The sequence below is a fragment of the Eretmochelys imbricata genome, chromosome 10, assembly GCF_965152235.1.
Source record: "Eretmochelys imbricata isolate rEreImb1 chromosome 10, rEreImb1.hap1, whole genome shotgun sequence".
Taxonomy (NCBI): Eukaryota; Metazoa; Chordata; order Testudines; family Cheloniidae; genus Eretmochelys; species Eretmochelys imbricata.
The window spans coordinates 84,762,028-85,046,752 of NC_135581.1; the positions used below are offsets into that span (position 1 = coordinate 84,762,028).

The 284,725-nt window shown below is 46.5% G+C and overlaps 2 protein-coding genes across 5 annotated transcripts; one reads left to right on the forward strand and one right to left on the reverse strand.

Annotated features, from left to right (window-relative positions):
- Window positions 1-17,891: 17,891 nt before the first annotated feature.
- PPIP5K1 (diphosphoinositol pentakisphosphate kinase 1) lies at window positions 17,892-201,385 on the forward strand. Of its 4 annotated transcripts, none has more exons than XM_077829275.1 (31): window positions 17,892-18,033; window positions 18,399-18,573; window positions 21,876-22,071; window positions 22,152-22,242; window positions 24,676-24,761; window positions 25,245-25,399; window positions 29,072-29,173; window positions 29,527-29,688; window positions 32,940-33,061; window positions 33,589-33,690; window positions 35,202-35,288; window positions 35,780-35,855; window positions 36,459-36,568; window positions 37,562-37,647; window positions 38,122-38,250; window positions 54,717-54,838; window positions 56,101-56,283; window positions 61,961-62,102; window positions 64,507-64,730; window positions 78,928-79,055; window positions 79,439-79,553; window positions 81,381-81,488; window positions 84,482-84,598; window positions 85,193-85,357; window positions 88,913-89,003; window positions 102,522-102,644; window positions 114,953-115,015; window positions 119,685-119,864; window positions 139,283-139,420; window positions 139,873-139,986; window positions 195,186-201,385. In XM_077829275.1, exons 2-31 carry the CDS (start codon window positions 18,427-18,429, stop codon window positions 195,260-195,262), a joined length of 3,741 nt encoding a protein of 1,246 aa, XP_077685401.1. In that variant the 5' UTR covers window positions 17,892-18,033; window positions 18,399-18,426; the 3' UTR covers window positions 195,263-201,385. The 4 variants fall into 4 exon arrangements, with proteins under 4 accessions (XP_077685401.1, XP_077685398.1, XP_077685399.1 ...); XM_077829272.1 differs by lacking the exon at window positions 195,186-201,385 and adding an exon at window positions 150,052-152,491; XM_077829273.1 differs by lacking the exons at window positions 119,685-119,864; window positions 195,186-201,385 and adding an exon at window positions 150,052-152,491.
- On the reverse strand, window positions 167,331-181,847 carry MAP1A (microtubule associated protein 1A). The gene is made up of 3 exons (XM_077829271.1): window positions 172,964-181,847; window positions 168,612-168,844; window positions 167,331-167,486 (listed from the first exon to the last, which is right to left on the reverse strand). The coding sequence occupies exons 1-3, from the start codon at window positions 181,830-181,832 to the stop codon at window positions 167,331-167,333; spliced, it is 9,258 nt and encodes a 3,085-aa protein (XP_077685397.1). The 5' UTR covers window positions 181,833-181,847.
- Window positions 201,386-284,725: the final 83,340 nt, after the last annotated feature.

Below are 284,725 nucleotides of genomic sequence, written 5' to 3' on the forward strand. Positions count from 1 at the left end.
GTCTCTTAGCCCTGTGGTAGTTCTCTTATCTGGAGTATTTTATGCATATTTAAAGGATCATGAACACTATTTATCAGTTAATAAAGAGGTTGCCAACTGTATTACATTTGTTATAGAAACCCAGATTCTGTCATATTAACTCAGTTTTATTAGGTGAGTTGTATTTACAGAGTCACCTGGAAAATACCAACATCGACAATTGCTTTTTGCTGATTTTATGTACCAAAGCATTGATAAAAATGTTGAATACCATCAAAACTAAAATGGACCCCCCACACTTGAAACACCCCACTTGAAACACCCCATTCAGTGTTGATTTCTCATTACCAACTAATTTTTTGAGATCTATCAGTCAGTTCTTAATCAATTTTATATGTGCTTTATTGATATTGTATGGTGTAAGTTTTTAACAGAATGTTGTGTGATACTAAGTCAAATGCCTTACCAAAGCCTAAGTATATATGTCAACACAGTTAGCTTTGTCACCCAAATTTGTAATCTGATCAAAGAATGAAATTATGTTCATTTGACAAGACGTGTTTTCCATTATTGATTGAATCCTGTATACATTTTTCAATTATTTTGCCTGAGACTGATGCAGTGATAAGCTGGAGCTGGTTCGCTAGAACCGGTTGTTAAATTTAGAAGCCCTTTTAGAACCAGTTGTCCTGTGAGGGAGAACCGGTTCTAAAAGGGCTTCTTCATTTAACCACTGGCCAAAAGTGGCGCCTTAGGCGCTGACTCCATGGGTGCTCCTGGGCTGGAGCACCCATGCGGAAAATTTGGTGGGTGCAGAGCACCCACCAGCAGCACCCCGCCCCACACCCAGCACCAGCTCACCTCCACTCCGCCTCCTCCCCTGAACGCGCCACCCTGCTCTGCTTCTCTGCCCCCCTCCCCGGGCTTCCTGCAAATTAGCTGTTCACGCGGGAAGCATGGGAGGGCTGAGAAGCAGGCAGTGGCTTCGTGCTCAGGCCCAGGGTGCTCAGACCCAGGGAGGCGGAGCGGAGGTGAGCTGGGGCAATGGGGGGGGGCGTGAGGAGGGCCACCAGCACCACAGCAGGTAACCCGGGGTGGGCCGTGCAGCGGAACTGCTCCCCGCCCCAGCTCACCTCCGGGAAGGGGTACTGGGGGGGGGCGTCAAGGAACGCGGGGGGTTGGATGGGGCAGGAGTCCCGGGGGGTAGGGGTGGGCCACGACCCCCTCGTGGGGTGAGGAGGGAACCAGTTGTTAAGATTTTGGCAGCTCATCACTGGACTGATGTCATGCTGACTGGCAACCTAAGTCATCCTGCTTGTCCTTGTTGAATATTGGCACAACAATATTGAGTCAACAGTGTGTCCTTGTTGCCAAGAAGGCCAATGGCATTTTGGGATGTACAAGTAGAGGCATAGCCAGCAGATCGAGGGACATGATTGTTCCTTTCTATTCGACATTGGTGAGGCCTCATCTGGAGTACTGTGTCCAGTTTTGGGCCCCACACTACAAAGAGGATGTGGAAAAATTGGAAAGAGTCCAGCGGAGGGCAACAAAAATGATTAGGGGACTGGAACACATGACTTATGAGGAGAGGCTGAGGGAAGTGGGATTGTTTAGTCTGCAGAAGAGAAGAATGAGGGGGGATTTGATAGCTGCTTTCAACTACCTGAAAGGGGGTTCCAAAGAGGATGGATCTAGACCGTTCTCAGTGGTAGCTGATGACAGAACAAGGAGTAATGGTCTCAAGTTGCAGTGAGGCAGGTTTAGGCTGGATATTAGGAAGTGGTGGTGGAATCTCCTTCCTTAGATATTTTTAAGGTCAGGGTTGACAAAGCCCTGGCTGGGATGATTTAATTGGGGATTGGTCCTGCTTTGAGCAGGGGGTTGGACTAGATGACCTCCTGAGGTCCCTTCCAACCCTGATATTCTATGATTCTATGATTATCAATCTTCCAGCCTCCTGGAATTCCCCAGTATTCTCAGATGTATTAAGAAGTCACATAAATGGGCCAGAGATTTCTTCCATCAACTCTATTAAGACTCTTGGATGTAAGTTATCTAGCTGAATGTAAGACCTTGGTCTCTGCTTGGTCAGAAATGTAACTACCTGTTTTCACTGCAGATGGAGGATTTCATGTCCAAAGACTCTTTCTTTTCCCAAACTTTGCTCCACCTTAAATACAAGACTGTAATGCACATACTCTAAAAACCCTAAAATGAAGAGATGGGGCATATTGAAGGCTTAGAAGTCCTGAGATTTGTTGCTATTTGAGCAGTGACTGCTTTCTGAGTTCTGAGAGTATGGGACCTCTGTTAGATGGGGTGGGATCTGAGTTACTACAGAGAATACTTTCCTGGGTATCTGGCTGGTGAATCTTGCCCACAATGCTCAGGGTTCAGCTGATCGCCATATTTGGGGTCAGGAAGGAATTTTCCTCCAGGGCAGACTGGAAGAGGCCCTGGAGGTTTTTCGCCTTTCTCTGTAGCATGGGGCACGGGTCACTTGCTGGAGGATTCTCTGCACCTTGAAGTCTTTAAACCATGATTTGAGGACTTCAATAGCTCAGACATAGGTGAGAGGTTTATTGCAGGAGTGGGGAAGGGGGGTGAGGTTCTGTGGCCTGCGTTGTGCAGGACTAGATGATCATAATGGTCCCTTCTGACCTTGACATCTATAAATCTATGAACCTCCCTGGTTACAGTCAGCAGAGCAACATATTGACAAATCTTTAGTGAGCCAGAATTATTAATGATTTCAAAAGTGCTCCTGTAAAGCAACTTTTAATTTTCTCTCTGCTTTCCCCTCTTCTTGTAAAGCTAAAGTTATTTTGCCCGGGTATAATGTGTGGAAGCCACACAATATTTATTTGTTTATATTGTGCGCATCACTTAGGAAGCAAGAGGAAGACCAAGGACAGGGTAGGCCTGTTACTCAATGAGGGGGGAAAAACAATAACAGAAAATGTGAAAATGGCAGAGGTGCTTAATGACTTCTTTGTTTCAGTTTTCACCAAGAAGGCTGGTGGTGATTGGATGTCTAACATAGTGAATGTCAGTGAAAATGAGGTAGGATCAGAGGATAAAATAGGAAAAGAACAAGTTAAAAATCACTTAGACAAGTTAGATGTCTTCGAGTCACCAGGGTCTGATGAAATGCATCCTAGAATACTCAAGGAGCTGACTGAGGAGATATTTGAGCCATTAGCGATTATCTTTGAAAAGTCATGGAAGATGGGAGAGATTCCAGAAGATTGGAAAAGAGCAACTATAGTGCCCATCTATAAAAAGAGAAATAAGGACAACCCAAGCAATTACAGGCCAGTCAGCTTAACTTCTGTACCCGGAAATATAATGGAGCAAATAATTAAGCTAGCAATTTGCAAACATCTAGAAGATAATAAGATACTAAGTAACAGTCAGCATGGATTTGTTAAGAACAAAATATGTCAAACCAACCGGGTAGCTTTCTTTGACAGGGTAACAAGCCTTGTGGATAAGGGGGAAGTGGTATATCTTGACTTTAGTAAAGCTTTTGATACTGTTTCGCATGACCTTCGCATAAACAAACTAGGGAAATGCAACCTAGATGGCGCTGCTATAAGGTGGGTGCAAAACTGGTTGGAAAACTGTTCCCAGAGAGTAGTTATCAGTGGTTCACAGTCATGCTGGAAGGACATAATGAGTGGGGTTCCGCAGGGATAAGTTCTGAATCCAGTTCTGTTCAATATCTTTATCAATGATAATGGCATACAGAGTACACTGATAAAGTTTGCGGACAATACCAACCTGGGAGGGGTTGCAAGTGCTTTGGAGGATAGGATTAAAATTCAAAATGATTTGGACAAACTGGAGAAATGGTTTGAAGAAAATAGGATGAAATTCAATAAGGACAAATGCAAAGTACTCCACTTAGGAAGCAACAATCAGTTGCACACATACAAAATGGGAAATGACTGCCTAGGAAGGAGTACTGCGGAAAGGGATCTGAGAGATTGTGATGACATTGCCCATGGGAGCCAACTGAGGTCACTCAATCAGAGTGAACTGCAAACAGAACGGGGCAGACAAACCCCAAACGCTGGTGAATATTCCAATACTTAGATTTACCAAGCCAGCACAAAACAGCTTATATAGTACCTCACTGGTTACTTAGAAGTCCGAACAATGCAGTTCCCTTAAAGTACCCAGCCTCAAGCCTCCATCCAGACACACATGTCAGATATGATGGTGATCACTGAAAATCTTATTTCATCATATAAAAGAAAAGGTTCTTCCAATCCCAAAGGATCAGCCACACACCCAGATCCAATGATAACTTAGATCTTACCCAAAATACACACTTACAGCCAATTCTTATTAACTAAGCTAAAATTTATTAAAAAAAGAAAAGAGAGAGAGAGTGTTGGTTAAAAGATCAATATACAGACAGACTTTAATTCAATTCTTGAGGTTCAGATACACGGCAGAGATCAGCTTGTAGTTGCCAAAAGTCCTTTTAGAAATACTCCATAGGTTATAGTCCAATATCAGTGACTGGCGATCTCAATCCTTATGGCTTAAGTTTTCCCCCTCTTGAAACCCAGAGCAGATCTGAGATGAAGAAGGATTGTGTCCCAAGGTTTTTATACATTTCCTGCAGCCTTTTGGCCTAAGAAAACAATAGGCTTAACTTTCCTTCTTCCAAACATCATGGCAATTAGCAAAAGATAATTTATCCATTAAACACTTCAAATACAGGTTATCACAACCTTCAAAGAGACAGAGACAATAATACTATTTCACTCAAATGTCTTCCTAAATGTTAATATTCCTTTTTTGATCTTTGAATCAAAGCGACAGCCATCGACAAGACTTGTTTGCTGACATCACAAGACCTGAGCAAACATCTACTCTTCTGTCTCTAACAATGCAGACTTGCATTTCAAAGCTCTATTCATTTCCATCTCTTCGTAACCAGTCTCTAAAGTTCGGCCATGCGTCAGGTCAGTCTGGGAGTTAATTAACTCTTTCTGGCCCTGTCACCTTTCAATGAGATATTAAATTACACTCAGAATGTCACAGGGGTCACAGTGGACCATAAACTCAATATGAGTCAATTGTGTAACACTGTTGCAAAAAAAGCAAACATCATTCTGGGATGTATTATCAGGAGTGTTGTAAGCAAGACACTGGAAGTAATTCTTCCGCTCTACTCTGCACTGATTAGGCCTCAGCTGGAGTATTGTGTTCAGTTCTGGGTGCCACATTTCACAAAAGATGTGGACAAATTGGAGAAAGTCCAGAGAAGAGCAACAAAAATGATTAAAGAAAAGGAGTACTTGTGGCACCTTAGAGACTAACCAATTTATTTGAGCATGAGCTTTTGTGAGCTACAGCTCACTTCATCAGATGCATACCGTGGAAACTGCAGCAGACTTTATATATACACAGAGAATATGAAACAATACCTCCTCCCTCCCCACTGTCCTGCTGGTAATAGCTTATCTAAAGTGATCATCAGGTTAGGCCATTTCCAGCACAAATCCAGGTTTTCTCACCCTCCACCCCCCCGACACAAATTCACTCTCCTGCTGGTGATAGCCCATCCAAAGTGACAACTCTTTACACAATGTGCATGATAATCAAGTTAGGCCATTTCCTGCACAAATCCAGGTTCTCTCACTCCCTCACCCCCCTCCAAAAACCCACCCCCATACACACACAAACTCACTCTCCTGCTGGTAATAGCTCATCCAAACTGACCACTCTCCAAGTTTAAATCCAAGTTAAACCAGAACATCTGGGGGGGGGGGTAGGAAAAAACAAGAGGAAATAGGCTACCTTGCATAATGACTTAGCCACTCCCAGTCTCTATTTAAGCCTAAATTAATAGTATCCAATTTGCAAATGAATTCCAATTCAGCAGTTTCTCGCTGGAGTCTGGATTTGAAGTTTTTTTGTTTTAAGATAGCGACCTTCATGTCTGTGATTGCGTGACCAGAGAGATTGAAGTGTTCTCCGACTGGTTTATGAATGTTATAATTCTTGACATCTGATTTGTGTCCATTTATTCTTTTACGTAGAGACTGTCCAGTTTGACCAATGTACATGGCAGAGGGGCATTGCTGGCACATGATGGCATATATCACATTGGTGGATGTGCAGGTGAACGAGCCTCTGATAGTGTGGCTGATGTTATTAGGCCCTGTGATGGTGTCCCCTGAATAGATATGTGGGCACAATTGGCAACGGGCTTTGTTGCAAGGATAAGTTCCTGGGTTAGTGGTTCTGTTGTGTGGTATGTGGTTGTTGGTGAGTATTTGCTTTAGGTTGCGGGGCTGTCTGTAGGCAAGGACTGGCCTGTCTCCCAAGATTTGTGAGAGTGTTGGGTCATCCTTTAGGATAGGTTGTAGATCCTTAATAATGCGTTGGAGGGGTTTTAGTTGGGGGCTGAAGGTGACGGCTAGTGGCGTTCTGTTATTTTCTTTGTTAGGCCTGTCCTGTAGTAGGTAACTTCTGGGAACTCTTCTGGCTCTATCAATCTGTTTCTTTACTTCTGCAGGTGGGTATTGTAGTTGTAAGAAAGCTTGACAGAGATCTTGTAGGTGTTTGTCTCTGTCTGAGGGGTTGGAGCAAATGCGGTTGTATCGCAGAGCTTGGCTGTAGACGATGGATCGTGTGGTGTGGTCAGGGTGAAAGCTGGAGGCATGCAGGTAGGAATAGCGGTCAGTAGGTTTCCGGTATAGGGTGGTGTTTATGTGACCATTGTTTATTAGCACTGTAGTGTCCAGGAAGTGGATCTCTTGTGTGGACTGGACAAGGCTGAGGTTGGTGGTGGGATGGAAATTGTTGAAATCATGGTGGAATTCCTCAAGGGCTTCTTTTCCATGGGTCCAGATGATGAAGATGTCATCAACATAGCGCAAGTAGAGTAGGGGCTTTAGGGGACGAGAGCTGAGGAAGCGTTGTTCTAAATCAGCCATAAAAATGTTGGCATACTGTGGGGCCATGCGGGTACCCATAGCAGTGCCGCTGATCTGAAGGTATACATTGTCCCCAAATGTGAAATAGTTATGGGTAAGAACAAAGTCACAAAGTTCAGCCACCAGGTTAGCCGTGACATTATCGGGGATAACTTTCTAAACTACTACATGCTACAAGGGGCCACAGCAATGGTTCCCTCAACCCACCTAGCAATATTGTTAACCTATCCAACTATACTCTCAGCCCAGCAGAAGCAGCTGTTCTATCTCGGGGCCTCTCCTTCTGCCCCTCCACCCCCACGAACATGATACAGTTCTGTGGTGACCTAGAATCCTATTTTCGACGTCTCCGACTCAAGGAATATTTCCAAAATACCTCTGAACAACATACTAATCCACAGAGGTCTCCCTACCAACACTACAGAAAGAAGGATTCTAGGTGGACTCCTTCTGAAGGTCGAAACAGCAGACTGGACTTCTACATAGAGTGCTTCCGCCAACGTGCACGGGCTGAAATTGTGGAAAAGCAGCATCACTTGCCCCATAACCTCAGCCATGCGGAACGCAATGCCATCCACAGCCTCAGAAACAACTCTGACATCATAATCAAAAAGGCTGACAAAGGAGGTGCTGTTGTCATCATGAATAGGTCGGAATATGAACAAGAGGCTGCTCGGCAGCTCTCCAACACGAGTTTCTACAAGCCATTACCCTATGATCCCACTGAGAGTTACCAAAAGCAACTACAGCATTTGCTCAAGAAACTTCCTGAAAAAGCACAAGATCAAATCCGCACAGACACACCCCTGGAACCCCGACCTGGGATATTCTATCTACTACCCAAGATCCATAAACCTGGAAATCCTGGGCGCCCCATCATTTCAGGCATTGGCACCCTGACAGCAGGATTGTCTGGCTATGTAGACTCCCTCCTCAGGCCCTACGCTACCAGCACTCCCAGCTACCTTCGAGACACCACTGACTTCCTGAGGAAACTTCAATCCATCGGTGATCTTCCTGATAACACCATCCTGGCCACTATGGATGTAGAAGCCCTCTACACCAACATTCCACACAAAGATGGACTACAAGCCGTCAGGAACACTATCCCCGATAATGTCACGGCTAACCTGGTGGCTGAACTTTGTGACTTTGTTCTTACCCATAACTATTTCACATTTGGGGACAATGTATACCTTCAGATCAGCGGCACTGCTATGGGTACCCGCATGGCCCCACAGTATGCCAACATTTTTATGGCTGATTTAGAACAACGCTTCCTCAGCTCTCGTCCCCTAAAGCCCCTACTCTACTTGCGCTATGTTGATGACATCTTCATCATCTGGACCCATGGAAAAGAAGCCCTTGAGGAATTCCACCATGATTTCAACAATTTCCATCCCACCACCAACCTCAGCCTGGTCCAGTCCACACAAGAGATCCACTTCCTGGACACTACAGTGCTAATAAACAATGGTCACATAAACACCACCCTATACCGGAAACCTACTGACCGCTATTCCTACCTGCATGCCTCCAGCTTTCACCCTGACCACACCACACGATCCATCGTCTACAGCCAAGCTCTGCGATACAACCGCATTTGCTCCAACCCCTCAGACAGAGACAAACACCTACAAGATCTCTGTCAAGCTTTCTTACAACTACAATACCCACCTGCAGAAGTAAAGAAACAGATTGATAGAGCCAGAAGAGTTCCCAGAAGTCACCTACTACAGGACAGGCCTAACAAAGAAAATAACAGAACGCCACTATCCGTCACCTTCAGCCCCCAACTAAAACCCCTCCAACGCATTATTAAGGATCTACAACCTATCCTAAAGGATGACCCAACACTCTCACAAATCTTGGGAGACAGGCCAGTCCTTGCCTACAGACAGCCCCGCAACCTAAAGCAAATACTCACCAACAACCACATACCACACAACAGAACCACTAACCCAGGAACTTATCCTTGCAACAAAGCCCGTTGCCAATTGTGCCCACATATCTATTCAGGGGACACCATCACAGGGCCTAATAACATCAGCCACACTATCAGAGGCTCGTTCACCTGCACATCCACCAATGTGATATATGCCATCATGTGCCAGCAATGCCCCTCTGCCATGTACATTGGTCAAACTGGACAGTCTCTACGTAAAAGAATAAATGGACACAAATCAGATGTCAAGAATTATAACATTCATAAACCAGTCGGAGAACACTTCAATCTCTCTGGTCACGCAATCACAGACATGAAGGTCGCTATCTTAAAACAAAAAAACTTCAAATCCAGACTCCAGCGAGAAACTGCTGAATTGGAATTCATTTGCAAATTGGATACTATTAATTTAGGCTTAAATAGAGACTGGGAGTGGCTAAGTCATTATGCAAGGTAGCCTATTTCCTCTTGTTTTTTCCTACCCCCCCCCCCAGATGTTCTGGTTTAACTTGGATTTAAACTTGGAAAGTGGTCAGTTTGGATGAGCTATTACCAGCAGGAGAGTGAGTTTGTGTGTGTATGGGGTGGGTTTTTGGAGGGGGGTGAGGGAGTGAGAGAACCTGGATTTGTGCAGGAAATGGCCTAACTTGATTATCATGCACATTGTGTAAAGAGTTGTCACTTTGGATGGGCTATCACCAGCAGGAGAGTGAATTTGTGTCGGGGGGGTGGAGGGTGAGAAAACCTGGATTTGTGCTGGAAATGGCCTAACCTGATGATTACTTTAGATAAGCTATTACCAGCAGGACAGTGGGGTGGGAGGAGGTATTGTTTCATATTCTCTGTGTATATATAAAGTCTGCTGCAGTTTCCACGGTATGCATCCGATGAAGTGAGCTGTAGCTCACGAAAGCTCATGCTCAAATAAATTGGTTAGTCTCTAAGGTGCCACAAGTACTCCTTTTCTTTTTGCGAATACAGACTAACACGGCTGTTACTCTGAAACCTGTCAAAAATGATTAAAGCTCTAGAAAGTACAGAAGTGAAAGTAAGCCGGCACACCCCGGTATGGCATACCAGCAAGAGCCGGTGTACCGTACTGGGGCAGCCCAGCTTCTCCAGGGGGCAATTTAAAGGGCCTGGGGCTCCCAGCAGTGGCTGGAGCCCCAGGCCCTTTAAATTTCCTCCAGAACCCCCTGCTGAAGCCCTGGGGTAGCGGCTGCGCAGCTCCGGCGGCTATTTAAAGGGCCCAGGGCTCCCCTGCTTCTACCACCCTGGCCCTTTAAATAGCTGCCGGAGTCCCGCCGCTACTCCAGGGTTCCAGGGGCTATTTAAAGGACTGGGGCGGTAGAAGCAGGGAAGCCGCAGGCCCTTTAAATAGCCCCAAGAGCCCTGGGGTAGCAGGGGCTCCAGGGGCTATTTAAAGGGCCAGGGCTCCAGCTGCCTCTGCTGCCCGGTCCTTTAAATAGCTGCTGGAGCCACACCGCTTCCCCAGGGCTCCAGCGGCTAATTAAAGTACAGGGGCAGTACAAGCAGGGGAGCCCCGGGCCCTTTAAATAGCCCCCAGATCCCCAGGTTGCTGCTACTACCCCGGTGGGGGAGGAGGAGGAGGAGAAGGGGGGGCAATTACCGCACAGGGTGGGCTGGGGCTGGCTCTGACCCCCTCAGCCCCGCCCTTCCACCATAGGCCCCGCCCCTTCCGGGGGCCAGAGCTGGCCCCAGTGTACTGGTAAGTCACTCGACTTACTTTCACCCCTGAGAAAATACAATCTATGAGGGAAGATTGAAAAAACTGGGTTTGTTTAGTCTGGAAAAGAGGAGACTGAGAGGGGACATGACAACAGTTTTCAAGGAGGAGGGAAGAAAATTCTTCTCCTTAACCTCTGAGGATAGGACAAGAAGCAATGGGCTTAAATTGCAGCAAGGGAGGTTTAGGCTGGAGATTAGGAAAAATTTCCTAACTGTCAGGGTGGTTAAGCACTGGAATAAATTGCCTAGGGAAGTTGTGGAATCTCCATCATTGGAGATTTTTAAGAGCAGGTTAGAAAAACACCTGTCAGGGATGGTCTAGACCAGTGCTTCTCAAGCTATCTGATGTGGGGGACCGGCAATTTTATTTTCCAATGTGCGCGCAGACTGGCAGCCGATTGCTCGCGGACCGGCACCGGTCCGTGGACCAGCACTTTGAGTAGCACTGGTCTAGATAATACTTAGTCCTGCCAGGAGTGCAGGGGAATGGACTAGATGACCTCTTGAGGTCCCTTCCAGTTCTATGATTCTATGATGTTATCTAGGCATAAAAAACAAGATTTATGGCTCAATTCACTCAGCCCCCCAGTGGTAGAAAGTAGTCTTGAGAAGGGTTGCAGAAGCATGATGAACCTACAACCCTCTCTCAATGGTGCGGGGGGTGGGGAATCAGAGCCAGTGAGCACCACACAACTCAAAACTAACTAAAAACTATTTCCCCATGCTAATTTCCCCCCCTACTATTACTCACACCTTCTTGTCAACTGTTTGAAATGGGCCATCCTGATTATCACCACAAAAGATTTTTTTCTCCTGCTGATAATAGCTCACCTTAATCGATTGGTCTCACTACGAGTTCGTATGGCAGCCTCCATTTTTTCATGTTCTCTGTATCTATCTATATCTATCTATCTATCTCTTCCCACTGTATTTTCCACTGCATGCATCTGATGAAGTGAGCTATAGCCCACGAAAGCTTATGCTCAAATAAATTGGTTAGTCTCTAAGGTGCCACAAATCCTCCTCGTTCTTTACACAGAAAATAGGCTCTGCTGGCCTGGCTAAACAAGGGAAAGCACACTTTCTAGGTAGCCTCATCTGATTACAACTTTAAAACAAACCCACCCACATATATATTTGCATTCAATAGAAAAGGATGCATGGTCTTACATCAGGAAAATAACACTAAGAAAAGTTTGGTATGACAAACTTTGCCCTTGTAATACATTTGTCAAGATAAAGGCAGTAGCCGCTTCAGAATGTTCACACACACGTTATTTTAATGCAATTATATTTTTTCTTTTTTAGAATAAATGTATACTAATGTTACCAATTGCATGATGTCAGTGCTTGTTTTTATGGTTAGATATCAGCCTGTTGCTAGATACCTTGTGACTAGAATCAGCTATTTGGAGACAGAGGGATTGTCACTTCTGCTCACAGTTAGCTCTACATCTGTGAAAGGTTGCTTGCGGTGTGTAGCCCCGCAATTGGTCGGAATCTATTTCAGTCCTGCTGTGTACAGTATAAGCTGCAGCGTACTAAGATACTCTAACATCTCAGGACCACACTTTTAAGATAGGTGCCAAAGGAAAACAGCTCAACATTAGGGGTCATTTTTTCCCCCAGTCAGGGGTACAGTGTTTTGTACCCTCATCTCTCCACTGGACACAATTTTCTTCTGTCCACCCAGGAGGTGGCCCCCGCTCCAGGAGAGGCATGGGGGGGGTCCTGAGGCGCCCCCGCTCCAGGAGAGGCATGGGGGGGGTCCTGAGGCGCCCCCGCCCCAAGAGAGGCATGGGGGGTCTGAGGGTCCCTTTCTAGGCGAGGGACTGGGGGGCTCTGAGGCGGCGCGGCCAGTCTCCTCACAGCTCCCTCCCGGCACTACCCGGTTCAGCCTCCACGGCTCTACGGGCCAACCAGCCTTACCCCTTCATGCCCCGCCCCCGCCTCTGCTCATTGGCTGCATGTGACAGTAAGCATGCTGCGATTGGCTAGCTGTGGCTGGCAGGTTAGGTTGCGCCCGGAGGGTGGCAGGTGAGTGCGGGGAAATGGCTGCGCTCTGCGATTTAAACCAGTAATGGAGCGGTGTGCCGCGGGGCCGGGAGCCGGGGGGAGTAGGGGGTCGGTCCTGGGGCGGCGGGGCCGGGCGGACGGGTCGGGTTGGGTCGCTCGGTCCCGGGCCGCCGGGGGGGCCGGGGGTCGGTCGGTCCCGGGGGGGGCCCGAGGCGGCGGGCTCGGGGTCGGGGTCGGGGACGGGGACGGGGGTGAGGCTGGGGTCGGTCCCGGGGCGGGGGTCCTGGGCCATCGCTGCTGCGCGTGGAGGGAGGGCGCGGTTTTGGCGGGGCTGAGGGACTCTGCCTGGGGCCGGGGCGCGGTGTATCCGGGGCCCCAGCGAGCTCGCAGGCCCCGGCATGCGGGTCGGAGTTGTCCTCCACCTCAGTCAGAGGCTGGGGGAGCAGGTCACCCTGGCCTCCGCTGGCTGCGCCCCTGGGTGCCGGCCTCTGGCCACCTCTGCTCCCTTCGCGCCTTTCCCCCGCTCGCTGCCTCTGCATCTCACAGAGCTCTGGCCGGTTTGGGGAGCCAGGAGGTGTGAGCTCGGCGCCAGGCTCGTGGCTTCACAGCAGGGCATTCCCTATTCTCCACAGCTTGACAGTCGCTGCCTGGGTTGCTGCGAAGCCCTCTGGGATTCTTTGAGACTGGGGGGAGAGCTGATCCCCAACAGTCTTTCAGGGCTCTCCTCTGAAATAGCTGTCATTCACCCGCGGACTGGCCAGCTTTTGAAGGGTATCAGTGCCAAAGACTGCTATAATGGGCTTCCTCTGCTGTCAAAGTCTCTCAAGCATAAAATCAAATTAATAATACACAAGTTTAACAGAGGTTTGAAATTCCATTAAATGCACCACAACACTGCAAACTGCTCCAGTCCTGCTACTCTGGAATCTCTTTGTTAGGTCTTTATTTGACCCTCATGAGGCTAACTTAAAATAGTAGGAGAATTGGGCTCTTACTGCAAAGGGTGACACTAGTGGACAGTCCAGAACATATGGTAACTTGAGCCCATCCCTTTCAATCTGTAGGCCCTCTTACGTTTTCCTGTTCAAATCTTTATTGGTGTAGATGAATCTTTGAGTGGGCTAAGACTTATGAGGGGTTTGTGTGGAGAGAGCCCTTGTTCAAATTTCTAATTGTGGACTTGCTTAGTGTTCAGTGGTTTGGAGTGCATCACAGAGTGGCAGAAGAGTCAGCCTAACCAAGGTTCAGGCAAACCCAGGTGGTGGTGTGAAGCTGAAGGAGAAATACTTTGCATTTATTTTGGAAGTAGCAATGACCTTCCTTGACAGGTTTTGAGAGGTCAGGTGTGTCCAGGGTCTTCCCCCTGAAGCAATGTCCTTTTTGAAGCACTGTGTGCTGTTGTCCTTGCTGAGAAGATCAGTAAGGTTAGAAACCAAGCCTTACCCTATGCCATGGCCTGCTTCCTACACAGTATGGTTGTGGTGAAGGAAGGGGCCCTTCCCTCCACACTGAGTGGCAGGGAGCAGCGGTTCGGGGCCCCTTTAGCACCCCGGAAACAACAGTGGAGCTCCACTCCTGTTGGGAGGGACAGCAGTGGCGGGAGGGACAGCAGTGGCAGCAGGGGTCCTCTCCTGCCTTGGCAGAGAGGAAGGAGTGGCAATAAGGGGTGGTGTTTACCCTAGCAGTGAGGGTGTGTCTGTCTGAGGAGAGCAGTGTGTCTAGCCACTTCTTCCCCTTCCACATGGACCTTCTCTAGTCTAGGATTTAAAGTTGTGATATTAACATGTTGGCTAACATTACACTCTTAAATCCTAGTCTAGACAAGGCCACGCAGTTCTCTGCTAGTGGTGTTGGTGGGGCCCCCAAAGCTTTGGGTCATGGAGTTCACTACACCATTGAATTGCGTGCAGCAGTTCACCTCCTGAGCTAATATAGACTCTGCAGATTCCAGCAGACATCACTGCATCTGATACCCATTTCACCTCTTTTAGGTTTGTCCTCACAAATGAGGGCTAGAAACTCATTTTTAAATGAAAGCTGAACTGCTGAAGGTATCCTATGACTTCAGGAGCTGGGGTTTTAGGCCTATAATATATGCCTTAAGATGGCTTTGGTTAGAGCGACACTCTTGGACCAAACAAAAATATCAAGTTGAGAGAGCATAAATGCATCTGCTGCCTTGGCTGAGTTGGATTGTGTCTCTCGCTGGGGCATGCTGGTGATCTTTCATGGGGAGAGTGGCTTAGAACCATAACCTGCAAATGGGGCCCTTATCAATGAACCAATTATCAATGCTTCCTTATGGCCTAGTGTGGATAAGGCACTACCCTTGGAGTCAAGAGACCTGGATTCAATTGCCAGCTCAGTCAGACGTCCTGTGCGACTCTGGATAAGTCGTTTGCTCTGCCCTGTGTTACAGGACTGTTGTGAAGATCAAGTCTTCTAATGATTGAGAGGCTTAGATGCTGTGGTAGTGAGGGCTATATAAACACCAAGACAGGAATGCTGCAGTCAGGGTGTGTGGTCCCATACAGAGACTGTTCCTGTCCTGGTGATTTTATGATCGAGAATACCAAGGTGGATTTGATTTAAATCAAATTGATTTTAATCATGATTTAAATCACTAGTCACGAAGACTCGATTTAATCATGGATTTCTACATAAAAGTGCATTCTTGTTGGTTGTTATAACCTTAATACATATTCTTCACAACTCAGTGATAGATGAGACCCAAAGTGGGTCTCTTACAGCCTGCTGCCATTATAGGTTTTCCCTTCTAGTGAGAGAATGGTATGGTAGATCTCAAATCAATGAAGGCTACACTCAGAAAGACCTCAAGACTTCTGGAATATGCTGCTCAAACAGTTTCACTTTTGTTTCCACTGCCTGTCCCTCCCTTCTCACATTTATCTCCAGACGTCTTCTCCTTGTCCAGATCTATTCCGCCCCCAGCAATCTTCTATTCATTGAACTTTTTGAAACTTTGCACTTTTAGAGAGAGGTAAGGGATTGACTCTGTGTACACAAATTTGCAGAGGGACAATAGGGTTGAGGTCTGTTATTTCTCACCTCTATATAATTGTTTATTTATTTAAAAACTGTCTTTGCTGTTAACAAGCATGTTATCTCTGTTGAGAACTGCAAAACTAAGCATCTCTGATGGTATCTTCTAGACGGTAGCACCGAGTCCCATTGGGTAGATAGAAAGATTAACCTAAATAATCTATACAGAAGCCCCTGGAACCCCATAAAATTGGGTCTCTAATCCATGAACTATTGGAATTTATTTACAAAACTTTTTTTAAACATTACATGACTATATTGTCTCATACTATAGAATTAGAATTTATAATCCCTATTCCATGATGAGATATCTTTGAGCTATCATGTATCTTAATTAAAACTATCTTTAGATAGGTTTTTTCCTCAAAAAACATTTTATTAAAAAATCCGATTTAAATTAAAAAAAATCTGGTTTTTTTTTAAATCATTGATTTTTATCCACCCTGGAGAAGACACACGTTGACAAAGTGTTGGCAATGGCTATATAATACAAAAGCAATTGCATATGGTGTGCCAAGGTTCCACCTCTGCTAGAGAAAAGGATCTTGAAGCCAAGAATTAATCCAGTTACACAGTTTCAGGCCTTCATTTTCTGGGAGTGGGTATCTGATAGAAACTTTCCATGGGGCTGATATTGGTGTCTGTGTAATGGGTGCCCAATTGCCTTTGCAGACTGGTGGATGAAATTATCAGAGTGTGTAGATCATGATGATGTAAGTTTTATCTAAATTAAGTGCAGTGCATTCCCTTAAAAAATGTCTCTCTCCTATACTTCCTACAACTTCATTGTCACTGGTGGAGTATCAGAGAGAGTGCTAATATCCACAGGGCATCATCAGTTTGTCACTGATACTACTCAGAGCAGGTCTAGATGACATGGTGGTAAAACAGCCAGTGGCTGCCTGGGCTCTGCTGGTGCGCCTACTGTAGCTACCATTGTTGGAGCTGGGCTGGTGGTGTTAATGCAATGATGAGAGTTTTAGGGGTTGGAGTGGGGTAAGGTGACATGGAGGCCTGGAGACAGAGGCGGCTGCATATAACAGCATGGTGGCACGCTCTCTGGGGTTTTGTCTGGCCATAGCATAGCAATAGTTATCCACCTAGAGGAGAGCCAACCTGCTGCTGCTGCTGGCTGCTGCTTGCTTTTCTCAGTCTTTGTTTCCCTTGACCTTAGTGCAGCATTCAACATGGTGGCCCACTCTCTTCTCTCGAACTCGGCTTTCTGTTGTGCTTCTGTTCCTGCCTCTCTCCCCTCTGTCTCCATAATTATAGTTCCTGTGCACCAAAATCCTTCCTTTATGGAATCCTACTAGGTTAAATTCTTGGGCCTTTGCATTCTGTCTACCTGCTCCCTCTCTGTCATCACTTTATAATTCTAAAGAATACCTACTGCTTATACTCAACTGTACCAGTCTTCCAGCAGCTTTAATAATTCCACACGCTGGGGCGTCTTGGCCTGGTAAAATTATGGTTTCATCTCTTGCGAGCTAAATGTCTGAGCCAATAGTAACTTTCCTAAGTAAGAGAAACCTCCTCAAGTACAAGTCCATCTCCTCTATCACCCATTTACATTCACTACAAATTATAACAAACCAAATTAAGCTATATGGGTGTAAAGCACTCTTCTACTGATCTGAGTCTCCACGCAGGAAGGCTGCACTGAATTAATTAAATTGATTTTGGTTGCTGTGATTTCTCTGTGAAACCTGGGTCTCCTAGATAGGAATCTGCAGAACTGGAGAGTAGTTGAGTTGTTTCCTGGCCATGGCCCATTTAATGTGTGTGGAAGGCTTGTGGCGCCATGAAACTACTTTTAAAGCCGTGGTCCAAGATTGCAGCCAGACAGAATGGATGAAAATAACAATTATTTAAAGAACAGACGTGTTGGATTTAAAACTATTTTTAATTGAACTTTTTAAAAAATGTGTGTTTAAACTCTAATGTATGGAAAAACTATGCCTGCCTGGGGAGTGCATACAAAGGGGTGCCTATTTTTTTGTCAATTGAGCCCTAAGTGACCTACTTATGATTTAGATCTCAAGAAATCCTGACTTCCGGTCACGTGCTCTAAATATTGCTTCCCATTCTCCATGGAGTGTCTTGAAATTCTGCTACCCCCACCATACTAACTTAAGTGCCTTGTGTGATTTGTCTTTTTGGTTTTTTTTGTAGGCCTTCCTGACCGGCGAAGGGATTGAAGCTTGGGGATTGGGAAGCAGTCTTCATTCTCTCCTTCGCTCCCCCCACCCTCTTGAGTATCAGCTGGTGTCTTCAAGGATGGGAGATTGATGTAGTCAGCAGTCTGGAACGTACAGCATTGTAAGGGCTAAGTTTCATCGCGTCCAACTCATTAACTTTAGCAATGACACCATTCCCCTCCCAGCTAGTGCAGATGGATTAATTGCACATTGGAGGTGCCTGTTTGAAATGGCACTGGATGCTGGGCTCCCCCAGCCTGCTCTAAGGGCACCTTCCAATCTCATTGGCTTCTGCCCCCACCCAGCCTAAAGTCTTCTTCCTCCAGCCCCAGGCACCTTCCACTAGTACTGCTATTACATTCCTGGGTTCATTCACACAGCACTAGTCCGGCCCCACCCACCCTAGGCTCTCTTCAGTGGCATCAGCCCTGGCTTGCTCCCCATTGTGGGTTCTTTTTTATCCTGGTTTGTACATGATGATTCCAGAGCGGGATGGTCGGCCACCCAGGCTGTAATGTCGTCCCTGACGACCTCCCATGAGGGCGAGAGCACCACTCCCAGGTTTTTTGTTGGTACCAGAGATGATGAGACAGACTTTCTGGGATCAAACATGAAGACAGACGAGATCGATTTCTTTGAGGATGATGAGGAGTCAGAGTCGGTAAGTAGGTCCTGGTGCTATGGAGTGGGGTGCTTGTGTGTCCCATGTCCAGCTTTCTTCTCGGTTGCTTAGTTTTTACATGTGTGGTTACTTTTGAGGTTCCAGGCTGTCACAACCTGCAGGCCATACAAACCAGGCAGTGTGCATAGTAGTATGGAAATGTAATGTCCTAGATCCCCATCACTAAGGCTATGATTTTCTCACGGAGATCACGGAAGCCATGAAATCGGTGACTTCCTCTTCAGCTCCTGGGACCTGCAGGGTCTCCCTGGCAGGGGCCCCCCTGTAGCTCCTGGCTACAGCAAGGGAACCCCAGAGTTCCAGGCCACCTGCGATGGGGCCCCCAGAGCTCTGAGCTGTCCAGGGGTGGTGGGGGGAACCTGGAGCTGAGCCCCCCATTTTGTCACAGATATTTTTAGTAAAAGTTATGAACAGATCACAGGCTTCCATGAGTTTTTCTTTATTGCCCGTGACCTGTCCATGACTTTTACTAAAAATATCCATGACAAAAATCTTAGCCTTACCCAACACCAAATGCAGCACAATTGCTCCACTGTTCTCAGCACCCAATGCTCGGGCAAATTCTAGGGTTTTCTCTTTCAGGTCCTTTAAATGGTGGTAGCAACAGGGTGGGCTTGGCCGCTTCACCCTTATATTGGATCACAGATCATCTGTACCCTGATATTACAGGCTGCAGAAAGAGTAATCTCCTTCTGCTTGTGACTGCTTCCTTTTGCCTCTGTTTGCAAACCCGCTGACTGGCCTCTCTCCCAACCCCCTTTGTAAGTGGGATTAATTCAGAGGCGCAGGCACTGCTGTACCTTTTCCTTCCTTTGGAGCTCTATTACCCCTTTATCATTCTTAGTTACTTGAAGAAATTCACCATGAATAATGCAGACAGACCACACTGAAGTTACCATGTGACAGTGTTTTCTGTGTGGCACTGGCCAGGGGCCCTCTGGGGGGCTTTGCAGGACTTCCATCTGTAGCTTTATGGGTTCTGACCCTTTGGCCTCAGGTGTGTGATATGGGCTGAGCCTCCGAGGGTTAATGCAGACAAGTATTGTACCATAAATAGAAGGGGGAGCTGTGTTCACATGAAGTGTGGTGGTGGACTGGATGGGAATAAGCAGAATGTTTTCTTATGTGAAAATGATGAAGTAGCTCCCTAGAGAGTCCTCTGTCTCTCTTGCTGCTGGAGGGAGGGTGTTGAAACTGACAGGGTGTCAAGATGTTTTCTTGATATCTGGTTTAATAATGTGGTGGTTGGGGGCATGAGGGATTTGAATCCCTTGGTCTCTCCCCTTGCCATATTGTCCTGGATTGTAGTGTTCATGTCACTGCTTCATATTTGTCTGGGGCACATAAGAGCCTAGATGGAGGTTGCAGAGCATTTCCTATTGTAAATATTTCCTTAAATATGTTGGTGTGGGTCAGTGACCATTACAAGAAGAAGAGAAAAATTGTTCTCCTTAACCCCTGAAGATAGGACAAGAAGCAATGGACTTAAATAGCAGCAAGGGTGGTTTAGGTTGGACATTAGGAAAAACTTCCTACCTGTCAGGGTGGTTAAGTACTGGAATAAAGTGCTTAGGGAAGTTGTGGAATCTCCATCACTGGAGATTTTTAAGAGCAGGTTAGACAAACACCTGTCAGGGATAGTCTAGATAATACTTAGTCCTTCCATGAGCGTGCAGGGAACTGGACTAGATGACCTCTCCAGGTCCCTTCCAGCCCTGCAATTCTATGATTCTATCTCTTCTTCTGGGGTATTTAGCTTATTGTCAAAATCCTTCTAAACTAATAAGATGGTGTGACGTTATTGACATAACCTGGGACCGTATAGCTCATGGGCCATCAAGCAGGCTAAGCAGAGCTGACACCAACTTGTCTGGGGTGTCCCCCAGAAGCATAGCATAAGTTTGAAATACAGACAGTACAGAGCCAATATTCATACCTTCAACTATAAAAATGGTACGCATATACAGATAGCATAATCATAACCAGCAAACCATAACCTTGTTTTAGATACCTCATCTGACTCTCTTTATATAAGATTTGGTGCAACAACAGGACCTTGATTGCAAGAATGATCTATATGTTCCCAGGTTATGTCAATAACGTCACAGATGGTTTGTCTGAAGATCCCATTTGTGCAGGATTCTGACTCCCGGGTCTAAGCTTTTTATTAAGAGACCAGTAGAACTCCTCTGACTCTTAATGGTTTTTACCCTTGCGGCCAGTGGTAGTGGGAGTAGAGTGCTAGCCAAAGCCCCTTACTGAATGCTACTCCCACGTGTAGATGCTGACCTCTGAATGCTCCAGTCAGTCCCTACTCTTTCCTTGACTCTGTTGGCAAAGAAGCGCCCCGCAGGAGGCTGGTCTCATCATCTCTGCTCCTGTCCTTCTAAAAGCATACTGCCATGCCTCATCAGGTAGCAACATTGGCACAACAAGGGCCAAGCTATTTAAAAAACAGTCATTCTAGCAGCTGCACTGGCTGTGACTGCTGGAGTCAGGTTTGCAGAGAATTCTCATTGTGATTCCTAGTTTTCATACACTCTTAATCTGAAACATTTGCATTTATCTGAATTCTCCTGTTTGTGGTGTCTTGTCATAGGGGACTTTAAAAAAAAAAAAAAAAAAAAAAAAAAGAAAGAAAAGGGATGGGGGGGTGTTTGCACAAATTTTCTTGAGTTCTTTTGGTGTTACTGGTGGGGAATAGGGGAGGAAGTTACTCACTGTTTTTAAGAATAAAAAAAATAATTATAAGCATTTTTGCAGATTCAGCCCATGAACTTTGTGATAAAACTGCTTTTAAAGATGGCAATTTCTAACTGCAGAATGAGTGCTGTGTGGAAGGGAACATGTGCAAATTCTCATGCTTGTCCATGATCTGTGTTTGCTTGGCTGTGCATGTGCTTGTGTCACCAGTGTATATGTGTGCAAATCACTTTTCGCATGTGTATGCAAAGAGGAGATGTTAGAACCACATATTAGTTAAGTTATAACAAGTTATAAGCTTGCAGTGCTTTAGAGAGTGACTCTGATGCTAGTGTAGATGTTCAAAGATAGGAGGGAGAATCTTCCGTGTGCTGGAGAATCGGTGTTTTAAGATGCTTTTAATAGTTTTCACCTGCTGAATCCTGTGTCGTGGGTGGGATCTAAAGAGAGAATGAAGCATGTGTGTGGGTTGGGGAAAGCCCCATTTCTGTTCACAATTGCTGCCTCTCTATGCCATTTGCAAATTGAATTCACTGAGCAAACTGGCTCAATAATAAGCTTCCTGCTTCTCCCCTCAGCCTCCAGAACGGCAGATTGTGGTTGGAATCTGTGCCATGACCAAAAAGTCCAAGTCAAAGCCCATGACCCAGATCCTGGAACGTCTGTGCAAGTTTGAGTACATCACAGTGGTGATCATGGGAGAAGATGTCATTCTGAACGAGCCAGTGGAGAACTGGCCTCCTTGCGACTGCCTCATTTCCTTCCACTCTAAAGGTAAAGGTCTGTGGCAGCCCCTGCCCCACAGGCCTGGCAGCAGGGAACTTGCATTAATAGCACCTTTTGCTGTTTTTCAGGATTCCCTCTGGATAAGGCAGTTGCTTACGCCAAGTTGTGCAATCCGTTTCTGATTAATGACCTTGATATGCAGTATTACATCCAGGACAGGTAGGGGTTCAGTGCCTGGAGAATCTCCTTCCTTCCCCTGTGGGTGAACTGCCTGGCTGACTCTGGTCTCCCTGAGTACTATACAAATGCTGCTGCTGCTTCACCTTCCCTGTGCTAGTGGGTAGAAGGGATGGAGGAGGGGCCTTGGTTGCCTCTATTTAGCAGGTTTCTGGGACATGATCTCCTCATAACTTCCAGGTGGGATGATGTAAGGGGAAGGAATGGACTTACTCAGATGGAAGCAGGTGTATTTTGACATTTCCTGATTAGTACAGAGTGTGGGAAGGGCAGAGTGAAGTAGGACAAGGAGCTCACAGAATGAGAGATTAGTGAGGACAGGTCAGATCCTGGGGTAGGGAAGCAGGGAGTGGCAGCAGCAAGGGCAGGTGAGATTCTGGGGATGAGGTGGGAACAGCCAGCATTTTTGTAGCTACGTGCTAAAAGGTTAGACTCCTGGAGACCTAGCACTTTCTTAGGGGGTCTAGCACTTGCAGCTCCTAGGAACACCAGCTGATTTGTGGGTGCCCAGCGCCTAACAAATTCAGGCTGTATATCTAAATATGGATTTAGAAGTCAGAGTAGGCAGCAAGGTTTGAAAACTTTGGCCTTGGATGTTTAGGGCTAGAGTGTCACACCCAGCCCTCCCCTTCAAATTTGCATTCCCAAAATGCTCCCCTGGAGTTGTGTGACTGGCATGCCCTCAAGCTCTGATTGGCAGATGCAAAGAAGGTAGTTATTGGTGTGAAAACTATAGCTTCCCCATTTGGGACCCGTGAGTGTGAGAACTCTGCTGCTGTTAGGTGTCCCTGACCAGGGTGGAGGTTTCTTGTGGTATGGTCTCTACCACGCTTACTTGTTGCTGTCCAGTGCTGGAGGGTGTCGAAAGTGGTGCTCTGCTGTGCCTAGGTGTCCAGGTTGGGTGGGTGCAGGTGAGTAGGATGGGCACCCAGCTACCATTAGATTGTGACAAAGTGGGAATATTTTGTAATATTTTTGAGTCCTGTTTGTGCCTCAGTTTCCCCTATATGCTACATTGTTACCCAGTGGGGTGGAAAAGGACTGTTTGCTCTCAGGGCATGCTGAGTGACATAGGTGAGGGTGTTGCCCCGCTGTCTGGGCCTTAGTCTCCATATCAGTGGAGCATCTGAGAAGCCACTGGCAAATCCAGTTGCCAGAACATTGACACCTAGCAAGCAATGACCTAGAGGGGTATGGACTTCCCCACCTCTACTTAGGGAAGCTGAACAACAACCCCCAGCTTGAGATCAAAGGACAGGAGAGGCATGAGGTGGGGGATAAGAGCTGGCAGCTGGAAGGAGTTGGGGCTCTCACCTGGTCTGATGCAGGAAATCAGACAGCAAGACAGACAGAGCTTGAACCAAGGGGTTCACTGCAGCATGGCTGGGCTTGGGCTGGCCAGAATGGACTGTGCTTTAACCTTCAGTTCTCTATACTACCCTAAAGCCTCCCTAAGCTGTGTTCCAATTGATTAATGAACCTGACTGTTTTCACAAAGTTGTGAGTGTCACTACAAACGCTGGGTGAGGTGCATTAATTCCCTAAGAGTGTACAAGTCTCCATCAGGAATCTGAGTTGGACTTGCTGCATGGTGCTTACGGTGGGAAGCAGGGGGGCTGCAGGCTCAGAGGTACAGTCTAAGGAGATGGGGAAGCTGCGTGGCTTACCCTGGAGGAAGAGTGAAACCCCCTAGGAGATCTGGCACACTGAAGGCATTCCTCCAAGAGACCGGTAGCCATAGCACTAGTCCTGTGGATCCATGACATAGATATCCTAGTTCAGGGTGGGCAATGCTTTGCTGCTCACAGGCATTCCAATCAGGGATGGGAGGTAGACTTCTCTGGGCAGGTGCATGCAGGTGCTTTGCCTCCCTTAGTGTCATGACTGGGGCTTAGGCAGTCAGGCACAGTGGTCACGCAATGTGGCATTCTTAGTGGTTAGAATAGTGGCTGTTAGAGGCCAGGAACAGCTCCGACAGTCAGGAACCAGGGGTCAGAGCTGGGGTCAGGAATCCCAAGAGCAAGCCGAGAGGCAGGTCCATTGCTACAGCTGGCAAGGGAGTCCACCTTGCTGCATAGGCATTCCTGGAACTCCTCTTGGGCTTCAGTGGGATGGCTGGACCAGTAAGGGACCACTAGGAAATCTCTTGGTCTGGGCTTTCAAGGTGTAACTTCCTGTCGTGTCTGTCTATGTGGTGATGCCTGTGGTCCTTCCATGGCTCCCGGGTGGTGGCATGAGGGTGCCAGCCATCCTGCAGACCTGGGTTCTAGTCCCATCCATGTTGAACCTCAAACCTAGACCTTGTTGCATTCACTCTACTTAGTGATAAATCTCCAAGTTTTGTGTCGAGGTCACAGCCATGACCTTTCCGCCTATTGTGTTGGCTGCCACTGACTTCTTGCCCTGTCCCTGCAGGCGAGAAGTGTACCGGATCCTGCAGGAAGAGGGCATAGACTTGCCCCGCTATGCTGTGCTTAATCGAGATCCTGACAAGCCGGATGGTGAGTGTACCCAGGGGGCAGTGGGAGTGACAGATGGCAAGTTCATCTCCCCAGAGAGCTCCACTTTAGGTGGCTCGCCCTCAGAAGAGTCTGGGAATAGAGCTCGGGTACATAGGGATGCTGATGCTTCTCAACCTCCATTTACAAACAAACAATCCCCTGTGTGCCCTTGGTTACTAAGGCCTCAGAGGGCCAGCCTGATGCTATTCCCAAGTATCCTGTGCAGCACACCCCAAATGCCTGGGCAGTGTGGCTGTGATCAGAGCTGACTCCACCAGAGGAGTGCTTCCAAGGATGGTGCTAAAAGGGACTTGCTGTTAAAGATCAGACCTTGGCGGCAAGCCTGAACAGACATGATTCGCAGTCTATGCTGCTGACCCGGACGTAGGGTAGAGGAGTGAGGTGGGGAGGGAGTGGTGAGCTGGATCCTCTGAAGCAGGCTTCCCCCCTTCCTGACCTGCTCCTGCTGTGCTTTGTCTGCAGAGTGCAACCTAGTGGAGGGAGAGGACCAAGTGGAAGTGAATGGAGCCGTTTTCCCAAAGCCGTTTGTAGAGAAGCCAGTCAGTGCGGAGGATCACAATGTTTATATTTACTACCCAACTTCGGCAGGTGGGGGCAGCCAGAGGCTCTTCCGGAAGGTGAGGGGAACTCCAGTTGCCACTGGCCATTGGCTGTGGGGTAGACACTACAGAGCGTGCCTGTTGGCAGATAGATAGAACTCCCATGTGCCTCGAGGCCAGAGATGCACCACTGGAAGGAGAGTCCTTGGGTCTGGGAAAGGCTTGTGGGGCCTCCTGGAGGGAGTGGTGGGGGAATCTGGTTTCAAGCTGACTGAGATTTTGTTGCTTGTTAAATGCAAACACCTATTAATGCCATGTTAAGAACGTGTTGTTAAATCACAGTGAGTCAGGAATTGCTGAAGAAACGGTTCCAGCAGCAGTGCCTGGCTTATGTGCTCAGTCACACCACACACACTAATAGAATAGCCCCAAAAAGCCTAGTAGATTTAAAAAAAAAAAAAGTTGCTCAAGTGCTCATCCCATCAGCATGATCACTAGAGGTCATGGGTAGTACAAGCAAATGCAGTTTTCATTCAGATGCCTTAGCCCCCAACTTCATGCTGGGTGTATCTACGCTACAGAATTAACTCCAGTAGTCTCCCCTTGAATGACTTCCTTGGAGGTTAACCTGCCACGAGGGAGAGTGTCCACCCTACAGAATAGCAGCTGAGTGCGTGTGGATCCATGCTGGAGCTCTGCTCACCTGTGTGGCAGTGCTAGGACTTCCGGAGGCACATCTAACAGTTTCCTACCCTGCACACCACCAATCGCTCTGTGAAGACTGCGTCTCACCCTGGTGCGCGCTCTGCTCTCCGTGTCTGGTGTCACTCTCAAGGCTTTATTTGTCTGTTTTTATCCCTTCCCCCATGCTTTGTCTGTTTTTGTTTAGGTTGTACGTTCTTTAGGGCGGGGAGCAGCTTTTCCTCCGGGTTTTGAATATGCCTAGCACAATCCAAATGCTAAATTGTCAAACAAAGACTATTTAGTGATCGTTAAGGTTGCATCAGAATATGCTGCACCCACCCAAAACCTTCACAACATGGAAATAGGCTGGGGGAAAGACCTGTGCATTTTTTCCACCTTTATATTGCCTACAGTGCTGTTAACACTGCACTCCATATGGCTTTCACTTCTTTTCCTGTAGACACACAACACAAATGCGGACACCAGCGTATCAAACTTGCACTATAATTCATTTACTTCTGTATCAACTTATATCAATAGATCTCCACATCTGACTCCCACATTCTATGCAGCAGGGAAGTTACTCTGCCTTAGCAATGTTGAGGGCACTGCTGAAATTTTGCATTAATGACTTCTTGTTTTTGTATTTCCCTGGCTGACATCTAAGTTGGGGATTTATTGTCTTAGTCAATGATATGGGTAGTGAACTGCATGGGAATTTAAACAGAGGATAGATGAGGTTAGGTTTGAACTTTTGGTCTCCTTTTTTTGCCCTCAGAAGTGAGTGGTGGTGTTCACATATGACAGATTTGCTGTCAAATTGGCAGGTTCGGCATAGCACACAAACTTTCAGTTATGGGTAAAAAGTTATAAAATGCTCTATAGACAAGCACGGCGATTGTATAGCTGGTATTTTGAGCAATCGGTGCATTAAGAGCAGCAATTTGGCTGGAGTGCCATAGGTTTCTTGCAGAAGGAGGTACAAAAAGGTGAGACACGTGAAAATGCAAAGAGGTGATTTTTGAGCTCTTGTTCTCTCTGTATTGAGTTATTTTTCTCAAACCAACAGGAAATTCAAATAGTGTCAGTTTACATTTTGTGGATTGGTTTTTATCATATCAATACGATTTTTTAAAAAGTAAAGGTTTAAAGCTTCCTTTAAATTGAAAACTTCTGACTTAGCATGAATTATGGAATTAATACTAGCCCCTCCATAACTACAATATGTGGCAGCTGTTATCCAATAAGTTCTTTTAATGTGCTGGGGACAATGTCTTGTTTCAGAAGGTGGAGGAAGTAATTAGGGGACAGCCACTTTAGATTTCATTCTGACTGACATAGAGGAATTGGAATTAGTTCTGATTGAAGGTTGAAGGCATTTTGGATAAAAGTGATCATGAAATGATAGATTTAATGGTTCAAAGGAAAGGAAGGAGTGAGAGCAGCAGAATAATGATGGATTTCAAAAATACAGAGTTTACAGACTCAGAACTGGTAGATTTTCTTCTCATGGGACCTTACCTAAGGGGAAAAGTGGTTCAGGAGAGCTGAAGTTTCTCATAGATAATGTTAAAGGTAGAACAGCAAAAAGGAAACCTATAAAATGTGGAAACACGGACAAATTGCTAAGGAGAAGTATGAAAGAATAGCACAAGAATGTAGGGACTGAATTGGAAAGGCTACGGCACAAAATGCATTATGTACAGCATCAGGTTTCAGAGTAACAGCCGTGTTAGTCTGTATTCGCAAAAAGAAAAGGAGTACTTGTGGCACCTTATAGACTAACCAATTTATTTGAGCATAAGCTTTCGTGAGCTACAGCTCACTTCAACAAGTACTCCTTTTCTTTTTATGTACAGCATGGGACATAAAAGGACATAAGAAGAAGAGGTTCTATAAATACATTAGGAGCAAGAGGAAAATAGAAGTGTAGGTCCACTATTTAGCAAGGAAGGAGACCTAGTAACAGATGATGTCAGGAAGGCTGAGGTGTTGAATGTCTACCTTGCTTCAGGCTTCACTAAAAAGGTTAATTGTGACCAGATCCGTAGCACAATTAACATTTAACAACAAGGAGAAAGGAACACAAGCCAGAATAGGGAGAGAACAGGTTAAAGAATATTAAGGTAAATTAGATGTGTTCAAGTTGTCAGAGCCTGACCAAATTCATCCTCGGGTACTAAACGAACTAGTTGAAGTAATCTTGGAATTGTTAGTGATTATCTTTGAGAACTCATGGAGGATGGGTGAGGAGCCAGGGAACGGAAAAGGTCAAACACAGAATCTGCCTTTAAAAAGGGGAACAAAGAGGACATAGGGAATTATAGACCAGCCAACTTAACTTGATACCTGAAAAGATAATAAATTGGTTAGTCTCTAAGGTGCCACAAGTACTCCTTTTCTTTTTGGAAAGATACTGGAACATATGATTAAAACATCAATTTGTAAGCTCCTGGAGGATAACAGAGTAATAACAGTCCACATGAATTTATCAAGAACAAATCACACTAAACCAACCTAATTTCCAAAACCATCAGGGATTGTCTAGGTTTACTTGGCCCTGCCTCAGTGCTGCAGGCTGGATTAGATGTCCTCTTGAGGTCCCTTACACCCTTGCATTTCTGTGTTTCATACCCAGTTTCAAGGGTCCCATTCCATCCCTCTTTGCTGCAGCCTTTTGGATTAGGTTGTTCCCAAGGAAGTGCTATTGCTTACATTGCCAAGCTCTTGTGTGGCTGAATTTGATTTTATTTAAACTTCCCATTTAGCTCTTTGTTAGGCAGAGTCCAAACAGTGGAACACTTTATCATAAAAGAGGAGAGTTTGAAGGGAAAGTACTTTTCCTTGTGTGCTGCTAGGTGGCTTGCTGTGTGTTCGTGTGAGAGAGAGACTTATCCACAGTCAAGCAGACTGACAGACTAATAAGTGCTGTTAGGGTGCCTAGCCTGTGTGGTTCCTCACTCTTTTTTCCCCTGCAGCAGTGGATCCTGCATGAGCATATTTTAGCTCACACTGAACACCTCCCTTTTTACCTCCTCTGAGGTTCTCTTCATCTTTTGATTTCAGATCGGTAGCCGGAGCAGTGTTTACTCCCCTGAAAGCAGTGTACGGAAAACGGGCTCGTACATTTACGAGGAGTTCATGCCTACAGATGGCACTGATGTCAAGGTGAGGAGAAGGCTGGAGTGAAAGTGAGGGATGGCTGCCTCCTTGGCCAGACCTTGGGTAGCTGTGGTCTTAGTAGTCTAAGAACTCTGCTGAGAACTCTTTGGAGTGTTCCCTCCAGATAGTCAGTGACAGCACTGCCTGATCAGGGTGAGGATTTAATGCTTGTCTGCTTCAGACATTAAAGAGGAGAGTGTGTGGCACCAAACCCCCTTCCACTTCTCCATATGTCTGCAGCCCAGGTGTGTCCTGGTGGGTTCCAGTTAGTTTGTCTGTCTGCTCAGCTGTAACTTTTTGGAACCTGGCTAGATAATCCAGTGATACAGGCCACCTAGCTCACCTCTGTCTCTGCCCAGGTGTACACAGTTGGGCCGGATTATGCCCATGCGGAAGCCCGGAAGTCCCCTGCTCTGGACGGGAAAGTTGAACGGGACAGTGAGGGGAAAGAAATCCGCTATCCGGTCATGCTGACTGCCATGGAGAAGTTAGTTGCCAGGAAAGTCTGTGTTGCCTTTAAGGTTTGTGCATCTCCCATTCTGTAGGAGTAACAGACTGTTCCCTGAAACATCCTGTTTGTGCCCCAGGCATCCACTTATGCTACAGCCTGTCACCCCAGTGGCCCTGACACCCCTGTGGCTGAGGTCTGTAACCAGTCAGGAAAGCTGAGGGGACACGGGGGTGGGGGGTGAAGGGAGCGGCTCAGAAGTTTTCTGTTTGTTCTCAGCTACATGTGGGCTGAGAACATTTAGCCTGCTTGTGTTACATTGGTTGGTGTCAGTCTCTAACTTGTGGTCTGCCATCTGCTACTCCCCTGGCCTGTCCCTTCCTTCACTACTCTTTCCCACACTCATGTACATTTTGGTGCTTGTTTTCCACCACTTTTTCAGTGTCTGTTTTGCTGTTGGGCCTGTGTACATTAGATGCTTTGTGGCATTGCTACCCCCTGGTTTTGGTCCTGTGCCTGCATGTGGAACTGCTCCTTGCTTTTCTCAGGGGTTCAGCACCAGTGTGGTTGCACCATTTAGAGCCAGTCTTGAAAACCCCTTCCTCTGCACCATTAGAGTAATAATGTGGATAGGAGACCCAAGTATTGCAGCTGTACTGGTTCAGCTGTCTTTCTTGGTGCACGCATCCAGACATGTTCTTCAGCCATGGTCACTATTCCGATGCCATTATCACAGCAGCCACCGGCACTGTCCACGCCACTTGGCCCCTTCAGACTACCACACGTGGTCCCCCCCACACATCTGGATTCATGGAACTGTTGAGACCCACTGCGAAGCTGTCGGTTCCATACTCTGATTCTCTGCTGCTCTCTGGTCCCCTGGGCACCTCAGTCCTGCCTTCCTGGTCCTTCCTGAGTGGCACACTTCTTCCACACGATCTGTACTGCCAACACTGTCGGTTCCACCCCTACCAGACCCACTGAGGCGGATTAGGTTTTGTGGGGCTCTGGACCAGAGCAAGTCAGGGGGGAGCCCCTCACCACCCCTTCCGCCTGCAGTCTCTTTCCTCCCCCTCCCACCCCGCCCCCCCAAAGCGTTCCTGCCAGGGAGTGGGGTTCTGGTTACGGGGGCTTCCCGTGCTCCGTGGCAGGAGAGGCAGGCAGGTTGGGGTGTGGTGGCGCCCATTTTTCCGGAGCCCCCAATTGGCCGAGGCCTCTGGGCGTGGGCCAGTTGGCCCAGTGGGTAATCTGCCACTGTGGACCCATCCTCCGAGTCTGAGTGCTTCTCGGAGCCAGATCCCTCCTTCTCACTTGCCCAGTCTCACAGTCCAGATCCCAGGTGCCAACCACTGTATCCTCATTGAGCCATGGTTCCCTCCGGGGTCTGCCACTGCACAGCGACGCATTTGCTTGGTCCTACTAGCCTCCATAGGACCTGTACTGGGACCATAGTGTGCCTCTGGTGGCATCCTGCCGACTGTCGGCTACCTGCACCGCACCCTCCTCTGCTTATTGTGAAGGGGAGGAAGATATAGTGCAACTGGTACTTTGGGTCCCTGTTGGAGCCTGTTCATTGCCAGATGAGGCACTGATCCTGCTCTCCCTCTCCCCACCTGATTACTATAAACAGTACCACAACCTGCTTCATCATGTGGCCATAGCTTTTGGGCTCATGCGGGAGGTGATCCAGGATAAACAACACCAGGTACTGGACCTCCTACAAACACCAGGACCTTCACAGACTGCCCTCCTAATTCATGAAGCCATCCTGCAACCAGCACAGATGGTCTGGCATACACCAGCCCACTGTGCCCCTACCACCGAGCACTTGGAGAGAGGCGATACTTTGTCCTGTCTAAAGGCACGGACTTCCTTTTCACGCACCCACCTCCCAACTCACTGGTGGTTCATGCGGCGACCAAACATGCTCACCAACACCACCTCAAGTCGCTCCTCTGGACAGGGCAGCCAAGAAGTTGGACCTTTTGGATAGGAAGGTCTACTCTTCTGTGGGACTGCAGTTCTGTATCACCAGCTACCAGGCCCTGTTGGAGAAATATGACTTCCTCACATATTCAAAGCTTTCAGAGTTTCAGGCTTTTCTACTGCCAGACAAACAGCAAGACTTCCAGGTGCTGCTGGACGAAGGTCAACTGCTCACCAAGGTGAGCCTCCAGACAGCTGTACAGGCTGCCGACACTGCATCATGCTCATTGGCGACTGGCATAGTACTTCGTCACAACTGCTGTCTCTAGCTGTCTGGGCTACCCTAGGAGGTCCAGGCCATTCTTGAGGACACTGGAGCAGCATCGACCCGCACGGCCTCTTGTAGCCTTGGATGCATCCGTGGACAAGGCACGATGCACGTGCGGGTCAAAGGACATTAATACAATACAAAACTGTTCTGGCTGCAACACATGGCATGAGTGCGCATCCACATTTGGAATTCAGACCAGGACCACATATCTCGAACCTCCAGTTACTGGTAAGTAGCCTCCTTTTTCTAGCCCTTGTGGTTGAGGAGAAAAGCTTGTGGAAAACGGTTCCACACAAATGCCATGGCTGTGGAATTGCAGAACATATGGGACCCTGTCTGTATGGAACCAAACCTATCCACAAGTTCCCCACTTCTGAGCTATATGCCAGTGAGACCAGGAGTCGAACAGCCTCTGAGGGGTAACGGACCAAATGAATTGGGCTATGTATTGCTATTGTTATGACTTAGCAGACATTCATGTACATTTTGGAGATGTCCAGTGCACTCAGCTGAGACTTAAGACAGCTTACATAGTAGTTGTGCTGTCTTCATCATAGGACTTTGTAATGCTGCTTCTCAGAGCTCTGTATGTGGCTTTTTCCCTCAGCTGAGGTTTGAGCTCAAAGGACTGAGAGCAAGAGTGTAGTCATTTCTCATATACTCTTGACCTGGCACCCAGAGATTATGCTTGTTGTGACAGTTCTGCTGTCCTGGTTCACTTGCTCATGGTGCAGACCATTGATCCGACAGGTGTGAATTTATCCGACAGGCTTACCTGAAAGGGCCAATTACTGGTAAGTAACTCCTCTGTCTCTTTCTCCCAGAATCCATGAAGTGTATGTATTGGTGGTGTGGGGGTGCTGAAACCAGAGAACCCTAGCCTTCCTGCCAGAGAAAGCAGAACTTGGAAGGCCTCTGTGGAGCCAAGTTGCACGTGTATTGGCTAGGCCTGTGCTGCATAGTCCTCTTTCACAGCTGCTGGGCCAGGCCTGTGTTGCCTCCCCCATACCCTGAGCTTTTGGGGAGGTTTGTCTGAATCCCTTGCCCTTTGTTTCCTCCTCATGCAGCAGACTGTGTGTGGGTTTGACCTTCTGCGGGCAAATGGCCACTCCTTTGTCTGTGATGTGAATGGGTTCAGCTTTGTGAAGAACTCCATGAAGTATTATGATGACTGCGCCAAAATTCTTGGGTATGTAAAGAGCTAAAGCCAGAGCACGCGCGTGTGTGTGTGTGTGTGTGTGTGAGGGAGCTCCTCCAAGTATGTGGTATAACCCTGCTCACCTTATTCTGGCGAGCTCGGCAAACTGCTCAGCAGGGAACACTTGCTTTGTGTTTGAAACTTGTAAGTGCTTAGGATGGGGAAGCTCCAGGGTGTAAGGGGTTAATTTCTCTCAGATGCAGATTTGCCAGCCAATATCAACTGTAGATGAGTTGGCCTTCTTATAACCTACGAACCCAGCTACTGTACTGGAGATACTGGGAAAGCATTTGTTTGGACTGATGCAAAGGATGCCAACACCTGCTGCACTCTGGAGCTCTCCTGCTGGGTCTGTGATGTGAAAATCTGACTTGAGAGTGTGTGCAGGACTAAAGGAAGCACCATCTGTGGCATAATGTGTTTTGAGCAAGGCTGTGGTGGAGGGGGATTCTAGGGGAGCTTGTCACTGGGTGCAGATTGCTAAGGGAATGGAATTCCTGTGTTCTGGTCTGTTCCAGGAATATAATCATGCGGGAATTGGCTCCCCAGTTCCAGATTCCCTGGTCCATCCCAACGGAGGCAGAGGATATTCCCATTGTCCCCACAACTTCAGGCACCATGTGAGTATCTGTTAGCCCCAGTAAAGGGTGCCCCCATGGGTAGCCAAGGATTGCCATACTCCCCCTGAGCATTGTGCTTCCCCTCCAAGCATTTGGGTCTATGCAGAACACAAACTGTAACGCACTAGAGAGACCTAATCAAGCTAGGGAAGGACAGCACAATGAAGGATGAAATTGAGTGCTGAGAAATGCAAACTAATTCACATTGGAGGAATAATATGAACCACTCATATGCCTTCGAGGGTTCTAAAGTAACGATATCCACTCAGGGAAGGGACATGGGTGTCATGGTGACAGCTGCGTGAGCCCCCTGCTCAGTGTGCAGCTGCAGTCAAAACAAACCTGGTAGGATACTGAGGAAATGGGATGGAGAACAATATAGTGAAAGTATCATGATGTCATTATATAATCTGTGAGATGTCTTCATTTAGAATACTGTGGTCAATTCTGGTCACCCTGTCGTAAAAAGGTTGTACCAGAAATAGATGGGGTGTAGAGAGGGGTGATAATGAACAGGAGCCTGACAAAACTCTCCTATGAAGAGAGAGAGAGAGAGAAAAGATTGGAATGATTACCTTAGAGAGGAGACAAATAAGAGGGTAGGATAAAAATATATAAAATAATGACTGATCTGGAGAAGGTAGATCAGGAACTTCTCTTTATTCTTGTATTCTGGGAAAGGCTGTCGAGAACAGTCAATGAAATTGAAAGGTGGCAAATTTGAAGTTGATGAAAGGAAATATTTTTTCACACAAGACAGCCTGTGGAACTCATTGCCACAATTGCATATTGTGTCAAAGTGCTGCATAGGACTCAAAAAAAGACTGGCCATTTATATGGATAATAAGCACAGCCAGAGTTACTGTAGTAATTATTGAAAAGTTTTGGAAGCGATATCATCGCTCCTGGGCATAAACTGGCTTAACTAATGGGGATCAGAGGAAACTGGCTCTGGGGCAGGCTGTCCCAGAACTGCCTGGTGGATGGTTTTTCCGTTTGGTCCTGGCCAAAGGCAGAAACCGGTATCTCGGTGGTCTGGTCTAGTCTGGCCATTCCTGTGTTCCCAAAGTGGGATTGTGCACTTCCTGAAAGCAGTTTGGCACAGTCCAAAGTCCTGTTCCTACAGCTGCCCTAACATCTGACCCAGCTCACACCTCCAGAATCTCCTGCTGCTTCATGCTTGCACGTCATGCTTGTGAATTCTGTGACTCTGTTGTCTGCTGTGGTGTTAATGTGGCTGTAGCATTTTGACTCCTGTCTTGCAGGCTCTGAACTTGTGTGCCAGTCTGGGTTGGGGTTACCGCATCTGATGATGGGGATTCTCCCAGATCTGGTGTAGGCTTTCTAATACTGAAGCAGACTTCTGAGAGCATGGGGGCAAAAGGGGTTTCCACAAGGCTGGGATCTGTCTCCTTGTGTTGGTGTAGGTGTTGGAATGGGAAAAGGAGGAATATATGGAAAGGGTGCTGTCTCCTGACAGGGCTTATGCTTTTTGGTTTCTCCCACGCTAGGATGGAGCTGCGCTGTGTTATTGCAGTGATACGGCATGGAGACCGCACCCCCAAGCAGAAGATGAAGATGGAGGTTAAACACTCTAGGTAATGGGTGCAGCAGAAGGCGTATGGACTCTTGCAGTCAAGAGAAATGATAGGTAGAGGGCTTAGCTGCTGAGATCATGGACCAAGCATGAGAGTCCACTGCATGGGAAGTGGTGCTTTCTCTAGCTCCATTCAGAGCTAATATCTTTCACTCAGTCAATCTAGCCTGCCCCAGGAAGCTCCTACATTTTCCATGCAAGCACTGGGAGAGGGCAGCTCGGGATGAAGGCTTGTTCGAAGTACAAGATCTTGGACTTTCTGCTGGGCACTTGCAAAGGGAAGGGCCCCTGTCAAGGAGAGAAACCATTGGCTACTCTTTCCTTCTCCTAGTTCAGGCTGAAAGCACCTGTTTTCCTGGAAATTCTGGGGGCAGGAATGAGCCTGTAGACATGCCAGCTCTCACTGAAGAGGCATAGCTGGGTATGTAGGCATGACCATCCTCTTGGCATGGGAAGAACTGAAAATCTGACTAGGTCTGTCTGTCTGTTTAGGTTCTTCGAATTATTTGAGAAATATGATGGCTACAAGACAGGGAAGCTGAAGCTGAAGAAACCAGAGCAGCTGCAGGTGAGGGGAAGACCTCCCTGGGGTCAATGTACAGAAGATCTGGGTGATCTGGATCCCAGAGAAAGCTTTATGTGGGGGTGGTCAATGGGAGGAGCACTACCTGAGCACTCTCCCCATCACATACACAGCAAGTCATGTCACTAGCTTCCAGCAGGGACTGCTCATGGGCAAGAACCTGAGGAAAGATGAACTGCTGTAGAATCACAATAATGTCAGTCCTGCTGCTCTCCCATCACGGTGCTGTCTCGGTGAGAGAGCGCCTCAAAGTTCGAGAACTGGAGGAATTGAAGGCTTGTGTTTGCTTCTGAGCAGGACAGAGCTGCAACCTGAAAGTGGAAGAAACCAGAACTGGCCTTAACTTATCCTGGCTAAGGCTGTGTCTTGGAGAATAAAATGTCCCCACAGATGAATGTGGGAAACCGTTTCAATGATGTGAGTGGCCATGGAGCTAGGTGCATGCTATCTGAGTGCCCATCCTCCCTGGCACACTGGAAGGAGAGTTGGTGACTGTGGGGCTGGGTGTCCGTAGCCTTGGGGCACTGGAAGGGTAGGGGGTGCAAGCTCTCTGGGTACATGATAGATGGTGCTTGTTATCCCTGACAGGAAGTGCTGGATATTGCGCGCCTGCTAGTGGTGGAGTTGGGAACTCACAATGACACTGAGATCGAGGAGAGGAAGTCCAAACTGGAGCAGCTAAAAACTGTCCTGGAAATGTGAGTAAGAGCGAGTAGCATGGGGTGGAGGCTCATGTTAGGGCTACCTACTCCCCGGCGGATAATAGTGCAGCTCCCGGCGGATAATAGTGCAGCTGCAGAAGGGAGACACGTTACTGAAGCACTGTGTGCTGCTCATGTCTTGCCTGGCCAGTCCCCTAGGGGTGACAGAGGCTGCAGCCTCCTTGTAGGCAGCAGTATCTGGAGGATGACACCAGCAGGGCTTGCTCCGAAACTCTCGCACCACAAGCACCACTTCTTATTTTTTGGGCACTGTAAGCATGACTTCTTCTGGTTTTCGTGTAGAAAGGCCCAGCACCCTGACCTAGCAATGCTCTTGTGACAATTGGGAACTTCCACTGCTGGAGAAAAGGAAAAATCATCCCCTTGATGCACAGCACTTGTGCATATAATGTCCTCTGTCTAGAGATCTGCAAATGGAATGGAGGTAGCTTTGCTCAGTGAGGTGGTTCTAGCACCAAGAGTGCGACAAAAGGAAAACTGAAACCTTGATGTGGGCCTGGTGAATCCAGTACCTCTGTAAGGCAAACAAGGCCAAATCCAGAATAGCCTATGGGGCCAACATAACAGGTGACATGATGGTCTTATGGCATCTCCTAACATACAGAAGCCCAAATCTAATAAGTAGACCAGATCTCACCTTGTTTGGGCCTAGGAGGCAGCACTATGGGATCTTGTATTTATCTGTCAAAGGTATAGATAGAAATTAGTGTCCAGAGGGTTTCAAACACTCTTAATTTCTGAGTCCAAAAAAGTCTTCTGTTTTCAGACCATTTTGTTAAATGAGGCAGCAGGCAAACCTGCCAGCTTTGTATGCTGGGTCACAGATGTAGAGCACCAGTGCACAACTTGGCCACTTAGTGGTGCTGCCAGGAAATGAACACGTCCAAGGACTGTAAGAAGGGCATTGCAGGGAGCTTGAATGTCCCTGGCTATGGGGCCAGGATATTGATTTATCTCCCTTTGTGACAGGTACGGACATTTCTCTGGCATTAACCGCAAGGTGCAGCTAACCTACCTGCCTCGTGGACACCCAAAAGCTTCCAGTGAAGACGAAGGTTAAAAACCCCGCACACACTCCCTCTCAGACTGGTTCTAATCCCTGGGGCTCAGTACCTGTGTGCTGCTCTGCCACCCCAGCTTGGACTGCACCTTTGGGGTGGTGGGAACTGAGCAGAGTGCTGGTCAGAAGGACGAATGCATGCCTACTCTGCCACTATGGCAAGACCTACTGGAGCTAACACCTGAATGCTTTATGCCATACCCCCATCCCTTAGGGTGGATTGGAGTTCACATGCTCTGTCTTGAACTTCTGTCATTAAGACTGGAAATTTGACCCCTATGTCCCCAAAATCCAGAACCCCCTAATCAGGCACTCACTGAAGTCCATTAGACAGGCTCTCGTTGATCCAGCTGCCCACTGAAATCATGCCCATGCTGAGACTCCTCTGCCGCTGCCCTGTAGGCCCCCTGGTCTCTGGAGCTTGTGCCCCTATTTTACAGTTTGGTGACTACCTGTTTATCTGTTTTAGATGCCCGTAAGGAGCCTTCCCCATCTCTGCTACTGGTGCTGAAATGGGGTGGAGAGCTGACCCCAGCAGGAAGGGTCCAGGCAGAAGAGCTTGGTCGGGCCTTTCGCTGTATGTACCCTGGAGGCCAAGGTGAGCTTTCCCTCTTGTGCTGCTTATCAGTTCTGGTCTCTGACTGTACACAGAGGCCACATATAGCCTGCTAATCACCATTGGTGACTGGATGCATGTATGCATCTGAATACTTTCTCTTGATTAGGCTCTAGTGGCATATGTGGCTCAGGGCTCCACCACTGCTTTATTTCAGTAACTATTTCTGTTCTGTGTTTGGAAAGAAGAAGGATGATGTGGTTGTGTCACACGAGGATGACTAACTACTTTCCAGTCCATTGTAACAGAGGAGGATGTTAAACAACATCTACTAGTGATAAATGTTTTAAAATCCAGCAGGTCTGGAGGACTTGCACCCGAGAGTCCTAAAAGAGTTGGCTGAGGAGATCTCTGACCTGCTGATGTTAACTTCCAATAAATCTTGGAATACTGGAAAAATTCCAGAAGACTGGAAGAGTGCTAATGTGCCAATATTCAAAAAGGGAAAGTGGGATGACCTGGGTGACTATAGGCTAGTTACCATTATTGAAGAATTCGACTAGGAATATAATTAATGTCAATCAACCTAGTTTTATAGAGAATAGGTCTTGTCAAACAAACCTCTGATTTCAGTCTTTGATAGTGCAAGTTTGGTTAATAAAGGTAACTGGATAGATATAAGACATTTGACTTTGTACCACACAACATTCTGATTTGAAAAATTAGCAGTATGTAGTATCCATAGAACACACACTAAATGGATTAAGAACTGAGTGACAGATGTCAAAAAGTGGTGGTCAATGGGGAAATCATCATCAAGTGGGGGGATTTCTAATGGAATGCTGCAGGAATTGGTGGAAGTCATCTTTTTCATCAGTACTTCTGGAAGTAAATATAATCACTGCTGATAAAACTTTGTGGATGACACAGATTGATGGTGTGGTCAATAATAATAGGACAGTCACGAGCTGTCTGGATAGCTTGGTATCATTCAATGAAAATGCACTTAAATACAACCAAATGCAAAGTTATACATCTAGGAGCAAGGAATGCAGATCATACCTGCAGAGTTGGGTCTATATTCTAGAAAGCAAGGACCCTGAAAAGGATTGAGGGGTCACACTGGACAAGCAACTGAACATAAGTTCCCAGTGTCCCAATACGGTATCCCACGCTATTCTTGCCAGCAAGTTTAAAAAAGTATGGATTGGATGAAACGACTATAAGGTTGTCTGGCTCGACGGGTAGTGATCAACGGCTCAATGTCTAGTTGGTGGCCGGTATCAAGCGGAGTGCCCCAGGGATCAGTCCTGGGGCCAGTTTTGTTCAACATCTTTATTAATGATCTGGATGATGGGATGAATTGTGAACTTACTGAGGGTACAGGTGATACTAAGCTTGGGGGAGAGGTAGATATGCTGGAGGGTAGGGATAGGCTCCAGAGTGACCTAGACAAATTGGAGGATTGGGCCAAAAGAAATCTGATGAGGTTCAACAAGGACAAGTGCAGAGTCCTGCACTTAGGACAGAAGAATCTATGCACTGCTACAGGCTGGAGACCAACTGGCTAAGCAGCAGTTCTGCAGAAAAGGACCTAGAGGTTACAGTGGACGAGAAGCTGGATATGAGTCAACAGTGTGCCCTTGTTGCCAAGAAGGCTAACGGCATATTGGGCTGCATTAGTAAGAGCATTGCTAGCAGATTGAGGGAAGTGATTATTCCCCTCTATTCGGCACTGGTGAGGTCACATCTGGAGTATTGCATCCAATTTTGGGCTCCCCACTACAGAAAGGATGTGGACAAATTGGAGAGAGTCCAGCGGAGGGCAATGAAAATGATCAGGGGGCTGGTGCACGTGAATTACAAGGAGACGTTGAGGGAACTGGGCTTGTTTAGTCTGCAGAAGAGAAGAGTGAGGGGGGATTTGATAGCAGCCTTCAACTACCTGAAGCGGGGTTCCGAAGAGGATGGAGCTCGGCTGTTCTCAGTGGTGGTAGATGACAGAAAAGCAGCAATGGTCTCAAGTTGCAGTGGGGGAGGTTTAGGTTGGTGTGACGTTACTGACATAACCTGTGACCGTATAGATCATTGTTGCAAGCACTGTTATATATTTGCAGCAAATATGGTACAAAGGTTGTTGTGTAAGGTGTCTATTGAAAGGTTATCTGATATCTGTGCAAGCAGTTTGCTGTAGCTGAAGGGTGTAAAAGTAAGTTGATCAAGGAAGTTTCAGTTCCTAACCGCCAGAAATTTTCTGTTGTGAATGGATCTACTGACTTTCCTTTTGAAAGATCCCGTGTGGATAGCTTTAAGAAGGTCTCAGATGGAGTAAAAGCTGTTAAGGAATTTAAACAGCCCTATGACCAAGTGGCTGTGTTTGGCCAGCTTGTTGGAAAGACAATGGTGTTGGAACAGGAATGTCTCCATGCTAATTCTTTAAGTGAGCAGTCTGTGCTTCAGGGTCTAAGGACAGACTTGGTTACTGGTGTTTCAGAGCAGAACAGTTTTTCTGGCTGAATGCTTAAGGATGCAGGGGAAAGCAAGCAAACTCTCTCTCTCTCAAACTCTTTGGATTTGTGTGGTATCTCTTTAAGACAAAGTCCAGCCTTGAAATTGGTAGCAGCTGAGAATTTAAAAACTAGTGTTTGTGTTGATGCAGATTAGCTGACTGACTGGAAGAGGAAAGACTTGCTAATAGCTGCAAAGAGTCCTGTGGCACCTTTATAGACTAAACCCACGAAAGCTTATGCTCCAATACGTCTGTTAGGCCATGTCTACACTACCTGCGGGATTGGCGGGTAGTGATCAATCTATCGGGGATCGATTATCGCATCTAGTGTAGACGTGATAAATCTGTTAGGCTCTGCCATTGACTCCGGAACTCTACCACAGCGAGAGGCAGAAGCGGAGTTGATGTGGGAGCGGCTGCGAGGACGCGAAGTAAGTGATTCTAAGTAGATCTAAGATACGTCGACTTCAGCTACGCTATTCTCGTAGCTGAAGTTGCGTATCTTAGATCAATTCCCCCCCACCCCCCCAGTGTAGACCAGGCCTAAGTCAAGAAGGTGCCACAGGACTCTTTGCCGCTTTTACAGATCCAGACTAACATGGCTACCCCTCTGATACTTGCTAATAGCTGTTAGCACAAAAAGCACACCCAATCAGCCAGTAAATTCTGTTAAGCAAGAGAAATCAGGGTTTGATCCTACAGGACAAGGAGAAAAAAGAAAACTTAATTTGGCAAAGGAAGCCACAGATTAACCCTAAAATGCCAAAACACCAATGGTATTGAGCCAAAGGTGTGTCATGACAAAAATGATTGTAAATGGACACTTGCAATGGATTTGTTGCTATTGCTAATGGTAAATTTTGTAACTAATGTATTGCTGTTACCAAGAACTGTAAGAATGTACAGTGTGCCTAATCTTTTGGAAGATCCCTTGAACATGTTAAAAGATACATAAAAACACATGTTAAAAGGCCTTGTAATGCTGATGTTTCAGTTAGTGCCTGTAAACAGTCTTGGAACTTTTCACAGGAGAAAAGACATTCCAAACCTAATGTGCTGTATGAAAAGGGAAACTGAGGAACGCCACCATATTGTTTTCACGGCTAAATGCCAAGATTCCTGTACTATGAACAACATTTAATATCTACATTGACTCCATATTGATTGGGTTCCAAACATTTTCCAGAGTTTGTGTAGATAAAGTAGCTACATTCTGTAGCTCTTGGCAAGATCACATAGACATACAGAAACCATGCTGCAAGAGCAGATCCAATCCAGTATTAGTCTACTCAAGTTTTACCTTGAGTTTATAAAAAGATTCAATCATGCTATTGAACATGGTTTTGATAAGCCATTTCTGTTATACCCCAATACTAGCTGTAGTGAGACAGAACCAAGAATGGGGAGCTCTTGGGATGCAGTCAATGATGTTTGTCATCCCTTCCTGCATCAATTTTGCATTGGGGGTGTGACGTTACTGACATAACCAGTGACTGTATAGATAATTGTTGCAACCACTGTTATATATTTGCAGCAAATATTGTACAAAGGTTGTCGTGTAAGGTGTCTATGGAAAGGTTATAATTGGCTGATTATGATTATGCTATCTGTATGGGTGTATAATTTTTGTAGTTGAAGTTATGAATATTGGCTACATACTTGTATATCAATGACTTTTGATTCTAAGTAGCCTCAGTGAAGGTCAGCTTCTTGAGAAGGGACTATTCTTAGTAAGTGCCCAATCAAGGAACACTTAGCTGACAGTGAACTTTGGGAGACGCCAATCCACATCTGAGCTTTCCTGGGAAGGTTCAAACTAACATGTAAACAATGGCGTCGGCCTTTAAAGAACAGAGTCATGCATGGACATGTGGCTTGCCCACGTGACTCCAGGCTCCATCTTGCTGCTGTGATCGTCCACAGGGCAGAGGATATAAAAGGCTGTGGCATCACCTCCATTTTGTCTTCAACCCTGTTTCTTGCCTCTGGAGGAACTTTGTTCAGCGCTTCAGTTTATAGCAAAGGACTGAAGGACCCACCCCAGCTGGGGATGTTCTCCAGAGACTTGATTTGAATCTGCAGCTTATTCCATCACTGCTACAAGCCTGAACCAAGAACTTTGCCATGACTGTATGTAGTTGATTTCATTTAACCAATTATAGCTCTCAACTATATTTCTTTCTTTTTATGAATAAACCTTTAGATTTTAGATTCTAAAGGATTGGCAACAGGATGATATGTGGGTAAGATCTAACTTGTATATTGGTCTGGGGCTTAGTCCTTTAGGATCAAGAGAACCTTTTTTTCTTTTACTGGGGTATTGGTTTTGATAACCATTCATCCACATAACAAGTGGTACTGGTGGTGATACAGAGGAACTGGAGTGTGTAAGGTAATTGCTTGTATGACCTATGGTTAGCCAGTGGGGTAAAACCAAAGTCCTCTCTCTCTCTCTGGCTGGTTTGGTTTGGCTTGGTGTGCAAAGGAACCCCAGCCTTGGGCTGTAACTGCCCTGCTCTCAGCAATTTGTCCTGAATTGGTACCCTCAGTTAGGTCCCACCAAAGCCAGCATCGTTACAGTTGGATATTAGGAAACACTATTTCACTAGGAGGGTGATGAAGCACTGGAATGGGTTATCTAGGGAGGTGGTTGAATCTCCATCCTTAGAGGTTTTTAAGGCCTGGCTTGACAAAGCCCTGTCAGGGATGATTTAGTTCAGGATCGGTCCTGCTTTTGAGCAGGGGATTGGACTAGATGACCTCCTGATGTCTCTTCCAACCCTGATCTATGATTCTAATAAAAGGAGTCCTTGTGGCACCTTAGAGACTAACAAATTTATTTGAGCATAAGCTTTCATGAGCCACAGCTCACTTCATCGGATGCATCCGATGAAGTGAGCTGTGGCTCATGAAAGCTTATGCTCAAATAAATTTGTTAGTCTCTAAGGTGCTACAAGGACTCCTTTTCTTTTTGCGGATAAAGACTAACACGGCTGCTACTTTGAAACCTATGATTCTAATGTGATTCTTTGGTGTATAAAGAGGGAAGTAGGAGCAGGAAGGTGATTTTTACATTTGTATATAGACTTGATGAGACTGATACTGGAACACTGCATTTAGTTCCGGTGTCCACAATTTAAAAAGAATAATGGAAAAATTGGTGGACGTGTAGAAGAGAGCCACAAAAATGATTTGATGGCTGGAGAAAATGGCTTACAGTGAGAGACTTAAGGAGCTCATTCTGTTTAGCTTATCAAGAAGAAGACTGAGTGGTGACTTGATCTACAGGGTTCTTTAATGTAACCAAGAAAGGCAGAACAAGAACCAGTGTCTGGAAGCTAAAGCCAGACAAATTCAAATGAGAAATCAGACAATTTTTGTTTAGTAGTAAGGGTGATTAACCATTGAAACAAAGTGTCAAGGGGGAAGTAGTGGATAAGGTGGGTGCATAACTGGTGGGAAAATTGTTCCCAGAGGGTAATTGACTGTGAACCACTGATAAACTTGAAGGACATATTGAGTGGGGTCCAGCAGGGATTGGTCCTGCTCTGTTGCTGTTCAATCTCTTCATCAGTGATTTAGAAAATGGCATAGAGAATACGCTTAACATAACATAAAAATGGCCATACTGGGTCAGACCAAAGGTCCATCTAGCCCAGTGTCCTGTCTTCCAACAGCAGCCAAAGCCAGGTACTTCAGAGGGAATGAACAAAACACGTAATCATCAAGTGATCCATCCCCTGTCGCCCATTCCCAACTAATGGCAGCAGAGGCTAGGGGACACTTCTGAGCATGGTTTTGCATCCCTGCCCATTCTGGCTAATAGCTATGGATGGATTTACCCTCCATGAACTTATCTAGTTGTTCTTTTGAACGCTGTTATAGTCTTGGTCTTCACAATGGCAAAGAGTCTTCTCCTGGCAAAGAGTTCCACAGGTTGACTGCATTGTGAGAAGAAATACTTCCTTCCTTTCTTCTTCCAGTGCATGCTCATATCAATTGTAGGTAGGTAGGTAGAGGGGTGTGTGTGTATATGCATGGCTGTTGGAAACTTTTTCCCTAGCAGCTACCCGTCAGGCCGGCTGTGGAGCCCCCTGCAATGGTACCGATGTGGTGCTCTATATACGATCCTGCTGGCCTGACCCCCCCCCCCCCTTGAGTTCCTCCTTACCACCAGTGACAGTTGTTGGAACAGTGGTCCCTTGCTCACAAGTGTCCCACTAATCCCTAGCTCTTCTGCTTATCTTCGTGTATAGTTACCCATTGTTAGTTAATCGTTCTCTTAGTTTTTAATTGTAGTCGTTAGTGGTTGGGGGGAATTCCCCTCCAACGCGTCCGCAGGGCTCCAGGGCATGCCATCCCAGGGCTTCAAACCCTGTAGCTGCTGCTTCAAGTCTATGCCCACGGGTGACCCCCACAACTCCTGCCTCCAGCGTCTGGGAGAAGCCCATCAGTCAGACAAGTGCAAGATCTGCAAGGCCTTCAAGCCTCGCACTAGGAAAGAGAGGGACATTTGATTTAAAACAACTCCTATGGAGTCAGCCCTCCGTCTGCAGCAGGACCCGGCCCCGAGCACCTTGGTGCAGAGTGCTCCTCTGGTGGTGCCATCCATGGTACCAAAAAAGGACTCTGCATGCCTACCCAGGGGCCAGTGGTCTCCTGGGCCCCAAAAGGGTTCACCCCAGCACCGCTCTCATTCACCAGGTGCCCATAAGAAACAGGGCAAGTCTCCGCAGCGGCCTGTCACAGACACTGCACCCCAGGCAGGGGACAGTGCGGGACATGGGCCTATGGCCAACAGACCCTTGGGCCGGGCTCAACCCCCACAGGCCCTGGTCTCCCCAGGAAGCCCTGTGCTCTTGGACTCACCGCAGCTGCAGGTGGGGGAGGTCATGATGCCTTCCATGCCGGACACCTTCAAAGCCACTAGGGGGCTCATCGAGATGACAGCACCCGAGTCTCCAACTTCGAGACCTCCACTACCTTGAGTGGTGTCTGCTCCCCGATCAGGATCTTGGCACTGCTCTGAGTCCCAGCATCGCACCTATGCCCCATGCTGGTCCAACTTGTGGCACTGGTCCGACTCGCGGCACTGGTCTTGCAGTCCTGACCCTCATAGCTGCTCCTGCTCAAGGTGGTTGTCGGTGAACAGGTTGTGGTCCTGCTCGAGGTCCAGGTCCTGATCTGTGACCTCATGGCACCGCTCACAACACCAACCTCAGCCTGCGCTTTCCAGACATCGCTCGATGGACTGGCACCACTCTATGCAACGGCACCACACGCCATCCCAGTGCCGCTCCACCTTGCGGCACCGCTCCCCAGCACGGCACCAGTCCTGCTTGCAGCACACCTCCTGCTCCTGGCACCGCTCCCCACTTCAGCACCGGCCTTGATCTCAGCATCGCTCTACATCGCGGCACCGTTCCCCACCAAGGCGAAGCTCCTAGTCGTGGCGCTGCTCAACCTCCCAGCAGTGCTCCACATCCCACTGTCATTCCCTGTACCGCGCCACCCTGTACCGCGCCACCGGTCACCATCCGGACCTTGCTACCCTTCTTGGCACCCATCCCATCTGTTGGAGGAGAGAGCCTCCCTGGTGCAGTGTAGCACCGCTCCCCCTTGGCCGTCACACTCGAGGTCACTCTCCCTCAGATCAGGCAGGGCATTGGGGGCATCAGAAGCGCACAGATCAGGGCCAGGGAGCCTAAGGCAGGATGCTTCGGCGCCTACTGGCAGTCCCAGTGGCAATTTTGGACCCCTTGGGTGTACCATCAGGCCCAAGGTGCCCCTCCTGGCGTCCCTCCATCGTTCCGTTCAGGGTCTCGCCTCCCTGAGGCAACCCTCAGCTGCCCACCACAGGACCCGGATCCAACCCCACGTTCCCCTGGTGGACGCTACACTCAGCATTCAGGAGGACCTGGTTCTGGAGGATCAAGAGGCTGTCATGGAATTGGTCCCGCCATTGGCTTATTCCTCATCGTCCCCTGACAAGGCGGTGACAGGTACTTCCACATCTGGACCACCACCCATGGACTACAGGGCCCTGTAGGAACTCCTCCAACGGGTGGCCCTGAAGTCTGGACATGGTGCTGACCATCCTGAGGCACACCCTCGATTCCCTACATTGGTGGCTAGATCCCCCTCATGGTAGATGCTGGGGTTCCTTTCCACCCTCCCCAGCCCACTTTGACTCTGGTAAGGGATGCGTCCACGCTGGGCTGGGGAGCGCATCTCAGGAGCCTGACAACTCAGGGCTTGTGGCAGGTAGAGGAACTGGCTCTGCATATCAACATTAAAGAACTCAGGGCAGTCTGCCTCACCTGCCAAGCATTTCTGTCCTGCTTGCAGGGCCACTGCGTAGTGGTACTGATGGGGACAATACCACGGCCATGTTTTATATAAACAGACAAGGCGGAGCCTGATGGTCTCTTCTCTGTCAGGAAGCCCTCCTACCGTGGGGATTTTTGTCTAGCCCACTTCATCCCTCTCCAGGCCTCATACCTGCTGGGCGTTCAGAACATGCTGGCAGACAGCTTGAGCAGACGTTTCCTCACACGAGTGGCTGATTTGTCCAGACATCATCCACTCCATCTTCCACAGCTGGGGGTTTCCCCAAATCGACCTGTTCGCCACGGGAGCCAACAGGAAGTGCCCAGCCTTCTGCTCCTTCAGGGGCCACAGCCCAGGCTCGATTGCAGATGCGTTCATGATTCCATGGTCTGGTCAACTGCTATACGCCTTCCCGCCATTCCCGCTCATCCACAAGGTGCTTCTCAAGGTCCCCAGGGAACTGGGGATGTTTAATCTGTGGAAGAGAAGAATGAGGGGGGATTTGATAGCTGCTTTCAACTACCTGAGAGGTGGTTCCAGAGAGGATGGTTCTAGACTGTCTCAGTGGTAGCAGAAGACAGAACAGGGAGTAATGGTCTCAAGTTGCAGTGGGGGAGATTTAGGTTGGCTATTAGGAAAAACTTTTTCACTAGGAGGGTGGTGAAACACTAGAATGCGTTACCTAGGGAGGTGGTGGAATCTCCTTCCTTAGAAGTTTTTAAGGTCAGGCTTGACAAAGCCCTGGCTGGGATGACTTAATTGGGGATCGGTCCTGCTTTGAGCAGGGGGTTGGACTAGATGACCTCCTGAGGTCCCTTGCAACCCTGATATTCTATGAAAGCGGAAGTCATACTGTTAGCCCCAGCTTGGCCTCGCCAGTGCTGGTACCCCACCCTCATTGACCTTTCGGTCCCGTCACTGGTATGGCTACCTCTCACTCCCAACCTCATCTCACAGAACCACGGTCATTTCCTTCACCCGGACCTTCAGTTGCTCCACCTCATGGCCTGGAGGATCTGTGGCTGAACCAGGCAGAGCTCGCCTGCTCAGACCCGGTGAGACAGGTGCTTCTGGAGAGCCACAAGCCATCTACTAGAGCCACATACAGGGTGAAATGAAAGAGGTTCTCCAGCTGGTGTGCCCAAAGGCAGGCGCTTCCACTCCAGGTTCCCATCCCTTGTATCCTAGATTATCTTCTTTACCTGAAGGACCAGCATCTGGCATTTGGTTCCCTCAAGGTCCATCCCCCGTGGCCATCTCAGCGTTCCACCCGGGTGTTTCTGGGTGCTCGGTGTTCGCACACCCATCATGGGTCGTTTCCTGAAAGGTCTGGAAAAGATACATGCCCCGATGAAGCCCCCTGTTCTGGCCTGGAACCTCAGCCTAGTCCTCTCCTGCCTCATGGGCCCTCCCTTTGAGCCTCTAGCTTCTTGTTAGCTTCTCTACCTCTCTTGCAAGGTTGCTTTTCTGGTGGCAATCACCTCGGCATGACACGTGTCTGAACTGCGGGCTCTTACATCTGAGCCTCTGTATACTATCTTTCATAAGGACAAGGTGCAACTTAGGCCTCATCTGGTCTTCCTTCCCAAAGTGGTGTCCCGCTTCCATGTTAGCCAGGACATCTTCCTCCCGGTTTTCTACCCAAAACCACACAACAGTTCCTGCGAACAGCAGCTGCATTCACTGGATGTCAGGAGGGCGCTTGCTTTCTATATCGACCACACACAGCCGTTCCACAAGACAACCCAGTTGTTCGTTGCCTTAGCAGAGCAGATGAAAGGTTTGCCAGTCTCTTCCCAGCGGATCTCCTCCTGGATCACGGCATGTATACACCCTTGTTATAACTTGGCGAAGGTTCCTTCGCCTGCCATCACAGCTCACACCACAAGAGCGCAGGCCTCCTTGACAGCCTTCCTGGCCCATGTACCTCTCCAGGAAATCAGCAGGGCTGCCACGTGGTCTTCAGTGCATACCTTCACGTTGCACTACGTCATCATCCATAAATCTTGGGATGATGCGGCCTTTGGCAGAGCGGTACTTCGGTCGGCTATACCTTGACTCCGACCCCACCTCCGAGGTAAGGCTTGGAAGTCACCTAACTGGAATAGATACATGCAAGCACTCAAAGAAAAAATGGTTACTCACCCTTTTTGTAACTATTTTTCGAGATGTGTTGCTCATCCCTCATACGTATTCCATCCCCCCACCTGCTGGCAAGAAGGAACTGAAGTGGGGGTCAGGCTGGCAGGGTCGTATATAGAGCACCATATCTGTGCCATTCCAGGGGGCTCCACAGCCGGGGTAGCTGCTAGGGAAAAGCTTCCGACAGCCGTGCACGCGGAGCATGCACGCACCTAACTGGAATAGATATGAGCAACACATCTTGAAGAACAGCAGTTACGAAAAGGGTGAGTAACTGTCTTTTTTTTGTTTTGTTTTTTAAACCTGCTGCCTATTAATTTCATTTGGTGACCCTTAGTTCTTGTGTTTTATGAAGGGGTAAATAACGCTTCCTTATTTACTTTCTCCACACAAGTCGTGCTTTTATAAACCTCAATCATAATCCCCCCCTGTAGTCGTCTCTTTTCCAAGATGAAAAGTCCGTGTTATTAATCTCTCCTCATATGGAAGCTGTTCCATACCCCTAATCATTTTTTGTTGCCCTTTTCAGTATCTTTTCAAATTCCAATATATCTTTTTTGAGATGGTACGACAAGTCTGCATGCTGTATTCAAGATGTGGGCGTACCATGGATTTATATAGAGGCAACATTATATTTTCTGTCTTATTATCTATCCTTTTGTTAATGATTCCCAACATTCTGTTTAGCTTTTTTGATTGCTGCTGCACATTGAGTGGATGTTTTCAGAGAACTATCCACAATGACTCCAAGATCTCTCTCGAGTGGTAACAGCTAATTATGACCCCATCATTTTATAGATATAGTTGGGATCATGTTTTCAAGTGTGCATTACTTTTCATTTATCAACATTGAATTTCATCTGCCATTTTGTTGCCCACTAATCAAGTTTTGTGAGATCCCTTTGTAGCTCTTCATAGTTTGCTTTGGATTTAACGATCTTGAGTAGTATTGTATTGGCAAATTTTGCCACCTCACTATTTACGCCTTTTTCCAGATCATTTATGAATATGTTGAACAGCACTGGCCGCAGTGCAGATCCCTGGGAGATCCGTTCTGAAAACTGACTATTTATTCCTACCCTTTGTTTCCTGTCTTTTAACCACTTACTGATCCATGAGAGGACCTTCCCTCTTATCCCATGACTGCTTACTACGCTTAACAGCCTTTGGTGAGGGACTTTGTCACAGGCTTTCTGAAAATCTAAGTACACTGTATCCACTGGATGTCCCTTGTCCACATGCTTGTTGACTCCCTCAAAGAATTGTAATAGATTTGTGAGGCATGATTTTCCTTTACAGAAACCATGTTCACCCCCTCCCAACAGATCGTGTTCATCTGTATGTTTGATAATTCTGTTCTTTGCTATAGTTTCAACCTAATGAAGTTAGGTTTACCAGCCTGTAATTTCCAGGATTGCCTCTGGAGCCTTTTTTAAAATGTATAAAGTTTGCGGACAATACCAAGCTAGGATGGTTTGCAAGTGCTTTGGAGGATAGGATTAAAATTTAAAATGATCTGGACAAACTGGAGAAATGGTCTGAAGTAAATAGGATGAAATTCAATAAGGACAAATGCAAAGTACTCTGCTTGGGAAGGAACAATCAGTTGTACATATACACAATGGGAAATGACTGCCTAGAAAGGAGTTCTGTGGAAAGGGACCTGGGGGTCATAGTGGATCACAAGCTAAATGTGAGTCAACAGAGTAATGCTGTTGCAAAAAAAGCAAACATAATTCTGAGATTTGTTTATCAGAAGTCTTGTAAGCAAGTTATGAGAAGTAATTCTTCCGATCTACTCTGTGCTGATAAGGTCTCAACTGGAGTTCTGGGCGCCACATTTCAGGAACGATGTGGACAAATTGGAGAAAGTCCAGAGAAGAGCAACAAAAACGATTACAGCTATAGAACACCTGACCTATGACGGAAGCTTGAAAAAATTGGGTTTGTTTGTTGTGGAGAAGAGGAGACTGAGAGGGGACATGACAACAGTTTTCAAGTACATAAAAGATTATTACAAGGAGGAGGGAGAACAATTTTTCTCCTTAACCTCTGAGGCTAGGACCAGAAGCAATGGGCTTAAATTGCAGCAAGGGTGGTTTAGGTTGGACATTAGGAAAAATTTCCTAACTGTCAGGGTAGTTAAGCACTGGAACAAATTGTGGCATCTCTGTCATTGGAGGTTTTTTAAGAACAGGTTAGACAAACACATGTCGGGGATGGTCTAGTTATTACATAGCCCTGTCTGGAGTACGGGGGACTGGACTAGATGACCTCTCAAGGTCCCTTCCAGTCTTACTCTTCTATGTTTCTCCAAGTCTTGATGTCTTCAAATCAAGACTGGTACATTTCTGGAAGATGCTTTCATCAAGCACAAGTTATTGGGTTCCGTGCAGGGGTAGCTTGAGATATATACAGGAAGTCAGACTTGATGATCTAATGGTCCCTTCTGGCCTTAAACTCTGAGAGTCCATTAGAAATGCTTGACTTCAGACTGGCTGGCTCCAGCTTTGTGTGCACAAGGTATCTTCATGTGCCTGCACAGTGAGATGTTTGCCGTTCTTGTTCTGATGTGCAGGCTTGCATGCTGTTTCCAAGAGCCTTGCTGCTTCGCTACTGTAGTTTATGAAGTCTTTAAATATACATAGTGCTGCAATTTACAGTATAATGGGAACCAGTGGGAGCCAGACAAACCTGGAGACAATAAGGGCTATGCTGTTGCAACTAGAGTATGTAACTGATTCTGCCATCTCTTCTCTGCCTCTCATCCTGTAACAGTGTTGTCTCCTTTAAGAGCAGGCTTTCTGATGTGTAGTGCCTAGGAAATGTGTGTAATTACATGAGTAGGTAGAGAGCAAGCCCTGCAGGGAGAAGAAGGGAAAAAAATAAAAGCTAGGTCCTGATGTGTACTCAAAATGAGACCTGGGGGAGAGCAGGTTGTGTCTCCACCATGAGACCCAACGGGAACAGCAGTGGCACTTAGGTTTTTGCTGGCAAGGACCTGGGTGTGGAGTCTGAGTGCGTATATGGTCAGAAGCTGGTGAGAGGGGCAGGGACTGCCTGGTGCTATGGTGGATCCCTGAAGCCAAGAGATGTAATGACTACAGCTATGTTTTAGTCACGAGTATTTTTAGTAAAAGTCATGGACAGATCACGGGCCGTAAACAAAAATTCATGGGCCTGTGACCTGTCCATGACTTTTACTAAAAATACCTGCCCTAACTAAAACTTGGCCAGAGGGACGCGAGTGCTCGGGGGGTGGGACGGGACCCCCGCGGTGTTATGCAGACAAAACTACACAGTATCATTTTAGGGAACAAGGCAAAAATGCCACGTTTATTTGACAATTTGATCTATAACCACTAGCTCATACCTAATTTTTCTTATATATTCTCTGTGTGTGTGTGTGTGTGTGTAACACACACACACACAAAATTTATATTTTCTACACCTGCTGGATAGTTACCAGTCCTGAACGTAGCTTGAGTTCACGGCTTGGGATCGTAGCTTGTGGTGGCTAACTGGCCAGGAAAGGCAGGCAGGAGGAAGGGCTGGGTCTCTGTCGGGCATGCACTGATGCCGCTCGATGTTGGCAGCAGAATGTTCCCCTCCAAAGTCTTCCATCTCAGCCATCCTTTTTGTAGGCTTTAGTTTGAATCCAGAGTCTATAGGTCTTGCTGTGTCACGCCGCCTCTGGGTTCGGTGTGATTGATCACCCATCAATTGCAGACATGACTTTCAGCCTGGGACCTGGCTTTGATGTTCCTTCAGTTGTACCTTTGTTCTTTTCTTTTTAGGGTGGACTCTTCTTGCTTTGTCAGGGCTGTTGTCTGCATCTTCAGCCATTGGTGTTTACACTTTATTTCATCAGGACGGGCTGGGGCTGGAGTTTGAATCCATCCTCCATACGTACCTCATTCGCACATCTAAACTAATAAGATTACATCAGGGTTTTGCAAAATGAAGGTTGCAGCAGGCTTTTACAAAATGGAGTGAGCATTTTAAAATGGAGTTTGAGTTACAATATGGACAAGTATAATGAATGGCAAACAGTGAGCAGAAGTTATAATGCTGAAATAGTGCAAGTTTCAGTGATTTAAGCAGCAATTGAATTGAACGTGAAATTTACAAGGGCAGCTGGCTGAACAGCTATGGCTCTTAACAAGCATCTTAATCGTCAATTAGCTAGTTATTGGGGTGACCGTTTTATGAATGAATGTTGTTTCATTCATAAAACTTTTCTTATGAACAATTTCATTTATCAGTTCTACAGCAGATGTCGGAGGAGCTGGGCTGTGGCATGTGGCCTGGGACCCCTGCTGGTACCAGTCCCGGGGTGGGGAGTTTGGCAGGGGCTTCCTACTTGGCTCCACATCCCTGCAGCTCCTAGGCGGCAGGGTCTCCACTGCTCCCGCCACAAGTGCCGGCTGCCGCAGCTCCCATTGGCTGGGAACCGCAGTCAATGGGAGCTATGGGGACGGGCCTGCAGGCAGTGTACGATGTGGAGACCCCTCTGCCATCTAGGAGCTGCAGGGGGTTCATGCTAGTGGGAGCTGGGGGGCCCCCCAGCCCAAGGTAAGCACCCCCCCTGCATTCCCCAACCCCTGCCCCTAACCCTGAGCCCCCTCCCACACACCCAAACTGCTGCTACTGGCCCTGGGGCTGCCCGGCTTGCACAGTCCCTGAGCTAGCACCAGCCACTGCAGAACCAATCCTTGACTTCCATGACAGACTTGCAGCTTTAGTAATGACTAGTCACTGTCCCTAGAAAGAGGGCTGTGGAAGACAGAGGACAGGCATGAACAGAAAGGGGTTTGTAATGCAAATAGAAGTTAATTTAGTCTGTTAATAAACTAGACCCAGGAAGAGAAGATTTTATTTGCAACTCTAGTCATACAGTATGTGATTTTCCCCCCCCCCGCCCACCCACCCGAGGCTCTAGTAGAGACAGGGGTGCTCCCCTGATGACACTGGGTAAACTGACCCTGCAGTTTGTCGTTCAGGGGCTAGTAATGGGCTGTCAATAGGAATGGCTCTGAGTACCCAGGTGTCTTCTTTAGCCCCTAATCACTGACTCGGGGGTTTGTTCCCTGCAAGTAATTAAGGGTTGTAGTGGGTTCCCTTTTGCTCAGTGGGAGGCCCCTGCACCTCACTACAAGGACCCACTCTAATAGCAGTAACTTGTTGACACCAACCCTTCCTGGATATGATGATTTCTCTGCTCCCTGGCCCAGTCCAGCTAGGACTACATGGATCGGTCCCATCCTGCAGTGGATCAGTAGAACTCTTAGCCTATTTTTTCAGCCTGTGCCAGGGCCTTCCCTACCACAGTTGCATTCTGTGCAAACCCAAAGACTGAGTAAGTGTGTATGTGACTGAACTTTGCAGAGAACTGTAACTGTCTCAGGAATGTATCTGTTCCCTAAAGGAGTAGAATTTTGGAGGTGCATTTAACTCCGACAGATCCTAGCAGCTGACAGCTGTTGGTATTTGAAAGTTGTGTTTGAGTCTCTGCTCTCTGTTCCAGGTGACTATGCTGGCTTCCCAGGGTGTGGCCTGCTCAGACTGCATAGCACCTACCGTCATGACCTCAAGATCTATGCTTCAGATGAGGGCAGGGTTCAGATGACAGCAGCAGCTTTTGCAAAGGTGACTCCTCTCTTATGGCATCTGCGCAGTTCACAGCCATGTCTGCTGCAGCCCAGATAACCCAGAGGTGGTTCTTGGCTGTAGGGCTGATGGCCAGCAGCAAAGGATCTACACCATCTGGAGCTGCTACAAAACTTCATTAGATAGGTTTCAGTAATGATTTTCCTTTTAAAGCAGGCCCAGGTGATATGCAGGGTGAGCTCTCCTGTGGGTAACCCCTTTGCTGTTCTAGTGGGCGTGTCTGAGACTGTCCACACTTCACAGAGACTGTACGTTTACACGGGACAGCACTGGTAGTGCAATGTGACTCTCCTATTTCTGCTGCGTTTGACAGCACTGGAGCAGTAGCTGAAGCCTGGTAATGAATCAGTCAGATCCCTGGGGGAGTTATTCATCTGGTATCCTGGGTATGCATGATGCCAGAGCCATTTGTATGCGTCTAGGTATTTGTTGCTTAGAAGGTTGTTTCTCAGAGGACTGCTTAGTTTAAGGCGGGGTGGCCAGCTGTGGCTCATGAGCTGCATGTGGCTTTTTTACAGTTAAAATGCGACTCACAGAGCCCCTCCTTCCATTCTCTGCTTACCAGATTGGGCGGGAGCTCGGGGGTTCTGTCCTGTGGCGGGGTGGTGGGGTTAGGGGCTTCTGATCTCAGGGCTTCAGCCCCACAGAGAGAATCTGCCAGAGCTTGAGGCTTCAGCCCCACTCCTGCTGAAGCCCCAAACCCCAGGGGGCGCTTCCTGTGGGAGCTGAAGCCCCGAACCCTGGCGGGCATGCCCCGGCTCTCGAACTTCTGAAGATTGTCATATGAGGCTCGGAGACTCAGTAAGTGTGGCCACCCCTGGTTTAAGGTTTGTCTGTCTGGTAACCACTTGGTTGTAAATGGGCAGTGAAATGTTCCAAACGACAGTGTGGGGTAGGGATCAAGTTGGGAGTGTCTGTGGATATCACTCAGACAAATGGGAAATCCTAGTGTGTTCTGGAATCTGATTTGCAAGGAGCTTTCATTGTATAAATGGTTCCACCCCTTTAGAAGTCAGTGACTCAAGGGTGCAGTAGGCAGCCAAGGACTGCTCCAGCCAAAACCTACAACAGTTCTTATTGCACTGACAGAATCTTTGGCACTTTCCTAAACACTGTTAAAACCATCCTCAACAGCTAGGATTTCATTTGGTGACTTGAAGGAGAAACTAGTCATGAAATTTGCTAGAAAGTGTGCTGGCTTGTGTTCTACTGAGCTGAAATCCTCTCCTGTTCTGCTCTAGGGTCTCCTGGCTCTGGAGGGAGAGCTAACCCCCATCTTGGTACAAATGGTAAAAAGTGCCAATATGAATGGGCTGTTGGACAGTGATAGCGACTCCCTCAGCAGCTGCCAGCACAGAGTGAAGGCACGGCTGCATGAAATCATGCAGAAGGATGCCAAGTTCTGCGAGGAGGATTACGAAAAGGTAACATAAGAACGGCCATACTGAGTCAGACCAAAGATCCATCTAGCCCAGTATGCTGTCTTCCAACCATGGCCAATATCAGGTGCCCCAGAGGGAATGAAAAGAACAGGTAATCATCAAGTGATCCATCCCCTGTCACCTATTCCCAGCTTCTGGCAAACTGAGGCCAGGGATACCATCCCTGGCCATCCTGGCTAGTAGCCATTGATGGACCTATCCTCCATGAATTTATCTAGTTCTTTTTTTGAACGCTGTTATGGTCTTGCCCTTCACAACATCGTCTGGCAAAGAGTTCCACAGGTTAACTATGTGTTGTCTGAAGAAATACTTCCATTTGTTTGTTTGTTTTAAATCTGCTGCCTATTAATTTCATTTGGTGACCCCTAGTTCTTGTGTTATGAGAAGGAGTAAATAACATTTCCTTATTTACACCAGTCACGATTTTATAGATCTCTATCATATTCCCCCCTTAGTCATCTCTTTTCCAAGCTGAAAAGTCCCATTCTAATTAATCACTCCTCATACAGAAGCTGTTCCATACCCCTAATCATTTTTGTTGCCCTTTTCTGAACCTTTTCCAATTCCAATATATTTTTTTTGGGATGGGGCGACCACATCTGCACACAGTATTCAAGATGTGGGTGTACCACAGATTTATATAGAGGCAATATGATATTTTCTATCTTATTATCAATCCTTTTCTGAATCATTCCCAACATTCTGATAGTTTTTTTGATGGCTGTCGCACATTTGAGCGGATGGTTTCAGAGAGCTCTCCACAATGACTCCAAGAGCTCTCTCTTGAGTGGTAACAGCTAGTTTAGATCCCATCATTTTATATGTATAGTTAGGATTATGTTTTCCACTGTGCATTTGCATTTATCAACATTGAATTTCATCTGCCATTTTGTTGTCCACTCACCCAGGTTTGTGAGATCCCTTTGTAATTCTTCAGTCTGGGACTTAACTATCTTGAGTAGTTTTGTATCATCTGCAAATTTTGCCACCTCAGTTTACCCCATTTTCCAGATTGCTTAAAAATATGTTGAATAGTACTTTTCCCAGTACAGACTCCTGGGGGACACCACTATTTACCTCTCTCCATTCTGAAACCTGACTATGTATTCCTGCCCTTTGTTTCCTATCTTTTCTCACCAGTTACTGATCTACGAGAGGACCTTCCCTGTTATCCCATGACAGCTTACTTTGCTTAAGAGCCTTTGGTGATGGACCTTGTCAAAGGCTTTCTGAAAATCTAAGTACACTAGATCCCCCTTGTCCACATGCTTGTTGACCCCCCCTCAAAGAATTCTAGTAGATTGGTGAGGTATGATTTCCTTTTACAAAAACCATGTTGACTGTTCCCCAACGAATTATGTTGATGTACGTGTCTGACTATTCTGTTCTTTACTATAGTTTCAACCAGTTTGCCTGATACTGAAGTCAGACTTACCAGCCTGTAATTGCTGGGATCACCTCTAGAGCCCTTTTTAAAAATTGGGGTCACATAAGCTATCCTGCAGTCATTTGGTACATTTGATTTAAATGATAGGTTATAAACCACAGTTAATAGTTCTGCAATTTCACATTTGAGTTCCTTCAGAACGCTTGGGTAAATACCATCTGGTCTTGGTGACTTATTATTTAATTTATCAATTTTGTTTCAAAACTTCCTCTAATGACATGTCAATCTGGGACTGAGCCATCCCAGGTCTTGCTGAATCTGGAAAAACCTAATGTGCCAGTATTAAAATGGATGAACTGAGTGGTTCTAGTTCAGACAGCCTAACATTGAGCCAAGCAAAATGTGGAAAGGCCGATACGGGATGAAATCGGTAAAGAATTAGTTAGTTAATTCCAGTCAACATGATTTTATGGGAAGTAGCTAACCCAATATCATTTTCTAATGAGCTTACAAGTCTGGTTGACCAAGGAAATAGTTTTGAGATAATATACTTAAACTTCCGTAAGGCACTTGGCTTAGTCCCATGTGACATGATTAAAAGATTAACACTGTACAGAACCAATGTAGCCCATATTAACTGGGTTCAGAATTTGTCTCCTACATCTCAAAAAGAAATTGTAAATGGGGAATCATTCTGTGAGGGCGTTCTAAGTGGGGTCCCTCAGATCTGTTCTTTACTCGGTGCTAATCGCTATCGTTACCTGTGATCTAGCAGAAAGTATAAAATAATTACTAGTAAAGTTTGCAGGGTTCACAGAAATTGGTGGAAAGGTAAATAACGGTGGGGTCAGTTCTACAGAGGGATCTGAATCGTGTGGTAAGCTGGGCTTCTTTGAACAGCATGCATTTTAGTACAGCTAAATGTGAAAGTCACACATGTAGGAACAAAGAATGTAGTGGGTCACGCTTCTAGTAATGGGGAGTATTTTGGAAAGCAGTGACTCTGAAAGGGACTTTAGGTCCTAGTGGATACCAGCTGGACATGAATTTCCAGGGCCTTGCACTGGTTAAGAGAACAAACGCAATCCCTTGGATGCATAAGCAAGAGAATATCAAGTAGGTGAGGTGCTGTTACTTCTATATGCAGACCATTACAGATCACTGTGTCCAGTTCTGGTGTCAACACTTTAAAAAGGATGTTGGTGATAAATTGGAGAGGTTCAGAATGATTTGAGGTCTGGAAAACCTGGCTTACAGTGAGAAACTAAAAATAAGCTCAATCTATTTAGTTTTTCCAAGAGAAGGTTTTTGATGGCGTGATCACTATCTGCAAGTAACTGCCCGGGGAAAAGGCTTGTGATAGTAGAGGACTCTTCAATGTGGCAGACAAAGGCATATCCCAATCCAGTGGCTGGAAGCTGAAGTTAGAGGAATTCAGACTAGAAATAAGGGTGTAAATTGCCAACAGTCGGAGTAATTAACAATTGAACAACTTGCTGGGTGATGTGGTGGTTTCTCCATCACTTTTTGATTCTTTTTGAATGAAGACCAGATATCTTTTTCTAAGGGATCTCTTCAGCCAGAATTATAGGCTGATGCAGGGACCACGGGGTGAAATTCTCTGGCCTCTGTTATGGGGGTGCTCCAAGTAGATTATCATAATTCTCTTCTGGCCTTAAAATCTATGACTCTTTAATCTTCTAATCTTCTTCTGCACGTCATTGCTCATATCTAGAAAGGCAGAGACAGCATTCTGACCGTGTTTTATCTTAGTGATGGTGGTGGCCTAAATGCAGTGATTCCCTGCTCACTGCCATGTGTCACATGTGCATACACATCTTATCAGGGCCGGGCCACAGGCGGCCTATGTATACTGGTCAGTTACTCACTTGCGGTCAGGAGACAGTAGCAGAATCGGGGTTGAATTGGGTCAGGCTACCATAAAATGATAGCCAGTTATCACTGGTGCATCCGCAGGTGGCTAATGAGACCGATCTGAGATCCATAGATCTGGCCTCAATTGAGGCAGTCGTTTCCCAGTGGAAGGGGCGGATATGGATCGTCGAGTCGGGCTGTGCCACATTCTTTCCTTTCCTGTTTCTCAGTTTCCTGTTGTCTCCATTGATCTCAAAATACTGGGATCCTTTTTCATTTTGGTTAGTCAAGGGCATCCCAAGAGTTTTATGTCAATATTGCCCTTCATGTTAGTTTTGAGGGTGTCTTTGAAGTGCTTCCCCCGTCTCCCCATATCAGTTGGCCATGGCTCAGTTGTGAGAACATGACCTGCTTCAGGAGTCAATTTTGTGGCATTCAAAGAACGTGACCAGCCCAGCAGAGTTGGTGGTGGATGATCATAGCTTCAATACTGGAGGTTTTGCCTTGGGACAGAACACTGATGTTGGTGTGTTGGGCATCCCACTTGGTTTGGAAGATCTTGCAGAGGCACCGTTGATGCTATCCTTCAAGAATCTTGAGGTGTCTACTGTACATGACCTTAGTTTTAGCACCGTACAAGAGAGTAGGGATAACAGCCTGGTACACGAGAAGTTTGGTTTGATTCTTGATGTCACAATATTCGAAGGCACGTTTTTCTAAAGCGGCACTGGCACATTGAGGGTGGTGGTGAATTTCCTTGTCGGTGTTGGCTTTCTGCTACAGATAGTACTTACTTTACCTTAGCAGCTCAACAGTCTCCAGGGTCTCGATTAATCTGAATTATGGGAGCAGGATCCTGGTGATTCGGAGCCTGTTGGAGTATTTTAGTTTTCTTGGTGTTTTAATGCGAGGCCAGGTTGGTTGTGTGCCTTTGTTGGCCTCTTCCTCTCTGAGGTGAAGGGGACTTCCTTCCCACACAAGCATAGGGCCTCTTCCTCTCAGGTCTACCTGGAGCAGTCATGGCTGCTGTGCATGAGAAGTAAAATAATCAAGCCTGGATCCAGCCCACTCCATGTACATTGACAGGACCCAGACTCCTCTGTACTAATGAAGCACCTGGCAGCACTTGCCCTCATCAGCATCTGATGCACTGGGAGTAAAGCATGGTACTCAACCTGGGGACCAGGAACAGAACCTAGAGGTTATGACCACCATTCCTTTCCTTACAACTAGACTGGGGGAGGGTCCCCCAAATTTTTTTTCTGTTGTAACCTGAGGTCTCAGAATAGAAGAAGCTGAGACCCAGTAGAGAAAAGGAAATGGCTTCTGTCAAGGTTGCTTCACCACTCTGAACTCTAGGGTACAGATGTGGGGACCTGCATGAAAAACCCCCTAAGCTTATTTTTTACCAGCTTAGGTTAAAACTTCCCCAAGGTACAAACTATTTTACCTTTTGTCCCTGGACCTTATTGCTGCCACCACCAAGCGTCTAACAAAAATAACAGGGAAAGAGCCCACTTGGAAATGTCTTTCCCACCAAGCCCTACACCCCCTTTCCTGGGGAAGGCTTGATAAAAATCCTCACCAATTTGCATAGGTGAACACAGACCCAAACACTTGGATGTTAAGAACAATGAAAAAGCAATCAGGTTCTTAAAAGAAGAATTTTAATTAAAGAAAAAGTAACAGAATCACCTCTGTAAAATCAGGATGGTAAATACCTTTCAGGGTAATCAGATTCAAAACCTAGAGAATCCCTCTAGGCAAAACCTTAAGTTACAAAAAGACACAAAAGCAGGAATCTACATTCCATTCAGCACAACTTATTTTATCTGCCATTTAAACAAAACAGAATCTAACGCATATTTAACTAGATTGCTTATTAACTCTTTACAGGAGTTCTGACCTGCATTCCTGCTCTGGTCCCAGCAAAAGCAACACACAGACAGAGAGAACCCTTTGTCGTGTGTCCCCCCCCCCCCTTTGAAAGTATCTTGTCTCCTCATTGGTCATTTTGATCAGGTGCCAGCGAGGTTATCTTAGCTTCTTAACCCTTTACAGGTGAAAGGGTTTTTCCTCTGGCCAGGAGGGATTTAAAGGTGTTTACACTTCCCTTTATATTTATGACAGCTTCTCACCTATGAATACCACCTAGTCCCTCTTGGAAGGTCTTTGCTGTACCATAGAGAGAGACTTTTGCCGACAGGCCAGGTGTGGCATGGAGGGTCAGGGAGGTAAAGGCTGTTGGTGGTGGATGTATAGGATGACTGTTACACAAGGCATTAGTTTGTCAGTTGCACACCATTTCCGGAAGCTTAATTGCTGGGGCTGGGCTGGATGCTCTGTGCTCTCTATATGAATAGACACTAACCTTTTTGTGTTCTCTTTACTCTGCAGTTAGCACCAACAGGCAGCATCTCGCTGGTCAACTCCATGACTTTCATCCAGAACCCAGTAGAGATCTGTGACAAGGTGTTTGCCCTGATCAAGAACCTCACTTCCCAGATATGCAAACGTCTGGAAGATCCCAAATCTGCAGGTGAGCAGCTGGGCTTGGGAATAGGGTTGTCCAGAGCAGAACCCTCTAGATTGGTCTGTGCAAGCAAGAGCTCTGAGCTGTATAAATATGTGTCTGCAGTAAAGAGGCCTAGGAAACGCACACTTGGAGAGAGGCTTGGCTAATGCATGAAGGGAGCAGTTGGACTCAGCTGAGCAGCATAGTTCAGCTCCGGAGGAGGAGCCTTCCAAAGCGTGGTAGAAAGCTCCAGTTCTTTAAAATATATATATCGAGTCTGGTCTGCATGCTGTTGATCTGGAAGCTTCCATTCCTATTTTGAACCATGTTCTGGAAAGGTGTAACGCCAAGGAGCTGGATTGCTCTGTGTTCAAGGCGTTAGTGATTACTGTTAGTAACAATGCAGACTTGTATGACTGGGTTTTCCAAGCCCATTTGTGATATTTGCTATGAGGCTGTAGGTCTTTCTTTATTTTTCCTTTCCCAGCTGGAATCCCAGCTATCGGAAACACGTGCAGTCTTGTCAGTTGAAACTCAAATAAGAGTAGCCTGGGTGTGAACATAGAATCATAGCAATATGGGGCTGGAAGGGACCTCAAAGTCATCAAGTCCAGCCCACTGCACTGAGGCAGGACCAAGTAAACCTAGACCAGCCCTGACAGGTGTTTGTCCAACCTGTTCTTAAAAACCTCCAATGAGGGAGATTCCACAACCGCCATTGGAAGCCTTATTCTGGAGCTTAACTACTGTTCAAGTGAGAGAGATTTTCCTAATATCTAACCTAAACTTCCCTTGTTGCAGATTAAGCCTATTACTTCTTGTCCTACCTTTAGTGGACATGCAGAACAAATGATCCCAGTCCTCTTTATAAGAGCCGTTATCATATTTGGAGACTTATCAGGTCCCCCCTCAGTCTTCTTTTCTCAAGACTAAGTGTACTCACTGTTTTTTAACTTTTTCTCATAAGTCAGGATCTCTAAATCTTTTATCATCTTTCTTGCTCTATTTTGTAGTCTCTCCATTTTGTCCACCTCTTCCTAAAGCATGGTGCCCAGAATGGACACACTACTCCAAATGACAACTCACTAGTGCCAAGTAGAGCGGGACAGTTACCTCTTTTATGTCTTACATATGTCAGTCCTGTTTAATACACCTCAGAGTGATATTAGCCTGTTTTGCAACTGCTTTACATTTTTGACTCGGATTTAATCTGTGATCTGCTAGAACCCTCATTTTCCCCCCCTCGCCACCCTGATTCTTTTCAGCAGTACTACCGCCGAGCCAGATATTTCCCATTTTGTAGTTGTGCATTTGGTTGGTTTTTTTTTCCTTCTTGAGTAAAGTACTTTGGTGGCTTCATTTTATTGATTTCAGACCAGTTCTCCAATTTGTCAAGGTTGTTTTGAATTCTGATCCTGTCCTCCAAAGTGCTTGCAACCCCTCCCAGCTTGGTGTCATCTGCAGACTTTATAAGCATACTCTCCACTCCATTATCCAAGTAATTAATTAAAATATTGAATAGTACCTACCCAGGACTGAGCCCTGTGGGATCCCACTAGATACATCATAGAATATTAGGGTTGGAAGAGCTCTCAGGAGGTCATCTAGTCCAATCCCCTGCTCAAAGCAGGACCAACACCAACTAAATCATCCCAGCCAAGGCTTTGTCAAGCCTGACCTTAAAAACCTCTAAGGATGGAGATTCCACCATCTCCCTAGGTAACCCATTCCAGTGCTTCACCACCCTCCCAGTTTGACTATGGCTGATTTGATAACTGCTTTTTGAGTACGGTCTTTCAACCAGTTGTGCACCCACCTCGAAGTAATTTCATCTTGACCACATTTCCCTAGTTTGCTTATGAGAGTGTCATGTGTGACTGTGTCAAAAGCCTTACTAAAATCAAGATACATCCTGTCTACTGGTTCTCTCCCCCCACCAGGTCATAATCCTTTCAAAGAAGGAAATTGGGTTGGTTTGGCATGGTTTATTCTTGACAAATCCATGCTGGCTATTGCTTATAACCCTATTATCCTCCAGGAGCATAAAAATTGATAGTTGAATAATTACCAGGTATCAAAGATAGGCTGACTACTCTATCATGCTTCAGGACCTCCTTTTAGTATGTCTACACTGCACTTTAAAACCTGCAGCAGTGAGTCTCAGACCCTGGGTCTATAGCACTCAGGCTCCTGCTAAGGCACTAAAAAGAGCTGTGTAGACATCTGGGCTCAGGCTGGAGCTCAGGCTCTGAAGCCTGGGGTGATGGGTGTGTTTCTCCAGCCCAAGTATGGATGTCTACAGGGCTCTTTTTAGTACAAGCCTGAGCCTGTAGCCCCGGCTCTGTACAGCAGGTTTTCAAACACAGTGTAGAGAGAGCCTCTGTTTCCCTTTTTAAAACATATTTGTTTTGTTATTGCTGCTCTTTAGACCTGCAGCTGTACCACAGTGAGACTTTGGAGCTGATGCTGCAGCGCTGGAGCAAGTTGGAGAGGGATTTCCGCATGAAGAATGGGCGCTATGACATCAGCAAGATCCCTGATATCTATGACTGCATCAAATATGATGTACAACACAATTGCACTCTGAAGCTGGAGGGCACTGCTGAACTCTTCAAACTCTCCAAAGCCTTGGCAGATGTAATCATACCCCAGGTACAGTCTGGTTCGACTTTCCCCTCTCTCCTAGGAGTGACGCTCGCTCTCAATAGCGGAAGTGTCTAACATGGGTCTCACAAAGGGATGTGTCTTCAGGCCCGTGTCAGGTTTCCCCACTGTGAGCAAAAACCAGAAAGTGATTGGTTGGTTGGTGTTTATAAGAGGATTTCACTGTATTGAGTAGTTCCTACTTCTTCTGCATTTTATCACTTGTGGGAGCAAGGCAGCTACTCTGCAAGCCACCCGTATCTTCTAGAGAGCATTGTCCACTAGGTCAGCTTGCCCCTTCCTTGCCCTCTTAGCGAGAAAGCTTCCAAGGCTAGGAAAAGGTAAGTGGCCCTAACTACCCTACAGTTCCTTCTAACCACTGAAGGTGCAGCAAACTTTGATCATATACAGTGTTCTGTGTGCTTATCTTGTTGGGTTTTTTCTTTTGCCATTTAGGGGCAAATTTTGTTTATAGTTAAATTATCAGCCAACTAATCCGATTTCTTAAGTGAAAAGTGCAGAAGATGAGATGTCCATCAGGCACGGGCTTCCTCTGGATTACCACAAGCAGGAGGGTAGGCTCCCTCACAACCTCACTGTCAAGGGAGACTCTCCAGGCCTGCTAAGCTAAGGTTAGCCCATGTACAAGTCCAGTGTCAATGTACAGGATTGTCCTGCAGAGAGGGGAAGGCTGCCTCACCCCCCAGCTGGTGGAAAAGCTCTTCAGGCCCAGTTGATTAAGTCTGGCTATCAAGTTAAGGATCTGCTCCCAATTAAGATCCCTGGATAAGTCCAGGTCAACCTAGCAGACCTGGCTGTATGCCTAAAGTGGCTCCTGAAACGTCAGAGGCCATTGTCTACCTCTGGAACCAAAGCATGGATCCAGCCAGCATGAGGATCCAACCCCTTTGAGTAGGAAGAGTCCCTTATCTAGTGATTCTGTGCCCAGCATAGGACCATTTAGGCCGAGGCTCTGGACCAGTCCTGTTCAATTGAGCCTGGTATTGCAGGAGTAATACATCGTGATCTTTAGCGAATTGCTTTTCTTACTGGCTATGTGCCCAATATGGGGACGTGAACATCCTTGTTGAGATCTTTCCACCAGTGGAAATTGAGAATCACATTGCAAACTTCTAATTGAGTTCAGGATGGTGGATTTCTGTTATGGGATGGAGTCTTAACGATGGTCTTCCTGTCTGGTCGTGTTCACATGTAAACTCTTGATGTCCTGCTTGTCTAGGAGAGGGTTTTCCCCTTCGATGCCCTGTCTTTCAGGCCCTCTCCTTGAAAGTCAAGAGTGGGACGGAATCCATTTATAGACTCTCTTACTACCAGAAGCCTCAGCAATCAGTTTATTAGGTTCTGAAGCTGTGTTCCCTTATTCCAAGAAGGGCCCGTAATGGTTCTGTTTGGTTCCTAGCCTACCCCCAAGGGCTCAGCTGTGCCACAGAAATTCAACCTCCAAGGATTGGGTTTGAGAATCTAGCACTGGGGTTCTAACCTGCTCAAAATCTGATGCCTGGCTCATGTCTGAGGACATGAGGTCATAAGCACTGACTCCATGGGTGCTGAGGGGCTGGAGCACCCACAGGGAGAAATTAGCGGGCGTTCTGCACTCACTGGCAGCCAAGCTCTCCCCTCCTCCTCCCCCGAGCGTGGCGTCGTCACTCCTTCCCATCCCAGTGCTTCCAGCCCGCTGCCTAACAGCTGTTTGGTGGCACTTAGGACTTTCCGGGAGAAATGGGGATGTGGCGCGCTCTGGGGAGGAGGTGGTAAAGAGGCAGGGCAGGGGCAGGGACTTGAGGGAAAGGGATGGAATTGGGGTGAGGGTGAGGCCGGGACGGGGACAGGGGCGGAGGGGAAGTCAGTGCCTATGCACGAGGTTATGATACAGCCTTTTTCCCCACCTAGACTTTTTGTTCTAAGGCATCTTATGGATCCAAAGGTTTCACTATTCTGCCATCTTAACAGAAAAACAAGCCTCAGAGGATCTCAGACTCAGAGGATATGATGAATCACTCCACAAGGGGCTGCCTGTTGGCTTCAGAGTTTTTCTGCAGCTGTCACCACTTGGTTGGGCCTTTTAAGGTGAGCTGGGCTCAGCCTTCCCTGTGATGGAGCAGTTCCCCCAGCTGATCCTGACTGGCTGGGAATCAAGAGGTTCAAGTCAATTATCAGATCCAAGTGCAGAAGAGTTGGGTGACTCTCATCAGGGTTTGGATAGTTGCTGGAGGGAGAGTCCCTCCTGTGACTGACCCTGAAGGGAGAGGGCAGCAGGAGAGAAGGAGGCTCTTGTGGCAGGGATGGAAAGAGGCCATCACTCAGACAGCCTGGAAATAGACTTGGAATAAGGATCCAGCCTGGGGAGAATCTGATTTGGGAAAGGACTTTGGGATGAAGCCCTGAGGGTAGAAGCCAAATCTGCAGGGAGAAAGTCCAGAGGTCCGCACTGTGAGTGAGTGGGGCAGAAGGGTAGCCAAGGAGGGGTGGAAGACCCTGTTTTATGCTCTGATTAGAGTCTGCTTCTTGCCAGGGTCTCCCTGAGAGCAGGTGGACCTGTCGCAGGACTGTTAAGGCTAGGAGGGAGATGCCGTGCCACAGCAGGCCACACGGAGTTGCAGGGAAGATGCTCTGCTGCCTCAGTAGCCCTGTTGCAAAGGTGAGAAGAGATGCTGGGAACTCTTCCCCTTGTGTAGGAAAGGATCCAGGGAGAAGAATGTGCTGTCAGTCCAATTTGGACCTACTGCTATTGGTGAGGGGGCCATGAAACATACTTTGATATCCCCTGGATCTGGCAGCATTAATGTGCTAATGGCTGTTTGTCTCTGACCTCTCATAGGAGGGAATATGAGCAGACCATTGGTGTTTTCAGAGCTACTGACCTCAGATTTATCTGCTTAAAAACCAGGAAGTAAATGTTTCAATTCTGATTCTGGAGGGCTCCAGCATGAAATACACAGCAATCCAGAGCATCCGCGCTAAACATATCTAGATACCATAGAATTTTCAGCACTGTCTTTGTGTCTTTTGTAGCCCACGCATGGATAGTAGAAACCCCTAAGGCCTCCCATTTTCTGCTTTACCAAACCCTTCTTGGAGCTGATGGAGTACACCGGGGCTGGTGGACAGTCAGGTCCAGAAATTGACAAGAGCTTCTGTAAAAAAGCTTTGATTCCTCCCATCAGAAATGCACTGTATCAAGGTTTTTATTTGTAATATAAATAAAAACCTCAATACAGTGATTCTTCCCATCTGGAATGCACAGGGTGTGTGTGCGGGGGGGGATATAAAAAGGAAAATCACTAAGCTTAAGGGTATGTGAGGTTTGCTTCTGGGTTGTAATACAAATAAAAGCTTGCCAGCTATCATACAGTGTTGGCAGTTGGAGTACCTGGCATGGGGCAAATGACTGTCTGACTGTATTAACACCCTGGAGGACATAGTACTTGTTATCAGGTTTCAAAGGCAGAGCTCATTTTTCCAGAGGTGTTGAAGAGGGACTCACCCTTCTGTGCAATAGTAGCATCAAAACTACAAGCATGATGAGACGGTCTTGAGAGATGGCCATTTTCAGATCTTAATCTATCTCACTGAACATAACCTCTGGAGTCCAGGAAGAGCTCTACCAATAAAACTGCATGTTACCTTTGGCCTTTCTTTGGCAGCAAGTGTTCCATTTAAATGCCTGGCTTTCATGATTATTTTTCATGAATGTCTGGGTGTCTTCATCTGTGTCCATACTTGACCTTCAGTAGAGCATGCAGATGATTTGTCTCTAGTATTTTATATAAACGGACACTTTCATCCACACTTAAGTTTGGCGGTGAAGCCTTGATATTTTCCAAACCTGCCAAACTTTCCTGCAGTGAATGGGTTTGTTACTTGTGCAATTACATGATAACTTTAAGATCAGGCTATGTCTAAAGCCTCAGCACAGCTGTTCATGCCTGTACCAAGGTCTCATCTACCAGAGGGAGATAAATTATTGACAGGCTCTTTGAGCAGAGTTTTTATTCAATACCACAAGTGCTCTTTTCAAAGTCTCTATCGTGATTTTTATCTGCTTTTCTGCAACTGGGGTAAATAGCAACTAATAGAGCTGGGCAAATAGTGGATTTTTCAGTTTGGTTCAGATCCCTTCTGAAAACAGATCTTGTCAAACTAACTTGGTATCTTTTCTGGGGAGAGGGATGAGATTACGTGTTTGGTTGACAGAGGTAATAGTGTTGACATACTTCTATAAGGCATTTTATTTGGCACAGCATGACATTTTAATTAAATACTAAAACAATATAAAATTAACATATACATATAAAATGATGGGGTCTAAATTAGCTGTTACCACTCAAGAAAGAGATCTTGGAGTCACTGTGGATAGTTCTCTGAAAATATCCACTCAATGTGCAGCGGCAGTCAAAAAAGCGAACAGAATGTTGGGCATCATTAAGAAAGGGATTTGATGATAATACAGAAAATATCATATTGCCTCTATATAAATCCATGGTATGCTCACATCTTGAATACTGCATGCAAATGTGGTCGCCCCATCTCAAAAAAGATATATTGGAATTGGAAAAGGTTGAGAAAAGGGCAACAAAAATGATTAGGGGTATGGAACGGTTTCCATGTGAGGAGAGAGTAATAAGACTGGGACTTTTCAGCTTGGAAAAGAGACGACCAAAGGGGGATATGATTGAGGTCTAGAAAATCATGACTAGTGTGGAGAAAGTAAATAAGGACATGCTATTTACTCCTTCTCCTAACACAAGAACTAGGAGTCACCAAATGAAATTTTGATAGGCAGCAGGTTTAAAACAAGCACAAGGAAGTATTTCTTCACACAACGCACAGTCAGCCTGTGGAACTCCTTGCTGGAGAATGTTGTGAAGGCCAAGACTATAACAGGGTTCAAAAAAGCACTAGATAAATTCACAGAGGATAGGTCCATCAATGACTATTTGCCAGGATGGGCAGGGATGGTGTCCCTAGCGTCTGTTTGCCAGAAGCTGGGAATGATCGAAGGGAATGAATCGCTTGATTACCTGTCTGTTCATTGCCTCTGGGACAACTGGCATTGGCCACTGTCGGAAGACAGGATACTGAGCTAGATGGATCTTTGGTCTGACCCAGTATGGCTGTTCTTATGTTCTAACATTGCACACATTAAATGGATTAAAAACTGGCTAACTGATTAGGTCTCAAAACATGATTGTAAATGGTGAATCATCCTCAAATGGGAATGTTTCCAGTGGGGGTCCTGCAGGGATTGAATCTTGGCCCTATCCTATTTAACATTGTTATGAATGACTTGGAAGGAAAAAACATAAAATCATCTCCAATTAAAGTTTGCAGATGACCCAAAAATTGGCGGAGTGGTAAATAACGAAAGGGACAAGTCACTGTTCAGAGCAATCTGGATTGCTTGGTAAACTGGATGCAAGCAAACAACATGTGTTTTTAATATGGCTGAATGTCAGTGTATACATCTAGGAACAAAGAATATAGGCCATCCTTACAGGAGGAAGGGTTCCTCCTTACAGGAGGAAGGGAAGAAAGGTAAGCAGCAGGATACGGACCCTGGACTTCAGGAAAGCGGACTTCGACTCCCTCAGGGAACGGATGGGTAGGATCCCCTGGGGGACTAACATGAAGGGGAAAGGAGTCCAGGAGAACTGGCTGTATCTCAAGGAATCCCTGTTGATGTTACAGGGACAAACCATCCCGATGTGTCGAAAGAATAGTAAATATGGCAGGCGACCAGCTTGGCTTAACAGTGAAATCCTAGCGGATCTTAAGCATAAAAAAGAAGCTTACAAGAAGTGGAAGGTTGGACATATGACCAGGGAGGAGTATAAAAATATTGCTCGGGCATGTAGGAATGAAATTAGGAGGGCCAAATCGCACCTGGAGCTGCAGCTAGCGAGAGATGTTAAGAGCAACAAGAAGGGTTTCTTCAGATATTTTGGCAACAAGAAGAAAGCCAAGGAAAGTGTGGGCCCCTTAATGAATGAGGGAGGCAACCTAGTGACAGAGGATGTGGAAAAAGCTAATGTACTGAATGCTTTTTTTGCCTGTGTCTTCACGAACAAGGTCAGCTCCCAGACTGCTGCGCTGGGCATCACAACATGGGGAATAGATGGCCAGCCCTCTGTGGAGAAAGAGGTGGTTAGGGACTATTTAGAAAAGCTGGACGTGCACAAGTCCATGGGGCCGGACGAGTTGCATCCGAGAGTGCTAAAGGAACTGGCGGCTGTGATTGCAGAGCCATTGGCCATTATCTTTGAAAACTCGTGGCGAACGGGGGAAGTCCCGGATGACTGGAAAAAGGCTAATGTAGTGCCAATCTTTAAAAAAGGGAAGAAGGAGGATCCTGGGAACTACAGGCCAGTCAGCTTCACCTCAGTCCCTGGAAAAGTCATGGAGCAGGTCCTCAAAGAATCAATTCTGAAGCACTTACATGAGAGGAAAGTGATCAGGAACAGTCAGCATGGATTCACCAAGGGAAGGTCATGCCTGACTAATCTAATCGCCTTCTATGATGAGATTACTGGTTCTGTGGATGAAGGGAAAGCAGTGGACGTATTGTATCTTGACTTTAGCAAAGCTTTTGACACTGTCTCCCACAGTATTCTTGTCAGCAAGTTAAAGAAGTATGGGCTGGATGAATGCACTATAAGGTGGGCAGAAAGTTGGCTAGATTGTCGGGCTCAGCGGGTAGTGATCAATGGCTCCATGTCTAGCTGGCAGTCAGTGTCAAGTGGAGTGCCCCAGGGGTCGGTCCTGGGGCCGGTTTTGTTCAATATCTTCATAAATGATCTGGAGGATGGTGTGGATTGCACTCTCAGCAAATTTGTGGATGATACTAAACTGGGAGGAGTGGTAGATACGCTGGAGGGCAGGGATAGGAAACAGAGGGACCTAGACAAATTGGAGGATTGGGCCAAAAGAAATCTGATGAGGTTCAATAAGGATAAGTGCAGGGTCCTGCACTTAGGACGGAAGAACCCAATGCACAGCTACAGACTAGGGACCGAATGGCTAGGCCGCAGTTCTGCGGAAAAGGACCTAGGGGTGACAGTGGACGAGAAGCTGGATATGAGTCAGCAGTGTGCCCTTGTTGCCAAGAAGGCCAATGGCATTTTGGGATGTATAAGTAGGGGCATAGCGAGCAGATCGAGGGACGTGATCGTCCCCCTCTATTTGACATTGGTGAGGCCTCATCTGGAGTACTGTGTCCAGTTTTGGGCTCCACACTACAAGAAGGATGTGGATAAATTGGAAAGAGCCCAGCAAAGGGCAACAAAAATGTTTAGGGGTCTGGAACACATGACTTATGAGGAGAGGCTGTGGGAACTGGGATTGTTTAGTCTGCAGAAGAGAAGAATGAGGGGGGATTTGATAGCTGCTTTCAACTACCTGAGAGGTGGTTCCAGAGAGGATGGTTCTAGACTATTCTCAGTGGTGGAAGAGGACAGGACAAGGAGTAATGGTCTCAAGTTGCAGTGGGGGAGGTTTAGGTTGGCTATTAGGAAAAACTTTTTCACTAGGAGGGTGGTGAAACACTGGAATGCGTTGCCTAGGGAGGTGGTGGAATCTCCTTCCTTAGAAGTTTTTAAGGTCAGGCTTGAGAAAGCCCTGGCTGGGATGATTTAATTGGGTATGGGTCCTGCTTCTGAGCAGGGGGTTGGACTAGATGACCTCCTGAGGTCCCTTCCAACCCTGATATTCTATGATTCTATGATTCTATCTTGGGAATCAGTGACTCTGGAAAAAAAAAAAATATGGGGGTTGTGGTGAATAAACAGCTGAACATGAATCATAGGACTGGAAGGGACCTCGAGAGGTCATCTGGTCCAGTCTCTTGCCCTCATGGCAGGACTAAATATTACCTAGACCATTCCTGACAGGTGTTTGTCTGACTTGTTCTTAAATCTCCAATGATGGAGATTCCACAACCTCCTTAGGCAATTTATTCCAGTGCTTAACCACCCTGACAGTTAGGAAGTTTTTCCTAATGTCCAACCTAACCCTCCCTTGCTGCAATTTAAGCCCATTGCTTCTTGTCCTGTCCTCAGAGGTTAAAGAGAACAGTTTTTTCTCCCTCCTTCTTGTAACAACCTTTTACATACTTGAAAACTGTCATGTCCCCTCTCAGTCCTCTCTTCTCCAGACTAAACAAACCCAGTTTTTTCAATCTTCCCTCATAAGTCATGTTTTTTAGACCTTTTATCATTTTTGGCGCTCTTCTCAGGATTCTCTCCAAATTGTCTACATCTTTCCTGAAATGTGGCACCCAGAACTAGACACAATATTCCAGTTGAGGCCTAATTGGCGCAGAGTGGAACGGAAGAATGACTTCTTGTGCCTTGCTTACAGCACTCCTGCTAATACATCCCAGAATGATGTTCACTTTTTTGCAACCATGTTACACTGTTGACTCATATTTAGCTTGTGGTTCACTTTGACTCCCAGATCCCTTTCTGCAGTACACCTTCCTAGGCAGTCATTTCCCATTCTGTATGTGTGCAACTGATTGTTCCTTCCTAAATGGAGTACTTTGCATTTGTCCTTATTGAATTTCAACCTATTTACTTCAGACCCATTCTCCAGTTTGTCCAGATCATTTTGAATTTTAATCCTATCCTTCAAAGCACTTGCAACCCCTCCCAGCTTGGTATCATCCGCAGACTTTATAAGTGCACTCTCTATGCCATTATCTAAATCATTGATAAAGATATTGAACAGAATTGGACCCAGAACTGATCCCTGCAGAACCCCATTCATTTTGCCCTTCCAGCATGACTGTGAACCACGGATAACTACTCTCTGGGAACGGTTTTCCAACCAGTTTTGCACCCACCTTATAGTAGCTCCATCTAGGTTGCATTTCCCTAGTTTGTTTATGAGAGGTCACGCAAGACAGTATCAAAAGCTTTACTAAAGTCAAGATATAACACGTCTACCGCTTCTTCCCCCCCCCCCCCCCCAAAGTCTCTTTACACTGTCAAGGAAAGCTATCAGGTTGGTTTGACACAATTTGTTCTTGACAAATCCATGCTGACTGTTACTTATCACCTTATTATTTTCTAGGTGTCTGCAAATTGATAGCTTAATTATTTGGTCCATTATCTTTCCGGGTACAGAAGTTAAGCTGACTGGTCTGTAATTCCCTGGGTTGTCCTTATTCCCCTTTTTATATATTGGTACTATATTTGCCCTTTTCCAGTCTTCTGGAATCTCTCCCGTCTTCCATGACTTTTCAAAGATAATCGCTAATGGCTCAGATATCTCCTCAGTCAGCTCCTTGAGTATTCTAGGATGCATTTCATCAGGCCCTGGTGATTTGAAGACATCTAATTTGTCTAAGTAAGTTTTTAACTTTGTTCCCTGTTTTAGCCTCATCTGATCCTACCTCATTTTCACTGGTATTCACTATGTTAGACATCTAGTCACCGCCAGCCTTCTTGGTGAAAACCGAAACAAAGAAGTAATTAAGCGCCTCTGCCATTTCCACATTTTCTGTTATTGTTTTTCCCCCTCCATTGAGTAGCGATCCTACTCTGTGCTTGGTCTTCCTCTTGCTTCTAATGTATTTGTAGAATGTTTTCTTGTTAACCTTTATATCACTAACTAGTTTGATCTTGTTTTGTGCCTTGGCCTCTCTAATTTTGTTCTTATCTACTTGTGTTATTTGTTTATATTCATCCTTTGTCATTTGACCTAGTTTTCACTTTTTGCAGGACTCTCTCTTGATTTTTAGATCATCGAAGATTTCATGATTACTTTCAAATTCTCAACCAGTTCCTCCCTACTTGTCAAAATCAAATCTAGACCAGCCTCTCCCCAGTAGCTTTCTCCATCTTCTGAAATAAAAAAATTGTCTCCAAGACGTTCCAAGAATTTATTGGATAATCTGTGCCCTGCTGGGCTGTTTTCCACAACAGGTGCTGAGTAGCTGAAGTCCTCCTTCGCCACCAAGCCCCGGGCTGTGGAGGGTTTTGTTATTTGTTTAAAAAGCCGCCTCCTCTTCCTCCGGGGCAGGGGTCCGTAGTAGACCCCGGCCCTGACCTCAGCCTGGTTTTCACTCCTTTTATCCTGACCCAGCCACTGCCAACCAGCCTGCCTCCTAGTTCAACCTCAACCTCGGTTCCAGTGTAGACGTTTTTCATATATGCCCTGTGTGGCACCATGGCCAAAAGAGAGAGCGATCCTGGGATGCATAATCAAGGGAACGTTGAGTAGGAGTAGAGAGATTATTTTACCTATGTATTTGACAGTGGTGCGACCGTTGCTGGAATGCTGCATCCAGTTCCAGTGCCCACAATTTAAGAGGGAAGTTGATCAATGGGAGAGGGTTCAGAAAAGTCATGAGAATGATTAAAGGGTTAGAAAACCTGCCTTCTTGTGATAGACTTAAGAAGCTCCATCTATTTAGCTTAACAAAGAGAAGGATAAGGGACGTCTGTAAGTATCTACATGGGGAACAAATATTTAATAACGGGCGAATCAATCTAGCAGAGGAAGGTATAACATGATCCAGTGGCTGGAAACTGAAGCTAGACAAATTCAGACTGGGAATAAGGCATACATTTTTAACAGTGACGGTAATTAACAATTGGAACAATTTACCAAGGATCATGGAGGATTCTCCATCACTGACCATTTTTAAATCAAGATCGGATGTTTTTCTAAAGCTCTGCTCTTGGAATTATTGTGGGGAAGGTCTGTGGCCCGTGCTGTACAGGGGAGGTCAGACTAGATGATCACAATGGTCCTTCTAGGCTTGGAATCTGATTTTCCACATCAGGCAGAGGGGGGACTTGAACTGGGGACTCCTTCATCCCAGTGGTAAGGGAAATCTCCTCCCTTCCCACTCCCCCAGGCCATCTGGAGAATCTAGTCCTTTACTTTTGTCAGAATGCCTAAAGTCGAAAAAAAAACCTTTTTCGGATTGATTTTAATATTACTAAAGCACTCTTCTTTGGTTCAGTCAAAACTAATTGGCTACCAAAACTATTGGGCACCCCCCCACCCCAAAAACAAACAAACAAACCAACAACCCCAAAATAAAAACTACCCGCTTATCTTTTCCCACCCTGGAAAATGCACTTTGTCCATGGCTTTGACCCAAGGACAAGGAAGAGCTAACATCAGTAACACAGATCTTTTCCTTTGCTAAGAGCAGGAACATCTCTGGATATTCTATTGACTTGGTGATCTTTCAGATATTGGTTACATTGGTACCTAGTTGCTGTCACTAGCCATGATTGAAACTTGACTATTCTGTTGTTCAGTATCCTGGGTCTTAAGATGACTAAGAAGTCTTGCTCCTTGAGGTGGGCATCTTCATTCAGGTCTGAATTTTCTCTGGTCAGCTGCTTGACTCTGGAATGCTGGAACACTTCTCATAAGGGTGATGCTGAGCTCTGGACAAGCCTGTTGAAACGCAGGAGTTGCTGATCAATCAGACCTCCTTTTCAGAGGTGTGGGGTTAAAAATTCCCAGATGAAAGGATGTGTCTGAGGGAGGTTGGGACCACCTCCCCTTGTATGCACTCAGAGCCATGCATGAAGGGAGGGGTGGGGTGGGGTGGGGAAAGAGTAAGTGGCTCCAGGGGACACTTCTCGCTCATATATTCTGGAAGCTTGCAGTGGAGGAGCCTTGATTGCACAAGTGTGGGTATTCAGAGGCTCATCTTGAAGAAATCTGGTTACAAGTAAGAAGCCTTCATTATCTGTATAAGGATCTGGCCCTAAGAAGCCAGTTTCAGTGTCTGTCTGGTGGGTACCAGTGACATAAGGAAGGATAGGAGCCCAAATTTAGGCTGCTAGGGAAGAGATTAAGTGCAGGATTTCAATGGTAGCATTTTCTGAAATGATTCCAGTTCCACACACAAGGCTAGTTAGACAGGCAGAACGGCAGGGTATCAATGCGTGGATGAGACAATGATGTAGGAAGGAAGGATTCAGGTTTATCTGGAACTGTTGGGAAAGGAGGAGCCTATACAGAAAGGATGGGATCCATCTGAACCAAAATGGAACCAGACTGCTGGCATGTAAAATTAAAAAGACCATAGAGGAGTTCTTAAACTAAAGTGTGGGGGAAGCTGACAGGTGCGGAGGAGCATGCGATTCAGACAGAGATCTCCCATAGGGGAGGACCTATTAACGGGGATTCTCTATCCTAGTAAAGAGGAGAGTTTAGAAGTTGGTAAAGTAAAAGTAGGAATTGAAGAGAGACAGTCAAATGAGAGTCCCAATTCAATATCACATGAAGGCAGACAACTAAAAAGTGACAAATGTTTTAAGTGCTTGTATGCAAATCCTAGAAGTCTAAATACTAAGATGGGTGAACTTGAGAGCCTGGTATGATATGAATAGCCTCATTTAATGGAATCTCAGAAACATGGTGGAATGATGTCGGACACTGAAATACCAGGGTGCAAAATATATAGGAATGATAATATAGGTCATGCTGGTGGAGGAGTGGCACTATATTTGAAAGCATAGTCAAATATAGTAAAATTGTTAAATGAATAAACTGTACCGTATAATCTCTAGGGATAGAAATTCCATGCTTGAATAATAAGAGTGTAGCAGTAGGAACATAGTACCAACCACCTGACCAGGATGGTGACCGTAATTGTGAACTGCTTAGGGAGATTAGAGCGGCTATAAACATAGAAAACTCAGTAATAATGCATGGTTTCAACTATCCCCATATTGACTGGGTATATGTCACCTCAGGACAGGATGCAGAGATAACGTTTCTTGACACCTTTTAAATGACTGTTTCTTGGAGCAGCTAATCCTGGAACCCACAAGGCTGCTTTTGTGAAGGGAAATCATGCCTCCCCAATCTATTGGAATGCTTTGAGGGGGTCAAGAAGCATATGGGCAACAGTGATTCAATGGATCTAGTGTAGCTGGACTTTCAGAAAGCCTTTGACAAGGTCCCTCACCAAAGGCTCTTGAGCAAAGTAAGCAGTGATGGGAGGAGAGGGAAGGTCCTGTCATGGATCAGTAACTGGTTAAAAGACAAAACACAGGGTAGGAATAAAAGGTCCGTTCTCAGAATGGAGAGAGGTAAATAGTGCTGTCCCCCAGGGGTCTGTAGTGGGACCGGTGGTGTTCAACATGATCATAAATGATCTTGAAAAAGAAGTAAACACTGAGGTGGCAAAGTTTGCAGATGATACAAAATTATCCAAGATCAGACCAAAGCAGTCTGTGAAGAGTTACAAAGGGATCTCACAAAACTGGGTGAGTGGCAAGAAAATGGCAGATGAAACTAAAAGTTGATAAATATAAAGCAATGCACATTGGAAAACATAATCCCAACTATATATACAAAATGATCTGGTCTAAATTAGCTATTACCACTCAAGAAAGAGATCTTGGAGTCCTTGTGGATGGTTCTCTGAACCATTTGCTCAATGTGGATTGGTAGTCATAAAAGCTAACAATATTAGGAACCATTAGGAAAGGGATAGGTATGACAAAAAATATCAATAATGCCAATATATAAAGCCATGATATGCCCACACCTGGAATACTGTGTGTGGTTCTGGTCTCCACATCTCAGAAAAGATATATTGGAAATGGAAAAGGTACAGAAAAGGGCCACAAAAATGATTAAGTGTATGGAACACCTTCCACCTGAAGAGCGATTAACAAGACTGGACTATTCAGCTTGGAAAAGAGACAGTTAAGGGTGGGTATTATAGAGGTCTTTAAAATCATGAAAGGTGTGGAGAAAGTGCATAAGGAAGTGTTATTTACCCCTTTACATAACACACGAAGCAGGGGTCACCCAATGAAATTAATAGGCGGCAGGTTTCAAATAAACATTCACACAACGCACAGCCAACCCGTGGAACTCGTTGCCAGGGGATGTTGTGAAGGCCAAAAGTATAAATGGGTTAAAAAAAGATCAGAGAAGTTCATGGAGGATACTCTATCAGCGGCTCTCAGCCAAGATGGTCAGGGCTGCAACCCCATGCTCTGGGTGTCCCTAGGCCTCTGACTGCCAGATGCTGGGTCTAGATGACAGGGAATGGATCACTTGATGAGTACCTGTACTGTTCATTCCCTCTGAAACTCCTGGCATTGGCTGCTGTCTGAAGACAGGATCCTGGGCTAGATGGACCACTGGTCTGACCCAGTATGGTGGTTCTTATGTTCTTTTCTTTTTGTTACTACTGCAGGAATATGGGATTAATAAGGAGGAGAAGCTGGAGATTGCTATTGGCTTCTGTCTTCCTCTCATCAAGAAGATCCAGTTGGACCTGCAAAGAACCCATGAGGATGAGTCTGTCAACAAGCTGCACCCTTTGTAAGGACCTTGCTGCATGTTGGCACTGGTCGGGGACACACTGTGTCCTGAGAAGGCCATGCCATACGTTGACCTAGATGGACCAACCAGTGATGTTAAATTAAGGCAGTAGTGCATCGTTGCAGGGAGAGGGAGTGTTGCTGCCTTTATCAGAATGTGCAGAGGGGAGCAGGTGTTTGGTTGGGGAGAGGACTACACTATTCCTACAGGCCTGTTCCTTAGGATGCTGTGTAACAGGCCACTTGCTCCTCGCATCTTGCTCTGCTACCGTGAAACGTGGGTGTATTTATCTCTGCAGAATTATTTCACTCTGTTAGGCATGCATGTTTGAGAGAGTCTGTATGAACTACATTGTGAATAACACTGGGGCTGATTTGGTTTAGGTACTCAAGAGGAGTCCTGTCCCCAGGTCGCCATGTACGGACACGGTTATACTTTACCAGCGAGAGCCATGTACATTCCCTGCTCAGCATCTTCCGCTATGGGGGGCTCTTGGATGTAAGTGTGCCAGCAGTACCACAGGGTAAACCTTCCCCCTTTCTTCATCAGCCCTGTCTAGGGTGAACAGTGTGTGGCTGCAGATTACCCCTTCTAGCTAACTCCCCACCAATGACTCATACCACTGGCTTCTGACCAGCACTACCTCCGCTTTGTGACTGCCTAGGAAGGAGTCCTGCAGAAAGGGATCCGGGAGTCGGTGGATTACAAGCTAAATAGAAGTCAACAGAGTAACGCTGTTGCAAAAAAGCAAACATTCTGGGATATATTAGCAGGAGTGTTGTAAGCAAGACAAAAGAAGTAATTCTTCTGTTCTACTCCACGCTGATTAGGCCTCAACAGGAGAATTGTGTCTAGTTCTGGGCGCCACATTTCAGGAAAGATGTGGACAAATTAGAGAAAGTCCAGAGAAGAGCAACAAAAATGATGGAAGGTCTAGAAAACATGACCTTTGAGGGAAGATTGAAAAAATTGGGTTTGTTTAGTCTGGAGAAGAGAAGACTAAGGAGAAGCATGAGTTTTCAAGTATATAAAAGGTTGTTACAAGGAGAAGGGAGAAAAATTGTTCTCCTTAACTTTTGAGGATAGGACCAGAAGCAATGGGCTTAAATTGCAGCAAGGGAGAGTTAGGTTGGACGTTAGGAAAAACTTCCTAACTGTCAGGGTGGTTAATCACTGGAATAAATTGCCCAGGGAGGTTGTGGAATCTTCGTCATTGGAGATTTTTAAGAACAGGTTAGACAAACACCTGTCAGGGATGGTCTAAATGATATTTAGTCCTGCCTTGAGTGCAGGGGACTGGACTAGATAACCACTCCAGGTCCCTTCCAGTCCTATGGTTCTGTGTATGAGTGGGTCCCTTCAGTGAGAAGGAGATGGAAGGGCTTGGCATTTGGAGACGGAGCCCTGTCTCTCCTTTGATAAGAGTAGAGCCTAGAATTTCACATCACCACAGAGCTTGAATCAGAGAAATCTTTCCCCGAGCCTCGATGGTTGTTTGGTTAGGTTGGCTCTACACACACACTCCCTGTGGGTATTAGAAGGGCTAAGAAATGCATTGCCTCACAAACAGCTAATTGTGTTCTTTGGTTCGCTTGGTCTCCTATCCTGCTATTCCTAGAAGGTTTGCATGTGTTGGGGCTTGTTTAGCAGGTTCAGGTTCATGTGCCTGTGGCCACTCTCTGTGTCTGAGGAAAGTGGCCAGCAGTGACTTTATCTAACTTCCTGGTCAATGTGCAGAGTGTTTTTCTTCCACTCCCCGTCCCCTGTGGTGTCAGGGGATACTGTACTGTGGGGCATGCTACCTTGGGGGCATGGCTGTGCCCTGGTGAGAGCTCGGGGGACACCATGCTGCCCTTCCCATCTCGCAAATGGCATGTCCAAAGTGTTCTCCAGTTTTTCCATTCATCAAACCCTTTTGTAAGAGCAACCCTCCTTCCTTTCCATTCTTCCCCCTCCATTTTCTTACTGCTTCTTGCAAATATTTCATTCTGCAGACCACCATTTGAGAACCAACATGTTAGGGAAGCTGTTATTGGTTATGCTCCATTTCTCAGCATGACATTAGCGGGTAGCCTGCTGCTGGATGTGCTAAAATCTGAACACTGGCTGTAGCTGTATTCTGAGTGTCCCTTCCTGCAATCATTTCTTTCTGTAAACTCCTCTCCCCCTTGTGAGGTTCTATCTGCAGATTAGCTGAGTGAGGTGTTTCTGTGCTGACAGGGATGTTACACTGTGGAGAGGAAACCCTCTCAGACCCATTTCACTTAGTGCTGCAAGTTGTCTGCCATTGCTTATCCCATGCGACTGTTTGTGTGTATGTATCAGGAGTCCAAGGACCAGCAGTGGAAGAGAGCCATGGACTATTTGAGTGCTATCTCAGAACTGAACTACATGACCCAGATTGTTATCATGCTGTACGAGGACAACAACAAGGTGAGGGATCTAGAACTAGAATAAAATCTTTCCTCCTGTGATGTGAGACAGTGGCCACCAGGATCCAGCACTCTGTCTTTGCCCAGGTGGCAAGGTACTGGTATTGGTGGGCCTCCTGTCATACCAGGCAGTGAGCCCCCAAAACTGATTGCACATTTTCTTTCTGAAATGTGAGACGGGGAGTCTCCTGGGCTGAAGAGCCTCCCAAAACACAAGTTTCTAGGGCCAGCAGTTCCCATCTGGCGAAGAATCTGTAGACCAGAATCCTTCATTCAGTTAAGGGGATTTTTAATTGGTATTTAAAAATAACCTGCTGCTGAGCAGCCGCTTCCAGTCACAGCGTTAATCTAGGACTAGCTGAATCTATGATCAGACACCTCTGCTGTCAGCTCCCGTTGGCTGGGAACATCCCAGAGGTGCTGGAGGCCAGACATAACAGCCTTTTGTTAGTGGTGGTCTTTGACCACTGGGGAAAAAGAGAGAATACCCCCCCCCTTCTCCCAGTGCATTGTTAGAAGAGACCGCATCATCTGTAAGTGGTTGGAGCAGAGCACTTGGAGTCAGATCTGTTGTAATAGGTTGGCTGTGCTCTTCCACTGACCCACAGTGTTATAAGGTGTTGGAACTCTGTAGGGAAAGGTTAACTGAGCCCTTCTGACTCATTGTGGCAGCTACCACTCGTTAACCCACCCTTGATTTAGGGGGAGTGAGTGTGGCGCTCTGGTTATTGGAATGTAGGGGCTGAGCTCTGCTAGGGGAGAATAGCCCAGCTATGGCATTTGTGGCTAATATTGTGTTAACTTATTGATAAAGATAAATTAATCACTGAGCTAAAAAGTAGTGGTTGCCGAGGTGTAAGTGAACATGACCTAATTACATTTGTTATCTGTAAACAGAATATTGTTCTAACCAGTAATATATTTACTTGGCACTTTGAAAGGGCCAATTTCCCAAGCTGAAAACAATTTTGCTTAAAATTATGATTAAAAGTGATTTAGTAGGAAAAACTTCAAACAACATGAATGATAATTGGAAGTTGTTTAAAAATTCTTTTAGTAGATGCCCAAAAAAATCAAAATTCCCGAATCACAGAAAAACTTATCCTGATTAAAAAAGGAAAGAGAAAAGAGCACTATGGAATTGCACGCACAAATGGAAAAAGGGGCAGTTGATAGCAATGACTTAAATGATGGGTGAGGCAGGAATCACTGGATGAAATTCTATGGTTTGCATTATGCAGAAGGTCAGACAGGTGATCATAATGGTCCCTTCTGGCCTTAAAATCTATTAAATTACCAGTCTTTAAGAAAGGGATAGATAATAAGACAGAAAATATCATGTTGCCTCTATATAAATCCATGGTACGCCCACATCTTGAATACTGCATGCAGATGTGGTTGCCCCTTCTCAAAAAAGTTATATTGGAATTGGAAAAGGTTGAGAAAAGGGCAACAAAAATTATTAGTTTCAGAGTAGCAGCTGTGTTAGTCTGTATCCGTAAAAAGAAAAGGAGTACTTGTGGCACCTTAGAGACTAACAAATTTATTAGAGCATAAGCTTTCGTGAGCTAAGCATCTGATGAAGTGAGCTGTAGCTCACGAAAGCTTATGCTCTAATAAATTTGTTAGTCTCTAAGGTGCCACAAGTACTCCTTTTTAAAAAAATGATTGGTTGTATGGAACGGCTTCCGTATGAGGAGAGAGTAATAAGACTGGGACTTTTCGGCTTGGAAAAGTGGGGATATGATTGAGGGCTCGAAAATCATGACTGGTATGGAGAAAATAAATAAGGACATGCTATTTACTCCTTCTCATAACACAAGAACAAGGAGTCACCAAATGAAATTAATAGGCAGCAGGTTTAAAACAAGCACAAGGAAATATTTTTTCATACAACACACAGTCAACCCGTGGAACTCCTTGCTGGAGAATGTTGTGAAGGCCAAGACTATAACAGGGTTCAAAAAAGAACTAGATAAATTCATGCAGGATAGATCCATCAATGGCTATTAGCCAGAGTGGACAGGGATGGTGTCCCTAGCGTCTGTTTGCCAGAAGCTGGTAATTGGTGACGGGATGGATCACTTGAAGATTACCTGTTCTGTTCATTCCCTCTGTGGCACCTGGCACTGGCCATTGTCGGAAGACTGGATACTGGGCTAGATGGATCTTTGGTCTGACAGTATGGCTGTTATTTTTTTGTCGTGAAATGCGAACAATTGATACGGGATGCCAGAGGAATCAATGCCAAAAATCTATAGCCAATAGGATTCAGAGGACAATAACAGAATTTTTTAAACATCCAGGAAAAAAATTCTAGCAATGGTGTAAGTCTGCACTAGATAGAGATGATAAAATTACCAGTAATGATGCAGAAAAGACAGAAGTATTCAATAAATATCTTTGTTCACTATTTGAAAAAAAGAGCCAATGGCTGGAAGCTGAAAGTTGACAAATACAAACTAGAGTATAAGGTGGGAAGTTTTTAACAGTCAGAGTAATTAACCCTTGAAACAACTTGCCCAGTGATGTAGTGGATTCTCCTTCAAGGGGGGGGTCTTCAGATCAAGGTGAGGTGTGTCTTTCTCAAAGATCTGCTGTAGCCCAGCCAGGAGGCATCCTGGGTGAGGTTCCTTAGCCTGTGTTGTCCTAGAAGTCATAATCTATAAAACCAAGTCCAGGAAGGTATAAGACTTGCTCTCCCCAGTGTGGTCCGTTTTGAAGGGAGGGCAGGTACTGTGTCTCTGGGTATGTTTGCATAGCCCAGTCCTGATTGGGTCCTCCAGGCGCTACTGTGATAACCGTAATACTGAGCTCTGTGCTGCTGGGTGAGACAGAAAGCCCAGGTTAGCGTGTCTGTGCTTGTCTCATTGCTTCTGCATTTCCGCCTAAGCGGTGTGCTTGGGGTGTGTGCTATTTTGGCATGGAGGAGAGAGGGCAGAGGGCCAGTACCACAGCCCACACTGAAGTTGGGGCTGATTTTTGTGTTCTCAGGACCCATCTTCAGAGGAGCGTTTTCATGTGGAGCTTCATTTCAGCCCAGGTGTGAAGGGATGTGAGGAAGATGGAAGTGCCCCTACAGGGTTTGGCTTTCGGCCTGCGTCAGCAGAAGTGAGTCTGCAGTCACTGTGCCCTGTTTGAAGGGCCTGTCTGTGTCACTGAGGCACAGGCCTGGTGGGAGATGGTGTGGAGCACAGCAACTGCACTGCCCCTGTGGGGAAAGCAGTGCGGTAATGAAAGAGAGGTGAAGCCACAGGCCCACCTCTTCCCCATCCTTAGAAGAGAGGCTGGGACCCAAGTGTGCTCAGGAGAGCCTTTGTGATCCTGGGGAAGCAGGCTCTGGTGTGCTCACAGCAGGGCCAGGCACAGTCTGACCCAGAATCCTTCATCACACCCTGACAAGCACATACCTAGCAGCTCCCCTGCATTCTGCGGTGCCTCCGCCAGCCAGCAGTGGCCATGTCTCGGGCCCACTCTTGCAGTAGCGTATCTGGCAGTTGAGGGTTGTTTGCGGGTTGAGTTTCCTGGCTGGCTGGGTACTTTGTCTCCAGTTTCAAGGCTGTGTGTGGGGAGATGTAATCTCACTTCATTTTGTACAAGTGTCTGACTGGAATTCTGCTGGGCCTGTTTTTCCTCTGAGTAAATCCCACCTGGGCCTGCATTGCTAGGTGTGTTAGTAACGCTGCTAGTGTGTCCTTCATGCAGAATGATGACAAGAAGCCAAACCAGGGCAGCATGGAGGATCTCTCCAAAGTGAAGAGCGTTGATGGGACAGACCAAGCACAAGAAAGGTCATCCCAGCCCTCTGAGCCAGTCTGCATTCCGCGGAGATCGCCCTTGATCCGCAACCGGAAAACTGGATCCATGGAGGTAATGGGGCGGGTGTAGTTTCAATTGCTCTGATCTAGTCCTCTTGCCCAGTCTTGGCATCTCAGTTTTACCGTTGCAGAAAAGCTCCATTTTCTGGGACTCCCCTTTTAGCAGCGCACCAGGGTCTGAGTTACTGCTGTGAAAGGAGTTAGGGCAGTGGTCACCAACCAGTCGATCGCAATCGAGTGGTTGATCCTAGAGGATCTCCCAGTCGATCGCGATCTCCAGCGGTGCAGTGTGACTGTTGCTAAGGCAGACTCCCTGCCTACCCCGACCCTACACTGCTCCCAGAAGCGGCCAGCGCAGCCCTGCAGCCGCAGGGCCGGGGTCTCCCTCCATACACTACTCCTATCTTCAAGCACTGCCCTCGCATCTCCCATTGGCCAGAAGAGCTGTCGGGGCGGTGCTTGCAGAGAGAGGGAGCGCACGGAGCTATGTGCCCCCCACCCTCTCCAGGGGCCACAGGGTTGCGTTGCTCCCTTCTGGGAGCGGTGTGGAGCTGGGGTAGGCAAGGAGGGGTTTGGAGTGCTGTGGGTTGGAATGCAGGAGCGGGTTTGGGGTGCTGGCTCTGGGAGGGGGCTCAGGGTGGGGCTTGGTGTGTAAGAAGGGGTTCGGGGTGAAGGAGCGGGTATGGGGTGCTGGCTCCGGCACTTACCTCTGGCGGCTCCCAGTTGGCGGCGGGCACAGAAAGGCTAAGGCAGGCTCCCTGCCTACCCTGGCACCACACCGCTCCCTCCTAGAACTTGCACCCCCTTTGCATGCCCAGCCTGCACCCAAACTCCCTCCTAGAGCTTGCACCTCCTCCTACACCCCAACATTCTGCCCCAGCCTGGAGCCCCCTCATGCACCCAAACTCCCTTCTAGAGCTTGAACCCCTCACCCCCTCCTGTACACCAACCCCCTGCCCCAGGCTCAGCCCAGAGCCCACACCCCCTCCCGAACCCTAACCCCATCCCGGTGAAAGTGAGTGAGGGTGGGGGAGAGTAAGCAACCAAAACGGGGTGGGGGGATGGATGGAGTGCGTGGGGCGGGGGTTTGGGGAAGGGTTAGGGCCTCGGAGAAGGGGTGGGGTAGATTCTGGGTTGCCCTTAGATTCAAAAAATGATCTTAGGCATAAAAAGGTTGGAGGTCACTGAGTTAAGGTAATAATGTGTCCGATGGGAAAGCAGGTTTATTAAATGCAGAGTGGTTAGGTGGCTGACATACTGAACTCCTTAAAATACCTTCACGGAGGAGAAATGCAGGAAAAAGGTTTGGACAATTGGTGAGGAAAGACAATTGTGTGGAAATAGCTATGGGTGAATTGCAGCGAAGGCACACTGGGGAAATGCTGAATAGGCACATCCGCTGCATTGTGGGGTATTAGCAAAACTATGTGTCAAAGTAAATGTACTGTTGTCACTTCCAGGCTGCATTGTTTTAATTCATTTCTTCTTGGGTGTCTCATGAAGTTGAACTGGAAGGTGCCATGTTGCCGATCTGTCTCCTGTAGGATCATGGGAAGGGGTGGTGCCTGCTGTTTGTGATTTGTGTTGGGCAGTGGAGGTTTATTACAAAGTTCTTAATCTGCCATAGGGCCGATGTACTTATAGGCAACTGAGCTGAGCTGAGCTGGCCTTACTCCCTGTCCTCAGGCTCAGTCTGGATGGGCTGTCTCAGTGGTGGGGACTTAGCTCACAGGTATCCAAATGCCCTTCAAGCTGCTTTCAGCACTGTGTGTCCTCCCTTCTGGGATTAGTCACTCGCCTTGATTCCAGCTGTTTCCTTGGAGGTGGGGGAAGGGATGTTTGTGGCTGAGGGATCTGTGGCTGTCTTGGGCCTTCCTTATTATAGTCAGCCATGAAATCACAGATGCCTTTTTGGTGATTGGCACACAATAAATTAACCATGGTCTGGGGAGGATCCTAGGGTGATCCAACGGATCTGATGTACTTGGATTTTCAGAAAGACTTTGACAAGGTCCCTCACCAAAGGCTCTTAGGCAGAGTAAGCAGTCAAGGTATAAGAGGGAAGGTGCTTTCATGGATTAGTAACTGGTTAAAAGATAGGAAACAAAAGGTAGGAATAAATGGTCTGTTTTTACAATGGAGAGAGGTAAATAGCAGGGTCCCCCAAGGGTCTGTAGTGGAACCAGTGCTGCTCAACACATTCATACGTTATCTAGAAAAGGAGAGGAGCAGTGAGGTGGCAATATTTGCAGGTGATAGAAAATTATTCAAGATAGTTAAGTTCAAAGCTGATTGTGAAGATTTGCAAAGGGATCTCACTAAACTGGATGACTGGGCAAGAAAATGGCAGATGAAATTCAGTGTTGGTAAATGCAAAGTAATGCACATTGTTTTGTATGTATAGTTGGAATTATGTTTTCCAATGGGGTCTAAATTAGCTGTTACCACTCAAGAAAGGTGTTTTTCTGAAAACACCTATTCAGTGTGCAGTGGCAGTCAAAGCTAACAAAGTCAGGAAACATTAGGAAAGAGATATATAATAAAACAGAAAATATCATAGTGGCATTATGTAAATCCATGGTATGCCCACACCTTGAATACTGCATGCAGTTCTGATTTCCCCATCTCCGAAAATACATGTTAGAAATGGAAAAGTTACAGAGAAGAGCAACAAAAATGACTAAGAGTATGGAACAGCTTCCATGTGAGGAGAGATTTTAAAAAATTGGGGACCTGTTCAGTTTGGAAAAGACGACTAAGGGGAGTAGAATATGTTAGAAGTCTATAAAATCATGAATGGTGTGGAGAAGGTGAATTGGGGAGAGTTATTTACCTCTTCTCATAACACATTGTCGTCTGGTGAACCCTGGTTCTTAATAGGCAGCAGAGTAAATAAACAAAATGAATTACTTCTTCACACAATGCACAGTCGATCTGTGGAACTCATTGCCAGGGGATGTTGTGAAGGCCAAAACTATAACTGGGTTCAAGAAAGAATTAGAGAAGGTCATGGAGGATAGGTCCATCAGTGGCTATAAGCCAAGATGGTCAGGGACATAAACCTGTACTCCGAGTGTCCCTAAACCTCCAACTGTCAGAAGCTGGGACTGGATGACAGGGGGTGGATCACTTGAAATTGCCCTGGTTTGTTCATTCCCTCTGAAGCATCTGGCACTGTCGGAGACCGAATACAGGGCTGGATGGACCCTTGGTCTGGCCCCGACATGGCTGTTCTTATGTAGAAACAACTGCAGTTGATGGTGTTGACATGAGTGTGTGTGCCCTAGAGGGGAAATGCTCAGTGATCAGAGCTGGAGCATGGGAGTTGGGACTCCTTGAGTTCTGTTCTCAGCTTTGTGCCGAGTTCCTTAGGGGAAGATTTCTAAAGGTGCAAAAGGCAGGTCAACGCTTAACTCCCTGTCACTGCCAGTGAGAATCAAGCACACCTTGGCTCTTTGTGCCTGTGAAATTGTCCCTTCCATGCAGTCTTTAAAATGAGACACATCCTCTCTGCCTCTTACTATCATTTGTGAAGTCCCTTGAGAGTGGTGGGTAGAGTAGCCAGGAATCCTTAATGGTGCAGTCAGCATTCCTCTTGTTTTTACAGGTGCTGTCAGAGTCCTCTTCCAAAACTGGAGGGTATCGTCTCTTCTCCTCCTACTCCAGACAATCTTCTGAAATGAAGCAAAGTGGCCTAGGTACGAGCCTGTACTCGACCTGTCCACCTGTACCTCTCTGTCTCTCTGTGTGTGTGTCTGTCCATCCCGCCACATGTACATCTGGCTCAAGTTCCATGTATGTCTGTGGATGTATTATGTCCTCTTATGTAATGTTACAGTGTACAATACGTTTCCTGTACGTTCTCTATCTCTTTCATTCCTCAGCCCCTCATACAGCCAAGGTTCTTACTGCTGAATGTGAACACGTTACTTTTTGTAGCAGATGCATAATTGCAGAGCAGGTTTCTGCTCCCATGGCAACATATTTCATGGTGCACTATTTTATCCTCAGCAGAGGGAGGGAAAGTTACTAGCCAAAATCTGAGATCTGAAACTGGCATGCTTTTCTTATCACAGCTGGGTTAATTTATTCATTTGCCAGGCTCTTCCCATAGATGAATTGTTATCTATAATCCCTTCTTCCTCGTGTTAAGATTTTTTGGCCTCATCAAGGAAATGGAGATCACTCACCAGCCGCTGTCTGTTCAGTAGTGATGACTCATAGCACCCATCACTGATCTGATTAGCTTTTCATAGCTAGAGTGCCAGTCGAAACACTGGGGAAAAAACTTCTGGGCACTGTTTGCAAGTATTTTTAGCACAGATTCCCACTGTTGAGTATCTGCGGCCTGGGCATTGAAGTCAGATTGTGTTGGAGCTTTGTCGTGCTGCCTGGTGGAGCCAAACATTTGGTGCAAGGTTAAGAAAGCCATTACCGTGCTGTCCTGTCAGGCCAGAATTTGGATTTTGTTGCTCAGAGCCTCCTAATGCTCCCAGAACTCCTGTTGCAGAAGCAGAGTCAAATTCTCTATCCAGAGCCCAAATCTCTGCTGCTGACTGCCTGTAAAGTGGAACCTTGACAGATGCAGATAATGATGGTTTAGAAGGATAGCACATTTTTGTGGGAGATTGCAAACTATCCATAAAACAGCTTCGTGCAAGGTGTTCACTCTGGACAACACAGAAAGAGACTGTTCCAGCACCTGCTTCTGTCTTTGCAGTCCTGGATAATTTCCTATATCTAAAAGTCTGGCAGTCCAAAGGGAAAGTACATGAGCATGTGCACTTCGTTGCTTTTATTTGTGTTGTATGAAGAAGTCCCAAAGGGTTTTGTCAAAAGAAAATTCTGCTTTTTTTGTTCTTTAACATTATAAGTTCAGTTCTTGTCTCCTTGGGAGACTCTATGGCCACTGTAGAACTAGTGCAACTATAGTATTGCAAAAAGCGAAACCTGAGCAATTGAGAGGGAAAGGGAATTTTCACCACACTTTAAAATTCTGGGTTTTGTTTAGCAGTCATTGAGCTCCAAAGTCTAAGGCTATGTCTACACTGAGATCATAGGCCCGCAGCTAGCCTAGGTCAGCTGACTTGAGCTCACGGGCCACAGGCTGGGGAGCTATAAAATTGCAGTGTGGACGTTCAGGCTTGGCCTGGAGCCTGGACTCTGAGACTCCATGAGAGGGGAGAGTCTTAGAGCCTGGGTTCCAGCCTGAGCCCAAATGTTTACACTGCAGTTTTCACCCCTGCAGCCTGAGCCCTGCGAGCCGAGTCAACTGACTGGGCTTTGAGACTTGGTGCTGTGGGTTTGTATCTCTGTGTAAACGTACCCTAGAATGTTTAGGAGAAAGGATGTCTTTGTTAAAGAGGCAGATTTTTGAATCTTTAATTTAGGTGGAAGAGTTCACGTTTTAAGCTCCAAAAGTTATCCAGCAAAAGCAGGGTAGACCAGACTTGATATTCCTGATGTTTCTAAAGTTAAAAAAACTTCACAAGCTTCAGACCTTTCAGGTTGCCATTATACACCAGAAAGCGGCAAAGTAGGGGCAAACCAGTTTTCTTAAACATCTTTGCAGGTCACCTTTGAGGCATGACCAAGGTCCTCCTAGCAACAACACTAGTTCAAGTCCCTGTTCTCTGAGTTTTAGACATCCTACAGCCAAGAGATTTCTAAAAGGCCCTGAGTCTTTCCTCCACATCTGTGCATGAACCCCCTCTTAGGATTTGAACTTAATTCTCACCCAGTTAACGGAATCTCCTTTTGAACCATTAGGTTAAGGTTGTTTTAATGTCTGTCCCTGAAGACTGAATCCTTGATAGTGGTAATATCAGCAGGGAGGGTTAGAGAGGTTCAGGCATTGATGGCTTGTCCTCTGTTTAGTACTCTATCAAGATCTGCTATCCCTGACTATGTGCTCTGGTGCTTTCCCTAAATCTCACTCAGTGTTGGAACAGGCTGCAGGAGGCTCCACTGAGGTGCAAAAAAGGCCCTTAACTACTCTGAGTCTATGGATCTTTAACTAGATTGTCACTACAAAGCCACTCTTCTCACTAGTTATCTGCAGCGCAAAGTCTCAGCAGTACTGAGTAAGCTGAAGGAACAAATGGCACCAAGTGATCAGTTTTGTGAGTGGGGCATGTGTGGCCCCAGTGGTCACTGCGCCCAAGAGGTCTCTGCATCTGCACTGAGGGATCTGTGCTGGTGGGTTAATTGGGGAGCCACGGTTGCCGGGGATGCGCCTTTCTTCTTAGGTGGATTTGGATTCATAAAAACTCACAAACTTTAAGGTCAGAAGGAACCATCGTGATCATCTAGTCTGGCCTGCTGCACATTGCAGGCCACAGAATCTCACCCACCCACTCTTGTAATAGACCCATAACCTCTGGCTGAGTTACTGGACTCCTCAAATTATAATTTAAAGACTTCAAGTCACCAAAAAATCCACCATTTACACTAGTTTAAACCTGCAAATGACCCATGCTCCATGCTGCAGAGGAAGGTGAAAACTCCCCAGGGCCTCTGCCAATCTGACCTGGGGGAAAATTCCTTCCTGACCCCAAATATGGCAATCTGTTAGCATGTGGGAAAGACCCAACAGCCAGACACCTGGGAAAGAATTCTCTGTAGTAATTCAGTCCTCCCCATCGGGTGTCCCATCACCAGCTGTTGAGGGTATTTGTTACTCATACTGATTGGCTACATGCCATTGTGTGCATTCCCATCATACCGTCTAAAAACTCAACATGCCCAGTCTGGAAGCCAGTTAGTGGTTTTTTTGTTTTTGTTTTTTGTTTGTTTTTTTTTTTGTCCCCATTGCTCCCCTTGGAAGGCTGTTCCAGAACTTCACTCCTCTGATGGTTAGAAACCTTCTTCTAATTTCAAACCTAAACTAATTTGACAGCCAGTTTATATCCATTTGTTCTTGTGTCAGCATTAGCGCTTAACTTAAATAACTCCTCTCCCTCCCTGGTATTTATCCCTCTGATGTATTTAGAGACAATGCATCTGTTACCTGTTCATGGGTCTCTTCCTTCCTAATGACAGGTTTCAGAGTAGCAACTCTATTAGTCTGTATCCACAAAAAGAAAAGGAGGACGTGTGGCACGTTAGAGACTAACCAATTTATTTGAGCATAAGTTTTCGTGAGCTACAGCATCCGATGAAGTGAGCTGTAGTTCACAAAAGCTTATGCTCAAATAAATTGGTTAGTCTCTAAGGTGCCACAAGTCCTCCTTTTCTTTTTCCTTCCTAATGTGTTTGTCTGCTTTTATTGAAACCTAGATTCATCCCCTTCACAATCTGAGATGTGTGTTCTCAATGTGTGGGGAGGAGTAGGAAGGACAGCTGGTCTTAGACTGGCTCTCCCTCTGGCTTGGGTTTCAGCACCTATTCTTGTGGGTGGGTCTGTTAGTCACTACTACCTGTTGCTGCTGCTGGGCTTTGAGCAAGTCCTGCTCCAGTGTCAGGCTTTGCCTACTTCCCCACTAAGTGGCCTTGCCAGTGACTGGCTGCTGGTGTTTCTTAATCTATTGCCATGGAGGGAGAAGGATGAGTGCTAGTACTCTGGCATAAAACCAGAATGGTTACAAACACAAAAGGACGAAGGCAGAAGAGGACCCTTGATATAGTGCTGTTACCATTCCCCCCCAGCCATCTTCATCATAAGTTTTGAGTCAGGTTTACTCTGCTGGAGCCCTTAAAATGTTCCACTGGAAAGGGGGAGGGCCACAGTCACAGCCTGGGAGATCGAGGGGCTGGTTGTGTAGAGTCTTTAGGAGAAATGATCCATATAAAAGCATTGCAGTTCCACAAGCTCATTCTCCAATTGTATTGAGCTAGCCAGATCCAAGGATAGTCATGTATCTTCTCTCTCTCTCTCTCTCTCACTTCCTTTCCATTACCTTCTTTTCAGCCTAGTGGTTAGACATAGAGCTCTTGCTACACAGTTTGTTTGCCTCTTTGTGTTCTATTTCTGCTGTTTGGTGTGATGATTGCATTGTAGCACAATCTCTAAGCTCATCCTCTGGGAGCTGTGATCTCCCCTGGCTGCCCTGGGAGGTGTTCTCATCCCTGTGTGCCTCTGTCCTCTCAGCCACTTGCTGGCTGACCAAGTCTGATGCCTCTTCTGCAGCTTTGCAGCAACAGATGGTTCCCAAATAAATTGTTCTGGTTGTATGAACTGAATTAACTCCTTTTGGAAACTGATGGAAAAATAGTGTCATCTTATGCTAAGTTTCACAATTTCAGGATAAAATTACAAGGCTCATCCATAGTCATGTTTCAGGAAATGAATGAATTCTAGAGTTAGGAATCAATTGCCCTATATGGGATAGTATTGCCCAGTGAGATCTGGAAACAATGTACATCTTTCTATGAAGCATCTGGTCCTGGCTACAGCTGGAGGCAGGATACTGGACTAAGTGGACTATTGGTGTGATCTAGTGTAGCAGGGAGAGAGGGATACCAAGTGGATGGGCCACTCTTCTGATTCAGAATAGCAGTAGGTGATGGTTCCAGGTCTGAATTGGCCTTTGATGTGATCGCATATGGAAATTTCTTTTCCTTGGGAAGGATGTTTTCTGCAGGCTGTCTCTTTCTCATGAAGACTCTGACAGGAAATGCGCTGTGTTGAGCTAGCTGCTTCACACTCAGCAAACACTACTCTTTTGAAAAACTAAGAAAGGAATTTGTCTCTGGATGGAATGGAGAGGTGAGCCCATGAACAGACTAAAAATCCCAGAGTGCTTTGCAGTTTACTGAGGCTCAGCCAGGAGAGGGAGGAGAAAATCAAACGACACATGAGAAAACAAAATAATGTTCCGTAGATGCACCAGGGGAATCTCTGAGCTACACGGGGAATTTAGAACTGGTGTCAAATGGCAAATTGGGAGGTCTGGAGACTGAGCCCGTTTCTCTCTGGAACAGATAATGACAGTGCCAACTTTCATCACTCTGCCTGCTCCCAGTAAGGTTCAGATCGCCAACTGAAGGGATCATCTCTTGGGTTGAGGAGTTTACGTTCAGTCTTAGGTACAAAGCAGGGCTCTGGGTGGGAAAGATTTTGCATCCCTCTATCAATTCTCTGAGCAAGGGTACCCTGATGAAGAATTCTTATGCTAGGGCCCTGAGGAGCTCAGTGAAGACAGAAGCAAATAGACGTTAGCATAGAAAAATAGGCCATCACTGTACATCCTTATCTGGATCAGTATGTCCAGTGCTGGGTGCCTTGGCTGTAGAAGAACTCAGTTTGGAAGGCCCAGAGACAGAACAGTGAGGGTAGTTAGTGTGGGTACTTGATGAGAGACTCAAAGACTAAAGTCGCTGCATTTACTCTGGGGGAATAAAAAAGGAGTTGGGAATATGAATTAAAGGGAATCTGTCTGAAGTGAAGTTATGCGTATGATCGCAAAAATTGATCAGTCCTGAGTTTTGATGCTGCCCCATAATTTGAGAACAAGGGTTAGTCAATTAAAGGCCAATAAATTTAAACTCAATCAAAAGAGATGTTTCTCAGGGTGAGTACTCGGCATGCCATGAGATGTCCATGGAACAGCTCCCATGACGGGTTTTAAAAGGGCTGAATCATATATGATCCTGAGTAACGGTGGCGGTGCAGAGAATAGAATGTTATCAAGTTAAAAAAGGAGGAAAACTTTAGACCAGTGTAAAGTCAACAACTTGTAGGTACATGGATCTGTACTGTTTAGGGAGTGTAAAAAAAAAAAGGGGGAGTGGGTGGGTGGGAGAGCATGCACCTCCCCTACTCCTGGGGGGACTCCCATCTTGGGAGCAGGGGCTTACACTCTGCTGCATCCACAGTTAATAATTTTGGACCACAATATGGATAAACAAAATTGCTTTCCTCAACTGACATGAACCATGTTCCAAATGCCCAACGATCAAACCACCACTTAAGCCACATTCATTACCATGTGGAGCGCAGAGCATTCCAGGAAGCACTGTGGATCTGAGAAGCAAAGACCAGTGTTTGGGTGTCCAGATGGCTACTTCTTTTTGCCTAGTTTTCAGCGTGCTGAGCTCATATCACTCTGACAGAAGTCAATGGGAGCCAAGGGTGTACAGCGCTTCTGAAAATCTTAAGGGGTTCTCAACTTGGGTACCCAAAATCAGAGACTCCTTTTGAGAAGTTTGACCTGAGTGACTGCACACAATGAGTGTGTGGCAGGGTTGGGAATAGAACAATGACTTCCTAGTTATCTGCCTTTTCTACAGACCATCCTTCCTCTGGGTTTATAGGTTATAGTTTACATATAATGTAAAAAGTCATAAACCTACTATGCATGTGTAAGTTGAATCTAGATGTGCATTGCCAACTGCCTGGAAAAAAGAGCCAACAATTAATTGTAGATGGTAAAAATTTAGGACACTTAATTTATGGAGAAACAGACTTTTATGGAGGCATCCAGAACAGGCAGAATGACACAATGTGTGGCAGTCATTTTCAGACTCTCAACAAAACTCTTGACTTAATACATTGTAATTTTTTTTTTTTTAAGAACAGATTTCAAGCTGAGCATATAACCGTGGATGCAGAAAGCAAAGCCATGGTTTAATTCGGGTTGGGTTAGTTTTATTTGGGTGGTTTTTGTTTTGTACATCTGGAAAGTCTTAACCAAGAAAGAAAACCCTAAGTAGGTCTGCAGAGAGACAGTTGGGGCATAAATGGATGGTTTGCAAGCTCCAGGACTCAGGCAGGACTCGTGTCCTGTGCCCCATATATCTTCTCACAGTTTGTGAGGAACATTGTGGGTCACTTGGCCTTTCTCTGAAACATCAAGGCAGAATCCTGTACTGGAGGGACCTGTGTACTGATCAGGGGCAGCAGCTTGTATATCTGAAAACCTGAAAAATGGCTCTCTGGATACAGATTTCTTTCCCCAGTGCTGATGGGTAGAGGTCTGGCACCAGCAGCCCAGTGCATGGTATGGTGACACATCACCAGCTGGGCATCCAGTCTTTTCTCTGCACTCAGTAGAGCAATGAGCAAGCTTTCTGTTTCCTGATCAGCAGATTCCTCAGTTCATTTGAAAAATCCTGATTGGGCTGTGGACACTCTCTCCTCCCTAGATTTATTCCCTGCTTCCTCCTCCTCTATGCTGCAGTGATGGCTGCTTCCTACAGAACTAGCGAAATCTCTGCACAGGAGAACTGGAGGGAAGGCAGAGGGGCAGTGCTTGCAGTTGGTGTTTACATATCAAGGGGATTAGGTATCCTAAATAACTAAAATGGATGGGTAGATATCCTAGCACTCAGACTGGTCAACATCGGTCTCCTGGGTCAGGAGGCAGAAAGCCAAGTGACAGTAAACCCTGCATGGTTGGGTATCTTGCAGTAAGGCAACTTTCCTCATCTCCAAATATCAAGATCCCCATGCGTGCCCAGTGCTGATCTCCTTTGGAGGGGATTGCTGCCTCCTCTGGCATCAGGCCCTTCTGGAGATTCATCCCCTGGAGACGGGCAGATTCTTCTTCGAGTAGTGTCCCTATGGGTGCTCCACTTTAGGTGTCTGTGTGCCCTTACACCTCTAATCGGAGATTTGTGGTAGCAGTGTCCTGTTGAGCCCACGCATGTGCTCTCCCTCCCTCCTGGTCGGCCTGGAGGCTATTTAGCACTGCACAGGCGAACCCCCCTCACTTCCTTCTCTACTGCCTTTGGTGTCTGACCCAACGAGCAGCTGTCCCTTCCTTAGCTGTGTCATTAGCATAAGTAGTGTTTGTTTTCTTACCTTTGTTCTCCCTAAAAGCACTCAAGCTAGTGTTTTTGTTTTATTTTATTCCTTTGGTTTAAAAAGAAAAGAGAAAAAGGAAAAGAACTTCACTTTCCTTCCCTGTCTGGGGGCATTCCCCCCCTCCCCAGGCATCTAGTAGACTCATAATTTTCTTTTTCAGTTGTTTTTAAAAAGAAAAAAAAGACGATGTTCTTCTGTATATTCCTCCCTGCGAGAGGATGACAACCCCCTGCCCAGGAGCTTGCCTAGATTTCTCTGCTCCAAGCGATGCTTCTCCTGCCAGGAGTCAGTTTCTGTAATGGCCAGACACTCACTGTGCCTGGGAGATCCTCACAGAAGTGCTTTACCTGTCACATCTAAAACTGCAGCCTCCCAGGAGCTGGGAGCTGAAGTAAAAATTCCTCCCTATAGAGAAAACACTTCAGTCTATCCCTGGAGCCTTCACTTCAAAAGGGGTCCAGTGGTGAAGAGGAGAAAAGAGAGAGAGAGAAAGAAGAAGCCACCAGCAGACTCCCCCTGGAAAGGCTCCTCCGCGACTGGCCAGCCAGAGGGGTGTTCCCCAGTCCAAGTAGCTGGCCACATGAGCTCAGCTGTCGCTCCCCTTCAGCAGGGAAGCTCTGGAACCTGAAACCTGATGGAAGCTGAAACCTGAGAAGGGGCTTCCTGCTGTGAGCTCTGCCCTGCTCTGAGCTCTGCTCTCCGCACTGACGAGGGGCTTCTATAAGCTCTGTGCTGCTCTGAGCTCTGCTCTGGGCAACTACGGCACCCAGAGGGCGCCCTTACCATACCATCTCTAAAAGAGCGACACAGAGACTGGCACCGAGACACCAGAGGCTTCCACAGTCATGCTCTGAGGCAATGGTACCATTCCCTAAGGAGAGGGGACAGTTACCATACCATCTCTAAAAGAGAAACCCTTTGGTACCAGATGCAACAAAACTCCCATCTAGGAAGTGTTCTGCACCTTCCCAACCGTTGATACCGACTACAGACACTCCTCTAGGGTTCCGGATGAGCCCATGGTAACACAGGTGCTCTGATACTCTAAAGATATGTGGCCTCAGTACCCAGGGAGAGACAATTACCATATTCGCAAAAAGAAAAGGAGGACTAGTGGCACCTAAGAGACTAACCAATTTATTTGAGCATAAGCTTTCGTGAGCTACAGCTCACTTCATCGGATGCATTCAGTGGAAAATACAGTGAGGAGATTTATATACACACAGAACATGAAAAAATGGGTGTTATCATACACACTGTGTTATCATACACATACCATATTGTTTCTAAAAAAGTGGCACCAACAAACTTTTTGTACTGGGCAAAATTCTCATTTAGGGAGTGCTCTGCCAAACTATCAGTACTGACAATGTACCACGGACCCTCCTCTGTGGTACCAAATGAACCCATGGTCCTGCATGACTCTGGTACCCTGGAGACCTGATGATTGGAGAAGAACCACAATACCCATTACTTGGTACCAGGACCCCAGTATCAAGCACATCCAGGCACCCAGAATCGCTCTTAGCACTGGGCTGTATACTGCCAATACCCCAGTCAGTGGCACCCTTACCCACTGACGAATCTGACACTGGCCAGGAGGAGATCATTCCCTGGCCCCTCAAGGTGGCCCACCACCACACTACAAGGGTCATCCCCAATTCCATCACGCCAGCCGCCAGTGCCTACCTTCCTGCTTCTCCCTCCCAAGGTCATATTGTAACTTTTCGGGTATATATCCACACATGGTGCGACCGTCTCCGGTGTCTCTCAGGGAGAGACCACCAATTGGTTTGCTACAGCCTGGCACCTGAGCCAGGGCAGGAGAGCACCTGAGCCAGGACAGGAGAAAGCTTTTTCAGAACAGGAAAGAAGGGGGAAGAGGGAAGGGAGGGGGGAAAAAAAAAAAAACCTGAAGAGGAAGCTACCTCTTCAGCACACTTCTCCTCATCTCTCCCAGATGAGACTGTGCTGCCTACCCCTCATCACTAGGTGAAGATTTAAGAACTTTTTGGATCTTACCAAGAGGGTGGCAGACGAGCTGCAGATTCCCTTACAGGAGGTAGCAGATACACATCACAAGATGGTGGAAATTCTGCACACTACCTTCTCATCTAGAACTGTCCTCCCAATTAATGAGCTGATTCTAGCTCCTACCAAAATCATCTGGCAGAGCCAGCCTCCATCGCACCAACCAGCAACAGAGTGTAAACAAAAACAACCCTACATCTGTACCCAAAGAGGCAGACTTTGTTTTCAACATCCACAACCCAATCGTCCTAGTGGATGTGGTTAATGCATGAAGCAAGCAACGTAATGCCAAGTCAACTCCATATGCTCAGGCTTCCCAAGATGGTGTATTCATCCACAACATTACTGTTTAGAGTCATAAATTACCAAACTGTCATGGCCAAAACAATTTTGTTAATCTTGGGAAACCCCAGGATGTTTCTGAAACATTACTGGAAACACAGAACAGATTCAGACCATTCTTAGAGAAGGTCAGTTAATAGCCAGACTGGTCCTAGAGACACCAGTGGATGTAGCTGTTATAGCTGCCTGCCCAGTCTCCATGACAGTGGTACTGAGGTGGGTTGTGGGGTTTTTTTGTGTTTTTTGTGTTTTTTTTTTTTTTATTCGCTATACCTCTCTAGATTGCCCAAAGAGCTACAGACTTCCAATTTGAAGGGCCAAATTCTTTGCGGATAAGAGATTTTTTTTTTCTCTCCACATCTGAAGGATTCTTGGACTGCACTACACTCCTTAGGAATCTACACTGTGGAACAGAAGAGAAGATATACCTCTCAACCACACCACAGATCAGTCTTCTCAATACTCACCATCTCTGTGCTGTTATGAGCCACAGTGTAAGAGGCCCAGGGCTCAAAAGTGACAATAGTCTGCACCCCAGTCCATGACCTCTCAAGCTTCCTCTTATAAGCACTTTGATGAGCTGGTCAGGGGCCTGAACAATGACACCTTACAGCATCAGCTGCCATCTATACACCTGTCATGCCACTCAGAAGTCACCTTACTTTACTTCACAGCAGTTAGGACCAGCTCTAGAGCAAAGAGAGTGATTGATTTCTAGCCCTGAACCTACAGGGTGCTTACTTTCATATCTTAATACAATCATTGTACAGGAGATTTCCTACTGCTTACCTTTTGGGGCAGGATCATTATAGGTACAGATTGCTCACACAGGGTAGTCTCCAAGGGTCACTTCATTGTAGTGGCATACTAACTCTGGTACAGGGACTGGACTTTATCAGCACCAACCTGATGCAGTACAAGAGAGTGCTCCTCTCACTACTCACATTCACCACCCTGGGACACATCTCCCTAATATGCTGGGGAGCTCACCTACAAAGCAACACAAAAGATCTTATGATGGACTTAATGTGACCTGTATGTTTTGTATAAACTGCCAAGGAGCTGCCAGATCTCCCTCCCTCTGCAAGACAGCATTCAAACTTCGGAATTGATGCACCCGTCACAATGTGCTCATCTCAGCTGTCTGTCTACAAGGGATACAGAACGGGATAACCAATAGTCTCAGTTGGAATTTTCTCATGACAATGCGTGTATACTGAATTCAGAGGTGCTTCAAGATATAGCCACCCTTTGGGGAAACATTCACTGGCAGTTGCCATCATCTTCCCAGCGGACAGGGCCCACTTGTATGTCTTTTCCCAGTTTCCTACCCTATCCAAGATTCTGTTGAAAATTCAACAAAACAAAGCGAGAGTTGTTGTGATTGATTGTGATAAGTCTGGCTCCCTTACCTGACGCAGTCTGGCTCCCTTACCTGACGCAGATGGCAATATGCCCTCCTCTTCCTCGGACATCAGCCCATTTCTCACCCCCCCCCCCCCTCAAAACAATGGGCTGACCCTTCACCCCAACCCATGGGTCCTCTGTCTCCAGGCTTGGATCTTCCTTTGTTCCAAGGCTTAGAAGCAGAATGCTCTGACAAGCTGAAATGCATGTTGCAACACAACCACAAGTTGACCACTCCACATACCCATCTACAGAATGGAAACGACTCTACGTTTGTACCATTCCAAACGGACAGACCCAACCTCCTCTTTCCTCCCTCTGATTCTGCACTACATTTTACACTCTCACTTCACTCCCTTAAGGTACATCTCATGGCGAAAATGGCTTCCCACTTGGAGTTTGCTCAACCACTAATACATAGACCCTTTAAGGGTATTGGGACTCTCTTCCCCCATGTGACACCACCCGCTCCAGCCTGGGACTTTAATCTAGTTCTCAGGGCTTCAGACTAGACCTCCCTCCGAGTCCAGGGCAACTTGTTCTCTCTCACACCTGTCCATGACGACAGCATTTCTAATTGCCATCACCTCAGCTAGGCACATAGGAGAAATAGCGGCCCTGATGGCACACCCATCATTCACGGCCTTTGGCTTTAAAAAAATAAAATAATAATAATAATAATAACTCCTCCTCTAAGGCCACATATCCCAAGTTTTCCCCTACTTTTTCTGCACTTTCCATATGAATCAACAGATCCATCTCCCTGTTTTTTCCCCAAAACCACATTGTGACAACTGGGAGACAATTGTGCATATGCTAGATATTAGAAGGACATTAGCATTCTACTTGGACAGGACTAAGGACTTCAGGAAATCCCCTAAGCTCTTCCGTTCATCCACAGAAAGATCCAAAAGCTCTGATATCTCCTCAAAGACCATCCAAATGAGTCTCTAGTTGCATTAATCACTTAGCAAGGGTGCGACTTCCTTCCATCCATATGCACTCCATGAGATCATTTCCTACCTCAGTCATATTCCATATTCCATATCCCGTCTACCCAATCTATAGAGCAATGATTGGGTTCTCTGTCCATACTTTTGCAGAACATTAGGTGATCACTGAAGATTTGGCTGCTGACACCATCTTCAACTCCACAATACTCTCTGTAGTAAAAGACTCCGCTCCGAAGTCCCAGCCTCCAGTGGTGGGTACTGCTCCGGAGTCCCCTAAAGTGGAGCACCCATAGGGACGCTACTCGAAGAAGAATAGGAAGTTACTCACCTTGTGCAGTAACGATGGTTCTTCGAGATGTGTGTCCCTATGGGTGCTCCACAATCCACCCTCCTCCTCTCTACTTCAGATTTCTCTACAGGGCTCTGTGGTAGAGAAGGAAGTGAGGGGGGGTTCGTTGGTGCAGTGCTAAATAGCCTTGAGGCAGACCATGCAGAGGGAGGGGGAGAGCACATGAGCAGGCTCAACGGGACACTGCTACCAAAAATCTCCGATTAGAGGTGCAGGGGCACACAGACCCCTAAAGTGGAGCACCCATAGGGACGCACATCTCAAAGAACCATTGTTACTGCACAAGGTGAGTAACTGCCTCTTACTTCTCCACTGCTAACTCTGCTGATGTCGTCTGTAGATGCATGCTGTGGAGACATAATACTAATGCCCTCCCACGCCTTTCCAGGGTCGCAGTGTACAGGACTATTTAGCACTACTGTGCTCGGAGGCTCCTCCAGTGCCCCAAACCTTCAGGACTACGCACGCAGCCACGGCAAAAAGTTCACCACCAGCCTGACATACAAAGATGGTATGAATGTTCTTCGTGTAGCAGATAATTTACTTGTGGAACTTGCTCTCTAAAGATGTTACTGAGGCAAAGATGTAGTAAGATTTTCCAGAGAATTAGACATGAATGAATTGAATATTCTCTGCACCTGCACTAATCATAGTCACACTGAATTGTTATGTATTGCTCCAAGCAAGCTGACAGTACCCACTCTTCGGAGGTGGATTACTGAGCTCAATGGGCCATTGGTATGTCCCTGTGTGCTTAGAGGTTCAGCTCGCTCAAATGGTCCCACTTGTGCTTTACTTCTAAGCCCATAAGAAGACCAAGTTATCTACATGTGAAGCTGAGGCTGCCATGTTAGCCGAATGACATGCATGGTGGGGTCAGGCTGGGGATATTTGGGAGGGGGAAGTATATGGAGTTATGGGCATCTGTGGGAGAACCTCTGGAATGCACCCACATCCAGACACTTCTGTACACCTGAGGTGCTGATGCGGGTGTTGAGTAGGATGCTGGGAGGAGATTGCAAACTCTCATCACTATTGCTCACTTACTGCAGAAGCTGCCTGAAAAATCTGCAGTTGAATCCCTAATGAAGATGACCTGATAAAATCAAATATTCAGCTCATTGGTTTAAGTGCTGGCCCATACTCTGTCAGTGAAGAGGAACTGTCTGGCTGACACATTAAATAAGAATAGTCATTTGTATTTTATACAGTACTTAGTGTGGTGGCACAATGGGGGCTGGAACAATTTTTATAGTGGGGGTGCTGAGAGCCATTGAACCAAACCGTAAACCCTGTATATAATGGAAACCACTTCAAGCCAGGGGGTGCGGCAGCTCCCCCAGCACCCTAGTTCCAGCACCCTAGTTCCAGCACCTATGGATTTCACTGCGTCAAGGACGCAATGAGGCAGTTCTGCCTCTAGGGACTTCGTGTAGAAGCTGGGATATTCTGGGAGATGTGAGAGTGCTGTAAAGTTGGAGGATTGTTTATTTTTCCATGTTAGCTCAGTTCTTGTGGCCATGGCCCGTTGAGTGGGACAGAATGGAATAAAAAGAGGAAGTTGGTCTGGCAAAGTACTCTGGGGAAGGCATTTGCAAACCAGAAATCCACTGGATCTTCATGGAGAACTTTGTATTGATCAGTCTGCTGAGAGGTTTTCTATGCTGCTCTTCCATCTTTGCTACAAGAGACTTCTGCATAATACTAGGTCTTTGTTGCCTATGACCTGATCTGCTGCCTGGTCAAAGTCATAATCATTTGCACAGCCACTGACTGTGGTGTAGAACTTAATAGGGAAGCTTGTCTCCATGAGCTGCATAAAAGATGGATGCAGCATAAGGGTGATAGATATTAGGAAAGCAAACTGGGGGAAACTGCAAAACCTTCTCCTTGTTTGCTGTGGTGTTCTAGCTATGTTGTTCCTAAGGTATTGGCGAGAAAGGGTGGGTATGATGATCAGTGCCCCCCATAACACACCTGTCGGGATCCCTGGGTCTTACACGTGCCCATCATGACGTGGCGTATCGCATCCAGTGTACTAACTGGCCCATAGCAACTCTGTGGGTGTAACCAGCCAATCACTATGCTCAGACTCACAAAGGAAAAGGTAAAAGACAAACCCAGTATCACTCCTAGGTGAACACTTCTCACAAAGTGATCACTCTGTATCTGTCCTCGTCCTCAAAGAAAACCTGCACAACAACTTCAAAAGAAGAGCTTGGGAACTTAAATTCATAACTCGCTGCTGCTAGACACTAAAAAAGAAAGACACTAAATTTACAGCTTCTTAGAAGAATCTGTAGCCTGCTAATCCCCCTTGTTTGTCCTATGACTGCACAGGTATTAACAGGCAACTTAATCTTGAATGATTTCTTAGATTATGTGTTTAGCTACTTAAGCCAAATAATTTCTTCCACCTTGTATTTAGCAGTGACGCTCTGGATACGTTTCCAAGATCCGAAGAAGAGTTTTGTAACTCAAAAGCTTGTCTCTCTCACCGATAAAATATATTACCTCACCCACCTTGTCTCGGTCAACCTTTTCCTATCAGTTCTGAGCTGCCCTCGGTGACTATGGGTGGGTGTGTGGGGGGAAGAGAATCTGTGCTGGTTATGCAATAGGTCCCAGAGCCAATCTGCCAGTATAGGGCAGGCTAGCTCAAGGCATCCAGTGTGGAGATACAGGTGAGGAGGCTGGAAAGAATAGCCTGTGTCCTAGTATTTTTTTTCTTCTGTAGCTTCTAGGCACCTTCAAAGTTCAGAGGCAGTATTATTCCCATAGGGAGAATTGACTTGGTGCAGGGCATGCAGCAAGCTGGTAGCAGTCAAGAATAGAACCCAGGTCTCCTCAGTCTTGGCCCTGTGCTCATTCACTGCCTGTTGAATGCTGCAGCATGTATGCTGGGCAGCTGGGGCCTGCCTACAAACTCAGTTTGTACCATTGGTTGCTTATAGTCAAGGCCCTGGGCAGTTTCCAGCAGGCTGGGTCTAAATCCTGTGGCAAAGTCCCTGCATTCTTTGGCATTCTTGTGGAGTGGATAGTTAATAAAACAGATATAAAATAAAATGTTAGAAGGTAGATTTTTATTTAATTCAGTATGAAGGCGACTAACCTGATCAAGTCACTCGCCCCAGAGTTAGTTATTTTGGTGTTAAATTCTGTTTCTTTCTCATTGTCTCCATGCTTTTCTGCTCTGCCAGGGCCAGCAAGCTGCATTGTGGAAGTTGTGAGGAGGAAGCTGGAAGTTTTAGCAGCTACATAGAAAGCTATTGAGGCTTTTGGGTCCTGGGGGGAGGCACTTTGGAAAGTGAGACAAGCCCTTTGATTGGATGTTTCTGCAATGAAGTGGTTTAAATACCAGCATTGCTAATTATCATCTTTAGATTTCAGAATTACCAATCAATGGAGATGAGTGAGGCAGTTCAGACAACAGTTTAGAAACATAACAATAAAAATAAAACTAAGGGCTTGTCTACATGGAGGTGGGGTGGGGGGGCGGGGGCTTTATAGTGGATCAAATCAAGTTAATATGATTTGAAAACACTTGAATACATGCAACGCCATACCATCACTGTTCACTAATTACACATTTATCGCAAACCCTGAGGTCTTCTTGCAAAGTGGATGATGTTTGCTTCGAATCAGATTATTTCATCTATTGTTTGTGTGGATGCAGTTGTTGCACACTTCTTTTTACATGATTCCAGTGGCTTTGCAGGTTGACCGTTACTGGCCTATCACTTTACTTGTGTGCCCTCCCTGCTCTGGTGTCAAGTTTCCAGGACTATACCACCTCCCTTTAGAAGCTGACACATAGCCAGATTTTGCCCATTTGCTCCTGGACTCCAGTGTATTATTTTTTGCAGTGTGACCACCATAGCACTTCTGAAGCCCCACAATATGCCCTCATGTAGCCGCTTGGAGCCATGCTGAGACCCTGGATCTCAATGCCATCTGGGGAGTAGCGGCAGTTCAGGACGCTCTTGTCTCTAAGATAAAGACCTTTTCGTGTACATTGCAAAGTAGATGTCTGCAAGGGGTCATGACCAGGATGCCAAGCAGTGCCAGATAGAGCAAGCAGCTCAGGAGAAAGTACATTATAGCATGGGACAAAAGGAGGCAATATGGCAGGGGATGTGACCTGTCCATTTTTTGATGAACTAGATAGGATTCTACACAATTCTAGTCCATCCTGTACAGACACCATTCGGAACCTGCTGCCCGCACTCTTCCTCTCCCTCCCTCCCCCTCCCCCCCCCGATGAAGACCAGCCAAACGCATCAGAGGATGAGCAGGAGGATGCCAGAGAGGAGTTGTCTCCTGAGAGCCAGGATCTTTTTGGGACTCAGGACCCTCATGCCAGCTAGCTGCAGTCCCACCCTCCTGCAATGGACCACGATTCCTGCCCTGCATTGGCTGAACCCATGGCCCAGACAGAAACCCATTTGGGACTGGAAAAAGCACATTCCCTGGGGGGAACTTCAGCATGTAATTCTGCAATCTATTATTGTGCCACACTGCTGTCCGCAGCCATTGTAGGCAGATGTGAGCTAGGAGCCCTTCCGAGTATCCAGGCCTTGCCTCCCTTGGCTCATGCTGCCCATTGTCCCCTCACCCTCCAAAGTGCTTCCAAAATGGTGGCTGCTCCACGAGGCAGTCAGCCTATGTGACATGCTAACGCCATGACTATTGATGTTTTCAGGTCCATGGCACATGGAGGCCACTTGCCCATCTGCCTGTCTTCCTTTCCTCTTCCCTTATCTTACTTGACTTCTAAAACCATCCCCCTCCTTCTGCCCTCAACATGGCCACTAGATGGGTGAAGTCAGTCTCTACACCGCCTCCCCTCCCTCAACAGATTTGAATAACGAAAGCATTCATTTCTGCAAAAATCAAGTGTACGGAGACAGTTGCTACAGGAAAAGGAGTTTCGTGAGTGCTCATAGTTTACATGAGGTATAAATAAGAACATATGAAAGGTCATATTGAGCCAGACCAATGGTCCATCTGGACCATTATCCTGTCTCTAACAGTGGCCAGTGCCAGATGCTTCACAGGGAATGAACAGAAAAGGCAATTTTGAGTGATTCATCCCTTATTATCCAGTCCTATCTTCTGGCAGTTGGAGGTTTAGGGACATCCAGAGCATGGAGTTGCATCCCTGACCATCCTGGTTAATAGCCACTGATGAACCTGTTCTCCATGAACTTATCTAATGCTTTTTTGAACCCAGTTATACTCTTTGTCCTTCACACCATCCCCTGACAATAAGTCCCACCGGTTGACTGTCCATTGTGTGAAGAAATACTTCCTTTTTGTTTGTGTAATCTGCTGCCTACTAACTTAATTGAGTGACCCCCGGTTCTTATTATGTGAAGGGGTAAATAAATAACACTTACTTTCTCCACACCAGTCATGATTTTATAGACCTCTATCATATCCCCCTTTAGTTATCTCTTCTCTAAGATGAACAGTCCCAGTATTTTTAATCTCTCCTTATATGGATGCTGTTCCATACCACTATTAATAATTTTATTGCCCTTCTCTGTACTGATATCTTTTTAGTGATGGGGCTACCAGAAGTGCAGGCTGTATTGAAGGTGTGGGCGTACTATGGATTTATATAGTGGCACAGATATTTTCTGTTTTATTATTTATCCTTTTTCCTAATGGCTCCTAACATTCTGTTTGCTTTTTTGACTATCACTCTACATTGAGCAGATGTTTTCAGGGAACTATCCACGATGACTCCAAGGTCTTTTTTAAGTGGTAACAACTAATTTAGACCCCATCATTTTGTATGTATAGTTGGGATTATGTTTTCAAATGTGCGTTACTTTGCATTTATCAATGCATATTGTTGTTGAATTTCATCTGCCACTTCCTTGCCCAGTCATCAGATTTAATGAGATCCCTTTGGAACTCTTCACAGTCTGCATTGGACTTAAAAAATTACTTGGTAGTTATCACCTGCAAGTTTTGCCACCTCACTGTTTACCCCCTTTTCCAGATCATCTATGAATATGTTGAACAGCGTTGGTTCCAATACAGATCCTTGGGGTACCCTCTCTCCATTGTGAAAACTGACCTTCTGTTCCTACCCTTTATTTCCTATCTTACTGATCCATGAGAGGACCTTCTCTCTCATCCCATGACTGCTTACTTTGTTTAAGGACCCTTGGTGTGGGACCTTGTCAAAGGCTTTCTGAAAGTCCAAGTACACTAACTCTAATAGATCACCCTTTCCCACATTCTTGTTGACTCCCTCAGAGAATTCTAATAGATGGCTGAGTCATGATTTCCCTTTACAAAAGCCTGTTGACGCTTTCCCAATGTATCGTATTTATCTATGTGTCTGATAATTCTGTTCTTTACTGTAGCTTCAACTAATTTGCCTGGTACTGAAGTTAGGCTTACAAGTCTGTAATTGCCAGGATCGCTTCTGGAGCCTTTTTAAAAAATAGCTGTTACAATAGCTATCTTGTACAGAGGCTGATTTAAGTGATGTGTGGTATATCATAGTTCTGCAAATGCCTTTACCAGGCATGCAAGCTGCTCCCTGCTGAGGAACAAATGCCCTTCAATATGCATTCTAACTGATGATCATTGTATGGCTCTATTGTTCTGTGTATTTGCTCTGTCTGCTGGGGAGACGTAGCAGAACTTAAGACTGAGAAATTCTTCATTTAGTTTTGCATGTTGTAGGGAATGGATGCTTGCCCATGCCCCAGGTATAGCTTTCAAGCTCCTTCCACTCCTGCAGCATTTCTGGGGTGACCATCCTAGTGAATAACTTCACAGCATATCTCAGTGGTCTGCTCCTTGCCTCCTAGTCACGCATTCTCTGCCTCTGCCCCAGTGCAACATCCTAGTGAATCAGGACAGCCTAATGGGGGTTGTTGGGAGGATTACTAGCCCTCTCACCCCTGAAGCCTCCCATAAGCCCCCTTTTAACCTTGCCAACATCACAGAAGTGCCTCCAGCACACAAACAAAACCGCAAAACCAAAGTGGAAACATCATTCTAAACCCACCCCCTCCTACCCCCAGTCTTCCTAACAGCATGTTCAGAAATCCCGATATACCCAGCACCCTCTTCACACATAGACCACTTTACCTCATGGTGTCTCGTCCCAGTCCTGGGGGAACCTCCAAAATTGTAAGTCACATAAAGAAAAAACATCATGGCGTGTCTGGAATATGACCAACAAGCAACTGCTTTTTGGGTTTTTCCCCCAGACAGTCACAGGACCTGCAGTGGCCAGACTGTCAAAGACAGAGCTTCTCTGTACTGCAGAAAGGCTGGCCACCTGAGTGGGTGGAAATGGAAGACCCTGGACGAAATGTTTGTAGCACTCATGGTGGAGTTGCAGAGGAAAACTGAACTGTACATCAAGACTTGGAAGAAGAAAGAAATGCAGCTCTCCAGGAAAGTGTGGCTGTGGCCAGGGGAAGCATCACCCTGACCAAGGAGATCACGGAAAAAGACAAGGAGATGCAGAGGCAACACATGGACACTATCTTGGGCCAGAATGCTCTCCTCTTAAACATGCTCATACTAGGCCAATAGGCCCTGCAGTCCTGTTACTTGGGACTCAGGCATGTCCTTGAGCCCATGGGCAATACTGGCTACTGGGACCAGCAGCAACTCCTCCCCACCGCACCTCTCAGCAGTGTTACCAGAAGCCATCCCCGTTTTGGAATCAACCTTTAGACACCAAGAATGCAGGGGAGTCCAGTAGTGTCCCTGACAGTTTTCAGCTGTGGCATTCAGCCCCAGAGCACATGTGAGGGAAGGCATATACCCAGTTCCAAAAGATCCTTGTAGACCACCATTCATTTATGTCCGAAAATCATAGAATCATAGAATATCAGCATTGGAAGGGACCTCAGGAGGTCATCTAGTCCAACCCCCTGCTCAAAAGCAGGACCAATCCCCAATTAAATCATCCCAGCCAGGGCTTTCTCAAGCCTGACCTTAAAAACTTCTAAGGAAGGAGATTCCACCACCTTCCTGGGCAACGCATTCCAGTGTTTCACCACGCTCCTAGTGAAAAAGTTTTTCCTAATAGCCAACCTAAACCTCCCCCACTGCAACTTGAGACCATTACTCCTTGTCCTGTCCTCTTCCACCACTGAGAATAGTCTAGAACCATCCTCTCTGGAACCACCTCTCAGGTAGTTGAAAGCAGCTATCAAATCCCCCCTCATTCTTCTCTTCTGCAGACTAAACAATCCCAGTTCCCTCAGCCTCTCCTCATAAGTCATGTGTTCCAGACCCCTAATCATTTTTGTTGCCCTTCGCTGGACTCTTTCCAATTTATCCACATCCTTCTTGTAGTGTGGGGCCCAAAACTGGACACAGTACTCCAGATGAGGCCTCACCAATGTCGAATAGAGGGGGACGATCACGTCCCTCGATCTGCTTGCTATGCCCCTACTTATACATCCCAAAATGCCATTGGCCTTCTTGGCAACAAGAGCACACTGCTGACTCATATCCAGCTTCTTGTCCACTGTCACCCCTAGGTCCTTTTCCGCAGAACTGCTGCCTAGCCATTCGGTCCCTAGTCTGTAGCTGTGCATTGGGTTCTTCCGTCCTAAGTGCAGGACCCTACACTTATCCTTATTGAACCTCATCAGATTTCTTTTGGCCCAATCCTTCAATTTGTCTAGGTCCCTCTGTATCCTATCCCTGCCCTCCAGCGTATCTACCACTCCTCCCCGTTTAGTATCATCCACAAATTTGCTGAGAGTGCAATCCATACCATCCTCCAGATCATTTATGAAGATATTGAACAAAACCGGCCCCAGGACCGACCCCTGGGGCACTCCACTTGACACCGGCTGCCAACTAGACATGGAGCCATTGATCACTACCCGTTGAGCCCGACAATCTAGCCAACTTTCTACCCACCTTTATAGTGCATTCATCCAGCCCGTACTTCTTTCACTTGCTGACAAGAATACTGTGGGAGACCGTGTCAAAAGCTTTGCTAAAGTCAAGATACAATACGTCCACTGCTTTCCCTTCATCCACAGAACCAGTAATCTCATCATAGAAGGCGATTAGATTAGTCAGGCATGACCTTCCCTTGGTGAATCCATGCTGACTGATCACTTTCCTCTCATGTAAGTGCTTCAGGATTGATTCTTTGAGGACCTGCTCCATGATTTTTCCGGGGACTGAAGTGAGGCTGACTGGCCTGTAGTTCCCAGGATCCTCCTCCTTCCCTTTTTTAAAGATTGGCACTACATTAGCCTTTTTCCAGTCATCCGGGACTTCCCCCGTTCGCCACGAGTTTTCAAAGATAATGGCCAATGGCTCTGCAATCACAGCCGCCAGTTCCTTTAGCACTCTCCGATGCAACTCGTCCGGCCCCATGGACTTGTGCACATCCAGCTTTTCTAAATAGTCCCTAACCACCTCTTTCTCCACAGAGGGCTGGCCATCTATTCCCCATGTTGTGATGCCCAGCGCAGCAGTCTGGGAGCTGACCTTGTTCGTGAAGACAGAGGCAAAAAAAGCATTCAGTACATTAGCTTTTTCTACATCCTCTGTCACTAGGTTGCCTCCCTCATTCATTAAGGGGCCCACACTTTCCTTGGCTTTCTTCTTGTTGCCAACATATCTGAAGAAACCCTTCTTGTTACTCTTAACATCTCTCGCTAGCTGCAGCTCCAGGTGTGATTTGGCCCTCCTAATTTCATTCCTACATGCCCGAGCAATATTTTTATACTCTTCCCTGGTCATATGTCCAACCTTCCACTTCTTGTAAGCTTCTTTTTTATGTTTAAGATCCGCTAGGATTTCACCGTTAAGCCAAGCTGGTCGCCTGCCATATTTACTATTCTTTCGACACATCGGGATGGTTTGTCCCTGTAACCTCAACAGGGATTCCTTGAAATACAGCCAGCAATACAGATCACCGGTGATGATCCACTAGTCCTTGGAGAACCATGGCGAACTATCCCTTTTTCTGTTTCTAAATTCTGTGCCCTGGTGGGGCGAGGGACCAGCAAAGGATAGGCACATGGGTTCCACCAGTTGCTCCAGTGCAGTTGGGAACCCCGTGCGTGCAAAGCCATCAATAATCTCCTGAGCACTACTCAACTAGAGAGTACCTTATCAGTGGCATAGCAGACCTGCGTGAGAATGGACCCATGGCGAATTGGTGTGCTACAGACCGGTAGCATTTGGGGATGGCCAGCTTCCAGATGGCAAGGGCGACTGGCTTCTTCACAGAGGTGTGGCACCGCATGATGGTGTACTGTTGATGCAGCTCCAGAGTCTGTTCTGCACAGATCTCAAAAAGGGTAACTCTCCCTAGCCTGAAGTTCTTTGGCCACAGCTAGTCATCCCAGGCAGGCAGAATGTCCTCTCCCACCAATCCACACTGGTTTCCCAGGCCCATAGACTGTGCTGAGAACTGTGTAACTCATCCAGGAACTGGTCCTCTAGTTCACGCAGGTTGGCAGGGTCCACTTCCTCCTCATTCTGCTCCTCCCACTCCAGTGTGTTATGCTGATGCCATAGAATATTCTTCTGCTTGTGGGGCAATTTGGCAACGTGAAATGCCAATTTCATCTGGCTTTAGTACTATAATGCAGCCCGGGTAGGCTCTGAATATTCACAGTTTTCACCATAGCGGAATGGAGCATTGTTGAGTTAATGCTGACTGAGCAATTCGAAAATAGCACAAGGCTATCAGGAAAGGAAGGATGGGGTGGAGAATGCAGAAATGTAGAATTAAAAAAAACAAAAACAAAATAGAACCTACCTGGCTTCCCACAATTCACAGCAAAAACAATCCCAGGATGCATGCTGCTCAGCAGCAAAACAAAGGACCTCTCAAGAAGACTGCACCCTGAGTTTGCAGCAAACTGCTGCAGTGTGTTCACACAATGTGAATTGAAAATGGAATAAGTGTTCCGTGTGTATCCTGTTGGTGCAATTTGCATACTCTGAGTTACCTGATGCACATCAAACAGCTTTGGATTAAACTAGGGACACAACCTAAGATTCCGGAGTTCAATTCTGGACCAGTGGTGGCTTTTGCTTCTCCTTTCTGTGGCGGCTGAATTGCGGAGTACGTGGTGCCCTGCTTGTGGTGCTTTCCTCCACGGTTCATTGCTGCTCTAGGAAGTTGAATTGGCTTTATTTCTTCTAAAAGTCTCCTTGTTGGCGACTGGGAATAAGATACGGAGCTTTTCACCTCTACATTACTGGTGTGATGGAGTGCAATCCACTAGCGAGTGAAAATCATCCGTGGTATCGCCTTCTGTGAAGTAAGTTGGTTGGCCTCAGGCCAGTTCCTCATAGCCAGCCGTTGAGTGGCCTATGGAGACTGAATGTCACTGTCTCCTCTAGAGCTGATTTATAGGGTCAAGGCTGAGAAACTCTCCAATTTGAGTGCATGTGGATGGGAATCTTGTCCTGCTTCTACCTATGCTGCACCTACCCAGGAATAAACAGAGCAATTCAGTTTCCAGGGCCATCCAGACAGCAAGGGAAATATAGAAACGCCCATGAGCCCTTGAATAAAATTAATTGTGGGGGTAAGTCAGCAGTATTTCCATAAACATAGCCAGCAGCATGATCCAGACACAAGGATGAGATGGCATTGATGCCAACTGAATTAGAGCACTTGTGGAAGGGCAAGGTTGTGTGTAGCTCTTATGGCTCTGGTGAAAAGGAAGCATGAAAGAGACACTCTGAGAAATGAAAACCTTTTTAATTCGCACGCCGTGGTGGAAGTCTGGCCAGCTGGGCTCTGTTCCACCAAGCTATGAATCCAGTCAGCCTTTTTCTCTTCGGTTTGTGCTGGCCTGTCCCTTCCCACGTGCCCTGAGGAGCTACCTGCAATATTCCCCATGCCTCACTGCAGACTTCTCTGGTAGATTATGGAAATAACAAAATTGTACCATGAAAGCCGAGCCCTTTTATGCACCATCTGTTTTCAGTCCCTCCCTCCCCAGCTACATAACTCGTGTGAGACAGCTTTGCTGCCTCTGTGGCCAGGAACCTGGCCTGGCCCATGCCCAAAGGGATCCTTGTGGGGCCCAGCTGAAGCCCAGCTGTGCTTGAGGGGCTATACCTGGCCTGTATCTGGGAATGCCTCATGGGACGAGGTCTGGGGGCACCCGCTTAGTCTGTTCAGTTGTAAATTTGACTTTCCTTTTTAAGTCATAAAGCTCTCTGCTTAGCACAGATTCCGGAGAGGACACACTGAGGCTACAGTGTCCTTTACTTTGAATCTTCTGTTCCTGCAAGGGGAGAGCAGTCTTAGGCACTTCACTTCTCCCCAATAAGTTCTGAGTGGCTTGGCCTATATTGTACTGCTGCATTCTGTTGTGTGGCTTTGTGCTATACTGACTCTGAGAATGTCCTGGTCACCTGTGCAGAAGAGCCCTATCTCTTCCCCCAGCTATCTCTAGTAGGACCAGTCCATGCACAACTCAGAGAGCAGAGAGTATCTCTAGGCGAAATAAGGTAGGAAGGCAGGGAGTCCCTCCCGTGTATAAGAATGGGGCTGAAGAAGTGTGAGAACATTGCAGGGTATCAGGAAGGGAGACTGTTAGTGCGCATAAGTGCAAGGGAGGCAGAGAGCAGGTGTAAAGAGGGACCTGGAGGACTCTGTCAGGTGCTGCAGATGTAAGGAGTGTCAAGAGAAGTGTCAAGTGGGAGCGGGTGTCTGGGGGTCAGGCAGATGGATAAGTGTGAGGGGTCTATCAGGCAGGGATAGTTGTAAGCATGCAAAGTCTCAGGGCTCCTTAGAAGCAGGCTATTAACTGAGATGATCTGTTTTTATTTCCTCAGAGCTCTTGTCTATGCCAGCCGTAAAACGATTTTCTGTGTCGTTTGCAAAGCATCCGACTAATGGTACGTTTGCTTCCTTGATTTGACGTTTCCTCATGCTTCTAACCTCATCCTCACGTTCTGTTCTCTCTGCACGTCATTCTGTGTACCCCTCCCTTCAGCCTTCTCATGTTCCTCTGCGCGTCTGTGTATCTGGTGTCCAACTGTTCCACCGTTTTCCCAGTTGTCTCATTGTGACTAACCTGCTCACTTTGTGTTACTGTCTGTGAGGGGCCCAGGCCTGGGCAGGCTGTTAGAATCCTGGCAGCCTGTTTATTCCAGAGGTGTTTGCACCCCGACTGACCAACCAAATGTGAGCAAACAAGAATTGGATCCTTTAGCAGCCTCAAATTCTGTACTGGCGTCAGCGTCTCCTCCATGCTCACTCTCTCCATCTCACTGATGGTGTGGGAGGCATAGCCGTGCAAACCTTGGAGCACAATCTGCCTTGACAGTCTGTATCCTGAGAGAGGCAATGACTGGCTCTCTAGTCTGCTGTGCATGGCAGCGGAGGAAGAGCGAGGGCAGCTCTGGGGTTAGATGGCGTTAATAAGTGAGGCAAAGGCAGCCTCCAGCTGGTGGCCGTGGAAAATGCAATCTACTGAGGTGAGAGAGGATAAAACAGCAAGGATCCCTAGCATTTCCTCTAGCCAAGCTGCCCCTCAGCACAGTGGCCTTGGTAGCTCTGATTCTCTCCTGGTTTCCCACCTGCACAGTGTCGCTTGCAATGCTAGTCCCTCTCATGTTCCCCCCCCCCCCCGCACCCCAATCTCTCTTCATCCCCCACCCAACATGATGGCATTGGTAGGGCTGGTCTCACCTTTTCACATGCACCCTCCCCCCAAGCATCATGTCATTGGAGAATTCACTTTTAATCACACAAACAAATATGGTCGCAAAGGAAGGTTGTGGAATGTTCATTGACATTCAAAAGGGCAGCGCCTTTCTCCCTTGCTGTGGGAAATCTTCCCCACTGAACCCACGAAACTCAGAGACTGGGCTCCATATTTGTTCCCCTCTTCTTAGCCAGGAGGGAGGGCAGCTGCAGTACAGTCTGCTTTGCTCTCCCCACCCTAACAGCAAGGAATAGGGGAAGAGCGGCTGTGCTCCTTGTGTGCTCCAACTCCCCTGCTCTGTGTAGCTCCTAACCTGATGTTGGTTCTCCTGGTCTGTCAAATGGCTCATAAGTATTTGCTCTCTAAGCCTTGAACAGAAATGTTCAGAAAAATTTTGTTTTACAGCTAACATTCCTACCCATTCCTCATGGATAGGGAGTGGCTGGGACTGGAGCAGGTTATTAAGAGTCATAAGTAGAAGTACTTGTCTCTTCTCAACCTGAATGCTGGTGCTCAGTAAACGCTCTGTGATCTAGAAGATGAGTCTAAGAACAGAAAAGAACCATCATAAAGCACAAAGCTAGGGTCTGGCTAGTTTCTGAAGGGTATGTCTGCACAGCCAAAGGTCTGCATGGGCTAGCCTGCCTGCACTGGCTGGATTTGCGCTGGTTCAGGTTACAAGAACAGGGAAGACAGGGCAGTGTGGGCTTCAGCATGGATAGTTCAAGCCTGACACAGACTCTGAGTAATGCTCGGCAAACCAGTGCACTTTGAATGCTGCGCTATGCGTCTTCGCTGCTGCTGTTACCCACACTAGTGGGATTCATGCTAGCTCAGGTAGCTTAGCCTGTGTACAGCTTCTGGTGCGTAGACATACTGAGTCTCCAAGCAGGTCAGACCGTGGGAGAAATTACCAGGTGGACTTGATCTCATTCTGTGCAAAGGGAGCAGCTGCATGGCTCATTCCAGTATCTTTCTGAAAATAGTTTGGTAAGCACATGTGGCATGTGGAAGCCAAGCTCTTCCTTTATGGAGCAGCCTTCCGTAGGCCACCCCCCACTATAACAGCAGCCTGATGCCCATAGAGACATTACAGAGGGAAATAGGGCACCCGCAGTGTGTGTGTTGGGGAAAAAAGTACACAGAGCATAGGGCTCTTTAATCCGTCAGACAGAAACAACATGAGATCCAATGGCTGGGAGGTGGAGCCAGACAAATTTTTAAAAAACTTTTTACAAATACATTAGAAGCAGAGGAAAACTAAGGACAGAGTAGGCCCGTTACTCAATGAGGGGGGAAAGACAATAGCAGAAAATGTGGAAATGGCAGAGGTGCTTAATGACTTCTTTGTTTCGGTTTTCACCAAGAACGTTGGTGGCAATGGGATGTCTAAAATAGTGAATGCCAGTGAAAATAAAATAGGATCAGAGTCTAAAATTGGAAAAGAACAGGTCAAAAATTACTTAGACAAGTTAGATGTCTTCAAATCACCAGGGCCTGATGAAATGCATCCTAGAATATTCAAGGAGCTGACTGAGGAGATATCTGAGCCATTAGCGATTATCTTTGAGAAGTCATGGAAGAAGGGAGAGATTCCAGAAGACAGGAAAAGGGCAAATATAGTACCCATCCTTAAAAAGGGAAATAAGGACAACCCAGGGAATTACAGACCAGTCATCTTAACTTCTGTATCTGGAAAGATAATGGAGCAAATAATTAAGCAATCAGTGGGCTTAAATTGCAGCAAGGGTTAGGGTTGGACATTAGGAAAAACTTCCTAACTGCCAAAGTGGTTAAGCACTGGAATAAATGGCCTGGGGAGGTAGTGGAATCTCCATCATTGGGGATTTTTAAGAGCAGGTTGGACAAACACCTGTCAGGGATGGTCTAGATAATACTTAGTCCTGCCTTGAGTGCGGGGGACTGGACTGGAATGCGTTACCTAGGGAGGTGGTGGAATCTCCTTCCTTAGGAGTTTTTAAGGTCAGGCTTGACAAAGCCTTGGCTGGGATGATTTAGTTGGGGATTGGCCCTGCTTTGAGCAGGGGGTTGGACTAGATGACCTCCTGAGGTCCCTTCCAACCCTGATATTATATGACTAGATGACCTCTTGAGGTCCCTTCCAGTTCTATGATTGTTAATTGCAGACTAGAAATCAAGTGCACATTTTTAACAGTGAGGGTAATTAACCACTGGAACAACTTACCTAGGGACACGATGCATTCCCTGTCTAAATCCAGACTGGAAGTCTCAATTGAAAAGATCTGCTGTAGCTCGACCGCAAGCGATGGGCTTGATGCAGGAACCACTGGGTGAAATTATCTGCCCTGGGCCAGAGGCTGGACTAGATAATCATAATAGACCATTCTGACCTTAAAATCTGTGACTCCAGGAGGAACTGGGTACCAATATCATGAATCCCACAGTGTGGGAAGGAATTTGGTCGTCTTTCCACACTGCCTTGAGGATGACAGTACAATTCTATGGAGTGGGGCTGATACGTTTCCCAGTGTTTCTTGGCACTCATAGTCTTGGAGAAAGATCTTGGAGTCATCGTGGATAGTTCTCTGAAGACGTCCACGCAGTGTGCAGCGGCAGTCAAAAAAGCAAACGGGAGGTTAGGAATCATTAAAAAAGGGATAGAGAATAAGACAGAGAATATCTTATTGCCCTTATATAAATCCATGGTACACCCACATCTTGAATACTGTGTACAGATGTGGTCCCCTCATCTCAAAAAAGATATACTGGCATTAGAAAAGGGCAACTAAAATGATTAGGGGTTTGGAACGGGTCCCATATGAGGAGAGATTAAAGAGGCTAGGACTTTTCAGCTTGGAAAAGAGGAGACTAAGGGGGGATATGATAGAGGTCTATAAAATCATGAGTGGTATGAAGAAAGTGAATAAGGAAAAGTTATTTACTTGTTCCCATAATATAAGAACTAGGGGCCACCAAATTAAATTAATGGGTTGCAAGTTTAAAACAAATAAAAGGAAGTTCTTCTTCATTCAGCACAGAGTCAACCTGTGGAACTCCTTGCCTGAGGAGTTTGTGAAGGCTAGGACTATTACAGCATTTAAAAGAGAACTGGATAAATTCATGGTGGTTAAGTCCATTAATGGGTATTAGCCAGGATGGGTAAGGAATGGTGTCCCTAGCCCCTGTTTGTCAGAGGGTGGAGATCACTTGATCATTACCTATTAGGTTCACCCCCTCTGGGGCACCTGGCATTGGCCACTGTCGGCAGACAGGATACTGGGTGGTTGGACCTTTGGTTTGACCCAGTATGGCCATTCTTATGTTCTTATGGGGGCTGTAAATAACTTGTGCCCCTCTGCATTTTCAGAACCTCCAGGTGATCTGTTCTCAGCTAATTTCTCAGCCTCCCTGCTGGCTATTTTCCACCCTTGCTATGCTCTCCAAGCCATACATTTTTCTTCCCCATACACAGTGCTCAGGATTCTGGCACCAAAGGCTGTATCTGGATTTCTTGGTTCAGTGGGAGAAGGGCCAGGCCTGGGGCTACCTTTCTTGTTTTGTAGCCCAGCCTGGATCTTAATTACACACAGGCTAAAATGTGTTTTTCACATTTCACATTTTCCTGGGGTTTGTTCATTTTAAAAAAACTAAAATCTTGGAAAGTAACAACCTAAATGTAAACGAGCTCTTCAATGGGATTGTACCCTGGGGGCTGAAGGTTCAGCGTATTGGGTGGTGAGGAGAGTGCTCTTCCTACTCTTTGGGGCTGGGGGTTCAGCACATGGCCTTTTCCCCACCTGTCTCCATTTTCTCATTTCTCAGCTACCCTCTCTCTCTCTCTCTCTCTCGCCTTCTGTGGTTCCCTTCTTCTGTAGATGTGCTTGAACACCACCGTGTTGCCCAGCTGCTGTGCCGTTTTTCCTCTGACTATGCCATGAGACGGAATATCTCCTTGGATGCCACTCTGGCCCACCACCTACATCAGTGTTCCTACCACCTGCGTCTCTTCAGGAGCTGGCTGATCTCAGGCCAGGATGACTTGGAGTGCCTCTACGGTACTGCACGCTGCAGCTGCCTTAAGCCCACGCTCTTGTAGCTGAGCGGGGGCTGCTGTCTGCTTGAGAATGCAATGTATGCTGTGCTTTCTAAACTAGGGAAAGCATTTCCCTCTCTGCCTCTCTGAGAGCCTCGGGTTGGTGCTGCAGTGAGGCATGTGGGTGGTTGCATCAGGGCAGTTTTGGAGCCTGAGGAAGGTACTTTCCGTATAGGGCTAATAACTTCTGTGTAGCTGTTAACTTTGTGCTCTTTGTCCTTGGCAATTGCACAGTGCCCCCTTCCTCTAGTCAGAGTGGGTACTTGTGCTTCTCTTGTGGAGCCATGGCCAATGTGGATTGGGGTGCTTTCATCTGTCTGAGACACTGCTCCAGCAGCTTGATGGACTGCTGATATAACACTCTTTCTCCCCATGCCCAATCCCCAGAGAAGTGTAATCCCCATGTCCCTTCAGTTTAATAAAGGAGGTGAGATGGATGACTGCTGTATGGAGCAGGATGGAGAATCAGGAGACGTAGCATAAGAATGACCGAGCAGCCTGAAACCCATGAGATAAACCTGTTGCTTTTTCGAGTAGTGCGCCTATGGGTGCTCAGTGTCAGGATGTGCGTGCGGCTGTGCACTCTGGATTGGAGACATTTTGTCAGCTGTGTCTGTGAGTTTGTGCCAGAGCCTTAGGCACCCTCATGCTCCACTACGAGGGCGTATAGGGAGGGGTGGACCCGCTGCCATTCCCGGTTCCTTCTCAGTCGCTTGCAGTTTGAAACCGAGCATCACGGTGTTTGCTAGCTGGCGTCAAGGCTGGCTACGCCTCTTGTGAAAATTTTCTTTTTCTTAGTATTTTTTTCTTTATTTTAGTTTAGCACAATTTGTGCTTTTTAATAGGTTCCCCTCCCTTCCTCTTTTTTGCCCAGTTCAGGCCTTTGATCCATGGGCTCAAGTGTGGGTTATGCCCAGGCCCTTGGGCTTCAAACCTGCCAGACATGCCATAAATCTTTCCCTCACAACAGTGGACATTTAAGCTGCCTCAGGGAGTCTCACGTTCCTTCCAAATGTCCAATCTGCTCAGGGTTTAAGAGTAGATCTAAGAAATTGAGAGAACAGGCTCAAACTCCTGTTAATGGAGCATTTGCTGAGACCCACAGGATCTGAGTCATCCCCCTATATGTCAGATGCTCAGAGAGCTCCAGTGACCCATCTCTTCTATGACAGTAAGCAAAGACCTGGGAGCCCTTCAGAACTATCTAAACCATTGAAGAAGAGAACGCCGCCTTTCCCAGAATAGGAGAAGAGAAAGGGAAAGTCAACCTCTCAGTCTGGGTCTCAGGAGATGTTGTCCCCCATTACAGGTACCTCTGAGGCTTCCATCCCCTTTGGAACTGAGATCACAGCACTCGCTAAGGTCACTATGCTGCATATCAAGAAACCGTCTGGTAAATTACCTGAAGGGGTACTTACATTGCCACTGGACTCCGTGCCTCCAAGATGTAAGCACTCCAGAGCTAAGCCAAAATCATTGTCTGTACTGCCTCTGGCAGTCAGACATAAAGGATGTGCTGACTGTACTTTAGTACCATCTCAGTAACAACAGATGTAGTAAGAGGCCCTGAAACATAAACCTTTGTATCAGAGGCCTGGTCTGAGACCTAAAGCCTGAACCAAAGTACTTCCAGGCATTGCTAAGCAAAGCTGGGCTGTGAGCCAGAGGCAGGCCCTAATTGCAGAACTTGGCAAGAAAAGGACTCCTAGAAAGCACGCGCTAATGATATAAGTGGTAACAAGAGGAACGTGTGCCAAGATGGCACCTGGACATCCCGGTACAAGGACACTTCACAGAGATAACAAGGAACAGCCAGGTGCATCCCAAAGACAGGGTCAAAAGGACAGCATGATGGACAGATCTGTTTGTTTGAACCAACATGATCAAAGGGGGAGACAGCACCCTAATGAGTCAAGGGGCTGTACCTCAATACGTCAGTAGGGGTGAGTAATCTGTCCTGCAACTGTATAAAAATAGGTCTGGGAGCGCATATCTTTGTCCAGCCTGGGGGGCAGAGTGTCCTGCCACTGACTGAGCTGTGTCCATTGTCTATAGGAAACTATTACTGTGCTTTGTTTGACAATAAACCTGGCCAGGTGCCTTCGTACCTTACTAGAGTCCGTGGTCTTTGGGGGTTCTCTCGGGGTCTGCTGTGTCGGCTATCTGTGCAGAGCTGGGTCAGCAAACAGAGGGAACATGCACGCAGCCAACTGTTATTGAACCAGAGCAGAGCACCTCACCGGTGGCTATTGACACCACCAGATAGTCTGACTCCCAATGTTTCCTACCTCGGGTCCCCAGTACCATCCAATCTTTTGATCCATGTGGACCTTTGGATCCTGGAGTACCCTGAGTCACCTCTGCTGAGGGGTACTGAAAGACACTCCCCACTGGTGTACGGCCTCATCTGCTGGAGTCTGCATTTCCTCCACTACTGTCTTCAACCATGTCTCATCCTCCAGTGCCATCACAGCCTCCAGTCCTCCCTTGAGGGTACACAGACACACTTCTCTCAGTTACTGACTTGACACTGTTTGGTACCTTCATATCAACAGCTTCCAGTATTGATGCAATTACAGGCCCCTTTTTGGGCCCTGGTACTGACTCAACCACCAGTACCGACACCATTTGCCCCTCCAATTGAAACAGAAAATGACACATCTAATTTTGAAGTGTCATAAAGCATTCCTCTTTTCAACCTCCTTCACTCAGAGAACCTCCTGATCATGAAATTCCTATCCAGGCGATATCTCTGAACCCTGGCAAGGACAACAGTGGGATCCTGTCCCTTACAGCCACCACAGTAGGCTTATTGGAGCACTGGAGCCCCTTTTGGTGACCAGTTCTACAGGTCCCATCTCGTAGGAGGGCACATCAAGAGCAGCAGCTAGCTTGGATCCTTCCACACAGCAGGATCTTACAGGGAAGCAAGAGCAACCTATGGAAGAAGAATCTTTGCCTTCCCATACATCCTTCTGCTCCCCAGACAAGGCTCATGCCCCCCTCACCATCTTATACTGACGTTTCAGGAATTTCAGGATCTTATGAAGCATGTAGTGTAGACCCTATATATTCCATTGGAGGAGATACAGGAACCTCAAACACTCCTTGATGGACATCCTTCACGCATTTCCTCGGGGCAAAATTGCCTTTCCCATTAATGCTGCTCCACTGGCCCCTGCACATTCTGTGTGGCAAATCCCAGCTACTATACTGCCTACATAAAAGCCGACAGACAAAAAGTGCTACCTCCCTCCCGAAGGATCAGAATATTTCTTTTCCATCCTACACTCAACTCCCTGGTCGTGGCAGCAGTCAACAAATGGAACAGACATCTGTTCCATTCTACTTTGTCTGATAAAGAACAAAAAAGACTGGACCTTCTGGGTATGAAAAAGCTACCCTTCAGCCACACTGCAGTTCAGAGCAGTCAGTTACCAAGCCCTGATACCAAAACACAATTTCATGAGTTCTTCCCAATTTTCATCCTTTTGTTGACCACTTGCTACAGGATCAGAGGGAACAACTTCAAGCCCTTGTAACAGCCTCACTAGAACCCACTGACGCAGTTGCTCATTCCCTGGCTACCGCAATAGTCATGTGCAGAGCTTTGTGGCTGCAGTCCTCTGGTCTGTGTTGGGAGGTACAAAATACCCTCAAACCTTCCCTTTGAGGGACCCATGTTGTTCAGTGATGCCGTGGATGGGTCCGTTCACTCTAAGGACTTTAGGCCATGCTACAATCTCTGGGCGTCTATACACCTATGACAAAGAGAAAGTACAGTAGGTTGCAGGTGGCTCAGTGGTCAAACCCAGTCCACTGCCAGCCCACAAGAACTGCTGAGCCCCCAAGGAAGAAGCTCAGGTTTTCTGAGAGGACAGTCCTCTATTGTGACCTCCCAATTGGCAACATCTTCAAAACGACCATTTTGACCTGGTGGTCTTGGGTCATGAACTCTCTCTCCTGCTCCAGATTTTACACTGCATCTATCCCACCTCCTCCCCTATGGGGACCGTCTCACCCATTTCCTTCCTTCCTGGGAGCCCATCACCTCAGACAGATGGATCCTACAAGTGATATCTACAGGTTACTCCATCCAGCCACACTCCCTCCTTCTTCAGGGACTCCTCTGATGGGAGTCTCTTGAGGCAGGAGATACAATCCTCCTAACACTGGAGGCAGTTGAACCTGTCCCACTGGTCTTTGTCTGGAAAGGATTTTATTTCAGGTACTTCCTGGTCCCAAGGAAAAATGGGGGATGGAGACCGGTTCTGGACCCAAGGACACTAAACACCTTTGTCTATGCTCAGCAGTTCAGAATGATAACCTTAGTAGTGATGATTCCTCTCTGGAGTCAGGTTTTGTATTTGGTTTGTCTCCCTAAGTCTCCAAGATGCTTATTTCTATATAGCTATACATCCTTCACACAGGCATTTCCTACGCTTTAGGATGGGCAGAGACCACTAGCAGTGTCATGTCCTACCTTTTTGGCCTTTCCACTGCTCCAAGGGTCTTATCAAAGTTGTGTTGACCACCACAGCCCTTCTTCATCAGATGGGAATAATCTTTTTTTTCTCTTTGTGGATGATTGGCTCCTGAAAGGTCAGTCATTCCTCGAAGCAGACTGCAACCAGCAAGGCCTTATCTCTGTTCCAGTCACTGGTCCTCCACTTCACTCTGACACCCACCCCATGAATAGACTTTGTGGGAGCTACTCTGGACTCCTCCACTGCTGGAACATACTTGCCCAGGGACAGATTTGACACTGTCCAGCCTTGTCTTGACAATACAACAGAGCCAGCAAAAGCTTATGTACAACATCTGGGCCATATGGCAGCCTGTACATTTGTGATATCCTTGGCAAGACTATGCTCCTGGTGTCTTCAGGCCTGGCTCAGAACCATTTACATCCGCAACAAACACCGCCTATGCAAGCCAGTGCCCGTACCCTGGAGGGATGGCTAGTCTCTAAATTGGTGGAAGGATCTGCAGAATGTGTGCATAGGGGTTCAGTTCTTACAGCCCTCTCCCCAAGAATCATCACTACAGATGCCTCTCTGATAGGAGGGGGTGCACGCTTTCAAAACCCTCATAGCCAGGGCAAGTGGTCCCCTCGAGGCAATCCTCCATATCAATGTATTAGAGCTCTGAGTGGTTCATTATGTTCGCCAGCACTTCCTTCCACACATCAGGGGCCTGTCAATAAGCATGCTTCTCTGTGGTCCAGCACTAATGTATTATATTGATCGGCAAGGAGGAGCAAGATCCTGATCCTTATGCACCGAATCCATAAAACTGTGAATCTGGTGCGTAACAGTGGTTTATCTACCAGGACTACTGAACGCAGTAGACATTTCAGCGTCGAACGCGAGTGGGAACTGAACAATGAGGTATTCCAAGAAATCTCTTACCTGGGGCCATCCACAAACCGAGCTCCTTGCAGCTCTATCCAATGAAAAGTGCAGGCAGTTCTGCCTGAGGGAAGGGCACAGCTACAACTCAATGGGAGGTGCCCTAATTATTCCTTGGCCTCACATAGTGCTGTGTGCTCATCCTTCTGACTCCCCTATTGCTCAAGGGTCTGAACAAATTGAAACAATAAAAATTAGTAGCCATTTTCATAGCTCCGCCATAGCTGAGAGAGGTATGGTTCCGAGAGCTGGTTTGAATACCTCTGACTGCATCTCCACCTTCCCCTGACAGTGAATCTTCTCACCCAAGAGTTGGGCTCTGTCACCCCCTGAACCTCTCAGCACTTCACCTCCAGGAGTGGCTACCAGATGGCTCTCTGGTATAGAATTATTTTGCTCCCCAGAGGTGCAAACAGTGCTGCTTCACAGTAAAAAACCTATAATGAGAAAAACTTACCTGCAGAAGTGGAAATGCTTCTAGAGTTAGTGCAGTCACCAATCTCTATTTCCTCTTGACTCCCGTCTAACACACGTTCTCAATTACCTCTTCAATTTAAAAACTACAGGATTATCTTGGCGTTCAATTGGAGTTCACCTAGCTGCTGTTGCAGCCTTTCGCTCCCCCACTGAGGGACTTTCAATCTTCACCCACCCAATCATGATGAGGTTTCTCAAAGGCCTCTTCAACCTATTCCCTCCAGTTAAAGAACCAGCTCCACCATGGGACCTCAACCTAGTCCTCAGTGCGTTGAGGAAATCCCCATTTGAACCTATGGCAAACTGTTCCCTCTTCCATCCTCTTAAAACCTCATTCCTTATAACCATCACCTTGGCCAGGAGGATAGGGGAGCGTGGAGCCTTGATGGCTGACCCGCTGTGCATGGTGTTCAGTTGTGCCAGGGTGATACTATGTCCACACCCTCGCTTCCTTCCTAACGTAGCCTCAGAATTCCACATCAACCAACAGATTCACCTACTGGTGATTTTATCCCAAGCCTTTGTATGCTGGGGTGTAAGAAAAGGTCTTGCCTTTTTCAAGACGGGACTGGGTCCTTTAGGGGCTACACTGAGACTTCTTATCTCAATTGCAGAATGCATGAAAGGACGAGGGATTTTCACTTGCTGTCCAAATGGGTTGCAGGCTGCACCTTAACCTTCAACGAAGATTAAGCAGTTTGCTCCCCTTCGAGAGTTATGGCTCACTCCAGCAGGGCTCAATCTACCTCTGTTGCCCTGCTGAGAAACATACCTATCCCAGCAGAGCAGCTACCTGGCCTTTGATACACGTGCTCTCCCAGCACTATGCTCTTGTCACTGTTCCCATAGCTGATGCGGCTTTCGGTGACCCTGTTGTATGATCTTGACTGAATCCACCTCCTCAGCACCCTTCTCCATGTTGAAGATGTTGCTCAGGAGTACCCCTAGGGACTCTGCTTGAAGGAGAGGTTACTTACCTTGTACAGTAACTGGAGTGCTTCAAGATGTGTATCCCTATTTGGTGCTCCATTACCCATCTGCCTCGGAGTCTCTTGGTGAACTTTTGTCATTGAAAAGGAACTGGAGTGGTAGCAAATTTGCCCCCCTATATGCCCTCATATTAGAGCATGAGGGTGTCTAGGGCATAGGCTTGGACCCACAGACACTGCTGACCACAAAAAAACCCTCTGATCGAGGGTGCACAGGTGTGCACACATGCTAGAATAGAGCACTCACAGAGAAACAGATATCTCGAACTCCAGTTACTGTACAAGGTAAGTAACCTCTCCTTTGGAAATGCATGGAAAGTGAGCTGCTTGAGGGAGGTGCACTGCTTTTCAGAGAGGCTGGATTAATGTAGGACTGGAGAGCTGCTTGTGTGTCTGCATTGCATGGCATCTGTTTCATTTATGGGAATTGGTCCCTGCTTGTAAGGGAGTGGGCAGGGAATTTCAGCATCAGATCTAAATGGTGTGATAGCTTCCTGTTCTTCTATGTGTTTCTCGTCTTCAGGAGTGTGGAAATCTTGGGGGTAGTGCCTCTGGCTGGTTTAAAGTGGGTAGGAGGGGATATCCTTTTGTGTGAAAGGAAATTATCCATCTGGTGCTGGCCAGCCCAGATATTCTTACACTATAAAACCTGCTGGTGTATGTGGTTTGCTGAACCGTGTGTATTGTGTTGCGTCAATCCGCTTGTCCTTTCTGAATTGAAGAAGAAAGGGGGACAGGTGCAGAAAGGTTGGCTTTTCACACTGTGAAGAAACAGACCCCAGGTTCTGAAGATACGGAAGGAGGGGAATTTCTGCAAAACAATTTGGTTTTTCTCAATATGGCCCTTGTCATCCATCAAGAGATGAGATGGCTGTTGCTGTACCAATGTGATTAGAATTATCCTTGGTCTCCTAGAAACAAAGACTAAAAAGAGGCAAGATTGCTTCAAGGGAAGAGGGGGTTGGACAAACCAGGCTGCTCTGAAGCCAGAGCAGAGAGCTGTCCCTGCTGGAGATCTCGCCGATCTCTTTCCTGTGTCTACTAGAGCTCAAACAAGAACCCAAGCTTTGTCCCCTGATATCCCAACCATTGTAGCTGGATGTTTTGAGGGGTCATGGAGCATGTTTATTGTTAAAGCACAAGAGAGGTATGTGTCTAATGCTAAGGAAATTAAAAACTAAAATAGTTCAGTGTTATAGTTTTGAGTTGTAAAGAGAAAGCTAGTGATTTAAAACCCACTTAATTAGAACATTGTAGTTAGAGCCAAGAAGAAAAAAAATCGACAGGAGAAATCAGAAGATTCCAATCCAAAAACTGAAGTATCCAAATCTTGACTAAAAACTTACTTTTTAACAAAATAAAATATTGGCATAGATGAAACAGAGTTCTTATGGAAGTTGTGACAGGGATAATGCCTTTAGTGACTTTAAAAACTTCTGCTGTCAAATGTCATGACAGTCATCATCTGTGTGAGTTCTTATTAAAGATTTAAATATAAAAAAAAGTTTGAAATTTTGACAGTAGGTTGTGTCTGATTTCAGTGGTCAAAGCAAATGTTAGAACAAGGTTCAAAAGGTGAAAATATACGACTCTTTTAAAGACCGTTCCAAACTGTCCTCTAATTAACTTCAAACTTAAATCATTGGGGAAAGACGACACAGAAGAAACTTTATGCAGAAAGGAGTTGTTCTTCTTCAAGGGCTTTTGCATGTTTCCAGGCCTGGCCACAAACCGAGTTAAGCTCACTCAGCGTTAGCCACTCTGACTGACTGATTTATATTTCAGAAGCCAGTTTAGTTAAATTGGTGCAATGGGGATGATGCCTTGGCACCTCACACCTTCTGAACCTTCTGGAAAATCATCTCTATCAGTATTACCAAAGAACCGTGGCAGTGGGAACACAACACTGCTACACCTCAGGGAAGTTCAAGCTTTAGTACTTCTGGATGTATAAAGTTGATACAAGGCCCTCTCCTGCATCTGATACGGCTACACATACAGAATTCCTTGCCTTCTTTGAAACCTGGAAATAGAAGGTATAGCACTCAAAATCTGTAACTTCTTAATTTTGTTCTCTGGTTTGAGTGTTTCCCGGGCACATGCATCATGTTTTCCAGCCTTTCTTTGCAGCTCTGAAAGCTAGAAACTATTTTTAAAAAAAGTTTTTTAAAGCTGGAATTCTTCTGCAGTCTCTCGATCGTACGAGATGCGACTTTAAGGAAAACACCATCCATTACGAGACTCTGATGTGTTTGAGCCTCAGCTGTGCTTGGCTGTATTTCTCAGGCTTTACCATCCATGACTGAGGGCTTACTATTTAAAGGACATGGGCACTTTAGTGCCAAAATGAATAAGGTGTGAGAGAAACTGAAGAACACCCGGGCTACATGCTCTCTGCATTTATCTCAGCCTACTACCACCAGGGAGAAGGCTCACTGGCTTTGCTGTCGGCTACCACAGACAGTTACCGCATCATCTCTACATGTGGTCTGGAGAGGTGTGGGGAGGAAGTGAGCCCCTGCTGCCCATCATTGCAGAATCAGTGCCCCCTCCATGTACAATTAATAAGAACAACAGTGAAGGCCTTTTTGGACTTCATGGAATCTCTAGCTTTCTCCCTTTTCAGGATAAATGCTGCTTAGGGGACATTTTATATGTTTAAGGTCCTTTTTTGGAAGGGATGTAGCATTTGGATAGATGGAGATGTCTGGTTAAAGCTTGTGGGTAAAGAGCAACGGGATGCCATATGCAACCAGACGTTTCAAAAATCTTATCCCAGCAGGGTGTAGAACTTGCTCAGTCAGGGCTACTGCTCTCTCTGTGACCTGTTTCAGGCATTTCTGTATTGCTGAGTATTGTAGAGCAATTACTTGGAGTTCACTCCACATATTCACCAAGTACTATTTTCCCCCTCTGATTTTGGGCTGGAGAGAGTGATGCTACAATCTTTATTTAATTGAGAATTCCTCAGCCCACCTTCCACCTGGTCTGGACAGCTCATGAATCTCCCCAGAGTGGGAATGCTTAAAGGCCCTTGGAGGGGTTACTTAACTTTTCTGTCCCTTCCTTTCCTGCTCCTGTGACTCCTTAATATGTCAGTCATTTCATCCACCAGTGAAATGTAGCTACTTCTGGCATGCAGTGTGACAGTCCAGCCTGCCTGTGCCTTAATGGTGCTCAGCAATGTACACAACAATGTGTGAGTGAAATGGAAGTATACAGTATCCATGTGAAACTTTAGGAGGTATAGTCCTAGCTAGGATATAATTACTCGAGTTGTCATATGGCCGGGGCTGAGCAGTGAGCATCTCAAATTTGTTTCTCATCTAGCAGCACTGTGCTCTCTGCCACTGCTCTGGGACATAGGTGCAGTACCGACTGAAATGGAAGAGTGCTCTGTACTGAGTCACCTCCCCCACTCTCTGCAGTACATGCACTTTTCTTGGAGTTCTGTATCAAAATAGTTTAACCAGAACGGCGTCTGCTCAACATCTGAGGTCTGTTGAGATTGTCCCTAGATCTGTTATTTACAAACCCATGTTGTTTAGTGTTTTACATAATCCTCTAGCTTTTTACAGGGTTTTCTCTTAATATTTATTGTATATTTAAACAAATAATAAAATTTCAGCAGCAGCTGGAGTTCTCTTTTCCCGTCACTGCACAAAAATTTGTGAGCTGTGTCCACACCATCCTTTTCCTCTAGTGAGGATTAACTGGGTTTGGGATTCACATCAGCTGCTATCATGAAAACTTCATTAAGAGTTTTAGCAGACATATGCAGCAGACATGTGCCGCTCCTTGGCTGGGGTTGGCTTTGGGGCATTGTCCACCCATCCTTCCGTGTGATGTCACTTGGTGCCAAACCAGCCTGAATTAGCAATGAATGAAAAGTGTACCTCTGATGGTTGCTTGGTGGTCTCTCTGTGTGCAGTTGGGTTTTTAGTGCACAAGTATCACAAAACTACCACCCAAATCCTGCCTTAAAACTCTCCTCTCCACAATGCCTACAAAAACCTCAACAATGGTTAGATAGCAGTGCGAAGCTGACAAGTACCCTCTCATGGTCACTGTGTCCTCCCGCATCTGTTATCTCTCACTTATGACTTAGATCAGGTGTGGGCAAACTTTTTGGCCCAAGGGCCACATCGGGGTGCGAAACTGTATGAAGGACCGGGAGGGAAGGCTGTGCCCCCAAAACACCTGGCCCCGGCCCCCTGACTGCCCCCCTCAGAACCCCCCACCCATCCAACCCCCCCTGCTCCTTGTCCCCTGACCATCCCCTCCCGGGACCCCACCCCCTGTCCCCTGACTGCACCAACCCCCTATCCAGTCCCCCCTGTTTCCCCGTCCCCTGCCCCCCCCAGCCTCTGCCCTATCCAACCACTCCCTGCCACCCGACTGCCCCCTGGGACCCCCGCCCCATATCCAACCCCCTGGCCCCGGCCACCTTACCATGCTGCTCAGAGCAGCATGTCTGGAGCTGTGCCGCCTGGCTGGAGCCAGACGTGCTGCCCTACGTGAGCGCGCAGCCCCACTGCCCAGAGTGCCGCCTGCCCGGTGACAGGGCTGTGGAGGAGGGGGAAAAGCGGGGAAGGGGCCGGGTGCTACCCTCCCCGGCCAGGAGTTCAGGGGCCGGGTAGGACAGTTCCACGGGCCGGGTGTGGCCCGCAGGCCATAGTTTGCCCACCTCTGACTTAGATTGTAGCTCAGGGGCAGGGCCCATCTTTGTTATGTGTGTATCTGTAAAGAGGTTAGCACTTGGGGCCCTGATTCTTGATTGGGGCTCTAGACGCTCCTGCCTGCAAATAATAATTAAGATCTTTAGTAATACTTACGCATCATAGAGGAGCCAAGATAGATAAGCGACATAAGCAAAAAGAAAAGGAGTACTTGTGGCACCTTAGAGACTAACAAATTTATTTGAGCATAAGCTTTCGTGAGCTACAGCTCACTTCATCGGATGCATGCAGTGGAAAATACAGTGGGGAGATTTATATACACAGAGAACATGAAACAATGGTGTTACCATACAGACTGTAAGGAGAGTGATCAGGTAAGGTGAGCTATTACCAGCAGGAGAGCCGGGGGTGGTGGGGGGAGAGCCTTTTGTAGTGATAATCAAGGTGGGCCATTTCCAGCAGTTGACAAGAACGTCTGAGGAACAGTGAGGGGTGGAGGGATGGAATAAACATGGGGAAATAGTTTTACTTTGTGTAATGACCCATCCACTCCCAGTCTCTATTCAAGCCTAAGTTAATTGTATCCAGTTTGCAAATTAATGCCAATTCAGCAGTCTCTCATTGGAGTCTGTTTTTGAAGTTTTTTTGTTGAAGAATTGCCACTTTTAGGTCTGTAATCGAGTGACCAAAGAGATTGAAGTGTTCCCCGACTGGTTTTTGAATGTTATAATTCTTGACGTCTGATTTGTGTCCATTTATTCTTTTACGTAGAGACTGTCCAGTTTGACCAGTGTACATGGCAGAGGGGCATTGCTGGCACATGATGGCATATATTACATTGGTAGATGTGCAGGTGAACGAGCCTCTGATAGTGTGGCTGATGTGATTAGGCCCTATGATGGTGTCCCCTGAATAGATATGTGGACACAGTTGGCAAAGGGCTTTGTTGCAAGGATAGGTTCCTGGGTTAGTGGTTCTGTTGTGTGGTGTGTGGTTGCTGGTGAGTATTTGCTTCAGCAATGTCTGTAAGCAAGGACTAGCCTGTCTCCCAAGATCTGTGAGAGTGATGGGTCGTCCTTCAGGATAGGTTGTAGATCCTTGATGAGGCGTTGGAGAGATTTTAGTTGGGGGCTGAAGGTGACAGCTAGTGGCGTTCTGTTACTTTCTTTGTTGGGCCTGTCCTGTAGTAAGTGACTTCTGGGTACTCTTCTGGCTCTGTCAATCTGTTTCTTCACTTCAGCAGGTAGGTATTGTAGTTGTAAGAACGCTTGATAGAGATCTTGTAGGTGTTTGTCTCTGTCTGAGGGGTTGGAGCAAATGCGATTGTATCGTAGACCTTGGCTGTAGACAATGGATCGTGTGGTGTGGTCTGGATGAAAGCTGGAGGCATGTAGGTAGGCATAGTGGTCAGTAGGTTTCTGGTTTAGGGTGGTGTTTATGTGACCATCGCTTATTAGCAGCATAGTGTCCAGGAAGTGGATCTCTTGTGTGGACTGGTCCAGGCTGAGGTTGATGGTGGGATGGAAATTGTTGAGATCATGGTGCGATCTCCCTGGCATTGAATTTCCCTCATAGTAGTTTCAGCTGTGGGGTCAGAGTGGTCATAGACCATGGGGACTCCTCTTTCCTTGCAGTCTGCAATGAGAGCCATTGGCTGGGGACAGTGTATGTGGAAGCTAGGACCTCACACTATTGTGTTCATGTAAAGGCCACAAATAAACTTCTCTTTGTTAAGCTAACTAGATAATTACAGGAGACAAGGAAGGCTAAGATAAGTTAAAGGGTGACTTGATCACCATCTATAAGTACCTACATGGGGTCAGATATTAAGTAGTGGGCTCTTGAGTCTAGCAAAGACAGGTATAACAAGAGCCAGTGGCTGGAAGTGGAAGCTAGACAAATTCAGACTGGAGATAAGGTGTGATTTTTTTATTTTTTTTTTTTAAAGGTGAGAGTAATTAACCACTGGAACAGTTTCCCAAGGGTTGTGGTGAACTCTCCATCCCTGACGATTTTTAAATCAAGACTGCATGGTTTTCTAAAAGCTGTGATCTAGGGATTATTTGGGGGCAGTTGCAGGAGGTCAGGCTAGATGGTCACAATGGTCCCTTCTGGCCTTGGGATCTATAAGAACTCCTGCCCTCTCTTTTCATCTGCTGCTGCTATGCATGGAATACCCTCCCTGAGCTGGCCTGCAAGGCGTGCCCTCCCCATTCAATCCCTTTTCACAATCCACTTCTGCCATGATGCCTATGAGAAACTATCAAATGGACGGACGGTTTCAGAGTAGCAGCCGTGTCAGTCCGTATTCGCAAAAAGAAAAGGAGTACTTTTGGCACCTTAGAGACTAACATTTATTTGAGCATAAGCTTTCGTGAGCTACAGCTCACTTTATTGGATGCATACAGTGGAAAATACAGTGGGGACATTTATATACACAGAGAACATGGTATCATCAAGGATCTACAACCTATTCTGAAGGACGACCCATCACTCTCCCAGATCTTGGGAGACAGGCTAGTCCTTGCTTACAGACAGCCCCCCAGCCTGAAGCAAATACTCACCAGCAACCACACACCACACAACAGAACCACTAACCCAGGAACCTATCCTTGCAACAAAACCCGTTGCTAACTGTGTCCACATATCTATTCAGGGGACACCATCATAGGGCCTAATCACATCAGCCACACTATCAGAGGCTCGTTCACCTGCATATCTACCAATGTGATCTATGCCATCATGTGCCAGCAATGCCCCTCTGCCATGTACATTGGTCAAACTGGACAGTCTCTACGTAAAAGAATAAATGGACACAAATCAGACGTCAAGAATTATAACATTCAAAAACGAGTCGGAGAACACTTCAATCTCTCTGGTCACGCGATTACAGACCTAAAAGTGTTAATACTTCAACAAAAAAAACTTCAAAAACAGACTCCAATGAGAGACTGCTGAATTAGCATTAATTTGCAAACTGGATACAATTAACTTAGGCTTGAATAGAGACTGGGAGTGGATGGGTCATTACACAAAGTAAAACTATTTCCCCATGTTTATTCCACCCCTCCACCCCCCACTGTTCCTCAGACGTTCTCGTCAACTGCTGGAAATGGCCCACCTTGATTATCACTACAAAAAGCTCCCCCCGCTCTCTAGCTGGTAATTTACACAAATGCACGAAGCCTGGGAAACAAGCAGGGAGAACTGGAAGTCCTCGCAAAGTCAAGGAATTATGGTGTGATTGGAATAACAGAGACTTAGTGGGATAACTCACATGACTGGAGTACTGTCATGGATGGATATAAGCTGTTCAGGAAGGACAGGCAGGGCAGAAAAGGTGGGGGAGTTGCACTGTATGTAAGGGAGCAGTATGACTGCTCAGAGCTCCGGTACGAAACTGCAGAAAAACCTGAGAGTCTCTGGATTATGTTTAGAAGTGTGAGCAATAAGGGTGATGTCGTGGTGGGCGTCTACTATAGACCACCGGACCAGGGGGATGAGGTGGACGAGGCTTTCTTCCGGCAACTCGCAGAAGTTACTAGATCGCACGCCCTGGTTCTCATGGGAGACTTCAATCACCCTGATATCTGCTGGGAGAGCAATACAGCAGTGCACAGACAATCCAGGAAGTTTTTGGAAAATGTAGGGGACAATTTCCTGGTGCAAGTACTGGAGGAACCAACTAGGGGCAGAGCTCTTCTTGACCTGCTGCTCACAAACTGGGAAGAATTAGTAGGGGAAGCAAAAGTGGATGGGAACCTGGGAGGCAGTGACCATGAGATGGTCAAGTTCAGGATCCTGACACAAGGAAGAAAGGAAAGCAGCAGAATACGGACCCTGGACTTCAGAAAAGCAGACTTTGACTCCCTCGGGGAACGGATGGGCAGGATCCCCTGGGAGAATAACATGAGGGGGAAAGGAGACTAGGAGAGCTGGCTGTATTTTAAAGAATCCTTATTGAGGTTACAGGGACAAACCATCCCGATGTGTAGAAAGAATAGTAAATATGGCAGGTGACCAGCTTGGCTTAACAGTGAAATCCTTGCTGATCTTAAATACAAAAAAGAAGCTTACAAGAAGTGGAAGATTGGACAAATAACCAGGGATGAGTATAAAAATATTGCTCGGGCATGCAGGAGTGAAATCAGAAAGGCCAAATCACACCTGGAGTTGCAGCTAGCGAGAGATGTTAAGAGTAACAAGAAGGGTTTCTTCTGGTATGTTAACAACAAGAAGAAAGTCAAGGAAAGTGTGGGCCCCTTACTGAATGAGGGAGGCAACCTAGTGACAGAGGATGTGGAAAAAGCTAATGTACTCAATGCTTTTTTTGCCTGTGTCTTCACGAACAAGGTCAGCTCCCAGACTACTGCACTGGGCAGCACCGCATGGGGAGGAGGTGACCAGCCCTTTGTGGAGAAAGAAGTGGCTTGGGACTATTTAGAAAAGCTGGATGTGCACAAGTTCATGGGGCCGGATGCGTTGCATCCGAGAGTACTAAAGGAGTTGGCGGATGTGATTGCAGAACCATTGGCCATCATCTCTGAAATCTCATGGCGATCAGGGGAGGTCCCGGACGACTGGAAAAAGGCTAATGTAGTGCCCATCTTTAAAAAAGGGAAGAAGGAGGATCCTGGGAACTACAGGCCAGTCAGCCTCACCTCAGTCCCTGGAAAAATCATGGAGCAGGTCCTCAAGGAATCAATTCTAAAGCACTTAGAGGAGAGGAAAGTGATCAGGAACAGTCAGCATGGATTCACCAAGGGCAAGTCATGCTTGACTAATCTAATTGCCTTCTATGACGAGATAACTGGCTCTGTGGATGAAAGGAAAGCAGTGGACTTATTGTTCCTTGACTTTAGCAAAGCTTTTGACACGGTCTCCCACAGTATTCTTGCCAGCAAGTTAAAGTAGTATGGGCTGGAGGAATGGACTATAAGGTGGATAGAAAGCTGGCTAGATTGTCGGGCTCAACGGGTAGTGATCAATGGCTCCATTGTGGAGTGCCCCAAAGGTCGGTCCTGGGGCCGGTTTTGTTCAATATCTTCATAAATGATCTGGAGGATGGTGTGGATTGCACCCTCAGCAAGTTTGCAGATGACACTAAACTGGGAGGAGAGGTAGATACGCTGGAGGGTAGGGATAGGATACAGAGGGACCTAGACAAATTGGAGGATTGGGCCCAAAGAAGTCTGATGAAGTTCAACAAGGACAAGTGCAGAGTCCTGCACTTAGGACGGAAGAATCCAATGCACCGCTACAGATGAGGGACCGAATGGCTTGGCAGCAGTTCTGCAGAAAAGGACCTAGGGGTTACAGTGGACGAGAAGCTGGATATGAGTCAACAGTGTGCCCTTGTTGCCAAGAAGGCCAATGGCATTTTGGGATGTATAAGTAGGGGCATTGCCAGCAGATCGAGGGACGTGATCGTTCCCCTCTATTCGACACTGGTGAGGCCTCATCTGAAGTACTGTGTCCAGTTTTGGGCCCCACACTACAAGAAGGATGTGGAAAAATTGGAAGGAGTCCAGCGGAGGGCAACAAAAATGATTAGGGGACTGGAACACATGAGTTATGAGGAGAGGCTGAGGGAACTGGGGATGTTTAGTCTATGGAAGAGAAGAATGAGGGGGGATTTGATAGCTGCTTTCAGCTACCTGAAAGGGGGTTCCAAAGAGGATGGCTCTAGACTGTTCTCAGCGGTAGCAGATGACAGAACAAGGAGTAATGGTCTCAAGTTGCAGTGGGGGAGATTTAGGTTGGATATTAGGAAAAACTTTTTCACTAGGAGCGTGGTGAAACACTGGAATGCGTTACCTAGGGAGGTGGTGGAATCTCCTTCCTTAGAAGTTTTTAAGGTCAAAGCCCTGGCCGGGATGATTTAATTGGGGATCGGTCCTGCTTTGAGCAGGGCGTTGGACTAGATGACCTCCTGAGGTCTCTTCCAACCCTGATATTCTATGAATAGCTCACCTTAAGTGATCACTCTCTTTACAGTGTGTATGGTAACACCCATTGTTTCATGTTCTCTGTGTATGTAAATCTCCCCACTGTATTTTCCACTGTATGCATCCGATGAAGTGAGCTGTAGCTCACGAAAGCTTATGCTCAAATAAATTTGTTAGTCTCTAAGGTGTCACAAGTACTCCTTTTCTTTTTATCAAATGGAGACGTCTGCTTCCTCGACCGTCCCATGAAAAGCCCTTGCTCATTCCACTAGACCTTGCTTGGAAGCAGTGTAATGTGAGGTATCCTCTCCTCTTGTGGCTGTTGTGTTACCCCTCTCACATCTTGTCTAAATTTTGTTTGTAAGCTCCTTGGCATGGGGAAATCTCTCCTCTCTGTTTTGGGAGATGTCTGGGAAGCCTTTGGGCACTGTTAGTCACTGTGGCTGGGTGTGCACCTGCAGTAGGGTTGTAGAGTGCAGCTCTGCTGGTCTGTCTTCTTGAAAGGTTGCAGGGTGAGAGTGCACCAGGCTGTGGCATCTTCATGTGATGTGCTCCTGTCAGCCTGGAAGATGATTCTGCATGCGCAAATACTTGTTCTCCTTAGCTGGTGCCTTGCAGGCATGGGTTAGATGACCTGACCACACCAAAACACGGATGGGCCATTGCAGCACAGAGCTGTTGGAATTGTAACTACACCAAGCAGCCTCCAGAAGTCTCTCAGTAGATACATGGCTTTCCACTGCTTTCAGGGTTTTTAGCAGCTCCATGCATGACATTTTTCATCAGTGAGGACAAATTACTGAGTCCCTCTCAGGATCAGAGGGGGCAGGTGTTGGGAGAGGCAGGAACTTTCCAAGGCAGCTTGGAGGAGCCGGGGTGAATGGGCAGCATTGAAGTGGGGGATGGGAACCTGGGACAGCCTAGAAAGAGGGTGAAGGGAACATGGAGGCAGGAATGCCTGGAACAGCTTCCCCCATTCTGCCTTGGTCTCTTCCCGTCAGCCTCCTTCCTGCCGCTAGCAGTTCTGCTCTGGCTTAAAGCCCATAGAGGGGGATGAAGGAGGGTCGAGAAGAGAGACAGCATTGCTGCCCTCTGCCATAGTGTTATAGTGGCTCTGGGGTCAGAAATGTCGTCTCATGGGGACTCCTGCATCCCTGCTGGATGTGAGATCTGAGCAAGGGCAGCCCAGTGAGTGAGTGTCTTGTGAAATGCCTGGCCCTGGTAGCATTGGATTTGGTGGCTACTGGAATTGAGAGCGTAGAAGTTTGTGAGAGGTGCCAGGGAGGAACTGGGCTCTAGCGCAGCCTCCTTTTGTTTGTGGGAAACCCTGCCAGGCCCATGTGGGCAAGAGGGGGCGCCAGCAGGTCTTTGTGGGAATGGGCAGCTGCTGCTGCTGCTTGCCTTCAGTTTGTAGTTCACTGTTTCTTTAGTTAAATGGTGTTATGGGGGCGAGGCACATTTTAGGACAGAGAAAAAGTCTCATCACAAACTTAAGGCACCAGAAATGGGAGCCATTTTCCCATTAAGGTTTTGCTGACTTTCTCCAGAGGGGCTGCTATGAGCTGTTGGGCACATGATGAATTCTTCCACAACAACCAAACAAATGCCAGTAATTTAGTAAAATGGCCACAAACTGGGCAGCAGAGAGGTGATGTGTGCTCCCCCCTCTGGCTGTGCATGCCTGTGCTCGTGCTCTTAGGCTTGTTTTTGCTTAGTGACAATTTTCCTGGCCTAGATGAGGTGAATTTGGGTCTGGGGTTCATAGTGGGCCCACCTTGTCTGGTTTGGGAGACTGCTTCCCTCTCAATGGTGAATGATCCTGCATGCAACCAAGTCACTGTCTGCTGTATTTATTTTCTGCCTGGGTTTCTTGCAGGTTTTGAAGGCTGCTCCATGGTTCCCACCATTTACCCACTGGAGACCCTGCACAACTCCCTCTCTTTGCGACAGGTCAATGAGTTCCTGACATCTGTGTGCAGGAGTTACAGCAACTCGCATTCTCGAGCATCCACAGGTACTGGTGGGGAAGGGTCTGGCAATCCCTGAGATCCTGCGAAAAGGAGGAGGACAACAGGAGCAGTGGAAGATCCATTGGCGGGCAGTGGGGCTGGCCAGGACACTGTGAAGTCCTGTTTATCCTCTGTCCTCCTTGTAGAATAGAGGGGCAGATTGAAAAGGTTAAGGCTAGTAATAAATGCCAGTTAGAGTAACTGCTCCAGAGCCTGCTGGTCCAGTGAGGTGATTCATGGGTGGCCCTGCATGGTTATGTGAGATATAAGAGGCAATCAATCAAAAGTAGCTTCTAACTGCAGGTGGGGGTGGGCACTACAGGTTGCTTGTAGATCTGCAGAGGGCCTAGATTCTGTTTTGGCTGGAGCAGCAGCCTGGTATTTTCCACTCTGGGGTGTTAATCCATGTGGTTGATGGAATTTGTGTGGCCTCATATGGATGTTCTGTCTCTTCAAGCTCTGTTTGATTCCATGATTGGAAGCCAGACACCCGGTGACCCCTTCATGCCTCAGAGAATCCTCTCATCCTCATCTCTGCCATTGCGCCAGCGCTCTGACAAACCGCCATGGTGTGAGTGTTTCCTTTCTTTTATGGAGGGATTGATTTGTGGTAGCTGGGCTAAATGGTGGCTGCAGCGGGATGCCAAGATAATGGGCTTGGAGGGTTTGCAGGCGGGAGAGGAATTGCTTAGGGGAGTTCCAGGGATAGACCTGGGAGAACTGGGATATAATTGAGTACAAAGAAAACATGTAGCCTGTCTACTGTATTGGGAAAATCTTCCTGAAGGAGAAAGATATCCATCTACCAAACAGTCCTGCAAGAGAAGGGGTGGAAGCTCTGTCACTGACACATTAACAACTCTAGTGGACAGAGTCTCCCCAAGGATACTGTCAGGGCCACTCCTGCACTGTCCCCTGAGTGTGGGGATGGACTGGATGGCACCTTAGAGATGGAAACACCTCTTATGTGTCTGATTCTCCCTCACAAATAGCAGTGCCTTTCGATCCAGGAGGCCACAGTGTTCCCTTCTTTACTATTTTAGTTGTAGGCTTTTCTTTGTCACTCATCACAGCCACAGCTGAGCTTCACAACCTCTTTGGGGCAGATGGGTGGTATTAACCCCTTGGGGCCCCAGAGGGGAGACGGGTTTCACACCGGGTTACAGAGCAAGCCAGTGACAAAACTAGGAACAGGAATGCAAAACTCTTGAGTCTCCATCCAGTGCTTTCACTGCACCTCATTCACCCACTCCTTCTAAGGGTGGCTGAGGCCAGGACGCTCCCTCCACTCTGTTATAAGGGGCAGCACTTCTCACAGTGACTGTGATTGCATTTGAAAATAAGGTTCATCTCACTTCTAGGTCCTTTGTTTGAGTCTTTTCCCTGTTACACAGAGGTCAAAAGTACGTCCGGCATTTCTGTCCTTGCTGGGGATGGGAGTCTCCTCTCCCTCATGCTCCTTGGAGCTCACAGCAGGAGGGCAGGGCTAGGACCTTCTTCCCAAAAGTTACACCTCCAAGGTTCATGCCTTTGTTCTGCTCCTGGTCATATCTAACGCGGAATTCTCCTCATCACACCAGATTTTGAGCAAATAGACCTCTCTCCTTTGGGCTAAGTACTGGCTTTATTTTATTGGCTTTGTTGTCATGAAACTGGGGCTTTCTTCCTTCTGTACTCTCTAGCAACCCAGTATGGAGTCAAAGACTGAGGCAAGCAGGGCTAAAGCGTAGTGTCCCTGCTCTACCTACAGCTCTTGACCGTCATAAATCCCAGGCCACTGGACAAAGCCGGAAGGCTCTGTGTGCCAAAAAGATGAGGCTGAGGGAGGCCACGGAGGTGAGCAGGTGGGGTTCTCATCCTGGCAGTTTGCACAGCAGCCATGCTCCCCTGTTCTTCTGGCATTCTCAGGACTTCCAGATCTAAAAAAACCCTTCCAGGGAGACAGACTCCTCCCTCCCCTGACACATCTACTTACCTATCCGGGGCTGGGGCAGGCAGGTGTGAACCCTTGCAATCTGGATCCTGGAGTCTGGTCCTGCCAACCTAGCATAAGATGTGGGTTTTCGAGGTTTCAGGTGCCATCAGGTTTTTATTTTCTCTGAGCTTAGCAGCCTAGCTACTTCAGGAGATGCTGATGAAAAATCAGTATTCAAGTGGCATTGCATATTCCCACTTACGGGTATTGCATCACCTGTTGGCACCTAATGGTAGAAACTTCTCTAAGCAATGTTCGTTAGAGCACACGTGCCCCCTTAAACTCTTCCTCTCAGAGGAGCTATGTAGGGGAACAGCTGCTATGCCAGATGGAGTTGAACCACTCCAGTCCCTTGTTAGTTTACAGTTTAGTTTTTAGTATAAAGTAGTTTAAGTGCAGTATAGTATAGTTATGACTAGGGCTGTCGAGCGATTAAAAAAATTGTGTGATTAATTGCACTGTTAAACAATAATAGAATATCATTTATTTAAATATTTTTGGATGTTTTCTACATTTTCAAATATATTGATTTCAATTACAACACAGAATACAAAGTGTACAGTGCTCACTATATTTTTTTATTTCAAATATTTGCACTGTAAAAAACAAAAGAAATAGTATTTTTCAAAATTCATCTAATACAAGTACTGTAGTGCAATCTCTTTATCATGAAAGTTGAACATAGAAATGTAGACTTATGTACAAAAAATAACTGCATTCAAAAATAAAACAATGTAAAACTTTAGAGCCTACAAGTCCACTTAGTCCTACTTCTTGTTCAGCCAATCGCTCAGACAAACAAAATTGTTTACATTTACCGGAGATAATGCTGTCTGTTTCTTGTTCACATCACCTGAAGGTGAGAACAGGCATTCTCATGGCACTGTTGTAGTCGGCATTGCAAGATATTTATGTGCCAGATGCGCTAAAGATTCATATGTCCCTTCATGCTTAAACCACCATTTCAGAGGACATGCGTCCATGCTGATGATGGGTTCTGCTCGATAACGATCCAAAGCAGAGCAGACCAATGCATGTTCATTTTCATCATCTGAGTCAGATGCCACCAGCAGAAGGTTGATTTTTGGTGGCACACAAAAATGGTGGCCGAAGCATGAAGTGGCATATGAATGTTTAGCATATCTGACACGTAAATACCTTGCTACACCAGCTACAAAAGAGCCTTGCGAATGCCTGTTCTCGCTTGCGGGTGACATTGTAAATAAGAAGCAGTCAGCAGTATCCCCCATAAATGTAAACAAACTTGTTTGTCTTAGCGATTGAATGAACAAGAAGTAGGATTGAGTGGACTTGTAGACTCTAAAGTTTTACATTGTTTTGTTTTTGAGTGCAGTTATGTAACAAAAAAAAAAAATCTACATTTGTAAGTTACGCTTTCACAATAAAGAGATTGCACTATGGTACTTGTATGAGGTGAATTGAAAAATACTATTTCTTTTATCATTTTTACAGTGCAAATATTTGTAATAAAAATAATAATGTATAGCGAGCACTGAGCACTTTGTATTCTGTGTTTGTAATATAAATCCATATATTTGAAAAGACAGAAAAACACCCAAAAATATTTAATAAATTTTCAATTGGTATTCTATTGTTTAACAGTGCGATTAATCGCGATAATTTTTTTTAATCGCGTGAGTAAACTGCGATTAATCAACAGCCCTAGTTATGATGCTTCCTGTGCACTCTCCAACCCTCAAGCCCTCTGAACATCTCCCCGAGTGTCCTGCCCCGTCCGATGGACACTGACAGCATTCATAGACCTGCTGCTTCCAAAGAAACAGTACACCCCAGCTTATCAGTTGCACCTCAGATCACCACTCCACTGATCACATAGCACTTATACTTGATTTCACTGTAAACGTAGCTACATTTATTTAATAAAGGACAGAGATTCAAGTGGCGGCAAGTAGAACTATTGGAAACATGCTTTACATATAAAATAAAATTGCAACATGCATCCTAGAGCCTAGACTTAATTAACAAGATTCTCTCCTGTCTAATCAGGTATTGCTCACCCAAAATCCTTCAGTGCTTTGCAGTCCGGCATGGCTATGGCCCTCTTTCATGAAATATTGCACTCCGAAATAGACCAGAACATTCTGTAGCTGGGCATCTCCCATAGTTCTGGAGTCTGAGCTGTTCTTCTCTCACTGCACCCTCATAGAGGTGGCTCAATATTTTGAGTCTGCACTCCCTGGCTGTGCCCTCTCTGCTCTCACTAGCTGACAGATTCTCTGCTGCCTCCTCCACAGACGCTGATGGCTTCTGTTGCTCTTGCACTTCCTTTGCGATTGGAGCTTCTGCCCAGCTTTTGGGCAGTGAGGCGCAACATTCCCTCACCTTCCTGGCTCAGTTAACCCCACAAGGGCTTAACCCTCCCTGAGCCTCTTCTGCAGCGTCTCCCTGCAGGCTCCTCTGTCCCTTGCAGCTATGGCAGAGCAGCCCAGAAAGCACGAGGTTTAATTCAAGCAGTGCTCTATTTGTGACGCAGCCTTCCCAGGCTTGGTAGGTGGTGACTGGTGCCCAGTTTTCCGTCCCTCAATCTGTTAGGTCCCGGAGCTAGGAGTCAGACAGGCAGGTGGAGCCTCTGCCCACCAAGGCAGCCGCAACATCCGTTGGGGGGGAAATAGACCAAGAACCCCAGTGCTGACGAGGAAAGGCTCTAAAAGCAAGTAGGACCCTGAATACTTGACTCATGGTAAGTCCAAGGGGACCCCTGCAGAACAAAGAGCGGAGGTTTGTGGGGCCACAACTCCCCCCCACCCCACCCCCACAATCTTCAGTGGGTCCTCAGCGCCCTGAGGAAAGAAGCAGGGCTTCTAATCAGTCTGCCTCCCTCCCTCCCAAGCCAAGCAGAAGGATTCTGACAACATGTCCCCTCTCCCCCCAAAGGGAGTGGATTCAGAGCCAGACCTCTGCAGAGGGCTCCAGGCCCTAAGGAAGACAAGCCATAAAAAGCCACACCAAAGCCACAGCAGAGCTTCTGTGCTCCCAAAGTGCACTAAAAAAAGTTAAATCAGAAAAGAAGAAAAAGGGAAGAAAAAACACAAAAAAACATGAGATACGAGGCCTGGACTCCTCTTCCTCCCCCCTCCTCCACTGAGAAAGGCGAGCTGTCTGACTCTGAATCTGAACAGGGAGTGGGGGAAATGCAGCAAATTTCCCCCTGAGAAATTTCAAGCTATGTGCAGCCAGGTTGTTTCCACTATTCCAGTCCAACCTGAGTGGGCTCCTGAGAATGAGCCTCAGAGTAAATTTCTTCTGACAAAATCCTCCCTTGAGGCTCCAACACCCGTGCGCCCCTCTGAGGAGGAGGTGACTAGGGATGATGGAACAAGCCTGGTAAGAGAAAACACATCAACAAGAGCATCTCAGGCTCTTTAACACTGAAGAACCAAAGGGCTCTGTTACTGACAGAGGGCAGATGCTGCTGCAGAGTCTCTTGCCAGGGATATGGCTATTCTATCCAGGGGTGCTTAAGGTAGAACTTCCCCTCTGAGGGAAGGATGGTGATCACTCCCAAAAAGGACTTTGAGGCTCTTCTGACCTCAGACTGCCTGCATACCCTCTATCTTGTAGCAAAGCCCTACTTTTCTTGCTGCACGTGCATATTTCATTCTTGGTGGTGCATCAGTTTGGGTCAATCCACAAATGCAGTCCTAGGGATGTATCAGATAAGGCATTTACAGTAGAGATAGAAAAGTATTAATGCCATTGTACAAGGCACTGGTAACACCTCATTTGGAATACAGATGTGGTTACCCTTGTTCAAGAAAGATGAATTCAAACTGGAACAGGTGTAGAGAAGAGCAATTAGGATGATCAGGGGAATGGAGGACCTGTCTTCTGAGAGGCGATTGGAAGAGCTTGGCTTGGTTAGTCTAGCAAAACGAAGGCTGAGAGGGGGTATGGTTACTCTACAGGTACATCGTGGAGTATATAGCAGGGAGGATGAAGCAGTATTTAAACTCAAAAGATAATGTTGGCACAAGAACAGATTCAGGCTGGAAATTAGAAGGCTTCTAACCATCCAAGGGATGAGGCTCTGGAACAGCCTCCCAATAGGAGCTGTGGGGCAAACAACTTAATTAGTTTTAAGAGAGCTGGTCAAATTTAAAAATGTGATTGTGTGACTGGGTTTTTGTGATGGTGGGTGGCAGGGCTCAGCAGCCTGGGGCTCACTGCTCGTTTATTTCTAATGTTTCTAAAAGCTCATGTTTTGGCTGACTACCTGCATGGGTGAGGAAGAAACCCCCACCCCATCCCGCCCCAGTGTATTCCTCTGGTAACCCTGGCCTTCATAATTACCTCGCCTGCAGTTATGGATTGGTTTGCCACTCTTAATTTAAAGGATGCTTACTTCTATATCTCTAGCCGACATAGTCATCGAAAATGTCTGCATTTAATGGTGGCAGGGTACCACTTCCAGTACAAGGTTCTCCCGTTAAGCCTGTCCACAGTGTGAAGGGTCTTTTGAAAATGCCTTTCTGTGGTAGCAACACATCTGAAAAGACAGGGTATTTTTGTTTACCCGTATTTGGAGGATTGGTAGCTAAAAGGTGCTACATGTGAGGGTCTGTCAGTTACAGTCTCCCTCTTTTTGGATCTGGGTCTGCTTCTTAATGTCAAAAAATTCAATTTCTATCAAGCTCAGAAGTCCTTTTATAGGTTCTATGCTGGACTCAGTAACAGGAAATACTTTACTTCCAGAGGACAGGTTTCTAAAAATGGAGCAAGTGGCTTTGCGGATTCAAGCCTGCCAATCTTGGAAAGTGATCATCTTCCTGGATCTTGTGGGCTTGACGGCAGCTACCACTTACATAACTCGGTTTTCTCATCTCTGAATGAAACCAGTGCTGCACTGGATGGCTCAGGTCTACATACCTAGCCAGGACAGTCAGAAAATATTTGTCACCAGGCCTCAGGATGTTCTAAATTCACTGATGTGATGGACAAACGGATCAAATACTTTGAGGCGTCCTGTTCGATCCTCCTTCGCCCCCAGTCACAGTAACGTCAGATGCAGCCAACACTGAATGGGCAGCTCATTTACGCTGGTTTACAATCTGGGCTTTTTGAGAAAATGTGTTTGGAATTAAGAGCCAGCCCATTTGACCCTCAGATCATTCCTTCTTCATATAAAAGGTGGGAAGGCTGTTCAGGGAGCACTGGATAATGCTCCTGCCGTGCGTTACACAAGTAAGGAAGGGGGGGCCTCATTCTTTCCAGGTATGTGCCAAGGTGGTCAGATTATGCGATTCACAAGATCTATCTAATGGCCCTGCATTTAGCAGACAAGAGCAATGTGCTAGCAGCCTCAGCAGGGACAGTTCAGATTCACGAGTGGTCTCTGAAAGATCCAAGTATGCAAGACATCTTCCCCTGTTGGTGTTATCCCGATGTAGACCTGTTTGACAGCCAGTCAGTCCATTTCAGATGCCTTCTCTCTACTTTGGGGAAGGAGCCTTCTGTGTACCCCGCTGCCCCCCAACACACCTTGATTCAGAAAGTGGTGACAAAGATATGTCAGGACAGGGCAAAAATTATATTGATTGCCTCAGCTTGTCTGAGACAACAGCGGTCCATGAATCTCCATCAGCTGCCAGCAGGGCTTTACATGCATTTTCCTCTGTGCCCGGATCTCTTGTTACAGCAACAAGGCAGGATCCTTCATCCAGATCCTCAGTCTCTTCATCTCATGGCCTGGGCTGTCAGATATTGGCTACTCTTAGTAGTCATGTTTTCGTTGGTATAGAATGTCCTGCTTAATTCTAGAAAATTGCCTACTAAAAAGGGTTACTATTTAAAATGAGCTAGATATGTTGCTCAGATGCAGGGAAAATATGATTTTCTAGTTGCAGCTTCCATACCCTGGGCTCCTAGCCAGGCCCAGAGGCACATGTGCTCCCCACTGCTGTAGCCCTAGCCCCCCAGGAGCTGGCAGGATTGACTGAACTAGCCCAGGGAGGAGGGGCTGGAAGGTTCCTCCCAAAGGCGACACGTGGGGTGGTCACTTGGCCCCCCCTTCACATTGTGCCCCCCCAGGAGGCACAAGTCCTCTCTGGTTACAAGTAAGGCCATGTCAACACTTACAAGCTTAGAGCAGCACAGCTGTACCACTGTGAAGGTGCTTGTTTAGCTGTGTTTTGCCAACGGGAGACTGTCTCCCACCAACATAGCACCATGCACACAAGCGCTTATGCAGACAAAATTCATGTCACTCAGGGATGTGTTTTTTCACACTCCTGAGCCACAAAAGTTTAAGTGCTAGTGTAGACGTGGCCAAAGTAACCCTCATATATTCTGGACAAGGAATAGCAAGTTATGAGCAACTGGGATAAAAATTCACCCCGTTGGCATGCTCAAGGCAGAGCCCCAGAAATTCCACAGTTCTGCAGCCTTGGAATTTGCCATGGTATCCACCCCTTGCCAGAGAACCCTGTTCCAGAATCTCTGCTTTCCACATAGGAACTGTGTGAACCAGGCAGACATGAAACAATAGTGCAGGTACAGTCATCCCCAGGGGCTCTTCACTTTGGTACCTTAACAACATTGATATTTACAACGAGATAAACTAAACTAGTTAATAACTGATCACTTTAAACAAACATCCAGCAAAAGTGCTTATCCATAGTTCCAAACTGCCTCCCCAGCATCACAAGCTCCAGCTTCCCCTGGCAACCTCATGGTGCACTTGTGTTGACAACACAGAAATATGTGGTATATTCAAAACTGAAAATGGGGGGAAAGCGTAATATTAAATACAACATCAAGATGATAACCCAGGAGTGACTATACTGAATGGATTAATTATTTTTAGTTTAATTAAAAATCTATACCTTTTAATTTAAATTTAAGATATGCAGCTTTCCACTCTGGAATGCCCCTGAATCCAGAGACTTTTTGCTGCACACTTTAGTTCTCCTGGCCACAGAGCTCATGAGGCCCTGACTCATGATACAGCTTAGGACTTGTCTATGCAAACATTTAGTTTGTGGCAAGCTGGGGTGTGAATCACCCGCACTAGCCTGTCACAGACAATGTCCATGTGGGCTCTGGGTTTGTTAATGCTCTTTGATCCTGTCAGCTTTGAAATGGGACTAGAGCAAAGGGCATTAACGAACTGTTAGGCTGTAAGCAGGCTCCCCATGCATAGTTAGCCCACAGCAGGCAAGTGTGGGGTAGATTCAGACCCCAGCTTTCCGCAAACTAATTGTTCACGTAGACAGGCCCTTACATTCTGTATTGAGGGTGTTGCAGATCCCTGGAACCCTTCAATCCTCAGTAAGTTACAATTCCCACAGGGCGATCTGTCTGCAGGTCTGAGTCCCAGTTAGCAGCTCTTAACTCAGTAAGATGCTATGGTCTTGCTGGGTTCTGATATGCAAGCCATAGTTTTATGTACACCTAAGCTTGTATCCATGCTAGAACCTACATCTGGCATGTAACAAGATCTAACTGGTCCACTTATTTAAATATTTATTCTGCATCCCTGTTCTTTGCAGCAGGAGTGCAGTCGTGGTTCTCAGTGATAGCTTCATCCGGGAGTAAGTTTGCATGGGGGACACTATCCATAATGGATCCCTAATGCACATTTCACAAGGACATGATAGCCCTTAGAGTTCTGGAATCCCGACCGATCTTTTATCTAGGGTTGACAGGGCTCATGAATTAGCACTTCCTTATTTCTGGTCCCATGGCATCCCAAGGAGACATGATGGCCAAATCTTGCTGCGTCATGGGCAATCAAAATATCTACCAACAGGAGAAAATAATTCAGAAAATCTATATCACGCCTTTCACCCACTGCAAAATGAAAGAAGGTGACTATTCCATAGCCTAAGGGTCCTACCCCAGACTTCAGATTATGCACTACAAGACCAATGGCATCACTCTCTTCAGGGAGTGAACCTATGGGAAAAATGTGCAATCTGTTTGTTTATGGCCCACTTACAATTTTTTGGACTTAGTGGACATAATATTTGATAGTGGAGTCCTATAGTCTGCAGAAGGGTATAACTAAATAAAAGGATGTAATGGCTTGATTTTTCTTCCCTTTCCATTCCTGGGCTTGATGCTAGTTACGTCCACTATGTACAGAATTGCCAGATGTACTTTTGAGAGAGAGAGAGGTGGCTCTTCATAGAATCATAGAATATCAGGGTTGGAAGGGACCTTAGGAGGTCATCTAGTCCAACCCCCTGCTCAAAGCAGGACCGATCCCCAATCAAATCATCCCAGCCAGGGCTTTGTCAAGCCTGACCTTAAAAACTTCTAAGGAAGGAGATTCCACCACCTCCCTAGGTAACGCATTCCAGTGTTTCACCACCCTCCTAGTGAAAATTTTTTTTCCTAATATCCAACCTAAATCTCCCCCACTGCAACTTGAGACCATTACTCCTTGTTCTGTCATCTGCTACCACTGCTTTGAGCAGGGGGTTGGACTAGATGACCTCCTGAGGTCCCTTCCAACCCTGATATGCTGCCTTCCCATTGGAGGGAGCAGTCAGATGCTGATGTCTGAGAATGTGCTACATGCCATTTAATAGGCTTTTCGGCACAGACTCTGGCTGAGGTTTTCAGCTAAGTATTGACTCTCTAAGTGTTTGTCTGACGTTTTCTGGAATTGCTTTGCAGACAGCAGTGGCCCTTCCAGCACTGTCTCCAGTGCAGGCCCCTCCTCCCCGACCTCAATGGAGATCTACGCTCGCTTCGGCTTCACTGAGAAACCTTCCATCAGTCCCCAAATAAGTGAAGAGCGACTGAACTGCCAGCCCCCTGAACAGAGTGAGATGGAGCCCTTGGGGGAGGCACTTGAGTTGGAGCTGGGTGGGTCTGGGCCCTTGGTAGACAACCCCCTGGGAGAGATGCCAGAACAAGGCCTGATGAGGGTGTCAGGGCTCTTGGAGGTCCCAGAGCCAAGCAAGGAGGAACCATCTGAGGACATGCCAGAACAGGGCAAGACCAGGCTGTCTGGAGAGACATCTGAAAAAGATGAGTTGGTGGAGCTGGAGCAGGGTGAGGAGAAGCCAGCTGGGGGAACATGGGAGCTGGGTGAGAAAGGGAAGCTGGAGCCAGGTGAGAGAGGGCTGTCTGGGAAGATGTCAGATCCAGGTGAAGAGGGGCCAGCTGGGGAGATGTTAGAACCAGATGTGATCAGGCCACTAGTGCCAGGGGAGACATCTGAGCTGGATGAGGAGGAGCCAGTGATGCAGATGTTGGAGCAAAGTGAGGGGCAGCTGGTGGAAATACTGGAGAAGGAAGAAGAGGAGCTGTCCACAGATAATGCTGTGTCAGATCGGCATCCATCCAGTCATCCGTATCGGGACCAACAGCTGTCCAGTGAGAATAGTGTTGAGGACGAGCAGCCTGCTAGTCAGCAGGAGCTACAGAACTAGCATCTCCCTCTGTGGCAAGCATGCTGGGAAGAAAAGAGAATCCCCGAGACAGTCAATGTCTGGAAGCAGTATGATTCCCCAGTCGTGGAGTGGACTCGGCTGTGCCCATATCTTCCATAATGTTTCTAGCCCTCCAGTCAACCCGCTGGGCAGATGTTACATCACTCCCTGCTCAGCACAGCTGGCACTCCAAGGCTCTGACTATCGGAGACTGGTCTATGGATCATTCAAGGGACAGGGGAAAAGTCTGTTCTGTTCAGAGACACCAGTCAGCTTGTCACCACCTGACAAGGGACACGCTTCCCTGCCTTCCTTAAATAGAAAACAGTCAGCCCTGGGTGAGCAGGGGCAACTCCCACTGAAGTCATAGGGAGTGCTTTGGCTTGCTTTTTCAGCGGCACTGGAACCAGGAGTGAAGGGGAGGTGGGTCCACAGCTGTCAGGGTAATGAGGCCAAAGGAGGTGCCTGCTGCCTGCAGCTGGTGTCAGCCCACTGACTGCATGGAGAGGGGCACAGGGTCTGGTAGACAAGGGCATTGTGGCAGCCACAAGCCTCATCCGAACATACAAGAGCTGCATGTTTGTGCTGACCATCTGCACTGTGGTGTTGGTCTCCTGCTCTCTGGCTGTTGGAATAAACCAGGGGAAGAGATTTGAGGGCAGCTTGAGGGTCTTGGTTAAGCTGCAGTGTCCTTGGAAGCAGGAGAATGATCCCGAGGCTTGGCAAGGGTGCACGATCAGTGTGATGAGAGTGCCTTTGTAAGCTGGTGGCTTCTGGAACGGAGAAATCCTAGCCTGCAGGTTCATGACAAGCCTGTTCAGAAATGGCTTTTATGTGACTGAATGAAAAATAGGTAACACTGGGCATTGCCTGCTGCCAAACCAGCTCCTTCCTTCTGTGGGCCCTGCTGCCCCTACCCAGCCTGACTGCTTCACTTGCCAGGTCTGGTAACTGTCTGCTTCTCTCACCTCGCCTGTCAGTCACCCCCAGGTGGGGATGGTTGTGGGGGGGCACAGAGGCAAGTCTGATTGTAGGGAGAAACACTGGCGGGGGGCATGGGACAGAGAGGGTAATGGGGGTGGGATGAGAAGCTTTACTTAGAGCACTGCAGGGACAGGTTGGGGACCACTGCTTGTGGGGGGACCCCTTTCAGTGGCTGACCCTTGTGTGTTCCCTTTGGGCTGGGATTCTGCAGGGAGGGGCATGGTACCCACTCTAGGAGGGGTGCACGGCGGGTACACAGACGGGTCTTTCTGGTCCCTGAGGGCTGAATGAGGTTTGAGCTCTGAGCCCTGCAGTGACAGAAACAAAGTGCAACTGCTTTTTGAGCAAATCAGGTTTTATTTGTAAGGCACTGATAAGGAGAAATCGCTATTGTGAATAAAGTACAAACTATTTAATATATATTTATGTAAATGAGCATCAAGCACAAGCCCAGAGGCATGGTAACTACAGGGGTCCTGCTTCCTGAGCCATTGCAGGTAGAGGATTCCCCATCTGCAGTGGCAGGGGCTGTGATGTCACCTCTTCAGCAAAGTGACAATCTGCCAGTGTATTCCTTTGTCCTGCCTATAGGGCAGGACTGTATTTATGGTACAGGTTTGTCTGTGTCTGTAGTCTCTGGGGAAGCTGTACCCAAAGATCTCTGCGCTATATCAGGATGTGTGTGTTCACAGTAAACATGCTACACTATATGTCTGGCTTCCATCTCTCTTACCACTGCAGCAGCCTGGGCAAAGCGCTGAAATGCCCAATGTCTCCAGCAGTCTGGGTTGTCTTTGAGGAGTTATTGCTGTATATGCTGCTGAGCTGAACTTGGGGATTCAGGTCAGACCACTGCACCTAAAGCTTCCTGAGCCCCCACAGGGGAGAGACTCCCTTTGTTGCACTTGAGATGGAGTGTTGGAAATGCACGTGTCTGTGATATCTGTGTTTGAAGCTAGTGCCATTCACCTATTGGAGGGGATGAGCCCTGTGTGGGAGGGATAGCTCAGTGGTTTAAGCATTGGCCTGCTAAACCGAGGGTCGTGAGTTCAATCCTTGAGGGGGCCACTTAGGGATCTGGGGCAAAAATTGGGGATTGGCCCTGCTTTGAGCAGGGGGTTGGACTAGATGGCCTCCTGAAGTCCCTTCCAATTCTGTGAGGCTAAGGCCTGACTCTGTCCCCCACCAAAGCATGGCAGTGCCATGGCTTGGCTTGGCATGGTTTAAGGAAACCTGCAAAATGGGTGTGGGTATTTGGGGTGGAAGTTGGGTCTTGGATGTATAACGAAGGCCTAATACCTCTGAGGCAAGGAGAGGAAATCTGGTGTGGTTTTCACTATGGGAGCGGCAGGGGTGTCAGCCTCAGCTTCCTGGATTTGGCAGGACCTAGAGAGGCAGAGCCTGCAGGAGCTTTTCCAGCCTCTGGTTACGTGGTCATTGAAAGGGCCAGGTAAGCTGTGTACACAGAGAGCTTGTGTCTCAGCCAATTGCAAGGTCAATACAGTTGGTAAAGAGGAAGTGCTGAAGCCTGGTGATCCAGTCTAAAAATGGGGTGAACTGGGGGGGTCCACCTTGAGAGTGGCACAGCCCTATGCTTTGGAAAGGGTCCCTCCAAGAGAGAGCTCCTAGGTGCAGTTCACTCCTGGCTGTAACGGCATGCATTAGGATACTCGCATTTTGTTTTTTCCCAGTGCACCATTTGTGAGGTGTTTTGTGTTAACTGGGGCTTAGCAAAAACTTTTCTGGCCCACTGTGCTCAATCAGGGGCTCTGCATGGGACTGGCCTACAGCAGCACTCAGCTGCTGGGCTCTGAAAGGAGCATCCCCTTCCAGGCACTGGGGTGAAGTCCTGCCTGCTTTATACTGCTTCCTTCCTCTAGGTGGAGCCAACTCTTCACTGTCCCTTGCTGTGAACTAGGATTTTAAAGATCTAGAAGATGGCATGCTCCAGAACATCCCCAGCTTCTATTAACTGCAGGGGTTGCTGGACGACTCTGGCCCAGAACCGTCCACCCAGAAGTGGTGCTAGCTCAGCAGTTCTCCTCCTGGCCATCTGTTGTCTGTCAGCCCCTAGAAGGCACTCGGGGAAGTGTGCCCCACGGTAGGGTAGACCAGCTACATTACTTTGTGAGGCATGTGTTGGAATTTGGAATACACTTACCTGCACCCCTTCGCAGTGCTGCCCAGACTCACAAGATCCCCAGGCCTCAAACACTGGGAGAGGTTGGGGGTCCTGCCTCTAACACCTCTCCCTGTTTTTTCAGCCAAGGGGGAGGAGGCTGCCTTTTCCCCACCTGCTGCACTTTCGAGCTTCTCTTCAAGGTCAATGAGCATCATCTGCTGGCGTCACCATTGTTACTGTGGCAACCAGACCTCTCCAGGCAACAGGAGATGTTTCTCTATAATTGTTTTCCTTTCTCCTGTTGCTGGGGCAGGGTGAGATCTATGCATCTCATCACACTGGTAGGAATAGGAGCCTCAGCCAGGACTGAGCAACTGTGCCTCCAGGGCATATGAAATCCACTCAGTCTGCTCCAGCTCTTCATCTCTAGCCACTCATGCTGCTCCAGGAAAATCTCAGCAGCAGCACTGTGACCTGCTGTGTGGGGAGCTGTACACACCACAGCACAGAGCTGCTAGCTGTGGCCATGCAAAGGGGACAAAGAGGCCAGCTGGGTTTCCAATCTGACTGGGTTCTACTTGTCCAGCTCTTGCTCTGTACCTGTGTAGTGGAGGTGGCCAAAGTGCAGTCCACTGCCCAGAAGACACAATTTTATAACAGCCTACCAGTAGGCTGTTCGGCGAGGGAGAGGGTTGGCATGCCAGGAGAGGAAGTCTCCACTGACAGCCCCTAGGAAGCTACAACTGGCTTTACTTTGTCCCAGTGAGTTGCAGTCCTCAGGCTCCTCAACTTCACCAGCTTGTGCGTGGCTACCAGCCCCATGTAACAGCTGTGATGCTGGGTTTCTCAGCACAAGGTAGCTCCCCAGAGAGCAGGTTGAATGGAACAGATGTGTTGGGAAAGTGCTCAAGGTGCTAACACACTGAATCACCCAAGTGAGTGTCCTTAACATCCCAGGAAAGTGGGCTGCTTCCTTGTGAGTCATCAGACACATGCAGCCTGCGGGGTCAAAGTGAGTCTCCCATGAAGCGCTGCCTGATAAGCAGCCAAGCTGCCTGGCACAGAAGCTGTGACGGGTATGAGGTGCATTGATAGCAAGGCTTCAAAGGCTGGCTCTTGTGCTGCTGCATTGCAAAGTGAGCTAGAGGCTGCCCAAAGCATCAGTTGCTGATCTCCCAGTAACCTCCCTTTTATCCCAGGAAGTACTGACTGGTGTAGGGCATCCCCAGTTCCAGCCCTTCCTCCTCAAGGAAATTAAAAGGCAGAAACCTTGTGAAGGAGACCAGCAGCTGGGGTGGGGCTATGGAGCAGCTGGTAAGGGATGGGGACAGATGCTAAGAAAGAGAGTCGCCAAAGATGGGGGATAGGGTGGAATTTTTATTGATGCAAGGGTATAAAATACAGTGCCTGGATAGAAGTAATGGGCACATTTTAACCAATTTGTTGAAGTTTCAGCTTACAGCCAGTGGATCTCATTTTGCCTTTGCTAGATTGAGGAGCCCTCTGCTATCTGAATTCTCTTGGCTTTCTCTTAGCTAAACTAAAGAGACTGAGCTCTCTTAGTCTCTCATTGTAACACATGTTTTCCAGACCTTGGAGAAGTCTTGTCGTTTTGCTGAACCTTTGACAATTTGTCAAAATCCTTTAAAACCTGGACAAGCTGTGTCCTGAGAAACCACTTCGAAAATCAGTGGCGAGAGGGTTTCCTGCCCTGGTGCAGAATGGGATGGAGTTGAGGCTGGAGACCATTAAAAGCTGATTTGTTTCACCTGTGATGCCAGGTGTCTGGAATGCCAGGTGCAAGAGGTAGAGCCAAGTGCTCTCTACAGCTTGGAGAAAGAGCATGTGGGATAGGGAGCCACAGTGGGAAAAGAATTGGGCTTGGTACAACTCATCTTCTTTCTGATGGATAAAGCCACTAGGAAAGGGGTTTTCCACCTTTCAAAGAAAAGGTGTATTTTTTTTATTTCCTTCCTGCAGCCACCTCTCCCAGGAAAGCCTAAGCTCTCAGGGGATCATGGACATTCAAAGCCAAGTGTTAGAATACATATCTCATTATTGTGCAACTGTTTTTGTGAGTGTGACAAACTCTGTTGTAAATGCATTTTTTTCCTCCCCTTTGCAGTAGTAGTTGTATCCCCTGGGCTAAGAGGGGCCTTCTAGGGGCAATGGGGGGAGCTGCCCCATTCCCTTCTAACCTATTTGCTGCCCCTCTCAGAGGAAAGGGGCAGGAAAGAAGTGCACAGAGCAAGGGAGCAAAAGGAGGCCCTGGTGGATAATAGCCCTTTAAACAGCTACTGAGAAGCTCTAGAGGGAACTAACGTGTGTTCACTAAATCTGCCAAAGCCACATCTCTGGTTCCTCAAGCTCAAACTGGATGTTACCCTGGCTCTCTCCAAAGGCTTTGAGGCTGCAGCTGTGATCTGGGCAGGGAGGTGACTGGTAGGCACTGCTGCTTTGGGATCCACAAGTAGAGACTTGATCATGGTGCACATGCGCCCTACATGTGGGAGTTTGGAATGTTTTTACCAGCAGTGTCTTTTAGGGGGCCAGGCCTGTGTTCTGCACACCCTTGCACTCCCCCTCCCAAGAGGGTAAAGGGCAGTGTGACCCCAGCCACCCTCAGTTCCTTCTTACCACCCTCGGCAGCAAGTCAGAACAACTTCAGTGTCCCTGTAGTCGCTAGAGATCGTTCGTTACTGGTCGCAGTTACTACAGGTATTACATGTTAGTGTTTCTGGTCTTAGCCTGTTGGTTTAACAAACAAAAAAAGCCACAAAATCTACATGAGAGAGCTGATCCCAGGTGTTCAGTTTCATGGCTGAACCCATGTCCCCAGGTTTAAAGACCTTTCTCTCCCATGGAAGGATAATTTCCCTGTGGGATGAACACCTGAAGGGCCTTTACTATTTGCAGAGAGTCATATCTCCTCTAAGTGTGCAATTTGTAAATCTTTTAGCAAACGCACACACAAGGCCAGAGAGTCAGCGCTAAATCTTTACCTCATGGAGCAGTCTGAGGGGAGCTTCTGATTCACAGGTGTGCCAGACAGAAGTTCCTGCCTTTTTTCCAGCAAACTATGCTTCCAGTGCTCCGTCTGCTTGGGACGGCACTCCAGGCTATGGAGCGGCAGTGTGCACTCATTCCTCCTCCAGGAGTGCAAAGACGCTGCTACGCACCCTGCTGGAGCAGGCATTTCCCCTTGCTGCCTGCAGAAGAGCAGAGCATAGCTCCGTTTGCCTCTCAGCACCATCCCCCTTCCCAGTACAGGGCAAGAGATTGCTAAGAGTCGGCAAGCTGGAGACTTGCTTAAGCCAGTGCTAGTAAAGACACGACCACGTCATTGACCTTGGGACTGATGCAGCACTATCCAAAGATGACAGCACTGAACTGCCTAGAGTGCCTCCCCTACAGCCCTTTGAGAGCGTCTCTGGTGTTGACTCACCTGGGACCACTCTCAGCAGAACACAGATCTCTAGTACTGACAATACCTAAGGGGGCATTTTCTGCCCCCGCAGGACTGAGTCACCCTGGAGTCTTCTCTTTTCAATGTTTCTGCTTCTGCTATGATTTCAAAATCATCTCTGGTACCCCAGTCCTGGGTACCAGTGATGAAGATCTCACTTCATCCACCCGAGAGTCAGAGGTAATCCACGATTCCCACTCAAGTCTCAGTGGCTCCAAGCATTGCTTCTCCACTAGTAGGTTTTTCCTCATTTGCAGCCACTTCTAGCAGGAATCCTTCTAGACCCCAGCACCCTTCCTACCTGGCCGATCTAGGGATAGGGAAGGGCATAGATTAAATTCTTCCCTTCTACAGAGATCATGTACCTGAAACTCCACGTTTCATAGATGCCTCCTCTTTGGCCCAATATGTCATACTGCTTTGGCTTTCAAATTTGGCCATACTGGGCAGGAGATCATCCCAGAGGAGCAGCAACTGCTGAGTGAAGGAAGGACATGGAGCGTCAGGAGGACCCCATCAGCACCTCCATGCTTTCTATCAACCCCCCTCTCCCCCCAGCTGACACAGTGATTCTATTTGTCCCTGCTACTGTTGATGACTTCAAGTTATTTCAATAATTGTTTAAAAGATTATAGAAATCCTTGAAGTTCCTTTTGAGATGGTTCAAGAGAAGGCTTATACATTTTTTGAGATTCTGTTACTGGCTCCTCAGAACTGTGAAACTTTGCCAGTGAAGAAGGGAATTTTAAACCTTGCTAAGGATTTATAGGCTCCCCCAGCCACCCACTCTGCTTCGCTGAAATGCGTGGATTGGAGATATCCGGTTCCATCTGAGGGTTTGGAGTATTCTGATACTCATCTTGTTAGTAGTCACTGCAACCAATGAACAATCTAAGCAGTTTACAAAGTCTGCCCCAAAGGACAAAGAACCAACCTCTGAAAAAAAGATTAGATTTTTTTTTCACCAAAAAATAAATAAATAATACTCCTCTGGTAGCCTGCAAGCAAATCATCAGGCTACATTATTTGCAGTGGGACAAGGAAGTGAAGATTGTGGATAACCTCTCCTTGAGTTCTCCTGGGAGTTTAAGTCCATTTGCTCAGCAGGACAATCAGTTGCCAACACATCCCTGCAGGCAGCTTTAGATGCAGGGGACACAAGGGTACAATATATAGCAACTGGTGGCAAGGAGGAGGGCCTCGTCTGTATCTGGTTTTACCTAAAGAGGTACAGACACCCTTTGAAGATTTACTCTTTGATGGACAAGACCCAGTTAATTCAAAAACTGATCAGGCTTTGTACTCATTAAAATGCTCCAGATCCCCGCTTAGATCACAGTGTATCCAGAAAATAAGGAACATATAATTGCGGCCACCTGTGAAAGTGTGGTTTAAGTTACTTGCCAGCATCACACAGGAACTCTGTGGCAGAGGCTGAGATTGAATTCAGTTCTCCAGCTTGGCAGGGCTGGAGTAGAGAGGTGGATCTGTGAGTGGTCAGCATCGAGAGGGTTAAATGTCTGCTTGTGGATGAGCTTGGCCTGAGATAAAGCATAGAGGGGGAAGAGTAGAGGAGCAAGGACAGCGCCCAGTGGGACCCCCTACAAAGCACTGATGAGGGCATGAGTAGGACCCGCTGAAGGAGTGAGTAGAGAACTGGGAGAGGCCAAGATTTCCAGAAGAAGTGTGCTTTGCATCTAGGGACTAATCTCCCTCAAGCACTGGGAGAGCTAGGAGATCATTAACTCTGCCTGGGATATAAAGCTGTATCTTGTGGCTGTTTGAGTCATCCTCTCCAGAGCAGTTCTGTGCATATGTTGAATAGAATGGGGGAGACGATGGAGCCACATACTCCCGTACTCGACCGTACACAACCTTCATCCACGTCACAGAGGCCACATACCACCACAATATTCCAGGTGTCCCCTGTCCATTAGGAGTGCCTCCTCATCTGCAAGGCTGAGCCATAGATCGTTGCACAGGAGAGCTGCAGAGGTCCGTGTATTATGGTTCATTGCCAATAATTATGCAGCGTACACGTGGCTTTAACGTGCTGTTCATAGGCTGCACTCTGCTAGGAGGGTGCGTGAGGTGACAGGTGTGGGGGCAGAGTTAAGGTCAGTTGAGGTATTTAACTGCATTTCCCCATTGCACTTCTCTGGTGCCTCTGTTCAACGAGACTAGCTCAAAGCACCTTACAACCATGCATTAATATTGCTTCAGAACACCTCTGTGAGACAGGGTGCTGTTATGTCCATTGGATGGGTGGGAAGTGGAGGCCCAGAGAGATGAAGTAATTTTACCAAGGTGACAGAGGGAGGTAGAGCCAGAAGTGGATGTTGACCTCCTGAGCTGCAGTTAGCTGTGATAGACACAAGCCCATTCTCTCACATTGGTGGCTTTATCTCAGCTTAGACTCACCTGGCCTTTTTAAAAATTCCAGCCTTCTTATCTATTATTTCTGACATCATTATTGTTTTGCAATTGTCACAGAGGTCTGCTCCACACACAGCTGTCCTGGTTTAACTGCAGGCATGATTTTACAAAGACTTAATTAAATCCGTGCAAATCTGTGGGTGGACACTCTTAAACCAACTTAATCCTGTATTTTAGTCATTTAGCTTGCTCCTGTACCTTACATTATCCATTACAGAGCAAGCTTAAACCACTATAACCAGTTTTAAACTGAGATAAATGTGTCCACATGGGTTTGCACTAGTTTAACTAAACCAGGGTAATTAAACTGGTGCAAGTTTGTGTATAGACAAGCCCTGTGGTTTTGTCTGGAATTAGAATAGCGACGGCTTGTGATTAGCGACATTACCTTCTGGCTAAGCTGAACCTACAGACCCTGCGTTTCCTCGTCCAGTGCGGTGAAGGCAGAACGTCTGCCCATAACCAGATTGCTTGTGGTGCTGTTACACACACTCCAGCCACCGAGGGCTCTGAAGGCAATTTTCAACTGGATATTTGAACGAAGTTGGAAGTAAGAGGGAGGCATAGGGGGGCAGCTCCCCCAGTGAGTATGCAGAATAACTTCTGCACCGCAGTTCTCCCTGGCGTGCTGGTAACCCGGACAGCTACAACCCAGACATGCAAAGGGGGGGCCGAGTGCAGCATTTTATCCAGGGCAGCACAAGCTTTGAGGAAGAACCTCTCATTTTGAGAATGCAGTGCAGGGACAGCAACATCAGGACCAGGGAAGCCAAGCACCTGTCCGCGAACACATCTGAGAGCAGGGCTGGATTTACACCTTACATGCCCCTAGGTACAGCATCTTCCGTGCCACCCCCTGCCTACAGCTGACCTTCATGTTTGCTGTAAAAAAAATGAAACTTTTAACCCATTTTTAACTTTTAGGTGCCTCTAGAATGCCGGTGCCCCTTGGCATGTGCCAAACTGGAAATCCGTCCCTGTCTGAGCAAGCTGTTTGCCCTTTCCAGGTGGGTGATTGTGTTTCCTAGAGCAGAGATGCTGCCTCCTAGTGACCATGGCATCTGGCAGCACAGGGGATAGGGTGGGTCACAGCCCCTCTGCCAGTCTATCAGTGTCACTGTGCCACAAGGAGGCAGTGGGATCATTAGCATGACAAGCACACAGCTCCTGGCTAAGAGCCGTCATTGTTCACCAGGGGCTCAGGGTGCTGCTGCCCACAGCCAGCTGCCCCGTGACAGAGCACGCTCTATGGAGGAGACAGAACAGTGCCAGCTTTCAGCAGAGCCTTTGTTTAAGTCAAAAGGAAAAACAACCTAGCAGAGCAGCCGGCACGTCCTAGGAGACGCAGGCGGACTCTGGTGAATTCATTACATCAGTCAGGCCTCACTGAGGCCCCACTGGAAATGGAGGGAATGTTGAAGCAGGGGCTAGACCCCAGCCGCTGGCAGGTCTGCTGCTGGCAGGCCTGCCTTGGACAGTGACCATCTGGGCATACAGTTCATACAGCAGAGGCCTAACTTGCAGGAGAACACCAATATCTGACTGCCTGGGCTGTGCTCCAAATAGGGGCAGTGGGAGCTGAGACCCACCCCTGCCTGTAATCAGCACTTCTGACAATTAGGCAGACTCTTCTGTGACCCTTTCTCCCAGATTGACCCTTTCAGAAGCTGCTGCCCCAAGCAAAATATCTAGCTGACTGGTGAGGGTAGTCAGGGCCTCTTCCTATCAATCAGCTTTTGGATCCATAGGACCCACCGTGGCTGTCTGCACTGAGGCAGAGTTAGAATGAGACTGTAACTGATGCAGAGGACCTGCGTCTGTTGGTTTGCCCATGCTTATTGTTCTTCACAGATATAAAAGCAAGTGAATCCAAGGAGATCTGTAATTCTTAGAGAACCTGAGTGCTCTACTCATATGCAATGATCCTCTCTTGTGGTGGATGATATAGCTTCTGCAGCTAGGTTCAGACCAGAAGAGCATCTCAGTACCCTCAAAAAGAAAAGGAGTACTTGTGGCACCTTTAGAGCCTAACAAATTTATTTGAGCATGAGCTTTCATGGGCTACAGCCCACTTCATCGGCTGCATCCAATGTTGTGAGTTGTAGCTCACAAAAGCTTCTGCTCAAATAAATTTGTTAGACTCTAAAGGTGCCACAAGTACTCCTTTTCTTTTTGCGGATACAGACTAACATGGCTGCTACTCTGCAACCTCTCAGTACCCTGTGACTAATCCTTCTACGATGGATCAGAGAACTCCTCGGTAGGGAACAAACCCAGGGCCACCCTCTGGCATCACATTTTTGGTCATACAGATGTCAGGGTAAGAAATCCTGCACCTTGACTTTTTTCCCCCATTTGCAATTGCAGAGGGAACCAAAGAATCTGGAGAAATGCTTTAAAGAATGCCAGCTTGCCAACTCTTCTAGCCCTGAACCTGCCAGAGGGGAGGAATGGGTTTGGGAGGAACAGGGAAAACTGATGGGCAGTTGGGGTGAGGTTTTTATTGCTGGGATTTTAGGGTGGTGGAAGAGCGGGGCTTTTGTAAAGCCCCCCAATGGCAACTGATGGGGTCTGTTGCTGCAGCACAGCTGTTAAGAAGAGGAGTAACAATTTTTTGGTATGACAGACATGCAGAACCAGAGGCCAGTCTGACAAAGGCAAACAAGACTCCTGGGAAAGGACATGGCTAGCTGCAATTCAATATGAGTCTATAGGTCCTGCCCGCACCTAGCAAAGCCACAATCATATTTTGAACTAACAGACTCCATGCGAAAGGTGAAAATGTCATTGTTCAAGGAACAAAGCCGCCACATCAGAGCTAGCAGGTAGCCAAAGTCACCAAGGCCCAGAGCCTTAAAGACTAATTAGGCCTCTATCTTCCCTTGTTTTCAGTGGCTGTGAGACACACACAGACTTTTTGAGGGTCTGGGCCTAAATCCCTGTAGTTCCTGGTTGAGACACAACATATTTGGCCTGGAGCCAGTCACGTTAATGGATGGGTGCTAAGACAGCCCGTCAGCTACAGGTGAGACCTCAAAGTGTTTCCGGTGTCAGTTTTTTGCTGCATAAATTTTGAAATTAAAAATGGAATTAAATTAGCCAGAAAGGTGTTATGGGGAAGGGTAGCTAGTGACTGTGAATGGGGGACTGGTTATGTTAATGCCTTTATTAAGCCTGTGCACATGCACAGTGTCAGCTGGCTGTTTCCAGAAGCCAGAGCAGACTCAGACCAGGGTTCTCATGCAGTTAACTTAAATGCTTCTCTCTGGCCAGACAGGACTCCCAAGTTCTAACTGACAGTTACCTTGGGCCTCCTTTGGGGGGTGAGGGGGTGCTCCTCCTTGGCCCTCCATGAGCTGCTATTTCTCGATCACCTCATAGTTCTTCTTTGAGCACTGGTCCCTCTGTGTATTCCACATGTGGGCACACATGAAGTTGGAAATCTTTCCCTGACTAGGCCACCCTGTGATGTAAATAACCTAGGGAACAAGAAGAAACCTGAGGAGGAGGTCAAGACTCAGGAGAAAGAGGACTATTTCTCCAAAAGTTACAAAAGATCTCTCAAGCCTTTTTAGCCATCTACGCATAAGGATCTGCTGCAGTACCCTCTCCTGATGACTTAAGTCCTGTCAGGAGTTGCTGGGAAGGACAGTGGACACTCTGGACATGGAATTACCTGAAGTGCAGGAGAAGCAGATACAGTATTTGATATTCTTCAGTCTGACCCTAGCAGGTTGGCAATGCCAAGGATGGAAGACTCACAAGGCAGATAGAGATGCTGCAATCTCCAGTAACCAAATGAGGAAAGCTGAAATACCAATTCCCTCAAAAATGATTTGAGAACTTCCCCCTCATCTTAGCAACCATGACCCCTTGTCTTTTGTAGAATTACTGCTTCCAAGGATAGAGTACCTCTAAGTATGGCCTATATTCTTTGTTTCTAAATGTATAGGAATGCTAGCTGTATTAAAACACCCATTGTTTGCTCGTACCTAGCTTACCAAGTGATTCAGATCACTCTGATCTGTCTTCATCATTATTTACCCCAATTTTTGTGGCATCTGCAAACTTTATCAGGGATGATTGCATGTTTTCTTACAGGTTGCTGATCAAAATGTTAAATAGCATAGGGTCAAGAACCAATCCCTGCAGGACACCACTAAAAACACACCGGCTCCATGATAACTCTCTGTTTACAAATACAGTGTGAGACCTATCATTTAGCTAGCTTTTAATCCATTTAATGTGTGCTGCATTAATTTTTTGTAGGGAGCCAAAGTCAGGAAGGTCATGGGTGGATAATGGGGGGGAGGGAGGGGGGCGGAACTTCCCACAAGCTATGCCCCTGTCTCCTGGTGCCTATATGCTTGAGATGTATGGAACTGCCCAGTTGGAGGAAACAGTTGGACAAACTCAAATGGAACAGTTTACAAAAGCCCAAGACATTATTTTTTGCAACTAATGTGGTTTTATTATTGTATCAAGCTCCTCCCTTTACAGCAGTTAGTTACAGAGTGTTGCACATGAACATGGGGGAAAGGAACTAAAATCAAGGAACTAAGGTCAAATAGTAACATGATGCAGAAGAAAAGAACCTGGGCGCTCTGTTTTTACAACATTCAGCATAGAAAGAAGCTAGGAGCACAAATTGCCAGCTCAATACAGTTAAGACGTTCACTTTTTTTATTATAATTTTAAAATATTTTGTACCTATTACATACGGGAATATTACACATTGTCATCCACATGCAGAAACAAGCAAAAGCGGAGTTTAAATGTTTCTCTACTGTAGTGTCATGGTACCTCTGGGTTGGCCCGTGTCCCATAGGCTAACTCAGCCTCAGGCCTGTAGCCATTTGCTGGGGAAGGCAGGGCTTGGCCCTGTTATAAAGGTGGTGGGTTTTTTAAAATGTATTTTCTCATAAATTTTGAGGAAGAAGGCGAAAAAAGCTGAAGACAGCACACACTGCTACAAAACTCTTCAAAAAGGTGTGAAAGAGACTCCGGGCAGGGAGGAGAGTGGGCACTGGGGTAAAGCTGCAGAAGGGACGCAGCTGCAGCGACCAGGAGCGTGTCCTGGGGTAGGCAGATACGCTCCCAGCTGCTCTTCCTTCCTGGCGAATGCAGGTGCCCCTAAAGCCCCACTGTCACTCTTATTAGTCAGAATTGCTTCAAGTTGAAGAATGAGACATTCATATGAGGGTCTAGCTAAAGTTTAGTGCATTAACTTTTTCTGCCTAGACACTCTGCTGAGGAAATGGACTCAGTAGCTGAGCATGCACCATTTGTTCCCTCTTCAAACCCAGATCTGAGTGTGCAAGGCTTCCAGGCACCAGGAGTTGGCTGACAGCCAAGCACAGGTAAACTGGTCTAACTGACTTCTTGAATGACCTAAAGTGAAAAGCCCAAAGACTGAAAAGAGGCCAATGGAAAAACAGGTTGGATCTGTATCACTGCCCGCCTGTGATTGGCTGTCATAGCTGACATTCATACATACTGACTCAATCAGTTTACAGAGAATAACATTTATTCTCCTGGTAGACACACTTTGGACCAACTAGTTTAAAAAAACCAAGAAAATACAATGCAGGAATTTAATAAATTCCCAGGCAAGAATCTCACCCTCAAAACAAGGGCTGTAGCTAAAGGGCCAGCTGTGCTGACTGGCCTCAGCTCCTTTAGATACATCAACTCTGCTTTGTAGCCTGTGCGGAGACCCCCATGGCTGCCAGTGATACTTTGTTCGTTTCTCGAGGGTCTGTCTGTTCTTTAAATTGCAACATCTGAGTATTCACAATGAGATCCCTCAAAACCACATGGTGCCATGTTAACATGTATAAATTAAAATATTAACTCCATACAAAATGCAGCTTAACACCAAAAATAAATATATAAATTAGATGGCAAAATAAATCATTTCCATAGAAATCCCATTTTAGTCCTCTAGCAGCAGGTTTTTCAGGCAGCATTTTCTCCACACCAGCTGCCCAGGAGTGGCTACTAGTTTGCTAGCGGCACAGATTAGCATGTCCCAGCCAAGCATAGCACAAGGACCTGGGCTCCTTCCCCACCAGAGCGGGGCCCAGGGCCAAGTACCGGCACTGATGCAACACGTGTTCGGGACTGTGGGCCAAGATTTTCATCATAGCCTTTTTATGGTATAGCCCCCCAACGGCTTCGTGGCTCTGTCTTGCTAAAAAATCCTCCCTGGTGCCATGAGCAGCCTGACATGGCTCTGCAACGACCGATCCGTGTTAAACATGTTGGCAGAGCAGCTGAGCACTAGTGCGTGAGCAGCCACTTCCACTGCCTCACGTTTATGGCCCTTCATGAGCTGAGCCCGGAGCCTGAAAGGGCTTTTCCATCACTAGCTTATACAATGCGCTGATGTATTACTCAGCAGCAATGGAGCGCCCATGCCATAAAGGCAAGGATCTGTTAAGATGGCTATGACAGCGCATCCCTGCTACCCCTGGTGCCTCAGTTCCCTATCCCTCCTCCTCCTCCCACTCAAGAAAGCCTTTGGTTCATAGGCCACAACAGTTCTTAGGCAAATCCTGGTCCAGCAGCGGCCAGCGTTGTCTTGAGCGCTTCTGTTTAGGTGAGTTGGGGGTTGTGCGTTTGGATACCCTTCTGACTGGGACTGTTCACGTAGCAGTCCCTCGATGACTCCTGCAGTCACACTGCTGATGCTCAGAAGTACAACGTTAATCATTTTACAAGTGCAAAGCTGAGGTTAGCAGATCAGGAATGTGCTCTTTGTAGCTAAGAATGACAAGCCAATGCTCCACCAAGCCAATTTATCCTTCATCACAGCTCCTCAACCATGGCGAAATAGATGAACAGGTAACCTAGTGATGGGTGTCCAACAACTCAGGACAGAAGCCTCTGGAATTAGATAAACGCAGCCATGCGTAGTTGGAGTCCAGTTCTCTTTTCCTAGCATGCCTCATGTTCTGAGAGCTGGAGGAATGGCCTTCTCTTTTTGTCCAGTTATTTCAGAATATTGACACCAGAATCCCTTTGCTCCTCGCTCACTCCCCTTTTCCTCTATTTCACAGTCTCTCTCCCACACCGTGACCATCACGACTATCTTCATGCAGCAGCAGAGTTACAGGCCAAAGGAAACATTTCATGGTGCTACAAGCCAAGTGGCAGTGCAGCCAGAGCAAGGGAAGGAGAGCAAGTGCTCGCAGCATCAAGGCAGCCAAATTATTCTACAGCGACTATACAGGCAGCAAAATAAACCAGGGAAAGAGAAGCTGGCCCTGGCCTGGTACTGCTCCTTGCATGACCTCTCAGTTCTGCACAGAATCTTAGAGCCCTCCAGGCTCCTCTTTCAAAGCATCCAGTGTTGAGCTGGATGAGTCCTGAATCTCCTGCAAATGGGAACCACATATAGACTAAACCAGAAGAGAAGAACTGGACTGTGATGAGATGGTAGCTCTGTCTGAGTGCTGCATGGTGGTGGACAGCATCAAGGGATGAGAGCCAGGTATCACTGGGAGACTCAGAACTCAATTTTGCAGGCTGGGAAGGATTCATCCTGCATCACTACAGTGCTGCTGCTCGCTAGCACCATGATGTTCAGCTCCTGCTGTTTCTCATGGGTTTGTTGGTACCATTCGCGTGTCACCTCAGTGTCATGCGTTGGAATCAGCGTCACCTGGAAAAGACAAAAGAGAAAACTGACAGCACTGCTACTCTCTGGTTTAGTGCACCAACAAATTGTGCCCACACAATACTATAACTGTTACTCTGGCCTCGTGGCCTTGCCTGCTCGTTTTTCCATCCGCCTGTTACATATTGTCTTTTAAACTAGAATGGCCTCTTTACTATCTCTCTGTGCAGCATCCAGCACCAGGGGGTCCCAGCCTGTTGCATCACGGGCACTACATCCATATAAATAATACTAAGACGAAGAAGAACAGAAAGGTAAATGAAGGAGGGGGAGAGGCTGTGCTGGAGAATGAGTTGGTCGACAGCAACAAAAGTAGCAGCAAATCTGTGTTCACAAGGGCTCCAGTAATGGCCGTGGAATGACCGGAAAATGCCACACAGCCTGTGTGTCACCTTACCCAGGTGCAGAACATGTCAGCTCCAGAGCCCTGGTGTTTGAGGATGCGGTATCTAGCAGAGCAGTTTGGACAAAGGTACGCTCTGCTCTAGTCCTGCCTGCAGGAACAGGCACCACCCAGGCTCTCACTGAAACCTTGTAAGCAGAGGTGGGTATTATAAGGAATATTTGTTGATGGTTTAAGGAGCTAATAGGAAGTTATTATCAGAACAGGTTTAGAATTGTGATTGCAACACTGTCCCCACTGCCAGGGCGGGAAGTGGGGTGGGTGACCCTATCCCTAATACCACGTTAGGGGGCTACTCTTCTGTTTTAGGGTTTACTTTCCAGCTGGTTTCTGCCAGAGGACAATTTCTGTTTCCTCCTGCAGAGACAGGAGGAGTGAGTGATCTTTAAGTGAATGAATCTCAGCATAGGGAAAGAGACTATCCCCTACCTTTTCTCCTAATTCCTCAGGCTACACTGTCCTCCTGTCCCTAGGCTACTGACAAACAGGACCCCAAATGGCAGGGAGGGAAGAGAGGTTGCTAAGATTTGACAGTGACTGGCGCTTAACACCGTACAGTGAGAAAGTCCCCGTCCCATTTGTTTCCCTCTAGTGCACCATCATGCGAGATTTTTTCCACTGTGGATCAGTATTGTAATAGGCACATTCTCCCTAGAGTTCCATGATACAGTGAACATCACACATTCCTGGGCATTTACATCACTTACCTGCAAGTTCTCACCCCACTGAGACTTTCCTTCCAGAAGTGCATCCAATACCACACGGCTGGGCTCCCCATTGGCTGGATCATTGCCACTCACAACATAGTACGAAGCTCGGACCCGCTTGAAGAACTCCAGGTCTGTGTTCTTCCCACTGCAGTGGTTGGGGATGTAGGCCAGGTCCACATAGACAGGTGGTCCAGGGGGCACAGAGAGACTGCTTTTGGGGCTACTGGAAACTTTGGAAAAGAGAAATCAGATGCTAACAAAACCCTGAAGCATCTGGAATACAGGAAGATTTCCTGCAGCTGCAGAGACTAAGTTAAAGGGCCTGGATTGGCTCCTTCTCTCTGCTACTGAAAGGAAACAATAGTGGATGGTCTGTCCCAGCAGTAGCACCGAAACCAGGTGGGAAAGGGGAAAGGTCTGCAATTCTTTAGTGCTGGACTGAGCAGCTTTAGAATCAGGTCCAGAATGGCCTTTGCTGCAGAAGGGAAACAAATTCCCTTTATTAGCTTTGGCAGAGTAATTAGTTCAGTCACTATCTGGCTAAATAGCCCCAGTTTCGGTTTCTTAACCTATCTTGGCTATAGCAATATGTCCTGATGTCCTTCATCTGACAGCCCTCAGGAATCTACAGTAACATCTCTGGGAATTCCTGCCTGGTTCTTAATGATTCCTAGCAGTTCTTTCTGATGACTGGCTCATGTTCTTCATCAATATTTCTGCTCCTTCAGCATTTCCCTTCATCGTTTCTGCATCCTTCAGTCATTGAGAGATTGAGAGTCATTGAGAGGTTAGAGATGTTCCCAAGTGCAGAGGCATAGAGTCATACACACATTTAGACAAGGACCTGAACATGGAGATATGTGAATACATGCCCACACTAGTGCAGACACATAGCCAAATGCACACTGCCAACCATGTGCAAACAAACACACACTGTAGACATATACACAGGCAGTATCACCTATATAGACACTAGAAAATATGTGAGTGCACACAAGTATGTGAATACAGCATGTGCATGCATTTACACACACACCACACCCCAAACATATTCTTCCCTTCCATGTGTCTCTTAGGCCTTTAACTCTAAAGTTCCCACAGTGTTTGGGCTGATACATGAACTGTTCTGTCAATAAAAAAAAAAGTCTGAAAGGGAAGAAAGAAATGAAGAGGCACAATAAAAAAAAAAAAGCTCTGCCCCCATTTGCCGTCCCCACACATAATCTGTATGCCTCATTTTCTTTTCATAGCTAATTCATGGCAGCAGCCAGGCTAAACACCAGCATTAACAAGAGACAAATAGCTCAGGGAATGTACAGGGAGAACAGAATCTGTCCCTTCTAGCCTGCACATGTGAAGCTGACTGACATCACTCTTAGTGAGGCATTTGATGGCCTGGTGGCTCATTACACTTTCTAGTGGGCAAGTGTCCATACCTCCAAACCCACCTAATGACACAACCTTCTCCCCCCACTTCGTTTTCCTGACCTCCTTCCCCTCCTACAAGTCTTTCCTCCTCCCCATCATGTTTCTCTCTTGCTCTCCTTGTCTAACCTCTTCATTTGCCCCAGTGATTCCAGCCCATCTTATCTCCTGATCCCCCCCCCACACACACACACACACCTCCCTCCCTTACTCTCCTCCTTAACTCTCCTCTGGCTCTTTCCCCTCACAATACAAACATGCTTTAGTCTCTCCCAACTGAAAAACAAAAATCTCAATCCTGACCCAACCGGTCTCTCCAGCTGCCACCCTATCTCCCTCCCCCCTCCCTCAGCTCATTGAACCTCTGACTGCCAGATGCTGGGACTGGACGACAGGGAGGGATCACTCAATAAATTGCCCTGTTCTGTTTATTCTCACTGAAGCATCTGGCATTGGCCACTGTTGGAAGACAGGCTACGGGGCTAATTGGACCATTGGGCTGACCCACTATGGCTGTTTTTGTGTTCTTACGAATGCACTGGTTACAGCGCCTCCCATCCAATTCCAGGTTTCAGAGTAACAGCCGTGTTAGTCTGTATTCGCAAAAAGAAAAGGAGTCCTTGTGGCACCTTAGAGACTAACCAATTTATTTGAGCATAAGCTGTAGCTCATGAAAGCTTATGCTCAAATAAATTGGTTAGTCTCTAAGGTGCCACAAGTACTCCTTTTCTTCATCCAATTCCAGTTCAGATGCTCTCCATCCAGTTTCCACTCCCTGCATGCCACTAAAACACTTTTGGCAAAGTCTCTAATGCTCTCTGCCTACTCACAGCTCAGAACCAGTGCTCTAGCCTCTCCCACCTTCACCTGTCAGCTGCCGTCAGCACCATAATCAGGCTCTTCTTGACAGCTTGTCCTCCCTTGGCTTCTGTGACTCTGTCCTCTCATTGCTCCTTTGCCGTGTCCTTCAGAGGAGCCTCCTCAGCCCCCTCTCCGTTTTCCATTGGTGTTCCACAGGGCTCTGTGCTTGGCGCCCTTCCCTTCTCCCTCTAAGCCTTATCTCTGGATAAGCTCATCTACACATACAACTTCAACTCCTATCCATATGTGGATGACTCACAGAGCTACCTCTACTCCTGAACTGTCTCTAATTGGCCAATCTAAAAATCTCAGCCTGTCACCTGACATCTCTTGGGGATGTCTAGCCATCAGTTCAAGCGCAACATGGCTAAAACAGAGCTCCTAATCTTCCACCCCGATCCCTTCCTGCTACCTCCTATCTTGATCACTGAGGACACCACCACTATCCTGCCTGCCATGCAGGTTCATAACCTGGGCATCATCTTTGGATGTCATTGCTCTAGGACCTCACATTCAGGCTAGGTCTCAATTTTGCGGATTCTTTCTCTATAACAGCGCTGAGATACAGCCTTATCTGTTCACACAGCTAACAACTGTCATCCAGGCTCTTATCTTCTGTCGTGATTACTGTGCCCTCCCTCTAGCTGGCGATGATTAAATAACTCTTGTCCCACTCACAGCCATGCCACTGCAGAGACCTCATCCTTAGTCTGTCACTTTGCCCATGTCACCTCTCTCTTTGGATTCCTTCCATTGGCTCCCCTTCTCTAGTGCATCAAACATAAGCTACTTATCTTCACTTTCAAGGCCCTTGATGGCCTAGCCCCGCCCTACCTAGCAGCGCTTATTCACTAGCAAGATGTCAACTCCTGCCTCCAATAGGCCCAGGATGCCAGCCGCCATCACCCATTTGTTAAATTTTCAAACATCTTTATGCTTCCTCCCTTGCTGCCCCTCATGCTTGGGAGGCACTAGCCATAAAACTGCCCCATGAGCCACCTTCAGATGCCCCCTCAAAACTCTCCCATGCCAGGATTTCTACAAAAATCTTGACAATGGTTTGGCCCCGATGTACTGAGACCACTGCTCATCATGGTGACCAGTAATGTTTGTTTCCTTGTGCCCCCACCCCATCTGTTTGTATCCAGCCGATATTGCTTGTTTTATACTTAAATTCTAAGCACTTTGGAGCAGGGACCATCTACATGTTCTGTGTTTGTACAGCGCCTAGCATGCTGGGATCGTGGTGCATGACAGGGGCTCCTGGGCACTACCCTAATACAACTAATAACAACAGTTGGCCTCCATGATGGCACTCTTAGCAGAGTACTCAAGGGCTGCATGGACCATGGAGACTGAATTTCCCTCTCAACTGCTTAAACTGGTTCCTCCAAGCAGGACTGAGACATAGTGGCAGGGAGTAGTTTGTGGGGGAATCTCTTCTGGGGATGCAGAGAGGATTTCAGTCTCCAATACTGTCAGTCAATCTGGCATCTTCCACTGTGGGAGGAGACGCCAGGATGACCAAGGTTCTATACTACTCAGCCCCCCCCCTGTAATTTTGGGAATTAATTGTGGAGGATACTCCCATCTGGTCTCTACTCGTAGTTACAGAGGGAAGGCAACATCTCTGCACCCAAATGCACTCCTAGTGTCATGATCAGTTCAACCCTGGAGAATGCAGTAACAGCCACCATAGTTAGGTGTCTTATCCCACTGTTAATATTGTAGTAAGGTGGGTTCTGCTTGTCCCTCTGAGACCAGAGAATTCCAACTACTGATCACCCTGTGGGGAACATACTCCCTGTGTGTATAATAGAATCTAAACACAAAGGATTTAAATTACCAGATGTTTGGCTTCACTGCTACTGACATTCCCTGCATTTTTTTTTAAATCATTGCCTATCACAATCCCTCAGCGCTTGCAAACTCACTCTGACTTGCTAGGAAGTGCTCATTAACTGCCACTCAGTGCCCTGAATGGTGAAGCAAATGCTTACATTTTAGTGCTTTGCTTATTGTTTAAGCAAAAGAGAATTCTCATTTGGGGAGGGATTTCTTACCAGGGTTTGTTTTGATGCCATTAACAAGGGTCTTGCCCGGGTTGCTGTGACTGCTCCGGGATAACTCATCCTTCTCTTCCATGTGAGAGGGCTGCACTAATTGGGTACGTGGTTTTGACTGCTTCTCTCCTCCATCTCGCTCTTTTTTTGCAGTGGAAGATTTTGGAGACCTGTCTAATGGTTGTTTCACAGGTGTGGGAGACCGCTTCCCTTTGACATCTAGTTTCCGGGCAGGCGATGATGATTTGGGTTTACTCAAAGGCTTCCTCACTCCTTTGCTCTTTTCTTTCAGATCCTTTTTGGATATTTTATCAGTTCTGCTCACATTTTGCTCATTTACCAGCATTTCAGGGTCCACCATGCATACATCTGGATGAGGGGGATGAGGATGGGGATCTATCATTGGAACAGGTTGTGGATCATGGCTAGACCTTGTGCTGCCATGATGCGAAGTGCCCACAGCTTTGTCTACTGGGAGGAAATCTGCATCTTCATCTGAGTCCATGGCAGCATCGGCTGTGATGGATGGACATTCCTCTGTCTCTGGAGGGACATCAGAGTCAGACTGGGAGGTTCCAGAGTCACTCACTGATGTGGGAGGGGTTTCCTCTACCATCGTGACTTGTACATGGCTACCAGTAGTGTGGTGTGGCCTCCCCTTCACTGAAGGATGTCTTTCATCCTGTGAGAGGTCACTGTCATCAGAGAGGTCATGAGGACTTGGGTTGATGAATGATGGAGACAGCTCACCCTTCCTCTGTTTATATTCACAGGAAGAGAACTTCTGCCTATTGTCAGAGCTGGCTCCTAAACACGGCTCTACCTCATGGGAAGCATCTCCGTGCTCCTCAGTTCTTCCTCCCCTTTGTGCCTCTGGAAAAAAGGGCTGGTAGGTATGCTCAGGGGACATCAGTGAAGAAGGCCGGCTCTGCCTAGCCGTATCCTCTTCCCCCAAGGATGGTGACACAGTCCAGTCAGAATCAGGAAATGCTTTCTCATCTTTCACCTCTGCTGCACTCTGCACATTTTGGAAAGCTTGCGGACTTGTGCTCACTTCTGTTGGGCCATTGGCTGTGGCTGCTGCTTCTTGCTGATGAGGAGGAAATGATGTCAGTACATCAGGAAGTGAGGTCACTGCCATAAGCATTTCAGTGATAGATGAGTGTTGTTCTGGGCTGGCTGCACAACTTTGCTTTTGTTTTTCTGTGGACAGTGGTGATGTCCGTGTACTTCGGCAGTCAATTCTGCATGGCAGCGTGTTATCCACATCACATGTGGATGCAGAACCACCATCCTCAGCAGACACAAACCCTTCCATTTCAGCTGGATATGTTTTGACAGAATCAGCCGGAATCAATGGAGACACATCCCACAGGCTCCTGGTGTCTGGCTCTCCTCCTGTGTATGTAGAAAGCATGTGGGAGTAGAAGCTTTCTGCTGTAGCATGTATCACAGGGGTGGTGGCTTCAGGAGAGGCATCCTCTGAGAGTCTGGGAGAGTCATCTTTCGCCTGCTGTTGGGATGCAACTTCTCTTTCCACAGCCCCAGAGAACAACTTGTCTTCTTTATATAGGCTCAGTGGTGAAAAGCTAAGGGAAGATGAATCTATACTGGTATCTTTTTTAGAAACCTCCAGGTACTCATCTTTCTTCCCCTGGTCTGAGGGCAAAGCTTCAGGAAATTTTAAAATAAGAGATTTGTCCCCTAAGTGGTATGACGAGGATGTCTCATGTCCAAACACAATGGATGGGTCATGTTTTTCTAGAGAGGAAAATTCAAACCCAGATGAAGAGAAATCCATTTCTTTACTTTGCAGTGCCAGACCCTTTTGATGTTCCTCTTTCACATATTTAGCAGTAGACTTTAAGCAAATATCTTTGTCTTTGTCATAGCCCTCAGAAGCAGTCTCTGCATGGTGATGATCTGTTACTAGAAAGTGTGCTTCCTTTGGGGACTTTTCAGCATCTTTTCCCTGTTGCAAAGAAATTTGGCTTGAATAGGACATTTCTGATGCCCAAACATCTCTGCATGTATCTGTTAGGGTACTGTAGCCAGCAGTACCTGCCTTTCTAATTGTTGCTGATTCAGTTTTCTCAACTCCAAGTTCCTCTTTCTGCATTGGATCACAAGGGGAGAAGGCAACTGATGTTGACAAATGAGACTCTTGGTGCTTGTCCTGGTGAAGCAGCTCTGATACCTGAGCCATCTCCATTACTGAAATGTCTGCATACACTTCCTGCTCACTGACTTTTTCTGGTGCTTGGGGAGGGCTGGGCAAATTGGACTCCTTTTCAGATTTCTCCTTGGCACCTTTTTCTAACTCCGAGTCACTGGTGCTCTCTTCTCCTCGTCCTGCTTTCTCGTAGTATAAGTCTTTGGGCTGAGGCTCCACTGGTGACAGAGATCTCTGCTCCTGGCTGATTGAAATTATGTTTTTATCTGGATGAGCATCTTCAATGTAGGGAGCTCTTTTTTCTTGATAAAATGCATCTATGGTGTGTGTAGGAGGAGTGCACTCACTGCTTCCAGGAGAGGAAGGAGGCAGGGTCAAATATGGTTCTTTTGGTGTGGCAGTTGATGAGCTCAGCCCATTCTGTCCTTCCTGCATTTCCTTGAATCTCAAGTCACTGGGCATCCCATGCTTATCTGACTCTGTCAGGGGTGAATATCTTTCATGGCTGTCTGTGTATGCAAAGGAAGAATCCACTTTATCTTTGGGGGAAGTTGGGGATGACAGCTCCTTTTCAGCAGAGGTGTAGAGGCAGGACTCTTCTTCTTTTGCAGAGATGTGATAAAGTAGCTGTTTCTGAGAGACAGATACTTTCTCTGTCTTGGAGGCCACAAATATAGGCTCCAGCTTTTCCTTATCGGGGTGACCCAGGTTGTCCACATCCTTCAGGATACGGCTCGGAAGCCCAACTCCAGAGATAACTACCTGCTCATAGATGTCAGCATACTGAAAAGTCCTCTCATCAGGGTAGGGTGTTGGTTCCCTTTCTTCCTGCTTTAGCTGTTTAGCATGCTCATCTCCTTTGGATTCAGAAACCTCTTTCTCAGAAGGACTGGAAGAGCTCCGAATGCAAGACTCTGTATGATATTCCACTTGGCTGAAAGAACCCATGTCCTCAGAATGGCCTATAATGTCACTGCTTCTTTTGGGATGATATGGTCCTGAAAAAGAGTGCATGCTGTCCTCTGACGCTGCATCACTGTCTTTTGGGGAAGCTGCTACATATTCATATTCTGCTGGGCTTGTAGAGTACAGAAGAGCAATTGCTTTTGCACTCTGCTCTTTGCTTCCTCTAGGGTCATCATGAGCCTCAGTGGTTTTGCTTTCAGCATTCTGCTCTATGTCTAGCATGTATTTAGAGTCTGATGTTTCTTGGTTCAAAGCATCATCATCTGATATCTCCACTCTGGCCCCCTGCAGAACTTCAGCTTGCAAAGCTGGTTTGCTTTGGTCTGTCATGAAATGTTTTTCTCGTTCTTGTGTACTTGTGTCCGCCTCCTTTTCTAGAGCACTAGATGATGCAGGCAGAGGAGATACTGTCAGTGTTCCATCTGATGATTTAGCATATAGATCCAAGACTGCTTTCTCCTCGTGATCCAAATAGGAGTAATCTTGTTTAGATGGGAACAATGATTCTTCCCTTCCTTTTGCTGCACTTGATGGTTTGACCTGTTTTTCTTCTATACAGACATGCTGAGAAGATGGGGTTGCTCTAACTACTTCTGATTTTTTGGAAGAGGTGATCCCAGGAGAGGCTATTTCCATTTTATCTGGTTCCAGTGACAATCCTTTGTCCTCCCGCAGTGCAAATTCTTGTGCTTCTGCTGAATCCACTTTGAAATGTCCAGCTTCTGTTTCTTGAGGCACAGGCTTGTCTTCACCATGACAGAGGTAATCTTCCTTCTTAGGAAGATGGCCTGCCTGCCTGGGGGCATCTTCTTCCTGGAAATATCCACATTCAGAGTCTGAAGTTTTCTTCTCTACTGTTTCCAAGGCATAACCTTCATATGCCATAGAATATATAATCTTTTCCTCTTCTGTTATGGTAAGAGAAGATTTTTTTTCATATTCCTGAACCTCATCCAAAAAAGTGCTCTCTCTTTCCTTATCATACTTCTGTTGGCTTTCCTTACTTGTTCTCTCTTCCACCTCCTCTGGAAACCACACTTTCTTCTCATAATTTAGATTTTTCATATAAATATCTTCCATTTCCGGAGATTTTTCTTCTTTAGTTTGTGTCTCGTCCATGAAATCACAAGATTTGACATCTTCAGAGCAAACGTCTGAAGACTCTTCATCCTGAACTCGTCTGGATTCTGTTAAGTGTAAGAACTCGGCATCTGGAAAAGTTTCCTGAGAGCACATTTCTAAAGCCTTTTCTCTGACCAGGCTCATTTCGGTTAAAGAAAACAATCTAGTATCTTCTGGAGATATTTCTGCAGAAGAAATTTCTGTGGGTAGTGTATCTTTAATTGGGCTGTGTTCTGGGAAAAGAGGGGATTTGGGTTTTTCTTTAATGATATCTTTGGCAGAAGTTTCCAGTGATTTTTCACTTGTGGCTGGGCTCTGCTGCATGAAATGCAGGGGTATGATAGCTTCTGGGGAGAATTCATTAGTGGATGTGGCTAGAAATGTTTCTTTAGCAGGGCTCTTTTCTGTAAAAGTAAGAGACTTAGTGTCTTCTGGAGAAGTTCCTTTAATGAAAATGTCTGGAGATGTTTCCTTACCAGGACTCTCTTCAGTGAGAGAAATTGATTTGGTGTCTTCTGGAGAAATGTCTTTAATGGAAATGTGGGTAGATTTTTCTTTTTCTAAGCTATGTCCTGTGAAATATAGTGGTTTCCCTTCTTCTGGAGAAGCTTCTCTAATGGAAATATCTGAAGATTTTTCTTTACAAAGACTTTCTTCTCCAAAAGAAAGTGATTTGGAATCATCTGGAGATATTTCTTTAATAGAAATTTGTGAAGATTTATCACTTTCAAGTTGGCTTTGTTCTGGAACCTCAGCATTTTGGGGAGATATTTCTTTGGTAGAAACTGGCTCTTTAGCTGTGAATTTTGCAAATTCTAGTGAAACGTCTTGAGTCATTTCAGTTTCTTTAAACTCCGCCTCCTGCTCTGGCTTTGAAATAATGTCTGTGCTGGGAATGTACAGATTGGAATCATCCTTTTCACTAATTTCAATGGTTTCCTGTTTGTGATAAGAAATGTGTGACAGCTGTTCCTTTCCAATGGGCAGTTCCTGCTTTTCATTACTGGGAAACATGGACTCCATAGGCAGTAGCACTTTGCTAGCTAAGTCAGGCTTCTCCTGTATAACAGAATGCAATTTGTTTTCAGGGATATCGTTAGCTGCAGGTGCCTCAGCTTTTTTAAGTGGTTCAAATTCACTCTCAGCTCCTTTTTCTACACCAGAAGTTTGTCCTTCACCTTTCTTTACAGAAGTATCTCTGGCTTTTTCAAATAACTCCGCTTCCACAGTTTCCAATTTCTCCTCCACAGGGGACTGATGGAAAGGTGTATGTCCAGCACTGGTGGGGCCAGACTGTGTTGGAGATGCCATCTTGACTGTGCTATCATCAGGACTTATGCATCGTTCCTCAGCTTCTCCAGAACTGGAGTCTACCTGGGAAAGTTGTGTTTCCCCTGTGGATAATAGCAACATGGACGCTTCTGTGCGGGATTCAATTAAAACATCAGCCAGGTGCCCTTGTTGAGTAAACAGCTGGGCACCATAATGCCCTCTGAGTTTCTCAGGCATCTCAATATTTGGAGTCTCATCTTCTTCCGCTTCTTCCTCCTCTTCTGCCTCTTCTTGCAGGCCCTTCTTATGAGCTTGGACTTTTCTCTCTCCTTCTGCTAATGCCTGGAAGTCTTCAGAAGGCGGAGATTTAAAGCATTTGTCCTCCTCTAAGGAGGATGTTGGAGAGATTGTGCCAGCAGAGGGCACATAGTCTAGGCCTTGGGTGGCTTCAGTCCGAGAGGAGGGTATGCTGTTTACTGTGTCCAGAAGTAACGAGCTTTTGCCAGTCTCTTCTGTTTGTGGAGCTGTTATGGATGCAACAGACTGATCTTCTGCTACTGAAGTGGCAAAAGAGGAAAGCTTGTCACATTCTGTAACAGATGTGGCAGAGGACACATGCTCCTCTTCAGCCAGTGGGGCTGCCACAATGCTTGTAGGATACACAAGGATTTCAGATTCTTGGCTGATGTAGCCCTTGTCAGCAATATCAGTAGTGGAGGTGGCTTGGATACCATGTACTGCTTCAAAAGAGCCTGGGTGATCAGGCACAGAAATATCATAGGCACTAACATCATACTTCAAGTGTGGGATCCTCTCTTCCTGTTCGTCATGTATTTCCTCATCAGAAATGGTCTGTTCAGTCTCTGAGTAGCCAGGGATGGTTTCATCCTGGATGTATGAAATGTGTTCTGCTGTGGCTCGTGGAGGGACAGGTGCACTTCTCAGGTAGGACTCCTCCTTAATTACTTCCTTTTCAGGTAAATTGCTTTTCTCACCCATATCCTCACTGAACTCTCTTTCCTTTTCTTTAGTAGTGAATTTTGTGCCTTTCTCCTCATCGTGGTGTAGCTGATAGAATTCTTTAGTCTTCATGTCCTTTTCCTCTGTGTATTGTTCTTCTGTTTCTTCCAGTTCTGCCTTTTCTATCACATCCTCTCTCTTTTCCTTCTCACTTTCCTCACCCATATCCATCCCCTCAATGTACTTTTCACAAGTCTTCATTTCTCCTTCCCTCTGCTTTCTGTCCAAAGGTATTTTCTGCTCTTCTTCCTTTTCTTTGAGTGCTGGAGTGTGAGCTTCTCTTGTTGCTCTTTCTGTGTGTGTTGGTACCTGCCCTCTCTCATCTTTATGAACCTCTGATAGTAACTTGGCTTCCTCCTTTCTTTCAACTTTTTCTGCAAACTCTCCCATCTCAAGAGGTTCCTCCAGGGCCGCTCCTTCATCCTCAATTTTTTCAGCCTCTCCTGCTCTCACCTCCAGCTGATGGACTGGCTTTTCCTCACATGGCAACTCTCCTTCCCTATCAATAGTGATGATTCCCTCATCTGGGGAACCTAGAGGAGTCGCCTTTATCAAGATGTTCTCTTCCAAAATTAGAGCTTCATCAAGGTGACCCTGAGCAGTCATATCAGGGACCCTCTTTCCTTCAGTTTCAGGTCCTCTCATGACTGCATCACTCACTTCAATATCAGTTATTTCCTGAGCCACCTGCAGCTCCACCTTCTCTTCATGATTCAGATCCTCAAAGTCCTTGGTCAGGTCCTCTGGTGAAGACAGGACTAATCTCTGCTCAACCATGTCAGCCATTCCTGGCTCTTGCTGTACAGGTCTCTTCTGCAGTGGTGACATCTTCTGTTCCAAAGGTGCTTCCTTTTCAGCTTTGACTCGGGTTTTCTCAGTTTTGATTCTACCTGGAACTTTTGCCTTGTATAATGTTTTCCTGACTTCTGGGGTAAACGGTTTTAAGTCTGGTTTAGAAATTTTTTTCAGCTCTGGTTTGGCTTCTTTCTTTGAATCTTTTTTTTCTTCTTTCTTTCCATCATCTTTTCTAAAGTCCTTTCTCTCTTTCTTAATCTCTTTCTTTTCTTTGTCCTTCTTCTCATCCAGTTTAGACACTTTCTCTTTGAGGTGCTTCTTGCCAATCTTGTCTTTGGTTAGTTTCCTTTTCTCAGCTTTAAGGGCATCACTTGATTCTGTCTTTATCTTTTCAGGTTTAGCATGTTTCTCAGGAATTTTCTCAGTGTGTTCTTTCACTTTTTTCTCAGTTCTGGCCTCCTTTACTACCTCTGGTTTTATCTCCTTAGCCCCATCCTCATTTGCCTCTTCTTTTCTGGCCTGCTTTGTTGCAGCTGGCCTGGGGGAAGATTTCAGACTCTCTTTGCTGTCAGTTCTCTGTTTAATCTTGGTCTGCTTCAAAGAAGGTGTAGGCAGGCCAGAAGACATATCCTTCTGAGTAGCTACTGGGTACCTCAGAAAATCCAGATGCTTGAGCTTCTCAAGACCTTCCAATATTTTATTTTGTGGAGCATTTCCAGGAAACAAAACTCTTACTATTTTTTCTGTTGGGCTTGCTGGCAGCCAAACCACCAGGGCTGTGATGGAGGTCAGATAAGGGACAGAAATCTCACCTTCTTTCCCATTTGCTAGAATGATGCCAGTCTTTGCTTTGCTATTCCCAGCCCATTTCTGCATTAGAAACTGCATCTCCTTACTTTCCTTGACAGGATTCAGGATGTACATGTCCAGCTTACCAACCCCCATCTTGTGGAACAGAGTAATGGGGTCAATGGTGTTACTCACCACCCTGTAGAGGGGCTCTGATTTAATGCTGAGTTTATTCAGGTACTGCAATGTCAGGCAAGCCTCTTCAATGCTTCTCTTTACTTTCATGGATGATTCAGGCATCTTAAGCTTTTCAGGAACATTAAAAAAAACAACCCCAAGTTCTGGAGAGATGAGGTTCTTCATCCAGTCACTGTAGTTGGTGGAGCCCTGAGATTGCTCCTCATCCTGCTCAGAAATCTTCCTCTGCAGAAGCCCATTAATGCCAGGTAGGTTGTCTGCCCCAATGTGGGTCAGGAGAATGGAGTCAATTCTGTCCAGATGCCTGACCAGCTTCCAAAAGCAGGATTTCCTCTCAGAGCCACCATCCACTAGGATGTTAAATCCATTGACAGCAAACAGAGCAGAGTCCCCTCTCCCACCGGGGAATATGTAGCAGCAGGGCTTAGACAGTTTCAGAAAGCCTCCAGAAGTGGGAGGTTCCAGAAGATCAAATGGAGTTGGCACATCTACAGTCTCAGAGACATACTCTGCAAACTCAGAGACCCCATCCATCTCAGGCAGGACTGGGTCAGGGTTCAGTTTCAGATTAATAAGCTGCTGGAACTGGGGATGTCCAAGGTTGCTCCAGTCTCCCTCTCCCAAACAGGACACAGTGAGGGAGGCCTTGTTACCTGGATCAGTGTTGCTGAGAAGCTGGGCAACCTATTGAGACAGACAAGAACAATCACAGACACAGAAGTGAGACATTGCAGCATTTAATTTTTTTAAAGCAACAATTAATGTGGGATCATTAAGGACTCCGTTGACGTACTGTAAAAGAGGCCATGACAGAGGGCAATGCTGAGCTGCATAACTCCTTCAGACAGGCACAATGGCTCTAGCAGGCCCCTGAGAATGCAGCTGTTGGGCCAACTTTGGCCATTATGAGGTATGGGCCAGAGCCTTGGCCTTGCTCTCTCTTTCAAAGCCTAATGCTACTGAGGGGGCGCCTAGCCAGGATGAGGTCTTTTGCTTCCTTAATGCCAGGACTGCAAGTGTGACTGGCTCTCATACAGAGCAGAGGCACAAAGGGAGGGGCCTCCTTGTCCTCTTCCCCCCTGCCGACAAGGGCACAATCTGCCCCTAATCATGGTGTGTAAAAGCAACTGTTTCCTATTGGTTAGGGAATCCTCTCCGTCAGCCCCACTCTTTTTCCAAAGCACACTCTTGTGGTTTCCTACCAACTCTCACTGGCTGGCCATTATCCCATCTTCTTCTTTGAGTATTTTCCCAGTTTCCTAGTTATTGAAACTTTAGTTCCTCGTTACTGGGATTTTCTTTTCTACTCAGATTCATTGTCTCTTCTGACCCAGATTTTAAAAGGCTAGGACATCATTGCTGATTTGGCAAGTGTTGCTATCTATCGTCTAATTAAAGGCAGGAGTTAATATCTGTTTCAGGAGTCCTTAGAATTATGCAGATATGCAAATACATTGACTAAAGCCATATTAAAAATTAAACAGCTTACATTTTATGAATTTTAGAGTTAGTGATAATATTTTGCATAGGATGCTTTTGCCTAAAGAGACCCTACTCAGCTGATGTCTTGACAGTCTGGCCCCATGAAGGAGTGGAAGCAAATAGTAAAGTTGAGAAAACCCAGAGAATATATTGAGAAAAATAAATTCTGAAATCCAGATTTCCAGGCCTATACATGCAGTTATGGTGATTGTGTCCAGACGGTTAATCTACCCTCCTAGCCAGTTAGCTGAATATCTCATTACCACAACTACCACAAATGCACATTCAAATCATGTGCATACAATTTTGAAAATGTGGGCCCTAGTGCTTAGTGAATATTGCCTCCAGACCAGAAACATCTGGAGCAGGGCTTGAAACTGTCAAAGCGACAAAATAGTGTATCTGAGTGGCAATGAGAATAAATAATAATACAGCTTTTTAGAGAGGAACCAGAATACAGCTAAATAAATACTAGAGTGCATTTCTAATTATCCAAAGATCTCAAAGCTTTAGACACACACTAATTAACTCTCACAAACTGTAGTGTGTGTGTGTGATTATATATATATATATATATATATATATATAACATTCACTGGATAAATAGTAAAACCAAGGAAGAGGACCACATTTTCCAAGGTGGCACATGATTGTGGTGGCTTCAATATTTGGGTGCCAAGCTGAGATACCTTAAGATTTTCAGAAAAGCCAGATCACCTGACTTCTGGAAATCAGGCAACCCTGATGTGTCACAAACTGGGCACTCAAAAGTTAAAGCACCCCCAAATCACTATTCACTTTGGAAAATTTTGACCGGTGTCTTGCCCAAGCCCCTATAGTAATTTAGTTCAAGAATTAGGAGAACCGAGAGTCAGGCTTCTGACCAGCATGCTGGGGTATCTGTGAGCTGGAAGTGGAGCCCTGGCCCCCCTGGTCTCTGCCAGCTGGAGGTGAGACCCTGGTTTACTATTCATACTCACCTCTGGATCTGCAATTATCTCAGCAAATTTCTGATAAGTGAAGGTCCCAGTTTGCAGGATCAGGTCTCCTTCTTGGTCTGAGCTCTGACCACATAGGAGCAGTAGTTTGTGAGCAGATGAATCACATACCAGCGATCGGACCTATTACCATAAGACAGAAAGTTGTCAGCGCTCAGGTTTGGAGTTCTATGGTTCTCTGGCTTTCTCACCAGTTGCATAGTCTCAACCAGTGACAGGATCCAGAACATGAGTGTCTAGTCCAGGGGTGGGCAAACTTTTTGGCCTGGGGGCCACATCAGGGTTGCAAAACTGTATGGAGGGGAGGGTAGGGAAGGCTGTGCCTCCCCAAACAGCCTGGCCACCGCCCCCTATCTGCCCCCTCCCAGTTCTCACCCCCCTCAGAATCCCTGACCCATCCAACCTGCCCCGCTCCTTGTCCCCTGATCGCCCCCTCCCGGGACCCCCCGGCCCTAACCCTGGCTAGCATCCCCGGCTGGAAGCTCAGGGGCCCGGCAGGACAGTCCCACAGGCCAGATGTGGACGTGGACCGTAGTTTGCCCACCTCTGGTCTAGTCCCTGGTCTAGAGCAGTAAGAGGGCTAAGTCATGCTAAGAGTTCAGGCCCAAGCAGCTGGTCAAAGCAGGGCTTTTCTACGTAAAAGTTATTTGCTTGTAGAGACAGAAGCACTCAAAGATGCCTCTGCTGCCTGCCTGACCCAGCTCCAAGCCAGGCTGGGCTTTTCACAAAAGCACAAGGGAGTTAAGTACACAAGTTCCTGAAGCCCTTTTGCAAACCCCACCTCCAAAGCAGCTCCATACCCTTGCTCCCAATCCTCAGACTCTCTTTGGGACAAGAATCAGCAGAGGCCAGGGATAAGGAGAAGTTTCCAGCAGCAGAGTGTTAACAAAGCTTGCTCCATTCAGGAATCCCATCCAACTCCACCGTCTCTCACGGGCTGAAGCCCTCCCTCCTTCCTGCTAAAAGAGCTTCACAAACGCTCTACAGATTAGGTAGTTCCCAGGAATTAGCCTTCTTCCTCAGAGTTAATGTGTGGCATGGCACTGGCATGTGTTCCTTTATCTAGAAATAACCTGGAACGTACGGCAATGGTGCAGCATGGATCTTCCTGCTGGGTAAGCACAATGAGCACACAGCCTGGAAGTAATTCTGCTGGCTGCACACCAGGTCTGGGAAAACTGCTCATGAAGGGTAGGAAATGCTCTATTAATGAGCTAATGCTTTGGCTGTGCTTGGGTCAGCATAGGCAGAACAGCTGATGTGGAGAAAATGCCAGGGTTGTCCCATTGCAAGAGGCCGTTCTTGGTCCTTACCTCAGAAACAATGCTGTCCACATTGGGATTCACCAGGATTACTGTCTCCAGAGTCTCACTCCGGTGATGAAGGGTCCTTTGGCCTAGGGAGAGGGGCAAGGAGAACAGAAGGGAAGAAAAAGCCTGCTGGGGTTTCGCCAACAGCTCCGTCCCCAGTGCTTCACTTTGCTGCAGATTTTCCCCTTCCCCTTGGTTCCAAGGCCTCATGTCATGTTCAAGGGTGTAGTTTAACTCTTGGCATCTAAAAGGGTCATGCCCTTTCCACACAAAAACAAACCAGGCTTGTTCTGGCCCAGCACAGGTTGCCACCCTAGAGCCCAACACTGTGTAGCCCGCGTGGGCTCTCCCCTATGCTCATAAATGCCAGCAGGCAGTGGGGCCTCACCTGCCCACTCACGGTTTTTATCTAGTTTCAGTGCAGTTGCCAGGGAGATGTAGCTTGGGAAAGTAGCCACGTTGTGGTTGCTATGGGGCTTTGAGAGCTAACTAATGGGAGCTGACTCAACTGTTCTTGCCCTTCACTGGGGACAATGCAGTCCTTGAGGGGAATTTTTTGTCGTTCTCAGGAAGTTTTCTGACTCACAGTCTGCCTTAGAATCATAGAATGTAAGACTAGAAGGGAGCTCGATGGAACAGCTAGTCCTGACCCACCACACTGAGTATTATCTAGCCCATCTCTGACAGGTGTTTGTCTAACCTGCTCTTAAAAACCTCAAATGACAGAGAATCTACAACCTCCTTAGGCAATTTGTTCCAGAGTGGGGCAGAGCACATGCTGAAGTTAGCAGGTGGGATTAATTTCCCTCATCCCCTGTAGCTCAGTGTAATTTACCAAGGTTAAATTAGGTGTTATCTGGAGTTCTTTGAGATGTGTAGGCTCTAGCTCTATTTCATAGAATCACAGAATATCAGGATGGAAGGGACCTCAGGAGGTCATCTAGTCCAACCCCCTGCTCAAAGCAGGACCAAGCCCCAATTTTTGCCCCAAATCCCTAAATGGCCCCCTCAAGGATTGAACGCACAACCCTGGGTTTAGCAGGCCAATGCTCAAACCACTGAGCTATCCCTCCCCCCTCCTTTCACTGCTGGTGTACATGTGCTCCATGCACCTAAGACTGGAAGACTCTTGCTAGTAGTTCCATTGGTCTGTACTTGCACCTCACTCCTCTTTGTGTTCCAAACCCAGGGTATGAGGGTCAGCATGGACCATACACTCCTCCAGTATCTTTATACTGCTAAAAACCCTTGGAGAGACAGAAAAGGGGAAGGAGAGCGGGCACCCTTTCTGACATTCTGCGAAGGACACAAATAATCTAGGCTATTTCTGAAAGGCTCCTTTGCAGGTAGAATGCCAATCCTTGCACATCCAGAGAGTAGAGCTTGCTATCCTCAGCAGAGGCATGCAGCTTTGTGAAGACAAGTAAGCAAATAGTCTAATTTAGATTGAATTCCAAGATCACTGTGAGGGTGAATTTCAGGAATCACTAGGAATCCCTATGGAAGATCATGAAAAGCATATTAGTCATAAGAGCCTCCAAACTCATCAACTCTTCTGGCTGAAGTGATGGCCACCAGAAAGGGAAACTTCCGACTCTATGGGCAGTGCTGTTGGTACCCAGGATCTTATGATGCCTGGCTGGGAGAAGGTACCAGTGAGTGACTCTCCCTTCCCCTCATGCGCTGGACGATGGTGTGGAGATCTCCCATGAGAAAATCGGAGATTCCAGGCCTGAGAAGCTAGCAGTGCCCTCAGAAGCAATGTATCTATCCCCAGACGCAAGAGGAGGGCCTTTTTTTTTTTTTGCAGCACCCATGATGATGGTCTTTGGTACCAACAACTCCTTACCATGGTGTGATGGTGCCATCAGTGTGGGAACTGTCCACTTTCATTTCTCTCTCACTGTACTTGGGACAGTCCAGCTCCTGGCAGATAACACTGGTTTTGGGATGCTGTTGCTCTTCAGAGCCAGGAGATTAGTACCACATTCCTTGTGAGCTCCTGACACACAGTGTCTCACCTGACTTGGAAGGTGTTGGAGAATAGGTATTCTTCTTGGATGAGGACATGGAGGGGGATTTCTCTCACTTCTTGGGAGAGTGTTTCCTATCCACCTCTTGCCCTTTTTGGAGGAGTTCTTAGTTCTACTCCCATCAGCCCTGGAGTCAGAGATCACTGTGCTCGGAAGGGGCGCTACCCAGTTTCTTTGCAGAATGTACTGAGGGAGGGTGGGTCTGATGGCCCAGGGTCAGACTGGGGCCTTATAGCAAGAGCCATTAAGAATTTTTGAAGCCTGTACTCACAGGCTTGACAGATTTGGCTTGGGAAAGAACAGCAAATGCTGCTCTTTGAGGGGCTGTGAGCTTCCCTGAGGCAACAGAGGCATTTGACATGGTCATCGTTGACTGGGAAGACCCCAGGACATTCAGCTTTTGAATCCCAAGAGCTTGGCCCCCAACTGCTAAAAACTATCTAAAACTATTATCTAAGAGTTATTTATAGATATTTATAGTTGGATGCAGAGGATGCTAGCAAACACTACAGACACTGAAGAGATGCTGTCTCAGACCATGGATGGCAGAAAGGAACCAGAGAGGCAGTCGGTACTTGCTGCCCCTTATACTCTCAGTTTGGAACATGAGGAGGAGTGGGGCACAGGTATGGAGCCGTGGACATTGCCGGCAAAAATCTTCTGGACTCAGGCCCGTGGAGCGCATGTGCACCAAGTAGAATGCACATAGGGACCATTACACAGAGAACACAGGGATTCTCAGATTGCATCAAACCAGTGGACCATCTAGCCACATGTCCTGTTGCTGACTTTAGCTAAGATCAGCTGCTTCAGAGGAAGAAACCCTACAGCAGGCAGTTCTGGGATAGTCTGCCCCATGGACAGTTTACTCTGACTGCTATTAGTTAGGTCAGCTTGTGCCCCAGGAGCAGTTACATCCCTTCCAAAGCTTTTTTTTGATCATTACAGTTATAACTCTGATTATCCTTGTTATTCATATAACTGACCGATCCTTCTTGGATTCTCGTTAAGTTCTTGGCCTCAATGGCAGATTGACTCAAAAGACAGGATAAGTATTGAGGGAACCAAGATTTCCATCTCATGGATTCATGGGTCATGATTTTGAATAAACACATTCACTGGCCCTTTAATATACTGTCTTGGAAAGGATGACGAGACAGACCCTCTGCACAGGCACATAGAAGCAAAGATGGCAGACAGGAGAACTTCCACTCCATCTAGGAGAAAGAAAATTCTAAAATGACTGGTAAAGGCACAAGAGACTGGAATCATCTCTAGAGGCTCTTGAATGCTTACATCATTTCTATTTCACAGACGCAATTCCACAAGTACAGAAGAGCCTTTCCCAGAGAAATACAAGGATCCCCTTTTAACAGCCCTGTAACCATGCTCTAGATGAAGAGCTTTCTGATCTGAGTTCAGAGGCAAGAGATCCAGGCTCAGGAGAAGCACCACGTGCAACTGGGGCTAACAGAATTGAGAATTGCAACTGAAGCAACCAGAATCACTCTCCTGAGTTCCTGCCAAAAGTTCAGGAGAACTAGCAGTAAGAAAGAGAGACGTGGGGAATGACAGACAGTATTCAAAAAAGAACTAGATGCGTTCTTGGAGGATAGGACCATCAATGGCTATTAGCCAGGATGGGCAGGGATGGTGTCCCTCGCCTCTGTTTGACAGAAGCTGAGAATGAGTGACAGGAATGGATTTGTTCTGTTCACATGCCCTCTGGGGCATGTGGCATTGGCCACTGTTGGAAGACAGGATACTGTGCTAAATGGATCTTTGGTCTGACTTAGTGTGGCCGTTCTGATGTTCTTATTCATATCCCCAGTGCAATACACTCACTTAACATCAAAGTGGGAACCCAGAGTACAACATGAAGGCCCAGAACCCAAGAGGTGATAGATCAAAACACCAAGGAGAGCAGTATCCAAAGGGATTTCCCTCTTGATCTTCCCTGAGATCCACATCCTTGGTGGGTCCAAGGCCAAGGCAGCTCAGGGAAATGTAGGTTACCCTAAAGACTTTGAATATGAGCATGTTGGGCTCATACCTGAAGAGCCCACTACAGATAGCTCCCTCTGTAGAGCCTATTCAGAAGAAGCCAGTTCCACAGGCCTCTTCTACACAGGCAAAGGATTCAAATGCACAGGTGGGGGGTGGGGTTCTTTACGCTTACTGTCAAAAATTATTTAAATCAGAAATAGAGAATCGAGTAACTGAGGTTACAGAAAGAGTCATTTATACTAATGGAATGAATCCCACAGCACTTTGTCCCACATGAGTGCTCTGGCAAAGGGGAGAGATACACCTGTGATCACACTTGGCCCTTGCTCTGCCTGGCTCCCACTGTCAAGAGTTTACAGTACACAGAAAAACAGTCTCAGTCTGGTGAGAGCCACAACCTCAGTCACCTGGAAGATATTATTAATGAACCAATTATTGGAGTAGCATCACCATTCTGGCTTTGTGCTCTTTAGGCCCTGTCAAATGATACTCACGAACACTATATATTAGCTGCAAACCTCTTCCCTGCATATTATGAAACATTAAGGTTAAAATTCCAATTGCATGAGTCTTAATTTTAACTTTGCATATTCCATGTATGTTCTGTATTACCATAATCATCACAGGGTCTGTGCAGTCAAACATAGGACTTGCCACCCTGGGTTAAACCTTTGGTCCACTGAGTCCAATATCCTATCTCAGGCATCAGCCAGCACCATCAGGTGCCTCAAAGCAAGGTGCAAGAACCCCACAATAGCAGATGTGGGATAATCTACTTTGTAAAGGTCTCGTTCTAACCCCTAATAGTGGAGACTGGCTTTGGCCCTGAAACAGGAGGTTTGTCTCCTTCTCAATACTCTCATTCTTCGCATTAATTATGACAACTCTGGACAGTCTTATCAGTAGAAATAATAGCTCTTATATAGCACTTTCCATCAACATATCTCAAAGCGTTTTACAATGCTTTGATCGGTATCACTGTCCCCATTTCACAGATGGGAAAAGTCAGTCTCAGAGAGGTGAAGTGATTTGCCTGACACCCAGCAGGCCAGTGGGAGAGTTAGGAATAGAATGCAGGTCTCCGAAATCCCAGTCCAGCACTCCTATTCCATAGGCTACACTGCCTAATCCAGGGATTGGCAACCTTTGGCACACAGCCCACCAGGGAACCCCTGGCGCAGGCCAAGGGATGTGCTGGCTGCCCTTCCCACAGCCCCATTGGCCTGGGACGGCAAACTGTGGCCAGTGGGAGCTGTGATCGGCTGAACCTGTGGACGTGGCAGGTAAACAAACCGGCCCAGCCTGCTAGGGGCTTTCCCTGGCGGGCCGCGTGCCAAAGGTTGCGGATCCCTGGCCTAATCCATCCCCTCCTTGACTCTTGCTCAATTTTTGGCCTCAACAATATCATGTGGCAGTGAGGTCCAATGTCTAATTACACATTGTATGACATAGCATTTCTTTTTAGTGATTTTAAATTCCCCACCTTTCAGTGTCATTGAGTGTCCCCTTGTTCTTGTGTTATGAGATCAGGAGATGAGAAGCTCTAAACCATTCTTTATTTTAGACTTTTATCTTGTCCTGTTTATTGGTGTCCTTGACAGGGTTAAACAAATCCCTATCTTTTTAACCTCACTTCATAAGAGTTTCTCCAGCCCCCTAATCATTCTTGTAGCCCTTTTCTGAACTTCCTCAAATTCTGTTACATCCTTTTTGAGATGGTGTGACCAGAACTGAACTCAGTATCCAGGTGAGGCCAGTCCATAAAGGTACATAAGGGCATTATAAGAGTCTGCATTATTCTCCATCTTGTTTCTTATGCATCCTAACATCTTGTTTGCTCTTCTGACTGCAGCTGCACATTTAGCAGGTCTTCATAGAGCTGTCTACAGTGATGCCCAGGTCCCTCTCCTGAATTGATTCAGTTAATATAAAACTGTAAGGTGCATGAGAAGTTTATTTTCCCCCACCCTCCCAATGTGAATTACTTCACATTTATTGATTTTTAACGTCCTCTGTCACCATACTGCCCATTCCCTCAACTTCGTTAAGTCCCTCTGAAGTTCCTCACACCCTTCTCTGGATCTAAATAACATTGTGTCACCTGTAAATTTTGTTGGCTCAGTGTTAATGCCCTTTGCCAGCATTAATAGATTAAACAACACTGTACCTAATGTGGAATCTTGAAGTCCCTACTGGGCATCTTTTGCCATGATGAAATTTGACCATTTATTTCTATGCTCCTTCCTATCTCTTAGATAGTTTTTGATTCATGACAATACTTTGCCTCCCCCCCCATATAAATGGCTATATATAAAATGTGCAGACGAAGGTTCATGTATACAGGTACATAATTCTTCTGATTTAGTATTGTTGGAGGAGCAGCACCAGAAAAGGGCAGTTCCTTTCCATGAACTACGTGCTGAGTCGCTCAGCTTTGAGTGATTGTACCAGAAGGCACTTCTCGCTGTAGCTGCAATTCTAAAGGATCTCAAGGAGTTTTACAGTTTCTCTATAAAGGGATCCTTTTCCCTATAGTGCAGCAGCCTCTTGGGTGGAATTCAGCAGCCACTGATGCTACAAAACAGTGTATAGGTGCTAAAATGAAGATTAACTTCTCCAGCTGACACTACAGGGGAAAACTTGCTGCAGTTACTGCCACATCATGACCTCAATAGCCTGACTCACTGTAGCTCACAAAAGCTTATGCTCAAATAAATTTTAGTCTCTAAGGTGCCACAAGTCCTCCTTTTCTTTTTCCTAGAGTTTTTCCTCAAAAAGCTCTTCCTGCAGTGAGGCCCTGAACCTCTGCAGCTGCTTGGCCTTCTCCCACACTTCAGCATGGCTCTGAGCCACACATTACAGGACTCAAGGCCTTTCTGAATCTGTATAAACAAAAGGCCACATTTGAAGACAGCCCCAGCTTTGCATGAGTGATCATTGGGTGCATATATCTGCATAATTTAGCATAGTCTTCTGCAAACTGAAAGGCTTCCATCTACTTCATTCTTAAATGACATCATCACTCTGAGATGGTAACTGGCTCTTTTATAAGGAGGCTGAGAAATCTCCAACTGTAGCTTCCTCAGTGCCAGAGAGAAAAAGATTTCAGTCCCAAAATGGGTCTGTTCAGAGAGCGAGAGAACAACATATTCATTCCCACTCTGGCACTGTAATGCAAATACAAGGAAGCAGCCCTTGGGGAGCGTCACTATAAAGGCCAGAAAAAAAGTTTTGCACAGAATATTGAGGAAAGCTCCTACTTTTATCCCATATGTTACACACACCTTCCCCTCTCTTAATGCAAGATGGACTCAATGCCTGGAGCGTTAAAGAAAGCCCGAGGATTGGCTGTCAGCCACAGATGGGGTAGCACTGCCAGAGGGGATGTTGCAAACCTAGTATCAGGACAAGCTGTTCTCTAGCCCATTATGGGGGGCACTGTGCTGATGGAAAGGGTGGCTCCACACTGGTGGCAGAGGGTCCCACCCATGCTGGAGAAGTTGCTCCCTAACCTGGTATTACGGGGGATCTGAATTTCTAGAGCTAAGAAGGAGGATGGCCCAGTGGCTAGGGTACTAGCCTGGTACTTGGGAGATCCAGGTTCAATTTCCACAGACTGCCTATGTGATTTGGGAAATACTGCCAGGCATTGGGGTGCTCAAAGTCACAAGTGAGGGGCATCAGCAGGCCTGTGAAAGGAACCCAGACAGGCGGGCCTGCTGTGGGGGTTGTAATGGGCCTGAGAGGCAGTGCCGCCCAGAGGATTCAGGGAGCCTGGGGCAAAGCAATTTCGGGGGCCCCTTCCATTAACTAAAAGTTAGTTTTGCTGCCCTGAGCGGGGAAGAAGAAAAAAAGAAAAACCCAAGTCGTGCCGCCGAAGAAGGAAGAGGACAGGAGGACCCACTGCCAAATTGCTGCAGAAGACTGAAGTGGAGCGATTGAGCTGCCGCCAACGAGGAAGAGACGGACTGAAAGACTTGCCACTGAAATTGCCCCCACCCTGTCTCCCAGGCCTGGGGCAAATTGCCCCATTCCCTCCCCCCCGCCCCCCCCCAGGCGGTCCTGCTGAGAGGGGAAGTGCTGTGCCTCAGGCCTGCTGTGGGGTTGTAGTGGGTCTGAGGGGAGGAAGTGGTGAGCATGGGGCCTGCTGTGGGGTTGAGGTGCTCAGCATGGGGACTGCTGTAGGTTTGTAGTGGGTCTGAGGGGAGGAAGTGTTGAGCATGGGGCCGGCTGTAGGGTTGTAGTGGAGTCCAGAAAGGCGAGATCATTGGCAGGCAAATTCCATAACTGTGCTATCTGTTTTTTGGCAGCAGGAGCTAGCTGGTGAGTGGTATGTCTGTGTGAGGCAGCCTGGCCCTGTGCAAGCAGCATAACTCTGCCAGACATCAGAGAGAAAACAAACAGGAACATCTGACTGTCATTTGACCTTTCGAAGAAACATGGGAGTCTGCACAGTGCTGGCTTGAGCCCCAGCAGTGGCTGCTATCCCATTCCCCATCTCCACTCCCAGGAATCTGTCTGTGTGGAGAAGGCTCACGCCCATATCCCGAATTCCATTCCCCACCCCCAAACTGGAAATCAGGCCACAGTTTCCCAGTCTCTAGTTCCCTTAACTCTAGGAGATGGTGACCCACACTCCCCAAGGGTATCAGCAACGTAGTGAACTCAGATTCCAAGACAATGTGACGCCCATATTGGCTGCACCATCAGCACCGGAGATAAGTGTTATATCTCACAGACACTGTGATGACGGGCATGGTATAGATATAAGCAGTCATCAGGAAGAATCCCAAGGAGTGTGTGCACACACACACACACACACACACACACACGGATCATTCACACCCCCACTGAGCTGCAGCTACTTCTAGGGTAGGGCACAGCAGCTGTTTAACAACCCCACAGCAACACAACAAATTTTGGAATAGAAAGTGAAGAGGAACATGTGTGGTGGTTGCTCTTTTGCTCAGTATTCAGAAACTGTTGCTGTCTTCAATACATACTTCTCTCCCTGTGGCTTTTAGAGAGGTATGCAGCAGCCTCCCCCATCTTTTTTCTTGAAGAAGCCCAGGTGCTCAGAACCCACACAGGTTGAGGGATGAGAGAGAGGTGGAAGAGCACTACCAGGATATATATAGCTCAACCCCTATTGGTGCAAGGCAGGATTATTCACTACAGTTTGTTCTCCAGTTTTTCAAGTGATGGGACTCTGTACTCTTCCCTGGGGACATGGACATGGGCACATCCTGCCCCAAATTACTCACAGTCTAAATAGACAAAACAGACCAAGGGTGAGAGAAAGAAAGGGTTCTCTCATTTTTACAGATAGCGAATTGTAAAATTTAATGGTCCTCCATCTGGATCCCTTTCACTGTCAGGCTGTATTTCTGAAAACCCTAAATTTTCCTTTGATTAATTTCAACCCATTCCCAGAATTTACGTGCCTTGGACCCCCAAACAATTCTTCTTCCTGCTTGGGTTTTCCCTCCTCTCTAAATTTAAACATGTTTTTCACACTATTCTCAGTGTCTGGCCAGATGATACATATCAGAAACTCTTTTAATCTTCCCTTTCAGTTTTGTTGCTCTTCTGGGATTGAGGTGGCTAGACCCACAGAGAAAGCAGCACATCACCTTTGTCCCAGGACATTATGCCCCAGCACATGCAGCCCAAATGTACTGGGCGTTTTTTTTTTTGGCAGCTGCAAGCGTATTCATATCTATGTCATATCACTCTTACATCTCTTTCAGCTATTATTACTTTCCTAATATTCCTATTGAATGGGCGTGGTTTGGATTAGCAGCACTTTCCCAAATGAAATCTCCTTTTGTCATTTCCCTCCAAAAATTCCTTTCTCTGTAGAGAATTCCTTTCTTTGTTTTGGATTATCCTTCTGTCTATCGTGGCTGTTCTGAACACCTCATAATTTACTATAATCAGTAAATTTAATCAACACAGTGTTTACATCCCATTCCAGATCACTAGTAAAGATATTAATTAAAAGTAGGGCTAACTTGGTACCTGCAGTTACCCACTAAATACCTATCCCCCTCACAGATCAACAGAATACAACAAGGCACATCAAACTGCTTCATAATGTTGGACCACAGTTTAATAAAGAGATTATATTGTAGCAACCTCCCCTTCCATTCACCAGCACATGTGATAATTACAGCAACTGCTTACATGAAAAAGCAGTACAGGAGAACCTCAGAGTTACGAACTGACCGGTCAACCACACACCTCATTCAAGGTAAGGAAACGGTTTCTGTGCGTGTTTCATTTAAATTAAGTTGGTTAAAAGCAGCACTTTTCTTCTGCAGAGTAAAGTTTCAAAGTTGTATTAAATCAATGTTCAGCTGTAAACTTTTGAAAAAACAGCCACAATGTTTTGTTCAGAGTTATGAGCATTTCAGAGTTGCGAACAACCTCTCTTACCGAGGTGTTCGTAAGTATGAGGTTCTCCTGTCTTAACAAAGCGTGGTGCAGCATTTTTAGCTTTTTTAGTGCACGTCAGCAGTCGGAGACAGCTGTACCCAGCCAGTACTCTGTGGACCACCAATAGGTGTCTGCAGAGCATAGTTTAAAACTGCTACAATACATCTTTATTTTGTACAGCATCTATTTGTGGGTTCACAAATACTATACAGAGAGAACTAGTAACCAGCGAGGGCGAGGGAGTCACAGGTATTGGCAAGGAGAAAACATCTTCAGTCGGTATGTGAAATCAATCAAGAGTCAATGGGCAGGGCTCTCCAGAGAGGCTCTCATACTAAGAGTGACGGGATAGGCCAGAGGTCAATAAGAGCATAAGAACGGCCAGACTGGATCAGACCGAACCTCTGTCTAGCCCAGTATACTGTCTTCCAACAGTGGCCAATGCCAGGTGCCACAGAGGGAATGAACAGAACAGGTAATCATCATCAGGTGATCCATCCCCTGTCGCCCATTCCCAGCTTCTAGCAAACAGAGGCTAGGGACACTATCCCTGCCATCCTGGCTAATAGCCATTGATGGACCTATCCTCCATGAACTTATCTAGTTCTTTTTTGAACCCTGTTATAGTCTTGGCCTTCACAACATCCTCTAGCAAGGAGTTCCACATGTTGACTGTGCGTTGTGTGAAAAAATACTTCCTTTTGTTTGTTTTAAAACTGTTGCCTGTTAATTTCATGTGGTGACCCCTAGTTCTTGTGTTATGAGGAGTAAATAATACTTCCTTATTTACTTTCTCCACACCAGTAATGATTTTATACACCTCAGTCATATCCCCCTGTAGTCTCTTTTCCAAGCTGAAAAGTCCCAAACTTATTAATCTCTCCTCATATGGAAGCTGTTCCATACGCCTAATCATTTTTGTTGCCCTTTTCTAAACCTTTTCCAATTCCAATATATCTTTTCTGAGATGGGATGACCACATCTGCAGGCAGTATTCAAGATGTGGGTGTACCATGGATTTATATAGAGACAATATGATATTTTATGTCTTATCTATCCCTTTCCTAATGATTCCCAACCTTCTGTTGCTTTTTTGCTGCACATTGAGTGGATGTTTTCAGAGGATTATCCACAATGACTCCAAGATCTTTCTTGAGTGGTAACAGCTAATTTAGACCTCATCATTTTACATATATAGTTGGGATTATGTTTTCCAATGTGCATTACTTTGCATATATCAACATTGAATTTCATCTGCCATTTTGTTGCCCAGTCACCCAGTTTTGTGAGATCCTTTTGTAGCTCTTTGCAGACTGCTTGGGACATACTGCTAAATGACAATGCTAGATGAGCAGAGAAAGGCAACAAAGATGGTCTCTGAAATGTGTGGGAACAAGATCATGGCGGATTCTAAAATGAGGGTGATTTTGAACTGGATCCAGAAATGAATGAAGAGTCACTGGTGTTTGAACATGGGGATATTATTATGTGCATGGAACTTTTCAGAGCTTTAATGATGATGATGATTGGTAAGTACTTGTATTGTGGTGGTGCCAGAGGTCCCAGTCAGGATCAGAGCCCCTTGATGTTAGGCAGTGTATAAGCATGTGGACAGAAACAGTCCCTAACTCAAAGAGCTTAGAATCTAAAAAACAAGACAAACGGTGGGAAAACAGGATACAGCTTGCAAGCAGAGAGATGACATATTCTGACCCTAGTGGAGGAAAGCATTAAGTATGTGCTAAAGTCTCACTAAAGTCAATGCTTTCCTAAACTTAGGTTAGGATGTAGTGCTTTGCCAATGAGAAAATGGACAGTAGCACTCTACACAGTGAGTCTAAAGAGGTGACATTTAGGAATGTCACAGAGAAAAGAGAAGCGAGAAGAGATGACATTGTTACCTTGCAGCTCTGTGTTCTTGGGGAACCAGGGCGCAGTACCCAGTCTGTCGGACTCACAAAAGACCTTCTTTCCCCCCTACCTCCCGCCAGCCTCTGATTGAACCAAATCTGCATCAGAAAAAAGATTTACAAAAAGCAATGAAAAGAAGGGTGACCAAATAGCAACTGTGAAAAAACGGGACGGGGGTGGGGGGTAATGAGCACCTGTATAAGAAAGAGTCCCTAAAAACAGGACTGACCCTACAAAAATGGGACATCTGGTCACCCTAATGAAAAGGCAGTGGGAGACACACCTAGACCCCTGGGATACAGATGACAGGATTAAGGAAACTCCCCTAGCCTCATTTGCATCGAAGATGGGGCAAAGAGGCATCTCCAGTAGCATTCAGAATGGAGAACAGAGATTCCAAGGCAAGAACCGCATGAAATTCTGGGACCAGAAAAGCAGGGAAACACTGCATGATGTGGGATCTCTGCTCCAGATGTTAATAAACCCAGCCTGCACACACCCAGCTCAGCAGTTATCAGACCAATTCTAGTAATAAATCCTTTACTGGTATCCAAAATAGTGAAGCTCCCTAATTACATTGTGAGCACCCTCCAAGGAACACCGCCCAAAGACAGGAATGATCAGCTCCCATGGTCTAGCCTGAACAAAACAACTTTGGTATATTCCCTTGTTTACACATAAACAAATCTAGTGTTCTCCCTTGAACCATTGTTGTTTCTCTACAAAAACTCCTACCCACGCTCAAGTAAGTACTCTGATGCCTGGATCCAAAATCTGAATCAGTTCCATTGGGACTTCATCTTCTTCTGACTGATCATGATGGGGGCTCTGCCTGACTTCAGCACTCCGGACCCTCAATTACCACCACCACCTGGGACCCCCGATCGATTCAAGCTTCATGGAGTTGTGAGAACCCAGCTTGCTCTCTCAGCTCATGCTGTTTGACTAGTCTGTCTCACTTTTTTGTTATAGACCATTTTAAAAAGCAATTCAGTGACTCAGCCATTTGAGAACAACTGTTTTAATCTCCCTGTTATTAATGAGCCAGGCTTTTCGCCTCATTCCCCACCCTTCTGGTACTCGTTAAAACCCTCTCACACCCTTCCTCCCTGTGGCAGCATTAGCTGTGTCTGTTGCAACCTTCATCTTTTCCATGAGACTCTGCCTTGTCTGGTTGCCTCCTACTCCTCCAGTCCCATGATAGATGTTTACTAACCTTGAGGGGACCGTGCTGGCCACTGCTAGCTCCTTATATTGTTCCTTTTCAGTGGAATTGTATCTGTGATTTGCTGCCAATATCTTAACAAGAGGACCCCACAAAAATGTCCCTCTTAATCCTGAGATAAACTCCATGTGCCAGGTTACAGTAGGCAAATGAAATAATTCATTGTTTTTGCATTTAAGCAATGACACTTTCTTATCAGCAGAACCAAGAAATGCTGCAACACAACTGTGCAACATTGCTTGATAAAGATGTACTTGGCTGAGAATATTACATTTTGCTCCTGAGTGTTTTGGTGGTACAACCCATCCATCTTATTTCATCTGAAGTGTAAGGTGGGGTGAGAAGCTTGTAGAATGACCAAGAAGTGTCCCTCCCCTAGGGATTCTTTTAAAAAATACAGGTACCTGTCAGCAGATTAAATCTGATGCATTACTGGGCTATTCAACACTATGTTTATGATCCTCACATATAAGCTCTCTCTTGCAGGAAGGATTTAGCTGTACCAATGGAGGAGATAATTATCAGAAGCAGGGAAATCACCCCAAGTTTCCCTCCAGTTTGCAAATTTCAGGTGGCATATTTTTGGCAAAGGCTCCCAAGGAACCCTCTCGTTGCTTATTGCATTTTGGAGTCTGTTCAAATGCCCCAAGACTCATTCTCACTCATGGATGTTAATACTTCCTCATACTGCTCACTCCTCACTAGCTTTTCTTATCTCCAAGCCTCTCATCCTGCTGCATTCTGGGAACCCCCAATGCCTCACTATGCAGAATGTCATATACATGTAAAATGAAGCCAATAAACTAACCATGGCAGAAGGAAAGAGAAGCATGAGGGCCCACTTCTCTCAGTTACCAGCCTCTGACTTGAAACCAGCTATCCTCTGCCTCTGTCATTTCTTCTGACTTTGCATGCTTGGATTTTGGGTGCCACCTTGCAACTTCTCTACATGGTCTGGATTCCTGGGGTTTGATTTACAGCCTGATGTGCAAGGCACTATTTCACCTATGTCTACAAGGTTATATAAATGCACATAGCACTTGAGTCACCCATGTCCATTCTATTAGCAAATGCCTTGTTATTCTGTGTTCAGTATTGAAAATGTGTCAGCTGGAGAGAACCAGAGGTGCTCCCCCAAGCCCACATCGCACTGGGTTCACCCTCCCCCATGCATCACAGTGGGGACAATGCACCTCAGTCAATGCCTTTCATCAGGCATATACATAGAGCCCTGCAAACCTTCAGATACCCACTTTACATCTGTGGATATCCATGAACCAAATTTGCGGCTCGTGGATGGATATGGATCCAGATTTTATAGCTAGAGCCCTGCAAATTTGCAGATATCCGCTTTACATCTGTGGACATCCGCAGACCATGTTTGCGGATCATGGATCGGATGCGAATACAAATTTTGTATCCGTGCAGGGCTCTACATATACATCCCATTGCCTCATACTGAGCTCATGCCAGCCCTCCCTTCACAACAGGTGGACTCACTTTCCTCATGCTATCTGACCATGCTGGCTCCCCCCACCGCATTAGTCAACACTCAAACCTAGCCCTGATCTTAGATCCACTCACCTGCACTGAAAAAACAATGTGGAGTCCTTGTGGCACCTTAGAGACTAAGAAATTGTTGACACTACATGTTGCAGATGCTGCTGGAACAATGGATGCCCCATAATCTGTCCTCCCCTATTATGTCCCAGACAGATTAGGTAAGTGGAAACCAGGTGGCAATAGGCTGTTTCTTCCTCCAAGTTTGATGTCATCCCCAGATTTGAATATGGGGTAATTTACACCAAAGAAACACATGACAAGGAACAACCCTGAGCAGGCAAGATAGAGTAGCATGGTATTGGGCACAACATAAATGTCTGACAGCCAGCCACACGGAGCCCAGCTATCATAGTGCTCAGACACCATTGCGGTGGGCCCAGTATCAGAACCTGAAGAGAGTCACACAAGGGAAAAAGAGGACTTAGGAATCTCTTGGGTTTGTTTTTTAGTTAGGTGGTAAAAAAGCCTCTAAAACAGGGGTTCTCAAACTTCATTGCACCGTGACCCCCTTCTGACAAAAATTACTACACGAACCCAGGAGGGGGAAACCAAAGCTTGAGCCCACCTGATCTCTGCCACCTCGAAGGATGGGGGAGGCAAAGCCAAAGCCCAAGCCCCACTACCCCAGGACAGGGAAGCCAAAGTCCAAGGGCTGTAACCTGACCCCTGCCACCCAGGGCTGAAGCCCTTGGGCTTGGGCCCCGGGCGGTGGGGCTTGGGCTTCGACCCCAAGTGATGGGGCTTGAGCTTCACCTTCAGCCCTGTGGTCCAGCAAGTCTAACACAGCCTGGTGACTCCATTAAAATGGGGTCCTGACCCACAGTTTGAAAACCCCTGCTCTAAAATCATTCAGCAAGACCTGGACTGGACTGAAAGTGGCAGGGAAGCATAACTGCTTAGAGACTGACAGATGCTTCACCCCCTAGGGCAGGCCCCCTGGGGAGAGTCACCGCTTTAGATAAGAGGTACAGTACCATACTGCAGCCATACACCAAGACTTGAACTCCCAAACCTCATGGCATTGCTCCACCGCCACCCGCCTCTTCTCTGAATGACAGGTTTCAGAGTAGCAGCCGTGTTAGGCTGTATTCGCAAAAAGAAAAGGAGTACTTGTGGCACCTTAGAGACTAAAATATTTATTTGAGCATAAGCTTTTGTGAGCTACAGCTCATCGTGAAGTGAGCTGTAGCTCACGAAAGCTTATGCTCAAATAAATTTGTTAGTCTCTAAGGTGCCACAAGTACTCCTTTTCTTTCTCTGAATGAAGATTCTGCCATTTAGGTGAATTTCCCTGGATACCTAACTTCACATTTCCTGACCCTGAAGTTATAATCCATTTGTGTGTGCCCATTTCCCCAAATCTTCCTGCATGGGGTGAAGTTTCCATCTGAACTCTCTATTGCTTGTAAATATTCAGACCTCACAACTAGTTCTACTTTCAACGGCTCTTAAATGTGTTATAAATTGCATTAGGTCCCAGCCCTGGGCAAGGGGTCCCCACTTATTACTCCTCTGCATGAGGACTCACTGCCATTAGATTAAAAGAAAAGGAGTACTTGTGGCACCTTAGAGACTGACCAATTTATTTGAGCATGAGCTTTCGTGAGCTACAGCTCACTTCATCAGATGCATACCGTGGAAACTGCAGAAGACATTATATACACACAGAGACCATGGAACAATACCTCCTCCCATCCCACTGTCCTGCTGGTAATAGCTTATCTAAAGTGATCATCAAGTTGGGCCATTTCCAGCACAAATCCAGGTTTTCTCACCCTCCGCCCCCCCCCCCCCCCAAACTCACTCTCCTGCTGGTAATAGCCCATCCAAAGTGACCACTCTCTTCACAATGTGTATGATAATCAAGGTGGGCCATTTCCAGCACAAATCCAGGTTTTCTCACCCCCCCCACCCCCATACACACACAAACTCACTCTCCTGCTGGTAATTTAGGCTTAAATAGAGACTGGGAGTGGCTAAGTCATTATGCAAGGTAGCCTATTTCCCCTTGTTTTTTCCTACCCCTCCCCCCCCCCCCCCGACGTTCTGGTTAAATTTGGATTTAAACTTGGAGAGTGGTCAGTTTGGATGAGCTATTGCCAGCAGGAGAGTGAGTGAGTGTGTGTGTGTGTGTGTGTGTGTGTTCCCTGGTGGGGGGGGGGGTGAAAAAGCCTGGATTTGTGCTGGAAATGGCCCACCTTGATTACCATGCACATTGTAGGGAGAGTGGTCACTTTGGATAAGCTATCACCAGCAGGAGAGTGAGTTTGTGTGTGTATGGGGGTGGGGGGGTGAGAAAACCTGGATTTGTGCTGGAAATGGCCCACCTTGATTATCATGCACATTGTAGGGAGATTTCAGAGTAACAGCCATGTTAGTCTGTATTCGCAAAAAGAAAAGGAGTACTTGTGGCACCTTAGAGACTAACCAATTTATTTGAGCATGAGCTTTAGTAAGCTCATGCTCAAATAAATTGGTTAGTCTCTAAGGTGCCACAAGTACTCCTTTTCTTATTGTAGGGAGAGTGGTCACTTTGGATAAGCTATCACCAGCAGGAGAGTGAGTTTGTGTGTGTGGTTTTTGGAGGGGGGTGAGGGGGTGAGAGAACCTGGATTTGTGCAGGAAATGGCCCACTTTGATTATCATACACATTGTGAAGAGAGTGGTCACTTTGGATGGGCTATTACCAGCAGGAGAGTGAGTTTGGGGGGGGGGGCGGAGGGTGAGAAAACCTGGATTTGTGCTGGAAATGGCCCAACTTGATGATCACTTTAGATAAGCTATTACCAGCAGGACAGTGGGATGGGAGGAGGTATTGTTCCATGGTCTCTGTGTGTATATAATGTCTTCTGCAGTTTCCACGGTATGCATCCAATGAAGTGAGCTGTAGCTCACGAAAGCTCATGCTCAAATAAATTGGTCAGTCTCTAAGGTGCCACAAGTACTCCTTTTCTTTTTGCGAATACAGACTAACACGGCTGTTACTCTGAAACCTGCCATTAGATTGTACTCTGCACTTCCTGCCGGTTTCACACTGGTAGAAGTCAAATGTTTAGGCGCTTGCGATGGTACAAATAAATGATAATTATTGTGAAGATCTGACACCAAAAGATATTGAAGACAAAATTGATGAACTAAAGGCTGGCAGAGTTCCCAAACCTGGCCCAAGAAATGGATGCTTTTCTTGTAAGCCAGCTGGTCTTACTTCTCTGACTGAACCACCCAAAGGACCTGGATTTGGAGTTTGAGCAGACCTCTAAGCATTTCTGTAATAAGTTATAAAAACATAAGTTGTCTGAAAATAAAACACCTTTAACTTCAAAAAAAAAAAAAAAAACCTCTCCAGCCATCTCATTGTCTTACTGCTGATGCCTATAGCTGTAATCTCATTTGATAGCCACCTGTGTGTATCGTGCAAAAGGCTCCAGGTGAATGTAAGCCACTGATCCAGCTATCACCTATATTCTGTGTTCTTCCTCCAAAGAATGCGATCAGCTTTGTTTGAATTGATCTCTTTCTCATAAGCTCTGGGCAGAACTCCCACTTCTATTCAAGTTTATCCATAAGAAGCCATTTCAGGAGGCCTCCAGAAACACAGCTAACCAGGCTGTAATTATTGGTTTCTCTCCCGCTTCTCCTTTTAGAGACTGGTGTCACAAGAGTCTTCTGAAAGGCTCAGACAACAGTCAAGCAACATACAAAATAAAGATGCTAAGGGCTGTTCTGTTCTAGTTCTTAATCATCTAAGATTCTGTTTTGGATCCCATCTGATACAGGCAGGGGTGAGGCACTTGGATCAGGATGCATGAAAGAAAGTTCAGAAAGGGCAGGTGAAAAGGGAATTTAGGCAAAATCTTTTTAGGAATTATTAAGGTCCTTAGAAGAAGCAAATGACCTGGACTTGCCAAAAGGCAAGGCACTATCTAATTGGTATTATCTATTTGTATGTCTGGTACATTATGAAAAATGGCCTAAGCCTCCGCAGACTGGATCTCTGCCTTGAAAAAAATAACAAGGCAGCAGTGCCCTGGGGGCACTAGTGCCTAGATACAGGAACCGGCTGCTCAAGGAAATGTGCTAGAAACTGCAAACTCATTGTGCATCACTAATGGCAGCTTCGGGAAAAACCTTACTGTCCTGAGATCAGAATTCAGCTTGTGAAGTGTGTTTTACTGCATGGGGTGAGGCGTCTCTTTATTTAACACTGTTAATGTCCACCCTAATGATGAACTGGACCCCTCTCCTTCCCAGAAGAAAAGTGGCCATAAGACAGTCTGGTTTGTGCTAGATGAATATCTTCAATAAAAACAATTTGTTAAACTGAGACCTTGAGGCATTTAACTAACAAGAGCTCACATCCCAGGTAACTGGATTTAACAGATAGACTCAGGCTTCCCAAAAGCCCTTGAGACTGGCTAGTCTTCTCCTCCAGCGCTGGGCTTTAATCTGTCAGCACTAACCAGAGCACAGAAGACAGCAGAAATGCGTCATTCTTTAGTAACAATAATCATCCAAGGTCCTTTTCCAGCACCTTCCCTCCAAGGCACTCAAAGGCCAGAGACAGGCCTCTGATGTTAGTGAGTCACCAAAGTGAGTTAGGAGCACATAGCCAATTGAAAGTCAGAGGGACTTGTGCTCCCCTAAGTCACTTAGATCCTTTGGAAAATACCCATTTGAGAGATGGGCCCAGCAAGATTTAAAGGCCAGTTTTAGAGGTACTAAGCACCTGCAGCTCCCACTGACTACATAGGAGTTGGGGTACTCAGGCCCAGGATATACACAAAGGTTGTTGAAGAGCTGGGCACAGAGAACAAACATTCTGACTTTAGTCTGGAGCCACAAGACACTTCCGGGGGAATGAGGCATTCTTGGCAGGAGCACAGCCACTGTACATTAATGAGTTAAAAAAGGAGTGTGTTCGAGTGGAGATAGACTCCACTCAGAAGGAAAGCATGTGTGTTTGTGGGAGGAATCCCAAGGATTGAATCAGCAGCTCAAAGGGGATGCAGAGAGAAACTGGACACAAACTGGGAATTGGAATAAAAATATCTCGGTGCCTCCCCCAGGGTTTCCTCCCAACAGCCACACAGCCTGTGCTGGAATTCAGGGCATGACAGAGGAACCAATTCAACCGCAGATTTTGTCTAATGAATTTTGAAACTTCCTTTCCAATCCCAACAAACCCTCCCCAGAAACACTTACAGTGATTCAACTCGCTCTTTTCTCTCCCTCATCTGCTGAGTCCACAAAAACTGCCCAGTGACCAAGGGGGTTCCCAACTGCTGCCCCACAGGCCATATTCCCCACAGACCATCCCCTGGCTCACAGGCCATCAGACAACAGGTCCAATCCCCATGAGTATCCCGAGGCAGCCTCTCACCTGGCTACCCAGTCCTTATGAAATACCCACTGGTGGCGGCCCCACAGACACTTCCCCACACTAATAATCCTATATACCATTCAAAGGCAGGCACACAGTAACACAGACTATCCATCAGCCAAGGGCTGCAGGCAGATTCCCCTGTTGTTTTCATAATCTGTTTCCAGACAGACACATCATAGGGTCTTTTTTCTTTACTCAACAGTTTCCCCTTCCTTTTGTGAGGCCACAACGACCCTGGGTGGCTCACTGAGAGGAAGCCTCTGTGTGCAAAGAACACAAGACTAACTCCCATAGGAGACTATGTGCCTGAAAAATCCCCCAGATGAATTCTGCATATGCCTCCCCTGCACCCCCCACTGTCCAGAGCCCTTAGGCCAATATCCACCATGCCCACTCCAACCCCACTAGACCAGCCACAGCTGCATTCCTGGTGCACATCCCCTCCCTTGCTTTTGCCTGCCAGTACTGGCCATTCACAACCCATAGCCCCCCTGCTTGAATTGTTATACATCCCCCATCCCCCACACCTGCTAAGGATACATCTTCCTGGTCAACGCTGTGTTCATGGCACTGACATGGGCAGGAGCAGCAAATGGAGCTATGCTCTGCATGCTTCACCTCAGGAAATTCTTCTCATGGATGCTTTGGCCTGGGAAGGAACAACTCCAGACCCATACATCTTTCTGTGCCCACACAGACTAAATAGGGCACAGGAGTGCCTACACATCTCCTCTGCCTATTTGTAATAACGTCTATGTGAGAGGAGGAACATTCAGCTGAACTGCAACCATGGGGCAGTGGGGGAGGGAGGGGCAGCACCAATCTCCTTGCAGCAAGAGAGATCCCCCTAACCCATCAGCCTCTGTGGACAGAAGATGGGACCCTGGTCTACCTGAGATGATGCCTGGCTTGGGGGGCTCTTCCCAGTGGGATCAATGCTGTTGGGAGTGGAATAAAGCCCTGTCCCTGAGATCAGAGTGTTTGAACAGGAGAGCTTGTCTTTTCTGCAGTCAGGAGCCACCAGGCACCAGCTGCAGAATTTGCCGCAGTATAGTGTGTGTGTGTGAGAGAGAGAGAGAGAGAGTGAGTGTGCAGCAGCCATGCTCCTCCCCTCTAGCCTCCTCCCTGTGTGATAAATGTGTCTAACTCCCTCCCTTCTTCCCCGCTCCACTCCCACTCCAAGTCCCAGCCTGATCAACCCCAGCCCCTCGCCCTGGCTCCCCTCCCCCACTTAATTAAGAAGTCTTTTGTTGGCTTCACCAGACTTTCAATTGCTCCATCACTGTTCATCAGGGTTTGCGTCTCCCTCTTTACACTAACCCCACAACAGCAGCCTCTGACCAGTGCTCATGGGGCCAAGCCTGCACCTGCCCCTTGCCCTCTGGTTCTGTCTAGACTAGGAGAAAAGATTGTATTTAAAAATATTTTAACTGACATTCTTAACAGTAGCGTTCACACGGTTTAACACCTTCATAATATATTAGCTGGTGGTGGTCACTCAGGTCTGGACACACCCTGTGAAACTAGAGCCGTCCACTTTGCTGATGGGACAGCAGGTAGCCTCCGCCCTGTAACCTTGGGAATCCAGGACAGGAGCTGCATGCAAAGGGAGGGGCTCACCCAACACAGTGTCTGTGCTAAAGGGAAGGCACAGCAGGAGCAGGGGACTGCCAAGGACAAAGACTGGGAGAACACAAGTGCTTCACTCTCTTCTCATGTCCAAGGAACTGAAAATCTGAACACTATCACTAGCGTGGATACAGGGCTGGCAGGACACGCACTCCCAGGACAGCAACATCAACTCCACACACCCAACCACTTCATTCCTCTGACCACTTCATTCCTCTGTTTACTGCCTTGGAAAGGCTGCATCACTCGTACATTTCACAGGCAGCTTCCCCTTTTCCTCCCCCACAAACTGGAAGAGTTTGGATGCTTTCTGGCTTCCTGTAGTGGAAGAATGAAGTGTTGAATAGCTCCAAGCCAGACTTTAGTTAATGCAAGGATACTGCTGTGTGTGTGTGTGAGAGAGAGAGAGAGAGAGAGAGAGAGCAAAGGGGGCTCCCAGTACCCCTTTCCAATCTATTAACAGCACTGCATTCCACCTTGACACCCTCACCCTCTTCCTGATTAGCATTAGCCTCATTCCAGCATCAGCACCATACAGACACTTCAGTCACCAATTCTTGCCTATGGGAGTGCCTGTGAGACGCCATGCTGCCCCCAGGTAGAGGGACCAGCACACTGCCCTCAGGCAAGGCAGTGCTGACACGAGCTCTGATTCTGCAGCACATTCCAGGTTCCTGGCACTCAGTATTTTTCCCTGGGTCCTACCCTATGTTAGCCATCCTGAGATATGTCTGAGCCAGAGAGACAAGTGCAGAGAACAGCTGAGCAGTCAGAGAATCCAGAGTCTCTCTGTCCCTGGGGCACTTGGGACAAGAGCAGCTGGCAAGGGGCGAGGTCCTCATATAAAAACTAGCTTTGCCTGCAGCCACCTTACCCTCTTGTCACTGTCCTTTTCTGCCCAGTCCCCATGCAGCATCCCCTGCCCTATTTCAGCAGATCAAATAGAGAAACTGCATCTACCAGGAATCACTGCAAAGCTCCCCCAGGAAACGTGATGGCAGATCTACCAACCACTCCTCAGCCACAGCAGGGTGACATCCAGCCAATTGCATCCCCTTGAGATCAGACACGGCAGAGCTGGGACAGCAGACAGGGTGGATCTCCATGTGCCACCTATTATCCAGATTTCCTGTGAGCACCTCCAGATGGAAGGAACCCCCTACCCCAAAGTGATGAGTTGTTTTGGTACCTCCAACCCTTAAACAATCCAGCTGGGAGCTAAGCAGTGTCACCCCAAGAATGAGGCCAATCCTGGCTATCTCGATCCTGCACGCCATCCCCTCCCCATCCCACTGCTGGAGATCTCCATTAACTCTCAGTCGCCCTCAAACACCCATTCACACCAGGCTGAGTGCACACGATGGGAAAGAGGAGTCTGCACGTACCATAGGGTCCTGGGATGAGCAGCCCATGGAAGTAGCAGCCGCTGCTCAGGATGCCTGGAGAATCACAGACACAAACCGGCTGCAGAAGGCAGCTGTTATGTCAATGCAAATCAGGGGAGGAGCTGGCCAGCCTCTCTCTGACACCCATTCAACAATGCACCAGGCAGACTTAACCCTCTCTGGGCCAGAGTCTTTGCCTGGAGAACACCCGGAACCAGAGCCTAGTCCTAGGCACCCCCCACCCCTGCTGCTCCCTGATCATTAACCCTCAGGGAGGGGCCAGAGCCCAACCACTGCCACGAGTTCCCTGTTAACCCCATGGGTGCCAGTGCCCAGCACCAGGCACCTCCATGTCTTCCAGTTGAGCCCTCTGGGTACCAAGCCTGGCCCTGGGCACCTCCACACCATCCTGTTTACCCCTTAGGTACCAGAGCCCACCCCAGGTACCTCCACACCATCCTGTAACCCCCCTGGGTACCAATCCCGGCCCCAGGCACCTCCACACAATCCTGTTAACCCCTTAGGTACCAAAGCCTGGCCCCAGGCATCTCCACACCATCCTGTTAACTTCTTGGGTACCAGAGCCTGGCCCCAAGCACCTCCGCACCATCCTGTTAACCCCCTGGGTATCAATCCTGGCCCCAGGCACCTCCATATCATCCTGTTAACCTCTTAGGTGACAAAGCTTGGCCCCAGGTACCTCCATACCACCCTGTTAACCTCTTAGGTGACAAAGCCTGGACTCAGTCTCAATAGTCATTAACCCCTTGGGTGCCAGAGCTCAGCTCTGGGAATGGCCACATATTCCTTGTTCATTAATGCCCTGGGTGCACCAACTCTCGGTGTCCCAAGAGGAGAGCTCTGATACTTCATTAGCAACATCAGAGCTTGCCCATGCCTTGAAATCCATGCTACTGGGTAAGGCTCCTTGCCCAGACACTTTCCCAGCTTATTTTTATAAACATGTTTCTGACTCCTTTGCAGGCAAGTTGCTACCTTGTTCAATGGAGGAAAGTACCCGCCCCACGCTTGGAGGAGAGCCTGTATTTCAGTTATTCCCAAGTTGGGCTGGGGCCTCATGTCATGCCCAAACTATACAGAAATCTCCTTAATTAGCATTTGAAATATTGGCCAACATTTTGGCTGACAGGCGCAATATCATCCATCACAGCCAGATGGGACTTATTAAAGTCCAACATGGTTCAGATAACTAAAACCAGTTAGTAGCCATAATAATCGCACAGTATGAGGACGCTGACGCCGAAGCACTTCTGCCTTGGATGCAGAAGAGGCCTTTGATCACATGAACGGGGAGTACATGCTATAGACCCTCCAGAGCCTGGTTTCAGGCCTGTTTTTAGATGATGGGTTAAACTTCTATATAAGGACCCCACATCTCTAATCTTAACCAATGGCATAATTTCACACTCATTTAACCTTCTCTGAGGTACCATATAGGTTGTCCACTGCCCCTTCTTCTGTTTGATCTGGCCATAGAGCCCATGAAGACCACTACAGGCTCTCACCCAAACATTTGAGTATTAAGATTGGCTCACTGGAGTACCATTAGATGGTATATGCTGATACCCTTCTGTTTATAATGAACCTTGAAATCACAATCCCTGCCCTTCTTGCATTAATCCAATACTTTGGCTCACTTTCAGGCTGTAGCATTAACTGGGAAAAATTAGAATTACTTTAGATTGCCTGGCTGCCTTTTAGCGGGGCTTTCTCCCAGTGGAATTTTCATAGGCAGCGAGAGGCAGTTAAATACTTGGGGGTACAAATAGCAAGAAACCTTAAAAAAACTGAAAAAATGAATTTAGATTCTAACCTTCTGCAGCTGGCAGAAAACACCAATCAATGGAGGTGCATTCACTGAGCCTGGGTGGGGGGGAATAATCCAGTTCAGATTAAAGTTTTACCTAGATGTTTATACATTTTGAATGGGCTTCCTGTCATCATCTCACCATTCTATTTTAAAAGCTTTAATAGGATTATCGACACTTGTTTATGGGGTCTAGCATAACACCCCAGACTATCTTGGAGGAAGTTTCAGCTCCTTCCCATTGGAGATGTCTTCAGACTCCCAGACCTTCATAACTATTATGTTGTCTGTCTCATGTCCAGATCTCTCACAGTTTGCAACACGTAAACAATACCATCCCTTCTGGATGGGGATTAAAAGAAAATGAATTAAATCAATCCTCCTGTTGGGATCCTTATCCTACCCTACAGAGAAAAAGAAAATGCCCTCTGTAGTGGCCACTAGGAGAGTATGGACCATTTTGACCAACAGATTCCATTTTCACTCTTCGCACCATACAAAAGCCAGTACGTGGGGTAATAGTGACTTACAGATTGGCAACCCACCAAACGTATGGAGGGAATGAACAGAAAGAGTATGAGTCCTCTCTCAATTGGTTGGTGATGGGGGAATGGTTCATTCGAGGTGTTATAGCAGTATAAGCTACTAGCTACAGCAATATGGCAACATATACTGCTAAAACCTTTCCTGACCTACCACTTTGGCCCAACACCCGGAGAATACCTGACACACCTGAAGTACAGAACGGTAGAGAAGCTCCGCAAACTTGCCAGACCCATATATCTACGTACATACTTTTCTGATGGAAAAGGTCTCTGATTCCTGAAGTGTCCACTAAATCCTCAGATCAGAGTCATAGAGTTTAAGGCCAGAAGAGACCACCAGATCATCCTGTCTGACCTCCTGTGTATCACAGACCATTAATACCACCCAGCATCCACACACTAAGCTCAACACCTGAAATCAGACCAAAGCATTATAACCCCCAGGAGACTAGGCTGTTATGAGCCACAGGCAGAGAATCGGAGAGACTGAGGTGCACCAACGTTAAGAGTCCCCACAAAGGCAGGGAGATGATTGAGATATACCAGATGATCTTGGCAAGTGACCCACACCCATACACTTCAGAGGAAGATGAAAACCTCCCAAGGTCACTACCAATCTGACCTGAGGAAAAATTCCTGCCTAGTCCTACATATGGTGATCAATTAGACCCTGAGCATATGAGAAAGAGCCAGCCAGCCAAGCACCTGAGAGAGAGACAATGTTTGGTGCCACCTCAGAGCCCTGACCCTCCCTGTCCAATGTCCCATCTTCACCATGGCTATCCTTGATGCTTCAGAGGAATGAGATTTTAAAAAAAAGAGAGAGATAGAGTGCTAGATTGTCTTTTAAAAAGCTCCACAATGATTAATTGTATTGCACAATGCAAAATTTGCTTCTATAGATGTATGTTAACATTTAATTCAACAACAACAGAAAGTATTTAGAATGTACTCGACACCACAAAGGCTACATAAAATTAAAGCTCTTAATATAAGACCATAAGCTCTTCCTTCAGATAGAAGCTGACACTGTGGCAAAAATAAGGGCACACTCCTGCACATGTTGTAGAAATATCCTCCAGTTAAACAGCTGTGGAAAGCAGTTGACACTAGAATTAAAATGATTTAGGGCTTTAGCAATCAAACATCGGTAGAGAACTACATTAAGATATTTACCCATGAAACGGGGCCTCTCATCAGCACAGCATTAATGGTTCCTGAGAGAAGCCATGATCATGAAGTGAATGATTTTACAGAGTTGGGAAAGTAAATCAATGCACAGAACAGAACAATGGCGTTCTGATCTCCCTGGCCTTGCAGCCATCAAAAGGGTCATTGTCCTCTACAGGGATTAACTATGTGAGTTTAAAGATATCTGGGCTGCATTTTTACAAACATTAGACTAAGGAGTTCCCAAAGGCCCACCGACAGGTCCAGATCTCCTGCTGCTTCCCGTTCTCCCTCCTTGACTCTTCACCCACTTCTTTTTCCTCCTGCTTTCACTCTTCCCCTCCCTGCCATGTCTGTGTTGTCCCCACATTAATTGTAAAGTTTTGATTTATCTGATTTTATAGTTTAATATTATGATTGTTAAAATGGTTTTTGCACATGTATGCTAACACTATGCTGTATTCAGAGTAACAGCCGTGTTAGTCTGTATTCGCAAAAAGAAAAGGAGTACTTGTGGCACCTTAGAGACTAACCAGTTTATTTGAGCATGAGCTTTCGTGAGCTACAGTACTTGCCCCATGACAATGACCAACTGTGACATATGCTGTATGTCACAGTTGGTCATTGTCATGGGGCAAGTACATTCCATCCCCGTTTGGGGCGGGGGAAGGAGCCTTATAGCACCAAGGCTGAGTCCACCTGACCATCCTTGGCCTCATGGTGGTACGGCCTAGTGACCAGAGTCAATACGGCTGCCCTCCTTAGCAGGGCTGCACGGCCCAATAGGCAGAGTCAATATGGCTGCCCTCATTAGTGTGGCCTAGTGGCCCAAGTCAATGTCGCTGCCCACTCTTACAGGGCTGAGTAGTTGGATGACCAGAGGGCGATGGGCCTCCACCCGGGGTGGTGGCGGCCAGGGTAGAAGAACCGAGCACTCCCTACTCCACTGGGTCACAGCCCAAGGCCTTGTCAATGGCGAGTGTACTTGTCGCTAGATCAGCAGGGATCCAACCGAAACATGCTGACTTAGTTCCCGATCCAATGGTTAGTCCCCTGGGAAACTTCCTATTGTGTCTTCTAGGGGCGTGTTCCAGAGATCATCCATGAAGCTCCTGGTGGTTCTGAGGTCTCCTGGGTATCTGTAGGAAGCTGACTATCTGCCTGGGTCTCGGAGGACTTGGCCTCTGTGATCTTGGGCTTCAGTAGCTCCCGGGGAGGAGCCTGTAACATCCATTCTCTCTTCGGTGTTCAGCCCTTACTGAGCTGGGCTGTTACCTTTTACACTGATGATCCAGTTGGAGCATGCCCAGCAGGGGTGAGGGGGTGTCGCTTCCTGTGCCCGAAGTGCAGGGTTAATCCCTCTTTGTCCAGTGCGGGGCAAGTACACGCCTCATAGTCATTTTAAGTTAACAATTTTCATTTTTCGTTTTCTTTTTGTATTGTGATGTTTGCATTGAAAAGTAAAAAATAATAAAACCTTAATAAAAAACCAACCAAACCCTGTGTGCCAGAGCCTGACGCCAGCACCACCACCTGTTCCTCATTTGTTAACCCCAAGGGTGCCAGAGCCCAACCCTAGCAACTCCACCTGTTCCTCATTCGTTAACCCCCTGGGTGCCAGAGCGCGACCCCAGCACTACCACCTGTTCCTCATTCGATAACCCCCAGGGTGCCGGAGCCCAACCCCAGCACCTCCACTGGCTCCTCATTCGATAACCCCCAGGGTACCGGAGCCCAACCCCTGTTCCTCATTCGATAACCCCCAGGGTGCCGGAGCCCAACCCCAGCACCTCCACTGGCTCCTCATTCGATAACCCCCAGAATGCCGGAGCCCAACCCCAGCACCTCCACTGGCTCCTCATTCGATAACCCCCAGAATGCCGGAGCCCAACCCCAGCACCTCCACTGGCTCCTCATTCAATAACCCCCAGAATGCCGGAGCCCAACCCCAGCACCTCCACTGGCTCCTCATTCGATAACCCCCAGAATGCCGGAGCCCAACCCCAGCACCTCCACTGGCTCCTCATTCGATAACCCCCAGAATGCCGGAGCCCAACCCCAGCACCTCCACTGGCTCCTCATTCAATAACCCCCAGGGTGCCGGAGCCCAGCCCCAGCACCTCCACTGGCTCCTCATTCGATAACCCCCAGGGTGCCAGAGCCCAACCCCAGCAACTCCATTGGCTCCTCATTCGTTAACCCCCAGGGTGCCGGAGCCCAACCCTAGCACCTCCACCTGTTCCTCATTCGATAACCCCCAGGGTGCCGGAGCCCAACCCCAGCAACTCCATTGGCTCCTCATTCGATAACCCCCAGGGTGCCGGAGCCCAACGCCAGCAACTCCATTGGCTCCTCATTCGTTAACCCCCAGGGTGCCGGAGCCCAGGGACATCAGTGGGCTCATTCATTAGCCTTCTTGGTGCCAGAGCCCAGCCTTGAGTGCTTCTACATGCTCCACATTAACTCTGTTGGTGCCAAAGCCCAGCCTGAGAAACCTTCTGTATGCTCCCTCTTACTCTGTGGGTGATGGAGTATGGCTTCATAAGCCTCCTTGTACTCTCAACAACCTTCCCCACCAAGTGCTTCTGCACCCATTAACCTTGGTACTGTACCATTACCAGTATCACCAACCTCAGGGGAGCAGAAATCATGAGTTACACCCCCAGAATCACAAGATTGGCCTGGAAAATCATGAGATTTCACACCAAGAATATGTTGTGGGTTTTGAACTCCCCCGTACCAATTGTGTGTGTGCGTGTTCCCTCTAATTTTTTACGTCCATGTGCGGAATGGATTTTATGTGCACCCATATGGAGGTGAGGTGTGACACATCACCTTCACATGGGTACACATAACAAAATTCATGTGGCGGGGGTGGGGCCACGGGGTTCTCAGTGTGGGAGGGGGCTCAGGGCTGGGGCAGAGGGTGGGGTATGGGGGGGATGAAGGCTCCGGCTGGGGTTGTGGGCTCTGGGGGGGGCTGGGGATGAGGGCTAAGGAGTGCAGGAGGGGGCTCAAGACTGGGGCAAAGGGTTGGGTGCAGGGGATGAGGAGTGAGGGCTCTGGAGTGTGGTTGGGGATGAGCAGATTGGGGTGCGGGAGGGGGCTCAGGACTGGTGAAGAGGGTTGGGGTGCAGGGGGGTGTGGGCTCTGGGGTGGGGACAGGGATGAGGGGTTTGGGGTACAGGCTGCCCCAAGACTACTGTGAGGAGAGAGGACTTTCCCCAGCCCTCCCTCATCGCAGTAGCTCAGGGTCGGGGGAGAGGTGCCTCTCCCTGGCCAGGGTAGCTCCAGCGGGGCTATGCTGGACCGAGGGAGGGCTCCTCTCCCCAGTAGGTCTGGCGGACCTGGGCCAGGGGAGGGGCTCCTCTCCCCCAGCTGCAGCAAGTCTGGGGCAGGTCCACGCTGGGGCCGGTGGGGAGGGGCGCCTCTCCCAGCTGTGGCAGGTCCACACTGGGGCCGGCAGTTTTGGGCCCTGTTGCAGGAGCTCTCACCCCCACATCTGCCAGCCCCCTGCCCAGCAATTAATTCTGTCCCCAACCAGCCCCCACTCACAACTGTTCAACCCTCACCCCCATCAATTCAGTAACCTCATCAACTCAGCCCCCAACCCCATTAATTCTGCCCCCCATCAGTTCAGCCCTCCTCAGTGAGCACCCCTGCTCTTACTTGGTTCTTGACCCCCCTCTCCAAGTCTGGAGTGGACAGCTCTTCCCCCTTCATTTCTTGCCAGGCCAAGTGCTGCAAGGAGAGAGGAGAGGCTCTGTCCTGTCCACATTGCTCACAGGAGGGGAGGGTGGGGCGGAGCCCACCTGAGCAGCTAGGCTCTTTGCTCCCGCCTCCACTCCTGCCCCCCTCGGGAAAATGGCTTTAGGTTACTATGGGAAGGGGGAAGGCAACTCTGCCTGCCATAGCTCTGATTGGTTATTCTGCACCAGGAGGCAGGCAAGTGGGACGGGAACCCAATCAGAGGGCTCAAATTCACCAGAGGACTGGAGTTTCTTGTGTCACTGGTCACTGCCAGAATGGCTTCAGCCCCAGCCAAAATCCCACCACTGCAAAAACATCACGAGAGCTGGCAGCATTGCATTACTCTGACCAAAGCACTCCTTCATTGCTCTGTCCCTGTACATTTCACCGCAGCTGCAAAGTTTTGTTAAGCTCTATGTGAGATTTTATGCATGTTATATAATGAACCCGTATTTAACTCCATTTGATGGCATTTCTCTGTCTGCCTGCCTGTTGGTCTGGATGTAACGTAGTAACTTTTGAACACAGCAGCCAATCGCTTTCACAATTTCAGGGAATGTTCTAGGCATCAGTGGGCACAATCCTATTGATTTCAGGTGAAAATCAGAAAACTGGAAAAGCCATTTGAAAAACCTTCAAAGACAGGCAGACAGGCAGTCAGCAAAATGTCATCAAATGGAGTGTAGGGCACACTCCTCTTTGAGTTCCTGCTTTCACCTTCCACGGCTCCGCACCCTCCATTCTGCGTACCTGGTTCCCCCCTTTCACTGCTCTCCCTCCTCCACTCCCTCCCTCCCTGCTCTGGGGTGCTGCTGCTTATCCCATCCACATTCTCCCCCACTCCTGTCTTGGGTCCCCACTTTCTCCCCTTGGTCCCTGCTTCCCTTCTAAAAACCTTTTCTCTGATGCTCTCTTAGTTGTGTGTGTTGTGTGTGTGGGGAGAACCAGGGACCCAGAGGGGGGAGTGTGTGCGTGGAGAAGCAGGAACCTGGATGGGGGATGAGAGTGAAGTAGGAAGAAAGCAGGACCCCAAAGGGATGTGGGAGAGAAAAAGGGGATGGTGGTGGGGGTGTGGAAGACACAGGGAACTACAGGTCATCTTATATAAGCAATGAAGTGTGCGACCCTACAGATTCTACAAAAAAGAGAGATACAGAGCCTCTGGCATGGGGGGAGGAGAAACTGGGAGGCTACACAGAGCCTCCAGCATGCAGGAGGTGGGGTGGGGGGCTGCAGGGATTCCCTAAAATGGAGAGAGGGTGGCACACAGGGAGCTTGGGGGAGAATGGAGAGATGGAGGTGCCCGTGGTGTAAGCAATGAGCGTAGCAACAAAACATGTGATTCTCTTATCATATTGACAAATTATTTGTATATGACCCTAAACTTCAGCTTACCGTCAACACATCCTGCCCCAGGCAACAGCGGGGGCAGGATACAGAGCTGCACAGATCATGGCAGGTGTGGCGGGGCCAGTGGGATGGAGTCCTGGGGAGATACCAGGCTACATGTGCAGATAAGTTGCAGAGGATGTCGGAAGTTGCGGTCAGGTGGGTGCTGGATGGTGTGAGGGGGTCTGGAGGTGGATGAGAGAGTCCTAGAAGGTGTCCGAGGATAACAGAGACTGGAACTGCTGAAGCGTGTGTGCGGTGCTGGATTAGGTGGGTGCTGTCTAGGGGTAGCTAGGTGCAGAGGAAGCTGAAAGCAGGATGGCTGGTAGTTAGCTGTGGACGGAAGGCTGTCTGGGGATAAGCTGAGGCTGGAAGGTTGGCTGGGAGGAAGGGAGGGTGCTAGGGAGATTGGCACCAGTACTGGATCCCTCGCCTTTTCCCTTGTAGCTGTTGCCACTGCTACCACCGGGTCCTTCCTGCTGTGATCCGGGGAGGAGGGAAGTGAGGCCACATGGCTGCCTGGCAGAGCAGCTGCCACAACAACCTCTGGCGGTCCATAACAGCTACTGCAGCTGTCCCTGCAGCCCAGTTGGATGTGTAACAATGCATCTGGGTTGTGGAAACACAGGTAGGGCTGCCAGATGCATACCAGGCAAGGTGCATCACACAGGGAAACCCTAACAACAAGGAGTCCTTGTGTCACCTTAGAGACTAACAAATGTATTTGGGCATAAGCTTTCATGGGCTAAAACCCTTCATAAGATGCATGGAGTGGAAAATACAGAGGCAGGTATAAATACCAGCACATGAAAAGATGGGAGTTGCCTTACCAAGTGGGGGGGCAGTGTTATGCCCAAATAAATTTGTTAGTCTCTAAGGTGCCACAAGGACTCCTCATTGTTTTTGCTGATGCAAATACTGCACAGATCCCTTCTTTTCTTCCAGTAGGTTTTAACAGCCTAACTGCCTCAGGGCTCTCTGTGCTGAAGGAATGGGTGATATGACTATTCGTGGCACCCCACTTTACTCCCCGTTTCCATAGGCCTCTGCTTTTAGTGCCGATTTCAAGATTTTAAGGCCAGAAGGGACCACTCTGATCATCTGGTCTGTCCTTCTGCATAACACAGGCCCCAGAACCTCACCCAATAACATGTGAACAAAGCCCATAACTTCTCTTTGAACTGTAGCATCTCTTAGAAGGAATGAGAGAGGCACAGGTAAAGGGCTGAGGAAATCATCCAGGGCACAGAGAAGCTCCTGCAAAGTAAAACGGCAGCTGTCTCACTTACTCCAAGATTCTGTCAGGTAAGCCAAAGAGGTGACCCACAGGAACCACTCCATGTGGGGACAGCTGGTGGGGGAGGGACAAGATGATCCACAGGAGGTTCTGCCACCATGGGCATGTCTGCACTGGACTTATTTTTTTTTAACCTCAAGTTGATTGCCAATAGGGCTTGGCATACGGTAAAGTGAAAACATGTGGAGTGTCCACATTAGCCTTTACTAATGTGCTAACAACTGTAAAGTAACTGGCAATCAATTAATTTGAGGAAAGAAGATTTCAGTAGACAAACCCCATGTGAGAATTAACGGAATGGACATAGTGACCCACAGATTTCACCTTCAATGATATGACTGTTGCTATCATTCTGTCCTGCATTTTGTGGAACAGTCCCACTTGCTGCATGACTTGCAAAATATCTTGGGGGATGGTACATCAGCACATTGTGACACTGCTTTTTACCCAAGTAAATGCCTAATTATTTTTAATACTACTAAGCTCTTGCAGTAATTTTTCACAGGAGCCTTATGATTTGAGGTTCCCATCAATTTATGAGAACCCAATCTGAGATATTTTGAGTCTGACTGTCATAGATACTGAGCACACTCAGGTCCAGCTGACTTCAGAGTTGCAACCCAATGTGTCTCAAGTCAGGCTCCCACAAACTGATGAACTCCTTGTCTTCCGTACAGTTTTATCGTCTTGCCCTCTCTGCTATCCAGTGGTAGACAGTATATATCTTTTTATCAGTTTTAAATGTGTTGCTTTTCAATTTCATTGGGTGTCCCCTTGTTCCTGTATTTAGACAAAGGAGAAGTAGCTGATTTACCCCATTCAGATGTTTTCATTAAAGTGTCCACAATGATAGCCCGGTATTTTTCCTGTATAATTACTTAATTTGGAACCTAGTAACATAAGAGTACTTCAGATTATTCCTTCCAATGAATGTTACTTTGCATTTGTCAACAATGAAATTCATCTGCCATTTTGCTTCCATTTGCTCAGCTTGGTTAGGCCCCTCTGACATTCCTCACAGTCTTGGCTACCCTAACTAATTTTGTGTCATTTGCTCTGCAAATTTTGCCATCTTAGTCTTCACCTCTTTTTCCAACTAATTAATAATACTAAACACCACCATTCCTAGTTGGGAACTATCATGAAGAACTAACCATTAGCCTTTTGACATGTTGAAAATATACTATTTATTCATAATTCTTTGTTTTCTGTTTTAGCCAATTTCTGATCCATGCACCTCACCTCTCACCCCATGACAACACAGGGTTTGTCTACACTAGAAAGTTTCATTACTTTAACTACACTGATATACACAGAGCAGCAACCCCTCCAATCCACCCCTCCCCCCACACCAGTATGGACACAGTTATACTGATATAGAAGTGTATATACTGGGATATCTTATTCCATTTTGAGAACCAAAACAAGCTTTACTGGTAATGCTTTTATACTGGTATAACTGTCTCTACACTGGGACTTTTATGGGTATAACTACGTGATTAAAAAAAAAAATCACACTGCTGACAGATGTTTTACCAGTATAATTTTAAGTTTAAACTAAGTTTCCTTAACAGCCTCTTCTATTTGCTTTTGTTAAAGGCTTTTTGAAGATCCAAATAAACCATGTCAATCAGTTCCCCTTTAGCCACAATTTTGTTAACATGCTAAAGGAATTCTAAGAGTCACAATTTTCCTTTATAAAGAAGCTATGTTATTTGTCTCTATCATTTCATGTTCTATCTGTCTTGCATGTCACTCATTTTGGTCCCAAAAAGTTACCTATGTTCCACACAAATTTAGTGTCCCCTAATTAGTTTTCAACAATAAAAGTTATGTCAGAAATAACAAACTATGAACCTGAGGCTATATAGAAAGAGTTATTTACTCAAAATGAATGAATCCCACCACACTTTAAGTTCCTGTCATGAACAATTTGTCTCTCACTTTGGTTCTTTGTCACACACTGGGCCTCAAATTCCTTGCCGATTGAAAGGTGTGTCATGTTAATCTACTGTAATTTGAGAGGTTTCAGAGTAGCAGCTGCTGTGTTAGTCTGTATCGGCAAAAAGAACAGGAGTACTTGTGGCACCTTAGAGACTAACAAATTTATAAGAGCATAAACTTTTGTGGGCTACAGCCCACTTCATCGGATGTATAGAATGGAACATATAGTAAGAAGATATATATCCAGAAAAGCTTCAAAAACAGACTCCAACGAGAAACTGCTGAGCTTGAATTAATATGCAAACTAGATACCATTAACTTGGGTTTGTATAGAGACTGGGAGTGGCTGGGTCATTACACATATTGAATCTATAACCCTAATCCTCACACCTTCTTGTCAACTGTCTAAATGGGCCATCTTGATTATCACTACAAAAGTTTTTTCTCATCTTAATTAATTAGCCTCTTACAGTTTGCATGGCAACTTCCACCTTCTCTGTATGTATGTATATATCTTCTTACTACACACAGATCCTTAGATTGGATTTGGTTGACCAGATGAGAGTGGAGACAAGGATGCTACTTAAACTGGGCATACAGCCATTTCAGTAAAGCGGATAGTCAAAATGGATGCTGGACTTACACTGTACCTGTTATTCAACTGGGCTTGAAGAGCCTCCCCCATCAGCCAGGGGTCTGACGCAGCTCTTCTGCCTTTGCAGGGTCAGATGATGCCTGTGACACACCTTTCCCTTTTAAGGTTTTAAAAAGAAAAATTTGCTAACTGACAATGTAATGAAAGACAAAAATAGCTGTCAAAGCCAGGCAGAAGAAAACAAAAACAAACCAAGGAAGCACTGAGGTCACTGAGTATACTCCATTCTCTTTGCTCCACTCCCTTTTTGTTTTCCTGACACCCTCATGAAGTGAGGGAAGGCGGACAGAGGAGCGAGTGGCCCCCAGCAGACACTGCTCTCCGAGATTCCAGACGTTCACAGACCAAGTGCTTTGACCCCACGGTTGGATACATGGAAGCCAACTCCATTTTAAAACAATCCCTTTAACTAGCATTCTTGGTACTGAAGAAAGGCACACTGTGTTGTAAGGTTTCAGAGTAACAGCCATGTTAGTCTGTATTCGCAAAAAGAAAAGGAGTCCTTGTGGCACCTTAGAGACTAACCAATTTATTTGAGCATGAGCTTTCGTGAGCTACAGCTCACTTCATCAGATGCATACCGTGGAAACTGCAGCAGACTTTATATATACACAGAGAATATGAAACAATACCTCCTCCCACCCCACTGTCCTGCTGGTAATAGCTTATCTAAAGTGAGCATCAGGTTAGGCCATTTCCAGCACAAATCCAGGTTTTCTCACCCTCCACCCCCCCACACAAATTCACTCTCCTGCTGGTGATAGCCCATCCAAAGTGACAACTCTTTACACAATGTGCATGATATTTTGTGTAAAGAGTTGTCACTTTGGATGGGCTATCACCAGCAGGAGAGTGAATTTGTGTGGGGGGGTGGAGGGTGAGAAAACCTGGATTTGTGCTGGAAATGGCCTAACCTGATGCTCACTTTAGATAAGCTATTACCAGCAGGACAGTGGGGTGGGAGGAGGTATTGTTTCATATTCTCTGTGTATATATAAAGTCTGCTGCAGTTTCCACGGTATGCATCTGATGAAGTGAGCTGTAGCTCACGAAAGCTCATGCTCAAATAAATTGGTTAGTCTCTAAGGTGCCACAAGGACTCCTTTTCTTTTTACTGTGTTGTAATTCATTCCAGGGATCACCCCAACAGCCTGTTTTAAAGACAGGCACACTTACGATCCATTAGTCTTCTAGAGTACAGTTGCCTATTGTAATCAGGGGATGGATTGGAGGAAGAGGGGCAGTGATGGCACTCTTCCATGCTCTGCCACAAAATAAGTTCCCCCCAAGTGTGTAATCGAAATGAGAAGTTTCTCACAGTAGAGCTTGCACATGTCCAAAATGATTATGCAGCTCTCTGGGCTCCTTCAGCTTGGCTCCCCCTTCAGTGGGGCTTGAACCTCCCCATGAGCTCACCACACCTCTTTGGCTTGGCTCCTTATTACTTGGGGAGGGGGAGAAATCAGGAGTCAGGCCCCCCAAAATAATGAGTGACTTAAAATTCACAAGATTTCAAAAAGACTGGATTCCTTTTATTTGCCTTCTGGTTATGGTTAACCCAGGTCACATTTCCAAGCTTTTCTCTGAGACCATGAGGGCTAAAAACTTACTTTCTATTTTAAATGAAAGCTGAGATTGTCATGAAATAAAATGATTCCAGGAGGTGGGATATTACTGAAACATCAAATATTGTGAAAGTCTCAATAAAATTATGAGGGATGGCAATGCTGTGAATGGGGCAGTTCACACCTCTCCAAGCTATTGTTCCAAGTTCTCTTCAGATGTATTTAGAAATCTTTGTATCAGTTAGATTCACATTTTTGAGATTGTCTTCACAACCATAACAGCTGGAGGCTTCTTTTTCCTAAATGAAAGCAGAGATTCTAGAGAACAAGATAGCAGCCTCAAAGAAGTGCTGGTGCATCATACTGGTGTGGACTGAACCAATACAGCCCTTGATTTTAATATGAGTTTGTATATTATTGTTAGCATCTTATTTCTTGGCACTTTTGGATGAATCCCTCCAGACCTTGTGATTTGTTGCGCTGTAATCTATCCATCTAATCCAAAACCCTGTCTTTTGACACCTCATTCTCTGACAGCATGTAATACCGTTTAAAAGAAGAAATAGCAAGGACAGATATCTCCCAAGAATCCTCTGTGATGAAAAAAAAATCACTGAATTTCTCTGCAACATCTTCGTTCTCTTTAAATGTCCCCTTTACATGCTGGAGGATCAGACCTACTGATTCTCTCATACACTCCCTCCGTCTCATATACTGAAAGAATTTTTTACTTGTTTTTATGTAATAGGCTCTTACAATCCCTTTTAGCTCCCCTAATTTCCATCTTACATTTTACCTTCTGTAATTTTTGCTCCATTTTATTGGCTTTATTCGGGTTTTCTGAAGGATATTTGTTCGTCTTGAATAACTTCCTGAACCTTTCTATTTAACCATTTTATTCCCCTCCACCATCATCCCCCTTCTGTTCCCTTTCTTCTTTAGGGATACCCATGTCTTCTGAGACCTTGTATGATTGTTTAGGCATTCTTTATGGGTATTAAGGATATTAATTCCTTCACTTTTGATGAGGTTCCACATTTTTTACAACTTCTATCTAAAGTGTTGTGGCACTGTGCAAATTTTTGGGACATTTCTACCTCAAGGAACTGTAGAACTTAATTATATCATGCCGTCTATTTCTCTGTGGCTCAGCTATAGTTAGATGTTGAACCAGCTGTGACACAGAGGTCCATGGGTGTTTCACTAGACTGTCAGCAACTCTTGTCAGGCCTGACATACTACACTTAACACACTGTTGTCATGATATATACCCAAATGGTGGCATGTAACATATCACTGGAAAACTAATAACTCACTGGTCATTAATATTCTTGTGTGATGTATGCACGAGGTGTGTACAGAGAGATAAGGTGGGTGAGCTAATATCTTTTATTGGACCAACTTCTGTTGGTTAGAGAGACAAGCTTTCAAGCTTACACAAAGTTCTTTTTCAGCTCGTGTGTACAGTTACAGATACGTGCTAGAATTATGTTCTGAAAATGTGTTTGGTAAGCAATGCATAGGTCCAGTTTGCCTTAAATACACATTCCTTAATCTGAATGTCTGACCAGGCTGGTTGTCAGCCAGAGATAAAGAAGGTATATTTGCATAAAAAGCAAACAAAGCCATCAACCTAGCGAGTGGGGGAGAAAGCCTCTTGCAGTGGTCTGAACCTCAAAATGATAAGCAACTGAATCACCTGATTGTATATAATATTACATGCATTATAAAAGTGTATCAATAACATCTTTTATGAAAGCCTGTGACACACTAATAATGAATATAATTGTGAAATGTATGCATTAACACTATATGAGAAATTATGTATACTTATTCATATTATGCTTTCCTCTACAAAGGAAGAAACAGATTTTCTCCCAGACGAGAGAAAGGAGCATTGTTGAATCAAAATGATGGAAGCTTAATTTACCTATAAATCAGCAGGGGAGGAACAGCCCAAGGTCATCCTGCCCCTTGAAACAAGGTCCATGAACTCTGAGAAATATAAGGGGAAAGAGAGCCATTTTGGCATCTTTCACCTAGGAAGATAAGGGAAACCAGCACCTTGTACTTCTGTGGAAGGTCCTGACTGAGGGAAAGTCAGCCATAGCTGGAAAGACAGGTAAGAAAGCTACCTTGAGCCAAGGTGGTAGCTTGTTAAGCCTTAGCCATTCGAAAGTATATTCTAACTTTTATTTGCTTGAAACTATTTTTGTCTTTATCGCCTGTACCTGAACTCACTTAACACCTCACCCTTGTTGATTAAACTCATTTTACTTTTAATCTAAACAAACCCAGTGCTATGTTTCAATTGAAGTGCTTGTTAACTCCAGTTTAATTAATTAATTAATTGTGCTTCTCTCTCTTTAAAAGAGCAACACATCTTATTACTTCTCTAAGTTTCCAGGAGAGGGCAGGACACTTCACAGCGGATGACGTTAGGGAAATTTGGGACTGCGTATTGGAGTTAGCTTGCAAGCAGTAACCAAGGCTGATGGAGACCAGGATGGGGCTGTTGTGTTATAGGTTGGCTGCTGGAGTCAGAGAGCTGAACAAGCGCTGCACAACATACAGATGCTTGGGGAACTGCATGTTTGTCTGCTGGCTGTTGGTGTCCGGACTGTAAGCCACAGCAGCAGAGCATTTAAGACATCCAGGGTTGTACAGTGGGGGGTGACACAATCTCTCTCACTGGTCTAGGTTGAACCCCAAAATGTCATATGAATTCCAGTTACTTAGAATAATAGAATATCAGGGTTGGAAGGGAACTCAGGAGGTCAACTAGTCCAACCCCCTGCTCAAAGCAGGACCAATCCCCAACTAAATCATCCCAGCCAGGGTTTTGTCAAGCCTGACCTTAAAAACTTCAAAGGAAGGAGATTCCACCACCTCCCTAGATAACGCATTGCAGTGCTTCACCACCCTCCTAGTGAAAAAGTTTTTCCTAATATCCAACCTAAACCTCCCCCACTGCAACTTGAGACCATTACCCCTCGTTCTGTCATCTGCTACCATTGAGAACAGTCTAGATCCATCCTCTTTGGAACCCCCTTTCAGGTAGTTGAAAGCAGCTATCAAATCCCCCCTCATTCTTCTCTTCTGCAGACTAAACAATCCCAGTTCCCTCAGCCTCTCCTCATAAGTCATGTGTTCCAGTCCCCTAATCATTTTTGTTGCCCTCCGCAGGACGCTTTCCAATTTTTTCACATCCTTGTGTTCTGTGGGGCCCAAAACTGGACACAGTACTCCAGATGAGGCCTCACCAATGTCGAATAGAGAGGAATGATCATGGCCCTTGATCTGCTGGCAATGCCCCTACTTATGCAGCCCAAAATGCCATTGGCCTTTTTGGCAACAAGGGCTTACTGTTGACTCATATCCAGCTTCTCGTCCACTGTAACCCCTAGGTCCTTTTCTGCAGAACTGCTGCCGAGCCATTCGGTCCCTAGTCTGTAGCGGTGCAAGGGATTCTTCCATCCTAAGTGCAGGACTCTGCACTTGTCCTTGTTGAACCTCATCAGATTTCTTTTGGCCCAATCCTCTAATTTGTCTAGGTCCCTCTGTATCCTATCCCTACCCTCCAGCATATCTACCTCTCCTCCCAGTTTAGAATTAAACTGAGACTAGCCTCTCTTCATGGTTGCTCTGACATTAGTAGTCCCAAGAAGCAACCGTTTAAACTGTTGAGAAACTGCTTGTAAATTTGGTCTCGTTGTGACATTTGACCAATTTATATGTGGCTAGCTGAAGTCATCCATTGGTATAATTACTTCAGACTTAGTTGTCTCTTTGGCCTGCCTATCATCTATCCTCTACAACCTATTCTGTCTTCTACAAATAGTACCCAGCCAGCTATTACAGTGTTCCATTGATTTGCCATTCCATCACACCAAGCTCCTCCTTATAGCCAGGCATTCTAGTGTACCTATTTTGGCTTTTAAGTTTCTCACATCAGTATGCAGATTCATAACATTTTAACTTTTGGCTATGTACCTACTTTTAAATTCTGTAAACTGATACCCTCTTACTTTCTCCAGATTTACCAATGTGATCTCAAACTGGCCCTACTCCAGCTGTAATTTCTGTTCTTATTTTTTCCCAGATAAGGAGTTACTAGAAGTATCTTTGTCTGACCCATGTGATCATCAGCACCTGTCATTAACTTCCCTCCAGCTTCTATCTTAAATAATCGCCCAAACCCAATTTTCTGTGCCAATATGCTGGTTCCACTTTTGTCCCAGAACAGAAGGTTTTAAAAAGTGTGATTCTAATTTAACTAAGCAACTCATAAAAGCTTTAGGGAAAATGAAGGCAGATGACTTCTAAGAAGTCTCAATGGAAGCGGATAAAGAGGATTATGAAGCAAAGCTGGAAAAGTGCAGCAAATATTAGTAATGAGTAAAGGAATGGAAGGAACAAGAAAAGGGAGATTAAAGGAAAGCATCACATGGTGAGAACAGCAATAGGAACTTCACACCAGACAGCAGCACAAAACTCCATGGCATTAGGGAGGAAAGTGATGCAGCAGAGAGATGGATGATGCAACACAGAGTGGGGAGGGATTAGTGATCACAGCCCTGAGGCTTTTTAGTATCACTAGACCTCAAGAACCATTTCTCCAAAATCCTGTTTGGAAGAGACACTCAAATACCACTGAAGAGGGAGAGTGTGATCCCCGCAAGGATGTCCTTCCTGGTTCTAGAGTAGCAGCCATGTTAGTCTGTATCCGCAAAAAGAAAAGGAGTACCACACGTACTCCTTTTCTTCCTGGTTCTGCTGCTTTGTCTGCTTCTGTCAGCATTAGTTACTCATGCACACAGGGACATCTTTCAGGAAGAGGAATATTAGACCTTTTATGTATCTCAGACAGACAGAGAGAAAGAGAGAAGAGGAAAGGCAGAAAGAGGGCCCAAGACAGACTAGAAATAGAAATAATAAAGAAATGGAACTGAGTCAGACAAAGTGAGTGACCCCATGAAAACTGAAAGAGGTGAGGTGTTATAATTCTGCCTCAACACAGAACAGCTCTCTTTTTCTTAGAAATGGTTTAACTCTCTCAGACCTCATCCCTTGCTCTGAAACCAGCTGGTCAAGTTCTTGTAATAGTCATCAGCTGCCTTGTGAAGGATCAGATTCCTGGGACATGGTGCTTTCAGCTCTTTATATCCCCAGGGCTTGAACACCAGAGTAAAAAGGGCTGCTGACACCCTTATGAAGAGGAGTTTCATTCCAGTGTCCCTGATTTGCAAGATGCCTTGTTGTTTATCCAGATAAGAAATGCCATGCTGCTCTTCAGGGAGACCACTAGGACAGTAATGACAAAACCACAACAGGGGACTATCAGACAGACACAGACTGATAATGGGGAGCTAGCTGGGCAGAGTAAAGCTTGAAGGGAACATTAACAATACTCTGAAGATACTGCTCTTTCTGCAGCTGAGTGATCTAGTCAAATCATTTATATAAGGAGCAGGGTTTCACTTGTGTACAAAATGGTCTGATTTTGACCAATATCTGGCTGTCTTCCTCCCATTCTCTCCTCAGTATAACAGTGCTTGAAATGGCCATGTCTACAATGCCTATGAGTTTCACTCACTGTGGACATTTTCTCTTGTAGTCTCAAAATTGAATAGTTTATTGATATCCTCTCAAACTGCAGAGCCCATATCACTGAACTTATCACACACGGTTTTCACATGTTTCAGAGTAGCAGCCGTGTTAGTCTGTATTCGCAAAAAGAAAAGGAGTACTTGTGGCACCTTAGAGACTAACAAATTTATTTTAGCATACGCTTTCGTGAGCTACAGCTCACTTCATCGGATGCATTCAATGGAAAATACAGTGGGGAGATTTATATACACAGAAAATATGAAACAATGGGTGTTATTATACACACTGTAAGGAGAGTGATCACTTAAGATGAGCTAATACCAGCAGGAGAGTGGGGGGGGGGGGCCGGTGAGAAGGGATCCTAGCAGCACCCTGTACTTAGTGCATGCTGCTCTCAGAACAGACAGAAGTTTCAATGTGATTAAAAGGACCTGTGAAAGAGAGAGGAGCTACAGAGACCATTTGCAATAACTTCTTTAGAAGTTATCAGCAGTCTCAGCCACATAAAGTGGCTGCAGGGAGGCAACCATAACTCCCAGAGTTCTATGCTTTCTAGGTACATTTCCATTATGGAAGGATAAAGTACAGGTCCCACAAATAGGCAGTCAGATAAATTGTAAATCACCTTAGTCAGTTACAGATCAGTTCTCCCTAGCAGTGCCTACTGGGCTAGAACTGGAAAAGACATGAGTTCAACATACATACTGTGGCAAATTGCCAGTACAGTTATGATGGGTCCTGCGCTTCCTCTTCTTGGGGGGAGGTGGGGGTGGTTCAGGGCACAGTTTCCTACCCCTGAACTAGGGTATCTACTGTCCCACTAGTAACCCAGAGAAGGGTAGTGGAGAGGGAGGGACCCGGGCCCACCCTCTACTCCAGGTCCCAGCCCAGGGGCCCTAGGGATAGTGGTAAACCACTTGAACTAGTGCTTTCTTCCCCTGGGCTACTTCCCTCTCCTGCTCTTCAGCTTGTGGGGCTTCCTGCCCTCTCTCTCTGCATAAGCCAGGTGTCTCTTTACCTAGGATCTTGGTCTCCTAACCAGCCACAGCACTCCTCCAAACTCTCCTCTACTTCAACTCCTCCAAACTGCACTGTACTGCAACTCCTTCCCCTGGCTGATTGGAGCAGGTGGATTTTATCAGGTGACTAGCTTCAGGTGCTCTAATTGGAGAGTGAATTTGTGTGGGGGGGGTGGAGGGTGAGAAAACCTGGATTTGTGCTGGAAATGGCCTAACCTGATGATTACTTTAGATAAGCTATTACCAGCAGGACAGTGGGGTGGGAGGAGGTATTGTTTCATATTCTCTGTGTATATATAAAGTCTGCTGCAGTTTCCACGGTATGCATCTGATGAAGTGAGCTGTAGCTCACGAAAGCTCATGCTCAAATAAATTGGTTAGTCTCTAAGGTGCCACAAGTACTCCTTTTCTTTTTGCGAATACAGACTAACACGGCTGTTACTCTGAAACTTAATTGGCTTCAGGTGCTTTTAATTAATCTATAGAAACTTTTCTTCCCTCTACAGGGAATAAGGCTTCTCCTCACCCTGGGACTTACATAACTCTCCTATATCACTGTCCTGCTGCCTTCTGGCCATGCTGTATCACAATACATACATACATACATTTTCTGGGTACCAATGTTCATTGTCAGGGAGACTGTTCCCTTCCCTTCTTGTGCCCTAAAGTAACATTAGCTCATTGCTGCAGCTCACACTTTCCTTGCAAAAATGGAGATCAGATGAAATCAGGAACTAAGAACAAATGGACATAAAATCGATAACTTGTGCTGAATTATTTATCTCCATGAACTATGAATAAAACCGCAAGTAAACCTGAGTCCCATCTTTAGAACAGTGTTCTCAGGAGACTTCCCTGGATGGGAGTCGAACTGTCTGCTGCAGGTTTACCTGCAGATTCATAGATATTTATTTAGGTCAGAAGGGACCATTATGATCATCTAGTCTGACCTCCTGCAAAACACAGGCCACAGAATTTCACCCACCACTCCTACAAAAAAAACCCACCTCATACCTATATCTGTGCTATTGAAGTCCTAAAATCATAGTTTAAATACTTCAAGGAGCAGAGAATCCTCCAGCAAGTGACCCGTGCCTCATGCTACAGAAGAAGGCGAAAAACCTCCAGGGCCTCTTCCAATCTGCCCTGGAGGAAAATTCCTTCCCGACCCCAAATATGGCGATCAGCTAAACCCTGAGCATATGGGCAAGATTCATCAGCCAGATACTACAGAAAATTCTTTCCTGGGTAACTCGGATCTCACCCCATCTAATAGCCCATCACAGGCCATTGGGCCTATTTACGATGAATATTTAATTACCAAAACCATGTTATCCCATCATACCATCTCCTCCATAAACTTATCGAGTTTAATCTTAAAGCCAGATAGATCTTTTGCCCCCACTGCTTCCCTTGGAAGGCTATTCCAAAACTTCACTCCTGTGATGGTTAAAAACCTTCGTCTAATTTCTAGTCTAAATTTCCTAGTGGCCAGTTTATATCCATTTGTTCTTGTGTCCACATTGGTACTGAGCTTAAATAATTCCTCTCCCTCTCCGGTATTTATCCCTCTGATATATTTATAGAGAGCAATCATATCTCCCCTCAACCTTCTTTTAGTTAGGCTAAACAAGCCAAGCTCCCTGAGTCTCCTTTCATAAGACAAGTTTTCCATTCCTCGGATCATCCTAGTAGCCCTTCTCTGTACCTGTTCCAGTTTGAATTCATCCTTCTTAAACATGGGAGACCAGAACTGCACACAGTATTCCAGGTGAGGTCTCACCAGTTCCTTGTATAACTGTACTAAAACCTCCTTATCCCTACTGGAAATACCTCTCCTGATGCATCCCAAGACCACATTTTTCACAGCCATATCACATTGGCGGCTCATAGTCATCCAATGATCAACCAATACTCCAAGGTCCTTTTCCTCCTCCGTTACTTCTAATTGATGCGTCCCTACCTTATAACTAAAATTCTTGTTATTAATCCCTAAATGCATGACCTTACACTTCTCATTATTAAATTTCATCCTATTACTATTACTCCAGTTTACAAGATCATCCAGATCCTCCTGTAGGGTATCCCTGTCCTTCTCTAAATTGGCAATACCTCCCGGCTTTGTATCATCCACAAACTTTATTAGCACACTCCCACTTTTTGTGTCAAGGTCAGTAATAAAAAGATGAAACAAGATTGGTCCCAAAACCAATCCTTGAGGAACTCCACTGGTAACCTCCCTCCAGCCTGACAGTTCACCTTTCAGTAGGACCCGTTGTAGTCTCCCCTTTAACCAATTCCTTATCCACCTTTCAATTTTCCTATTGATCCCCATCTTATCCAATTTAACTAACAATTCCCCATGTGGCACGGCATCAAATGCCTTACTAAAATCTAGGTAAATTAGATCCACTGCGTTTCCTTTGTCTAAAAAATCTGTTACTTTCTCAAAGAAGGAGATCAGGTCGGTTTGGCACGATCTACCTTTTGTAAAACCATGTTGTATTTTGTCCCATTTACCATTGACTTCAATGTCCTTAACTACCTTCTCCTTCAAAATTTTTTCCAAGACCTTGCATACTACAGATGTCAAACTAACAGGCCTATAATTACCCGGATCACTTTTTTTCCCTTTCTTAAAAATAGGACTATGTTAGCAATTCTCCTATCATACGGTACAACCCCTGAGTTTACAGATTCATTAAAAATTCTTGCTAATGGGCTTGCAATTTCATGTGCCAATTCCTTTAATATTCTTGGATGAAGATTATCTGGGCCCCCCGATTTAGTCCCATTAAGCTGTTTGAGTTTTGCTTCTACCTCAAATATGGTAATGTCTACCTCCATATCCTCATTCCCATTTGTCATGCTACCATTATCCCTAAGATCCTCTTTAGTCTTATTAAAGACTGAGGCAAACTATTTGTTTAGATATTGGGCCATGCCGAGATTATCCTTGACCTCCACTCCATCCTCAGTGTTTAATACCCAACATGAATTTCAGATGCTGAAATCCGATCTGCACATTTAGGCCATTCCCCCACCCACAGCCCAGTGAAAGATCATTCTATAACTAGCAGCAACCAACTCTTACATCCCACTGCCCCATCTACAGGGAGGCAACCAAAAGTCAGAGATAAGGTCAGATTAGGACAGGGGTGGGCAAACTATGGCCCGAGGGCCGCATCCGGCCCTCTAGACGTTTTAATCTGCAGGAGCAGCACCTGCAGACAGGACAGCACACAGAGCTGCTTGGCCATGCCTCCGTGTAGGAGCCGGAGCGGGGACATGCCACTGCTTCTGGGAGCTGCTTGAGATAAGCACCGCCTGGAGCCTGCACCTCTGACCCCCTCCCGTGCCCCAACCCCCTGTCCCAGCTCTGATCCCCCTCCTGCCTTCCAAACCCCTTGGTCCCAGCCTGGGGCTCCCTCCTGTACCCCCAACCCCTCATCCCAGAGCCACCCCAAAGCCTGTACCCCCAGCCAGAGCCCTCACCCCCTCCCACACCCCAACCCCCAATTTTGTGAGCAGTCATGGCCCGCCATACAATTTCCATACGCAGATGTGGCCCTCAGGCCAAAACGTTTGCCCACCCCTGGATTAGAACAATTTCAGTGGGGCAGAGAGTAGGGTAGTTGGGAAGAGGCCATCTGAAAGGGGGAAAAACTGGGTTTATGCCCTTTTCCCCTTCTTTATTACAGATACAGTAGGCCTGAAAGGTATAAGGTATTTTTTCCCCTTTTATTTTTTAACATAAGAAATTCAGGGCTCATCTACTGTGTTTTTTCCTGGAAGAGTCTATTGATGACTGAAGCGCTAGTAGGTTTATGACATCAGGGAAACCACTGGGGAGAAAAGCAGTGTGTTTTAGATTCTGCACAGTCTGCCTCTTTATTAAAGAGCTGAGAAAGTTCTCAATCAAAATTTCAGTATCATCCAAAAGATCCTACATCAAGAACAGGCAGGGCCGGTGCAACCACTAGGCGAACTAGGCGGTCACCTAGGGCGCCAAGTGGTTGGGGGTGGCCAAAAGCGCACTCTGGGGAGGCGGTGGAGCGGAGGTGAGCTGGGGAAGGGGGGGCACGGGGAGGGCCGCCTGCAGCAAGTAACGGGGGCGGGGGCATACAGGAGAATCGCTCTCCGCCCCAGCTCACCTCTGCTCCGCCTCCTCCCCTGAGCATACTGCCCCACTACAAGTACGTTGCCTTTGGATCCACAAATCTGTACTTCAAGATTCTGGATCCCATAAACAGCCAGCAAAATGCAACCACACTGGTTTTAAAAATCAGAGTAATGGCTTTGCTGGGCAAAATTCTGACTGTAGAAATGCTACTGGTGAATTTACAGACTGCAGTGATCACAACGCAGGGAAGAACCTAATGGACTGGAGAGAAGTATGAATTTAAGACTCTCTAGGAAACTGCCAAACTTGGAAAGCTACACTTGTCAGTGGAGTGGAAGCAAGAAAGCAACAAACTGATTAAGGACTAATTTATGCTGCACGTAGTGGGCTACAGGAGGAAGTTTACCAACAAAACTATACTGGCATAACTCCCTATATGGATTATTCCAAACTATGTATCCCAAAGGGGAGCTATACCGATCTAATTATACTGGTACAGTTCTGCTGCTAAATTTACCCATGCGGACAAGCCCTATGTACTGCCTAAGGAAAAGAGGGGGCTAGAACATGCTAATTACCAATAGTATGTATTTCTAGAATATTCCAGACAGGTATTTATACCACATTCCCCAGAGTAGTATAAATACCTTCTAGGAATGCACGAAACAACGTGACTAGCATTTGTCACATACAGTTAATTCTCTCTCTCATCCTCTCTCCAGGAAGAAAGCTGTGTATACAATTAAATTTTTTGTTCAAGTATTTTCTTTTTTTTTTTTAGTAAGTTATATGTCCATGCTGCTCTGTGTTTATACGACAGAAGACAGCTCAAAGAAATGCATCTTGGACTTGGAATAAAAGGACTGAGGTTTGTAGTGATAATTCGTTCCTGTAGGAGCTCATTCCACAGTCTTGGACTGGCCTCTGAGAAAACTGTCTCTTCCATGGATAGTTTATGCCTGCAGTGATGGCTCTGTTAGGCCAGAACAGCAGAGTGTTGACCTCTGTCTTCATCCTGGAGCTTCAGGCTCTTTTATGTATATGGAGTGCCTTTATGATAACAAGCAAGACTTTGACCATAACTCATTATTCTTTGGGAAGCTAGTGCAGAGAGAGGACAGGCCTGATGCGCTTGTGGTAGCAAGCTGAGGAGATGTGCTGCAGAGTTCTGTACTAGAAGAGTTTCACAAGGAGATGGCTTCATGCCCAGGTCTATCACATTCTTGTAGTCCAGATGAGAGGGGATGCATGTGTATATAAATCAGGCCAGGTCATTGTCCACCAGGATGGGACAGAGTGCCCTACCCAACCAGAGACAGTACAGAGTGCTGCTGGCAGATGTTGTTATGTAAGAGCTCAGCATTCTCCTAAATTATGGACTGAATTTACCAATTGTGGGTGTGTGCCTTCAACCAGAGGAGACTGCACTACAGCAGCAAACTCCGCACAGGGCTTTTCTCTGTAACCAGCATCACCCTCATCAGGCTCCATTTCAGCTTCAGCCAGCTGTTCTTCATCCATGGGCTGATCTTATCCAAGCAATGTAATAACCTGGACAAAGCTTATGGAATTACGATAAACTTTATTGAATAAGGGTTAATTCTTTTGGGGTACGTTATATTGAAAATGCAATTGTTTATGTGTTATTGTAGGACTGTATGTAACTTTTCTAGGAACTTCAAAGGACTTTTGGGGACAGTGCACATAAAGTAGATTTCCTAGGAAATACCTTGGGGGTGAAGGGAATACAAATGACCTATTCCTGCTCCTGGAAACTCCAGATCAAAGACCCCTCAACTGTATAAAGGGTGGACTAAACATGGTATGAGTGTGCTTTTCTGAGCTGAAGTTGTGAGGAATTGTGACCACAAAGGAAACCCATTAGCTGGGGTGCTGAATGACTGCTCCTGTCAGAGCTCATGTTAGGGTTGCGGGATTCTCTGGTAAGCTTATTAGCATGTGTATAGGCTCTTTTATTGTTTTAAGGCAGTGGTTCTTAAACTATTTTACTGGTGATCCCTTTCACATAGCAAGTCTCTGAGTGCAACCCCCCTTATAAATTAAAAACACTTGTTTATATATTTAACATCATTATAAATGCTGGAGGAAAAGTGAGGTTTGGGGTGGACGCTGACAGCTCGTGCCCCCCATGTAATAACCTCGCGCCCGACCCCCAGTTTGAGAACCCCTGTTTTAAGGTATTTTTTTCAGTAACACTTTTACCTTAAGAATAAAATAGGCTTGCATAGGAAGTGCTGTGTGGCACCTTACAGCTGTAGCTATTACGCTATTAACCGTCTCTAAAGAAAAAGCAAGACGGTATCCTTGGGCAACCTGCCTGTCCTGGGAATAATGCTGTGACAGCAGGGAACTGTGCAGCCTGGAAATACCCCAGTCAAAAGGGAGACACACAGATCTCCCATCCAGGAAAGGCAACAGCTGGGTAGTTGGAAACCTGAGAGTGGCTGCCCTTGATGATCCACACTGGGGAAATACAGGTGCAGTTGAACTGACACCTTCAACAAGAGGAGACTGCACCACAGCTGCAAACGCCTCACAGGGTTTCCTCTGCCACCAGCATCACTGACTTGTGGCTAGGTTTCAGCTTCAACTGGCTGTTCTTCAGCCATGAACTGATCTCATCCAGCACTGGGCCATCTAGGTGATAGTGAACCACTGGCATTAGTGAAGGGTAAATAGAGCCATGTGCCATCTGCAAATTGTTGGCTCTTTATTGCACGGCCTCTCACCAGTTTATCTGGTGGCTGCACGTGGATGCTGAATAAGACAGGAGAGAGAATTGGTCCTTGTGGGACTCCACAATTAAGCAGTCTAGTGACAAAGGTGCAGTTTCCCATCACTACCTTTTGGCTACACCCCTCCATGAATTAAAACCATTTTAGTATGTTCCCCTGGACTCTGCCACCTCTCAGACAGCACAGCAGTACCTCATAGTCAACAATGTTGAACACTGCAGAGTGGTCCCGGAGAATGATAATGGATGTCTGCCCTTCACCCATTAAGGAGGGAGACAAATTATTTAGGGAGGCACAAGGGAGTAGAAACTAGGCATAAGGGGATGAAATTCAGCAAAGAGCTAACTAGATGTTTTAGACTTTGGTGTTTAGTCTCCCCTAGGGAAGTGGTAAAAGCTTTGTCATTTCAAAAACTCAGCACTGGACTGGACACAGCACTAGTGAATACCCTAAGGACAGTTCGGCCCAGCTAGAGTAGTAGGGATGGACTAGTAGCTGACCTAAATAATAGAGCTTTTCTGTCTCTAACTTCTATAAAACTGTCTGTGTCAGATTCCAGAAGTGTGCTGGGAGCTTTAATGAACGAACAGGCTCCCCTGAGCTGCTGCAGCCATCTTCTTCTGTCTTGTGCTGGTTTGCAGGGTTCCGGCTCACCAGAGGCATGCAGGCCCCACTCACCAGGACCTCTGTGCTCCTCTAAACACCTATAGCGACCTTCCCTGTCATGAACCCTACCCCAGATTGCTCATGATGGACCAAGGACAGAAGTAGCACAAAAGGGAAAGAGTTACAGCAATACAACTGCATAGTCAACTTGAAGCACAATGCTGTGCTCATGGCTATTAAGAATTTTACTTTTCTTAAAAAAGAAAGAAAAAAATAATTAATTTTTGCTTCATCTCTGGCAGAACTGAGGAGGGGTGGGGTGGTCTAGCAGATCAAATCTGGGAGAGCATTCACATGTAGGGGCAGTGTGACAAAAGAAAGACAATAGACAAGGCATCAAAACTTGCATCTTAATTAAAGATGACCTTAAAGGACAAAGGGGCTACTTAATAGAAGTAGTGCTTGTTTTCTACAGGTCTTCCTTTCGCAGAGCTCTACGGTAGGAGTTATCTAAGGTACTTATACAGTCCCCATTACCCCAACATTCAACCAGCTCAATCTCAAATGTACTTGTGAAGGGCGTGGGAGCTGCCTGTAATATTTGATGAGTACCGTGTGCCCAGGGTAGCGTTGTAACCTGGAGGGAGTTAATTCCAACGGGCGCTAACTGCGTGGAAGCCAGGAAGCTGACAGTCTCAGGCTACCCAAACAATTGCAGGCATGGGCGCTGACTTTTCTTTTGCCCAGTGAGTGCTCCACCTCTTCCCACCCCCGCTCCACCCCCCTCCTTTGAGGCCCTCCCCGCCCGCTGCTCGCTCCTCTCCGACCTCCCGCCCTCTGGAGAACCTCCCACCAGCCATTCGTTGATTGGCGGCCAGCCCTAAGGCCCCGCAGAACAGCTGATCTGCAGCCAACCCACGACACCCTACCAAACAGCTGACTGGCAGCCAGCCCCGGTCCCCCATCGAACAGCTGATTGGCGGCCAGCCCCAGGGCCATGGACCCACTGTGACTGGGGATGTTTTTTCTCTGGGTGCTTGAGCCCTGGAGCACTAACTGAGTTGGTGCCTGTGAATTCAGGTGTCATTTGCTTTTGAAGTTTACCTCACCCCATGCTGTGTTTTCTCATGGGAAGAGGAAATCCAGGTGGGAAACAAACAGAGAACATGAGGGTGGACAAGAAACAGGCCCTGAAGCAAAGGGGAGAGAGAGGCAGAAACTGCTGGGAAAGAGACTGAACCAGTCAGGCTTACTGAGTAATCACAGTGGGTAGAGGTGGGGTCTATAACCCAGGGACCCAATCTGGGAGTCGGAGAATCACAGGATTCCACCTCAGGGCAGGTGAAATCAAGAGGCTTATCACTTAGAGAGATTAGAGAGGGGTCAAGATCCAGCTAACACTGAATGGAGGTAGTATTTATCCTCACAAACCCCCATGAGGAAGGGCAGTGCTATTATCTTCATTGTGCAGAAAGGGAACTGAGGCATAGAGACTAAGTGAAATGCCCAAGGTCCCACAGGAAGTCTGTGACAAAGCAGGAAATTGAAGCCAAGGCTCCAGAGTCCTACACCCGTGCCCTAACCACTGGGTTATCCTTCCTCTCTAAAGAGTTGCATTGCTTAGCACAGAGGATTATGAGGAGGAAACGTCAGGAAAAACCGTGTGGTTATGAATCTCTGCTAGATTATCTCCCTCCCTGTGAAGGTACCATGGTAATCAATTCATGTCTGATTCTTCATTTTGACAGTCTAAACAGATAAAGCTCTTTGAGTCTCTCACAATAAGGCATTTTCTCAAATCCTTCACTCATTTGTGGTTTTTCTCTGGACCCTCTTCAGTTTTTCCAACATCCTTTTTAAAACATGAACCAAAACCAGGTTTTGCTGAAAATCCTCACTGATGTTGATTGGGGACTTTCTCAGATGGAAGAGATGGGGGGCACAAAAGCCTCTCCCTGAATTGTTTTTTAGGCATTTGAATAAAATAGATATTAGCAAAACTTTTTAAAAATAAGTTTTGAACAGTCTGAATAAACAATTTCCCCACTGGTAATGAGGTTTAATTATAAGTATCACTAATGTAATAATGCTAACAGTTCTTCATTATTCCAGTATCTTCCAAGAATAACAAGATTAAAAATTCAATTATTGTCTATATAAACAAGAAACAAATAAATCTTTTTCTGAAAAACAAACTAATAGCCCTTTCAGGCCTTCTCCATGCACCATAAAGAGGAAGAAAAGGGCAGTAACTCATTTTTCCAATCACCTTTAACAAGTCTTCTGATGATACATAAGCCAAAATATAATCCATCTCTCTCTCCCAGGACTGAAAACACAGCTATAAATCTGATACATGCAGAGAGAAAGTGGGTACAGTAAGAATAACAGAAATCATAAAATCATAGAAATGTAGGACTAGAATGGACCTCAAGAAGTCATCATGTTCACCCCCCTGCGCTAAGGCAAAACCAAGTACACCTAGACCAGCCCTGGCAGCTGCTTGTCTAACATTTTCTTTAAAAACTTCCAATGATGGGAACTTCACAGCCTCCCTTGGAAGCCTGTTCCACTCTTTATCTATCCTTACAGTTAGAAAATTTTTCCTCATATCTAAAGCTCCCTGGCTGCAGATTAAGCCCATTACTTCTTGTGCTACCTCCAGTGGACATGGAGAACAACTGATCACAGTCCTCTTTATAACAGCCCTCACAGATTGGAAGACTGATCAGGTCCCCCCCTCAGTCTTCTTTTCTCAAGGCTAAACATACCAAGTTTTTTAACCTTTCCTCATAGGTCAGGTTTTCTAAACCTTTTATCATTTTTGTTGCTCTCCTTTGGAGTCTCTCTAGTCTGTACCCATCTTTTCTAAAGTGTGGTGCCAAGAACTGGACACAGTACTCCAGCTGAGGCCTCACCAGTGCAAAGTAGAGTGTGACAATTATCTTCTGTCTTATATATGATACACTTTTTAATACACCGCAGAATAGTATTAGCCTTTTTCGCAACTGCATCACATTGTTCATAGAATCATAGAATCATAGAATATCAGGGTTGAAGGGACCCCTGAAGGTCATCTAGTCCAACCCCCTGCTCGAAGCAGGACCAATTCCCAGTTAAATCAGTCCCAGTTGATAACAGTCTTCAAAGGAGACAGCTGTGGTTCTCATTTATGTGCCTATGAACACAATAGCCGGCCAAGAGGTTAGTCCAACCACCTGCTCTGCTGTTCACTTCCTCTCAGAGAGGTCCTCATTAGCCCAGGAAGACATAGTGAATCACTCAGTAGTTACAATGTCCATATATATGAATTTGCAACGGGACGCCTGTTTGCCGTGGTAGTGCCAGGTCCTGACCATATGCAATGAGAGGAAGGCAGCACTGGACACAGTGTCCTGTCCCCAAATGAGATAGTCTCATACTCTTGGTGTTTTGCCAGCTTGTCACATTAGGTCCCATGATTTTGTGGCATTTGCATGCTGCTTTCAATCACACAAATTTCCACCTGACCTCTTTGAGAGCACTTCCCTCTTCCACGCACCAGAGGCAGTTGTTCCTCATTGAGCCACTGTTGCTTCCTTCTCTTCACCCCTGTAAGTCTCCAACTCAGTCACTGTTCTATGAACAAACCGCCCTGCAGGGAAGATAATGGGCACCTGTCCTGGTCCTGCCAAGTAGTATCACCTCCCTTTTTATTCAGTGGTACAGTAAAAGGGTGAAGCAAGTGGGTAGTGAGTGCCTGAAACCCCACTACTCTGCCAGCAGGTACTGCCCGTTAGGAGAGAGTTAAGTGGGGTCTGCTGACTCACTGAGGTGGGAGCCTACTACCCCACCTGGGAATAAAGGAGGTAGAAGTGGTTCTCTAGGGAGAGAGGCTCTAATGCAGTGGTCCCCAAACTTTTCAGGGTCGTGCCCCCCACCCATATCCTTGGCCGTGCCCCTCCCCCAGTGCCAGGAGCAGGGCCGTGGCTCACAGCAGGGGGGATCCACACAGGGTAAGAGGGGGCAAGGGTGGGGGCTGGGCTGGAGGAGAGCTGGGATTGGAACAGGGCTGGGTGGTGCTCCCTCCCTGCCCCCATGGGGGCTGGCCCAGGCCCCGCTGTGCCCCCCCAAACAGGGGTGTGTGCCCCACAGTTTTGGGACCTCTGCCTCTAATGTAGGGCTGGGCAGTCCAGAAGGAAATGCTCTAGGAGCAGCCCAGGCTAGGGAGAAGGTCTGAGCTGAACTTTCTCATATTGTAGATTCCTTATGAATAGGGACCTACCAAATTCACAGCGATGAAAAACGTGTCACAGACCATGAAATCTGGTCTCCCACCATGAAATCTAGTCTTTTGCATGCTTTTACCTTATACTATACTGATTTCACAGGGGAGACCATCATTTCTCAAATTGGGGATCCTGACCCAAAATGGAGTTACAGAGGGTCACATGGTTATTTTTTGGGGGTTATGGTACTGCCACCCTTACTTCTGCATTGCTGCCTTCAGATCTGGGTGGCCAGAGAGTGGTGGCTGCTGACTGAGGGCCCAGCTCTGCAGGTAGCAGCACAGAAGTAAGGGTGGCAATACCGTACCTTGCCACCCTTACTTCTGCACTGCTCCTGGTGGTGGCTCTTCCTTCAGAGCTGGGCTCCCAGCCGGCAGCTGCCCAGCTCTGACGGCAATGCAGCCCCCAGCAGCAGTGCAGAAGGAAGGGTAGCAGTACTGCAACACCCCCTACAATAACCTTGCGACCCCCCCATAACTCCTTTTTGGGTCAGTACCCCTACAATTATAACACCATGAAATTACAGATTAAAATATCTGAACTCATGAAATTTACGATTTTAAAATTCCTATGACTGTGAAATTGACCAAAAGGGACCGTGAATTTGGAAGGCCCCTACTTAAGAATAAAGCCAAACTCCATGGACAGGAAGTCCACTCTGCATGGGATGGGGACTATGTTTGCAGAACAGGTTAAAGAAGGCAACTGCATTCAGGAGAGAGCAAGACAGAGAATCCCAAATCCTGGGAACTGTAGGCTCCCTCTGCATGTCTTAGCTGCCCTAGCTATACAACCTCCTCCCAATGCCTGTGGCTTCTCTATAGTGTTGCATGTTGCTTCTCTGCCAACTTCAGAAGGTTCTTAATGAAGGCATTGCAGCCTCTGCACAGGACCCAGTGGCTGTTGCAGGGGCTGCAGAATGGAGTATCTAGTCCTCAGAGAACCACTTCCCTTCCATTGGCAGACGATCATAACCACAGGGGGCTGCATGAGGAGGCAAGTGGAGTCCCCCTTTATTTCAGCAGTCAAGAAGCAGGGTCACAACCCACATCTCCATGTGCTCATGACAGCGATAGTTTCAGCCTGATGTGCATGTACACTGTAGATAGTAGGGCTTGGGCTCTCTCCTGGAGTTTAAAATATTAGAAGATAAACCAAAATGCTCACCTGCCTTTTAAGCCAAGCCAATCTCACAATTTCTTTTGACTTGTCTCAGGACGTATTTGCTCTATGGGTTTCCAATAGTGCAACCTGCAACCTCTCAGCTTTGAGATACATGGATCAGGGCATAATCTTGCAGCACAACAGTATTATGACATATTTGCAGACACAGGACTCCCAAAAGGATGACCCCTGGGATCTCTGCTCCTTTCTAGCACTCACTAAAGAAACCCCAAATAACAGATCCCTGAAACCCTGCAGGCATCAGCCAAGCACTGAATATGATCTGCTACTCTCAAGGCCTGGACGATGCTACCCTAATCTAGCTGCATTTAGGGGGAGGGCACTCCAACTACTTTTATGCACATTCAGGCCCAAAGGAGGAGGTCTCCCCTGCTTGATTAGTCCTAGCTGATTCCAAGATGCTCAAAGCTCATGCACGGATTCCAGGCTGACGGGCACCACTGTCTTTTCACTGCAGTTATAAAAGATCCCCTCCATGAGTTCACTTCCAGAAAAATCACTGACTGGATTGGTGCATTAGAATGCTGTAGAGATTTAACCTGGTGCAAAGGACAGATAGGAAGAGTACAGGCTGCCAGGTCTCCCAAAGTCATTGTGGACAGAAATATTTATCTTTCTGGTGGGTAGGTTTGTTTTCTGGATTCTCTTCTGAATCCCTTCATTTCCCCCCATGGCACGGTGTCCAGCTGTCCAGTGCAGAAAGGCCAGAGGTGATACTGAACAGCCACTGTTACATTTAAACATCTGCAGGACTGGATTACTTCCATCCAAGAGTTTTAAACCAATTGTCTAAAGAGTTCCCTTTACAGTTGATGGTGATATTTTAAAAAAAATTGGAACACTGGGGAAATTCCAGAAAACTGTAACACTGTGCCAGTACTTAAAGAGTGTAAAGATGATGATCCAGGGAATTTTAGGCCAGTTAAACAGAGGTCCCAGGCAAAACTGTGGAAAGGCTGACACAGGATGCAGTTGGTAAAAAATTAAAAAACAGTAGCATTAATGCCAGTCAACATGGTTTTATAGAAAATAGGCATTGTCAAACAAACAATATTTTTTTCATTGAATTTAAAGTTTGTTTGATAAAAGTAACGGTTGAGAGAATATAATTAGACTTCTGTAAGCCACTGGGCTTAATACCTCAACATTCTGTTAAAAAAGAATTAGCATTATACAAAATAAATGTAGCCCATTTCAAATGGATTAAAACTGGCTAACTGATAATTTTCAACAAGTAATGATAAATGGAGAATCATCCTCAATGGGATGTTTCTAGGGGAATCCCACAGGGATTTGTTCTTGGCCCAATGTTATTCAATATCTCTATCAATGATCTGGAAAAAATGTAAAATCATTGCTGGTAAAAAGAACAGGAGTACTTGTGGGACCTTAGAGACTAACATATTAGTCTCTAAGGTGCCACAAGTACTCCTGTTCTTTTTGCGGATACAGACTAACACGGCTGCTACTCTGAAACCTGATTGCTGGTAAAGTTTGTAGATGACACTAAAATTGGTGGAATGGTAAATAATGATGCTCAGTTCTACAGAGCAATCTGAACAACATGCATTTTAAAACACAAATGTGCAAGGTTGAGATCTAGGAACCAAGAATTTAGGGTACACTTATAAGATGGGGCTGTATTTTGGAAAGCAATAACTCAGAAAATGTCTTCAGGATTCATGATTGATAACCAATTGAACTTGACCTCCCAATTCAATGCTGTTGCTAAGAAAACTAACATGCTTCTTGGATGTATAAGCAGGGTAATAGTAAATCAGACTAATGAAGCAATATTACCTCTGTGCATGGCATTAGTGAGACCATTACTGGATACTGTGTCCAACTCTAGCATCCATGCTTCAAAAAGAAAGTTGACAAATTAAAAAGGATTCAGAAAAGAACTACAAGAATGATTTGAGGTCTGGAAAGCTTGCCTTACAGTAAAAGACTAAAGAAGCTCAGCCTATTTAGTGTATCCAAGAGGAGGTTAAGAGGTGACTCAATCACAGCCTACAAGTACCTACATGGGAAGAAGATTTCTAACAGGAGAGGACTCTTCAATTTAGCAGATAAAGGCATAAACAATGTAATGGCTAGAAGCTGAAACTAGACAAATTCAATTAGAAATAAAGGTGCAAATTTTCAACAGTGAGGGTAATTAACCATTGGAATAAGTTACCTAGAGAGGTGGTGGATTTTCTACCACTTGAAGTCCTTAAGTCAAATTCAGATGTCTCTTTCTAAAACAGTCTAACACAGGAAACCAGACTAGATGGTCAAAATGTCCCTTCTGGCCTTAGAATCTACTAGTTACTTTAAAAAGATGGTAAGGATTACTATGGAATAATGTAACATGCACCTTCATATACTTTATGTTGCTCCCAATCCCTGAGCACCCAGGCTTGGGAAGCTAAACTAGGTCTCCCCTATTTCAGTGTACAGCATGCCAAGGAGTAAGAGGCTAGGTCAGGGTCTCCCACTTACCTAAGACTACATCTATACTACAGACTAGAGGTGTGATTCCCAGCGTACGTACACACACTCGCACTAGCACGACGACAGCTGGGAATCACCCCTAATGTGTGCTGACATAGCCTAAGATACTGTGCCACTGCTGTACTTCCCGTGCTACTGCAGCTACACTGTTATTTACACTCAGTAGCACGAGCATGCATACACAAGCTGGGAATCACCCCTAACTTGTGCAGACGTAACCTAAGATATTGGGTAGAAGAGACGAATACAGGTACAGTACCCATGCTCCTGCAGAAGCAGAGTCTCCCTGGAACACCCTGCCATGAAACAAGGAGAAATTTGCTGGTTTATTTTTATATTTGGAATCTCTTGGGTCAAAGTTTCCAAGTAAGCAGTAAAACATTCCATTATCTCCAGATAAATTGAAGGCAAGCTAGTGCTTCAACAGGCACGTGCTTCCTAGTTTGAAGCTTCCAATAATGGTCATTAACCTCTTGGCTTCAGGGTCAGCACAGAGACATTTTTCCATTTCTCAGTCATGATGCACAGAGGGAAATTCACTCCTCCTCAGTTCCCTCCTTTCTTGGCCTCCCCAGCTAAAGAACCACTGGATTGGAAGAGGAAGGAATGTCTGCAGTCCACAGTTTTAAATTCCCATTGGAGGCAAAGTCTGTACCTTCTGGCAGTGCCAGGGTTAAAGAGGCACGGCAAAATCCTGGAACACAGCCAATCACAGACTCAGGAACATCTGTTTTCTTAGGGAATTATGGCACTAAATTTACAATGGCACATGACAGCAATTAATCTGTGGTGAAACAGGATTAGCAGCCTCCAGCCACACTCTTCTATGTCTGTGCTCTCAGTCTGCACAAAATGGAAGAATTTATCTCCTCAAATAACAGTTGTGATTCTGGACAACCAAAACCAGGCAGAGTTGCTACAGGGGAATCCTGCTCAAGTGCCTTCAGTCCAGCTGGAGGAGTGAGAGTTATTAACACAGTGGTGCTGACCCTTTTCAGGCTTAGGGCCAAATATATGTCACAAAGGTCAAAGGACCAAAATCAGTACTCAGGGCCTGTTCTGCTTCATACCAGCATGGTGGAGTCATAGAATATAGAATATCAGGATTAGAAGGGACCTCAAGAGGTCATCTAGTCCAACCCCCTGCTCAAAGCAGGACCAATCCCCAATTTTTGCCCCAAATCCCTAAATGGCCCCCTCAAGGATTGAACTCACAACCCTGGGTTTAGCAGACCAATGCTCAAACCACTGAGCTATCTCTCCCCCCCAAGGGCACAGAGACAACAAAGCCACTCTCTACTCCTCTCTTCCTGCTGAGCCTGGGGCAGTGATGCCCCCAGGCTACTCTAACCTGGGTTGGGGTACAGAATCAGGGAACTATAATTGGTTACCAGTTAACTTTTTTCACTTTCTTAGGCTCCCCTAAACAGCTGTGTGGACACAGGCATCCAGCCTTTCTTAGGTACTGCCACAGGCTCAGGCAGAGCCAGCTGAGCTCTTATTATACTCTCCCTGGGGCTCTCACATCCTGGCAAAGAAGCAGGCAATGGAGCAGCTGGAGTTACTCTATTTCTCCAAGATACAACAGGCAGTCAGCAGGGGAGCTGCAGAGCAGTTGCAGTGGGTTGGGATGGAGTGCTCCCAACTCACCCCAGAGCTGGCCCTGTGACTGCTGGGGAAGCAGTGGGTGGTTAGGGTGGTGGTGCTCTCTACTTCCTCCTTAGAGCAGAATGACCAATTCTAGTACTTCAGTTTAAAAATTGCACGGTGTGGCTAAGAAAGCATATCTTCAATTCTAAATCAAATACAGTAGAACCTCAGAGATATAAACACCAGAGTTACGAACTGACCAGTCAACCACAAACCTCATTTGGAACTGTAAATATGCAATCAGGCAGCAGCAGAGACAAAAAAAGAAAAGCAAATACAGTACAGTACTGTGTTAAATGTAAACTACTAAAAAAAATAAAGGGAAAATTTAAAAAAAGATTAGACAAGGTAAGGAAACTGTTTCTGTGCTTGTTTCATTTAAATTAAGATGGTTAAAAGCAGCACTTTTCTTCTGCATAGTAAAGTTTCAAAACTGTATTAAGTCAATGTTGAGTTGTAAACTTTTGAAAGAGCCATCATAATGTTTGTTCAGAGTCACAAACATTTCAAAGGTGTTCATAACACTGAGGTTCTACTGTACGCATTTTCTGGAGGGCTCTACCTTGAACTCCACTGCACTAGGTGGAGCTAGAACACAGAGAGAAATAAGCAGAAAACTACAGGCAGCCATTGTCTTCCTACTTTTTTTTTTTTAAAATAAAACAAAAAGTTTTTGTACCACCACCTCCAGCCCCATGCAGTTTGAGAAAGCCAGCTCCACAAGAACCACTACAGCTATGGAGATCAAACAAGAGGCAGTAAGGCAGAGAACTCCAAGGTAGAATATCATAGATTCCAAGGCCCAAAGGGACCAGTGTGATAATCCAGTCTGACCTCCTGTATAGCACAGGCCATAGAACTTTCCCACAATAATTCCTAGAGCACAGCTTTTAGAAAAGCATCCAATCTTGATCTAGAAATAGTCAGTGATGGAGAATCCACCATGACCCTTGGTAAGTTGTTCCAATGATTACTTAACCTCACTGTCAAAAATGTACACCTTATTTCCAGTCTAAATTTGTCTAGCTTCAACTTCTAGCTATTGGATCATGTTATATCTTTCTCTGCTAGACTGACGAGCCCATTATCAAATATTTGTTCCCAGTTTAGATATTTATAGACTGTAAACAAGTCAAATGCCTTACAGAAGTCTAAGTGTATTACATCAAAAGAGAAGGTTACTCACCTTGTGCAGTAACGGAGGTTCTTCGAGATGTGTGTTCCTGTGGGTGCTCCACTCCAAGTGATGGTGCGTCCCTGCACCTTTGCTTGGAGAGTTTTGCAGCAGTGCCTGTATGGGCTGCGCACGCGCAGAGCCTCCCTCATGCGCCATTGGCACTTCATCTAGCACGTGCACAAGACCCAGACTCCTCAATTCCTCCTCTGCCGCAGTCCGCTTTAAACTCTGAAGTAGATGGGAGGAGGGTGGGTAGTGGAGCACCCACAGGGATACACATCTCAAAGAACCTCATTTACTGCACAAGGTGAGTAACCTTCTCTTCTTCGAGAGATGTCCCTGTGGGTGCTCCACTCCAGGTGACTGTAGAGTAGTGCCTTCCTAGGATGGTAGGGGCTTCAGAGTTGGTAGGATAAGTGATAATATGGCTCAACCCAGGCGAGTATCCATCTTAGGGCCTTGCATGATTGCATAATGTTTGGCAAAAGTGTGTTCGGAGGCCGCTTTGCCTATGTCTATAAGGGGAACGTTGTTTAGGAATGCTACAGACACTGATATGGATCTAGTACAGTGGGTCTTGATCCCTGCTGGAGGTTAGGTTTCTTTTAATTGACAGCACAGGTGAATATATCCATTAGAGTGTCTCTGCATAGATATGGAGGTACCCTTAGAGCATTCTGCGATGGATATAAAGAGTTTTGGTGAAACTCTAAATGGCTTGGTACTGTCCAAGCAGAAAGCTAGTGCTCTTCTAACACCGAGGGTGTGCATCTTAGCTTTGAACGTGTTCTCGTGTCGCTTAGGAAAGAAAGGTGAAAGCTGTATAGGTTGATTAATGAATTTATCTTTAAAAAAAAGATAGTGTATGGCGGATCTGCCATGAGAGCCCCAATTTCTCCCACATGTCCAGCAGATGTGATTGCTATTAGGAGTGCCATTTTTCCTGGATAGGTGTAGTAAGGAGCAGTTTGCTAAGGGTTTGAACTGTTTCTGAGTGCGAACCATTAAGACCAAGTTTAAGTCCTGGGATTGTGTGGGTGGTCTCACGTCCGGACAGATGGTTTGAATGCCCCTGAGGAATTGCTTGGTGATTGGGTGATCAAAAATTGTAGTGTTGCCAATTTTTTGGTGAAAGGCGGTGATAGGAGATGTATCTTTACTGAGCTGATGGAGAGGTCAGATTGTTTTAATTCCAGGAAGTAGTCTAATATCAATGGAAGAAGTGCAGATGTTCCATCAGTTTGTCTAGCGGTGCACCATGCTGTAAATATCTTCCACTTATGTAGGCAAGTGCTACGTGTAATATGTTTTCTACTGTGGAGCAGCAGCCTCTGGTCCTGTTCAGAACAACTTAGTTTGTCATCAGAGAATCATAGAGGAGCCATGCCTTCAGATGTAGCATCTTTATGTTTGGATGTTGCAATTGATCCTCTCATTGTGTTAATAGGTCCGTCTGGAGCGGGAGAGTGATGTACGGATACCACGCTTGTCTTGGCCATGTGTGGGCTATTAGGAGGACTCTGGCTTTGTCAGTCTTTTATTTTCTGTATTACTCTGGGTAGTAATGGTATTAGTGGGAATGCATAGAAAAAGTCTGTGTTCCACATGGTCAGGAACACATCCCCTATTGATCGCTTCCCCAGGCCTGCTCTGGAGCAGAATTTTGGACACTTGGTGTTGCAGACAGTCACAAATAGATCTATTTGTCAGTGGCCCCATTCCAGTATTGCGTTGTTTAATTCCCATTTGTGGTCATGGGGAAAATGTCCGCTGAGTTCGTTTGCTGTGGTGTTCTGGCATCCAGATAGGCAGGAAGCTGAGACATGGATATTGTGTTGGATGCACCAATTCCAGAGTCTCATAGCCTCAGTACAGAGCGAGTGTAATCAGGCTCCCCCTTGCCTGTTTAAATAAAACATGCAACCAATGTTGTCAGTCATTACTCTTATGTTTTAGTTTCTTATAAACTGTAGAAAGTGGAGGCAGGCATTGCAGATGGCAAGGAGTTCTAGAAGGTTTATGTGTTGCCTTGTCTTGGCTGTGGACCATAATCCCTGAATTGTGCGATGTTGCATGTGTTCTCCTCACTCAACAAGGGAGGCATCTGTTGTGATGATCTGCGATGGAGGATCTTGTGTAAACACAAAAAGAAAAGGAGTACTTGTGACACCTTAGAGAATAACAAATTTATTTGAGCATAAGCTTTTGTGAGCTACAGCTCACTTCATCGAATGCATTCAGTGGGGAGATTTATAGACATAGAGAACATGAAACAATGGGTGTTACCATACACACTGTAAGAAGAGAGTGATCACTTAAGGGGAGCCATTACCAGCAGGAGAGCGGAGGGGGGGTAGGGTAGGGGAAGGGCGGGGAACCTTTTGTAGTGATAATCAAGGTGGGCCAATTCCAGCAGTTGACAAGAACGTCTGAGGAACAGTGCGGGGTGGAGGAGTGGAATAAACATGGGGAAATAGTTTTACTTTGTGTAATGACCGATCCACTCCCAGTCTCTATTCAAGCCTAAGTTAATTGTATCCAGTTTGCAAATTAATTCCAGTTCAGCAGTCTCTCGTTGGAGTCTGTTTCTGAAGTTTTTTTTGTTGAAGAATTGCCACTTTTAGGTCTGTAATCGAGTGACCAAAGAGATTGAAGTGTTCTCCAACTGGTTTTTGAATGTTATAATTCTTGACGTCTGATTTGTGTCCATTTATTCTTTTACATAGAGACTGTCCAGTTTGATCAATGTACATGGCAGAGGGGCATTGCTGGCACATGATGGCATATATCACATTGGTGGATGTGCAGGTGAACGAGCCTCTGATAGTGTGGCTGATGTTATTAGGCCCTATGATGGTGTCCCCTGAATAGATATGTGGACACAGTTGGCAATGGGCTTTGTTGCAAGGATAGGTTCCTGAGTTAGTAGTTCTATTGTGTGGTTGCTGGTGAGTATTTGCTTCAGGTTGGGGGGCTGACTGTAAGCAAGGACCGGCCTGTCTCCCAAGATCTGTGAGAGTGATGGGTCGTCCTTCAGGATAGGTTGTAGATCCTTGATGATGCGTTGGAGAGGTTTTAGTTGGGGGCTAAAGGTGATGGCTAGTGGCGTTCTGTTATTTTCTTTGTTGGGCCTGTCCTGTAGCAGGTGACTTCTGGGTACTCTTCTGGCTCTGTCAATCTGATTGTTTACTTCAGCAGGTGGGTATTGTAGTTCTAATGCTTGATAGAGATCTTGTAGGTGTTTGTCTCTGTCTGAGGGGTTGGAGCAAATGCAGTTGCATTGTAGAGCTTGGCTGTAGACAATGGATCGTGTGGTGTGGTCTGGATGAAAGCTGGAGGCATGTAGGTAGGCATAGCGGTCAGTAGGCTTCTTGTATAGGGTGGTGTTTATGTGACCATCGCTTATTAGCAGCATAGTGTCCAAAAGAGTAAAAAGAAAAGGAGTACTTGTGGCACCTTAGAGACTAACCAATTTATCTGAGCATAAGCTTTCGTGAGCTACAGCTCACTTCATCCGATGAAGTGAGTTGTAGCTCACGAAAGCTTATGCTCAAATAAATTGGTTAGTCCCTAAGGTGCCACAAGTACTCCTTTTCTTTTTGCGAATACAGACTAACACGGCTGTTACTCTGAAATCTGTCCAGGAAGTGGATCTCTTGTGTGGACTGGTCCAGGCTGAGGTTGATGGTGGGATGGAAATTGTTGAAATCCTGGTGGAATTCCTCAAGGGCTTCTTTTCCATGGATCCAGATGATGAAGATGTCATCAATGTAGCGCAAGTAGAGTAGTGGCATTAGGGGACGAGAGCTGAGGAAGCGTTGTTCTAAGTCAGCCATAAAAATGTTGGCATACTGTGGGGCCATGCGGGTACCCATAGCAGTGCCACTGATTTGAAGATATACATTGTCCCCAAATGTGAAATAGTTATGGGTGAGGACAAAGTCACAAAGTTCAGCCACCAGGTTTGCCGTGACATTATCAGGGATAGTGTTCCTGAAAGCTTATAATCCATCTTTGTGTGGAATGTTGGTGTAGAGGCCTTCTACATCCATAGTGGCCAGGATGGTGTTTTCAGTAAGATCACCAATGGATTGTAGTTTCCTCAGGAAGTCAGTGGTGTCTCGAAGATAGCTGGAAGTGCTGGTAGCGTAGGGCCTGAGGAGGGAGTCTACATAGCCAGACAATCCAGCTGTCAGGGTACCAATGCCTGAGATGATGGGGCATCCAGGATTTCCAGGTTTATGGATCTTGGGTAGCAGATAGAATACCCCAGGTCGGGGTTCCAGGGGTGTGTCTGTGCAGATGTGCCAGCAATGCCCCTCTGCCATGTACATTGGTCAAACTGGACAGTCTCTACGTAAAAGAATAAATGGACACAAATCAGATGTCAAGAATTATAATATTCAAAAACCAGTTGGAGAACACTTCAATCTCTTTGGTCACTCAATTACAGACCTAAAAGTGGCAATTCAACAAAAAAACTTCAGGTTTCAGAGTAACAGCCCTGTTAGTCTGTATTCGCAAAAAGAAAAGGAGTACTTGTGGCACCTTAGAGACTAACCAATTTATTTGAGCATAAGCTTTCGTGAGCTACAGCTCACTTCATTGGATGCATACTGTGGAAAGTGTAGAAGATCTTTTTATACACACAAAGCATGAAAAAATACCTCCCCCCACCCCACTCTCCTGCTGGTAATAGCTTATCTAAAGTGATCACTCTCCTTACAATGTGTATGATAATCAAGTTGGGCCATTTCCAGCACAAATCCAGGGTTTAACAAGAACGCCTGGGTAGGGGGGTAGGGGTAGGAAAAAACAAGGGGAAATAGGCTTGAATAGAGACTGGGAGTGGCTAAGTCATTATGCAAGGTAACCTAAGTTAATTGTATCCAATTTGCAAATTAATTCCAATTCAAGTGTTTCTCGCTGGAGTCTGGATTTCAAGTTTTTTTGTTGTAATATCGCAACTTTCATGTCTGTAATCGCGTGACCAGAGAGATTGAAGTGTTCTCCGACTGGTTTATGAATGTTATAATTCTTGACATCTGATTTGTGTCCCTTTATTCTTTTACGTAGAGACTGTCCAGTCTGACCAATGTACATGGCAGAGGGGCATTGCTGGCACATGATGGCATATATCACATTGGTGGATGTGCAGGTGAACGAGCCTCTGATAGTGTGGCTGATGTTATTAGGCCCTGTGATGGTGTCCCCTGAATAGATATGTGGGCACAGTTGGCAACGGGCTTTGTTGCAAGGATAGGTTCCTGGGTTAGTGGTTCTGTTGTGTGGTATGTGGTTGCTGGTGAGTATTTGCTTCAGGTTGGGGGGCTGTCTGTAGGCAAGGACTGGCCTGTCTCCCAAGATTTGTGAGAGTGTTGGGTCATCCTTCAGGATAGGTTGTAGATCCTTAATGTGTTGGAGGGGTTTTAGTTGGGGGCTGAAGGTGACGGCTAGTGGCGTTCTGTTATTTTCTTTGTTAGGCCTGTCCTGTAGTAGGTGACTTCTGGGAACTCTTCTGGCTCTATCAATCTGTTTCTTCACTTCCGCAGGTGGGTATTGTAGTTGTAAGAATGCTTGATAGAGATCTTGTAGGCGTTTGTCTCTGTCTGAGGAGTCGGAGCAAATGCAGTTGTATCGTAGAGCTTGGCTGCAGATGATGGATCATGTGGTGTGGTCAGGGTGAAAGCTGGAGGCACGTAGGTAGGAATAGTGGTCAGTAGGTTTCCGGTATAGGGTGGTGTTTATGTGACCATCGTTCATTAGCACTGTAGTGTCCAGGAAGTGGATCTCTTGTGTGGACTGGTCCAGGCTGAGGTTGATGGTGGGATGGAAATTGTTGACATCATGGTGGAATTCCTCAAGGGCTTCTTTTCCATGGGTCCAGATGATGAAGATGTCATCAATATAGCGCAAGTAGAGTAGGGGCGTTAGGGGACGAGAGCTGAGGAAGCGTTGTTCTAAGTCAGCCATAAAAATGTTGGCATACTGTGGGGCCATGCGGGTACCCATAGCAGTGCTGCTGATCTTCAAAAACTTCAAAAAAACTTCAAAAACAGACTCCAGCGAGAGACTGCTGAATTGGAATTAATTTGCAAACTGGATACAATTAACTTGGGCTTGAATAGAGACTGGGAGTGGATGGGTCATTACACAAAGTAAAACTATTTCCCCATGTTTATTCCACTCCTCCACCCCCCACTGTTCCTCAGATGTTCTTGTCAACTGCTGGAAATGGCCCACCTTGATTATCACTACAAAATCCCCCCCCCCCGCTCTCCTGGTAATAGCTCCCCTTAAGTGATCACTCTCTTGTTACAGTGTGTATGGTAACACCCATTGTTTCATGTTCTCTATGTATATAAATCTCTGCACTGTATTTTCCACTGAATGCATTTGATGAAGTGAGCTGTAGCTCACCAAAACTTATGCTCAAATAAATTTGTTATTCTCTAAGGTGCCACAAGGACTCCTTTTCTTTTTGCGGATACAGACTAACACGGCTGCTTCTCTGAAACTTGTGTAAACAGGATCTCTGAACACAGGTTGTGTGGTTGGGTCCACCAAGTTAGTGAGTCCTTGACCTTGGGGGGCATCATTAATCGTATATTTAACCTGTGTTTATTTGGTCTGTAGATGGTTGCTAATTTGATGGTGTCAAATTTGCAAATTGGGCCTGCACAAAGACAGGGAGTGGCGCGGTCACTACAAAAAATAATTTTCCCTCTGTTGATACTCAGATCTTCTTGTCAACTGCTGGGAATGGGCCACATCCACTTTGATTGAATTGGCCTTGTTAGCACTGACCCCTGCACATGGTAAGGCAACTCCCATCTTTTCATATGCTGTATATTTATACCTGCTTACTGTATTTTCCATTCCATGCATCTGATGAAGTGGGTTATATCCCATGAAAGCTTATGCCCAAATAAATTTGTTAGTCTCTAAGTTGCCACAATGACTCCTTTTCTTTTTGCGGATACAGACCAACATGGCTGCTACTCTGAAACCAAAGATTTAATGATAATCCATTTGTCTTGAGAAGCTTTCATAAAACATATCAAATTAGTCATTCCTTCAAGCTCATCTTACAATTTTTCATTTAAAACACATGAAAATAGTTTAAATAACTGATTCCTAATTACATAATTGAAAAGAATTAATAAAATAATTTAATTATTTTTAAAAGTGATCTGATGATTGGCCATGAAAGGTATAACAGGGGCTAGAGGATGGGGAGATAATTAGTAAGAGTTAATTTAGTTAGCCCTGTTAAGCAATTTCAAACCCCCTTTCTGTGGCAGGAACAAGTAGATACAAATATTCTTTTGGCAGTTTGGAAAGTGGCTGAGGCTGATAAAAGCATGCTTTTCTGCTCACTCTAAGGAAAAAAAAGTGCTTTTCTCTGAGCAGATTTGACTGTTGAATCTGAACCCCAATCAGAAAACTTGTTTTTCCTTTTCCAGAACAGGATCGTGACTCAGCACATACTTTTCTATCCATCAGTTCCTAGCAGAAATAGATGAAGCACATTCCGTTAAAGCCCTGCTAAAAAGGTGGAGTGATAGCCGATGTGACAAGGCCTGGTCCATTACATCATCCAGACTTGTCTTGCAATTAATACCACACCTCACTGGGTTAGCCAATCACAATGCAGGATTTTTAATGTTATTTTATAATGGGCTTTCACCAAGGTCTTGTATATTGTCCACAAACCACTGCACCTCCTCCCCTGTGGCCTCCGTAAGGCAAACAGTACATACACCCTTCAATTCACCAAAATACATCCACTTACTTATATCACCACCATCTCTCCCTCTTTCAAATGCTTCACTAGCTCTTAGTTTCATCACATCAAACACACACTTCTTGTCCTGACCTTCAGAGCCCTTCACAACTCTGTCCTCTACAACCTGTTCTCTCCAATCTCTTGTGTTGTGCTCCCTGCTACCAAAGCCTCCTTTTATTACCTTTGGTCTGTTTTTCCAACAGCCTTTTCTGTGCTTGTTTTTGCACTGTACTTTATACATGAACTGTCCCCACATAATCCATAAGGCCACTTCCCTATCTCCTCCAATTTCTCCCCAAGAACCATGTCTCCTATGATGCTGACAAACAATCAGCTAGCTAGTGACCGTTCAGATGTTTGTCAGTCAGGGAGAGCCAATTTTATTTACTGTAAAAGATATGGTACCCTCAGGACCATCAATAGCACTATGTCAGAGGTGGGCAAACTACGGCCCACAGGCCACATCCAGCCTGTGGGCCCGTCCTGCCTGACCCTTGAGCTCCTGCCCGGGGAGGCTAGCCCCCGGCCCCTCCCATGCTGACCCCCTCCCCCACAGCCTCAGTTCGCCACACTGCCAGTGCTCTGGTCCGCTGCTCCTGCCAGGCAGCGCCGCGGTGTGGCTGGCTCCGGCCGGGCGGCAAGGCTGCAAGCTCCTGCTGCTCTGAGCGGCATGGTAAGGGGGCAGGGAGCAGGGGGTTTGGATAACAGGCCGGGAGTTCCAGGGGGCAGCCAGGGGACAGGGAGCAGGGGGCAACTGGATGGGGTGGAGGCTGGCGGGGATGGTCAGGGGATGGGGAACAGCGGGGCCTAGATAGGCATGGGAGTACCAGGGGGCCTGTCAGGGGGCAGGGTGTGGATAGGGGTTGGGGCAGTAAGGGGACGGGGGGGTTGGATAGGGGGTATGGCACCTGGGGGCGGTTAGGAGGGGGGGTCTCAGGAGGGGGCGGTCAGGGGTCAAGGAGCAGGGGGGTTGGATGGGTCAGGGATTCTGAGGGGGTCAGTCAGGATGCAGGAAGTGAGAGGGGTGGATAGGGGGCGGGGGCCAGGCTATTTGGGGAGGCACAGCCTTCCCTACCCAGCCCTCCATATAGCTGCGCAACCCCGATGTGGCCCTCGGGCCAAAAAGTTTGCCCACCCCTGCTCTGTGTAATGCCTCCCCTCCTCATTTGTCACTCACTTGTTCCAACTTGTCTCTGATTAGACTATATACCTGTTGGAGCAGTAACTGTCTTCTCTGTGTTTGCACTGCATCCTAAACAGTTAGGTCCTGGTTTTAACTAGGGACACAGTATAAATAAATATAAACAATAGTAATAATCTGCATAAGAATAACAGCGCAAGGACTCCCATTTGTAATCTACTTTCACACTTGGGGTAATTCTTATAAGGAACTAAATTTATTATTAACTTTCACCTCTGAAGACTGTGTTTGTTACACCTTAGAGACTAACCAATTTATTTGAGCATAAGCTTTCGTGAGCTACAGCTCACTTCATCGGATGGATACTGTGGAAACTGCAGAAGACATTATATACACAGAGACCATGAAACAATACCTCCTCCAACCCCACTCTCCTGCTGGTAATAGCTTATCTAAAGTGATCACTCTCCTTACAATGTGTATGATAATCAAGTTGGGCCATTTCCAGCACAAATCCAGGTTTTCTCACCCTCTCCCCCCCCCCCCCCAAACTCACTCTCCTGCTGGCAATAGCTCATCCAAACTGACCACTCTCCTTACAATGTGCATGATAATCAAGGTGGGCCATTTGCAGTATAAATCCAAGTTTTCAGCCCCCAACTAAAACCCCTCCAACGCATTATTAAGGATCTACAACCTATCCTGAAGGATGACCCAACACTCTCACAAATCTTGGGAGACAGGCCAGTCCTTGCCTACAGACAGCCCCCCAACCTGAAGCAAATACTCACCAACAACCACATACCAAACAACAGAACCACTAACCCAGGAACCTATCCTTGCAACAAAGCCCGTTGCCAACTGTGCCCACATATCTATTCAGGGGACACCATCACAGGGCCTAATAACATCAGCCACACTATCAGAGGCTCGTTCACCTGCACATCCGCCAACGTGATATATGCCATCATGTGCCAGCAATGCCCCTCTGCCATGTACATTGGTCAAACTGGACAGTCTCTACGCAAAAGAATAAAGGGACACAAATCAGATGTCAAGAATTATAACATTCATAAACCAGTCGGAGAACACTTCAATCTCTCTGGTCACGCAATTACAGACATGAAGGTCGCTATCTTACAACAAAAAAACTTCAAATCCAGACTCCAGCAAGAAACTGCTGAATTGGAATTCATTTGCAAATTGGATATTATTAATATAGGCTTAAATAGAGACTGGGAGTGGCTAAGTCATTATGCAAGGTAGCCTATTTCCCCTTGTTTTTTCCTACCCTCCCCCCCGCAGACGTTCTGGTTAAACTTGGATTTATGCTGCAAATGACCCACCTTGATTTTCATACACATTGTAAGGAGAGTGGTCACTTTGGATGGGCTATTACCAGCAGGAGAGTGAGTTTGTGTGTGTGGTTTTTGGAAAGGGGGGGGGTGAGAAAACCTGGATTTGTGCTGGAAATGGCCCACCTTGATTATCATACACATTGTAAAGAGAGTGGTCACTTTGGATGGGCTATTACCAGCAGGAGAGTGAGTTTGTGTGTGTGTGTGGGGGGGGAGGGTGAGAAAACCTGGATTTTTGCTGGAAATGGCCCAACTTGATTATCATACACATTGTAAGGAGAGTGATCACTTTAGATAAGCTATTACCAGCAGGAGAGTGGGGTTGGAGGAGGTATTGTTTCATGGTCTCTGTGTATATAATGTCTTCTGCAGTTTCCACAGTATGCATCCGATGAAGTGAGCTGTAGCTCACAAAAGTTTATGCTCAAATAAATTGGTTAGTCTCTCAGGTGCCACAAGTACTCCTTTTCTTTTTGTGAATACAGACTAACACGGCTGTTACTCTGAAACCTGTGTTTGTTACCTCTCAGATCAAACTTCTCAACTGGGATTTACTCTATTGATGACTCCCCACTCAGCTGACCTTTCAGGGGTTTCTTACTCAGTTGCAGCAATAAGAACATTACACAGGTGCCCTGGTTCCTGAAGTACCGGTAGTTATTCTATGTCCCAGCTGATTCTATTTACTTCTAGTGATGCCCTCATCGCTGGATGGAATCAGCCATGCTCTGGGGTCTCTACCACCTCCCCGCATTAAGCTCTCTAATATAGCCACTCCAAGGTGAGTGGAGAGAGCTCTCCCGTCTACTTAAAGCAACAGTAGCTATGCTGGCAGAAACTCTCCCGCCATCACAGCACTATCCACACTGGTGCTTACGTCTGTGTAACTTATGTCGCTCGAGGGGGACGGTTTATTCACACCCCTGAGCGACATAAGATATACAGGTATAAACTGTAGTGTACACATAGCCTGAGATTCTATAAGGTTTTCAAACTCTAGGTGAGTCCTCTGACAGCTAAAAAATTAAAACAGACACTTTGGACATATCACACAAAGCTGTACTGCCTGCACCCCAACTTCAACCAATAGATGGCAGCAAAACACACTCTTTCTGCCAGAGAAAGGCAAAGTGACACAGCAGGTCTGAGATCTCTTGTAAGAATGTCCAGACCGGTGTGAGCAGGGACTCAGCTGGCCTTGTCTGGCTCTCGTAGCACATCTGTCTCAATGCCAGCAGCATGGCAACAAAGCTGAGGAAGCTCCATGTACTGCAGCTTGGAAGTCTCAAATCCATTGTTTGTTCTTTTTATTATTTGTGCAGTCAGTATGAAGAGCATGTTGCTGCCCTGAGGAGCTCAATCTAAATAGACTAAGACAGAGGATGGGAAAGAGGTTGCAAGGAAAAGCAGAGAGGCTGAGCAGGGAGTTAGACCCTACTGCTGTTAGTTTTCAGATTGTTTGGGATCAGGACCAGAATTTTCAACTGTTTAATGAGCTAATTCTTGTCTGCCAGGACGATGAGGTAGAGAGACTGCTATAGCTCTGCTGGAGTTATGGCCCTCCCCTTTCCTCCACTCAAAAAAACCCATCACAGTATCCATCCATTCCCCCTCTTCTTGTAGGCTGGGAGTGCCCAGGGGCCTCTGAAGCTGTTGCATGGTCAAAGGCGCTGACTTTCTGTTTGAAGCTACACAAAATGCCTGCACAGGCTCCCAGACAATAAGTAAACCTGCAAAGTGAAAGACTTCTCAATACAGTTATACAGTCACCATTCCCCAGGCATGCCACAGCCACACTTGCTCATCTGGCCATGGGACAGTCAACCTAGAGAAACAGATGGTGCTGCTGGACTTAAGTGGATTGGCAGACCTGTGTAGGGGGCCTCAGGGCTTGTCTACACAGAAAAGTTGTGCTGGTATATGCCAAAATGTGGATTTAAACTGATATTGTTATTGTGGTATAACCCCTTGGGTAGAGACTCTAATTTTGATATAACAGTAACCTTTTTTTGTTTACATTAAACACTTTCCAAAGCAACGTTTTCTAAACCAAAAATAGGCCCTCTGAACATTGGAATAGAAGGATCCACATGAGGGTTACACTGGTATAGATATATCAGTACATATGGGAAAGTTTAACCATTTATAAAAGGCCTTGAGCTACAGCACCAGAATAGTACTCCACATCATATGTCCACATTACATTCCACTATACCCTACATCAACAGATCCACTATTCATCTCTGATAGCACAGAGAACTGGACTGCATTACTGGCAGCAAAGAGATTGGTGGTGCTGAAACAAGAAAACTTCACCCACCACAAATGATGAGGGATTCAACTTCTGAGTGGGCTGAATTCAGTGTCATAATACATCTTGCTCACTCCAGGAACAGCCTTATATGCATTTCAGTCAGAGGAAGGGAAGGGGGACTCAGAGGACATGCAGAATAAACAGTGAAGCCATGCTGGAGTGTGTAGGGGCTGGAGGGGAAGTTGGATTCATTGAGAGAAACAGAGTGCACTGCTCTTAAGATGGTACCATGACCACAGCTCAGCTGAGGCACTGTGGCAGAGGCACTTAGGAAATGGAAACGGTTGCCCTAAAAATGGAAGCAATACCCTCGCTAGTCTCAGCCCATCACATCCTCCCCACCATTTTACCAGAAAGACTCAAGCATCTTGAATAAGAATTTCTGAATATTAAATGATCTCCAGCAGCATCTCTCCCATCATGATGAAGGGACAGGGAATCAAAATGTAAGCTCCTCCAGCAGCCCAATGCTACTATTCCTATAATAGCAAAGTATTAGATCGTGCACATACATAGAGAGAAGCCAGAGTGGGAGTCTCTCAGTGACTTTAGTCTAGAGCCTATTTTATGGCTGTGGACTGGCACAGCAGTGTAGGCTCCTGGTGATAATTACTATTCTAGTCACAGAAGTGGGATTTCAGTTTCCAATATTACATTTAAAAAAAATAAATCCCACCCATAACCACAAGCCAGTCTCTAAGGAGACAGGCCTTTGTTCTCTGATGCTTGGTTTAAACCTCAAGCATCTGTCAAAGTAACAGCATAACTCAAACATAACACTTCATATTTATATGCAGGTGGAGAGACAAGATTAATAGAATATCAGGGTTGAAAGGGACCTTAGGAGGTCAACTAGTCCAACCCCCTGCTCAAAGCAGGGCCAATCCCCAACTAAAGCCCTGGCTGGGATGATTTGTCAAGCCTGACCTTAAAAACCTCAAAGGAAGGAGATTTCACTACCTCCCTAAGTAACGCATTGCATGCTTCACCACCCTCCTAGTGAAAAAGTTTTTCCTAATATCCAACCTAAACCTCCCCCACTGCAACTTGAGACCATTACTCCTTGTTCTGTCATCTGCTACCACTGAGAACAGTCTAGATCCATCCTCTTTGGAACCCCCTTTCAGGTAGTTGAAAGCAGCTATCAAATCCCCCCTCATTTTTCTCTTCTGCAGACTAAACAATCCCAGTTCCCTCAGCCTCTCCTCATAAGTCGTGTGTTCCAGTCCCCTAATAATTTCTGTTGCCCTCCGCTGGACGTTTTCCAGTTTTTCCACATCCTTCTTGTAGTGTGGGGCCCAAAACTGGACACAATACTCCAGATGAGGCCTCACCAATGTCAAATAGGGGAACGATCACGTCCCTCGATCTGCTGGCAATGCCCCTACTTATACATCCCAAAATGCCATTGGCCTTTTTGGCAACAAGGGCTCACTGTTGACTCATATCCAGCTTCTCGTCCACTGTAACCCCTAGGTCCTTTTCTGCAGAACTGCTGCCGAGCCATTCGGTCCCTAGTCTGTAGCGGTGCAAGGGATTCTTCCGTCCTAAGTGCAGGACTCTGCACTTGTCCTTGTTGAACCTCAGATTTCTTTTGGCCCAATCCTCCAATTTGTCTAGGGCCCTCTGTATCCTATCCCTACCCTCCAACATATCTACCTCTCCTCCCAGTTTAGTGTCATCTGCAAACTGAGTGTGCAGTCCACACCATCCTCCAGATCATTAATGAAGATATTGAACAAAACCGGCCCGAGGACCAACCCTTGGGGCACTCCACTTGATACCAGCTGCCAATTAGACATGGAGCCATTGATCACTACCCGTTGAGCCCGACGATCTAGCCAGTTTTCTATCCACCTTATAGTCCATTCCTCCAGCCCATACTTCTTTAACTTGCTGGCAAAAATACTGTGGGAGACCGTGTCAAAAGCTTTGCTAAAGTCAAGGAATAACATGTCCACTGCTTTCTCCTCATCCACAGAGCCAGTTATCTCATCATAGAAGGCAATTAGATTAGTCAGGCATGACTTGCCCTTGGTGAATCCATGCCGACTGTTCCTGATCACTTTCCTCTCCTCTAAGTGCTTTAGAATTGATTCCTTGAGGACCTGCTCCATGATTTTTCCGGGGACTGAGGTGAGGTTGACTGGCCTGTAGTTCCTAGGATCCTCCTTCTTCCCTTTTTTAAAGATGGGGACTACATTAGCCTTTTTCCAGTCGTCTGGGACCTCCCCCGATCGCCATGAGTTTTCAAAGATGATGGACAATGGCTCTGCAATCACATCCACCAACTTCTTTAGCATTCTCGGATGCAACGCATCCGGCCCCATGGACTTGTGCACATCCAGCTTTTCTAAATAGTCCCGAACCACTTCTTTCTCCACAGAGGGCTGGTCACCTCCTCCCCATGCTGTGCTGCCCAGTGCAGTAGTCTGGAAACTGACCTTGTTCATGAAGACAGAGGCAAAAAAAGCATTGAGTACATTAGCTTTTTCCACATCCTCTCTCACTAAGTTGCCTCCCTCATTCAGTAAGGGGCCCACACTTTCCTTGACTTTGACCTGAAGAAACCCTTCTTGTTACTCTTAACATCTCTTGCCAGCTGCAACTCCAAGTGTTATTTGGCCCTCCTGATTTCACTCCTGCATGCCTGAGCAATATTTTTATACTCCTCCCTGGTCATCTGTCCAATCTTCCACTTCTTGTAAGCTTCTTTTTTGTGTTTAAGATCAGCAAGGATTTCACTGTTAAGCCAAGCTGGTCACCTGCCATATTTACTATTCTTTCTACACATTGGGATGGTTTGTTCCTGTAACCTCAATAAGGATTCTTTAAAATACAGCCAGCTCTCCTGGACTCCTTCCCCTGCCCCTCCCGCCATGTTATTCTCCCAGGGGATCCTGCCCATCAGTTCCCCGAGGGAGTCAAAGTCTGCTTTTCTGAAGTCCAGGGTCCGTATTCTGCTGCTCTCCTTTCTCCATTCCTGCTACTGATCTGCTTGTTACACCAGTGAAGTGTGCACACTTCATCTATGCAAAAGAATATGTATTACTGTTACCCCATCCTTCCCTAGCCCTCATTTGTTTTACCAACCCGCTACATCTTGTCCTAAACTAAGACTGGGGAAGGCAGTGTCTTACACTATGTTTGTGCAGTGCCTATCACATGAGGCCCTAAACTGGTTGGGGGTCTCTAAGCAATAATACAAAACAAATAAAATCATCTTTCTTTAGTTCCCTTCAGAGGATCTCAAGTAGTTAATCCCTTAGTTTATAACAAGGGACCAGATATTTTACAGTTGGACAAATTGGAAGTATGGAAGAACTCAATTACTTATTCAAGAATGAGGGTTTCAGTGGCATAAGTGCAAACAGGATATAGGAATCTAGTTTAGGATTTTCTATAGTGCTCATCATTTTAGTGCCTAAGCACTTTCCAGGTAAATCAGGTCTCTGTGGAGAGCTCCATAGCAGACTCTATGGAACCTCCTGATCTTCTGCATTCCCTGGTTATGGGAAGCTTTGCTTGAGACATACAGATTTTTTAAAAAAAATATGTTTAGAGAATTCTTTATCACATGCTGCATATACTACATTATTCCAGAGGAACACAACTGTTTTTGCAGGTCATGGATGGAAATCTGATTGCTGGACTAGGTTTTCCTACATGTTTGTATGCGCTCAGTACAGCTGAGCCCCAATCCTACTTGGCACCTCCTAGTGCTACAGCAATACAAAAAATAAATAAAGGAATTTAATAGAGTAGCTGGGTCTTTACCATTTGATGGCTTTGTAGATTAGGACTAAGGCCTTGAACTAGCAAGTGAAGTGGAAACCAGAGCCTCTACAGAGGTAATGATAATGTACTCAAGGAGGCTCATCTCATTAAACTGGGCTGCTATAATCTACACAAAATGAAGCCTTGATATTGCATCTACATTCAGGCCTAGAGACAGTAAGTCACAGAAATCTAATCTGGAGGTGACAAACACATAGATCATTGTGGTCAAATTTTTATCCAGTCAAACTGGAAGGGCATATTGAGTGGGGTCCCACAAGGTTCTGTACCGGCTCTGATTCTATTCACTATCTTCATAAATTATTTGGATAATGGCATAGAGAGTACACTTATAAAGTTCGTGGACAATACCAAGCTGGGAGGGGTTTCAAGCACTCTGGAAGACATGATTAGAATTCAAAATGATCTTGACAAACTGGTGAAATGGTCTGAAATAAATAGGATGAAATTCAATAAAGGGCAAATGCAAAGGACTACACTTAGGAAGAAACAATCAATTGCACATATACAAAATGGGAAGAGACTGCCTAGGAAGAAGTACTGCAGAAAAAGATCTGGGGGTTATAGTGGATCACAAACTAAATAGGAGTCAATAATGTAACACTGTTACTAAAAAAGTGAACATAATTCTGGGCTCTATTGGCAGGAGTGATGTAAGCAAGACATGAGAAGTAATTCCTCCACTCTACTCAGTACTGATAAGGCCTCAACTGGAGTACTGTGTCCAGTTCTTGGCACCACACTTCAGGAGAGGAATCAATCAAGTGTGTACATAGTAATAGAATCATAGAATATCAGGGTTGGAAGGGACCTCAGGAGGCCATCTAGTCCAACCCCCTGCTCAAAGCAGGACCAATCCCCAATTAAATCATCCCAGCCAGGGCTTTGTTAAGCCTGACCTTAAAAACTTCTAAGGAAGGAGATTCTACCACCTCCCTAGGTAACGCATTCCAGTGTTTCACCACCCTCCTAGTGAAAAAGTTTTTCCTAATAGCCAACCTAAACCTCCCCCACTGCAACTTGAGACCATTACTCCTTGTCCTGTCCTCTTCTACCACTGAGAATAGTCTAGAACCATCCTCTCTGGAACCACCTCTTAGGTAGTTGAAAGCAGCTATCAAATCCCCCCTCATTCTTCTCTTCTGCAGACTAAACAATCCCAGTTCCCTCAGCCTCTCCTCATAAATCATGTGTTCCAGACCCCTAATCATTTTTGTTGCCCTCCGCAGGACGCTTTCCAATTTTTTCACATCCTTGTGTTGTGTGGGGCCCAAAACTGGACACAGTACTCCAGATGAGGCCTCACCAATGTCGAATAGAGGGGAACTATCACGTCCCTCGATCTACTCGCTATGCCCCTACTTATACATCCCAAAATGCCATTGGCCTTCTTGGCAACAAGGGCACACTGCTGACTCATATCCAGCTTCTCGTCCACTGTCACCCCTAGGTCCTTTTCCGCAGAACTGCTGCCTAGCCATTCGGTCCCTAGTCTGTAGCGGTGCATTGGGTTCTTCCATCCTAAGTGCAGGACCCTGCACTTATCCTTATTGAACCTCATCAGATTTCTTTTGGCCCAATCCTCCTATTTGTCTAGGTCCCTCTGTATCCTATCCCTGCCCTCCAGCGTATCTACCACTCCTCCTAGTTTAGTATCATCCGCAAATTTGCTGAGAGTGCAATCCACACCATCCTCCAGATCATTTATGAAGATATTGAACAAAACCGGCCCCAGGACTGACCCCGGGGCACTCCACTTGACACCGGCTGCCATCTAGACATGGAGCCATTGATCACTACCTGTTGAGCCCGACAATCTAGCCAACTTTCTACCCACCTTATAGTGCATTCATCCAGCCCATACTTCTTTAACTTGCTGACAAGAATACTGTGGGAGACCGTGTCAAAAGCTTTGCTAAAGTCAAGAAACAATACATCCACTGCTTTCCCTTCATCCACAAAACCAGTAATCTCATCATAGAAGGCGATTAGATTAGTCAGGCATGACCTTCCCTTGGTGAATCCATGCTGACTGTTCCTGATCACTTTCCTCTCATGTAAGTGCTTCAGGATTGATTCCTTGAGGACCTGCTCCATGATTTTTCTGGGGACTGAGGTGAGGCTGACTGGCCTGTAGTTCCCAGGATCCTCCTTCTTCCCTTTTTTAAAGATTGGCACTACATTAACCTTTACACAGAGCTTTAACTCCAGATATCCCGCTACTTTACAAAAATGCATCATTCTTACTATCCTCATTTTATAGGTAAAGAAACTGAGTCACAGGCTCACATAGTAAGTCAATGGCAGATCCAGAAACAGAACCTAGGCCTCTGCTTTCCAGTTAAATATCCTGACCATTAGGAAAATGGCACCTTCCTTCAAGTACACACAACACCTAAAAAGAGGAATCTGACAAGGTGTAATATGTTGATATAAAAACATCTTGCAGGCATAGCTCACAGTGACAGCCTGTGCCCATATGTCTGATATGATCTATATTTAATATGTATATACATTTTGAGAAATTTAACAGTGTGACAATTAGCCTGGGAACAGAGGCCAGTTCTAAATGCATGGTGATACAGCACTCTTTCAAAGATGCCAAGGGTATTTAATATCAAGTACTTACTCATCTGCTTTCCTTTCAGGAAAGCAGAATAAACACCTATGAAATGCAAATTGCTATTCAGGTAAACAAACATTCAGTTAGTCTTCCTCAGCCCCCCACACTCCCCAACAAGGTGATTACTTCTGGTAACTCTCCCATGAGTGGGGAATTTAGAGTTTCAAACTATTAATTACCTCTATAAAGAGATCTGAGAATAAGCAGTTTGTATGAAATAATGTATTGTGCTATAAGAAGGAATAAACAACAATGCCTTAAATTATTTATCTGGGCACTCTGTTTAAAAGCCTATTTGCATGTCTCTAGTTCCTCTACAAGCCCTCCACCCTCACCAACAATTAGACCAGCAGTTTTAGATTAAATTCCTTTGCACTGATATATATTTATGTCTATTGTTTCCACCTTCAGTGTTCATGTTAAGGTCTACTCAAACCGGGAGAAGCAACTCACGGGAAGAACATGGTTGTTTTCTAAGTAGTAAAATCTTTACCAATTTCATTTCCATCCTCTATTCACCAACTTCAAACTCCAACAGAAAAGCAAAAAAATGAATATAGATAAAAGGAAACTGACCTTTGAACTCTGAAGAAAACTGAGCAAGATGCTGACTTACAAAGAGTCTCAGTTGCTGATTAAGGTCACAAGAGGGAAGATGAATGTTCCATGAGCGAATTCCTGTCCAACAAGAAAAGTAGAATTAAGGCCTTTTTCCATGAATTCCAAAACCAGGAATGGAGGTGTCAATAAAAGTCTGCCAGCTGATTATATGAAACTGTGTATGCTATTTCAGAAGCCCATATTTAGGACCCATGGTGAACATTTTAAAAGACAAGGGACAGTTAGGCAGCCAATTCCCATTTGTTCCTTTACAAATCTGCACCTAGGTTATGGGGCAGGAGAAGGTAGTAAATGAGTTTCCATTTTAGTGACATTCCACAAACAATGACTAAACCAAATACACCACTGCATAATCAGGCAAATGCACTGTGGGAGTTTTACGTCTTCTGAAGTGTTCAGCATTGGCTGTTGGCAGAGATGGGATACTGGACTAATTTGACTATTGATCCGTTTGATACAACAGTTCTTATAACATGTGTACCCCTCCGAGTCACAGTACAGACCATCCCCCTCAACTTCCTTTACCAAATCACTCTTCCAAAGCCATGGATCACCCTCAGCCCCTTTGAGTTTGCTCTTTAATCGATACAATCTTTGCAAAATAATCGCCTTCATAACCCAGCAGGGAGTAGACTCTCTTCCCAGACCAGATGGCGTCACACCATGCTGGGGAAGTCACCTTCAGACCTTGGTGAGGAAGTGTTTCACCTTCTGGGTAGCATATACAGTGCTACAGGTAATTCATCTTCATGTCCCAACAAGGAGCAGCCATTCCCAGATGGCACCTTGCCACTGTTGGGTGTCATGGTAATCAAACTGTTGGTACATATGATAACTCCACCTCACCTTTCATTCGTTGCTGCCTCCAGCAAGCCAGCAGCAGCTTAAAGCCAGTGATAGAGTGTTATACAAGTCAAATACATAATAACTAAACTAAGGTTCTAAACTTTATCAGTACTCATTCCGTGTGTCTTCCCAACACCTTTGCCACCATCTCAGAGAGAAAATTCCACTCCTGTGTGATGGTGCATTAAAGACAGGGGGTCAAAAAAGCCAGAAAAAAAAATTCTTAGCTCCACACCTGTCCCTACCCTAAAAGAAGTCTATTGCCAATCCCTGGAGGAGCAGGGGTACCAATCCAGTTAACTGCAGCAATCTGTTCTTGTTCTCCAGCACTATAGCTTGATTCAGGAAACAACCGTCAACTGAATGCAACATAGTGGCCACTGCTCAGCAGAGGATGCAAACTCAAATATCAGCGCTGCTTCCAGAGTACAAGATGCAATTACAAAGCTCAGCCCGAGCCCTCAGCACATCACCAAAATGGGGTTAATAGTTTGCCACATCACACACAGGCACAGGAAACATAGTTTCAAAGGCAGGGATTGTTTAGAATAACTCTGGACAATTTTTTTCTTAACTTGTTTATGGTCATAGCACACACTGCAAAGGAATGGTGCAGCAATCAGGTGACAGACTGCACTGCAGAACGTATGACAAACTAATGGCACTCAGGATGCTCTCAGAATATCAGAAAAACCCATCATCAATTTTAGCAGCACCACAGGATATCAATTGTTCCTGCTCCTTTATGTCCCCACCCCCAAATAACATACACAGGCCAAGAAATAAGAGTTCTGCAGTTCAGGAAGGGAACAGATTGAGGCAAGGCAGGGAAAATCACTTCTCCTTTTTATAAAAATGGCCTTGATAAGCAAGCTGTGATTTAATACATGTGCCCAACACAGGGGCTCTTTAATACCTCTGCAGTGTTGATGAGATGAAGCTGAATAGCAATCCAACCTGGAGGGGAACAGAAGGGAGGTGAGGTGGCTCTCTGCAGGACACTTCCTGCTGATGTGAGCTGCTGTATCAGTCACAGTTTCTTGGCTGCAGCAACAAGAAGGGCTATTCTGGAGCACTGCTTGTTACATTCTCCACAATGCAAAGAAAAGAGATCCTCTTTTAAAACCTAAGGGGAGAGAGGGCTTCTCATTCAGTATCTCAGCTAATTTTCAAGTTTTTCCTCTGAGCAATTTGGAAGTCATTCAGTTTAGTTTTTAAAATCATCCCTCATCTTACCAATGACCATCACCTCAAATGCTCAGCCCACTGCAGAGGGACCAGACCATTGCTCTACCAGATTCCAGGCCCCCTTCTCCTTACACAGGTGTGTGCAATGTTCCATCCTGAGGTTTCCTAACTGGTCATATTCTTTGAGGATGCTGCTGTAGCATGTGATACAGGTCCATGTGACTTGTGGGACAGTTTCTCATATCTCATTCCTCATGCCCTTGCAAACTGTCTGACTTCCTGCTGGGTTAATTGGCTTATAAGATTTGACATTTCCTTTTAATACCAGCTTCACTCCCTTGAGACAGTCTTTCAAAACTGGACGAATCAAAGTAGAATAGAAACGTGACCTTCGGATCAGACTCTGCTTCATAGCATGTGAGAGTAGTCACTGTTCAAGTCTCACACAGAGAACCACATGATGCCACTGAAGCCGGGTAATGCTTAGGTATCAAGAACAATATGTTTGTTCTTAATTCTAGTCTAACTTGTGTGTTCTCCTGAACCACACTAAGGGAAAAGCATACGAGATTAGTAGTCACATTCTGTAAGCGACTCTGCACACCTTCAAAGTCACACAGGGCAAGATTTTGGTGGTGTTTACGAGGAAAGTCCTCAAAGTCTTCCTCTCTATATGACAACACCTCAGTTTAGGCATGCCCATAATAAAAAACAAAATAAGAATAAAGATTTATTAATTATTCTACCCTCAAAGAACATCCTACATCCCAATCACACTGTAGAGTAAACTAACACTTTGCAGCAACCTAACTTTCAGTCTCAGTGCTGCTGACAAGTCCAAAGTCAATCTGATTTGGATCTGCATTCTAAACTCCTTACTGTCAAACAAACAAAAACTGTACAAAGGGCTTTCAGGGGACAACAACATTTTGTTGCCAATTAAGAGATGTTTTACTCAGTGTCTCCTAACTGATAAAATGCAATTCCTGATAAGCACTCCTCTGTTCAGCAGACTGATTCACTATCACAAGGCACCCTGTACACTGTGACCCGGCAAGCTGTATCACCTTTCTCAGTGTGTCATATCACATCTATGTGACCGTCTAGCTATGGGTAAGGCTGCAAGTCTGTCACAGAAGTCATGGATTCCGTGACTTTCCATGACCTCTGCAGCTGGTGCTAGCTCAGGGGCTGCCCAAGCCAGGCAGCCCCTGGGCCAGCAGCAGCAGTTTGGGTTTGTGTGAGGGGACTCAGGACTAGGGTCAGGGAATTGGTGGGTGCCAGGGGCGCTTACCTCGGGGTGGGGAGCTCCCATTGGCATGGCCTTGCAGCTCCTAGGCAGAGGAGGGGCCAGGCACCAGGGGGCTCCATGTGCTGCCTGTGCCCGCAAGGCCCACCCCCACAGCTCCCATTGGACGGGAAACACAGCCAATGGGAGCTGTGCAGCCGGCACTTATGGCAGGACCAGGAGCAGTACGTGGAGCCCCCTGGCCTTCTGCCACCTAGGAGCTGCAGGGACACGTGGAGCCGGGTAGGGAGCCCCTGCCAGCCCTGCCAACCCCTCCCCCCCAGCAGGGGTCCTGGTCTGCGTGCTGTGGCCCGCCCCACCCCCCAGCGCCAGCAGGGGTCCCGGGCATAGCGCCACAGCCCCCCCACCCGAGCACCTGCAGCCCCCGGCCCAAGTTTTAGTTAGGGGTATATAGTAAAAGTCATGGACAGGTCACGGGATGTGAATGTTTGTTGACTGCCCGTGCTATATTCTCATTATTTGAGCATGGAATTACTATGCACAGAGATTTTATGCTATAGTTTGGTTCATTTAAAATTTTTACTTCATTTGATTCTACACTTTTTCACATATAGTGACACTCCCCCACCAGCATGACATGTTCTGTCCTTCCAATATATTTTGTACCTGGTATTACTGTGTCCTATAGATTATCCTCATTCTACCAAGTTTCTGTGATGACTATTATGTCAATATCCTCATTTAATATGAGGCACTCTAGTTCACCCATCTTATTATTTAGACTTCTAGCATTGGTATATAAGCCCTTTAAAAATTGTCACTTTTTAGCTGTCTGCCATTACATGATGTAATTGAATAGGACTCTCTTTCATTTGACTCTTTCTCATTAGATCCTACCAAAGAGTTCTGAAGGAACTCAAATGTGAAATTGCACAACTACTAACTGTGGTTTGTAACCTATCATTTAAATCAGTTTCTGTACCAAATGATTGGAAGATAGTTAATGTGATACCAATTTTTTTTAAAAGGGCTCCATTGGTGATCCTGGCAATTACAGACCAGTAAGCCTGACTTCAGTACCGGACAAACTGGTTGAAACTATAGAAAAGAACAGAATTATGAGACACATAGATGAACATAATTTTTTGGAGAAGAGTCAACATGGTTTTATAAAGGGAAATCATACCTCACTGATCTACTAGAATTCTTTGAGGAGGTCAACAACCATGTGGACAAGGGGATCCAGTGGATATAGTGTACTTAGATTTTCATAAAGTCTTTGACTAGGTCCCTCACCAAAGGCTCTTAAGCAAAATAAGCTGTCATGGGATAAGAGGGAAGGTCCTCTCATGGATCGGTAATTGGTTAAAAGATAGCAAACAAGGGGCAGGAATAAATGGTCAGTTTTCAGAACGGGGAGAGGTAAACAGTGGTGTCCTCCAGGGGTCTGTACCGGGCCCAGTCCTATTCAACATATTCATAAACGATCTGGAAAAAGGGGTAAACAGTGAGGTGGCAAAACTTGCAGATAATACAAAACTACTCAAGATAGTTAAGTCCAAAGCAGACTGTGAAGAATTAAAAAGGGATCTCACAAAACTGGGTGACTGGGCAACAAAATGGCAGATGAAATTCAGTGTTGACAAATGCAAAGTAATGCACATTGGAAAACTGTAGTGGGGTGGTTACCTGCTCCTGCTCTGTGGGTTAAAAGCCAGCCCTGGGAGAGAGCCAGGGCTCAGGCCAAGAGAAGCTAGGCTGATTGGGGAGATGGTCACAGCTGGGCCATGCCCCAGTCAGGCTGCAGCTGGGCCTATAAAGGGGCTGCTAGGCTGAAGCTTAGCCAGAGTCTCTCTCTGTGTTCAGAGAGGGAAGGGTCTGGCTGCAGGGACATGAGGAGGAAAGGCCTTGGGAGCGCCAGCCTGGAACCCGCCCCCGGCTGTGAGGCCTAGATCAGGACCTATTAGGTACTGGGGTGCATGGGGACAGCCCACGGGTAGACAGAGGCAGCAGGTCCAAACCCCCTTGCCTGTGATGAGTGACTGATACACTGCAGTCTGCCCCAGGGAGTGGGGCTAAGCGAAGACTGGCAATAGCCAAGACTGAGGTGAGGTGGGGGGAGTGGGTAGGGGTTCCCTGGGGAGGGGAGACCCTCAGAGATTGTTGGGGTTTACTGCCAGAGGGCAGGACCCCAGACAAAAGGGCACCAGGTCTGGGAGGGACACGGGGGCCAGTGACAGGCAGATCACCAGATAGCAGAGGGCGCTCCAAAGGCTGATGAGCTAATTCCCAAGGACAGCCAGCAGGAGGTGCCACTGGGTGAGTCTGGCTCTATTATAAAAATATAATCCCAACTATACATATAAAATGATGAGGTCTAAATTAGCTGTTACCACTCAAGAGAGCTCTAGGAGCCATTGTAGATGTTTCTCTGAAAACATCCACTCAATGTGCAGCGGCAGGCAAAAAAGCAAACAGAATGTTGGGAATCATTCAGAAAGGGATAGATAATAGGACAGAAAATATCATATTGCCTCTAAAAAAATCCATGGTATGCCCACATCTTAAAAACTGCATGCAGATGTGGTCATCCCATCTCAGAAAAGATATATTTGAAAAGGTTTAGAAAAGGGCAACAAAAATGAAAAGGAGTACTTATTTGTGGCACCTTTAGAGACTAAAATTTATTTGAGCATAAACTTTCGTGAGCTACAGCTCACTTCATCAGATGCATCCGATAAGTGAGCTGTAGTTCATGAAAGCTTATGCTCAAATAAATTTGTTAGTCTCTAAGGTGCCACAAGTACTCCTTTTCTTTTTGCGAATACAGACTAACAGGGCTGCTACTCTGAAACTTGTCATTATGCAACAAATGATTAGGAGTATGGAACAGCTTCCATATGAGGAGAGATTAATAAGTTTAGGACTTTTCAGCATGGAAAAGAGACCATGGGGGATATGACTGAGATGTATAAAATCATAACTGGTGTGGAGAAAGTAAATAAGTATTTACTCCTCATAACACAAGAACTAGGGGTCACCACATGAAATTAACAGGCAGCAGGTTTAAAACAAACAAAAGGAAGTATTTTTTTCACACAACCCACAGTCAACCTGTGGAACTCCTTGCTAGAGGATGTTGTGAAGGCCAAGACTATAATAGGGTTCAAAAAAGAACTAGATAAGTTCATGGAGGCTAGGTCCATGAATGGCTATTAGCCAGGATGGCAGGGATAGTGTCCCTAGCCTCTGTTTGCTAGAAGCTAGGAATGGGCGACAGGGGATGGATCACTTGATGATGACCTCTTCTGGTCATTCCCTCTGACACCTGGCATTGGCCACTGTCGGAAGACAGGATCCTGGGCTAGATGGACTTTTGGTCTAACCCAGAATGACTGTTTTGATTTATCACTAGAGCATGTGGGCCCTACCGTAATATAAATAAATACCACCAATCTTTAGAGCAAGATTCCCTGGCAGCATTACGTAGATGGCAAGAAGTGACTTGCTGTCTACAATTCCTGAATCATTAGAGCAACTTGTAAGTTATATCCCTAACCTTTGTCTTCTCTATATAGATTGTACGGTCTCTGGGGCAGGGACTGTCTCATTGTTTGTACAGTGCCTTGTACAGTACACAATGGGGTGCCAGTCTCAGTTGGCCACAGGTACTACTGTCATAACACGATAAATATGCATAACCAGTAATCCAGAGTGATATCAAGCTACTTTCCCCTAGCGGGATGGGTTTAGAATCTAAAGATCCCCAATTTCCAGGTCTAATAATGGTGTTTTAGAACACTGTTTAAAGCATATCCATCTAATGGCAATAAAGGAATCTCACAAGCACAAAGACACACTGGAGGGTCCCCACAGGTTTGACAGTGTTCTGACCACTTGAGACGACAATGCAAATATCTTTTTGCTCAAGCCCTTTATCATTGGGTTCTTCCTCCCGCTTTGGGCCAGAATCGACAGTTACATCTCTTGATAATCACAATCTCAGCCTATATTAGCATTGTAGGCTGAAATTTTTTTAACATGTTATTCTTGCAAGTCACAGTTACAGGATCTTCACTGCTCTTGGAACTGTTCCTAGTCAGGTCCCTAGGACCTGATAATTCAGCCATCTCAGAAAAAGTCTTCTCTAATCACAATGCCTCCACACCCTGTACCATTTGCTCACAATCACAGGAAGGCTTCCACATGACCATACCCAGCTGCTCAAAATGTTTACATAAGGGACAGTATAAACTCTTCTCTCTACTCCATTCCTAATACAGGGGAAGGAGGGTCCCCCCCAAAAAAAATTATACATAAAGACTCTGTTTGCAGTATTGTAGCCATGTCAGTTGTATGATATTAGAGATAAGGTGGGTAATATATTTTATTGGACCTTCTTTTGGTGAAAGACACAAGCTTTTGAGCTACACAGAGCTCTTCGTCAGGTCTGGAAAAGGTACTCTGAGAGTATGTCTACACTGCAATGTAAGCCCAAACTTGAGCCTGAGCTCAAGGCAAACCCCCCTTCCACCTACACTGCAACTGTGCTACCCCAGGAGTCAGACGTAGGGTCCCAGGACCCTGCAGGGCTGGAGTGTCCGAGGTCAAGTCAAGCCTACTGCTTTGCAGTGTAGTCCCAGCCCCACTTGACTCACGTGCCAGGAGTCCTCCTGAAGTATCCCACAATTCCATGAGGCAGCTTTCTTAGTCCTCTCGATCCCAACAATCTGCAATCCACTCTTCTGGCTGGCATTGCTACTGTTTTACGTGGGATATTCTCTCTGTACACATTCCCCTCCAGGCCTAAGAGTTTCATGTCATTATATGGTAAAGACCATAAGAAGCTTTATCTGATTAAGGAGCTGAAGTCTCTTATGTAAGGATGAACATGAGTGAGAGGAGCTTCGTCTTCCCCTACGTGACCCTACCAAAGCATTCACCTGGCACCACTCACCCCAAGCTGCTAACCTGTGCTTGGAGGTCAGTGAATACCACATAGAGGGGGATGTGTGTCAGGCTCACAGAGCTCTTTACCCTAGATCCTATTTACAGACACAGGTAAGTTTATTAGTAAACAGTTTCAGGGAGCCAGGGCTGTCTGAGGATAGCCCCAGGTCCAGCTCTAATTCCAGACGCCTTAGAGCACATCAGAGCAAAGTTGAGGTCCTTTATATGCCCCCACTCCACACACCCATGACCCCCAGCTTGTTCCAGAAGCCCCAGATCAATGGACACAAACATTTTAACCACTTTTTGACAGTATACATAACCTGACACAGATTGATTTGTACAGCTCCTACACCCACAACTGCTGGAGAGAAATAAACCTCCTGACTTCCTCAGCCACCTGGGCTGCCCTGAAACGAGGGCAGGGGCAAAGGGTAGAAATCCTGCTTGAGGCACCAGCCCTCAGCATGCCCCAGGATGGGGCAGGGAAGGGATGGGAAGAGCCTTGGGCTGAGACAGACCTCAGCAGAGCTGGGGCAGGAGAAACCAGGGCTGCAGTGAAGGGCAAGGTAAAGAAGGTGGGTGGGAAGGAATCCAGAGCTGCGGTGAGTGGAGGGATAACAAGCATGCGGAGGGGTGGAGGGAGTTCAGGGCTACTGTGAGGATGGGATAACAAGCCAGGGGAGGGGAAGGTCCATCCACGGTTGCGATGAGGGGCAGGGTAAGAAGCTGGGGGAGTAGAGGGAGGAAAGGAATCCAGGGCTGCGGTGAGGGGAGGGATAACAAGCGGGGGGCGGGTAGGGGGTTCAGGGCTGCGGTGAGGGGCGGGCTAAGAAGCCAGGGGAGGGGAAAGGAATCCAGGGTTGCGGTGAGGGATAACAAGCCGGGGGGAGGGACAGTAGGGGGTTCAGGGCTACTGTGAGGACAGGATAACAAACCAGAGGAGGGGAAGGTCCATCCAGGGTTGCGATGAGGTATGTGATAAGATGCTGGGGCGGGGAGAAGGTCCATCCACAGTCACGATGAGGGGGAGGGTAAGAAGCCGGGGGGAAGGTCCATCCAGGGTCGCGATGAGGGGCAGGGTAAGAAGCCGGGGGGTGGGGGGAAGGTCCATCCAGGGTTGGGGTGAGGGGAGGGATAACAAGCCGGGGGGAGGGAGAGTAGGGGGTTCAGGGCTACCGTGAGGATGGGATAACAAGCCGGGGGTGGGGAAGGTCCATCCAGGGTTGCGATGAGGGGCAGGGTAAGAAGCCGGGGGAGTGGAGGGGGGAAAGGAATCCAGGGCTGCGGTGAGGGACGGGGTAAGAAGCCGGGATGGGGGCGGGTGGGGGGTTCAGGGCTCCGGTGAGGGACGGGGTAAGAAGCCGGGACGGGGGGAGGGGGGGGTTCAGGGCTCCGGTGAGGGACGGGGTAAGAAGCCGGGACGGGGGGAGGGGGGGGTTTCGAGGCTCCGGTAAGGGACGGGGTAAGAAGCCGGGGGGGCGGGGCGGGCGAGCCCAGCCCCTGCCACTCGCGCCGTGACAGTGCGGCACGCTGACGCGCCCCGGGCGGGGCTGGCCAGTCGCTGCAGCCCCAGCCCCAGCCCCAGCCCCAGGCAGCCCCGCGCTTCTCGCCCGGAGCCGCCACGGCAAGTGCCCCCGGCTGCCGCCTCGCCTCGCCACGCCACAGCCCCGCCGCGCGCTTCGGCGCCCGCTGCTCACCCCGCTCCAGGGCGCCCCGCAGCGCCGCGCGCTCCGCCTCGGTCCCGATCTCGCCGATCACGATCAGCAGCGCGTGCCTCCGCAGCCCCCAGCCGCGGCGCTCGCCCGACAGCCCGGGCGCCGCTGTATCCATGGCAACCGCCCTGTCAATGATCTCCATGGCAACCTCTCGCCGCTACTGCAGCGTGAAGCAGGTGACTGGCGCGCGGCTCTTAAAGAGCCATCAGCCCCACGCTGATTGGCTGGGGTGGACACGTGAGCCAGAGAAAATGAGGCCGAGCAGCGGGGGGCGGGGTCCCGTGGTCTCGCTGACTCCACCCCAGCCTACGTCCCCCTGCGTGCCGCACTCCAGCCGCCCCGCCCCCAGGCTGCCCGCGAGCTTGGTTCCCCACGCGGTCCGGCGGCGGCGGCGGCGGCGGGGGAGTTCCGCGCTGCCCCGGTCTCCAGAGCAAGGGCCGCGGCGCCGTGGTCGGGTCAGGGCCGCGCAGCGCCCGGCGGCGCGTTGCCTTTCCAGTCCCGGTGCGCGGGGCGGGAGCTAGCTGGCGGAAGGGCCCCGCACTGAGACCGCGGCCTACGAGTCCCAGGCCGAGGCGTCCGTGGGCGAGCCAGGGTTCCCACGCTCCTGGCGTGCCCTGTGGCCCCTCCCAACAACCCTGCAAACGTCAGGAGAAACCATGGGGTTTAAAGAATGATTTTGGGGGGGTCTTTTATGTACGTGTTTTTGAGGGTACATTCAGTTCACCTTTTCCCCAGCTTTTCTCTGCAAGCAACATGGCTAGAAACTTGCTTTAATTTAAAAAAAAAAAGTTCCAATTCTCATGTAATCTCATGACTGCAGGAGATGGGGAGTGTAGAAAACCATTGCAATACTCACAGTACAATCGCAAGAGCTGGTACTACTCAGAGTGCACATTACCTGGGCATTATTATTTCAATTTGTTCTCTGATTTTGTCACTGAATTGTGAGTAATATGATTGGATTTTATTCCATTTAAGCAGGAACTTGTCCTTGTTAAGGAAGGACTAGAGTTAGGGTCTCTTAACTAAAAAGAAAAGGAGTACTTGTGGCACCTTAGAGACTAACCAATTTATTTGGGCAGAAACTTTTGTGGGCTATAACCCACTTCATCAGATGCATGGAACGGATGAAGTGAGCTGTAGCTCACGAAAGCTCATGCTCAAATAAATTGGTTAGTCTCTAAGGTGCCACAAGTACTCCTTTTCTTTTTGCGAATACAGACTAACACGGCTGTTACTCTGAAACCGGTCTCTTAACTGTGAGGCACATTATAATATCCCCTTGGTATCAGAAGGGCTGGGGGAGCCCTCAAAATATGGCTAAAATTTCTTCATTAAAGGCCACAGATTACTGTGTCCCATGCTGCAAGTGCTTAAAATGGAAGACCCAGGAGGCTAGAAACATGTGAGGGGGAAAAAAGGACCTTAATTCAGTACACAACTGTTGTATATGCAGAGACAACGAGGAGTCCTTGTGGCACCTTAGAGACTAACAAATTTATTTGGGCAGAAACTTTTGTGGGCTATAACCCACTTCATCAGATGTATGGAGTGGAAAATACAGTAGTTAGGTATAAATACACAGCACATGGAAAGATGGGAGTTGCCGTACTAAGTGGGGGAGGGTCAGTGCTAACAAGGCCAATTCAATTAGGGTGGATGTCACCCATTTCCGACACTTGACAAGAAGCGGTGTGGAGTTTATGCCCAAATAAATTTGTTTGTTAGTCTCTAAGGTGCCACAAGGACTTGTATTTGTTTTTGCTGACACAAACTAACACGGCTACTCCTCTGAAACTGTGCATATGATAGATAATGCATTCAACCTAGCCATGTCAATGGAGTACTTACATAGAATGTATGAGAGAGATTATCAAATAGCCCAAGCTCAGGGTATCAGCGTTTGGCATGCTGTGTAAAGGAAATTCCACCAATGGCCATTTTAGGATATAGAGTGTATGGATGAGATTATATCCAGTACAGTACTTGTGCTCTTCTGACAAAAGAGTAGAGATTTGGCCTGTGTTAATGCAGTTTAGTGAAAGAACAGTCTAAGTCTAGTGATTGTAAAACCAATTTAAGTAATAATCAGCTGTGTTCCCTAAAAATGTCAGTTCCTGTAGTCTGCAAGATTCCTGTTGAGAGGAGTTACTGCTTGAGAAGCATGACAGAGAAACCTGGGTCTTTGCTTTCAGTGGGATTTTTTTTTCTTATAATCTGCCACGTCAACACTGAGGACACAAGAGAAAACTCAGAGTTTGGAAGGAAGAGTTAGCATTTTGGCAAGTGCATGTGAGTCTTGCTCTCTATTGTGTCATGAGACACTAACAGCAACATAATCTGAAAAACAAAACAAAAAATTTGAATTTTCTCTGCTGTGTTTCCAAATGATTCAGGTTGCAGTTGCTGATGGTGTTAATAGGTTAGTTATTTTCCACACTAAGATCTTTAATAATCTGCATTAGGCTCCAGGAGATGAACTCAACCTGATGTGATAGAAATTTTTATATAGAAAACAGCTATGAAACCACAGTCTATGCACTTTATGGGAAATGAGCCTTATAAACAAAGGGAGGCAGTGGAGCAAAGGGATTGAATTTATTTTTCTGTGCTGTAATTTGCCAGACTGCATCAGTTCAGCTTGTCTCAAGTCATTGCACTGAGACAAGTAAATAGGTAAGTAAAGAGAGAAAACTTGCAGATACATTTCTTCAGAAAGACAAATGTAAGCGATTCTACCTTGAAAGTGGGACTGTACATCAGTAAAGAGAATCACTATGATCAAAGGTTTTCCGAGATTTTCAGACCACATGATCCAAGTACCTTCTGTTTTCAGATGATTCATCTTAATACTTGAGGATTATTTTTTGACATCTCAGCGCTCCAGAGCTGCAGCTTTTCACTGCAGTGCAGAGAGGCTGCTCCAGCTGGCTCCCTACCAGAGGGGGAAAAAGGAACAGGAGACATACAAATTGGAGTGAAGACTAAAAACAATGCCCCGTCATGGTGCTGTTCCACAGAGACTAGAACCTCTAGGGAAGATTGCTTACGCTTACAAATGAGACTGCTTTAAAATGGACAATGCCCTTTCTGCCCTGCCAGCAGCATACAGATGGAATAACTGGTAATCTCTTGCTTTCTAGTATGAATATACATAGAATCTGCATAGCAATTGCTGTCCAAATTTTTTACTTCAAAGAAGCTATGACAATCTAAATTATCTGAGGATCTACCCCAAAGATTTTTTTACTATGTGATATTTATTGCTATCATATTATTATTTATTCGTTTGTATTGTGGTAGCATCTAGCAGCCCCCGTCAGGAATCAGTGGCCCACTATGCTAGGGACTGTTATACGTATGTAATGAAAATATGATTCCTGCCCCAAAAAGGCTTTTACAATCAAAACGTATGATGGGAGACAACAGGTGAATACAACAGACAGTGGGAGTGCAAGGTAACAGTGAGATATTTATGGTTAGCAGTAGTCATGAAAAGGGAATAAAGCAAATAGCCTCAAATCATAATAAAAAGGCTCTTGAATGTGCCAGAACAAAAGTAATCCCCAATATTTCAATTTTCCAGTCCTGTAGCCCAGGACCTACTGCTACAGAATAATCAAACCGATCAATGTTCATTAAATGTCCACTCTTCCTAGCCAAAAGAAGAAAGAAGAAATGTCCATATGAATAAAGTCCTCTTGGGAATTGGAGACCTATGAGAGCATCTAAAAATGTTAAAACATTTAACCAAGTAAAATAAGACATAATACCAGTGATAGCAACTGTTACATGTATAAGAAAAAAGAGGTGAATTACTAATGTGACTTTTTTTCTCCGAATGCACGGCCTTGATAGATTTCCATGGTGAGATCACCTGCCCAAAAGAACCCATTTAAAAGCAACTGGGGGGAGGGATAGCTCAGTGGTTTGAGCATTGGCCTGCTAAACCCAGGGTTGTGAGTTCAATTCTTGAGGGGGTCACTTAGGGATCTGGGGCAAAAATTGGAGATTGGTCCTGCTTTGAGCAGGGGGTTGGACTAGATGACCTCCTGAGGTCCCTTCCAACCCTGAGATTCTATGAACTGGATGAGTGTCACAGGGTTCCATTTAAGGGTAAGCTTTGATCTAGCATATCCTCTGGCCCTTTAAGAGTAGGCATTCTGAGAACAGTAGACCTAGGGGGTCATGTCACTGCAGGTAGGAAGTTAGATTTGCTGAGTAAGCGGGCAGAAGTGAGTAAGAAGCAGCCTTTCTTTCAGAAGGAGAAACACAAGGGACAAAGCAAGATCTGGTGTAGGTCTCTCCAGTGAGGTAGAAATGAAAAGAGGAGTGCTAGTAACTGATTGGTGAAAGTTCTCAAGTACTATGGGTCTAGATAAGATCAGTTATGGGGCCTTTTGGAGAACAAGACTGGAAAAGGAGCTTGGAGGGGTTTGGAAGAGGACTTGTAGGGAAAGGCCAGGGAGAAGGTCTAAACCAAGGTGCATTGTAGGAAGTAGCCCAGTGAAGCAGGGCAGTTTTGAGATTAGTGCACACAGCTGCCGTATGATTTAGGGTTCCAGGGCAAGGCACCTTTTCATGACACCAGCTAGAGGATGAAGGCTGGTTTGATTCCTTTTATAAAAGAGTAGGAGAATCCCTGTAGGAGGGGGTGAAGAACTATGCATTTTTCTTTTATTCGGGACATTTGTTCACCTTAAGAAGGAAAGGACTTTTGATTAGTCCAGTGTGTGAGAGGAAACTAAGGAACAGATTACCTGACCGTGACCCAGGCAACCTGACTTTATCACAGAGTGCAAGTGGATGCCCTCTGCCCTGTTCCAGGATTCTAGGACACACAATATAAAAGATTCACCCCAAATTGTCACTTAGCTCCTCTCTAACCCTGGGCATATCCTTTACGTTTCCAGGGTGAAGGGGAAGAGGGAACGTTAGTGTGAATCTATGGCGGCAACATATTTGGAGGACAAAAGTTACTTCAGTATGTAATATTTTCTTCATCATGTGACTGGTTCCATAAATGGTCTGATTTAAATAAAAATCCATGATCATAGGCAAGAATTTGGCATGATATTTTAGGACAACTTCATCCTTACAAAAATGTGTATGAGGATGATCTGCCATCCAAGCCGGCAGTACTGGAACATTCTTAATTGACCATCAGATATTTTGTGCTGTCAGTCGTTCTCAACGGGGGAGGGGTCCATGGGCCCTTTCAGAGGGGCCGCGGAGCCCTGCAGATGAAACCCAGTTCCTGAGCCCCAGTCCCTTTCCCCCCGACCCTTCCGCGGGGCTGAAGCCCCGAGCCCCAGTGCCTCCCTGCGGGGCTGCAGCCAGGAGCGGCGTGGGGCTGAAACCCCGAGCTGCCCCCCTCCCCCCACTGCAGCTGGGAGCAGTGTGGGGCTGAAACCCCGAGCTCCCCTCCTCCACCATAATTTGAAAAGGACTAACTTGTATGACAGTAGAGAAGTGTCAGACACGAGATCTGCTGTCTTCATGAAGCTCCTGGAAGGAGACTCATTCTCTCTACCTGGGGTAAAGGGGTCAGAAGCACACACCAAAGGTCATACTTGTGTAGCAAGAATGATAAAAAAAGAAAGCAAAGAATCATAGCACTTAGAGATGGAAAAATTCTTTTTGACCCCATCTAATGAGGAATGAGAAAGTAGGACGTCCAAACTGTCTTCATTCTATACAACGTGCCTCCGTATCTTTTGGCCCAGAACAATCTCAAACCAAGATCTATTGACAGAGTGCAGCCAAGAGGATCTGAGCACCATCATTGCCGGGAGGCATTGGAGATGGATTGGTCATGTGCTTTGAATGGAAACTGATTCCATCACCAGAGTAGCAATAAGATGAACACCTGAAGGCAAGCGAAAACGAGGCCGCCCAAATACAACATGGTGAAGAGCTGTGAAAGCCGAGCTGAAAAACCTGGGGCACAGCTGGGGAACCATTGAAAGACTTGCCAGAAACAGACAGGAGTGGAGGAGCTTTGTCACTACCCTAAATGCCAGAGTTGTAATAGGAACATGATGATGATGATGATGAATTCTTCTTGACTTCACAGTTTCTAGAGCCAGGGCAAGAAGTCAGCAGGCGGATTCATAGGTGGAGTTGAGGGGTTATGTGGTCAGAGTAACAGTCAAGGAAGTTGGTCTTTCCAAATGTATTTTGTGTTGGTTGAAAAAGGGTTATATTGGTGTCAGGAAAGCCAAGGAAGAGGATGCACTAGGCAAGACAGGAGATGATTAAGGCTTGGATGGGAGTTTTAGTTGTGAAGTCATCACAAATGCAGGAGAGAAAAAGAGAGCAAAAGTCAAACAAGGGAAAAGATAGGTGCTGGACTGAGCAGAGACAAGACAGTCTGACAGAGAAGTGGAGATACAGAGCAAATCAGCTAATTTGTAACCAGGACTGTAAATGTACTGACTTCTACAAGACCTTTAGGGAGGGGATTACTGGATGAGATGTGACACTCTTACCATTTCACCTTCATGAAGGTGAAAGTAAAGTAAAGTAAAACAGGTGTCATGTTTTGTCGTCTCCTCTAGTCTTGCTCAGAGTGTTGTAGGTGAACATGAAAACAGAGCAAATTTCTCGGTTTACCTTAGATATCAAACTCAGAACAGGAAGTAGTTTCCAAACAGAGATATCTTTTCAATGAAGAATGAATGTTGTACTCTACTTAATGTTCTCTTTCTTCATCTGCTGTTTAGTCACCTAATTTATACCCTGTCCCATAATCCTGTTTTGCTCCAGGTTACAACTGGATTAACTTAATCTATAGGCAAGGGTGTGACATTCTGTACCTCAAAGCAGCACCCTGAAACCGTGATATTCACCATTGTCATATAATTTCATTTTATACAAAGTATGGCTTGTGAGATATTTTAAAAGTCTTGATCTATTGAACATTAATATCATGTTGGATTATATGTGAAGTTATTAAGTATTATGTGTGTGTGTTACTGAAATATGTTGTGAGGTTGGGAATACCCACAACCAATCTTTCAGGTACAACAATGGAGTAGTCAGATGTACTGATCGCCCATTAAAGGGAATTCACTTTCCCAGCAGCCATCCCAGAGAGAGCACGTAGACAATGGAGATGCTTGACCAATGAGGGTGGATCCCCACCTCACAAGCATAGATCTTTCCTGCAATCTGAAAGAAACTATAAAAGAGGGGAAGTGACATCATCACTTGGCCTCACTCCCCCCATAACTGAACACCTGGAAACACATCTGGAGGACAAAGACTTTGAACCGGGGAGGGTGGTCTCAGGCTGGGAGGCAGTTCCAGCCTGTATATTGAAGATTTGCAACCTGTTTGTACTATCTGTCAGGGTGAGACACTGCTTAATTCAAATCCTGTTTAGTTTGTAGAATGCAGACTGTGAATTTATTTTTGTTTCTTAGGTAAC

What these genes read in the sequence shown, in the direction of transcription:
- PPIP5K1 (XM_077829272.1), top strand. Translation starts at nt 18,427, where the DNA reads ATGTCGTCCCTGACGACCTCCCATGAGGGCGAGAGCACCACTCCCAGG. An exon ending in CATTTCCTTCCACTCTAAAG is followed by an intron (nt 22,072 to 22,151) that starts GTAAAGGTCTGT and finishes GCTGTTTTTCAG; the next exon opens with GATTCCCTCTGGATAAGGCA. An exon ending in AGATCCTGACAAGCCGGATG is followed by an intron (nt 24,762 to 25,244) that starts GTGAGTGTACCC and finishes CTTTGTCTGCAG; the next exon opens with AGTGCAACCTAGTGGAGGGA.
- MAP1A (XM_077829271.1), bottom strand. Translation starts at nt 181,832, where the DNA reads ATGGATGGGGTCTCTGAGTTTGCAGAGTATGTCTCTGAGACTGTAGAT. An exon ending in TGGCATCAAAACAAACCCTG is followed by an intron (nt 168,845 to 172,963) that starts GTAAGAAATCCC and finishes TCTTTTCCAAAG; the next exon opens with TTTCCAGTAGCCCCAAAAGC. An exon ending in AGTGGGGTGAGAACTTGCAG is followed by an intron (nt 167,487 to 168,611) that starts GTAAGTGATGTA and finishes TGTCTTTTCCAG; the next exon opens with GTGACGCTGATTCCAACGCA.